Source organism: Zymoseptoria tritici, chromosome 3, assembly GCF_000219625.1.
Source record: "Zymoseptoria tritici IPO323 chromosome 3, whole genome shotgun sequence".
Classification (NCBI taxonomy): Eukaryota; Fungi; Ascomycota; class Dothideomycetes; order Mycosphaerellales; family Mycosphaerellaceae; genus Zymoseptoria; species Zymoseptoria tritici.
Genome location: NC_018216.1, coordinates 550,366 through 828,516, shown reverse-complemented (window position 1 = coordinate 828,516; position 278,151 = coordinate 550,366). Strand labels below are relative to the sequence as shown.

The 278,151-nt window shown below is 49.6% G+C and overlaps 62 protein-coding genes across 62 annotated transcripts; 40 read left to right on the top strand and 22 right to left on the bottom strand.

Annotated features, from left to right (window-relative positions):
• Positions 1-47,433: 47,433 nt before the first annotated feature.
• On the bottom strand, positions 47,434-48,119 carry MYCGRDRAFT_108482 (uncharacterized protein; the record flags this gene model as incomplete). Its single annotated transcript, XM_003853654.1, has 2 exons — positions 47,434-48,027; positions 48,087-48,119. The coding sequence occupies one exon, from the start codon at positions 47,949-47,951 to the stop codon at positions 47,625-47,627; it is 327 nt and encodes a 108-aa protein (XP_003853702.1).
• A 2,287-nt stretch (positions 48,120-50,406) lies between these two features.
• Positions 50,407-50,980, top strand: MYCGRDRAFT_91471 (uncharacterized protein; the record flags this gene model as incomplete). Its single annotated transcript, XM_003854510.1, has 3 exons — positions 50,407-50,450; positions 50,504-50,753; positions 50,810-50,980. The coding sequence occupies 3 exons, from the start codon at positions 50,407-50,409 to the stop codon at positions 50,978-50,980; spliced, it is 465 nt and encodes a 154-aa protein (XP_003854558.1).
• Positions 50,981-54,386: 3,406 nt separating this feature from the next.
• Positions 54,387-54,587, bottom strand: MYCGRDRAFT_79833 (uncharacterized protein; the record flags this gene model as incomplete). Its single annotated transcript, XM_003853653.1, has 1 exon — positions 54,387-54,587. One exon carries the CDS (start codon positions 54,579-54,581, stop codon positions 54,417-54,419), a length of 165 nt encoding a protein of 54 aa, XP_003853701.1.
• Positions 54,588-56,477: 1,890 nt separating this feature from the next.
• Positions 56,478-58,191, bottom strand: MYCGRDRAFT_69467 (uncharacterized protein; the record flags this gene model as incomplete). Its single annotated transcript, XM_003853652.1, has 2 exons — positions 56,478-57,030; positions 57,085-58,191. The coding sequence occupies 2 exons, from the start codon at positions 57,996-57,998 to the stop codon at positions 56,478-56,480; spliced, it is 1,467 nt and encodes a 488-aa protein (XP_003853700.1).
• An 8,878-nt stretch (positions 58,192-67,069) lies between these two features.
• On the top strand, positions 67,070-68,317 carry MYCGRDRAFT_39200 (uncharacterized protein; the record flags this gene model as incomplete). The annotated part of the gene is made up of 1 exon (XM_003854511.1): positions 67,070-68,317. One exon carries the CDS (start codon positions 67,070-67,072, stop codon positions 68,315-68,317), a length of 1,248 nt encoding a protein of 415 aa, XP_003854559.1.
• Positions 68,318-70,105: 1,788 nt separating this feature from the next.
• MYCGRDRAFT_103608 (uncharacterized protein) lies at positions 70,106-71,749 on the top strand (the record flags this gene model as incomplete). Its single annotated transcript, XM_003854512.1, has 2 exons — positions 70,106-71,272; positions 71,337-71,749. Coding segments are annotated over 2 exons (1,401 nt in total), but the record flags the coding sequence as incomplete, so codon positions are not given.
• Positions 71,750-72,232: 483 nt separating this feature from the next.
• MYCGRDRAFT_56362 (uncharacterized protein) lies at positions 72,233-72,882 on the top strand (the record flags this gene model as incomplete). Its single annotated transcript, XM_003854513.1, has 2 exons — positions 72,233-72,313; positions 72,368-72,882. 2 exons carry the CDS (start codon positions 72,297-72,299, stop codon positions 72,675-72,677), a joined length of 327 nt encoding a protein of 108 aa, XP_003854561.1.
• A 1,264-nt stretch (positions 72,883-74,146) lies between these two features.
• MYCGRDRAFT_22584 (uncharacterized protein) lies at positions 74,147-75,616 on the bottom strand (the record flags this gene model as incomplete). Its single annotated transcript, XM_003853651.1, has 1 exon — positions 74,147-75,616. A coding segment is annotated over one exon (1,470 nt), but the record flags the coding sequence as incomplete, so codon positions are not given.
• Positions 75,617-76,793: 1,177 nt separating this feature from the next.
• Positions 76,794-77,528, bottom strand: MYCGRDRAFT_108479 (uncharacterized protein; the record flags this gene model as incomplete). The annotated part of the gene is made up of 1 exon (XM_003853650.1): positions 76,794-77,528. The coding sequence occupies one exon, from the start codon at positions 77,526-77,528 to the stop codon at positions 76,794-76,796; it is 735 nt and encodes a 244-aa protein (XP_003853698.1).
• A 2,102-nt stretch (positions 77,529-79,630) lies between these two features.
• MYCGRDRAFT_69454 (uncharacterized protein) lies at positions 79,631-82,075 on the top strand (the record flags this gene model as incomplete). The annotated part of the gene is made up of 2 exons (XM_003854514.1): positions 79,631-81,566; positions 81,669-82,075. 2 exons carry the CDS (start codon positions 79,631-79,633, stop codon positions 82,073-82,075), a joined length of 2,343 nt encoding a protein of 780 aa, XP_003854562.1.
• Positions 82,076-83,761: 1,686 nt separating this feature from the next.
• Positions 83,762-85,771, top strand: MYCGRDRAFT_69451 (uncharacterized protein; the record flags this gene model as incomplete). Its single annotated transcript, XM_003854515.1, has 2 exons — positions 83,762-85,203; positions 85,261-85,771. One exon carries the CDS (start codon positions 83,817-83,819, stop codon positions 84,750-84,752), a length of 936 nt encoding a protein of 311 aa, XP_003854563.1.
• Positions 85,769-87,139, top strand: MYCGRDRAFT_69448 (uncharacterized protein; the record flags this gene model as incomplete). Its single annotated transcript, XM_003854516.1, has 1 exon — positions 85,769-87,139. One exon carries the CDS (start codon positions 85,769-85,771, stop codon positions 87,137-87,139), a length of 1,371 nt encoding a protein of 456 aa, XP_003854564.1.
• A 424-nt stretch (positions 87,140-87,563) lies between these two features.
• Positions 87,564-89,674, bottom strand: MgAMN4 (putative 1,2-alpha-mannosidase; the record flags this gene model as incomplete). The annotated part of the gene is made up of 3 exons (XM_003853649.1): positions 87,564-87,600; positions 87,663-87,727; positions 87,873-89,674. 3 exons carry the CDS (start codon positions 89,598-89,600, stop codon positions 87,564-87,566), a joined length of 1,830 nt encoding a protein of 609 aa, XP_003853697.1.
• Positions 89,675-90,168: 494 nt separating this feature from the next.
• MYCGRDRAFT_99433 (uncharacterized protein) lies at positions 90,169-92,136 on the top strand (the record flags this gene model as incomplete). The annotated part of the gene is made up of 7 exons (XM_003854517.1): positions 90,169-90,337; positions 90,420-90,498; positions 90,559-90,752; positions 90,805-91,295; positions 91,347-91,486; positions 91,538-91,848; positions 91,926-92,136. 7 exons carry the CDS (start codon positions 90,261-90,263, stop codon positions 92,134-92,136), a joined length of 1,503 nt encoding a protein of 500 aa, XP_003854565.1.
• A 980-nt stretch (positions 92,137-93,116) lies between these two features.
• Positions 93,117-96,364, top strand: NFE2401 (imitation switch Two complex protein; the record flags this gene model as incomplete). The annotated part of the gene is made up of 6 exons (XM_003854518.1): positions 93,117-93,119; positions 93,180-93,245; positions 93,306-93,368; positions 93,506-93,571; positions 93,643-93,745; positions 93,798-96,364. The coding sequence occupies 6 exons, from the start codon at positions 93,117-93,119 to the stop codon at positions 96,362-96,364; spliced, it is 2,868 nt and encodes a 955-aa protein (XP_003854566.1).
• A 449-nt stretch (positions 96,365-96,813) lies between these two features.
• MYCGRDRAFT_85040 (uncharacterized protein) lies at positions 96,814-99,174 on the bottom strand (the record flags this gene model as incomplete). Its single annotated transcript, XM_003853648.1, has 3 exons — positions 96,814-97,007; positions 97,068-98,798; positions 99,165-99,174. 3 exons carry the CDS (start codon positions 99,172-99,174, stop codon positions 96,814-96,816), a joined length of 1,935 nt encoding a protein of 644 aa, XP_003853696.1.
• Positions 99,175-99,763: 589 nt separating this feature from the next.
• MYCGRDRAFT_103603 (uncharacterized protein) lies at positions 99,764-100,793 on the top strand (the record flags this gene model as incomplete). The annotated part of the gene is made up of 1 exon (XM_003854519.1): positions 99,764-100,793. One exon carries the CDS (start codon positions 99,834-99,836, stop codon positions 100,725-100,727), a length of 894 nt encoding a protein of 297 aa, XP_003854567.1.
• A 344-nt stretch (positions 100,794-101,137) lies between these two features.
• Positions 101,138-104,509, bottom strand: MYCGRDRAFT_108472 (uncharacterized protein; the record flags this gene model as incomplete). Its single annotated transcript, XM_003853647.1, has 6 exons — positions 101,138-101,148; positions 101,276-101,734; positions 101,945-101,963; positions 102,142-102,268; positions 102,389-102,776; positions 103,215-104,509. The coding sequence occupies 6 exons, from the start codon at positions 104,479-104,481 to the stop codon at positions 101,138-101,140; spliced, it is 2,271 nt and encodes a 756-aa protein (XP_003853695.1).
• Positions 104,510-105,071: 562 nt separating this feature from the next.
• MYCGRDRAFT_103601 (uncharacterized protein) lies at positions 105,072-106,410 on the top strand (the record flags this gene model as incomplete). Its single annotated transcript, XM_003854520.1, has 3 exons — positions 105,072-105,171; positions 105,236-105,965; positions 106,088-106,410. 3 exons carry the CDS (start codon positions 105,114-105,116, stop codon positions 106,317-106,319), a joined length of 1,020 nt encoding a protein of 339 aa, XP_003854568.1.
• Positions 106,411-108,483: 2,073 nt separating this feature from the next.
• Positions 108,484-109,475, bottom strand: MYCGRDRAFT_69430 (mitochondrial superoxide dismutase [Mn]; the record flags this gene model as incomplete). The annotated part of the gene is made up of 3 exons (XM_003853646.1): positions 108,484-108,961; positions 109,017-109,196; positions 109,269-109,475. 3 exons carry the CDS (start codon positions 109,399-109,401, stop codon positions 108,579-108,581), a joined length of 696 nt encoding a protein of 231 aa, XP_003853694.1.
• A 496-nt stretch (positions 109,476-109,971) lies between these two features.
• Positions 109,972-110,788, bottom strand: MYCGRDRAFT_108469 (uncharacterized protein; the record flags this gene model as incomplete). Its single annotated transcript, XM_003853645.1, has 4 exons — positions 109,972-110,097; positions 110,154-110,270; positions 110,409-110,579; positions 110,687-110,788. 4 exons carry the CDS (start codon positions 110,769-110,771, stop codon positions 110,033-110,035), a joined length of 438 nt encoding a protein of 145 aa, XP_003853693.1.
• Positions 110,789-111,562: 774 nt separating this feature from the next.
• On the top strand, positions 111,563-111,967 carry MYCGRDRAFT_38090 (uncharacterized protein; the record flags this gene model as incomplete). The annotated part of the gene is made up of 1 exon (XM_003854521.1): positions 111,563-111,967. A coding segment is annotated over one exon (405 nt), but the record flags the coding sequence as incomplete, so codon positions are not given.
• A 4,901-nt stretch (positions 111,968-116,868) lies between these two features.
• On the top strand, positions 116,869-117,746 carry MYCGRDRAFT_103595 (uncharacterized protein; the record flags this gene model as incomplete). Its single annotated transcript, XM_003854522.1, has 4 exons — positions 116,869-117,062; positions 117,152-117,346; positions 117,415-117,521; positions 117,593-117,746. The coding sequence occupies 4 exons, from the start codon at positions 116,936-116,938 to the stop codon at positions 117,632-117,634; spliced, it is 471 nt and encodes a 156-aa protein (XP_003854570.1).
• A 2,256-nt stretch (positions 117,747-120,002) lies between these two features.
• MYCGRDRAFT_99427 (uncharacterized protein) lies at positions 120,003-120,954 on the top strand (the record flags this gene model as incomplete). The annotated part of the gene is made up of 1 exon (XM_003854523.1): positions 120,003-120,954. One exon carries the CDS (start codon positions 120,100-120,102, stop codon positions 120,952-120,954), a length of 855 nt encoding a protein of 284 aa, XP_003854571.1.
• Positions 120,955-122,253: 1,299 nt separating this feature from the next.
• MYCGRDRAFT_91450 (uncharacterized protein) lies at positions 122,254-127,951 on the top strand (the record flags this gene model as incomplete). The annotated part of the gene is made up of 4 exons (XM_003854524.1): positions 122,254-122,295; positions 122,362-122,896; positions 122,951-123,283; positions 127,503-127,951. The coding sequence occupies 4 exons, from the start codon at positions 122,254-122,256 to the stop codon at positions 127,949-127,951; spliced, it is 1,359 nt and encodes a 452-aa protein (XP_003854572.1).
• Positions 127,952-129,720: 1,769 nt separating this feature from the next.
• Positions 129,721-132,269, bottom strand: MYCGRDRAFT_85032 (uncharacterized protein; the record flags this gene model as incomplete). The annotated part of the gene is made up of 2 exons (XM_003853644.1): positions 129,721-132,131; positions 132,233-132,269. 2 exons carry the CDS (start codon positions 132,267-132,269, stop codon positions 129,721-129,723), a joined length of 2,448 nt encoding a protein of 815 aa, XP_003853692.1.
• A 229-nt stretch (positions 132,270-132,498) lies between these two features.
• Positions 132,499-134,711, top strand: MYCGRDRAFT_108464 (uncharacterized protein; the record flags this gene model as incomplete). Its single annotated transcript, XM_003854525.1, has 4 exons — positions 132,499-132,607; positions 132,746-133,248; positions 133,303-133,756; positions 133,813-134,711. The coding sequence occupies 4 exons, from the start codon at positions 132,499-132,501 to the stop codon at positions 134,709-134,711; spliced, it is 1,965 nt and encodes a 654-aa protein (XP_003854573.1).
• A 1,429-nt stretch (positions 134,712-136,140) lies between these two features.
• On the top strand, positions 136,141-138,473 carry MYCGRDRAFT_38337 (uncharacterized protein; the record flags this gene model as incomplete). The annotated part of the gene is made up of 4 exons (XM_003854526.1): positions 136,141-136,611; positions 136,756-137,370; positions 137,427-138,273; positions 138,355-138,473. The coding sequence occupies 4 exons, from the start codon at positions 136,141-136,143 to the stop codon at positions 138,471-138,473; spliced, it is 2,052 nt and encodes a 683-aa protein (XP_003854574.1).
• A 301-nt stretch (positions 138,474-138,774) lies between these two features.
• On the bottom strand, positions 138,775-139,929 carry MYCGRDRAFT_69411 (uncharacterized protein; the record flags this gene model as incomplete). The annotated part of the gene is made up of 3 exons (XM_003853643.1): positions 138,775-138,882; positions 138,934-139,107; positions 139,161-139,929. The coding sequence occupies 3 exons, from the start codon at positions 139,863-139,865 to the stop codon at positions 138,775-138,777; spliced, it is 987 nt and encodes a 328-aa protein (XP_003853691.1).
• Positions 139,930-141,537: 1,608 nt separating this feature from the next.
• Positions 141,538-143,910, top strand: MYCGRDRAFT_20761 (uncharacterized protein; the record flags this gene model as incomplete). The annotated part of the gene is made up of 1 exon (XM_003854527.1): positions 141,538-143,910. A coding segment is annotated over one exon (2,373 nt), but the record flags the coding sequence as incomplete, so codon positions are not given.
• A 2,201-nt stretch (positions 143,911-146,111) lies between these two features.
• MYCGRDRAFT_39210 (uncharacterized protein) lies at positions 146,112-146,381 on the bottom strand (the record flags this gene model as incomplete). The annotated part of the gene is made up of 2 exons (XM_003853642.1): positions 146,112-146,269; positions 146,318-146,381. 2 exons carry the CDS (start codon positions 146,379-146,381, stop codon positions 146,112-146,114), a joined length of 222 nt encoding a protein of 73 aa, XP_003853690.1.
• A 1,175-nt stretch (positions 146,382-147,556) lies between these two features.
• Positions 147,557-149,252, bottom strand: MYCGRDRAFT_85027 (uncharacterized protein; the record flags this gene model as incomplete). Its single annotated transcript, XM_003853641.1, has 3 exons — positions 147,557-147,590; positions 147,644-148,376; positions 148,430-149,252. 3 exons carry the CDS (start codon positions 149,250-149,252, stop codon positions 147,557-147,559), a joined length of 1,590 nt encoding a protein of 529 aa, XP_003853689.1.
• A 1,104-nt stretch (positions 149,253-150,356) lies between these two features.
• Positions 150,357-151,447, bottom strand: MYCGRDRAFT_103593 (superoxide dismutase [Cu-Zn]; the record flags this gene model as incomplete). The annotated part of the gene is made up of 3 exons (XM_003853640.1): positions 150,357-150,823; positions 150,904-151,083; positions 151,377-151,447. 3 exons carry the CDS (start codon positions 151,387-151,389, stop codon positions 150,552-150,554), a joined length of 465 nt encoding a protein of 154 aa, XP_003853688.1.
• Positions 151,448-151,653: 206 nt separating this feature from the next.
• TAL1 (uncharacterized protein) lies at positions 151,654-152,995 on the bottom strand (the record flags this gene model as incomplete). The annotated part of the gene is made up of 3 exons (XM_003853639.1): positions 151,654-152,410; positions 152,469-152,783; positions 152,873-152,995. 3 exons carry the CDS (start codon positions 152,909-152,911, stop codon positions 151,790-151,792), a joined length of 975 nt encoding a protein of 324 aa, XP_003853687.1.
• Positions 152,996-155,857: 2,862 nt separating this feature from the next.
• Positions 155,858-156,987, top strand: MYCGRDRAFT_56299 (uncharacterized protein; the record flags this gene model as incomplete). The annotated part of the gene is made up of 2 exons (XM_003854528.1): positions 155,858-156,273; positions 156,326-156,987. The coding sequence occupies 2 exons, from the start codon at positions 155,991-155,993 to the stop codon at positions 156,937-156,939; spliced, it is 897 nt and encodes a 298-aa protein (XP_003854576.1).
• A 78-nt stretch (positions 156,988-157,065) lies between these two features.
• MYCGRDRAFT_69392 (Rho type ras small GTPase-like protein) lies at positions 157,066-158,373 on the bottom strand (the record flags this gene model as incomplete). Its single annotated transcript, XM_003853638.1, has 4 exons — positions 157,066-157,592; positions 157,695-157,746; positions 157,808-157,887; positions 157,938-158,373. The coding sequence occupies 4 exons, from the start codon at positions 158,017-158,019 to the stop codon at positions 157,153-157,155; spliced, it is 654 nt and encodes a 217-aa protein (XP_003853686.1).
• Positions 158,374-159,837: 1,464 nt separating this feature from the next.
• On the top strand, positions 159,838-162,688 carry MYCGRDRAFT_99418 (uncharacterized protein; the record flags this gene model as incomplete). The annotated part of the gene is made up of 2 exons (XM_003854529.1): positions 159,838-162,598; positions 162,659-162,688. 2 exons carry the CDS (start codon positions 159,851-159,853, stop codon positions 162,686-162,688), a joined length of 2,778 nt encoding a protein of 925 aa, XP_003854577.1.
• A 398-nt stretch (positions 162,689-163,086) lies between these two features.
• MYCGRDRAFT_85021 (uncharacterized protein) lies at positions 163,087-163,925 on the top strand (the record flags this gene model as incomplete). The annotated part of the gene is made up of 2 exons (XM_003854530.1): positions 163,087-163,281; positions 163,335-163,925. 2 exons carry the CDS (start codon positions 163,087-163,089, stop codon positions 163,923-163,925), a joined length of 786 nt encoding a protein of 261 aa, XP_003854578.1.
• A 301-nt stretch (positions 163,926-164,226) lies between these two features.
• On the top strand, positions 164,227-167,275 carry MYCGRDRAFT_69388 (uncharacterized protein; the record flags this gene model as incomplete). Its single annotated transcript, XM_003854531.1, has 3 exons — positions 164,227-164,277; positions 164,412-164,566; positions 164,697-167,275. The coding sequence occupies 2 exons, from the start codon at positions 164,485-164,487 to the stop codon at positions 167,273-167,275; spliced, it is 2,661 nt and encodes an 886-aa protein (XP_003854579.1).
• Positions 167,276-167,778: 503 nt separating this feature from the next.
• MYCGRDRAFT_39804 (uncharacterized protein) lies at positions 167,779-168,147 on the bottom strand (the record flags this gene model as incomplete). The annotated part of the gene is made up of 2 exons (XM_003853637.1): positions 167,779-167,904; positions 167,962-168,147. The coding sequence occupies 2 exons, from the start codon at positions 168,145-168,147 to the stop codon at positions 167,779-167,781; spliced, it is 312 nt and encodes a 103-aa protein (XP_003853685.1).
• Positions 168,148-170,551: 2,404 nt separating this feature from the next.
• Positions 170,552-173,437, top strand: MYCGRDRAFT_91439 (uncharacterized protein; the record flags this gene model as incomplete). The annotated part of the gene is made up of 1 exon (XM_003854532.1): positions 170,552-173,437. The coding sequence occupies one exon, from the start codon at positions 170,552-170,554 to the stop codon at positions 173,435-173,437; it is 2,886 nt and encodes a 961-aa protein (XP_003854580.1).
• Positions 173,438-173,895: 458 nt separating this feature from the next.
• MYCGRDRAFT_22994 (uncharacterized protein) lies at positions 173,896-175,581 on the top strand (the record flags this gene model as incomplete). Its single annotated transcript, XM_003854533.1, has 2 exons — positions 173,896-174,433; positions 174,509-175,581. Coding segments are annotated over 2 exons (1,611 nt in total), but the record flags the coding sequence as incomplete, so codon positions are not given.
• An 872-nt stretch (positions 175,582-176,453) lies between these two features.
• On the top strand, positions 176,454-177,011 carry MYCGRDRAFT_91437 (uncharacterized protein; the record flags this gene model as incomplete). The annotated part of the gene is made up of 2 exons (XM_003854534.1): positions 176,454-176,630; positions 176,694-177,011. The coding sequence occupies 2 exons, from the start codon at positions 176,454-176,456 to the stop codon at positions 177,009-177,011; spliced, it is 495 nt and encodes a 164-aa protein (XP_003854582.1).
• An 804-nt stretch (positions 177,012-177,815) lies between these two features.
• Positions 177,816-179,051, bottom strand: MYCGRDRAFT_91436 (uncharacterized protein; the record flags this gene model as incomplete). Its single annotated transcript, XM_003853636.1, has 1 exon — positions 177,816-179,051. One exon carries the CDS (start codon positions 179,049-179,051, stop codon positions 177,816-177,818), a length of 1,236 nt encoding a protein of 411 aa, XP_003853684.1.
• A 542-nt stretch (positions 179,052-179,593) lies between these two features.
• Positions 179,594-180,385, top strand: MYCGRDRAFT_91435 (uncharacterized protein; the record flags this gene model as incomplete). The annotated part of the gene is made up of 1 exon (XM_003854535.1): positions 179,594-180,385. The coding sequence occupies one exon, from the start codon at positions 179,594-179,596 to the stop codon at positions 180,383-180,385; it is 792 nt and encodes a 263-aa protein (XP_003854583.1).
• Positions 180,386-181,916: 1,531 nt separating this feature from the next.
• Positions 181,917-183,621, top strand: MYCGRDRAFT_85019 (uncharacterized protein; the record flags this gene model as incomplete). Its single annotated transcript, XM_003854536.1, has 4 exons — positions 181,917-182,161; positions 182,211-182,479; positions 182,537-183,250; positions 183,311-183,621. The coding sequence occupies 4 exons, from the start codon at positions 181,917-181,919 to the stop codon at positions 183,619-183,621; spliced, it is 1,539 nt and encodes a 512-aa protein (XP_003854584.1).
• Positions 183,622-184,008: 387 nt separating this feature from the next.
• On the top strand, positions 184,009-184,922 carry MYCGRDRAFT_69382 (uncharacterized protein; the record flags this gene model as incomplete). The annotated part of the gene is made up of 3 exons (XM_003854537.1): positions 184,009-184,067; positions 184,115-184,415; positions 184,470-184,922. The coding sequence occupies 3 exons, from the start codon at positions 184,009-184,011 to the stop codon at positions 184,872-184,874; spliced, it is 765 nt and encodes a 254-aa protein (XP_003854585.1).
• A 265-nt stretch (positions 184,923-185,187) lies between these two features.
• Positions 185,188-189,250, top strand: MYCGRDRAFT_99415 (uncharacterized protein; the record flags this gene model as incomplete). Its single annotated transcript, XM_003854538.1, has 2 exons — positions 185,188-185,262; positions 185,326-189,250. The coding sequence occupies 2 exons, from the start codon at positions 185,188-185,190 to the stop codon at positions 189,040-189,042; spliced, it is 3,792 nt and encodes a 1,263-aa protein (XP_003854586.1).
• Positions 189,251-189,520: 270 nt separating this feature from the next.
• MYCGRDRAFT_56278 (uncharacterized protein) lies at positions 189,521-193,160 on the top strand (the record flags this gene model as incomplete). Its single annotated transcript, XM_003854539.1, has 5 exons — positions 189,521-189,610; positions 189,708-189,786; positions 189,847-192,431; positions 192,484-192,709; positions 192,764-193,160. The coding sequence occupies 5 exons, from the start codon at positions 189,521-189,523 to the stop codon at positions 192,940-192,942; spliced, it is 3,159 nt and encodes a 1,052-aa protein (XP_003854587.1).
• Positions 193,161-193,609: 449 nt separating this feature from the next.
• On the top strand, positions 193,610-194,670 carry MYCGRDRAFT_103583 (uncharacterized protein; the record flags this gene model as incomplete). The annotated part of the gene is made up of 2 exons (XM_003854540.1): positions 193,610-193,772; positions 193,827-194,670. 2 exons carry the CDS (start codon positions 193,647-193,649, stop codon positions 194,643-194,645), a joined length of 945 nt encoding a protein of 314 aa, XP_003854588.1.
• Positions 194,671-196,617: 1,947 nt separating this feature from the next.
• Positions 196,618-199,552, top strand: MYCGRDRAFT_56270 (uncharacterized protein; the record flags this gene model as incomplete). Its single annotated transcript, XM_003854541.1, has 2 exons — positions 196,618-196,984; positions 197,282-199,552. 2 exons carry the CDS (start codon positions 196,618-196,620, stop codon positions 199,267-199,269), a joined length of 2,355 nt encoding a protein of 784 aa, XP_003854589.1.
• Positions 199,553-200,166: 614 nt separating this feature from the next.
• Positions 200,167-202,359, top strand: MYCGRDRAFT_91430 (uncharacterized protein; the record flags this gene model as incomplete). Its single annotated transcript, XM_003854542.1, has 2 exons — positions 200,167-200,391; positions 200,737-202,359. 2 exons carry the CDS (start codon positions 200,167-200,169, stop codon positions 202,357-202,359), a joined length of 1,848 nt encoding a protein of 615 aa, XP_003854590.1.
• A 5,533-nt stretch (positions 202,360-207,892) lies between these two features.
• Positions 207,893-209,101, bottom strand: MYCGRDRAFT_69366 (uncharacterized protein; the record flags this gene model as incomplete). Its single annotated transcript, XM_003853635.1, has 2 exons — positions 207,893-208,411; positions 208,469-209,101. 2 exons carry the CDS (start codon positions 209,099-209,101, stop codon positions 207,893-207,895), a joined length of 1,152 nt encoding a protein of 383 aa, XP_003853683.1.
• Positions 209,102-209,566: 465 nt separating this feature from the next.
• Positions 209,567-212,079, top strand: MYCGRDRAFT_103578 (ABC transporter domain-containing protein; the record flags this gene model as incomplete). The annotated part of the gene is made up of 3 exons (XM_003854543.1): positions 209,567-209,829; positions 209,886-210,497; positions 210,549-212,079. The coding sequence occupies 3 exons, from the start codon at positions 209,716-209,718 to the stop codon at positions 212,067-212,069; spliced, it is 2,247 nt and encodes a 748-aa protein (XP_003854591.1).
• A 1,370-nt stretch (positions 212,080-213,449) lies between these two features.
• On the bottom strand, positions 213,450-214,020 carry MYCGRDRAFT_79794 (uncharacterized protein; the record flags this gene model as incomplete). Its single annotated transcript, XM_003853634.1, has 1 exon — positions 213,450-214,020. One exon carries the CDS (start codon positions 213,786-213,788, stop codon positions 213,474-213,476), a length of 315 nt encoding a protein of 104 aa, XP_003853682.1.
• A 246-nt stretch (positions 214,021-214,266) lies between these two features.
• MYCGRDRAFT_99408 (uncharacterized protein) lies at positions 214,267-216,164 on the top strand (the record flags this gene model as incomplete). The annotated part of the gene is made up of 2 exons (XM_003854544.1): positions 214,267-214,353; positions 214,415-216,164. 2 exons carry the CDS (start codon positions 214,283-214,285, stop codon positions 216,162-216,164), a joined length of 1,821 nt encoding a protein of 606 aa, XP_003854592.1.
• A 1,118-nt stretch (positions 216,165-217,282) lies between these two features.
• MYCGRDRAFT_91425 (uncharacterized protein) lies at positions 217,283-218,605 on the top strand (the record flags this gene model as incomplete). Its single annotated transcript, XM_003854545.1, has 1 exon — positions 217,283-218,605. One exon carries the CDS (start codon positions 217,283-217,285, stop codon positions 218,603-218,605), a length of 1,323 nt encoding a protein of 440 aa, XP_003854593.1.
• Positions 218,606-219,061: 456 nt separating this feature from the next.
• On the top strand, positions 219,062-220,796 carry PDB1 (pyruvate dehydrogenase E1, BETA subunit; the record flags this gene model as incomplete). Its single annotated transcript, XM_003854546.1, has 3 exons — positions 219,062-219,419; positions 219,575-220,049; positions 220,113-220,796. 3 exons carry the CDS (start codon positions 219,178-219,180, stop codon positions 220,518-220,520), a joined length of 1,125 nt encoding a protein of 374 aa, XP_003854594.1.
• A 1,846-nt stretch (positions 220,797-222,642) lies between these two features.
• MYCGRDRAFT_91423 (uncharacterized protein) lies at positions 222,643-223,152 on the top strand (the record flags this gene model as incomplete). The annotated part of the gene is made up of 1 exon (XM_003854547.1): positions 222,643-223,152. The coding sequence occupies one exon, from the start codon at positions 222,643-222,645 to the stop codon at positions 223,150-223,152; it is 510 nt and encodes a 169-aa protein (XP_003854595.1).
• A 244-nt stretch (positions 223,153-223,396) lies between these two features.
• Positions 223,397-224,140, bottom strand: MYCGRDRAFT_69353 (uncharacterized protein; the record flags this gene model as incomplete). The annotated part of the gene is made up of 2 exons (XM_003853633.1): positions 223,397-223,663; positions 223,776-224,140. The coding sequence occupies 2 exons, from the start codon at positions 224,043-224,045 to the stop codon at positions 223,397-223,399; spliced, it is 537 nt and encodes a 178-aa protein (XP_003853681.1).
• A 30,278-nt stretch (positions 224,141-254,418) lies between these two features.
• On the top strand, positions 254,419-255,810 carry MYCGRDRAFT_108448 (uncharacterized protein; the record flags this gene model as incomplete). Its single annotated transcript, XM_003854548.1, has 2 exons — positions 254,419-254,825; positions 254,880-255,810. The coding sequence occupies 2 exons, from the start codon at positions 254,419-254,421 to the stop codon at positions 255,808-255,810; spliced, it is 1,338 nt and encodes a 445-aa protein (XP_003854596.1).
• A 761-nt stretch (positions 255,811-256,571) lies between these two features.
• On the top strand, positions 256,572-257,678 carry MYCGRDRAFT_103574 (uncharacterized protein; the record flags this gene model as incomplete). Its single annotated transcript, XM_003854549.1, has 3 exons — positions 256,572-256,858; positions 256,974-257,377; positions 257,520-257,678. 3 exons carry the CDS (start codon positions 256,652-256,654, stop codon positions 257,596-257,598), a joined length of 690 nt encoding a protein of 229 aa, XP_003854597.1.
• Between the last annotated feature and the right edge of the window lie 20,473 nt (positions 257,679-278,151).

The window sequence follows — 278,151 nt, the reverse complement described above, 5'->3', positions numbered from 1 at the left end:
ATTCTATTCCTTTAAACACTTAACGATAGCTAAGAGTTCTTTGTCGTAGATGTCGTAGTTAATCTTGGCAATAGCGTATCGCTACGAGAAGAACGCTACCGGTCGCCAAGTCTGTAGTACCGTATCGAATTAATATAGTATACCGCCTGTCGCCTAGCCCGAAGAGTCGGGCTCGACTCGCGTCTTCCTGTCCGGGTCGTAGCTCGCTAGGATAGGCCCGTAGATAAAAGCATCCTTAATATCCTCGAAAGCCTTATCCTATTCGTCTCCCTAACGAAAGCCTATCGTCTTCTTCGTAAGATCGGTAAGAGGGCGAACGAGATCGCTATACTTATAGATAAACATCCTATAGTAATTAGCGAACCCGAGGAACGAGCGGACTCCGCGAACAGTTAGGGGTCTATCCTAGTCCCGGATAGCCTGTACCTTCGCGGGGTCTATTCGTACGCCGATACCTACTTCGACGATATATCCTAGGTACTTCGTAGTACAAGTCTCGAACTCGCACTTCGATATATCTAGGACAAGCTCGCTATCCTCGATGCGTTATAAAACCTTTGTTACCTTCTCCCGGTAGTCGGCAAAGGTACCGGAAGAGAAGATAAGGATGTCGTCGATATAGGCTATACAAAAGTTGTTAAGTAAGTTGCGTAGGATCTAGTTTAGATACTATTAGAAGGTAGCCGGCGCACTAGTAAGACTAAAGGGGCAAACGTTCCACTCGAACAAGCCGTAGCGGGTACGGAAAGCAGTCTTCTATTCCTCGCCTTTAGCAATACGGATCCGATAAAATGCAGTAGAGACGTCGAGCTTCGTAAGCTACTTAGCTTTACTAAGAGACGTAAGCGTCTCTCGGATAAGTAGGAGGGGAAAACGGTCCTTTAAGGTAATAGCGTTTAGTCTACGGTAGTCGATATAGAAACGAAGGCCGCCGCCGGGTTTCTTAGCGAAAAGAACCGGCGCAGCGGCAGGGGACTTACTATACCGAATATAGCCCTTCTCGAGGAGCGAGTATAGTTCCTTCCGGAGGACTAAAAGCTCGTCCCGGGTCATATTGTAGAGAGGGCCCTAGGGAGGTTCGCTAGGTTTCCCGTTGCTATTAGTAGTAAGTAGGATCTCGTAGTTAAATCCGGGTCGATACGGAGGTAGCTACTCTCCTTCCCGGATAAAGGCACGTATCCGGGGGTAGTAGTGTTCGGGAAGCTTCTTAACAATGTCCTTACGAGTAAGGGCTTTCTTCGTACGTAACGCCTTCTCGATATCTTCGAGGGAGGCGGCAAAGACAGTAATATCTCGTTTCCGAGATAACCGAGCGAGGTATCTAAAGGCAGCTCTACTAACAGCCTTAGCCTTCGTAGAACCTATTAGCCGTATCTCGTAAGGTATCGAAAAACCGTCGAGAAGGAACTCGAGACAGTTCGTCGACTCGATAACTTGTATACTCTCGTAAAAGAGATAGGGCCTTCCGAGAATAAGGTCCTCTTATAGGTCGGGTACAGCGTAAGCAAACGCTGTAGACTTGTGCCTGCTGACATTAAGAGAGAACTTAGTAACAAAAGAGATTCCCTTCTTCTGCGAGGGGGATCCTTGCGCGCTAATAACCTTTCGTCTCGGAATAGGAATCTACGGGAGCCGGAGTCTCTTAGCTAACTGTTCATTTATTAGACAATACGATTAGCTGCCGTTGTCGATAAGAGAGAATTAAAGTGCGTCGTCGTTAATAATAGCAGAAGCATAGAAAAGAGATCGTTCTATTTTTGTATCTCGAAAGATATTCTACTCTACTTCTGCTTATATCTAACTCTACCTCTACGGACGACTTATCGTAGAGGCTACTCGTTTTCCGAAACCGAGTCGTTGTCTTCTTCTAGAAAGACTTCCTATATCTCGCGCTCGGCCTTACTAACTATAGCTTATACAGCGTTCGGGTTTCGGGCGGCAAGATAGGTACAGTCGGCAATAAGGTGCCCTTTTATCCCGCAACGGAGACAAAGGCCTTGTTCCCTTCGAGCCTGTATTGTCTCTCTCGTAACCCACTTTGCTCTCTTCTTGTTGCTTAACTCGACTTAGTTAGATCGAGTCGGTTCCTAATCTATTTCATCTTTCGATTCTCGCGGCAGGGTCGCCTGTAACCCTATCGATAGTAGGGTCGCCTGTGACCCTGTCGATGGTAGGGTCGCCCGTAACCCTATCGATAGTAGGGTCGCCCGGGGAGCAGAGGGTCTAGACATGTTCGACCGAAAACGAAGGTTTGCAAGCGATCCGCCGATAGTAAGAAGGTTTCTCGTAAAGGTTAAGTACTTGTCCGGCGGGTTTAAGGCAAACGGGAGCAATGCCTTACGCATCTCTTTGTTAAGAGAGTTCTCGAGAAGGGTAATCTGAATACCTTCGAGCTTCGGGTCCGATTCCGTATCCGGCGAGAGGGTCTCGGCTATTCCCGCATTAGCGAGAACTACCTCGAATCGAGGTAGGTAGGTCGCGATAGGTTCGTTGTCGCCCTATTGTATCCTCGAGAGGGTTTGTAGCGCTCGTCGTTGCTAGTTTGTGTCGCTATAGATACTGTTTAGGTACTCGAGGAAATCGTTCGCGTTACCTTACCCAAGTCGGAGAGCGTTCTTAATAGTTGTTCTTGCTATTCTCGCCGTACTCTCTTCGAGCCTACTTATTAAGTAGAGGAATTAGTCGAAGTCCCTACCGATAGCTGCTTTATTAACAGCGAGCTTCGATAAGGCAGCGAGGTGCTAGTCTTCCTATTCTAATCTTTTGCTACTAAAGGTCCGTAGCGTCGGGAGATGCTCTTTCGGGCGTCTCGGTGCATAGTCGTCGTTCGTGTTTGTTATGTTCGTCGTGTTTATGTCCGTCGTTATTATTTTAATTGTTTCCGGGGCGAGTCTAGAGCTACTCGCTTCTAGCGTCCGTTATACCGGTCGTTTTCTAGCTCGTTTAAGACGTGTCTCGAGTTCGCGTTGTGCTGCCTCGAGTTCGTGTCGTACTATCTCGAGTTCGCGTTGTGCGAGCTCGTTAGCTCGATGTTGTTCGTTGTATATAGCTTCGGTCTCTACGATAGCGGCGCGATATTCGTTTCGAATCCGCTCTATCTCTACAGCGAGCTGCGCCTAAAGTTCAGGCGGTATTTCCGTCGAGGGATCTATTCGATAGCGAGCTTTAGAAAATGTAAGGGTCTAAACCGAAGTTGCTTACAAAGGGCCAGATCCGAATGTATGAAATTCTAAAGCTACCGAAAAGAAGATCTCTCTAGAACAACGGAACGTCAAATATAAGCTATGTGTGCGCGTAGCGTCGCTTGGCGCATACGTAGCCTTCTAGTCGGCCGAAAGGAAGCTTGTTCCCGATTCGGCCTAGTGGATTTCTGAACCGGCGTTCGTCCGTTGGGCGTTGGGCCAGGCATCGGCACAGCCGATGCAGCCTCAGGCACCAGCCTCTGACATAGTTAGGCTATAAAGAGCTAGCGTTTCTAGTCGGACTCTTTATAATTAATATAGTTCCTTAAGTAGACTTAGATATCCTAGTTAAGTCTTTCTAGGCCTCTATCGGTTTAAGGGTAGTAAGTAGAGCTTAGTTACTACTATACTCCGACTAACCGATAGAGTATTTTCTAGAATATCCTTATCTAGTTCGTTCCTCTATTACTTATAATTATACTCGGTAGCCTATAATATCGTACCTAGTAGTCTATAAATCTTTTAGTATATTCCTCTACTTTTATACTAGATATTGCCTCTAAAATAACGGACTTACCTAGGTAGTCTTTAATAACCTATAGGTAATAGTTCCTCTTAGACTTAGTAAGATTAGTTATAAAATTTATAGAGATCTTCTAGAAGAAACGATTAGGAACTAGTAAGGAGTATAGGAGTCTATATTTATACTCTTTCTATATCTTATTTCTCCTATAGTAATTATAGTTTCTTAGAAACCTTCTAATATAATATAACTATAAAGGCTAGTAGAAGTTTTTTTTTAGTATAAAGGCTATAGAGGCCTACCCGGGGTAGCTATAGACTAGAGAGCTATATATAGACTAAATAATTTTAATATAGAGTTTATTATTCTAGAGAATCTTAGTATCTACTAACTTATATTCGGCCTCTAACGTAACTACCGCTCCCGGAACCTATAATCTACTATAGTACCTTAAGCGGCCCTTCTTATTAATACTATAATCCCTAATCTAGATTTTAACTTTTAGATCTAGTAGAATAGCTCGGGATCCGTCCTTAATAGCGCGGATTATTATCTAATACTATATGTCCCTCTTTATCGTTAGACCCTATAGTTTATTAAACTTACTATCCTAAAATAGTCCTACTATATCTACGCCCTTATTATTAGAACTCGGCTTAAAGCTACTAGGTATATTAATATAGCTTATAGGGAGTAGAGTTAAATAGATATAGCTAATAGGTTATTAGCTACTATCTCCCTTTCCCCCTCGGATACCGGCTAGTCTAGGGCTAGATCCGGCTCTAGTAACCGCCGGAATTACGATATCTCTTACCCTTACCTAGTATATCCTATTCCCTATAAGAAAGTATATCTAGTATAATTACCTTAGTACCTAGGCGATATACGAGTTTAAACTAAAATAAAGTAATAGTTTTAAACTATCGAATCTACTTCTTACTTAGCTACCTCTTTATTATAAAGTACTCTAGGTTCTTATAGTCTATCTAAATAGTAAAGGTATTATATATCTTTAGCTTAGGTATCTAAAACTTTAGATAGGATACTATAGCTAATATCTCCTTATTATAGATATTATAGTTAATCTTAGCCTAGTTAAGCTTCCTTAAAAAGAAGCCTACTAGCTTTAGGATCCTACTTACTTCCTATAGGAGCGCGCTACTAATAGTAAATCTACTATAATTAGTCTTAAGAAATATAGGAAGCCCTAGGTCCTAGTATATAAGCTAGAGCCCTATAGTACTTCTTTTTTAATATCTTAAATACTCTATTCTCTAGTTCCCCCTAGAAGAATAGTATCCCCTTCCTAGTAAGTATAGTTAAAAAGGCGGTAATCTTAGAGTACTTAGGGATATTGTTTGTTTGTTTGTTTGTTCCATTTACGTCCTTTCGGAGTCCAAGACTATGTAGGACGGCTTTGCTATAAAGGCAAAGTAGTAGATCTAGTTACAATTAGATTTTTCGGTATTCTTTGACCTTAGGGGAGACCCCGTGCCTAAGGCAATGCTAAAGGACTTTAAACAAATGCGAGACAAAGGAAATTAAACGAGTGTTGCAGCCTAAGGCTGTAGAATTTTCGCGCTAAGCTTTTGCAGAATTTTTAGCGGATCCTTCCGCTTCGCACACACGCTACGAATTCGAAAGAGATGCAGCGCAAGGCGATGTAGCGCAAAGGCGCAAAAAGCAGCTGTCTAACTCGCTGCCTTCTCTTGTCCTTAATATGCCTTTGTAGAACTATATGCCGCCTTCTAGCGCATATAGCTACGTAGGTTAATCGTAGAGTTGTAGATTCTACCGAGTTCTAGCTCTTTGAAGTGCATGTATACTTCCTTCGAAGGCGACGAAGTCTCTAGAGAAGGGACATGCGATTTCGATTCGGATTTCGAGGAGGTGCGCGTATAGGGCAGAGTGGACTGCTTCTTTCTTCTTCTCGTTCGTAGCGTAGAGGGCTATTCGTTCGAATCGTGCTGTTGTTCTGTTGTAGCTCGTGTTTCGAGGCGGATTTCGAGAAGGATTTCGGGCGGATTCGAGAGGTTTTCGAGGAGGTTTCTTCCAGACTGTCTTAGTTTCCCTTCCAAGGAAGGTACTTACGACGGCCACCGCGTGAAGGTGCAGTCTGTTCGGCCGTCAGTACTTAGGGATAAATATCCTATAGTAGTTAGTAAAATTTAAGAATCTATAAACTTTCTTCTACGTCCTAGGTACCTTCTAGTCTTCTACTATTTAAATCTTCTTAGGGTCGGGTCCTATATCTTTTCTATTAGTATAAATAATAAACCTAAGGTATTTAACTACTTTCTAAGTAAAGGTATACTTCTTAGAGTCTAGATATAGGCCCTTATCCTAAAGGGCCCGGAGAACTATATAAACCTTCTAGTAGTAATCCTTAAGTATACAATTAGAGTAGATAATTACGTTATTACTATATACTAATATAAAGTTATCTAGATACTCTTATAATAAATTGTTAATAAACCGCTAGAAAGTAGCTAGTACCCCTAATAGACCGAATAGGTATACTAACTACTCGAATAGACTAAACCTAGTACGGAAGGCTATCTTATATTCTTCGCCGGCTACTATATAAATATAATAGAAGGCGGCTATAATATTAACCTTCGTAAGCTATCGTACGCCTATAAGGTTCCTTAAGGTCTCTAGTACTAATAGGAGTAGATATCTATTATACTTCGTTAGAGCGTTTAGCGCTTAATAGTTATAGTAAAAATATAGCCTCTCTCCCGGTTTCTACGTAATAAGTACTAGTACTACTACCTTTAAGGACCTTAGCTAGATATATCCCTTTTTAAGTAGAGTATTAATAACTTTTTATAGGACTAAGAGTTTGTTCTTAGATTATAAGGGGGGGACTTCTAAAGGTTCCGATCTCCTACGGATAGTAGTAGTACGGACGTATAAGGTAGTATAGGGAAGTAAAAAGGATAGTAATCTATATAATTTAGAGTAAAAGATAGGGGGTATAAACGAGGTAGTATTAAGTACTCTATACTATTATACCTTATGTCCGTATTAAAGGTCCCTCCCTAAGGTCGTAGATAGGTATCCTTCTAATCCTCCGACCTAGATATAAAGCTAAAGCTAGCTATAGACTATACGTAATAGTACGATATTCCCTACTATATTCGTCCCCTTCTAGTAGTATCTAACCTAGATACTATAAGGACTAAAATCTTTCCTATTTTATACGCTTATAGCGTAAAAACCCTCTAGATCTAGTACTAGCGTTATTCTTTTCTAACTTACTATCGACGTAGACTATCCCTATCCTCGGGTTTTATATCTACTATATATATCTATCGTATATATTTAAAGCTAAAATAAAAGAAATAATAAAAGAAAAGCCTTAAAATAAGCGCTAGTATAGAAAATAGCTACTTCTAATGTCCCTTTTTATACTAAAGGTTTCCTAGACCTAATATAGATTTTAGTCTAGTAAAGGTTCCGTACCTATCGCTAAGTACTATCCTCCTACTATATGTCGCGCCTAGCTACGCGCTTTCTATCCTTACTAAGTAGGGAGTCGGGGACTTCCTAAGGTACGGCGATATCTATATCTCCCTACCTAAGTAGCTTATACTCTCTATTATCTACATCTTTAGGCGCGATTTTAGCCGGTAAGGGTTAGTACTTCTAGAAGTTAGTAGGATCCTTATCCTTAGCGTTATAGTACGATCGGTCGCCGAATATATTCCTCTCTATCTACTTAATGTCCTTATAGTTCGCCTTAACTCGCTTTATAGTCTCGTCCTACTACTTTTAGATCTAAGCCCTAAGCTAGATTATATTAAGGCGTATAAGCTTCTCTAACTCGACGACGATACTAGGGCTCTCCTACTTCTTATAAGTAACGAGTACTATAGCGATATAGTTATTAGATATTAAAGATATAGCGGTAGGGAAGGCGTAGGGAATCTTACTATACTTATTGATAAGCCCGGAGGGTATCTTATCCGGGGTAGTTAGGTCTATATAGGCCTTACGTAGTATCTCCTAGTTACTAGCTTTAGTATATTTAAGAGAACCGTCCGTATATATAGCTATAAACTAAGGAAGAATCGTACGACGCTCGGTTTTAGCCTTAGTATCTATACTATAAGATAGGTATAGGACCGTAATACGAACATCTCTAGCTCTATAAGGAATATACTCCTACTTAAGCTTATAGCGAGCTAGGAATTTAGGCGGTAGTATAGTATTATCGATCTTCTAGACTACTCCGTCCGCGTAATTATTAGCCCTTATCTACTAGTACTACTCTAGAAAGATCTCCTTATCGTATATTTCTTTAACGAGAACCGTATAGTCCTTCGGGCCCTCGTTTGTTAAAGAGACCGTACCCTAAATCTAGTTAATACCGTAGTTCTCTTTAACTATACGGCTAACTATAAGGTTAATATATTTAAAAGTAGTATTATCGCCCTTCTTCGTACTTTTCGTATAGTAGGGGTAGGATACTAGCTAGTACTCGTAGTCGCCTCGTAGGAGGATATATATTAGCTAGTATAAGATGTCCTAGCGAATAAGTTACTAGACCTAAGAGTAGTATATCGTATAAAGCTATCTATAGTTAGGCTAGCTATTAATTTCGCGCTAGTACTGTAGATATATATCTATCTCCTTATCGATAATTTCGCGAAGCTCCTTATTATTAGGGAACGACTAGGGTATCGCTACTCCGGGCCTAAATCGGGCCTATTCTAGGCCCGATATAGATCCGATATAGACCCGAGGCTACCCTAAGCGAGGCTTAGCGTATATATTCCCTTTTGTTCCCTTTCGCCTCCCTTCGTTATACTTAATAGGTAATATAGACATTCGTATATAGACTACTTATACGTATTAGTTACTACCTAGTTATACTACCCTTATAGTATATTACCTCGAAACCTACTAAGGGATTAGCTATACTAAGCACTAGAGTAGGTACTATCGACCCCTAATTTAGCGCCGAATTAGAACTAAGAAATACCTCCTAAGATATAGCCGGACGGCCGAGGCCCGAGCGACGCCCTATCGTTATCGAGACTTAGCGACCTACCGAACGAAGAGGATAAGCGAGATAATATAGGAGGCCGATATATAGAGACACCTAATATAGATCCGGAACAGACCCTAACGGACCTAGGAACGGACCCGAATACGGACCTAGACTATCTATAGGTCCCTTAGTATATTAGAGACTATATCTAGGAACTAAGGTAGGTTTAGATCGCGCCTATAACGGCGAAGCAACGAGCGGCATATATTAAGGCTCGCGAAGATACCGCCGCTATATACGATATAGAGCTAGACTTTATTAAGAAAAGGAAGAGAGCTCCCTCTAGCCTATAATTAGTAGAGAGAGAAATTAGGTCTAAATTAGACCCGATTTAGAGCCTTCTTAAGTCTAGACTAGAATATACGCTAGAGACCTCCTCCCTAGAAGCTCTTCGTATATAGGTTAGCGACTACGAGAACCGTTTCTATTTCTATAACGTTCCCTATAATATAACCGCTAATAACCGGTCTCGCCGTACCGCCTAGGCTATCGAACGAGTTAAGCTAAAGGACCTCCGCGCTACTATCGTATAGTACTAGGTAGACTACCCCGACGACTACGCCTTAGTATTAAGGAAGCCAAGCGATGTACTTAGGATTCGGACGTAAAGTCGAGCTAAGGCTCGGCGTAGACGATAGCCGAGAGTACGTAGCCTCTTAGCTACGTACGTAACGTATACTCGTATATTAGGAGGTACGTAGGTGCCTCGCAACAACAGCAAGAATTAGTTTTATTACTAATCGGACGATTAGTTAGCGTTCTATATACTACGACATCTTTATACTTCTTATACTTAGATACTATTTTCGAATAGAGCGACCTTAAGGAGATACTCCGCGACTAGATTACCCTAAAGGCGACCTATATAGCGGAGCTAGCGACCTAATTGTTTGTTTGTTTGTTGTTTGTTTGTTCCATTTACGTCCTATAGGAGTCTATAACTATGTAGGACGGCTGTCTCGCGACAGTAGTCTATCTATGTACAATCGTTGTTCTCTCGTATCTCTTAACCTTAGGGAAAGACCCGTGCCTAGGATAGTAGTAAGCTAGTATCGAAGGACTTTAAAGAAAGACAAATAAGGAAAAGTAAAAGGAGTGTAGGCTAGACGGTCTCGTCTTCGCCTCTTGCTAGGTGCTAGGACCTAGAAGCAATCTTTATATCCGAGAGAAAAGTAGTAAGGTGTTTCCGGAGTTCCTTATCTTCTACTATTTCTAGTAGAGATTATGCTTATCGTAGCGGTAGTAGCCTAAATATATCGTAGATAAGGTAGCTATATACGAGGTGTTCTGCTATTTCTCGTCGTCCGCAAGGGCAGTCTAGCGTCGTTATATGTCTAAAGCGATAGAGATAGGACTTTAGATATCCGTGTCCTAATAGGATAGTATAGAAGGCACTAGTTAAAGCGCGTCTTCCTCCTATTCTATGTTTTCCTAGCGAGCTCTATAGAAATCGACTAAGGTAGCTATTTGTATTCCTAGGTACCTTATTAATCTCCCGTTGTCTTACTATTTCGTATCGGGTTTTCCAGACGCTAAAGAGATCGTCTTTTGCGTAGTTAGCCCTCTCGTATTCTACGAAATGCTTATATTGTTAGAGTCGATAATAGAGTAGTTATATCTGTGTTCTCTGTCGTTTTTGCGGAAGTATCTCTCTCGAGTCCTCGTATCGGACTTCTCGCGTATCCGAAGGCGCGCTTTAGATAGCGAGTCTTATAGGGTAGTTTTCGGGTAGCTTTGCTACGCGTAGAGAGTATAAAATTAACTGTCTCTCTAGGCGTAGATTCGGGGGGAAGAGATTTGACTCTACTTCGGACAGGACGTTTAGGGCGGTACGGAAAACGCCTAGGATCTTTCTACAAGCTTTACTTTATAGAGATACTAGAGGTTTTATACTCTTTTTCGACCGCTACTAAACCGGGGCCCCGTAGTCTGCTATTATAGTAACGCAGGCTAGGTAGATCTTTCTTAACGATATAGAAGATAGACTGCGTTCGGTATTTGCTAGTCTTTCTAATTAATAGAATACCGCTTATGCTTATGCTAATCTTATTGCAATATGCTCCTTAAAGGTAAGACCGGCGTCTAGCTAAATCCTAAGCTACCTTATCGCTTTCTTTGCCGGGCGAACAATATCGCCGTTTAGAAGAATTACCGGGCAATCGGACCCTTTCCCTTTCGAGAAGTATACTAGGTCTGTCTTTGCTAGGTCGAAAGTAATCGAGTTCTTCTTTCCTAGGTCTATTAGCCTTCTTGCCTTACGTTCTAGTACCTTAGAGTTCTTCTTAAGGGACGTAGACGAGGTAGATAGTCTAATGTCGTCGACGTAGGAACTAGGAGTAACTCCTTATAGCGAGAAGAATATGTCGCGCGTATAGATAAGAAAGAGGATAGGAGACATTGGGCTGCCTTGCGGAACGCCGATCTCTACGTCCTGGAATTCCTGTATCTGTCCGTCGAATGCTATTTGTAGGCGTCTATTACTTATAAACGACTAAACCTAACGTATAAGGCTGTGCGGAAGCCTTAACTAGATTATTATTCTTAACAGTCGGTTCTTTGTAACGTAGTCGTATGCTCCTTTTACGTCGAGGAAGATAACCGAAGTCTTCTTTTTCTTTCTTCGATTCTCCTCGATTTCGTTCGTTAAGAGAAGCACCGTATCGATAGCCGATTTCTTCTTTCGCCCTCCTAACTGCGAGTCGTATAGAAGGGGCTTCGTCTCTACGATAATCCCTAGGCGTTTTGCGAGTATTCTCTTGCTAATCTTACTAAGATAGTTTAGGAGAGAGATAACTTAGTAGGCTTTAGGGTTTTCCCGGCTTTGCTAGAACTGCGCCTGTCGCAACTTTCTAGTATCGGGGGTAGTGTCCTTCGTCGAGTAGCCTACTATATATACGTAGAAAGGTAATAGGAATAGCGCCGTACGCTTTACTAATAATAGCTTGCGTAATACCGTCTAGGCCCGGCGTTTTTCCTTTTACTATCTTCGTACTATAGGCGGTAGCGAGTTCCTCTTCGGTTAGCGTAGTCTAGCCCTAATCCCCAGCTGTATACGCTTCCTAACGGCTAGGTAGAGGTTCCTCGGTAGGAGGGCGCGGAAATAAGGCTTCGGAGAAGGCCTTATATTTCCCCTTAAAAGAATCTTCGTTATTTATCGTAGGTATCTGTCTTCGGCTGCTATTCCTAGTATAGGACATAGCTTTAAAGATAGATTTCGAGTCTTCTTTTTTAAGGAAAGCGTTCTAGTAGTTCTTCTTAGCTGTTTTAATAGCTTAGAAGTACTCGTTTCTTACTTTCGTATACGCCTCTTTCTCGTCTAGCGTCGGCGTACGTCCGTAGGTAAAGGTCTGTCTATATGTTCTAGACATTGTACGGCGTAGCGTACGTAGCTCTCTATTCTACTAAGGTTTTGCGCAGGCGTGTACTACTTTCTCTAGGATTGCTCCCCGCATCGATTCGGTAATATACGAGGTAAAGGAGTCTACGATGTTATCGAGGGAGTTCGTATAGTTAATAGACGTCGCCTTACTTATTAGGAGATCTATAAACAGTTCCTAATCCGCGGAAGCTATATCTAGAACTACTTTCTTCTATTAGGCTCGATCTTACGCGCTAATAAGGTCTATAGATATAGCCTTATAGTCTAAGCCTGTCGGAATCGTTCTCTAGTTAATTTCTTTCGTAGATAAGGATCCTCTTGTAAACGTAAGGTCTAGGACCGACTCTACGTCTAGGTGCGGCCTATAGAAGGTCCCGACACCTATCGTATTACGTAGAGTAAAGCCCTAGTCTTCTATCTACTCTATAAATTCGCGGGCACTAGTAGTATCCTTTCCCCTCGGATCCTAGGACGGGTGTCTAAGGTTAAAGTCTCCTACTAGTAGAGTGTTTGGAAGGAACGTGTTGCGTAGAGAGTAGAGGCTTCTCTCTATTATTTATCGGTTTTACAGGTTCTCGGTATCCTAAAGGTCCTTCTCGTTATAGAGATTAACTATCTAGATCTTGTTGCCCTTCTTATCTAAAATAACAAAGGAAAGTATGTCGCTATCGTCTAATAAAATAGGAGAGATATTAACATTAAGTCTTATACTAATATATAGCATTGTTCTTAGCCGGATCGTCGAATCCGTAGTCGTTAGGAATAGCTAGTTGTAATCCCGGTGTGCGATAGATCTTGTCTCTTTATAGCCTGTTATTAGGTCTTCTATAGTCCACAGTTCCTAGACTAGTAGAAGGTCGGCTTTCTGCTTAACCGCGACGTCTAAGGTAGACTCTATAGCCTCGATAGATTAGTTAAGATTAACGTAGAAAATCCGTAGAGAGTATTCTAATATGTAGAACGTTCTAGGGGCCTCCCTTTCTGTTATATACGATCCTTCGCCTTCTCGACTCTTAGGCTGTCCGCGCCTACGTATAGACAGTTTTAAATAGCCCTTTTTGCCTCCTCTTCGGTAGCAAAACCTACTAGAACTGTCGCCCTAGTAAGAGTCCTTCTTCTCTCTTCGTTTGTTAGCCAAATCGGGGTGCCTGCGAGTTTAAGACCTCTATTAAAGGTCTTAATTTCTCGTTAAATGTCCTATAGGCCTGTTAGCGTATTAAAGTTCGCGGTCGAGACGCCGTAGACTACAACCTTATGCTAGAGAGAGTCCTCTATTACCTGTACCTCGCCTACGATATCGGTAACCTTAGTAAGGCTATTAATCGTTTATTAGCGGGCTTTCTCTATTACAAAGTTTAGGACAATATTACCCCGAACTAATTTCTTTATCGTAAGGATAGCTAGCTCTTAGTCTTCGCCTTTAAGAGCGTCGTTAATTTTGTCTCGGGTTGCGATCTAGTCGAGTTCCTTCTCTTTATCCTTTAGTACAAGGATAAGAGGCATCGGTTCTACTTGTTCTTTCGGCTTACTAGCCCTTCGGGAGACGGTCGTCTACTATTGTTGTTATTGTTGTTGTTGTTGTTGTTATGTTGTCTTTATTGTCGAGGAGGTAGAGGTAGAGGTAGCGGATCCGCTGTCTCCCTTAATAACGTCTGCGAAAGTAGGCTTCTTCGCCTGTACTGCTAGTTTCTTTGTTGTTATTTCTAGGTTCGAGACTTACTTTACGAGGATTTGGGACGTTGTCCTAAAGTCTGTATACTCGGTAAAGTGCCGAAAGACTTCGAGAAGGTCAAGAACCTAGGTTTGTTCTCCTAGAAACCCGACTAGATCCCCCGCCGCTTCGACTAGTAGCTGTCGGGCTTGTAGGATCTTCTCGTTCGCGGGCGTGTAAGAGAGTGTTTGTTTCTTTCCGAGAGAAGGGCTGCGAGTCGGGGAGCTACTAAATTTAAAGGGGTTTTGCCTTTTCCTAGGTAGGAAAGGAATGCCGGTTCTTTTTAGTAGTTCCTTCGGCGACGGTAGGGTTTTAAGAGACTTAAACGTAACTTCCTCGTCCCCTCTAGCCGTAGCTTTTAGAGTCTAAGGGGCTGTACTTGCATCTGTTATTTCCGTCTCGGTAGACATTGTCTTGTTATTATTATTTGTTATTTAAAAAGAGGCTTAGTAGTCTTACACCGAGAGGGCTGCTTGTTCGTCTCTATTTCTAATCGCGTTCGGGTCCTAGCCTACTTACGATACTAGGGCACTCTTCTCCCTACTATACAAAGTAGGAGTATAGGAGAAGGTATACTTTAAAGAGGAGAGAAGAGATATATAAATATACCTCTACTTCTAGGAAGTACTCTAGCCTGCAGCAACGTACGTCTTTATAGTAGGCTTTAGAGGCGTTCTGCGGGTAGCCGTAGTAGGTTCGGGATAACCTTTGTCTCTAGGGAAAGGTAGGCCTATACTCTATATAAAGTATCTAGCTATACAGCTAGTACTACTACTCTAATCCCTAGAGGTGCAAATTCGTCCTTACTAAACTACACTGCTCCTTTAGCTTCCTCTCTCGGCGGCGTAGGACAACAGGTAACTCTAGTGTAAAGAGAACTAAGTATATATGTATATTTGTGTGTCCTAGGAACACTGCTCTTGTTTAGCCTTTAGCTCTTTCAAAATTCGACCAAATTAGGCGTTTAATAGCTAGAATAAAAGCTCTCGTCGAGGGCTTTTAAACAGGCTACACGGCGTCCGAATTAGCGGCGTATTAGTTGTGTTGTGGTGTGTTAAAGTGTTGTAGTATAGGTTGTGAACCTTCCTTATGCAATACCCTAAACAGGAAATATTTCGAGTATAGGGGAGGTAAGGTCGGAATAAGGTTTCGGAGGTAGGGGCCAAATCCCGGAGTTTAGGGTCCAAATTTGCACCCTAAAGGGGGCAACAAGGTAAATCTTTAAACTCTAGTAGCGGCGTAGGTTTTAAGGGCAGCGGGGTGAATGCGGGTTCGTTAGAACGGCCTTAATAAGGGCTTTCGAATAGTGCGTGTTTGGTGATGATCGGGTCAATATTGGGTGTGCAATGGAAGTGCGGATGTCGATGGAATGCGATGTATGTAGCGACCTAATATTAGTACTATAAATAGCTTAATAACTAGTCTATAGGTAACTTCTATATATATATATATAAGGGCTCGAGGCTCGTATAGACGTAGTACTAATAATAAATAAGAAAGATAGATAGAACTAGAAGAGTTTCTACTACTCTAAGCTATTAGAGGACCTTTAGAAAGAGATTAATAAGAACGAGAAGCTCGCTAGTACGTATAATATAGTAGAACTTATAGATATCGCATCGATCTATAAGAACGTCTATTTTCTAAAAGGACGCCCTAGGGCTCGCGATACTAAACTAAGGAAGGACCCGGAATAGCCTCCTTCCGGCCCTACTATAGCTACGAATCCGTCCTAGACCCCGAAGGGTCGGGGCGGAGGTCGACTAGGCTAGAGGAGTAGCCGCGGAAACTTCGCCTACTATATAAATAATATATCTACTTCCGGCGTTAATCGTATACTAGCGGGGCATATCGGGGAGGTAAAAGAGTAGCCCTAGTTAAAGTTATCGTTATATAACTTAGCTCCCTTAAGCTAGGGCTAAAAATAAAAGGGAAGGAGAGGAGACTAGCTATTAACGTCTAGATCCGCGATAGCGACGGTAGGCTCTAGACGCTAACGGCATTAGTCGACTATAGCGCTTAGATTAACCTTATCTCCTAATATAAGGTCTAATTACTTTAGCTTCCGAGTAATAGAGCCCCGGTACCGAAGGTTAAGTTCTTAAACGACTATTAGATAACGGTCTATAAGGGCTACAACCTAATAGTACTAGTAAAGGACTCGAAAGGGGCTAAAAGAGGTATAAACTAGACCTTCTAGGTAGCTACCTTTACCGGATACGATATAGTACTTAGATAGGACTAGATTCTCGTATCTAACCCTCTTATCTATTTCCGGTCGGGGAGATTTATATAGGCTATAGCCGACGACGATAGCGACGACGTAGAAGAAGAGGACGAGAGCTAGCCCTAAAGAGACTATCCTACTAGTATAGTACTATACGCTATCTTTAGTAGAGAGGCTATATTCGAATAGGAAGGATAGTTCCTAGTCGGATCGGTAGTATAGAAGGATAAGGAAGACGCCGACATTATCCCTAAAATAGTAGACATTAATACCCTAGATAGCGCTATTATAGAACCTATAGCGATTTATATCGATAGGGACCGCGACCTAACGGAAGTAGACCTAAATAAGTAATACGAATACTAGATCGTAGCGCTATCGTACTACGAACGCTACCGCGATATATATAAGGATAAACTAGAGCTAAGCGAACTACCGAAATAGGTCTATCGGACTATACTTACCGTCGCCGCGGTAGAATAAGCGGACCTTAACCGCGTCCCTCCCGAATACTACGACTACGACGTATTTAGTAAGGAGCTCGCCGGTATTATAGCCCGTAATAGCTAGTATAACTATATAATTAATATTAAGGAGGGGAAGATACCCCCCTAAATGCCGATATATAACCTCTTATAGAAGGAGCTAGTTATCCTACGCGAGTACATTAATAAGGCCTTAAAGAAGGGCTAGATTAGGCCTAGTAAGAGCCTATACGGGGCGCCTATTCTATTCGTCCCTAAAAAGGACGGTAAGATAAGGCTATATATTAACTATAGGGGATTAAACCGAGTTACTATTAAGAACCGATACCCTCTCCCCCTTATTAGCGAGATACTAGATCGCCTAAGTTAGGCCCGAATCTTCTCTAAATTAGACCTAAGGGACGCCTACTATAGGATAAGGATTAAGGAGGGAGACGAGTAGAAGATAGCGTTTAAAATAAGGTACGGCTTATTCGAGTACCTAGTTATACTATTTAGGCTAGCTAATACGCTAGCGACGTTCTAAGCGTATATTAATAAGGCCCTTATAGGGCTTATCGACACTATCTATATAGTATACCTAGATAATATACTTATCTACTCGAAGAACGAGGAGGAATACTACCGATACGTTAAATAAGTCCTTAAGCGACTAGAGGAGTAGAAGCTATATATAAAATCTATAAAGTGTAAGTTCTATACGGATCGCGTCGAGTTCTTAGGGTTTATTATTATACTAGGAGGTATAGTTATAGACTAAAAGAGGATCGAGGCTATCTATAAATAGCCTACACCGAAGTCCTATAGGGACGTATAGGTATTCTTAGGGTTCGTAAACTTCTATAGGAGGTTTATATATAGGTACTCGAAGATCGCGAGGCCCCTAAATAATATACTATCCGGTAGCTAGGTTATAGATAAGAGGAAACGAGGGAAGAAGTAGGTAGTCCGTAGACCCTTCGAGTAGAATAAGACCTCTAATAGAGCGTTTTTAGACCTAAAACAGGCCTTTATAGACGTACCTCTACTTTAGTACTTCGATCTATCCCTCCCGATTATAGTTATTATAAATATATTAGATGCCGCCTACTCCGGTATCCTCCTCTAGCTAAAAGAGAATACTAACGGTAACCGCTACTAGCACCCGGTAGCTTATTATTCTAAGAGCTAGGTAGGACTAAAGATCCGGTACTATATACTAGATAAGGAATTAATAGCGATATCGGAGTGTTTTAAGATATAGTAGTATTACTTAAAGGGCGCTACCTATCTAATATAGGTAATAACTAACTACTATAACCTACGCTACTTTATAATAACGAAGATACTTAACGGGCGTAAGGCTCGTATCGCCGAGACCCTCGCTACGTACGACTTCGTTATTAAATATAAGCTAGGGAAATTAAATCCTATAGATAGCTTATTACGCCGCTCTAACTACTTTATAGGCTTTAAGGAAGGCGTAAAGGAAGACGAGCTATAAGGGGCCCTCCCTATCCTTTAATAGTCGCTAAGAACGCTATTCCCGGACGGCTCTACTTTAGACCTATATAAGGCTAGTAATAGCCCTATAGTTATATCGGTATAGGAGCCTAGGGAAGGAATAGATAGCCCGGAGGGCTACGCGCCTAACGCGTTAGAAGAAACACGATTCTCGATACGTAAATAGAGTATATACGTAGTTTATAGTATCGAGGACGATACCTTAATTAGAAGCGCTATATATATTCTATACTACCTCGTTACTACTACGGCGGAGGGGAAGATAGTAAACTCGGCGGAGCTACCGGCCTCGTTCGTTAATCTAATTAAGGATATCTAGTAAGCGGATCCCTTTATTTAGGAACAAAGAAGTCGAATAACCGCGCAAAATTTAGGTATAGCCGCCTTAGCCCTAAAGTAGGCCCTAGGTATACCCGAATTAGACCCGGACCTAGTAGGAGAGGACGACCGGTAGGCGTTCGACTCTAGTAGAATCCTACGGTACGATAGAAAAGTCTATGTTCCTAATGCGGTATCGCTAAGAAGGGAAATCCTTAGAAGGAATTACAACGACCCTACCGTAGGCTACTATAGCCGCTAATATACGTAAGAGATTATTGCCTCTAAATACTATTAGAAGGGGCTTACAAACAATATTAATAACTACGCCGGAACCTACGATATATACTAGCGGACTAAGATAAAGTACTATAAGCTATATAAACGGCTATAACCCCTCTCCGTTCCTAATAGACCGTAGTAGTTACTATCGATAGACTTTATCGTCGGCTTACTACTATCTAAGGAATTTAACGGTAAGGTATATAACGCTATATTAGTTATCGTCGACCGGTTTACTAAGTATATCTAGTACTTCCCTATAAACGATACGATCGACGCTAACGCCCTAGGAGACCTAATCTATAATCAAATTATATATAAGATAGGCCCCCCGGACGATATCGTATCGGATCGAGGATTAATCTTTATAAGTACATACTAGAGCGCTCTACTCTACTACCTCTCTATTAAGAAACGGCTTAGTACGGCGTTCTACCTATAGACGGACGGCTAGACTAAGCGTATAAACTAGTAGCTCGAGGCTTACCTCCGTATCTACTATAACTAGGACTAAGACGACTAGGCTATCCTTCTCCCTATAGCGGCTTATACCTATAATACTAAGGTCTATTCTAGGTCTAGATTTAGCCTAATAAAGCTCGCTTATAGGTCTAATTTAGGCGCTATTAATAGCGTATTATAAAAGGACTTCCCTACGAAAGGACTAACATCTAAAGTAAGGTTGCTAGCTAACGCCGCGCGCGAATATCTCGCGAACAGAGTAATAGAGTTTACTAAAGTAAAAGAATACCTAGAGTATATAGCGACCCTTTAGAAGAAGTACTATAATAAGACAACGGTAGAGAAGTTCTATAACGTTAGTAATAGGGTACTACTATTAAGAAAGAACATTAAGATTAGGCGACCCTATTAGAAACTAGATAATAAGTTCCTTAGGCCCTTCCGTATTACGGAACGGATTAGGACGTAAGCCTACCGCCTCGACCTTCCGCTATCGATAAAGCGGTTCTACCCTATCTTCTACGTATTCCTACTAGAGCTATATCGGGCCTAAGAGGGATACTAACTACCCCCGGTATAGTCCCTCGAGCCTAACGATAATAAGGAAGACGACTAGGAGGTAGAAGGGATCCTAGCTATAAGGGGCGATATACGGGAAATAAGGGAATATCTAGTACGATAGTTAGGATACTCCCTAGAACATAATAAGTAGATATTAGCGGAAAATATAGAAGGAGTAAGTAAACTTATTAAAGAGTTTAAAATTAAGTAAGCCCGGCTATAGGCCGAAGGTAGGCCCGAAATAGGCCCGAATACTACTATAGGTAGGTATCCTACGCGACTAAAAAAGAAAAGAACTCGTAGATAAGGTCGTATACTTTTACCTTACCCTCTACGCTAAAAATTAAAAGGCTCTATAGCTAAAAATAAAGAACCGGACTAAGGAGTCTAATAAGCTAGGCCCTACTATAGTCTTTAATACTATACCGACGTTATCTATTATACCCTAATGCCCTCTAAAAGAGCCCCGCCTTATATCTATTCTATACTAATAGCCCCTTAAAAGGCCGAATAACCGTAGTATACGAGGCGGAGTATATAAGGGCTTATATCCGTAATAATAAGACGCTCGAAGGGCCCGTCCGTAACGATATTAAATAGCTACTACGACGATACCTCTATACTAGCTATAAACTACGTCTTCTTACCTATTATATTAGTACGACGAGACTAACGGTAGGCTATCTACTACTCCTCTATAGGCTTAGAAGTTAAGTCCTTATACTTGCGCGTAGGGGGGGGAGCCCTAGTAAAGAACGTAAGAATACGCGCGTAAGTAGGAGCATTTATACCGGCGATAAAGACCTCCTTAATTAGGAACGTAATCTAAGGGTATAGCTTCGCGGCGTAGTTACGAACTACGTTAGTCCGGCGTAGGAGGCGCTTCGCGGCGTCGGTCTTCTCTATAGGGTCGTTAGTAGTATCGTCGACGGTAATACTAGGGTTCTACTAAAGGTAATCCTTTATAGTATATTATAGGTAATCGAGAATGTTTATAGCGCGGAAGGCCTCCTCTAGTACGAGGTAGTAGCGATTAGTCTACTTATTAGTAATATACTACGAGCACTTACTACTTAGATTATCCCTTATATCGTAGTAGGTAGTAATAGGGAGCTATTACGGCGCGAGGTTATATTAGCTAATAGGCTAGAGGCAACGGATATAGTTAATATAGGGCAATATATAAGCCGGAGGGCGAGGCTATAGGTAAGGAGGAAGGTAAGGAACGCGAGTAAGCGGAAGGTCGCTTATAGCTATCTCCTTACGAGAATAGAGACCTATAGGAATCTTCGCCTTCGGAGGAACGGTAATAGGAGGCCCTATCTATATTAGCTTAGTTATAGGCTAGAATTAGACCGGATATATACCTAAACGCTAGGTAAGGGAGCTATTAGAATTCGACTAAGGCATAGTCCCCGGAGCCTAAGGAGATATCGGTAGACTATTACTAGCCTCCTAGCTAGTACGCCGATTATAGCTACAATTACGCTAATCGAGGTACTAGCCCTTAGGGCTATTAATAGTAGGAAAGCTACTCGGAGGACGGCTACTACTACTACTACCGCCGGGATAGTTATATACGAAACCCTACTAGCTTATAATAGTAGAAACTCGGCGAGGTATAGCGGAGTACCGGGGAAAGGGCGGTAACGGAAAGAAGCTATTACTAAATACTCTCCGTAGAAAGTCTTCTTAGATAGATACGAGGAGGAAGGCTAGAGCTAGCTTAATAATGTCGACGGTAGTATTAATAGGGAAACGAAGGAGGTTAATAAAGAAGGAAGGAAGGAATAAGTAGAACGGCGTAGTTTTATATATAAGAATATATAGACTACGCCTATAATTAAGGACTCGAATTTACTAATATATTACGAGTATAAGGAGTTACGGGAAGAATTTACGGACAATTACGAGCCTTAGGTATTAGGTAGGCAGCTACGAGACCGGATTTAGGGCTGTTTATACTATATAATAGTAGTTAAGAGGCGATACTATAGTATAGGTACCTAGGGAGGACCTAACGATTAGACTCCTCGGTCCGAGTCTTAGATATAATAGCTAGTAGGCCTAAGCTACGCCGGATATAGGCTAGGGATAGCATTTAGACTATCGAACCCCTCTTTAGTCCCCTTATAAGGACCGGAAACTATAACGACGACGAAACCGGACCTCTACCCCCCCCCCCCCCCCCCCCCTCTTTTTTTCTACCTATATATATAACTAGATTACTACTAACTCCGTTCTAATAGCCTAGTAGTCGTCGCGTCTATTTAATAGTTTCTCCTTCTATTAGCTTCCTCTTATAGTACCCTTAGTTCAAGTCCCCTAGAGAATAGTACGTCTTCGACTAACTCGTAGCGCTTCCTTTTTTTTATACCGATTTCCGTTTTAGGGAGGCGTTCGGTACTATATTTATATACTAACGCGCGGCTGCTTACTCTAACTAATTACGCGCTTCTATATATAAACTAATTTTATCGCGCCTAGTTAGCTAGAGTAGCGCTTAAATAGACTATCCTACCGGAGATTATATATAAAATACTACGGTTCGATTCCTTCCCTATTAGTCGGTTTCGAGATATTATTAAGTTTCTTTTTACTATTTTTTCTTTTGCGACCTAAGGATAGGCCGCTAGGAGAGGGGGGAATACTATTATAGAACAACTAGGGTGTCGCTACTCCGGGCCTAAATCGGGCCTATTCTAGGCCCGATATAGACCCGATATAGACCCGAGGCTACCCTAAGCGAGGCTTAGCGTATATATTCCCTTTTGTTCCCTTTCGCCTTATAAGGGGGGAACTTCTAAAGGTTCCGATCTCCCGCGGATAGTAGTAGTGCGGACGTACGGGGTAGCATAGGGGGCAAAAAGGGCGGTAAACTATATAATTAGAGTAAAAGGTAGGGGGGCAAAAGAGGTAGTATTAAGTGCTCTATACTATTAGGCCTCGTATACGTGTCGAAGGTCCTTCCGGAGGTGCTAGTCGTCGGTGTCTTCCTCCTAGGTCGGTGTCTTATTAATCCTCCGACCTATATACGAAGCTTAAGCTAGATATAGACTATACGTAATAGTGCGATATTCCCTACTACATTTGTCCCCCTCCTATAGTGTCTAACCTAGACACTATAAGAACCTAAACTATACTATTATGTACGCTCAAAGCGTAAAAACCCTCTAGATCTAGCACTAGCGTCGTCCTTTTTAACTTGTTACTAACGTAGACTATCCCTATCCTCGGGTTTTGTACCTACTACGTATGTCTATCGCATACCTTATAGCTAAAACAAAAGAAACAACAAAAAAAGAAAAAAAGAACCTTAAAACAAGCGCTAGTGCAGAAAACAGCCGCTCCTTATATCCTGTTCGTACTAAAGGTTTCCTAGACCCGATACGGATTTTGGTCTAGTAAAGGCTATAAACCTATCGCTAAGTACTATCCTCCTACTATATGTCGCGTCTAGGTACGCGCTTACTATCCTTACCGATAAGTAAGTCGGGGACTTCCTAGGGTACTACGATGTCTATATCTCCCTACCTAAGTAGCTTACGTTCCCTGTCGTCTACATCGTTAGGCGCGACTTTAGCTAGTAGAGGCTAGTACTTCTAGAAGTCGGTCGGATGCTTGTCCTTAGTATTGTAGTACGATCGGTTACCGAACGTATTCCTCTCCGCGTACTTAATGTCCTTATAGTTTGCCTTTACTCGAGCTATAGTCGCATCTCGCTACTTCTTAATCTATGCCCTTAGATCGACAACATTAAGGCGTATAAGCCTCTCTAATTCGACGACGACTCTAGGGCTCTTTTACTTCTCGTAAGTAACAAGTGTAGTAGCGATGTAGTTGTTAGGTGTTAAAGACATAGCCGTAGGGAAGGCGTAAGGAATCTTGCCGTACTTATTAATAAGCCTAGAGGGTGTCTTGTCGAGGGCGGTTAGGTCTATATAAGCTTTGCGCAGCATCTCCTAGTTACTAGCTTCGGCATATTCGAGAGAACTATCTATATATACAGCTACGAACTAGGGAAGAATCGTTCGACGTTCGGTCTCTACCTTAGTATCGATACTATATAGTAGATGCGGAACTATAATGCGAACATTAAATGCCTTATAAGGAACGTATTCCTATTCGAGCTTATAGCGATCTAGGAAGTATTATAGTAGCACCGTAGTATCGATCTTCTACACTACTCCGTCTACGTAGTTATTAGCCTTTATCTACTAGTACTATTCCTAAAAGATCTCCTTCTCGTATATCCTCTTAACGAGCACCGTACAGTCCTTCTTGCCCTCGTCTGTTAAGGAGACCGTACCTTAAATCTAGTTAATACCGCGATTCTCCTCGACTATACGGCTAACCGTAAGGTCGATGTGCTTAAAGGTAGTGTTGTCGCCCTTCTTAGTACTTTTAGCGTAGTATAGGTACGATACTAGCCGGTGCTTATAGTTACCTCGTAGAAGAATATATAGTAGCTAGTATAAAATGTCCTAGCGGATAAGCTACTAGATCTAAGAGTAGCACATCGTGCGAAGCTATCCGTAGTTAGGCTAGCTATTATTATACGTATCGTACTTAAGGGTAGTAAGTCTAAAGAGCGTGTTGTTCTTTACTATTATATTCCTAGTCTTTACCTTAATTCCGAAGTATCGAAGTAGGTCCCTCGTATAATTATAGCATAGGAACGTGCACTTATCCTTTAGCTTTGTACTATCCGGATATAGTAGCTATAGGTATCGAAATAGCTAGTTCGGGGTAGCAAGATGTTGCGAAAGCGGAAGCTTCCTTAGGCTATTAATCGTAGCGATAATTTAAGGTAAGGCGTCCTTATAATTATAGGTCGTGTTCGTAGGTTCCGTAATAGGGATGCCGAGAGCGATCTATATTTTAGTTACTGCCTAACTTACTAAGCGAGCTCTTCCCGTAGTGCGAATAATAGGAGTCGAGTAGATACTCCCTCCGAGACTAGGGCTAGAAATAGATCTGCCGGAGTATAGTATTTAGGAGCGGACAGAGCTACTCTCGGAAGGGGTACCGCGTATAGGAAGACTACCGAGATTAGCTAGCTTTTCCTTAGTTTTAGATCGCGTGCTTATAGCGGGAGGTGCTTCGATCTACTTCTAAGTGTTAGATCTAGACGTAATTTCCTTCTCCTTTCCCTTAGGCTTATAGGGCACTATCTACCTACGACTATCTATATACCGGTTATATATGTTACGTATAATGTTAATCTACTCCTATGTAGGGCAATCGATTCCTCCTACTTTAGCAACTATAGAGAAGTCCTTAGTAGTGTACTTAGTCCCTCTCGGATCTATATAACCCTATCCTACGCCCTAACTATACTAACGAATATATTCCCGTAAAATAAGCATAGCTACTATCGTACCCTTATCGGACTACGTACTATACTTCGAAGGTAGCCTTCGAATCTCTTTTGCTATGTTCTCGGATTTGTATACGTATTGCCTTAGTTCCGGGTTTGTATCTATTACCTCCTGTCCCTATTCTTTTGTAAGGGCCTTATAAATGCCCTTCTTACGGTTGCGGGTCCTCCTACTATCTGTAGCTGCCTATACTAGCCTCGGATAAGTAGCTACAATACTGTCCTATCTAGTAATCTTCCCAGTTCCTAAGGTAATAGGGACCCGGTTTATCCGCACGAAATCCTATATGCCTACTACAAACTCTACTACTTTTTCTAATCCTAATTCTAAGGTATTAACGATATTTAATACTACTCGCTCGCGGTCCGTTTCTAGTATACTCTTAAGGAGACTCTCGAGTTTTCCTAGCTCTCTAGTATTCTACGTAGTCGAGAAGGCTACACGCATTTCTTTATTATTTGTTAAGGGTACGCTCCGGAGGCGAGCTAAGATATTGTCTATGTCGGTAGTAGTATGCGTAGTTACGCTTGTTGTTAAGGTGTATTATGTACGCTCGGTGCGCTCGTATCGTTTCGAAGCTATTTTTACGCTAATGCGCTTAGTTAGTATATATATTATATACGCTCGGCGCGCTCGGTGTTATTTTGCGCTAATACGCTCGGTTAGTAAGTATATCGAGGGGGGGGGGGGGGGGTGTAAGGAGATAGGAAAGAAAGAAGATGTAGTAGATATTATAGGGAAGTCGGAGGTATAGAGAAGATTAAGGCTATTAAGTAGGGCGAGTAGGTAGAAAGCGGGTCCCTTACTTGTTCGTAAATTATATACGTACTTATACTCGTAATTATTAGAAGAGCTCGTAATTGTTAGGAAAGGCCTATAATTGTTACGTCGGTAATTGTCGTGTCGGTAAAAGAGCTCGTAATTATTAGGAAAGGCCTATAATTATTACGTCGGTAATTGTTATATTAGTAATTATTACGTCGGTAATTGTTGCGTACGTAGGTGCTCGCATTAGTAGTCTCGTAATTGTAGCAGAATATATATAATTGTCTAGAAAAAGGTAGCCTAGCCCCTAAATGTCCGAAAGGGCGACTAAGCTTTATAAATTATAACTCCCTCCCCTTTAGGGTAGAGAACGTATGTTTAGTACGCTCTAAATAATAGTAGATTAGTCGTAACTAGTAGAGACACCTAGGTAATGTTCTATCCTTCGCAAATGTTTACTAGACCCCTTTTTCTAAATAGTCTAGCAAATAACTAGGCCTATCCGGTAGTACTAGCCTTTAAAAGATATCCTATACTCTTTTAGCTAGCGGCGGCGAGGACGGAGATAAGGTCGTACCGGGGGAGTCTTGTTGTAGGCGAAAAGAGCTCCCTTTAATATAAAGAAATGTGTGTGTCTCTTTAGGTAATAATAATGTTTGCCCGAGAGAGCGAGCAGAGCCTTTACTAGACTACCGGTCTAGAAAACAACTATAGTAAGCCGAGAGCATACGTCGCTATGTTTGCTAGACTATTAGTCTAGGAAACATTTTAATACGAATTATAGCCGCACTTAGATTCTTAGGTACTATAATCGTTCTTCCGGGGACAGCGAGGATTCCCTTACCCCCTATACGATGTTTAGAGGTCCGGGAGCTAGTTCTCTATACTGTTTAGCGGTAGGGTCGTCGCCCTAAGGTAACGCCGGCTCTTTATCCTTACTCTTAACACTTATAAGCTATTTAGGGTTTAAGTCCCCGCGTGTTAGCTTTTCGAGCTTATTAATATGCTCGAGGTAGTCTATAGGGACTACCCGAAGTATGTCCCTAGACTATGTGCCTTAGAGCTCTGCCTCGTCTAGCTCTATAATCTTGTAGGTACCGGTGTCTAGGCTTATACTTATTACTCGGTAGGGCCCCTTCTATCGAAAGGATAGCTTCTTGTAGGTAGACTTTCGCTCGCCTCTTTTTAATAGTACGAGCTGCCCCTTCTTAAGCGGCTTGTTATCGACATTATAGTTTATATCCTAGTACTCCTTCTAGGCATCTCGTAGCCTACGCTATAGGGCGGTAACTTCTCTAATATCCTTCTTAGAGTAGAAGATCTACCTTACTCGAGCGGCTAGTAAATCTTCGGTCGTACGAACCGTCTTCTAGTTAATCGTTTTCTAAGTATCGTACCGTAGCTTAATAGGTAGGACGATATTAAATATATAGAAAAGACTTGCCGGCGTACATCCCGTAGACCTACGAACAGTAGTGCGGTCTGCCTATAGTGCTATGTAGAAAAAGGATCTCTAGCCCTTTAGCTTGCCCTACGTGCACTTTAAGAGGACGTCTAGGATATTAGGATGTCTACGCTCGACTAGACTGTTCGCTTTAGGGTAGTAGGCGGACATACGACTAAGGTTTATATCTATTTAAGCTAGTAGCTTAGGCATATCGCCGTAGTTCTTAGGCCCTCTATTAAAGAAGATCCGGTTATAGGCTCTAGTGCGTAAGAAGACGTCCTTAAAAAGAAACTTCGCGACCTACTTTAAGCTTATACCTTAATTCTACCCCTTATTTACGATCCTTCCTTCCGGCTATCTAGAGAGAGACTCCCTAGCTATAATAATGCTTCCGGAGCTATCGATATAAACGACGTCTATATGCTACGACTCGCTAATATAGCTATTATATCTTAGGTATAGTTCCGACATACTCGCTAGTCCGGACGATTAAAGAAGACACTCGGGGCACTTTCCGACGAAATCTCGGACCTACTTATATAGTCCCTACTAGTAATACTGACAAGCGATCTTTATATAGGTCCCTTTACGCCCTCTATAGCCGGAGGTAGGGTCCCTATAGAGGGTACGGATAATCGACTTCTACTTAGACTCCTTGTCGATAACTCTATATAGCGGCTTGTTAATTCTTTTCTAATACTATAGGCAGCGCTCCCTAACTAGGTAGCGAGATGCCTATTTCTTAAAGGTATGCTAGCTGTTCCTATTTACTCCTACCGGTCGTCGAAGGGTTAGGAAGTAGTATATTATATTGCGGTAGAAGTCCGAGAGGAAGCTGTTAATACTATTCCGAACAAGTTCCTCTTCTAGAGTAGGGGTAATCTCTTTAGCCTCGACACGATTCGCGTATACTACATATAGCGTACTATTAATTATTTCTTCGTAGTCCTACTTATACTTCTCGTCGATATTATCGGACTAAGTACGCGGTCGCCGAGACAGCGCATCTGTAGCACTATATAGTCGGCCGGGAATATACTTTATATCGAAATTAAATAGTCGTATTTATAAAAGCTACCTTATTATTACTACGTTAGGCAAGTCGGTCGGTAGTCGGTTTAACTAATAGACTAGAGTATTCGCATCTAGCTTAAGTAGGAAGTAAACACCGTAGAGATAGTGCTTTAGTTTCTTTAATACCTTTAAAACACCGAGGCACTTAAGTTTCCTAGCGTCGAACTTTCGCTTATTCGGCTTCTAAATGCCGCTTTTATACCGAGATAGGTGTCTTATCTTATAGTTGTCGACATCTCGTTGTATAAGGACTACTCCGAACCTATTCCCGGATGCATTAATAGTAAGGATAATCTGTCCTCCTAAAACGTAGTCTATAGTCTTAAGAGCCGGTGTAGTAACGAGAGCCTTCTTTAATTTCTCTATCGATGCGTTATGCTCGGCAGTCTAACACTAGCACACATTAGGCTTTAGTAGATTATATAGTAGAGCTAATACCTATACATACTTCTTAATCTAGATGCGGAAGTATACGACTACGCCTAGGAATACTCGAACCTCCTTAGGGTTGTCTAGAGTAGGCTACTCGGTAATCTTAACGACTCGTACTTTATTAGGGCGACAGCTATATACATTACAAACATACCCGACAATTAGTACCCCTATTAAGAACTATCGCGACTTAAGAGCTAATATAGTAAGTCCGGCTCTCTTAATGTCGGCAAGGACTACGTTAAGGTTCGTAACATATTTAGTAACCTAACGTCGGATACCGGGCTCGGTTTCCTCGTTATCGTACGTAGTACGTAGACCTTTAACTCTAATATCGTCTAGAAAGGGGCGAGCTCGGTAATTTATATACTCCTAAAGGATAGTAGTTATAATCCTTTAGAACTAAGCGACCGAATTCGTTCCGCCTATAGGAATCCCTATATGCCTAAACAGCCCGAGCGGTATATAGAAGGAGGTAAGGTCCCGATAGTACTCGGCTAGGGGTATTTAGTCGTATCTAGAGAAGAGGTCTATAAGCGAGGTAGTAGTGTACCCTACGAAGTCTACGGAAAAGGAGTCTGCGTCCGGTAGCATATTAGTATCCCTTAGCGTAATACGGTTTACTTCTGTAGCTAAGTTAATAAGTCGGTACTTCTTCTCCTCCTTCTTTTCCTAGATACGCTCCCCTTCCGGTATAGGGTCCTTAGCTTTTAGTAGCTTTAGGTTGTCTAGCTTCTTTTATACGATAAACTAGGGGTTCCGGTATATACTATAGGATAGCTCGATTACTCTATTACGGGCTCGCTTACTAATTATCTATATTACTACCTTCTCGAGGGCTACGGGGATAGGGAAGTTCTTATACTACTAGGCCTTGTACGGAATCGTACGGATCTCTACTAGTAGGGAAACATCCTCGTTAAGGCGACCGATATATAAGAAATCCTAAGTAAGAGACTTCTCTCGTCGGAAGAGATAGGCATAAAAAAGCTCGAGTTCTTTCGGCTTTAGTTCGATCGTAGTCTTAAAGCTGTTTATACGTTTAGGGGTAAGTCTCGAACCCTTCTCGATGTCGGAAAACTTAGGGATAAGGTACTTATTGTCCTAGGGGTGCGTGCTCGGTATAAGTTTAGCCTTATTTTTAAGACATCTCTACCGCTAGTTAAAAGTACTACTAGGGGGCTTACTACTAGTATCGTAAATACTACTATTAACGGGTCTAATATTATCCGCCTTATGTTTATATATAGTATATATATTCGGAGCGGATCCTACCTCCTATTCCGCTTTACGCTAGAGGTAATCTAACTAGAGAATATCCGCCTACTTAATAAGTAGCGACGCTACTCGAGCTTATAAGGTAGTTTCCTAGACTATATCCGAGGGATTAAGGGTATATTTCGTTAAGGTAATAGTCCGGAACTCCTCCTAAGCCCTTACTTCTTCCTAGGTGCTAATAAAATGTTTGCTAGACCTAGGGTCTAGGAAAGGTTTCGGGTCGACTTCGACTAGTAGTCTCGTTCTGGACGACTATAAGTAATCCTCCGGATAGTTAAATAATACTACCGCGTTACCGGGGTGTCGGTAGCCTACTCGTTTCCCGACTCCTCGGGCTTAGTTATATAAAATGCCTCGGTCGGACCGTACCTATCTCCGTATCCCTTAACTCTAGTAAAGGTAATTGTTGTTCTATCCGGTATCGCGATTGTGCACTTAAGGGACCCGTCGTCGTAGTTTATAGATCTAAGCCGCACCTGTCTAGTCTATAGTCGGCCGAGAAGGAAAGGTATAGTCCGTATAATAAGAAACGACGAGTAGGTAAGAACTCCTATAACCTCGATCGGTACCCGCTCTATAATACCTAGGAAATCTGTATAGCTACTAACCGTATTTATCTATATTAGCCGGTAGGTGCGTATACTAACACCCGCTCGCTTTACCGTAGACTAGCTTATAATGTTCCCTTTAGATCCCTCGTTAATTATAGCACGACGCTCCCTATGTCGTTTCGGACCGATAATATATTCTATAACGGGCAAGGGTATAATAACATAGTCTCGGTCGTTAAAGGACAACCTCGCGTCCTTAGGGTCTTCGTACAGGTCCTACATTAGTCTCGGGGGCATCGTAACATATAGCTCCTTAACTATAGGACCGAGGAAAGTAGGGTTATCGTCTTCTATCTCTTCTACGAACCTATTGCGTATATAAAATCTAGAGGGTAGGATATGCTTAGTAGTAGCACTACTAAGTTTAAACTCGACTCGTACCCCGTAAGAACGAAGCGGCTCGTCTATATCGTACTAGTATGCTATAGTAGTAGCAATGTTGTCCTCCTTAATAATAATCGATAGCCCGGCTTCCTTAGTAGCTATTACGAAGTCTTCTTAGTTCCGAGTATAGCGCTTAAGAAGTCCCCTAGCTACGGTAGGCGAGGCAGCGAGAAGCTCCCTAATAGGGATATTAGACAGCTACGCTAGTATCCTGTCGAGCAGCACTTTTTCTATATTAAGCCGCTCTCGAAGGTAAATGTCCCTTCTCTACGTACCCTTTCTAGTCGTAGTAGGCTTCTAGTTCTTCTTTTTCTTTAGTAGCGAGGGGTTAACGAAGCCCTAAGAACAAACATCGACATCCGCACTTCCATTGCACACCCAATATTGACCCGATCATCACCAAACACGCACTATTCGAAAGCCCTTATCAAGGCCGTTCCAACGAACCCGCATTTACCCCGCTGCCCTCAAAACCCACGCCGCTACTAGAGTTCAAAGATTTACCTTGTTGCCCCCTTTGGGGTGCAAATTTGAACCTAAACTCCGGGATTTAGCCCCTACCTCCGAAACCTTATTCCGACCTTACCTCCCCTACACTCGAAACATTCCCTATTTAGGGCATTGCACAAGGAAGGTTCACAACCTGTACCACAACACTTCAACACACTACAACACAACTAATACGCCGCCGATTCGGACGCCGTATAGCCCGTTTAAAAGCCCTCGACGAGAGCTTTTATTCTAGCTATCAAACGCCTAATTTAGTCGAATTTTGGAAGAGCTAAAGGCCAAACAAGAGCAGTGTTCCTAGGATACACAAACATACATATATACATACACTTAGTTCTCTCTACACTAGAGTTACCTATTATCCTACGCCGCCGAGAGAGGAAGCTAAAGGAGCAGTGTAGTTTAGTAAGGATGAATTTGCACCTCTAGGGATTAGAGTAGTAGTACTAGCTATATAGCTAGATACTCTATATAGAGTATAGGCCTACATTTCCCTAGAGATAAAGGTTGTCCCGAACCTACTACCGCTACCTGCAGAACGCCTCTAAAGCCTGCTATAAAGACGCACGTTACTGCAGGCTAGAGTACTTCCTAGAAGCAGAGGTATATTTATATATCTCTTCTCTCCTCTTTAAAGTATACCTTCTCCTATACTACTTAATAGTAGGGAGAAGAGTGCCCTAGTATCGCAAGTAGGCTAGGACCCGAACGCGATTAGAAATAGAGACGAACAAGCAGCCCTCTTAGCGTAAGACTACTAAGCCTCTTTTTAAACAACAAACAACAACAACAACAAGACAATGTCTACCGAGACGGAAATAACAGACGCAAGCTTAGCTCCTTAGACTCTAAAAGCTACGGCTAGAGGGGACGAGGAAGTTACGTTTAAGTCTCTTAAAACCCTATCGTCGCCGAAGGAACTACTAAAAAGAACCGGCATTCCTTTCCTACCTAGGAAAAGGCAAAACCCCTTTAAATTTAGTAGCTCCCCGACTTGTAGCCCTTCTCTCGGAAAGAAACAAACACTCTCTTACACGCCCGCGAACGAGAAGATCCTACAAGCCCGACAGCTACTAGTCGAAGCGGCGGGGGATCTAGTCGGGTTTCTAGGAGAACAAACCCAGGTTCTCGACCTTCTCGAAGTCTTTCGGCACTTTACCGAGTATACAGACTTTAGGATAACGTCCCAAATCCTCGCAAAGTAAGTCTCGAACCTAGAAATAACAATAAAGAAACTAGTAGTATAGGCGAAGAAGCCTACTTTCGTAGACGTTATTAAGGGAGATAGCGGATCCGCTACCTCTACCTCTACCTCCTCGACAATAAAGACAACACAATAATAATAACAACAACAACAACAACAATAGTAGACGACCGTCTCCCGAAGGGCTAGTAAGCCGAAAGAACAAGTAGAACCGATGCCTCTTATCCTTGTACTAAAGGATAAAGAGAAGGAACTCGACTAGATCGCAACCCGAGACAAAATTAACGACGCTCTTAAAGGCGAAGACCAAGAGCTAGCTGTCCTTACGATAAAGAAATCATTTTGGGGTAACATTATCCTAAACTTTGCAACAAAGAAAGCCCGCTAACGAACGATCGATAGCCTTACTAAGGTTACCGATATCGTAGGCGAGGCACGGGTAATAGAGGACTCTCTCTAGCATAAGGTCGTAGTCTACGGCGTCTCGACCGCGAACTTTAACACGCCAACGGGCCTACAGGACATTTAACGAGAAATTAAGACCTTTAATAGAGGTCTTAAACTCGCAGGCACCCCGATTTGGCTAACAAACGAAGAGAGAAGAAGGACTCTTACTAGGGCGACAGTTCTAGTAGGTTTTGCTACCGAAGAGGAGGCAAAAAGGGCTATTTAAAACTGTCTATACGTAGGCGCGGACAGCCTAAGAGTCGAGAAGGCGAAGGATCGTATATAACAGAAAGGGAGGCCCCTAGAACGTTCTACATATTAGAACACTCTCTACGGATTTTCTACGTTAATCTTAATTAATCTATCGAGGCTATAGAGTCTACCTTAGACGTCGCGGTTAAGCAGAAAGCCGACCTTCTACTAGTCTAAGAACCGTGGACTATAGAAGACCCGATAACAGGCTATAAAGAGACAAGATCTATTATATACCGGGAATACAACCAGCTATTCCTAACGACTACGGATTCGACGATCCGGCTAAGAACAATGCTATATATTAGCATAAGACTTAACGTTAATATCTCTCCTATTTTATTAGACGACAGCGACATACTTTCCTTTGTTATTTTAGACAAGAAGGGCAACAAGATCTAGATAGTTAATCTCTATAACGAGAAGGACCTTCGGGATACCGAGAACCCGCGAAACCGACGAATAATAGAGAGAATCCTCTACTCTCTACGTAACACGTTCCTTCTAAACACTCTACTAGTAGGAGACTTTAACCTTAGACACCCGTCCTAGGATCCGAGGGGAAAGGATACTACTAGCGCCTGCGAATTTATAGAGTAGATAGAAGACTAGGGCTTTACTCTATATAATACGATAGGTGTCGGGACCTTCTATAGGCCGCACCTAGACGCAGAGTCGGTCCTAGACCTTACGTTTATAAGAGGATCCTTATCTACGAAAGAAATCGACTAGAGAACGATTCCGATAGGCTTAGACTATAAGGCTATATCTATAGACCTTATTAGCGCGCAAGATCGAGCCTAATAGAAGAAAGTAGTTCTAGATATAGCTTCCGCGGATTAGGAACTGTTTACAGATCTCCTAATAAGCAAGGCGACGTCTATTAACTATACGAACTCCCTCGACGATATCGTAGACTCCTTTACCTCGTGTATTACCGAATCGATGCGGGGAGCAATCCTAGAGAAAGTAGTATACGCCTGCGCAAAACCTTGGTAGAATAGAGAGCTACGCACGCTACGCCGTACAATGTCTAGAACATATAGATAGACCTTTACCTACGGACGTACGCCGACGCTAGACGAGAAAGAGGCGTATACGAAAGCGAGAAACGAGTACTTCTAAGCTATTAAAACAGCTAAGAAGAACTACTAGAACGCTTTCCTCGAAAAAGAAGACTCGAAATCTATCTTTAAAGCTATATCCTATACTAGGAATAGCAGCCGAAGACAGATACCTATAATAAACAACGAAGATTCTTTCGAGGGGAAATGTAAGGCCTTCTCCGAAGCCTTATTTCCGCGCCCTCCTACCGAGGAACCTCTACCTAGCCGTTAGGAAGCGTATACAGCCGGGGATTAGGGCTAGACTACGCTAACCGAAGAGGAACTCGCTACCGCCTATAGTACGAAGATAGTAAAAGGAAAAACGCCGGGCCTAGACGGTATTACGCAAGCTATTATTAGTAAAGCGTACGGCGCTATTCCTATTACCTTTCTACGTATATACAGTAGGCTACTCGACGAAGGACACTACCCCCGATACTAGAAAGTTGCGACAGGCGCAGTTCTAGCAAAGCCGGGAAAACCAGACTATTCGGTCCCTAAGGCCTACCGAGTTATCTCTCTCCTAAACTACCTCGGCAAGATTAGCGAGAGAATACTCGCAAAACGCCTAGGGATTATCGTAGAGACGAAGCCCCTTCTACACGACTCGTAGTTAGGAGGGCGAAAGAAGAAATCGGCTATCGATACGGTGCTTCTCTTAACGAACGAAATCGAGGAGAATCGAAGAAAGAAAAAGAAGACTTCGGTTATCTTCCTCGACGTAAGAGGAGCATACGACTACGTTGCAAAGAACCGACTATTAAGAATAATAATCCAGTTAAGGCTTCCGCACAGCCTTATATATTAGGTTTAGTCGTTTATAAGCAATAGACGCCTACGAATAGCATTCGACGGATAGATACAGGAATTCTAGGACGTAGAGATCGGCGTTCCGCAAGGCAGCCCGATATCTCCTATCCTCTTTCTTATCTATACGCGCGACATATTCTTCTCGCTATAAGGAGTTACTCCTAGTTCCTACGTCGACGATATTAGACTATCTACCTCGTCTACGTCCCTTAAGAAGAACTCTAAGGTACTAGAACGTAAGGCAAGAAGGCTAATAGACCTAGGAAAGAAGAACTCGATTACTTTCGACCTAGCAAAGACAGACCTAGTACACTTCTCGAAAGGGAAAGGGTCCGATTGCCTAGTAATTCTTCCAAACGGCGATATTGTTCGCCCGGCAAAGAAAGCGATAAGGTAGCTTAGGATTTAGCTAGACGCCGGTCTTACCTTTAAGGAGCATATTGCAATAAGATCGGCATAAGTATAAGCAGTATTCTATCGATTAGAAAGACTAGCAAATACCGAATGCGGTCTATCTTCTATATCGTTAAGAAAGATCTACCTAGCCTGCGTTACTATAATAGCAGACTACGGGGCCCCGGTTTAGTAGCGGTCGAAAAAGAGTATAAAACCTCTAGTATCTCTATAAAGTAAAGCTTGTAGAAAGATCCTAGGCGTTTTCCGTACCGCCTTAAATGTCCCGACCGAAGTAGAGTTAAATCTCTTCCCCCCGGATCTACGCCTAGAGAGACAGTTAATTTTATACTCTCTACGCGTAGCAAAGCTACCCGAAAACTACCCTATAAGACTCGCTATCTAAAGCGCGCCTTCGAATACGCAAGAAGTCCGACACGAGGACTTAAGAGAGATACTTCCGCAAAAACGACAGAGAACACAAATATAACTACTCTGTTATCGACTCCGACAATACAAGCATTTCGTAGAACACGAGAGGGCTAACTACGCAAAAGACGATCTCTTTAGCGTCTGGAAAACCCGATACGAAATAGTAAGACAACAGGAGATTAATAAGGTACCTAGGAATACAAATAGCTACCTTAGTCGATTTCTATAGAGCTCGCTAGGAAAACATAGAATAGGAGGAAGACGCGCTTTAACTAGTGCCTTCTATACTATCCTATTAGGACACGGATACCTAAAGTCCTATCTCTATCGCTTTAGATACGTAACGACGCTAGACTACCCTTGCGGACGACGAGAAACAGCAGAACACCTCGTATGTAGCTGCCCTATTTACGATGTATTTAGGCTACTACCGCTACGACAAGCACAATCTCTACTAGAAATAGTAGAAGATAAGGAACTCCGGAAATACCTTACTACCTTTCTCTCGGATACAAAGATTGCTTCTAGGTCCTAGCACCTAGCAAGAGGCGAAGACGAGACCGTCTAGCCTACACTCCTTTTACTTTTCCTTATTTGTCTTTCTTTAAAGTCCTTCGATACTAGCTAGCTACTATCCTAGGCACGGGTCTTTCCCTAAGGTTAAGAGATACGAGAGAACAACGATTGTACATAGATAGACTGCTGTCGCGAGACAGCCGTCCTACATAGTCATAGACTCCTACAGGACGTAAATGGAACAAACAAACAAACAAAAAAAAAACAAAGAAGCCCTAAGAAGGAGGGGTAGGATCTAGATCTATACTTCTAGTAGGGTCCTAGGTCTAGCTATCGTTTGCGGACTACGGCTAGTTACCAGTATTAAATGCACTATTACTAGTAAGAGTGCCCTATGTCGACTACGAGCCTTCTTCGACTACCTTTATATACTCTTCCGTGTTAGGGATCTTACAGGCATTAATCTTAATAGACACTATCTTCTTTAGCTTTATAATACGGCTAGTATTATTACTCGGCTTAGCGGTTAGCTCCTTTCCCTTAGTCGTGCTCGTTAGCCTAGTCGCAGCGTTCGTAGACAGAGAGTTAGTACGGATCTAATTTACATAGGGGGCACGAGGGTCTCGCTTATTAATGTATACTAGATTATTAGGAACCGTACTTCTAGCGACGATATTGCACTAGTTTCTATTTATGTTCGTCGCTAGTACGGGTCCTATAGGGGGACCTAAGCCTTAGCCTAGGTAACTAGGTTAAGCTAGTAACGAGGGTGCAGATTTTAAGGTCGGTAGAACAGGGCTAGGAACAAGTGCCGGGTTAAGAGGTGTACTCGGTATACGTGTCTAAGGAGCAAAGGTAGCTGTAGGTAGTTTATAAGCTAGCTAGTACTTCTTAGCATCCTCGAGATTCGTATCGGCAGGCTAAGTAATAGCCCTTCCCTATACTTTTTTAATAGCGGGAGCTATTATCTGGAGCTTAGGCTAATCCGGCTAGTTCCTAAACTATACCTTTCGTCTGTTAATATTACCTTCTCGTCCGATATACTACTTCTTTTTACTATCGCGGTATATCTAGCCTATACTTAGGAGGTAGTTTATATACTTATATTCTTAAACACTATAACCGGGTTTAAAGTAATAAAAGTATATATACTTAGAGGCTTCCTAGTAGAAGGGGTTCGAGCTGCTAGACAACTAATAGGGTACTAGTCTAGGTCTAGCGACATTATACGAGTAGTACTCGGGAGAATTAGGGGTATTATCGGTATGTAGCGTAGCTATATAAGACTTCGGAAAGTCTCTAGGTAGATTAATAGCTATACGTATACTTCTCTTAGCTCTTGTATACTTAATCTTAGTAATAGTTATCTTAGAAAGCTTTTTAGATAGGTCCTCTATGTCCGGCAGCTTCTCTTTTAGTACGCGTAACGACTAGACTCTATTGTTCGATATATCTAGCTTCGGATACCTCTTCTTAGTCTAGTTAACAAGCTAGCTAGTAACCTAGCTCTTGCCCTTGCCGTACAACTCCTAGTAAGCTATGCGGCTTATAACGTACTTAAGTGTCGTATCGTATAATAGAGGAAGCTAAGTATAGGAGGCTAGGTTCGAGACGTCTACTTCGAGCTTGTTTATAATTTCCTGCCCTACCTCGGAAGGTAAGCCTTTAAGGAAGAGGTAGTATTAAGCGACTTCGTTACACTATTTAAGAGGGATCCTTTTCGAGACTACTTTAAATGTTATAACGTACTAACGTAGGTTATCCTTCTATCCGGAGATATCCTAGACTCTTTCCTTTACATATAGCTCTTTAAGGAAAGGGAGGCTATACTTATATACCTAGCTATTATAGTATTAATAGTAGGAAAGAGCCTCTTCCTTAAAAGCTTCGTAGTTTTCGCTATTAAAGTCTAAAAGACTCTCGAGCTAAGCTCGAACATCTAGTACCGAGTATCGAGTAGTAAGTCGGATCCTTTCCCTATTAGGAGTACGTAATCCTTTAAAGTACGAATCGAAGAAGTCGGCTATAGTCTAGAAGAAAGTTAAGGCATCCTTACTATCGAAGGATAGAGCACCGGGCTCTCTAAGGAAGGGTACGCGACTACGGTAAGTAGGGGCTCTATTATTATAAGTAGCCGCGGTAAGGGTAGTAATAAGATCTGCGATATTTATATTAGTAGGCTAGGGAGCGGGAACTATACTATAGGTCGCTATAGTAGTAATCCCTTTAGCTTAAGGGAGAGCCTTATTAGTCGACCCTTTAGTCGAATTAGTCGTAAAGCGAGCTACTAGAATCCTATTACTATCGCGGAAGGCGCGAGCATCGGAAGGTACCTAGATAGGGCTATTAGTTCCGGAAGCTTCGCCGGTGCTTAGGGTATTACGGAGAATCTCTAAGGGAGTATTAAGATAGCTATAACAGGAGGGTCCGTCCGGGCCGTTGTTAGGAGTATTATTAGAAGACATCGTAATAGCGATATATAGATTAGTATCGCAAATAGGGAAATAGGAAGTAAGGAGTATAGATACGTATTCAGAAGGCGTATAGGAAAAGGTTAGTAAGTCGTCGTCGATACCGGGGCGGCGGGAGTAGGCTATTTAAAGCTCTCGAGGGTTTACTAGACTATTAGTTTAGGAAACATTATTACTACTAGTAGTGCACTATAGCTAATTATACTGTTTATATATAGCCTAGGGCTATATTCGATAGTCTCCTTAGTACGGGTAGGGTATAATCGTACGTTCCGGGTACGTAGGACGGCTAAGTATCTAGAAACTCGAGAATAAGGCGGGATCGCTTCTCGTATAGTGTAAAAGAGTCTAGGGTAGGGAAATAAGGACTAGGGATACGTCTAGGGTCCGTAGCTCGGTATTATTTGTTTACTAGACCCTCTTCCTAATTTAGTCTAGGAAATATTATATCCTCAAAAGGTCGCACCTCTTAGACTATTCTAGCTAGCTAGAGCCGAGAACTACATATTGCATTCTCGTACTAAGAACCTAGTATCGGTAGATCTAGGCAGGGCTTATGTACTCCCTAGTTCTAGTATAGGGTTCGTAGCGATATTATCTACTATTACCTCGGAAAGTAGTACCGAGGAGCGGTTAGACGATCGGTACGATAGGGCGACGTTTCTTAGGGTATTCGCGACGCCTACGCTATAATAGCTAGTTAGTCTCGTTTCTTATAGCTATTCTATCGAGAGCACGGGACGGCTTACGTAACCGAGTATTCTCTAATGTCTAGTATGTCTATTATAGCTACTACAGTAGTCGGTAAAGTTTTCTAGGTACTAGAGGGCTCTTTTTCTACCCTGTTTCTCTTTCCTTTCTTTACGATCGCTACGTATAGGGTGCGCTGTACGCCTAGCCTACCTACCTCGGTAGGTAGTCGGGTATAGGAAAAGCTATAGCTGTACGATTTTAGCCCTAGGAGGCTTGTTTTTACCCTATTTTGCATCCGCTAGAGTCGATATTATCTCTGTAGCAGTGTCGCGTTTTAAAGGCGTGTAGCTAAGCTCGGTAGCGTAGTCGTTCGTATAGGTATAGGAGCGATAATCTCTAATATCTATTATGTCTATTATAACTCTTACCGCGACCGGTGCGATATTCTAGGTACTTAAGGGGGCATATTTACTCGCTCTTCCTTCTTTTCGGAGCATGTAGGGCACTGCGGGCCGCTAAACAAGAGATAAAATACAGTCGCTACTCGTCTCGCTTACCTTTAACCGCGGTAGTCGGGTATAGGAAAAGCTATAATAGTACGATTTTAGGCCTAGGAGGCTTCTTTTTACCCTAAATCGCGCCTATTATAGTCGATATACTCTCCGCTATAGCGTCGCGCTTTAAGGGCGTACATCCGAGTCCGGTAGCGCGGTTATATATATTAGTACGAGAGCGCTTTATACCGAGACTCTATACGATGTTAGTATCCCTTTTTTATATACTCTTTTGCTCCCTCTATTTCTTCCTTCTCCTTCTTAGGCTATATCGACGAGCTACTCGGCGTAGGGTATATAGCTCGGTAGGGCATAGGGAATATGTCTATATGTTCGTATATTTAGGGTGTATTCGGTAGTAGATCTAGTAATATATATATAGCGATTTATGCATTAAGGTACTTTATATTTTAAACTTAGACTTTAAACTTAGGTACTTAAGCCTACTACCCTAGCTAAGGGGCAGAGGTATATCGTAATCCTTTCTTCGAGGGAGGGTATTCGTCGTATACGTCGTAAGTACTCGTAAGGCGACCGGCGCTATTATCGAGGTCGTAGCCGCTCCGCACTTCTGTACTACTACCTATCCTTTGTATATCCTCCTTCTCCGCTTTCGCGAAGGAAGGAGTCTTATATCGTCTACTAAAATATAAGGGGGGAACTTCTAAAGGTTCCGATCTCCTGCGGATAGTAGTAGTACAGACGTATAGAGTAGCATAGGGGGTAAAAAGGGCGGTAAACTGTATAATTAGAGTAAAAGGTAGGGGGGCAAAAGAGGTAGTATTAAGTGCTCTATACTGTTAGGCCTCGTATGCGTATCGAAGGTCCTTCCGGAGGTGCTAGTAGTCGGTGTCCCGTTTTTCCGTAGGTCGGTGTCTCGATAATCCTTCGACCTATATACGAAGCTAAAGCTAGATATAGACTACACGTAATAGTGCGATATTCCCTACTATAGTAGTAATGTTGTCCTCCTTAACGATAATCGATAGCCCGGCTTCCTTAGTAGCTATTACGAAGTCTTCTTAGTTCCGAGCATAGCGCTTAAGAAGTCCCCTAGCTACGGTAGGCGAGGTAGCGAGAAGCTCCCTAATAGGGATATTAGACGGCTGCGCTAGTATCCTATCGAGTAGTACTTTTTCTATATTAAGCCGCTCTCGAAGGTAAATGTCCCTTCTCTACGCACCCTTTCTAGTCGTAGTAGGCTTCTAGTTCTTCTTTTTCTTTAGTAGCGGGGGGTTAACGAAGCCCTAAGAAGGAGGGGTAGGATCTAGATCTATACTTCTAGTAGGTTCCTAGGTCTAGCTATCGTTTGCGGACTACGGCTAGTTACTAGTATTAAATGTACTATTACTAGTAAGAGTGCCCTATGTCGACTACGAGCCTTCTTTAACTACCTTTATATACTCTTCTATATTAGGGATCTAGCGAACATCGATCTTAATAGACACTATTTTCTTTAGCTTTATAATACGGCTAGTATTATTGCTCGGCTTAGCAGCTAGCTCCTTTCCCTTAGTCGTGCTCGTTAGCCTAGTCGTAGCGTTCGTAGATAGAGAGTTAGTACGGATCTAATTTATATAGGGGGCACGAGGGTCTCGCTTATTAATATATACTAGATTATTAGGAACCGTACTTCTAGCGACGATGTTATACTAGTTTCTATTTATGTTCGTCGCTAGTGCGGGTCCTATAGGGGGACCTAAGCCTTAGCCTAGGTAACTAGGTTAAGCTAGTAACGAGGGTGTAGATTTTAAGGTCGGTAGAACAGGGCTAGAAATAAGTGCCGGGTTAAGAGGTATACTCGGTATACGTATCCGAGGAGCAAAGGTAGCTATAGGTAGTTTATAAGCTAGCTAGTACTTCTTAGTATCCTCGAGATTCGTATCGGTAGGCTAAGTAATAGCCCTTCCCTATACTTTCTCGATAGCGGGAGCTATTATCCGGAGCTTAGGCTAATCCGGCTAGTTCCTAAACTACACCTTTCGTCTATTAATATTACCTTCTCGTCTAACATACTACTTCTTTTTACTATCGTAGTATGTCTAGCCCGCACTTAGGAGGTAGTTTATATACTTATATTCTTAAATACTATAACCGGGTTTAAAGTAATAAAAGTATATATACTTAGAGGCTTCCTAGTAGAAGGGGTTCGAGCTGCTAGACGACTAATAGAGCACTAGTCTAGGTCTAGCGATATTATACGAGTAGTACTCGGGAGAATTAGGGGTGTTATCGGTATGTAGCGTAGCTATATAAGACTTCGGAAAGTCTCTAGGTAGATTAATAGCTATACGTGCACTTCTCTTAGCTCTTATACGCTTAATCTTAGTAATAGTTATCTTAGAAAGCTTTTTAGATAGGTCCTCTATGTCCGGCAGCTTCTCTTTTAGTACGCGTAACGACTAGACTCTATTGTTTAATGCATCTAGCTTCGAATACCTCTTCTTAGTCTAGTTAACAAGCTAGCTAGTAACCTAGCTCCTACCCTTGCCGTACAACTCCTAGTAAGCTATGCGGCTTATAACGTACTTAAGTATCGTATTGTATAATAGAGGAAGCTAAGTATAGGAGGCTAGGTTCGAGACGTCTACTTCGAGCTTGTTTATAATTTCCTGCCCTACCTCGGAGGGTAAGCCTTTAAGGAAGAGGTAGTATCGAGCGACTTTATTATACTATTTAAGAGGTATCCTTTTCGAGACTACTTTAAACGTTATAACGTACTAACGTAGGTTATCCTTCTATCCGGAGACATCCTAGACTCTTTCCTTTGCGTATAGCTCTTCGAGGAAAGGGAGGCTATACTTATATACCTAGCTATTATAGTACTAATAGTAGGAAAGAGCCTCTTCCTTAAAAGCTTCGTAGTTTTCGCTGTCGAAGCCTAAAAGACTCTCGAGCTAAGCTCGAACATCTAGCACCGAGTGTCGAGTAGTAAGTCGGATCCTTTCCCTATTAGGAGTGCGTAATCCTTTAAAGTACGAATCGAAGAAGTCGGCTATAGTTTAGAAGAAAGTCGAGGTATCCTTACTATTAAAGAATAGAGTACTAGGCTCTTTAGGGAAGGGTACGCGATTATAGTAAGTAGGGGCTCTATTATTATAAGTAGCCGCAGTAAGGGTAGTAATAAGATCTGCGATGTTTATATTAGTAGGCTAGGGAGCAGGAACTATACTATAGGTCGCTATAGTAGTAATCCCTTCGGCTTAAGGGAGAGCCTTATTAGTCGACCCTTTAGTCGAATTAGTCGCAAAGCGAGCTACTAGAATCCTATTACTATTACGGAAGGCGCGAACATCGGAAGGTACCTAGATAGGGCTATTAGTTCTAGAAGCCTCGCCGGTACTTAGGGTATTACGGAGAATCTCCGAGGGAGTATTAAGATAGCTACGACGGGAGAGTCCGTCTAGGCCGTTATTAGGAGTATTATTAGAAGACATCGTAATAGCGATATATAGCTTAGTATCGTAAATAGGGAAATAGGAAGTAAGGAGTATAGATACGTGTTCGGAAGGCGTATAGGAAAAGGTTAGTAAGTCGTCGTCGATACCGGGGCGGCGGGAGTAGGCTATTTAAAGCTCTCGAGGGTTTGCTAGACTATTAGTCTAGGAAACATTATTACTATTAGTAGTGCACTACAGCTAATTATACCGTTTATATATAGCCTAGGGCTATATTCGATAGTCTCCTTAGTGCGGGTAGGGTATAATCGTACGTTCTAGGCACGTAGGACGGCTAAGTATCTAGAAACTCGAGAATAAGGTAGGATCGCTTCTCGTACAGTGTAGAAGAGTCTAGGGTAGGGAAATAAGGACTAGGGATGCGTCTAGGGTCCGTAGCTCGGTATTATTTGTTTACTAGACCCTCTTCCTAATTTAGTCTAGGAAACATCGCATCCTCGAAAGGTCGTACCTCTTAGACTATTTTAGCTAGCTAGAGCTAAGAACTATATATCGCATTCTTGTACCGAGAACCTAGTGTCGGTAGATCTAGGCAGGGCTTATATACTTCCTAGTTCTAGTATAGGGTTCGTAGCGATATTATCTACTATTACCTCGGAAAGTAATACTAAGGAGCGGTTAGACGATCGGTACGATAGGGCGACGTTTCTTAGGGTATTTGCGACGCCTACGCTATAATAGCTAGTTAGTCTCGTTTCTTATAGCTATTCTATCGAGAGCACGGGACAGCTTACGTAACCGAGTATTCTCTAATATCTAGTATATCTATTATAGCTACTACGGCGGTCGGTAAAGTTTTCTAGGTACTAGAGGGCTCTTTTCCTACCCTATTTCTCTTTCTTTTCTTTACGAGCGCCTCGTATAGGGTTTGCTATACGCCTAGCCTACCTTTAACCGCTATAGTCGGGTATAGGAAAAGCTATAGTAGTACGATTTTAGCCCTAGGAGGCTTGTTTTTACCCTATTTTGTATCCGCTAGAGTCGATATTATCTCTATAGTAGTGTCGCGTTTTAAAGGCGTATAGCTAAGCTCGGTAGCGTAGTCGCTCGTATAGGTATAGGAGCGATAATCTCTAATGTCTATTATATCTATTATAACTTTTACCGCGACCGGTACGATATTCTAGGTACTTAAGGGGGCATATTTACTCGCTCGTTCTTCTTTCCGGAGTATATAGGGCACTACGGGCTGCTAAATAAGAGATAAAATGCGGTCGCCGTACGCCTAGCCTACCTTCCTTAGTAAGTAGTTAGGCATAGGAAAAGCTATAGTAGTACGATTTTAGGCCTAGGAGGCTTCTTTTCGCCCTAAATTGTGCCTATTATAGTCGATATGCTCTCTACTATAGCGTCGCGCTTTAAGGGCGTACATCCGAGTCCGGTAGCGCGGTTATATATATTAGTACGAGAGCGCTTTATACCGAGCCTCTATATAATGTTAGTATCCCTTTTTTATATACTCTTTTGCTTCCTCGGTTTCTTCCTTCTCCTTCTTAGGCTATATCGATAAGCTGCTCGGCGTAGGGTATATAGCTCGGTAGGGTATAGGGAATATATCTATATATTCGTATATTTAGGGTATATTCGGTAGTAGATCTAGTAATATATATATAGCGATTTGTATATTAAGGTACTTTATATTTTAAACTTAGACTTTAATCTTAGGTACTTAAGCCTACTACCCTAGCTAAGGGGCAGAGGTATATCGTAATCCTTTCTTTAAGGGAGGGTATTCGTCGTATACGTTATAAGTACTCGTAAGGCGACCGGCGCTATTGTCGAGGTTATAGCCGCTCCGTACTTCTATACTACTACCTATCCTTTATATATCCTCCTTCTCCGCTTTCGCGAAGGAAGGAGTCTTATATCGTCTACTAAAATATAAGGGGGGAACTTCTAAAGGTTCCGATCTCCCGCGGATAGTAGTAGTATAGACGTACGGGGTAGCATTAGGGGCAAAAAGGGCGGTAAACTATATAATTAGAGTAAAAGGTAGGGGGGCAAAAGAGGTAGTATTAAGTGCTCTATACTATTAGGCCTCGTATTCGTATTAAAGGTCCTTCCGGAGGTACTAGTAGTCGGTGTCTTCCTAATCCTCCGACCTATATACGAAGCTTAAGCTAGATATAGACTACACGTAACAGTGCGATATTCCCTACTATAACGTTATAAAAACCGCCTTTACTAGTAAACGTATAGTTATATACTATCTCTTATAGCTTAAGTTAGAGCGTTTCTAAGCTAGTATAAAGCAAATTAACGGATAGTATAGATAACGAGATAGTTATAAGTAGATAGCTAGTATTTAATAATAGGAAAGTACTTACTAGAGATAGTGCCGTCTAGTAAGCTACTACTCCGGTACGAGGCTATATAGTAGACGGCTTAGGGGTAAGTATATTATAATAGGAGAAGTAGGAAGATAGCTTATTACTAGGCTATAGTAAGGATATAATAGTATATAGCGAAGAGTATATTATAGTAGCTATATTAACTATATAAGAGATATAAGGGCGGTATAAGAAGCTAATAAGCTACGTAGTAGGGCAGACCGGAAAAGTAGGAAAAGGATAAAATAAGATAGTCTTTAATATAATAGGTCGACGGACCTAGGCTAATAGCTAAGTCTAGTTAATAGAAGTTGATTGCGTGTTTAATATTGTAGGCAATGCTAATGTGTTAATCCGCATAAAGCTGCATGTTACGGGAACGAGAAAAGGGCGCTAAGGAGAACCGCTCCTACCTAATACGGAATTCCACTTCACCGCCTTTCGAAAGCAGAGACTCGATCCTTTAAGATAACATGACTTAAGGATTGCGCTGCGTTGATTCTGTCGTGGACTGCGAAACGCGAAGAGCATGTCGGGATCGCAATTCGACGCGCCCGTTGAATATATAGGGTATACAGCGTTCGGCGATAGCCCTCGTTCGCAGCCGTGCTTATGGTTCTGTGGCGCTTTGCGCACTACAGTAAAACGCACCCATTTATATGTTCAGCCGCAAAGCAAGCCCACGGGGAGTCCCCCGGGGAACTAGAAGCTGAAAGCAACCTCCCACATCTTGATCAACAAAAAGGCACTCGGCCAGTTCTGGGACTCCTTCTTCCAGGCTGCTCTTAAAAAGTCGAGGCTCCAGACACAGAGCAGTCATAATTCTGAACTCGCACCAACGACTCAGCATACATCTGTGTATGGCAAATCTTCTTTGTTCGCCTTTTCCGTGCCATCAGTCCATAGGTGAGTCAATCCCCTGGCCAGATCTGCTGACGTTCACCCTTTTCAAGTGCTACCGGGGCGTGAGATAAGGCAGAGCACTCAAATTTGTAGAAGTTGGGGATCAACGACCGTCTTGTACATTGATCACAAAAGAGAGTCGTCTTTGACTCCATTGTTCATATTCATCGCTTCGAACTTGGGCGCCGGAACAGATTGTACAACGGAGTGGGGACGTATCGATGACGAGGACATCAGATGTCATGGAAACGAAAGTGAGAGGAGGATGAAGATGTGAGGGCGAAGATGGAGAGGAGACATAAATCCGTGACCCAGCGTGGACTGCTACATTTTTGTATCTTGTCGCAGAGCTGAAGCAACGTTGACTTTCCCTCAAACCCAGAAGCATGTACAAGTCAGCCCTTAACCCTGGCCCGCTGCTCAATTCGCTGGGTGGTTGACTTGGTGAATCGTTCGCGGAAAAGTTGCGAGAGCCCTGTCGCTAACAGTTGTGTCCACAATTCGTCGTTGCGCCGCCCCACTTTCCCCCACCGCCACAGGAGTGAGCATTCGCACCGTTCCAGCACAGGCAGCTGAAGCATTCGTCTACGATGCCGTAGCCGCCCTTAGCGTGGCACCAACCCTCATCGTCGGACTCGTAGTCGGAATGGTCGATGAAGTTGCACGCCTGTTGGGTGGCCGACGGCAATCCATACCATCTATTCAGTGTATCGCTCCAGAGGCAGCACCGCTCTTTGTGAAACGACGTTCTTGCGAGGACGACGGAAACCGCCCCGAACAGATGGGCTAGAACGATTTTGCTGGGCATGGTGGCTGGATTGTGCAAGTATCGGATCGTAGGCAGGACCTAGGGCGGATGGTTGTTGATGGACGAAGGCTGCGGTCTGAGATGATTGTTAGAATAGCGGAGAGTGGAAGCAAGGGGCGGCAGAACGACACCGACCCGAAGTGAGGTAAAGCAAAGGCAGTGCACACGGCGCGACTGATGGTGGTATGAACAGAACTCGAGAGGAGCTTACCAAAGGTAATTATGTTTTCCCATTGAGGCCAACAACGACGTATCTGTGCCCTATTCTTGACTATCCACTCACGGACCTGTCAGAATGCCGTCCGCTTTTGTCGTTCGTATTTGCGAGGGGCCAGAACTCTTTGGCCCCTGTTGTTCCATGTCTTGACAGAGAGGCTGACAGCTTCAGAACAAATGAGACGAGGCCCCAGGTTGTGCATGGGTGCGATTCAATGAAAGTTTCCGCTCCTCCGACTGATCGCCGTGAGATGGATTCTTCCGTATCGCTACAGTCGCGGTGCGCATACGGTTGGGACAAAGTCTGCCCTATTGCCACTTATTCACATGTGAACGTATCGGAATATCCCTCGTCGTTGCAGGGTGAGGGAGCTCTCAGGTCACGAAATCAGGTGCCAGGTTGTGCACTGATACTCTAGCAAGGGACATCCTTCTCCCGACCTCTAGCATTTGAAGTCGAAACGCACTGTAATACCTTCGGATCAATGCCGGCTCGATATCGGTGTGCACACTGCTCGAATATTACCGCAGGATATGGACTGAATATCCCTCATCGTTGCAGGGTGAGGGAGCTCTTAGGTTATGGAATCAGGTGCCAGGTTGTGCACTAATACTCTAGCAAGGGACATCCTTCTCCCGACCTCTAGCATTTGAAGTCGAAACGCACTGTAATACCTTCGGATCAATGCCGGCTTGATATCGGTGTGCACACCGCTCGAATGTTACCGCAGGATATGGACTGAATATCCCTCATCGTTGCAGGGTAAGGGAGCTCTTAGGTCATAGAATCAGGTGCCAGGTTGTGCACTCTCCCGACCTCTAGCATTTGAAGTCAAAACGCACTGTAATACCTTCGGATCAATGCCGGCTTGATATCGGCGTGCACACCGCTCGAATGTTACCGCAGGATATGGAGTGATTGCCTTTTGGAGAACCTCCAAGCATGTAAGGACAGTGCTTCCTCCGAGGAGTTTGCCTGCTGTAAATAACCTCTGCAAGGAGGGACTTCGGTCGCGTAGAAGTCGCTAGCTTCTCCTGATGAGCATGGATTACTGCCCTCGAGATCTTGCATCGAATCACGCAGGACCGTAAAGATTCCTATACAATCCACTCTGCTCCTCGCAGACATTCAACCATGTAATAACGCTTGTACTCGAGGGAACACTAACAGACATCGGGAATGTGCTCAAGGCTGCAAAGAGGGCGTTCTTCCTTCGTTTCCACCCACTGGAGTATAATCCAGTGGAGAGCTACCTCCGCAACTGCAGCGTCTGATGTTCGAACGCATCGAAGTGCCGTCCAGTTAATCCTAGTCCAACACCACGGCCCGAAGTCTCTAGCGCGAAAACGAGAAGAGTATCTAAGTTTTGAGTTCCATTTCCGACTTCCCCAAGCTAGGGCAGAAACAAGGAACCGTCGATGCCTGCCTGAAGAATGTGGCGACACTCCCTTGGAAACTTTAGCGGGGAGACATCGTTTATGTCCCGGCAGGCATCAGACCGTTGTCCAAAGGTCGCCTGGTTGTACAACACACCACATCTCAAAGCATTGGACTAGATCGGATGCAATCTAGTTTACACCAGGAATTTACGAGAGGGATACCAGCGCTAAGGTGATCAACTTTCGTAAAAGAAGGCCTAGGGGGAACAAGAATGCACACCGACCGAGACAAGGACCTCCATACCTTACATCACGGAAAGCGCTCCGACTTGGCTTCATCCTGCACGTACTATTTCCTCGACACGAGTTCAGTCGTCGTGAGGCTCAAGTTCTAGGGCACAATGTGTCTCTCAGCCGTCTATGAACCGTTAGCTTATAAGCCCCAGCAAGGCTCTCGACATTCCCCGAGTGGTTCGTATGCAACCACTAGGATTGTGCTAGGAGTATTCATTTCGCCATAAACAACCGGGTTGTACAGTATGCTAGTAAAAGGCGTGCTTAGGCCGATCCGGGGGAGGGGGGCTATTCTAGGGTAAGGCGTACGGTCGTGAGAACCTCCGGATTTTAGGCGGTGGGCGTTCTCGTCTCGATCCATTCTAACAGACTTCTACCCATGCGGCGGAATTCCGGCGACTTATTGGGGTAGTAAATGGCAATAGATACGTCTGTTCTCCTGGCCGTGGTCAGACATAAATGATTGAAGGACCGCAGCTCTTGTGGAACAATCTCAACACCCAGAAACACCATCGCTTTCATCATCTTACGAAACATCATTGCCACTGCCATCCTGCCGAACAACATGCAGTTTACTCAGATTTCCCTGGCTTCGGCTGTGTTCTTCCTGTAAGGACCCCGTCTCCTCTGTCCCACTTCCGCTGACAACCTTTGTTTCGTAGCGGTACCATGACCGTCGTCAAAGGCGTCGCGCTCGCTGTGCCCGACTCTGACCAACCGACCTCGCCTCAACCCAAACCACCTGCGGGCCCGGACCCGAACTTCGTTTGGACGCCCCCTGAGTTCCCGGAGGACAAGCCCGAGGACGGGTACTGCAAATATACGGAGTGCGACGTAAACGGCGCATACGAGACGTGGCTTACGCAGGAAGTCTGCATCAATTCCGGATTCAATTACCAGTTGGAAGGCCATGTAAGTTGAATCTGCCTCATGGGAAGGACAGCATGCAGCTATCTAACAAACTATAGTGCTGGAACAACGCCGGGAGCTACATCGACTTTGACTTGTTCACAAGGAACTGTCAAGCCTATGCAAGAATGGGTTGGACCGAACCAACGCAGCTCGGTAAATACCATAGGTGGTACGACAGAAAGCACTATGCCAGCGAAGGTGTCTCAGCATTTTGTTTTCACTACTAAATGTTGATCCATATGTCGGAGTTTGCCGGCAGCAGGGCAAGAACATGGGCTGTTCAACACACCCCTAAGAGGAGGGTTGACTCTTTGCTTCAGATAGAATGATCAACAATCAACCAGGTAGAAGGAATGGAAGAACTCTTGATCTGCGCATGACATGATCCTCTCTTCTACGGCCTTAGGCACCAACAGACATCAAATATTTCTCAACAGGCCAACATAATGTACGCTTCACTTTTCTCCATCGTGCGACACTCGTCTCCTTGCACGCCCTTCTCACTCGTGTCTGCCGGCTTGCATTGCTGTTCACCGTCAGCGAGGCAGAGACATGGTAACGACTTCTGTCCATCGCGTCGCTACATCTTTGCGAGAGCAAATAGCATCCCGCCCCAGCTCCACGAGCTTCGAGGAGAACGGTGATTGTTTGCGGCGACGGCAAACGACGGCGACTGGAAGCTGTCAAGTGCATCGACCCGGAGATCTCCCCATCGTAGATCAGTGCGACGGCGCACGGTCTTCTAACAGTGGCACAAGCCGACGCTTGTGATGGAACCGTGAATGAGAGCTGGGTGTAGATACAGACTACATGGGCCCGGCATGAGCACAGCGACTGCCTCCGCAACCCTAGGGCACATGCCTAAGCCTGCCAAGCAGGGGCCGAGACTTCAGCAGGGACGACAAACGTGTGACAAGATTCGGGACCGACATGCTGGAGGGGCGCGAGTGCACCGGTTCTCGAACGATGTAGGGTACTCACCGAGTCACCGTATTGCGGTGAACCAACCGCGACCAATACAGTGGGTGGCAATCAAGACTGATCTCCCCCCCTCGCACAATCCGAGCACTCTACATTGCTATAACACGACAACAAGAATATTCAGTCGATACAAGAGTTGTACAAATGTATTTACTATACTACAAAGGAAGAATCGCAGAACTAGTGGGCTCCTCGCCCGCGCTAAGACTTCAGCCTTGATAGCGACCTATTGTGCAAGGTTAAGGTAGGGTGCAGGAGGCAGAAACTAGTGCCCGCCGCGTGACGCTCCGTCCCTTTCCTTGTCGTTAGGTTTTCGGCGGCACTACAATGGTCCAACATCGGGAAGATGTCTCCATGTGACCATTGCAGTCACCGAGTTGGAAAGTCGCGCTCACAAGTGTCAATCGCACCACTGACAGCGTCTGTTGCACCATGCGCAGCGTACATCGCACCACGTCAATGTGCTTGGAACGGCAAAAAAGTCCACACGAGGGCTGTTGTCATGGGAGAGCGACGGAGAATCCAAGGGTGGTGCAGGTATAGCTACAATCATGCCCCGGTGGACAACGGTGTGAAGGTTTCGATAGTCTTGCCCTACATGATGAACATGAACGTGATCGAAGAGGTTGTGAGAGTTGATGTGAACGGCAAGTGATCCAGATAGAATTCTACCACCAATATGCGCACAGCGATCGTGAGACTCTTGTCAGTTTAATCCCGCGGTTGACTTGCCAAAAAGAAGGCCCAGCACCCGATGTCTGGTATCTTGCACCTTGACCGAGCACAAATACCTCCGTGCCGCCTATGTTATTTCCTTCTTTCTTCCTCATCATCCGAAGCAACTCTCACAACCAACAGCCCAATTGTCTTCCCAAGATCTCGATCGTGCGTCGCTTCCAGCTCTTGTCCTACGCTCTCTGATTCCACGCTTCAGCCGCCATCCACCGACTACCACTCCAACTCAACGGACCACCTGCTACAACGGAAGAATCATGCGTTTTCTCCACGTTTTTCTCGGTGCTCTATGCCTCTCGTCGGGCGCTTGGGGCCTAGAGAGCTGCCCTCTCAACGAAACTCCCGCCGAAATTCTGCGTTGGCCCCGGCAACAGGAACTCCGCACTCCCGCCCCTATCCTCCACCACTCCCTGCTCCCGTCGGAGGTAGTTCCGCGGCGGGAACTGGGCATTGCCCCTGGGGTCTACACCAGAATCTGGCGGGACGACTACACCGATCCGTTCATCACGAGAGTCCGAATCGAGAACAATTCCGGGCGGCCATACAACCTGCGCATCATAGCGTTCGAGGAAAATGGCGAGGTGCACTGCCGTGGAACAGCCGAATGGTCAAGGGGAACTCGAGAATGGGAGGTGGACAGCACAGGCCGTGCTAAGATCTTTATCCAGCTCCTCGCTCTTGAATGAATATTGAATGGTCAACTTGAGGAAGCAGGCAGGGTCACGAGGTCGGAGGGAGATTGGACGAGTAACTTGGGAGAGCTCGATACGGGCTAGGAGGAAGAGGGTTTGAGAGACCGAGGACGTTCTGCTGTGTGATGGACAGCTCAACCTTGTTCTTTCCAGCAGTTCGCTCGGTTGCTTTTCTTTCCTTGGTCCGCTATTAGTGTAGTCGCTCATTAGTCTATATTCATGTCTTGAATTTTGGGGTCAATTTTCTTAAATTTCAGGTCTTGCTACACACATCCTGCCTCCTTCTCAATGCGCTCCACCACTTGCTTGCGGGGATTTCTTGTCACAGTGGCGGTAGTTTTTGGACCTAGCGTCGGGTCGTGGCGCTGGCGCGAGACTTCAAAACCACACCGAGCTGTTAGCGTTCTGAACCGGAGACAGCACAGATCTACTGTTCTGAAGCTTATCGTCGCCGTCTTGATCGCCAGCAATGTAGTTGGTTGGCAGTGCGCAAGGAACTCCACAATGCAGCCAGACTCCTCGAAGTAATTCACTAGGAATTCCATCGATAGTTGGGAACAGTTGAGGGTCATTCTCCTTCGTGACACGACGCACTGAACGGGTATTGATGCTTGGTAGACTGTCATGGCTACAAGATCAAATGAGGGCTCGGTCGCATATTCTGAATAGCGGCAAGGCCTCCGACTGAGAACAACCTGCCAGATCCGATGGCAATGGCGAACATGGAAGTCGATTCAACGGCAATCTGATTCACCCAAAAGCACCGAGTCTGTGCGCTGCAGCACATGTGCGATCGATCCGCTTCGGCAGCAGCTCCTTGCCAGTGCAGTACTACAATGGGTTCCTGCAGCCGCTCGTTTCTCCACTTCCACCCTTGTTAGTGCAAGGGCCCTTGGTTATCATTCACTGACACGGGCCGCAATACGAGGCTGTACGAGATTAAGCGAGCCAATGAAAGCGTGTTATCTGACCTCATCTATGATTACAAAGCAAAATCCGGGAAAGACTGGACGGCTGAGATTTTAGCTTAACTTCGAACACTCACAACTCCACAACCACCATCACTACCATCACGAAACCGCTCCTATTCGAATCAGCGGCATCAATAGCCCGTGTGGCGACCCTCACGAGCGATCACCTTCTCGCAACGCGATCTGAACGAGCCCGTAATTCGACCAATCTCAGCCGGAGTCAGAGCATCCCACACCTCTTGAATCTGCTGTCTAAGCACCACATTCGACGACGGCAACGGATACTAATGATTGAGGCGCCATTTCATCATGGCCCATGCGTTCTCAATTGGATTGAGGTCTGGGGAGTTCGCTGGCCACACGTCAAGAGCATGAGGAACCCCGAGGATATCCAGCTGGCTACGGAAGGCAGCTGCTTTGTGAACACCTGCACCATCAAGACACAGCATTGGCAATGGTGCAGCTGGCACTTGGGCATCCTCAGCGTCGTCGTCTTGAGGTGTAGGAGTTCCAGGAGTAGTAGCACGAGCTGGTGAGTGTCCTGGCCAGCATGGGAAGGCTCCTTCATCGACGAACCAGTCGTTGTTGTCACGCATGCCAGCAGCAGATTCTTCAGCCTCTACGTCCACGATCTCACGCCAGAAACGATGAAGCTCTGGCAACACGTGCTCGGCCATGCCTGCGGCGGTGATGTTGCCCCATGCTGGCTCCCAGAAGATGATCCTTGACTTCTTGTTGCCACTAATCAATGCGAAGACGAACTGGCTCTTGATGCGGCGATATCGTGGCCCAAGGCAGTCTGGATCGAACGCCTTATTAGCACGACGATTGACGAGCACCTTGCTGCTGCCACCCTTGCCAAAGGCGGCTCTATCGCCAAACAAGAAGGTGCGGCCATTGTCGAGATGATTCAAGCACCACTAGCCAAACTGAGGCCTCAAGTCCAAGCCGTCTGCGTCAAGGAATGGTGCTCGGCGAGCTACGCGCTTCCAGTATCTACGCTTATTGAGCCGTCGTCGAATGGTGTTGACAGAGCATGCTAGCTCGAGCCTCTCTTTAATCTGTTAGTAGGTCGCTCGACGTCCTTCCACGCCGCTGGTAACATATTCGATGATCCTGTTAGCCACAGGGGTGCCAAACTAACGCAGTCCATGAAGGACGTAACGAGCACCGGCTGGTGTGGCTGCCTCGGCGGCAATGGTCTGAACGGTGCTGTATAGCTCACCAAGAGCAGCTGCATCTTGTCAGCTGTTGTATTACGCTCATACCATTCACAGGCACTCACCGGCAATGCGATGCAACGTCCAACCGGCCACTCGTTTAAGGGTCTTGATCCTCGTGCGAATGGCGTACGGAAGGAGGCCACGACCACGCGGCTGCTCGTCCACCACCTCCGGCTCGAAGAACGAACGAGGAGTTACTGGCTCCGTATCCGGAGCTGGCTATAGCAGTGTGCGACGACCGACCATGCTATTGGCAAGGACTGGACGATGGCCAACAACACGACGGTGAGGAAGGGGGTAGACGGCCGGTGCGAAGGCGTCGGAGCTGCTGGAGCTTGCGAACGAGTGGTTTGGATTGACATACGGCATGGTAACAACGAAGACAATGGAAGGGATGGATATACTGCTCTACACCAAATCTGCGCCCTATATATATGCTACCAGCCCACCACCTGTCGCCCTCAGTGCAGCAGCGCAGTGGAGCTGAATCTCCGTGATCTCCGTGGAAGCGCTGTCAAAACTGACAGCTCTACCATAACAACGACGAACTCGCCCTTTATATGACAGATCACACACGCTATTGAGCAGCAACATGAAGCTATCAAACAGCGACATGAAGCCATTGAGCTACACACCAGCTACTGCACACTAAGGTGAGGTTACTGCCATCGCTCCACGCACCGACCTTCCGATATCTAGCATGTTGGTGATCACTGCAGAAGCGAGTGTTTAAGAGCCCTGCAACCGCTTAACCGAGCCATGGCACCATGCCGGCGACGATGGCACCATGCCGGTTAATTACAACACCCTTGCGGCCCTCACAAGCGACAACATAACCACCAATCGATTCGACAACGAGCCCTTGTAACAGCCCTTGCAACAGCAGCCAAAGGAGGTTAGTAACGAGCGGCTGTGGCAATGGACTGTACCGAGATCGGATTGCATGAACACCTTCATTTACCGACCGAGGAGGAATGGATCATCCCTGCACCCACACGTGCTCATTTCGACCCCGGACATTCCTCCGAACCCATCCGACAACATCGAATATGAGCAGGGACGAGTTGCTGAGGGGAGTGTATCGGTTTGAAGACCTTCATATGCCTATGTATGTTGACCGCATCAAAATCCTCCCTTCTCGAATTGACTTCTCGTCCTCTCCACAACTTCCATCGGCAGGACAAATACCGGATGAACAGGCCGCACAGCATCAACCTCATCAAAAGCCCAAGCCTTCCTCTCTTCCGCGGTAGCCGGTTTTGCAGTCCACTGGAATGCAGACACCAACCGCCCGGTCACTTCATCCTGGGTCTCGCCCTTCACATCGTAGAAGAAGTGGTTCTGAGCAGCGCTCAATCCAGCGAGCGAGTAACAGGTATGATACGCATCCGGCCTCGTCGATGGCTTATCGCGCATGCCTCCCCTTTTACCTTCCTGCTGGCCGCAGCAGAGCAAGTATCGGATCAGCCCCTCGCGACTCCACAGATCTGTCGTTCTACCCTCGTGCTTTGGCCCGGCCAGCGCAGCTTGTATGAGCGCCCAGCATCCACCGACCCAGTGACTGTAGCACGCATCGACCAGCTTGTTCGCTCGGCCTGCGAATCCTCCTTCGGGACTGGTCTGGATGCCCGTCAACCACGAAAGCAGAGTGGTAGTATTGAGGTACTTCGGTATACTGATGTGCGGCGCATCCAGAATGCTGAGACATGCCAACGCACAGAAAGCGTACGCTCCGTGGGCTTCGTTATTCGGTGCACCCGCGATTCCACCCTCGTAAGTCTGGCATTTGCCCACCCACTCTCCCAATCTATCCGTGAAGGACGTCAGTCCAGCTTTCCGAGCCGGTGCATCTGGTGGGAGCTCAAGAGGAAGGTTAAGAAGTGTGATTGCTGTCATGGCGCAGTACGCGCCTCGAATGTCTTCCTCGGCGCCGATCGCCATGCGGAAACCACCATCGTCTTGCTTGACCGAGCCGAGAAAGTGCCACATTGCTTTACGATCGACCATTTCTAGACCGTCCACTGCAGCGAGCGCGAGGAGACAGGCGTATGTGCCCGCGCAATGGCTATACTGTCCATGCCCTCCGCCGAAACCTCCAGTCGGGTTCTGCAGTGGTCGTAGCGTTTCGATCAAGCGTTGTTTGTACTCTGTGACGTCCTCGTCGAGGAAGGTGAGGCCCGCCATGACCCAGTAGAAAAGCCATGGTCGGCTGGCGTCCATGAGGACGTAGCCAGACGGTAAAGATCCGACATTAGCTCTCAGGAAGGAAGCATGCTTCTCGCGATTGAGATGTGGAATTTTGTGGCTGTTGAGAGGTAGTTCGAGAGATTCTTCTCCCAGAAGTAACGGAAGACACTCCCTCGTTGTCTTGAGCTGTTGCTCGGTGGTCGTTGTGATCAGCTCCTCGTCGCGGAAGAGGTTGAAGATGGCCGGTTGGAGCCACAGGGGTAGTTGTGTTGGTTTTGCTTGAAGATGTTTTCCGGGAAAAGGTATGCCGGAGAAGTCGTCCTGTGCTTCGTCGCTACTCTCGTCGACGTCTTCGAAGTTCTCATCTTGGTCGTCTGAGGGAAGCTCCTCGATACGAGCGCCGTCTCTCAGGAGTTCATCGAGCGTGTCCTCTGCATCATCTCGGTATGTCGTCATGTTGATGGTCTCAACAAATGTTCTTCACTCTGACTTCGTTGTGATGAAGAAGATGCTGGAAACACGATTCTGCAGGAGATGAAATGATCAAACAAAGGCGGGCTCCATTTGGTTCCTCTCCAAGCAATTCTTAGTATTGTTGTAAAGGCATGCTGCCCCAGACAAGGATCGCCGTTCGAGGGGATAAGTGCATGCCAGCCTCACGTGCACATCCGTCAAAGATAGTGGAATTTTTGTGATACACGCTTGCCAAATGGAGAAGGATCGATGGCTACCTCCGGGGGGCCGCTCAAAGTGCGCCAGCCCTAATACGACTTTGGGATCGACGATCGGATTTTGGTGGGGTTCACTACTAAAACAACGCGTTGTTGCCCACATTAGTATCGTTAGTAGCAATGTAAATATATTAGTGAAAACTATGTTTATGGCTCGGCGCGTTTAAAGGTGTTGTTAATCGCTCTCGCTGTCGCTCTTAACGTGTAGGTAGTTATTAAACTTGTTGTTACCACTGTTCAGAGCTATGCGCTCTGCAAGGTCTATATAGTCCGCTGCCCTCGTGATTCTGCTGCAGATATAGTCTATTTTACGCCCTTACTAGACCTTCGTAACCTTGTCGTAAGTATAAGCAATAGTAGCTGCGTTGTTAGTAGTTATCGTGTATTTCTAGTCCCTAAGGAGCACCTCTTTATAGTGGTGAACGCTCTTAATTAGATGTAGGTCTAGTGAGTTTAGTAGCTACTACTTAATAAACTAGATAGCTATGTCTTTAATGTAAGGAGCTAGCAGTCGTCGTGCTTTTGCATAGCTACTAAGGTTGTCTTTAGTGATTATTACCGTCCTTCTAGGGCACTCCTTCTTTAATTAAAGGTAATAGGGAAACAATAGCTCTATATAAATGAACACCGCGTACTATGCGAAGTCTATGCTACTACGTTTGTTAGCTCTTACGAACTCGGTCGCTAAAGGCTATATTATCGTAGGTGAGATCTTAGCTCTGCGTTAACCGGTACTAGTGCCCCTTGCACCTTAAGAACGAGCAAGACGACGAGCGGCATTGTCCTCGTCTCGTTCGCGCTGTGCCTTACTTAAGCGGCGGTGTTTACGAGTGCCCTTAATAAGAGCGCGTAAACAAGAGTTCTGTGCCCTCCTGTCTAGCTACTCTACCAGCTTCTTTATCTCCTTTTTAACGTGCTCTAAGGTGTCCTGTGTCTCTAGTATCTACATCTTTATCGGTCTCTTAACAACGTTGCTAATGTGCTCGCTGGCCGCGGCCTACTGCATAAGAACGACCGCGACCTTCTCGTTGTTACCGTAGGGCTGCTCTCCTTCGAGGCATAAGATGTGCGTGTTTAGTAAGCCTCCGAGGAGCAGCTTCTTCTCGTCGACTGTAATAAAGAGCGGTAGCAGTAGCAGCTAAGCGAGCTTAGTAGTAAGGTATTCGTAGTAATCGAGGCGGTCGTCCTTGTTCGGTTGTAAGAGGTGTTGCTTGCGTAGTGAACGTCTGCGAACGATCTTCTTCTAGCGGCGGTTAATGTTACCGGCAACGTGTCGCTTGTTACGGAGGACATTAAGGACCTGTTAATTGCTTAGAAACTATATGCTATGCTAATCTACCGGTCTTGCATTGCTATCGATCTAACTAAGAGGTTGACGCTGCTTTAATAGTCGACTAAAACTATAAGGAAGCTTGTTCCTTAAGACCTCTTCCTTCGTAATCTTGCCTACGTTTATCGCATCTTAAATGCCTCTGTTAGCTGCTATAGTCTGCTTAAGACGAGGGTAGATGTCGTTAATAGCCTCTCGGACGATGCGTAAGAGTAAGGAGCCGGGCTTAACTCGCGCTAGAAGTCCTCGCTTTAGTGCTAGTATTCGTAGATCGAGTTTAGTGCATTTAAGGGTGTTGTCTGCGTTCTTCTTAGCTAGTATCTCTTGCTACGTAAGTCCTGGGCACTCTGTAAAGATAGCCTTTAAGGTGCGTGTAATAGTGTAGTAGCATTTCTTTAATCTAGTGCTAATAGTTCTGTTTAATAAGCTAGCTCCGTAGAGCGTAAGAGTAGCACCTTTCTTAGTATGTATAAGGTGCTTATAGCTAGAAACTATCATAACGCGATAGTAGGATTAAAGGAGAAGACACTAAAGACTCGTTCACAATTTAGCACGTTTAATTGCATAGTGTGGTGGTAGTGTAATTAATTATCTAAGATGTTGTTGACACGAGAGCTGGAGTAAACAAGTGACGTAGTGGCGCACTTTGAGCGGGGGAACGGAGGTACTGCAGTGAGTGAATGCTTCCTCATGCAGGTTTGTGGTACAGTGATTGCAGGCGTTGGTTGTGAGGTAAGCGAAAATTTGTCCCACGACTTCTTCATGCTGTATCTGTTGTGATTGGACTTAAGCTGAGTAGAAGAAGACCTCTAATTAGCAGGTATATATTGTTATGCAGAGAGAATCTTAAGTATAAGATTCTTACTTTAGCTATCTGTATGTAGGAATGCCTTAGTACTAGTTACGTGCACTTTACTAATAGTTAGTCTAATAATCTATAACACTCCCCTATTAGTAGCTGCATTATTACGAGCTGTCTGTTACCTAAATATAGTAGGTATTTACCTACTACGTAGCTAATACTCGGCTTTAGCTTATTAAAAAGCATCTTCTTCTAGCTTTTTTATTCCTCTACTTTATAATTTACACCTCTTATCTATTTAGCTAATTTATTAGCTAATCTATTATCTATCCCTTATAGCTATTAATAACACAATCTATATTATTAGCTATAACTTTTAGAAGAAGAGTAGCTTTCTCTGTCCCTAGGAAAACCTTCTAGTAAGTTATCGATAAAGTAAGAGCTATTAGTAGTAGAGATCTCCTATAGATCTATAAAGATAGTTCTGTAGCATATTAGACTATGCATTAATTTATTAGAGGAGAGATAAATAGACACTATAATAGAGTAAATGTTAGGGCTTAGAGTCCCTTCTCTTTTATAGCTTGCTTTAATAGGTTTATAGCTAAGCTTAATAAGGATCTCCTTACTACAGACCTTATTAATATAATAATAGAGGAGCTGTATAACCTAAGGGAGTAGGCCTTCCTAGTAGAAAACTACCCTAGTCTAACAACTCCTAATCCTTAGGGATTTGTATTATACTATAACTAAACTCCTCTTAGCTAAATGTTAAGCTCTAATAAGGTAGAGATAAAGTAGTAGTTAGTAGCATAGTATCCTATATATGTTCTCCTTAAAATCCCTTCTTCCCTAATAGAAACTAATATTCTCCTAGGCTTTAAATTAAGATTCTAGGGGAATTAGCTTAGTCTTTTAGTAGTAGTCTAGGGGGGCAGGTTGCAGGTTCTAGGATATACTCTAATACTTTTAGGTTTTTATAGAAAAGTTTTCCTTTAGCTAGGTGTTTTTCTTATAGTTTCTTAAATGCTTTTGTAGAGGTATATAGTTGCCTCTTTTCCTTTATACAGATAAGAATAAAATAAGTATTCTAAGTGTTATGCTTCTTAGTTTTGTAACAAATAAAATAGTATAATTCTAGGGAGGGAATCCTTCTTAGGTAGGAATGCAGGTATTAAGGCATAAATTTAAGAGTAATTTCCCTCTTCTTATTAAGGGCTAGTTAGTCTAGTAATATAATTTCTAACTACAAATTAGAAGGTTACAAGTTTAATTCCTGTATTAGCCTCTCTTATATGTCTATATTAGCTGCCTAATATAGACACATAAGTATCTTTTTGCTAGATTTATAGATCTATATATTAGAGGATAGTATTTAGGGATTTTAGTTTTGTTAGACAGTCTATAAGCTATATGTCTATCTTTATAAACTCTACCTTAATACTCCCCTTGTTATATTGCTCTCTATAGTAATAGTTCCTAAGAGAGACATATCTTAATCTTTTAGAGTTAGCATAGTTTTCTATAAGGCTAATAGCTAATTAATTGTCTACTTTAATAAGGATAGTAGAAATGCTTTTAGCCTAGGTAAAGGGCTAGAGCTTATTAATAAGATTCCTTACCTAATTTACTTCTCTTATTACCTTAGTAAGAGAGAGGTACTTTACCTTAGTGCTAGATAGTACTACTTCTTTCTATAGTTAAGATCTCTAGATAACTAGGCCTCCTATAATTTTAAAGAGCATTCCTAAGGTAGACCTAGATATACTAGGATTACTAACAAAGTTAGAGTCTAAGAATGCTTTAATCTAAATTTGCTCCTTAGTTTTCCTATATATAAGGCACTTATTAATTATACCTGCAACATATCTCTAGATATGTTTAGCTACCTAAATATATAAAGGTCCTAGGTTCTAAAGGAACCTTGCATAGTAGTTAATAGCAAAACTAATATCTAGTCTAGTATAGTTTAACAGATATTGCAGTTCCCTAATAATCTTATTAAAGAGATTATAGTCCTCCTTTGTTCCCTTATCCTAGAGGGGTTTAAGGAGGGTGTTAAGGGGGTACTTAATACTCTTTGCATTATTAAGACTATATCCTTAAAGTTTGTCTCTAGAATAGTGTTCCTAAGAGACAGATATAGAGCTATCTTTCCCTTCCTTTAGGTAAAGTCTAAGAAAGATATTAGTATTAACAACCTTAATTATGTACTTCTGCTCTAATCCCTTAATTAGTTTGTTAATTTTATAGTCTAACTGTCTAAAGATCTAGAAGTTATCTATATAAAGGAGAATAAGGATGCCTTTCCCTTAAAAGAGGTAAGCATTGCTAACAGTTCTTGTTAGACTAAGCTTTTAAAGAGTATCTATAGTATTATAGTACTAGAGAGCAGCTGCCTGCTTAAGCCTATATAGTCCTTTCTTAATATATATAATATACTTATAGGTATCTTTCTTAAAGAGATAAGCTCCCTCTAGTAGCTTAATAAAGATCTGCTTATCTAGGTTTAGATTTAGGAATACAGTCTTAATATTAACTTATCTCCTCTTCTAGCTAAAGTTAACTAAGAGGGATAGAAGTATTCTCCCTATTATAGCTCTTAGGGTAGGAGCAAAGGTATTAATATAGTTAAGTCCCTTCCTTTATATAAATCCCCTAGCTATCTATCTAGCCTTATACTTCTCTATAGTTCTATTTAGGAGTACCTTAATCTTAAAGACCTATTTCCCTATAAGAGGGACTCTCCCCTTAGGGAGGGTGCTAATAAGTTTCTATTTAAGGCATCCTATAGACTTAAGTAACTTAGCTTCCTTAATAATAGCTTTCTCCTATTCCTTATAGTTAGATCTAGAGAGAGCTTCCTTAACTATCTTAGGATTAGATAGATTAGGATTTGTTGCTTTAAGTCCTATCTTCTAGATCTTACTATAGTCTTTTCTTATAACTAATCTTCTACTTCTTAAGAGTCTAAATATGCCTAAGCTTTTAGGACTTGCTTTATTGCCTAATTTCTTAGGTCTCTTAGGGCTTCTCCCTACTTTCCTCTTTCCTATAATATAAATGTCTAAGAAGGGAGTTATAGTATAATCTTAAAGGTCTTCCCTTTTAGGGCAATTCTCTGCTAATACTTAATATTATAGCTATGTTAATAAGGTATTAGCTTGCTCCTAGAATCCCTTAGGACTTCCTTAGAATCCCTTAGGACTTCCTGTTTCCTTAGAAATATGCTCCCCCTAAGCTAGCTAGGAGGCTTCTTTATACTTAGTAGCCTCTAGCTAATTAGGCTTAGACTACTTATATTAGTTATCCTAGGACTATATATCCTAACCTAATATTTGCTCCCCCTAAGATGTTAAAAGGGAGGCTTAGTTTCTCTCTCTCTATATAGTATTAAATATGTTCTCTACTTCTTAAAGATAAGAAGTAGTAAGAGGTTAGGCATCTTGCCCTTAGACATCCTAGCCCTAATCTTAATCCTTAGTATAGATAGTATAGACTTCCTATTCTATAGTAATAGGTTATATTAGTTATAGGAAACTCTCCCCTTAGAAGTCTAGGGTAGTAGGTATTATGCTATATACCTTATCCTTATTATATATTATATAAGGAGAGGTTATAATCTTATACTAAAACCTAGTAAGGGTAGATAGTTTAAACTTCTAAACTATATAGTTAGTTAAAGTGTTCTCCTAGAATCCTAGATTCTAGTATTTCTCTGCTCTAAGATAGAACTTCTATAAATTAGGTCTCCTCTAATTATATAGATATGCTCTATATCTAAATCTCCTAACCTTTGTTAGATTAATATATAGAGTTCTAGTATTAAGATCTTAATTAAATTCCTAAAGAGGAATCTTATTAGTTAACAGGTATACTAGCCTGTTAGTAAGGAAGATTATATATATAACTGCAAAACTCTAGAGAGGGAGAGGTAGGCTAGAGTTAATTATTATTACTCTTGCCTTATTAAGGATAACCTTATTAGATAATTCTGCAATTCTATTCTACTTAGGAGTATAGGGAGCTAAGAAATCCTATTTTAGTCCCTTATTCTCTATAAATGTAATTAGATTATTATTATTAAACTCTCCTCCTCTATCTAAGAACTAGATCTTAACTATCTTTTTATACTAGTTAAATGTCTTAGTAGTCTATTTCTTAATAATTTGTGCAGCTTATAATTTAAGCTTACAGAAGATAGCTTATCTCCTTCTTAACTTTATATTAGTAATTATAAGGATGTACTTATATCTAAAGATATCTAATAGAAAGATTAGTCCTATAATGTTAATATAGACCTTATCTAATAAGGATTAAGGTATTAGTCTCGGAGTTCTTAATACTACTCTCTATAACCTTACAAGCTTGTATAGCTTATAGTACTTAAGTGTAGATATGTTAATTTACTTAAGTCCTTAGACTTAAGCCTTTATTGCACTAAGAATCTTATTCCCTATATAGCCTAGTCTCTAATACTATCTTGTTATATTAGCCTTAGGCATAGCAAAGGCTAGATAGGATATATTCCTATTAGTTATAGAAGCAACTTTAGTACTTCCCTTAGGGAGAGAGATAGTTGCATTCTAGAGGATTAGAACATTATAAGTAGACTAAACCTTGCCTATCTTCTTATTATTCCTTAGAATATATAAAGATAGCCTATCTAGGTAGACCTTGCACTTTAGCTAGAGAGTCTCTACTAAGATAAGGTTGTAATTAGAGTTAGGAGAGTATAATACATCTTATAAGGTAATATTTAACTTATTCCCCTTGTACTTTATTATAATTCTTACACTTCCTAAGTATATAACTATGCTTTGTCTAATAGCTTAAAAGAACCTAATTAGGGTTTCTAGGGGTTTAAGGTTTAAGAACTAGGACTTGTTATTAAAGAAGTAGTATAATATACTAGAATCCTAGATAATAGTATTACTCCTTTATATTCTAGCGGTAGCAATTGCTGCTCTTATAAATAAGCTATTTAAATTAGAGCCTAAGCCTATATTAGAAGAGGAGATAGGCTTAATTACTATAATACCCTTTCCTCCCTTCTTATTATATCTCTTACTCTTATCTTAGGACTTCTTCTTATCCTTATTAGATCCTCCTTTTCCTCTATATACCTAGGACTTTAGGGCCTTATTAGGGTACTTCTTAAAGTAATCTGCATTTATATAGATATAATAGGTATACTTAGTATACTAATTATTATCTACTATAGCACCCCTAAATCCTCCTGCTGTCCTCTATGTCTATAAAGGAGGTTCCTTAATTAATAAGGTAATTAGCTCTTTAAGAGTTATGTTCTTAATATAATAGGATTATTTCTAGCTTCTTAGGTATTCTAGATAGTAGAGGCCCTAGATAAAGAATAGCCTAATCTGCTTATTACTAAAGGTAAGCTTTAAGACTAGAATGTTCTTAGACCTAGAGTATTACTCTATTATAGAGATATACTTATAATACTACTTCTAGAAGTCCTTATAGTACTTCTAAATATTTGTTCCTTAGATCTTAATATTACTAATTCTAAGAATCCTTAGGCTGTTATAAATGTTTATAGTTATAACAGGCCTATAGGTAGCTATAATAGTATTATATAGTTCCTTAGCTATCTTCTCTATATCCCTAAAGTTAGGCCTTAGAGATTAGTTAATCCTTTTGCTAATAATCCTATATGTAATTAGGTCGTGCTTATACTAGACTTAGAGAGGAGTTAGTCTTAGTCTACTAGTTAGAATAGGTTCTGTTACTAAAGTATCCCCTCCTTCTTTTTAGGAAAGAGTTAGAGCCTAGGAGGATAAAGTAGTACTTTCCTTAGTTAGTAGAGAGGGATATCTAACTTTAATTCCTAGCTTTAGTTAGGCAGGGCACTAGGGAATGTTATAAAAGATATAGCCTAACACCTCCTTATCTATAAGGGCTACTTTAAGCATCCTTAACTAGTCTAAGAAGTTGCTTCCCTTTCTTAGGACTTTATTCTCCTTCGTAGTCTTAAACTTATTAGCCTATATTACGGCTGTTATTATAACTAGCTCTTTCTCGGCTCGCTAGTTAACTGTCTAAATAGTGTATAGTAAGGTTCTAGTAGCTACGCTTAGAACAGACAATTCTTCCTTAAGTATGTAGTAGTTACGCCGGGCTAATAACCTGTTATAATTAGACTTAAGCTAAGTAGAAGAAGACCTTTAATTAGCAGGTATATATTGTTATGCAGAGAGAATCTTAAGTATAAGATTTTTACTTTAGCTATCTATGTGTAGGAATGCCTTAGCACTAGTTACGTGCACTTCACTAATGGTCAGTCTGATAATCCACAACAGTATCTTCCAGGTTTCCTTGCTTCCATCACCATGTCGTATTGCACGACACGACCTGATCACATCTTGACTCGACTTCCCTCGCGAACCTTCTGCTTGCCTAGGAATTGAACGTTTCACGGTTCTTGAAACTTTGCTATATGAATGAGTGACCTCGCATCGTTATCAAGGCAAGAAGCGAGAGGTCGCTCCGGAGCGCTGTCTGTTCTCAGCATCTCCCCCGTGCTGCTTCCAGTGCATCATCATTGCCGGCCCAGCTTTTACTTACCCTTTTCCTGCACCTTCATCCCCTCCATCGACCTCTCATCCATCATCCCGACATCTTCTGACCGTCCTACGAGATGTCTCAAGATCAACGCCAATACGAGATCGTGGTCTTCGGAGCGACTGGATACACGGGAAAATATACCGCCGAGCACTTGACCACATATGCCCCGACAGACCTGAAATGGGCCATTGCTGGTCGGTCAGAGGCGAAACTGAAAGCCGTCGCTGACGAGATTCATTCCCTCAATCCAGACCGCCTCGCTCCAGGTATCGAGATTGCAGAACTCAACAAACAAGACCTGGTCAAGCTCGCGAAAACGACAAAGGTCCTCATATCCACTGTGGGTCCATATCACAAGTACGGAGCTTTCGCCTTCGAGGCTTGTGCCGAGAACGGAACTCACTACGTAGATTGCACGGGGGAGGTGCCTTGGGTGTACGACATGGTCGAAAAGTACGATGCTCTCGCGAAGAAGACTGGTGCCATCATGATTCCACAGAACGGCATGGAAAGTGCGCCGAGCGATATGATGTGCTGGATGCTCGTTAACCACATCCGTCAGACGTTGTCAGTTGGCACGGCTGAGATCCTGGATTCGGTTTATTCCTTGAAGGGTGCGCCGTCCGGCGGTACGCTCGATACACTCCTGACTTTATTCGACACCTACAGTCTATCTCATTTTGCGAAGAGCATGAATCCTTGGTCGCTGTCTGCCGTGGCACCACCTCAAGAGACCGCCGGCAAGCCTCTCCTCGAAAATATCACGGGTATTCGCACCGACTCAGACTTGGGCATCTTGACGGACAGTCTGCAAGGACCTAGCGACATTGTCATCGTTAATCGATCATGGAGTCTGTACGATGGAGGCAAATTCTACGGCCCAAAGTTCAAGATCAGCATCTACACCAAGGTCTCGAGCAACCTCCAGGCATTTTTGATGCATCTGGCTCTTACCCTGGGAACCGCAACCCTGCTTTTGCCTCCCGTGCGCTGGCTTCTGAAGAAATTCGTGTATCAGCCCGGACAGGGCCCCACGAAAGAGGAGACTACCAACGATCACTGCGAGTGGCGGGCAGTTGCCAACGCGGACGTGACGGATCCGAATGATCCCAAGCGTGCCTCTGGAACGATGGCTTACCACGGCTCGATGTACGCTTTGACCGCCGCCACGCTCTCAGAAGCCGCCATAACTCTCGCCCGTGACAAGACATTCGCTCATGAATTGGGTGGTGGCGTGCTGACTCCGGCGACGCTGGGTGCGCCGTACATGGAACGTCTACAAAAGGCCGGATTGAAGACTGAAGTCAAGACCATGCCCTGAGAGCGGTGTGGTGGTCTCGTGGTGGTTGACGGTGTGTCACTGACCGCCTATGCAGCCCCAAAGCATAACTAACTTGACTTATGCAGGCTATCCCGGCCCGGGGAAGAGATCAACAGCAACAATAATATTTTACCCGATCACAGCCCCTCCATAAGACAACACTTCCAGACCTTTCTTCCCGAGGAAGCGACAGATATCGAGATGTCTCTGCAAGTCTTAAATTCTCCTTTCCATGTCTTACACTCATTCCGGTTCGTTCATCAAAAGCATTTTACGTCCCAGATAAACAACATCTTTGCGTCTATGAATGCCATCACGCGACATCCATGTGCTTCGGAACATTCGTAATGTCGTACTCGTGCGGACATGTGGCAGTGACGCCGAATGTTTGCCTGCGCGACATCGATCCACATTTCCGGTGCGAACCACGCGGCTGCAAGATCACACAACCAACGAGCCGGTAGGTGGACCTTCTGACGGTGGACCATCCCACCACTCCTCGACGGCATTAACCCTCTCATGGCCCACAGATGCGTTGAATGCTTCAGTCGAGACGTGCTACCCGAGCAACACCTGACCACGACAGTGCGATTCAATCCGGCGCCGAATCAGCCGGGGGTCGGAGAAAGAAAGATTGCTGAGAATCGACTGAGTGGAGAGAGTACGAAGCAATACAATGCGATCAGACGATGGATTATGGCGATATCATCTCGGGCGTCCTTGAAAGGGCAGTCTGATCAGTCCTATCAGGAATGGGCCAGGACATATGCCGCCACGTCGCCGCCAACTCTCAAAGCCTCTCCGCATGACTCTCACCATCCCGAGCTTCAGGAATGTCACGACATACGAGCCACCGACAAGGCCAACGACTGAACTATGCAATGCCGCAGTGTTGGCATATCAGAAAGTGGAAGGCACCAGACTCCACAGCTCATCCGGTACTGTCGGCGCTGTTCGCTGCCACGAAAGCTTGCCTGGCAATATGGCGCAGCACGCAGCAGTCAAGTACTCATCCAGATCGAAGATACCATATATCGTGATGACTCAGCGATGAGGATCTCTCAGAATCTACAAACATCAACATCCCGACATCAAACGCCAGACATCAAGCATCAGGCACGATCGATTTCCTCCGATGTGCATCGCGTACTACCACGAATACATTTGCGGCCACAGCGAGCTCGACTACATGAACCAGCATTGCAGGTGCGTCTTGATCGTCGGACACTACGACTATCGAAAGCGACTGTGCACGCGGCGATGTGCTCCGGAAAATAGTTACCGAGAGGGACAGATCTCCGAGTTGGAAGGAGGGACGCTGGGTCGCCGGACGTCCGTGAGTCGGCCTTACTTCAGCGACGCGGTGGTTGGTGCGGAGGAAAATGTCGAAGACAACATATGCTCCCTATCTCCCCAGGACCGACCACGCCATCAATGCGAGCATCAAGCTCCCGGCTCTGGTAGGAGCCCGTACTGCCGATGACCTGCTGCGTCAAGCAGCACTTTGGACTCACGAATTTGGCATGTCCTTTTATCTTACCATTCAATTATTCATTTAAGCATGTCGTGCGAACTTTCTAAATATTCCGCTTACCTTTGGCACGCGAGAAACGAACGGCCTCGGTCTTTCCGATGATCGGCAAGAAATGACCCGCCTTTGCCGTTCCACAGCCCAATAGATCGACCCGGCTCTTTGACTCCACTTCCATCCTTTAAACTTTTGTGGGGTTTGGAGGAGCTCCGCCGCTATGCACATGACTAGGATGCTTCGAGTCGGTTGTCTGCGTCGATAAGTAGGAACGATGTATCCTAGACCGAGCTTCCTCATGCGCCGTCGAGCTTCGCGCGTGTACATTCTTTGACCCTGCCGCGTACTTCCTTCTTTACGCAACGAGAATATCTCGTCCAGCGTAGGAGCTTGATTCCATTTCTACCTCTACTGTCAACTCCATCTCTCCTCCAAACATGCCTTTCCTCGCAAAAGAACACTTTCCTCTGTCGAACAAGGACATCCTTTCATGGACATTCGACAATCTGAACTATGACTGGGACTCGCCCATTTACATCGATGCTCTCAATCCCAGCCGATCGATATCCGCACGCCAGGCGAGAACAATGGCTCGACAGCTAGCTGCTGGGTTGAAGAAGATCGGTCTGAAGAAGGGCGACTGTGTCTCCATCCACTCGGCGAACGACATCTACTACCCGATTTTCTTCCTCGGCGTTATCGCTGCTGGAGGCGTCTATGCCGGGACCAATCCAGGGTACACGATCCACGAGCTGGAACACACAACTCGCATAGCGAAGGTCAAGTTCATCTTCTCCCAACCAGAGCTGATGGACAACATTGTGAAGGCGGCAGACGCGAATGGCATCAAGAAAGAGAACTTGGTCGTTTTCAATCCGCATGGAGAGAAAGCACCTCCAGGCTTCCTTCAGTGGAAAGACCTTCTACAACACGGCGAGGTCGACTGGGAACGATTTGACGATTACGAAACCGCATATCAGACGGGAGCTGCCAGACTGTATTCTTCGGGCACGACCGGTCTCCCAAAAGCTGCCGAGCTCTCCCATCTCAACCTGACTGCACAGCACATGCTCGTGTACGAACACAACCCGAAGCCATACAAAGTGAGAAGGCTTTGTGCTCTGCCCATGTTCCATGCGGCCACGGCACCCAATATCTTCTGCACACCTCTCCGCAATGGCGAGCGATGTTATGTGCTCCCGAAATTCGATCTTGAGAAGTGGTTCTGGGCCCATGGGGAATACCAGATCACAGACTTTGGAGCCGTTCCCCCGATCGTGATCATGGCGATCAATAGCCCACTCAAGGATAAGTACAGCTTCAAGTCGGTCAAGGCAGGCCAGATTGGAGCTGCTCCGCTGGACAAAGGCCCTCAAGCACGGATGCAGGCACTTCTCGGAAAAGAGGCGCCGTTCACTCAAGTCTGGGTGAGTATGACCTGCTAGGCGATTCGGGACATCCTCGTGGGATATGTGCTGACGCATGAGACAGGGCATGACAGAGACGAGCTGCATCGCAACACGGCATAAGTACCCTAGCCACGACACGACCGGCAGCGTTGGTGTGCCGCTTGCAAATCTCGACCTGAAGTTGGTGGACGATGATGGCAAGGATATCTCGGATTATGGCGTTCGAGGAGAATTGTGTGTTCGGGGACCCACTGTCATCAAGGGCTACTACGACAACCCGGAAGCCAACGCAAGAGATTGGGACGAGGACAACTTCTTCCATACCGGAGACATTGGCTGGGTGGATCCAGATACCAAGCTTTACTACATCGTCGACCGGAAGAAGGAGCTCATCAAAGTCCGCGGCTTCCAGGTCGCTCCGCCAGAGCTCGAGGGAGTGCTACTGTCACATCCAGAGATTGTCGATGCAGCTGTGATTGGCGTGCCTGACCCTGTCCACGAAGGAGGGGAGCTGCCGCGTGCATACGTCGTTCGTCGGACGAAGGATGGCAAGCCGAGTAAAGAGGAGGTGGACAAGATGATTCAGGAGAAGCTCACGTCGTACAAGAAGTTGGCGGGCGGCATTGTTTTCGTGGCTACTATACCGAAGAATGCCAGTGGGAAGATCTTGAAGCGGATATTGAGAGATCAGGCGAAGGAGGAGATGGCTGGTCCAAAGTCGAAGCTGTAGATAACGAATTAAATCTCTTGACCTGTCATACATGCGTGTCTCCGTAAAAGGAAGGCACGGCACGCAACAAGTGAATAAGAATGTTCTTCAAGAACCTTGGAAGAAATCTGGAAGCTCACGCCACACCACAAATTTGTCAGCCACTAGCCTAAGGTCTAATAACTTTGACGTCTGGAGCTTGTGAAAGTCCGTTACATCTTCTACAAACGCACGATCAACCCTGGGCATCTTCTCGACACTCGACAGACAACTCGCGGCGACTTCAAAGAAATTGTTCTCTGATCCTCCCCCTCAGAGACTCATACCGCCGCCATGTCTCGCCATCATCCGTAAGTCTTCACCTTCCCGATCTCATTCACTCAGCTACTAACCCTCCGGTCCAGCGACCTCGTCATGTGCCGCAAAACCGCCGGCGTCTCCATCGGCCGCCTCTGCGACAAATGCGACGGCAAATGCCCCGTATGCGACTCCTACGTGCGCCCCACGACCCTGGTCCGGATCTGCGACGAATGCGCCTTTGGCAACTACCAGAACAAATGCGTCGTGTGCGGCGGCGAAGGAATCTCGGACGCGTTCTACTGCTTTGAGTGTACGAGACTGGAGAAGGATCGGGATGGGTGTCCGAAGATTATCAATCTGGGCAGTTCGAGGACGGATCTGTTTTATCAGAAGAAGAATTTTAGGAATCAATGAGGTGGGATGGGATTGCGAGGAATTTGGGACAATTGCAAAAGTGGACTGGTCGAGAGGTGATTTTTGATCGCTCTGAGTGTCCGTGATGGACATGGAGGACACACACGCTGGGACATGGCACGCGGAAAGTGCGTCCAGCAACGACACGGCTGGTTCAGACAAGCTCTTTGGCGCATATGAGGAGTCGCGCTGGCCAACGAGAGATCCCACGGCCAGATCCATGCCTCTACCCAGCCAAGAGACTTCTCTACCAGCTCAAAGCGGGCCCACTACATATCTGTCGAAAGCACAAAAGCCTGGCTTCCAGTGCGCACCGCAAACTTCCGGATTGGGCATGACGGTCCACGGACGAGACTCGACATCGACTGGAGAAGTACTTCAGAAATCAGGCTAGATGAGCTGCTCAACGGCCGAAGCGTGCTCGGGGACTCATGTAGTCACGAGGCCGCAGCTGCGTACCTGCTAGGCGCTCTCGCAACTCGTTGACAGCTCCGAATCTCGCTCAGACCAAACATAAGGTATGTGCATTTGTGTAGACTAGGATCATAGTTTCATGAAGCACCAGAAAAATACCACCGTCACGTTATTTCCTTCCTTGCCTTAGGCCTGATTCGCGATGGGAACATATGATTCCGCTCTCATGCCTATCAACCATAGCTGCATGCCATTCATAGCATTGGGAGGGTACACCGGGCATGCAATGGATGAGTTCCGGTTCTTCTAAATAGTGTGAACGTAATGGGTATCAAATTCTGCGCTGCGAGGCCTATGATCGTGCTGTCTACCATTTCCTTCGCAGCCTTTGAAGGTCTGCTCCTGTATCTGTTCATAGCCAGCCGACCACTCGTTCTGTAGATCCGCTGTTCCCTGTCTCCTCGTCTCAACTCCAATGTGGTGATAGATCCAAACGTCTCGATAAATCCAGACGCAGCGTCGAGATGGCGTATCTGGCCATCTCACCTCTCGACAGTGTCATATTGTGTCGCGCCGTAAGTTGTTGCACTCAAGAGGGCAAAGCTGCGCCACTTGCTCACGCTGCTGCAGTTGATATTCGTCCAAATACTCAAAGCATTGGACACCGGCTTTTGTCGGACATCATAGATAGCCGTTGCGGATGTGCTGGAGTGTCAAGTACTGGGCATCGTCCGGTGGTGGATGTGCTGGTCGTCGAGCCATCCAATGGACTCGCATCATGCGCATCGGAGGTCCGGTCTCCTCTTCGACCGTCTGTGGCGGGATCTTCTGATCCAGTCCAGCTGCAATGTGGTTCAAGGCCATTGCAATGACCACGTCCTCCATCGATAAGGTCAACAATTTCAAGCTCTCATTCTCGCGATAGAGCAAGATCGTAGTCTTGATCAGCCACCAAAGAAGAACTCTGTCAATCCTCTCTTCTTCTTCACTTGCCCATCACCTTCGGTCGCACTGACATCCGGCTCGTCGGCCTTATCGGCATCCCAAAACACACCCGGCCGGATCATCCAGCTGCCCATCCATGCCAGTCCGAATGTCGCCGCCAGACACACAAATACCGCCTGCGGGAAGCCTTTCGCAGTGGCCGAGAATATGGCATTGAACACAGCAGGCGCCACGACACGAGCAAGACAGTGCAAGAGGCTCATAGCCCCGAGCAGTTGGCCGGTACGTTCGACGGGCACGTGTTTCGTCAGAGCCGCTTGTAAAGTGGGAGATCCGATACCTCCAAACGCGGCAATCACACCGGAGAGCGTAAATGGACCACCGGTCGAGGAAAGGGAGTAGCCGATGTATCCCACCATGTCCAGGAAGATCGCAAGTCGCATGATAATGAGGTCGAAATTGTCGCAGCCAGTGTTTTTCGCCTTTTCGGCATCTTCGTGAGAGAGCGGCTTGCCACGGACCATGCGCGTGACGAGAGGGAGGATTATGAGCAGACACACCACGCGGGAGGAGTTCACAGCCGTCATGAAACGGGCCGACTCGAATGTTTCCCAGCCGAATTGCTGCTTGACGTAGATGACGATGACGGTCATGGATCCCATGGCTACGCCGAAGCAGACGGTGTCGACGGCCGCGAGGAAGAACAGGTTGCGACGGAGAGCTGGCGAGGTGCCTGGACCGGTCGGATAGAGGGTCTTCAACGGAGCGAGCACATTCAGCGAGCGGATACGGTTGATCCAGTCGCCTTGTTCGCCTTGTTGGGCAACGTGAGCAGCATGGAGCTCTCGAGCTTGTTTCTGACGTGCTTCAGACAGGGATTCCGGGATGATGAAAAGCAGAAAGAATACGAAGGCGACATGCACAGAGGTGAGCATGTAGAAGATCGAGACGATGCTGCCGGTGAGTTTGACGATGTAGCCGGCAAAGATCGGACCAATGGCGAGTGCGGTGAACAGGGCGCCGTGGAAGTAGCCGAATGCGACATTTCGAGAGGCCGGGGGTGTGCAGTCGGTGGCGTATGCGTGAGATATGGACATGGCAAGGATGAAGGATCCCGTGAGGCCATCGAGGGCGTAGGAGACGAGGATCAGTGGGATTGGGAAGGTTTCCGGGTAGATGGCAGCGAAAATGAAGATGATTTCACCGGCAATGGTGCCGCAGCTGGTGATGACCAGCACTATCCTGCGGCCGTATCGATCAGACAGGGCACCGAGCTTTGGACTTGCAATCGCAGATAAAATCCCTGAGATGACGCTGGCCCAGAGAGTGAGGATGCTCGCGCGAGAGGAAACTTCGGGTATGCGACATTGATTGTTGGTGCCACCGCGAAAGTCGACAGGAAGTAAAGCCAGGTTTGGATTGAGAGACATCTGATCGGAGATGTACTGGCGACAGACGAGGTCCATGATGAGGTTTATCTTTGGCGCGATGATTCCCCCAAAGGCAAATGCGAGGACGAAGAATGGTCCAACCATCCAGAAGAGGGAGGGTCGTTTGTACCATGGTAGTCCTGCGAATTCATCGTATGAGGTCTCACGCGTCGGTCCATTTGGTGGAGACTTGATAGCATCGTAGCTGTGCCCACGGCTGGTTGCAAGAAGTGGTGCTCTCTCGTTGGCGGATGCATCACTGATGTCGCCTGTCAAGCCTCCTTGTGTTGCGCTCGCTAGCAGTCGTTCCCCATGCTCTTGCTGCCTGGCCCTCGTCACTGCTGGTCCTCGCAGCGATTCTTCCGCAGTGAATACTGCTTCAGTGTCCATTTCGAATTGGTCAAAGTGCTCTTGATCGGATTGGTTGTATCTTTCTCTCCTCGGCCAGCGATAGATATATCGATACACTCGGGCAGATTCCTGTTCCTGAAAGATGGATCAACCCTGGCGCATTGTGTCGCAGGGATTCTGTCAGCCTTATCAGGAGGGCTATCGCGTCGGGCTGTTCGATTGATATACGTCGGTCGTAGTGGTGATTGCGATGGAGCAGGAGGAGAAGATGGAGAAGATGGAGAGGCAGGAGAATCAGGACGGCGTGGCGAGATATATATTCACATCGGCATCGAGCGGCGAGTCTGGACGGATGGAGCAAACAAGGAATGAAACGAAACACGAGGGGAACAGCACGCGATGGCGACGACGAGGCAAGGTATTTCGGACGGGGAGCCCATGGCGGAAGACTGAGTCTGAGTCGTCGATGCGATGCGATGCGATTCATAATCCGGGATCTGTTCAGCCACGCGGAGTGGCCGAACCTGCCCTGTAGCTCCAAAGTTAATGCCATCATCGATCGTGAGGTGTCGTTGCGGTCTTCGGTCCGGGCGCGATAAGCTTGTTTCCGAGAAGTCTCCCTCATTCCCAGCATCTGCCTTCTCGTCTCGTCTTTCCTCCGACCGAAAGGCTATACCATTATTATTATTATCATCCACACCTCACGTCGTATTCTCTGCACTGCCTCCGCGCATCCAGGGAGACTCGTTACTGCGCCTTGGCACAGCATCAGAACTTTGATACATTCCTGGGATCTAAGACAACGGTATGTGCCCAGCAGATCGCTTGTCGTAGACAATACGTCACGCCGATGGATAGAAGCATCATCAACTGATCCTTCAGCGATAGGCGTCGACTCAGAAGACGTGCCGAGAGTATACATTGTTACCTAAGGTACAGAAGAGACTGCGACTCACGCTATAACCCACCCACACGACTACATCTTCACTCCCCTGATCTTATCCAGCTTGCTCTTCACAGCTTCATTGAACTTTTCCTTCTCAAACACCCTGGTAGCCTTCTCATGCCCGAGGATGGCCTTGGTCCACCTACCGACATTCGGCAATTTCTCCATCTCCGTCTTCAACGCCTGCGGCACCAACTCTCCATCCTCGGCCATCGCCAGCAATCGCATCACAAACGGCGCACACATGACCTCTGCAAAGGTGAGCTCCGCACTCCCACCGAAGAAAGGCGCCGCATCGGACAGAAGAGGTTCAATCTCCTTCTTCAAGATCTGCACCGTTTCCTTCGATTTGGCATCTCTCTCCTCCTCCGTCGCGGCACGTAGAATAGCCATCTGCGCCGGCGAGACTTTGTCCGTCCATGTCTGATGGAAGAATGCGATCCGAGCGCGGGTCAGAGCGTCGGCAGGTGAGGTTGTGGCAGGCAGAAGGTGGGATGGAAATGCGTCGCAGAGGAATTCAGCGACCACGCCCGACTCGGTGATGATTTGTTCTTGATCGACCGAGCCGGGAAGGGTGAATTTCATGGCTGGCACGAGTCCGCGTGGGTTGATGTCCAGGTACCACTGCGGACGGGGAGAGTCGAGATCGATTAGGACCTCTTCGTAAGGCAAGTCTAGCTCGCGAAGAGTAATGTCTGCTCGGTGGGCATATGGGCAGCCGTGGTTGGTATAGAAGACGATCTTGGGAGCGGTTGCAGTGGCCATGATTGTTATGTGCTTGCTTGAGGATAGTTGGGCGTCGATGTGCGATTGATGAAAGGAGATGATCGTGAGGGTGGGTGGATGCAATGTTCTGGCAACGACTCTGCTTATATACCTCAAGAGGATGCTGAGCTGCTGACGAATCCGACTCCTGCTGGACTTCTTCCTTTAGGGCACAGCTTCACCTCGAGCGCATATCCATGCTCGAGAAGGATGCTGCTTAGCAATGCCAGGTTGCTCTGCATCATGTCGTATCCTCAGGAAACAGTCGCGAAAGTCGAGCATTCCAGGACTTAACGCTGATCAGACGTCCGTGGAGGTACCGCTCAAACAGCACAGCCCAAGCCAAGCCAATCGAGCGAGAGTTGCGTGCAAAGTTGGGGAGGTGGCCATAAGATCGGGTTTACAGTAGTTCACAGACGACTGTCGCCAATGTCTCCGAGCCGTTACGTGAATTGCACCGGACGAAGTGCTCCAAGGTGGCCTGGAGTGTGCTTCAAACAGGAGAAATTGGTTCGCTCGTGAACTCTACTTTCGGTCCCTCGCAATATTGAACCCCGCAACCCTTGTACCTGACATGTGCCATGTGGGACAGAGCTATTATTGAGAGCCGACAGATTGAGCTGTGCGACTTGGGATTCCATTTCCATCGCTCGCTGCTTGAGCTTCTTCATCAGAGACAAGAAGTGATGAGATGGAAAATCGGACCATCGATCGATGAATGATCGCCTGGCGCCCTAGATCTCAAAGCTTCTCACTATTGGCCGCCCTCAAGCCAATCTCAATATGTACTGTGCCGTCTGGATCTGTGCTCGATCCTCTCACCAGCGTGGAACTCTTGTCTCTGCTGGCAAATTCCTGAGGCGTCTCACGGCTGTCCGAGTGTCGACATCGAATGTCACCTTACTGTACCGTGCTATATACTCAAGACCGATGTCAATTCGATCAATCGTTCAACGGTCGGCCGGCATCCCCAAAACTCTGGTACCGCTTGATGGGGCACACTAAATGTCACCAAACTAAGACCAAAGCAGTAGAATTCTGGAAGTCTCCCCTATTTGGACACCAGTTCATCTCCTGAGCTCCCCTGTTTTGCATGCCGGACCATGTCGTGGATATTTCGCTAAACCTCCTCCTCCAGACAGACCCCAATCCTATTCCTCTCTTCCCTTGTCACCTCTCAGCACCCTTTCTTTCCTTTATCGTTGCACCTTTTACTTCTCAGTATACCCCCAGGTTTTCGTGTTCTTTTGGCCTCGCTCGTCGTGCCAGTCACTCCTTCATAATCACTCCTTGTTCTATTCTGCTATAGCTTCTACGATCCGCGAATCCGTTTTGGCCATTCTACCGACCGTGGCCGTTTTCTCAACAGCAGTACCAGCTGTCATTGCGTCTTCTTCTACTATTGTCTTATTTACCGACCCATTCTTTGTGCTCGGACTTTGGGATCTGGACTTCATACTCGACCACTTCCCGGACATTGAAAGATTTGGGATATTGTGAACACAAGAGCCGGAGGCCGAGAGAAGAGTGTATATTGTGTAAATTTGGATACCATCGCTCACGGCACCAATCTTTCGCATCGGTGCCTGTTGTGTCTTCCTGTTCCCACCTCCATACTGTGTTGGGCTTGCAAGATCACTGTCGCTCCAGACAGACGACGGGCTACCTTCGTCGATCACGGTGTCGCGGTTCTGCAACATTGGCTGAGAGCTTCCAGCCATACCGCGTTGTCCTATTGACATTGTCCACGGAAGAGCCTTCAATACCCCCGACCTGCTATACCACAGTCCGGTCCCTCGAGACTCGGACCTCAACCCATCAACACGGCCGTTCTATCAGCGAATCCGCGGGACAGTCTCGTGCTGCCACCGCATCTATTCGGAAAGCAGAACAGCAGCAGCATGTCTTCCAGTCAGAACTTCGGCCATCGCCAGACGCAATCCTTCGCTGTGAAGCCATCTACCTCTCCTGAAAATGGTTTCCCCAACGGACCTTTTGGCCACTCCTCGCAACAATCCATCAGCGGATATGGCGACCGTCACCCGCAGAGGAGTAGTCAGATTCCTAACATCAACACCAACACCAACCGCATGTCGATCTCCATGAACAATCAGCAGTCTCACTACAACGAACTTCAAACTCCTCAGACTGGATACGACATGAACTTTACTCCTCTTCTTCCCTCGCAATTGCTGATGGGAAGTCCTTTCCAACCCGGCTCGCCGTCGACTTTCCAATCGCCGCAATTTCAGAGCTTCTCCAGCTTCACTCAACAGCCGAACCACCAAAACAATCGAATGAGCGTGAGTATGAATCCGATGTATCAGCAGCAAGCCGCACCTTTCTCGCCTGGCATGCTCAGCTCGATGGGATCTCCCAACCCGATTGGGTCTCCATACTTCGGAAGCATGCAATCGCCGACCACTGGTGGATTCAACTCGATCAATGTGCAGACCATGGCACCTCAATACGGTCAGCAAATGCAAATGGGCAACTCGGCATTGATGTCTGCATCCTCCCGCACGGTGTATCTTGGCAACATTCCTCCGGAGACCACTCCGGAAGAGATCCTCAGCCATGTACGCAGCGGTCAAATTGAATCCGTGCGTCTCCTCCCGGACAAGAATTGTGCCTTCATCTCCTTCCTCGACGCCAGTTCTGCGACACACTTCCACTCGGACGCCATTTTGAAGAAACTCTCCATCCAAGGACAGGACATCAAGATCGGCTGGGGGAAGCCATCATCTGTCCCCAGCTCTGTCGCCCTCGCAGTGCAGCAATCTGGCGCCTCCCGAAACGTGTACCTGGGAAATTTGCCAGAAGAAACGACCGAGGACGAAATTCGCGAGGACCTGTCCAAATTCGGGCCCATCGATACTGTCAAGCTTGTGCGCGAGAAGTCGATTGGATTCGTGCACTTCCTGTCCATTGGCAACGCCATCAAAGCGGTCACACAGCTGCCGCAGGACCCAAAATATCAGGCTCCGAGGCGCGTGTACTATGGCAAAGACCGCTGTGCATACGTTTCCAAGACGCAGCAGCAGAACGCGGCGCAGTATCTCGGTATTGCACCTGGATATGCGCACGTCCTGAATGGTGCAGATCGTGACTTGATCACAAATGCGCTCGCTCAGCAGTCTGTAGCTGCCGCAGCTGTGGCGACCACGGCAGGAGGAGTGTCGAATTTGGGTAACCGAACGGTGTACTTGGGCAATATCCACCCGGAGACGACGATCGAGGAGATTTGCAATGTGGTCAGAGGAGGTCTGTTGCACCACATTCGATACATCCCGGACAAGCACATTTGCTTTGTGACATTCATCGATCCGACTTCTGCGGCGTCGTTCTACGCGTTGAGCAATTTGCAAGGACTGATGATACACAATCGCCGTCTGAAGATTGGCTGGGGCAAGCACTCCGGAGCGCTGCCTCCTGCAATCGCACTCGCAGTCTCAGGCGGTGCTTCGCGAAACGTCTATGTGGGCAATCTGGACGAGAGCTGGAATGAGGATCGCCTTCGCCAGGACTTTCAGGAGTACGGCGATATCGAGCTGGTCAACACCCTTCGAGAGAAGAGCTGTGCATTCGTCAACTTCACGAACATCGCGAATGCGATCAAGGCGATCGAGGCGGTGCGTGGCAAGGAAGAATACAAGCGCTTCAAAGTGAACTTCGGCAAGGACCGTTGCGGCAACCCTCCACGACAAGCCTCTCACCAGCAGCAGCAGGCGCAACAGCAGGCACAGCAGCAGTACCAACAATCCGATCCTACCAACGGACTTTCATCTCCATCGCCCGTCAACGGCCTTGCGCCCTCTTCCCGGCCTGCCAACTCCATCTCGCCCGTCTCCTCGAACCCGCCTCACCACTCCAGTTCCTCCGGCTATGACCCACGCCACGGACCCACGGCTTCCACAATCTTCAACACCGGCACCAACAACCCTCTGACGCTCTACCTCGCCGCAACACAACACGCCGCCGCGCAAGCCGCCGCTGATCAGCAACAGGCTCTGCAGAACCAACGCCACGAGCTAAGCAGTCCCGACAGCACCAGCTCCGGCTACGGACCGACCTCGACCTCGCCGTTCGGAAACGTCTCCGCCGCACAACACGCCTTCTACTCCTCTCCCAACGAGGCAGCGGGCGGACGCTCTTCCGCGCAAGGAGGAGGAAATGGCCTCGAAGTGCCCTCGGGTCAACACTTTGGTCATGCAAGTCACCACAGCATGAACGTCTCCGCCTCGAATAACAATAATGGCAATAACAGTAATGGAGGAGGTTCTGGATATGGAGCTTCGGCGAGCCATAGCTCAGCGGCGAATCAGAGCTTGAGGGGAATGCATTCGCGGACGGTCAGTTTGCCGGCCTTTTCGTTGCAGAGCCAACAGCAGATTCTGGCGCAACAACAGGCAGCGCTTCAGGCCAAGCTGCAGCAGTCGCAGCAGTCTCAGGGATACGGTGGAGGATATGCGAGTGGTAATGGAGGCTTCGGTTTGGGTGTCAGCAGTGAGGGACTGCAAGGATGGGCGGAAGAGGAGGTTGCTTGAGGGTGTGTGTGTGAGAAGAGGTGTTGGGTGTGGGAATTCGGTGTATATTGGTGGGATGAAGCATGAGGGATCGGCTGAGAAGACGCATCGTCTGAGATGGATCGTGTTGCAGGAGGAGATGCATGTGGTGGAAGAAGTAATACCCCCCCCCTTTCCTGGAGTGAGAATGTACGTATGTAAGAAATTTGGACATGGGAAGGAAAGATTATTCGATCATTCTCCCTCCTCCAGCTCCCTCCAGCTCCCTTCGATCATTCTTCCTCCTCCAGCTCCCTCCAGCTCCCTTCGATCATTCTTCCTCCTCTGGCTCGTTTCAACCGGCTTTCGCGTCGCATTCCCGGTGAACCACCTCGTCCCTTCCTGGCGTGCTTCTCAGGCGTCGGTATGACAGTGCGCATCCAGGGTACCCGCCAAGGGGGTGCAATCTTTGCCTGAATGGTTGCATTGCGAGTCCTTCGAGTGGCAGCGGTGTTAGCGAAGAGAGATCGCATCGTATCAGCAGACATGTTTGGAACCTACGGAAGTGCAGTTGTAGAGCTTCCCGGAGGCCTTGCAGACACCCCAGTCAAATCTGGTCCTCTTGTAGCATCGCTGGACACTGTCAGTACGGGATGGTAGATGCGGGTGTTTTGGATGGAGGACATGCGTTGGCAAAGGCAGCCGAAGCCATGGTGAGCACGATGACGAGCTGAGAGATCTGCATTGTCCTCGAGGTCTTGTGTTGCGACCTTGAATTTGCTGTGGAATGGTTTGGAGAGGGAGCGAGGAAGTCTTGGGTGCCGGCGATGGTCTCGTTTTCAACATTTCACTGAGTCCAGACACGAGCATTCGAATTTCGAGGACAGCGGCAATTGACGGAGCATGGGAAATTGCGCGAACAGGCGAGCATCAGGAGAGATAATTGAGTTCGCAGGAGGTATCACGCGTTGACCGACACATTCGCCTGAGACGTTGCTGTGGTGTTCCAGTTGTGCTGGCGGCAGATAGCGCCAACGAAGTCAAATGTCAGCACACCAGCATGCCAGTATGCCGGCAACTCGCGGTGAGCGAGGCATGGTGCAAAGATCAGACGATTCTCCGGAAATAGTGGTCAGCCGTCATTTGCTGCGCCCATGTTCAGACAGTCTTAGTTTCGAGTGCCAGCCAACAATACTTGCCTTGGATACGAGAATGGTGCCAGGCATGAGTATACTTTGCGCCTTTGACACATCAATATCGCAAGTCCGCTCTGGGTGTCCAGGATCGAGCTGACAGCTTTAAATTGTCCGACCCAGGACATCGAAAGGCCGGATGAGGTGATCCATGGAACTCGGAGCGCTCAGCGAGGGGCGACGAGCGGTGAAGAAAATGCTGCGACGCAGGAGATGTTGTCTCCTCGAGGACTGATCAAACTTCCGTGTCTTCGTCGTGTAGGATGTAAGCCTCCATTTTGCGCCCGGTATACGGCTAGAGGAGACATGACGACAGTTCACAACGACCTGTCATCCACCGTGGAATACACACGACGTTGGCACGTATCGTCTTCTCCGGAATGTTCGACTGTCTCGGTCATCGAAGAAGTGGAGGAAATTAGAGTGAGGTGAAGACGAGCCTCGATCACGTAAGCAGGCGTGAATCCAGCGAACAGTGGTGGAGCAATCCAGACGATGATCCCAAGAAGATCCATGTCCCAAGAAGATCCGTGACCATCGACCATCCTCCTCAACATTGATATCACGCATTGACGGCCTCGACCTCCACGATGCCGCCCATTACACTCCCTTCTCGTCTTCTCGCCCTCCCCGCAGCGCTCCGCTCCCTCGCCTTCAAATCCTCCATCCAACCGGTTCAGTCCATCTCCCGATCATACGCCACGTACAACACCAACGCATCCGGCACTCCTCAACCTCAGTCCTCCGTCAACGACACCGAAGTCACCCACTTCAATGCCCTCGCCAGCACGTGGTGGGATCCACACGGCAGCAGTCGACTTTTACATCTCATGAATCCACTGCGGCATGACTTTATAGGGAAATGTCTTGGACCAAATGCATCGATACACAAGAGCGGGAAGGGATTGAGAGTTTTGGACATTGGCTGTGGAGGTGGCATATTTGCCGAGTCCGCAGCGAGAAGACAGGATGTGGAAAGTGTAACAGCTATCGATCCGAGTCCAGAGGTGATTGCCATTGCAAAACAACACCGCAGACATGACCCTCACCTCATGCAACCTGGCAAACTGGATTATCGCAACGTCGCGATTGAAGGCCTGAAATCCTCCGATCACGAAGGTTTCGACATAATCTCCGTCTTTGAGGTGATCGAACACATCCAATCTCCCTCCGCATTTCTGGAACAGGTCCTACCTCATCTCAAACCAGGCGGATGGCTTGTAGGGTCTACAATCGCACGTACTGGAACGAGTTGGTTCACGACAAAGTTCATGGCTGAGGATGTGCTGAGGATTGTGCCGAGAGGGACGCATGAGTGGAGCCAGTATATCAACCCGGGAGAAATGAGGGAATGGGCGAGGAGTCGGAAGGAGCTGGATGTGGATGTGGGTGGTGACGGGTGGAGGCAGATGGGTGTTGTGTATGTGCCGGGCTTGGGTTGGAGGGAGGTCAATGGCAGTGAGAGTTGGGGCAACTACTTCTTTGGAGCAAGGAAGAGGATAGTCGCGGAATCGGGGAAGGAGTAGATACTGCGGGAGACACGCCTGGGCCCGACTGGACGGAGAACGTAATTTAGGCCATGTCTACAGGACTTTGCATAGACTCACCTCTTGGATGGACGCCGGAAGACAACTCCATCGAGGGTCCCGTTGGGGGATTATGAGATCTGCACGGCGCCATGGACTTTGAGCTTAGCAGACAGCACAGCCACCTCTCCGTTCATTGCTCGGACTTCGACGCAGAGGCACTAGACATATCTGAAGAGCGCAGCGGGTCCACGGGACACACAGTTGGGTTCAAACTCGAAGGGCATGTGGATCTGATCCGCTACAGACCTTGAGCTTGCCACGGCCAGACTATTGGTTTCGGATGTCAGAAACTGCAGGAGATCGAGAATTGGTCACGTGCTATACCCGCATAGCCCACCTCCGGCACCGATTTCCACTCTGAACTACGCTCGTTAGTCACGAATTCGTGGTAAGCAGCGTTCCTCTTAAAGCAGCACGGAGAAATAAGCATTGAGGCCGTCCGCAGCTCTTCCCGCTTTCGTCGCAGAAGGTACTTCGTAAGTATCACGCCAGCAGGCCACGCTTGCCCTCTATTGCCTTTTGCGAGGTCCTCGTGCAGGAGCAGTCCAGGGTCCATCAGGCCATCGAAGTCGACAATCGTTGTTAAGGGCGCCTTGTGTGCCGCACTGCCCGACTGAGCAGTACCAGGTGGCTGGCGAGTCGCAAAGAACGACGAAGCTCATATGATTCATAATCATCTTACGGTGCTGCAGCAACATGCGGCAATCGTCGCTGTAGATCACGGTCGCAGTAGCGGATACCGGCACTGCGTTGGATGATCGCTGGTAGCTCAGGTGTTTAGCCTTTGCAAGACCTCGGACCTGCGTTGTCGTTCGACTTCCGACTCCGAACAATGTGCGGGGCGGGCAACATCAAAGTAACGCATACATGCGCAGTGTTGTTGTATAAGTGTACGAAGGCAGCTGATTCCACTGATTTGCCTTCGATCCCAAGCATCCACCATATTCACAATCATGGCCACTCAAGCGTCAGGACTTCGCCGCATCCCTGGCGAAGCAGTGGACACCTCTGTGCTCGCCTCCTCCATCACCCTCCCATTTTCCAAACGCACTGCTCCGAACCGCTTCCTCAAAGCACCAATGACCGAACGACTCTGCACCTGGAACAAGCCCGATGAGCCCATCTCCCTCCGTGGCTCTCCAACACCAGAGTACCTTCGCCTCTATACCCACTGGGGCGGTGCCTCGATCGGCATCATTGTCGCCGGCAACGTGATGCTACGCCACGATATGGTCGAAGCCTACGGCAACCCCATCCTCTCCGACCCGACGGATACCGCACGGGTCGCCGCTTTCCGCGAAGTCACCACCGCGGTCAAACGTGAGGGATCCCTCTTCGTCGCCCAGCTTTCCATGCCAGGCCGTCAAGGGCCCGCGACTCTGAACCCACATCCAGTATCCGCATCAGACGTGCACCTCAAAATCGGCTGGTCAGGCAACAACTTCGCTCCGCCTCGCGCCTTGACTGTGCCAGAAATCCACGACATCGTCAAGCAATGGGGAACGTCCGCCAAGCTCTGTTACGATGCAGGCTTCGATGGCGTACAAGTCCACTGCGCGCACGGCTACCTGTTAGCACAATTCCTCTCACCGACGACCAACAAACGCACAGACCAATACGGCGGGACATTCTCCAACCGCACACGCATCATCTTTGAGATCCTGGAGGAGATCCGACGTCAGGTTCCCGATCCGGAATTCATCATCTGCGTCAAACTCAACTCGGTCGAATTCCAGCCCGAAGGCCAGACGCCCGAAGACTGTCGGAATTTATGCGTGGCGTTGGAAGAAGCCCAGGTGGACTTCATCGACATATCCGGCGGGACGTTCGAAGGTCGAGCGTTCCACCATGTCAAAGAGAGTACGCGGCAGCGAGAGTCGTACTTTATCGAGTTCGCGGATCAGATCCGGCCGTTGTTGAAGAAGACGCTGTTGTACGTGACGGGTGGGTTTCGGACGGCGGCGGGAATGGTGATGGCCATTTCTGAGAATTCTTGTGATGGGATTGGATTGGGTCGGCCGCTTGGTGCGGAGCCGTACTTTTGTCGGGATATTTTGAGTGGGAAGATTACTGGTGCGTTGGAGAGCGGTGTTCCGTTGCCCAAGAGCACGCAGAGTACGGGTACGCAGTTGCATCAGGTCGGTAGAGGAGAGGAGCTGGTTAGTGATTGGAGTTCGAAGGAGGAGGTGGAGAGGTGGGTGGAAGCGGATAAAGTCGAGGAGGAGAGGAAATTGAGGATCCTGCCTGTGGTCGATAGCTCGGGTTACGCGCCGTTGAAGCCGGTGGTAGGATTGGAGTTCGCAAAGGGAATTAAGACCGCATGAACGGTGCATGTGTTGGAGAATAGCAATTTGTTTGCCAACATCAGCTCACGTTATTCGTAAGGTAGCTGTCTGCCCACCGTGCTTGTACCTGTCCAAGCAACCACACTGTCCTGTCATCCTAGACGTACATGTAACCGTGCGGCTAGCTTACCTGGACCAGGTCGTGAAAGGCTCCTGTGCTTGTTCGGGTACGGTATCTGCGTCAGGTCGACTAAGTTGCTTGGACCTGGTCGATACTGTTACATGTCACGATACCTGTACCCATCCGACGCATTGATTCGTAGTGTCCACGTCCAGTTACTGCCAATTGCCCGGCCATGGTCTCTCGCCAGTCCTGACGGTTACATGTAGAAGCAGGAAGTGGTCCACAGCGACGGACGAAGATGTGGGCTCAACATGTTCATACTTCGAAATGTGAGTATATTCACTTCGTTCGTAACAGAGGATGAGCCTCCGTATTTCTGCAGTAGCAAGAATGGTCAGCGGAAGTCTGGTAAGCCTCCATGATGTTGAGGGCACTCACAAAACGTAGTCATCAAGCGAAATCACATGCGGCTCGCTAAATATCAGATAAAAGTACTTCAACGTCTCGGCGGTCCTGCGATTGTGTCAGCGTAGTCCAGGGGTTGCCATTGACCTCCAGAAGAAGACAAGCCTCACCAGAACGATTCCATCGACGCAATCAATTAGAGATGTCAGCACCCTGCAGTCATTTAGTCTCTGAAGAGCTTACCTTCTTTCCTCCTCCCTCTACTCTTACATCGCCGACCGCTGCATATGCAATCCTCGTGCGTGTCGACTTATTGATGCTTTCGAACATTTCCCAGGCCTTTTCCCTCAGCCCCTCGTCTCCTGTGATACGGTACAGGACGAAAACGCTTTCGATGGCTTCTGGTCGGAGGATGTAGCGACTGTCCCGGATCGACGTGAAGCCTGGTGGCAAGGCGTTTTGGGAGATGAGATGTTCAGCGCGAAGGGTGTGATTTTGCGTGACTGGAATGACAGCTGCAGTTGGAGCGGCCACGGGATTCGGATGGGCGCGGGACAGGATGCCTTCGTGCCAGGCCTCGGTCGACCAAGTGCAGTTCTGCATTGGCTTTCCATTCTTGGTGGTGGTTGGAACTTCGGAGCACGGCAGAGCGGTGAAGAGCTCCGGCATGATTCCAGTCGGCATACTATCGTACGCCCAAAGGCAGCCATCTACGAGCTCGCGGGCGAGGTCGAGATTGGAAGGAGTATGAAAGATCTGTGCGGCAAGCGCGACCATGCCACCCGCAAAGCAGGCGAGATGCTCGGCTTCTGGATGAAGGGTATTTTTGTGCGCGGAGTGACGAACGGTTCCAGGGAGGAGGATGCGTTGAGTCTCGTCCGGAGCGAGTGGACGAAAGAGAACGTGTTCACGGGCCGTCTGCAGGGCACTGGTGAACATGCGCTGGTATTGCGAGGTCTGACCTCCGAGGAGGAGATGCTGTTTCGGGAGGTATTCGTACATGGAATCCGCCATACCGCCGAGCGTGAAAGAGGTATCGCGGGTGAAGTCGCCGGTGTAGGTGTTGATCATTGTCGGCCATAGACCTGGAAGCTTCGTGTGATTTTGGGATGCCTCGAGGAGGTCGGTAACACGAGCAATGGCATCGTACCATTTGGGATTGCCCGTAAGTTGAGATAAACGAGTAAACTCGAGAGTGAGTGAGCCTACTTCGGCGAGGAGGGAGCTGGGTTTGGCCTCTTGACTGTGGCCCAGGACGGTGTTCTGCCACTTCCAACGGGTGACTGGCATGCGGTTGGGCGTGTCGAATGCAAGATAGAGCATTTCTCCAAGGTCGATGGCTTTTGTGAGGAGAATGGGATATTGATGTCCGCTAACGTCGTACGCACTGAGCAAGCCTCCCAGGTATCGAATGGTAGTCTCAAAGACATTCACTTCGGTGAGGCGGGTTCTTGTGAAGTCGATCTTCTTAAGACTCGACACGGCATTTGCGAACTCTTTCTTCTTGCCCATAATCCACAGTGTATCAAGGGAGTCCACCAGCGTTGCTCCCCATCCTCCGAAGGGATTCTTCGACTGACCAGTCAACGGGTTGACCTCATCGTGTAACCAAGCATTTTCCTTGTATCCATTCCACGAGTGCTCGAAAGCTTCCTCAATCGCTCTCAACCGACGCTCACGTTCTCTTGCACGGTTGGCACTCTCGGGAAAGAAATCATGTTGTATTCGTGGGATGGTTACGTGGTCGCCAGTGGGTAAGTTGGTGAAGGTCTCGACAGGATGAAGCTGCTGGACATTTTTCCATTTGAATCGAGGTTTGAACCAGCCGGGGTGGAGTATCTTGTCGATCGGCCGTGTGCGATGCTGCCTGCGACGCTGAGCTGGTGTGGGTTCGGTCAGGTAGAAGAAGAGCGCGAAGAAGAAGAGGAATGAGAGTGTGCTGACTATGACTCCACGTCGCAGCGGACGCATGCTGCGGCTGGCGTGGTGAAAGGCAGACGCTGGAAAGGAGTGACGGGAGCCAGTGAAGGCATTGAAGAGCAGCAGTCAGTGAAGAGGAGGAATATTGTCGAAGTGGAAGAGAAGTGAGGGAATGCCAAAGGAGAGCTCCTCAGTGAGGATTTGCTATACTTGCCGGGGTGTACGGTACGGTACTCGACTCAAGCGCTGATCGTCTGACGCTGCAGGTATTTGTTGAGGGGAGGTGCGCGGGTCGCTCTGGCCTGTTTCGGCGATCAGGAGACGAATTTCGATATTGCGAGGCATGGCCTGAGTGAAGAGAGGAGAGTTCATGTATGACCTTGCTGTTCGCGTTCGCTATGATAGCGAGGGTCATATCGCTACAGCAGCCTGAATTGACATTGGTTGTGAGTGAAGATGCTGAGTTGTATCGACGTTCGCGTGCACGAGAATAGCTCCCGCTCCGGCATCTGTCCCTTCCTTCCCACGGGCCGTTCAGCCTTACCGGATCTTAACCACTCCCGGCCAAGCTCCGTTGAATAAACGACCAAAGACACGTCCCTTGAATCAATACCGCGACTTCGATCGACCCTTCCAGATACAAACATGACACGATAACCATCCAGCTCCAAGTGTGATCCCGATCAGAGTAGCAGGACCTATTCGCGCGCAATGGCGGATTCGTACCCAACCCTGCCACAGTGTGCTGCCGTCGCGACTGCGCTTAAAGTCCTCCTGTGGCCGGCATAGTACGTCTGCCTATCGAACAAGAATCACACTTGTGGAAGAGTACCACAAGAGAGACGAGCTCACTGACACACTGCTACATAGTAAGTCGACAGACTTTGAAGTCCATCGAAATTGGCTGGCTATCACGAATTCTCTGCCTCTCAAGGAGTGGTACTTCGAGGTTCGTTGAAGCGATCAAGACTTGCAACATTCAAAGACCCAGTCTCTCACATACTCCTAGGATACATCAGAATGGACGCTCGACTATCCTCCCTTCTTCGCCTACTTCGAGTGGACCATGTCACAAGTCGCCAAGTTCGTCGACCCGCGAATGCTACATGTCCACAATCTCGGCCACGATTCCTGGCAGACCATCTACTTTCAACGAGCCACGGTCCTCGTCACAGAGCTGGTCTTGCTCTACGCTCTTCACTTGTATGTCCTCGTTGGGAAGCACTTCTTGTACAACCCATTGACAGTCACACAGATACATCAAGTCCTCCCCTGAATCCTCGAAACGCCAAGCCCACGCCGCTGCACTCTCCATCTTCCTCTCCCCAGGCCTGTTGATCATCGATCACATCCACTTCCAGTACAATGGATTCTTGTATGGCGTTCTCATCCTGTCCATGGTCCTGGCGCGTTACTCGAAAGGCGGTCTTCTGGCCAGTGGCATCCTCTTCGCCGCTCTGCTCTGTCTGAAGCACATCTACCTCTATCTGGCTCCGGCATATTTTGTCTTCTTACTGCGCCGGTACTGTCTTGGGCGCGAGTCGATCTTCCACATCCAGTTCTTCAACTGCGTCAAATTGGGTCTGGGAATTGCGATCGTCTTTGCGCTCGCCTTCTTACCCTTTCGCGATCAGTTACCACAGGTCTTCAGTCGGCTGTTCCCGTTCTCAAGAGGACTGTGCCATGCCTACTGGGCTCCGAACGTTTGGGCTATATACTCGTTTACCGATCGGGTGCTCATCTATTGTAAGCATACACATCTGATGCAGCCAGTGCAGTACTGACATGTTCACTTAGTGGCACCATACCTCAAACTCCCAGTCTCCGCGCAAGCGGTCAACAGCGTCACGCGCGGTCTTGTCGGCGACACTTCCTTCGCAGTACTTCCCAATGTACCGCCACGGATGACGTTCATTTTCACCCTGGCCACTCAGATCGTGAGTCTCCGCCAGTTCCGCTCGAGTCACAATTCTCTGACCTCTTCACAGCCCGCCCTCCTCAAACTTTTCTCCGTTCCAACGTGGACGAACTTCATCGCGACCATCACCCTTTGCGGATACTCCTCCTTCCTCTTCGGCTGGCACGTCCATGAAAAGGCCATCTTACTCGTCATCATACCCTTCAGTCTCATCGCTCTCAAGGACCGTCGATATCTGGGAGCTTTCCGACCGCTAGCAGTGGCGGGACATGTTAGTCTCTTTCCGCTACTGTTCACGGCCATGGAATTCCCAGTAAAAGTCGTGTATACGATTCTCTGGGGTGTGATATTGCTGCTGGGTTTCGATCGGTTGGCGCCAGCGTAAGTCATGCTCCATCGACCTCCCTTTCAGTGCAACGAATAAACACACGGCTAACATTGAACTTCTTCTCCTCTAGATCATCGCGACCGCGCATCTTCCTCTTTGATCGATTCTCACTACTCTACATCGTTGTCGCGATTCCGTTGATCGCATATAGCGCACTGATCCACGGACTAGTCTTTGGAAAGAAGTACGAATTTTTGCCGCTGATGTTCATCAGTTCGTACTCGGCGATTGGAGTCGTAGCGAGCTGGATCGGCTTTACCGTGGTTTTCTTCACGGAATGAATGTGCTGTATACATCCGATAGATTATTCGCTTCGAATGAAAGCCTCTTCGTCGAGGCATATGTATTAGTGTCTCCTGCCACATCCAATAGCGATATATATTGGATCACAAGCCTCTTACGAATTGGAATATGGCCTGGCGTAGCTGTCGTTGACACATTCGACGGAGGAAACTGTTACGCAAGACCTCGAAACCTAAATCGGTGCGGGTTGGATGGCTGACCAGGGACGAGAAAAGGGAGCGTTTGCGCAGAGTGCTGATATTGGGTTACTGACATTCTGACAAGTCAGTTATAATTCTATAGTGAGCGGGAAGTCAATAAGCTGATTCTACCGAATCGAACGAGTCCAAACAGTGTGTACAACATGTCGGTTGTTGACGAGCAATGCACGGCTGGAAATCGGAGAGGAGGTGGAATTTCAGTCGAGGAGATCTGTTTCTGCTGCGTTGCCGCATTCGTCCCTAGCGCGCAGCAGGGTGACCTCAGATTCGCCGGGCCTGGCGCATCTCTCGAAAGTGGCCCGCAGAAACAGCCTCCCCACACGTGCGAGGTACCCATTCTGTTTAGCAGCACTCTCCAAAGCATGGCTGATCCCGTCCTTGACACATTCTCGCTCCCTTCTCCCACTTCTCCCTCCTTCGACCTTCCTCTTCCCTTTCATCAACATCCACCTCCACCACCGACGCGATCCTCCCATCTCCATCCGCGTCCGCCTCGACCGTCGATCAACTCACGCGTTTCGACCCGATCATCCTCCTCCTCCGCGGACCTCCTACCCTGCCTTTTCACCAACACACCAAGCTCGACTTGTCGCACCCCTCTGCGCCCACCCTTCACCACAACTCCCTCCACACAACCTCGACCATCAACCCTCACTTTCCACATACACTCGAACCATCTCCGACACTCGACGATCACGAATATACATTCAAGCAGGAAGAAAGATTAAGACCCAGCCGTGCGCTGGGTCTTTGCAATCATGGTGCGCTTTCGACATCAAGACATTCGCGAGGATGAACCTGCAACCAACGATGATATACAGGTGCTCAATAAGAGGAAGCCGGTCCATCTCATACCGCAACCGACCAACTTGACGGATACCACCGAGGTGAATATGACAGCCCAATCGGTCGAGAGGAACCTCCGGCTGACACGTGAACGATTACAGGTTTTTGTCATGAAAGGCACGGGTGAAGTCTTCACGGATTATGAGAAATACATCAAGCGGTATGTTTGAGATCCATTGGACATAGAGAGATGTGGAAACAGCTGGCTAACGTTTTGGACTTTACAGCTTCGACTGGCTCAACCAAGTACGCAGCACTTCCAAACGCGCCACCAACAGCATCAAAACTGACATCCATCTAGAAAAAGTTCACCGATGCGGTTAATGGCAAGTCTGGTCTGACATATTGGGACGCGTTACAATCAGAGGTATGACATCACGCAATGATTCTCCAGTATGATGATCGAAAGTCCCGACCAACTGACGTGAACCTGTACAGACGAAAAGCTCCAAGGTCATCGAGAATGTCTTTCCGGAAGTGCTCCGCGACCCGATCCTGCGCAAAGTCCAGTTCTCGACGATCTCGAGGATGGATGAGCTCGGTAAGTCCCGCAGTCTCGGTATGGATGAATGTCTTTCTCACATCCCTTCAAGTCAACACCATCTTCGATGAGTTCAAGCATGACTTCTTTCCCGGCGAGGATGTGTCTGTGCTGTTCGATAGCGGCGAGCAGCTTCAAGGCGTCATCCGCGAGAAGGCGAAGTTCCCGATGATCCGCGCTGCAGATGGATCGATCCAGCGCGAGCCATTTTCGAGATACTTTGTGAGGATTAGCGAATCTTCCAACGACGAGGCTCTCGCGGACGACAAGCACATCCGCCGCGACCGCAAAGTCTTCACGAAGCAGAACCTCCGCTCATTCCTTAAGAACTCGTTGCAGCGCGAAGCCTGGACTGGAGCCCCATGGCTGGTCAAGGAGCACCTCGCAATTCACTATCGCCTGCCGATGGAGATTCCAGCACACCTCCTGCAAGACGCTCGATTACTGATGCACAAGCAGCAAGCGCTGGCAGTGCGGCCACCGAAGGGCAGGAAATCGAAGAACCTCACTGCGCAGGACTTCTCTCGCATGTCGTCAGATGAGGCACGCATGCACATGCACCATCAGCAACAACATCCCGGCGCTGCGCAACATCAGCACGTGCAGAACAACGCGCAAGTGCAGATTCGTCCTCCAGCGCCGCCACCCATCAAGTACCCAATCGAGGATCTCGACGTCGCGCCGAAGAGAAACGGTGTGACTCGTCCGGAGCTGAAGTTCTTCACGGAAGAGATGGACAAGTACGTTCGAGGCAACCGCAAGACGTCCTCTTTCCAAGGCATCGACATGGAGTCGCTGGGCATGCTACTCGAGGTGTGGAATACGCTCAATGTGCAGTGCGAGGTCTATGTCTTGGACAGCTTCACGTTCGACGACTTTGTGGATGCGATGAGTTATTCCAACCTCGATACGCCGTGCGAGCTTCTGGATGAGATTCACTGCGCTGTGCTGAAGCTTTTCCTGGATAAAGATGGCAACGTCACAGTCAAGGATCTGCCGAAGAAGCCGGAAGAAGGTGGGGATGAATCAGAGGTGCAAGACGAGAGCGAGGTCTCAACACCAGCCGAGGACGTTCCGGCACGGTCGACCCGCAGCAGATTGAGCATCATGGAGTCCGCTGCGGATACAGTGCAGAGCCCAGGCGAGCGAGGCAATCGAGCCGCAGGAATGTTGTCCGATCGCGACTGGAAGGAGAGGCTTTTCACGGGCGAGTTCGAAGATGGCGGCTGGCAGGTGATTTTGGTTGGAGTTCTGTACCAACTCTCGCTGAATTCGAGATTCAAGGACAGGTGCAACGAGATCCTGGCGGAATTGGCTCCGATGGAGATGGAGCCCAACCAACAGACCGCTCTCGTGCAGTACGCCGACCTGGACATCAAGCTTCGGATCTCCGCGCTGCAGATGTTGACGATCCTGACCATTCGCACGGACACAGTCAAAACTTTCCTGGAGGCTTGCATGGAGGACATGACCGATGTGAGGAAGAAGAAGATTGAACTTCAACGCGCGAAGAAGGCAGCGGCGGAAGAGTTCGCGGCAAAGGACCAGGAGAGGAAGATTCTGCTTCCAGAGCATATGCCGGAGTCGCCCAAACTTGAAGAGAGCGTCGTCAGCGTCGAACACGATATAACTGAGGACACCATCGAGCTCAACGGTGGAGGGAGCACGGATGGTGATGACGAAGCAGCCGCCAACGGCCGTTCTCTGCGCCGCGGTAACGACCGCAAGCGCAAACGCGATGAAGAAGCCGCCCGCCGCGAAAAGATCAAAGCTGAAAAGGCGGAAGCTGCAAAGAAAGAGACCAAGGCCGCAAAGGAATTCAGGAAGCTCGTCAACGAAGTCGAAGAACTGCGGAAGAAGATCATCCACCTCGAAGAACAGATCGACGAGTGCGACTCCGACCTGCGCGAGGCTAACGTCCAGCGTACCAAAGTGCTCGGCAAGGACCGCTTCTGCAATCGTTACTACTGGTTCGAGCGCAACGGCCAACCATTTGGCGGACTGCCCACCTCCTCCACTTCCTCATACGGCTATGCCAATGGCCGCATCTGGGTGCAAGGCCCAGACGACATGGAGCGTGAAGGCTTCATCGACCGCCCGAAACCCGAGCAGAACGAATACCACGCCCGCTTCCGCTGCACCGTTCCCGAACGCCGCCAACAAGAGGAAGGCGCCACGATCCTCGCCAACGCCTCCGAGTGGGGGTTCTACGACAGCCCGGACCATCTGGACGCTCTCATCGGCTGGCTGGACGAGCGTGGCGAGCGCGAGAGGGCCTTGCGCAAAGAGCTCATGGCGTGGCGGGACAAGATCGTCCAGTACATGAACGCGTACCATGACTTTGTGGCTTCGGAGGAGAAGAAGAAGGTGGAGGAAGAGGAGACGAAGGAGGTGGCCCTGGCGACGCGCATCAATACGAGGCATAAGGTCGCTGAGGAGAAGGCGGAGGATGTGGAGCGGTGTTGTCGATGGACGAATACCATGGCGCTCACTGAGCTGGAACACATTCACTCGAGGCCTGGGAAGGGCAAGGAGAAGAAGGGGAAGAAGGGTGTTGCTGTTCCTGTGAGTCGCTCGGGGAAGCCAGCGACGAGGCAGGGAGAGCGGTACAAGTTCTAAGTTGTGGGTGGCTGCATGTTATGAGGCAAGTCCGTTGTCGAAGGGCAGGCTGGTTGTGCGGAAAGGCATGGAAAAGCACTTGTTTGGCGGCATAGCGTGGGCGCTTTTCGGCGGATACCTTTCAAGCTGTTGCATTTCCAGCGAAGCGAGTTGCGGCGCCATCTGGCGACATCATGTTCCCTCTTAAGGGATCGAACTTTTACGAGATCTCAATCATGTCTCATTCCTCACTGTGCGATGATAAGTCGAGCGGGCCAGCACTGGTGATTGGGAAGAGGCAGAAACGAACAATCGGTCGAGGGGGTCATGGATTCATTGCACAGTGGCTGTGCTCTTGCCAGCTGCTCTTCTGGAAGAATCTTGCTCCCAGGCAAATATCGCTTCCCTGATAACGCCGCGCTAAGTATACTAGATGCCTTCAAACCACACAGCCGCTTGGACACGCGACCTCAATCGAGTTCCATCTTCGTCTCAAAGTATCCGATCACGGCATCCACTAGATCCGCCTTCTTCGTCTTTCCCTTGATGCCCTTCAATGCACACCAGTCCTTGAGCTCCGTAACCTTGAACTTCGTCAACTGGTCCTTCTCATACGCCTTCTTCATCATCGCGTCATCAATCCCAGGCTCATCGTCATCCTCGTCTTTGACCTTCTTGCTCGCCTTGCCCGCCGTTGATGCGGCACCAGCACCGCGCTTCGCACCGCCCGTCGCGGTAGGGTGAATGTTGGCTTTGTTCGCCGCCTCCCACTCTGCAAACGCAGCGTCGAGTTCCGCACCCCATTCCACCACGTACCCTCCCACGCGCTTGTGGATCTGCTTCCATCTCGGTAATGTCTTGTCCTCGGGCAGTTCAGGCAAGTCTTCTTCCAGGGCCAGGGCCTGAAGAATGCGGAAGAACCACTGCAGAGATGGGTTGGGGTATTTCTTTGGATCGTACACCGCGCCGGGAAGTTGGAGGTTCTGTAGCACAGTGCGCATTTTGTCGACGACGTTGTCTGGAGCGCGGACGAGACTGGTCTCAGGTGCGGAGCGGATATCATCGGCGAAGGGCAGGGGTCGCACCCAGAGCCCGGGAGGCATGTCTTGATCGCCTGAGGCGTTGCGTTCTTCGGCGCCGGGTAGGAGGCCGACGAGACGTGGTTTAGCGTTGCGGCGAGGAATGTACCATGCTAGAGCAAAGTACCGCTTGCGGAGGAGGGTTTGGTGGAGGGCGGAGAAAACGCGAGTGGAGCCGATGAAGGAGTCTTCGGACGGGTAGAGGAAGGTAGACTCTTTGATTGCGGCCCAAGCAGGCAGAAGTTCCAAGTCCTTGAATCCAATGATCCGGATGATGGGATCGCCATAATTTTGAATGGCGGCGAGCTCTTCGTCGGTGAATGAGACGGTCTCGCCGCCGAATTTGAATGCTCGTCGGATCTCGATCTTCTCGACGGTGCGGGCGGTATCTTCGGCGACGAGAGTACTGCTGCCTACGGCAAGCTGGGCTTTCTCGCTGTCGGGAGGAACGTATACATATGTGCTGCGTTTCGGGACCTGACGCTTGAGAATGAGGAATCCCTTGATACCAATGCGAAAGCCAGGGCCAATCTCGAGGGGTACCGAGCTAAACAGAGCTCGTCGAGGGGCGGACCGAGAGTTGACTGACGATATGAGTGATTGCAGGAGAGAGATACCGTCTTTTGCCGTGGAGCTGGCGGCTTTGATGTCTGCTGTGAGAGGTGCGGGTGCGTCGGGATCGGCGGGAGTAGAAGAGTAAACGATATCATTGTAGAACTTGCTGCGGTCGAATGTATAGTCACGATCTGGGTGAGATATGGGGAACAATTCGATGGTGACCCCCAAATCGTACAAATCCTTCGCACGCACGGCAGCGCTGTTCCTTGAATCTCGGCTGTTGGGATGCGGGTAGTCGTTGTCCGTGACTATGAAGAGCCGTCTCGAATTGAAGTTGGGCGCTTTTGTGGTGAAGACTTGATTTGCGCAAAACAAGACATTGGCCATGCTGACTTCTTCAGGACTCGCTTGCAAGATAGCGGCGGACTCCTCTTCGTCGTCGACCAGATCTCGCAACAGCTTCACATCGGCGGCCGCGGGCACGTCCAGATCCGTGAGCAGGTAGCAATGCGGATATTGCAAGGCTCCACTGCCAGTCTTCTCGTCGCCCTCTTGAAATTTGCTCTTCTCTGTACCGAACAGCAGGATGCCCATCATGTCACTGGGGTTGCTGATGATCCGTTGTTGCATCAACGAATATGCACATTTCAACGCGGCCACTGTTGGAGACAATCCCGTGTCTGGCTTCTTTGGGTCTGCTTCGGACGGTTTTGCGAGCATACTCTCGCTGACATCGATGGCAAAGAGAACAGCATCCTTTGTCGTCTTGTAGCCTCCTTCCTGAAGCTCTTCTTCCTCGTCGTCTTCATCCTCGGGAACTGGATTCCATCTTGAGCTTTCAGCTGGTCGATGTGCAACGTCCGTCATGGTTGCAGTCGCCGGTCTGAACCGCGACGTGGACTGTTGATGTTGTTGGTTGTAGAAGAAAGACAAGTGACAGTGTGGAATCGACTTTATGTTTCGGCGATTGCTGCCTCAGAGTCTCGCGACTGCCTAACGCGAAACCAACGCCACAGCCCGTGCTGTCAGGATGAGAGATGCTACGAGGTGCTGCGTATATTCTGGAACCTTTTGCTGCTCTCTCTCTCCCGTCTCGTGATCACTTCACGAGGACAAATATATTTCCATTCCATATTTTATTTCGCGCGATTCCCGATGTTGTTTGCATGTTCACCAAGTCTCACTCTCAATCATGGCTGAAATGGCGCCGTTGACCTCGGTGAGTGAAGCACTTCAACGACGTTCAAAGTTGCGTATACTGACTCCTGGCCAAGGCGCATACTCATGCTCGTAAAGCTGCTGAAGAGACACAGAATATCAACTGGTTGGAAGCGGCGAACGAGCATCAAGATGCCGCGATCGACTTCGCTCGCGCTTCGAAGAGCACGAACGACTCCGAGGTAGGTTCCTGATCACATTTCACGATTGTCAGTCCTGATCGAAAGTTCCAGGCTCTTCGTATTCTACGACTGCTGGAGGAGCAGCACAAAAGACTTGCACGTATAATCAAGACGCAAGAGTCCGAAGATCAAGCTCATGTTGAGGACGCTTCTGGAGAAGATTCACTCAAGAAGGACACCTCAATCTCCCGACGGGACTTTGCCGCGTCAAACAAGCCATCCACTCCCAAAGAGCAGGCTATATCATCAGCGCCCACGAAGCCTAGTCGCTCGGGAGCGCAAGCACGAGAGTCTTCTCCGTCTCTAGCCCGAGAGATCGCTTCTCGACGAGGTATACCTCAAACGGGCCGGACACCTCCATCGGCCGCTGCTCAAGCAAGAGCGCGACAGCTGTCTCCTGAATCCCATCGACGAAACCGAAACAACCAGCAGGCGAAGATCCCACCATCGATCATGGAAAGTCAGCAGCTCCAAACGGCACGCAAGGTGAAGAAAGTTGAAGACGACGATGCTTTTGCCAAGTTCTACAGCAACCTCACTACAGGCACCATGTCGAAGCTCTCCTCCGTTCTCGCTTACGCCGGTTTGCCTCTCACTGCCGAAGACGCTGTTAATGAACAGTACAAGCAGAAAGCCAAAAAGGACACCGTCAGCGCCAGCAACGAGCCGGACGTGAAGAAGATCTTCTCAAAAGCTGCACTAAGTGCAATCGAGGACGAACATCGTCAACGCGGTTCTCAAGGACGAGTCTTTGGTCCCGCGGAAAGCTTCTACGTGGTGCCGACCGGCGGAGGCACATACTCATATGCCAACATTGCGAAGCCAGTGCAACAGCACCACACCGCTATTGACGAGGACGACGAGGAGGCCTTTGTCGATGCGCGTGAAGCTCAAGCGTCCTCGCCGAAGAGCAGTCGCTTCTCATCTCGAAGTATCTCGGGTAAAGGCAAGACAGCAGAAGAAATCGAGCTTGAGAATAAGACTCTAAAAAGCACGCTCATGGAGTTGACGCAACGGCTCAGCGGCTTCGAGATGCACTCCCAAGACGCATCAATGGCAGCGTTGACGCAAAGTATGGCGAGTCTCAACAACTACGGTGGTCTGGGTACGACGGCAGGCGGCGCAAATGATGCAGGACTTTCGGAAAGAGTGCAGCATTTGGAGAGACAGTTGGAAGCGAAGACGGAAGAACAACAAAGGTTGCTGAATACGAACGCAAAGCAGGAGAAGATGCTGAAGAAGTACTCCGCAAGATGGGAAGAGATCAAGAAGAGCGCTCAGGAGAAAGAGAAAGCCAAGAGGGTGAAGATGGAGGGCGAGAAAGGCGGAAGCGGGGAGGCTGAATAACAGAGGACTTGACGATCATGATTATTTGACGACTTGATGATTACGATTACAATTACGATCATGTTCACTGTACAGGACGAGATCTTCCCTTCCGACGCTCCCACCTGAGCAGCGTCTCTTCCCAACCCGCCCATCGTGCCATGCCGCCACCCATGTCTCTTTTTGACCAACTCTGCTCCACACTGAACAGCATCCTTTTCACCTCGCGAGCGAGGATCGGCGGCAGAACCGCCCGGAGAAGCCGGTCGGAGCATTCCAGATAGTTCAGCGTGACCTCTTCCACCGTTGATCCGCCCACGCAGTAGTGCCAGGCCAATCCGTCGAGTCGTCCAGCAGCACGTACATAAGCCCACCATCTATACTCTCCTCAGTCAGTGGCGTTTACTTGGACGACAGCCAACGAATGCTCATCAAATCTGGACTGTTGGAAATCCTGCTTATGGAGGACACGTACTCTAGCCCCTCACTCCATTTCTCATTCCCCTCGGTACAGAAAAGGACAACCCTTAGATTCTCATTGTCCCTGAGCGCTTCCAACTCGCTCGGACTTGAGCTTTGGATCATGCGGCCGATGGGACGGAAGTCGAAGTCGCGGATAGGAATCGTGATTTTTGCCTGTGCTAGCATGATCAGGTGGACTTCGTTCCGACATTGTTTCGATGCTAGCAACAGGCTTGGTGGCGAAGGTGGATGGGTCTTGCGATTGGCATATTTGGAAGCCGCCAAACGCAGGACGTTGAAAATGGAACGTTTCTCCTGGGCGACAGGGCTCGGTCCTCCTGTCTTGAGCGAATCTCTAGGGGGCTGGTACGAGATGGTGAGGTCTTGAGCGGCAAGTTGGTATATCACATTCTTGACTTCGTCAGGGAGCGAGAAGAAGGTGATGCGTGGAGTTTTCTTGCGGCGGAGGAGAGGTTTGAGCATGGTGTCGTTGTTTCCTTTGTCTTCGTACGAGTGCTCCAGGCGCAAGGGCGCAGTTGAAGCAACCGCTTGGAGGAAGAGGTCGGCTGTAGAGTGAGGTGCGATACCGCGGTTGAGGGATGAAAAGTTGAGAGAAAGGACGAGAAAGGACAGGGCTAGAAAGCTACCTTATATACCCTCTCTCTTGACGAGTTGCTGGTACGCTACGACTTGGTCTCCTGCTAAGTTGCCTGCGTTATGACCGTACTCGTCAATAGAAGTGTGTTCAAGCCAAAAGTGGCTTTCCATCAACTCACAATCGCAAGCCGGACTGAACTGTTCTCATGTTTCCTGTTCAACTTCAGAGGTCTCTCCACAATCTGGCTCGATCAATAGTACCATGGTTGTATCCATCCAACCATCTCTCGTGGAGACTCTCCCCAATTGCCTGCACCTCCCAGGCGAGTCCCTCTGGCATAGCGTATCTAACCCGATCTAACGCATGCAGGCATACCGTGTAATAGTCCCGCCTGCTCGTCAAATGAGCGTTTCCACCTTGTAGTGTTGCCGTTCCGGGTGCAGCGGCGCGGTATTGCCAAGGGAGACGACTCAGGCCGGAGGAGCGGTGGGTTGCCCATCGTCTGCTCCGGGATTCTCGTTAGCTACATAAGTGGACGCAGTTGCGGTGACAGTCTGAGAGCACGCATTTGCTTGTCCGAACGAGACTGAATAGGACAGTAGAAGGGAACATGGGATCGTACCTCAGCCTCTCATCCAACCGCTTGCCATCTCTTTTCTTCACGGTCAGAGTAATCCACAAGCTCTCGCTGGTTCTGAGCGCTTTCAGCTCTGTAGCGTACAGACTGCCCTCCAGTCTAATCACGTCCTTGAAGTCGAACTCGGAGACCCTGACATCGATGCTGGCGGTCGACAGCATGATCGGCAGGACTTCGTTGCGACATTGTCTTGACACCAGCAGTAGACTTGGGACTGGACGCGCTTGAGCAGCGGATCCTGGTCTATTGGTCGAGGACTTCTTCTGGTTCTTGTCTGTGATGGTCCGTAGAGTGAGAGCTAATCCTTGGGTGGCGAGTAGATAGACCTCATTTCGGAGTTCGGCAGGGAGCGAGAAGAAGTTCGTGGATGAAGCTGCTGACGTGGCAGCAGGACATGGCCAAGAGGTGGACATTTTCCTACGAGAGAGCAGAGATATGAGGGAGTCTTTGCGATTTCCCATGCTGCTGTTGGGTAGGGTTCCGAGGTCAGAGAGAGGTGGAGCAATCGAACGCGAAGTACCACTTTGCCCGCTATTGCATCTGGGCAGCTACGCTCATGACTTTACATGACTTTACATGTTCGCTTGCTTAGGTACCTCACTCTGGGGCATTCCTGGTCCTTACGACGACCGAAATGTGAGCGTACGGCCGCAGATTCAGGTTCGTCATGTGTAATGCAGCAGAAGGGAAGAATGTTTCCCACGAATATTGTTACATAAGTGTGTAGTCTACAACACCTCGGCCACGGCACGCTCCTGCTGACAATCCGACCCCTGCGACTACAGAGTCACAGCATTATTGCCCTGCACACCGTCGCCCATGAAGAACTTCTTGCTCTCCAGACACCTCTCGCTCTTGCATCCTGGACACCTCAATCCCATCTGCCTGCTGCACACAATGCCCGATTGCAGGTGAGACTTCGCTAGGTCTGCCAGTGCATTAATGAACGTCGGGCTACCATTCAAAGACTCCGCTCTCCTGGCACGACCGTCTGCTCCCATTTCGTTTGCCTCGTGAATGACCTCCTGGTCGATCTCGAACAGAGTCTCAATGTGATCCGAAGTGAACGCAATGGGAACGAGAACGATGTCCTTTTGACCTCTCTTGATGAGAGACGGGACCGCCTCGGCGGTCTGCATTCCCAACCATGCCGACGGCCCGACCTGTGACTGCCACACCAGACGATATGGATTGCGGTGTCCCAACTCTTGTTGAACAGCAGCCACAGTGGCCGCGACCTCCGCCGGATATGGGTCGCCACGGTTGACGACACTCATGGGCAAGCTGTGCGCGCTGTAGAGGATCACCACACTGTCCCGGACTTCCTCGGGGTATGTCTCCAGGACCTTCGTGATGTTCTCGGCAAAGGATTTGACCAGGCCTGGATGCGTCGGCCATCGGTCGATGACGCTCCACTGAATAGATCCCTCCTTCGGCGCTTCAGCATTGCGTGTGGGCGACTCCAGTCTTTGCCTCCACTTCCACAGCTCGTTCAATGAACTCCCTGTTGTGCTGCAGGAGTATTGAGGGTATTGTGTAAAAGCCACGGCACGCCCTCCTTTTCCGTTGCCAAAACCATCTTCCAGTAGCTTCGCGTACATCTCTTCCGTCAAAGGATTGGCGTAGCGGAATGCCACGTACGGCTTGTGCGGTGCTGACTCCGGGTTCGTCTTGTCCAGAATCTTGCACATCTCCGCCGCCTGATACTCGCTCCACTTCCTGATCGGACTGCCACCTCCAATTCCCGCGTATTGCTTCTGAATCTTCGGGGTCCTCCTCCTGCTGATGAGAGGTCCGAGGTAGTTCTGCAGAGGGCCGAGCGGGATGAGATCGGCGTCGGCAAAGAGTCGAGACAAGAATCCGCCGACCTCATCAGTCGTCTGTGGTCCTCCCATGTTCATGAATACCATCGCCGTAGGACCCTTCTTGCTCACGGAGTTCTGAGTGACAGGGGGCACCACGGAGGCCATACCACGATCGCTCGTTTGCCATGTCCGAGGCTTGTGCTGGAGCTGTTGGCATTGTGCTGCCGTTGCTCGCCGTGTGAGCGTCTGGAGAGGTTGGCGAACATTCATCATTGCTGATGTATTGTCGATGTTGTCGTGTGGAAACAGTGAAACAATAGCGAACTCGAAAGATTTGGGAGCTTTCATGCAGGCGTAGATCTACCAGGATCTGGATCGCCGTCATCACCAAGCTACGCGATCGCATTGGCTGACCGAGGCTGGATGACGAGTGATGAGTCAGTGCAGTCCTGGTACGGGTAGCTGCCGTTCCGGATCGTTCACTCCAAGATGCCAAGCATCGTGCCTTCCTACTTTGCTTCCATCAAGGTCACGCTATTGTTCCCGGAAGATTCAGAACGCGCGAACAACCTCCTGCAAAACACCAGCGACGATGTCTACAGTCATCATGCCACAGCTATGTTGGGCGTGCGTCCTTCCGAGCAGGTCAACGGCCACGAGCCTTTCTACCGAAGAAGACTGGCCATATCCGAGTCTCCTCAACCCACCTTACCCCGCGCCCCTCTCCTTGATGATCGGCTTGATGAGGGCAGCTTCGCATGGCAATGGCAATAAGAAGCCCGTCAGTATAACGTAGGTGCGGAGACGTCCCAATTTCTTTGCTTGTTAAACCTCTTCTCCTTCCAAATCTATACAGTGGTACCAACTACCAATCGTTATTACTATATCAAGTAACGACAACCATCATGTCTTTCAAGGTTCCAGATTGGGATGACCTTCCGGACGTTGAGGGAATGCCCAAAGGTGAGCTGCTATTCGCGGGTTGAGATCTTCAAACCTCCAAAACTGGCATTCTGACAAGCTCTAGGTTGCGCATGGGGCGTATTCGACAAGGACGGCAAAAAGGATATCTATGGAACCCTCAACTTCCTCACGCCAGAGGTCATCAAGGCCGCCTACGCCGAAGCCAAAGACGGAGTCTCAGTCTCCCTCAACTGGCCCATCGGCGCCATCAAGACACCAGGATTCGGCCGCAAAGGACTCGTACACAAAGTTGTCAGCTTCGTCGGCAGTGCGCTCGATTGCCACGGCTACGATGACGAGCTCGAATTCAACACGCAGTGCAGCTCCCAATGGGACTCGCTCGTCCACTTCCACCACCAGCCCAGCCAGTCGGGCTATAATGGCACGAAGACCAGTGTCGAGGAATTGACGCAAGAGCACGGCAACGAGGACACCGAGGGAAAGCTTCCCACTCTCAATCAATGGCACAAGCGAGGAGGCATGGTCGCTCGCGGCGTCTTTATAGACTTCAAGAAATGGGCTGACGAGCAAGGCCGCTCATTCAACCCTTTCAACGACGACAAGATCACCGTCGAGGACATCGAGGCAATCGCCAAGAAGCAGGGTGTGGAGTTCAAGCAGGGCGACGTGATCATCATCCGCTCTGGCTTCACCGAAGCCCTCACTGGCATCTCCGGCGAGAAGCAAGCGGAACTGATGGGCTCTCATCGAGTCTGCGGTGTGACCGGAAACGAAGAGACGGCCAAATGGTTCTGGAACAAGCACTTCGCAGCTGTGGCGGGAGACATGATCGCGTAAGTTCTTGAAAAGTACAAGACTCGCAGCGTCAGAGACTGTCTCGGGCTATGCCGAGTCTTGGAATCGTCCAGTCATCATTGTCTAAGCATCGCTGACCGTTGTCCCAACTCGTATTTAGGTTCGAGCACATTCCACCGAACATCAACGGCAAGGAGGCTCCTGTGTCGGACTTGGTTTTGCACCAGTACTTCTTGGGCCTGTTCGGTATGAGCATTGGTGAGCTCTGGGACTTGAAGGCGTTGTCCGAGACTGCGGCCAAGTTGAACAGATATACTTTCTTGTTGACCTCGGTGCCGTTGAATGTGCCCGGCGGTGTTGGCTCTCCGCCGAATGCGCTTGCCATCTTTTAGGCATATCATCAAGGCGAGACTGCTGTACATATGGATGCATATCACCGTATGGTCACCGACGCTCCCTCAATATCAAGTTCCCTGAAATTCTCGGGTCTGTAAGAAGCACCACAGGGGTATCCATTCTTGAAGAATCCCGCACGGTGTCACGACCTCTCGACAACTTTTACCAGTTGGGTCGCCCTTGTGTTCAGATCACACCTGTTGGCAAGATTCAGTTCGAATTGAGTACCCCCACGAGCTTGTCTTCACCGACCTTTTCCGACTTGACGTGTTGTCAAACCGGGCACATTCCATATACCGGGTCGAACAAGGTTGATGCTGGATGATGGGCATCGGCTCATGGCCCATCGTCGGACTCTGTGGCTCGCTGCTGGACTAAACGTCCAGAAAGTAGCGATGGCATATTAACGGCGGCTCGGTCCTTGCCTTGCGGTGGACGGAGAGTAGTGTCCATCTCCACATGTCGATGACAGACAGAACTGAAGCCCTCAGCTCACCTTCCAGGCACTAGCCAGCCATCGGGCTGACTGAGCGCGAGGCCTGATGTGCCTGCCTCATCGTCATGCGTCTATCGGACCAGGTGTTCGGTTTCGATCTCAACAACCCTCCACGTCCGGCAACTCGCTGCACCCCACGGACTGATCTCACGCGGTGTTCAGATGTGGCCTCTTCACATTGGGCAGTTGCCACGGGATGAGATTACCGAAAGCAGCATCTCTTGCTGGGATATGCCCTACAACAAAATCAAATGACAGCTGCCAGCGAGTGATTTGTCCATGGATAATCCTTTCCTCAGGTGTTCTCCGCTGCCTGCCTCGCCATATGCGACTGCGGTATGACGAGGTGACAGAAATAACGCCATTCGATCTGTGATGGTGCTGCCGACTATAAAGTCAGCTGTGTGTCGCCACGTGTATCACCTCTACAATCATGTCTTGCTTCACGACCGGGAGCTGACACTTGCAGAGAGGCGTGAATTGTCAATCCTTTCAATCCCACACAAATCGACAAATTCACAGCCATGTCCGCCCCAAGCTCACCGCAAGGGCCGTCAAAAGAGCCCTCGAACTGGACTCCTCCTCGTCAAGGTCGTCGAAGATCTGTAGATGAGAAGCATCAGCAAAGAGACTCCCCACGCAGCAAGCCCAACACCGACCAGACCATGAGCTTCAGACCACGATCCAGAGGACGTCGTTACTCATACTCTTCGAGCTCATCCCGGTCTCCATCCCCAGTCCGTCGGGAAGAGCGTCGACGACCTCGACGATATGAATACTACTCCCGCTCTCCATCGCCTCGTCGCCGAAGAGACTCACCACCTAGTCAGGCGAGACCAAGCCCAGATAAAGAATGGTACCGGAAGAAGTCCCTCTGGGCAGCGGCTGCATCTGTAGCCACCATCTGCGCTTTATTGCCGACTGCTGCGTCCGCAAGAGCCACACAGAATTCTTGCAACGCAACGAAAAGCTCGGCAGAGGCAACGCGAACTTCTGCCAGAGCGACGCAAACTTCAGCAAAGGCCACCCAGAGCTCTGCCCATGCCACCCAGAGCGCTGCCAAAGCCACGAACAGGAGTGCCGACGCGACGATCCAGTCCGCACAGGCGACGTTGCGAGCGGCTCAGGCTGCCGAGCGGAGTGCCAGGGCGGCGGAGAGGAGCGCGACGGCGGTGTCGAACACGGCGATGGCGAACGGGCACCAGGACCACCGAGGACGATATCTTGGTGGCAACAACAACAACAACAACAACGTGCCGCAGGGAAAAGGAAGTCAGCTGAGTCGAGGGGGAAGGTCGCTCGAAGAAGGATCGAAATCTGGCGGGCAGAAGTTGCTCGAGTACGGGCCTTTGAGAGAGGCCATGATGTCGGCTGACATAGCGACTGGTGCTGTTCGAGCGTGATGAGCTTGGTCTTGGGTGTCGTTTCGTGGTCATGGCGTACTTCGTGGGGTTGGATTTGTTTTGCGTTCCAAGCGCCGATGCGGGCATCTTCGTTCTCATTGAACTCGCAAGTTTGTTCTGAAGCTCTTTAGCATTGTTCTGTGTGTTGATAGTGGTGCATTTCTCGCCGATACTAATTGCTTTGGCTGGGAGTGGGTAACACAAGATCATGGAAGACTCTCAAGTGCCAATTCAGTCAACTTTCTGCGTATGTCCACTGTTGTGCAATTGGATTCGGAACAGGTATTAACTCATCTTAGAGCCGTTCGTATTATACACAGTCTGGCGCAAGGGTCTTTCGTTCAGCCTTCCCACATCTACTGGAACCTCTTCTCTGCCGCCTTCCAGTTGATCACATCCCAGATAGCACCGAAGTACTCGGCCTTGCGGTTCTGGTACTGGAGATAGTACGCATGCTCCCACGCGTCGATCCCGAGGAGTGGACGGAACTGGCCCACAACTGGGTCCTGGTTCGCGTACGTCTTGATCTGAATGGCTCCGGTCTGAGTGTCTTGCACCAACCAGGCCCAGCCAGAGCCTTGAATGCCAGCAAGAGCAGTGTTCATCTTCTCCTTGAGCTTGTCGAGCGAGCCGAAGTGCGAGTCAATGGACTTGGAGAGAGCGCCGCTTGGTGGCTCGCCACCACCTTGAGCCTTGGGTGCGAGGTTCTCCCAGAAGAGAGTGTGGTTGGTGTGGCCGCCTGGCATTGTATCAGTCATGAAGTCCGATCGGGAGGTTCATGCATTCTCTCTCACCTCCGTGGAAATTGATCATCGGCTGAATGGCGATCTGAGCCTGAATATCACCCTTCGCTTGCGCCTCTTGCAGTTTCTCGATCTGGGTGTTGTATGAGGTCACGTAAGTGTTGTGGTGCTTGGAGTGGTGGAGCTCCATGATCTGGCCGGAAATCGCTGGCTCGAGGGCGCCATAATCGTCTGATAGCATTCATGTGTCAGTCATCAGGCAACAAGCTTCCAAAAGCATGGGAATTCTTGGAATAATCGTACAGGCGAGATCTGGGAGAGTGGCTTTGCCGCGAGTGAAGGTGGTGCTTGCGAGAGCTGCTCGCTTCGCGGTCGATGGAGCAGCGGATCGAATGGCGGTACGCAGAGCGTTTTGACGGAGTAGAGTGGCGGCCATGTTGTGTGTGAAGGTGAGAATTTGTGGTCGAATGCGGTCAAGCAGAGTGAGTTGTGAAGAGGAAGCAGTTGTTTGTTGAGTTACCTCTTCGAAGGAGCGAGGAGAGCTTTCTAGAGACTGGACCTGGAGCTTCAGCCTTTGGCCGAACAACGTCAACGTCATGGGGCATGGAATCCATTGCGGATTTCCGCCATGTCCGATCTGCCGACAGATATTCGTAGCGAACACGGAATGTGTTTGAAGTGAGCAGCTCAAGCATTGGAAACCTCTTGTTTGAACGACGTGGATTTTGGTAGCTGATACGAACCATTGCTGCGACGTGCTCACCCGTTCCATCATCGCTCTGACAGAGCCTGACGACGGTAACAGAGGAGAAACTCTGCTTTTCACATCATATTTCGTTCGCAGTAAACGGAGTGTGCCCGAGCTCATCGAGCAGCCGCGACACGTCTTCCTTGCAAATGAACGGACGACACGTAGTGTGCTGAATAGTACATGTGTATGGAGATTGCTATACAGGCGGATGCTCCTCGGGTTTCTGGCTGGCTCGCATCTTTGCGGTTTCTTTTCATTGACCAGGCGTAGGGATACTGTAGCAAGCGGGAAGCCAAACTCGGATTCCTCCCATCGTCTACCGTAGCTGCCTGAACAGCTTCGGTGCAGCACACTGACTGGCGCAGTGCATCATGTGGAAGACTACATCATGTCAGTCTAAGCGCTCGTTTCCGCAGGATCAGGTATGCTCGACTTACACTCCTCAACACAGTCCTCCTCTGCCTTTCCGTGCTGCTCGGTTTGGTGCTGCACACGCTCGGCGCACTCATCGTAATGGTGCTTCAACGGCGCACATGCGGAAGTCTTGAGGCATTCTGTTCCACGCTGCGGTCAGCATGCTATCATCGTCTCGTTTGCGAGTCCAAATGTGTGGGCGCCGGTGGGCAATGGGGTGATTCGCAGCGTGACCGCTATACGCGCAAAATGTGTGCATGATCGAGCCATGAACTTACCTTCCTCGAGCTTGGGCTTGATGTCTTCTGGCTCATCCTCCTCCTCATCCTCCTCCTCCTCTTCTTCTTCTTCTTCAGCATCGTCTCCGCCCTCCTCGGCCTCGCCACTCTCTTCACTGTCCTCGCTCTGCTCTTCCTTGTTGTCCTCGCCTTCGGAGCCCTCGTCGCCACCTGTTATCGCAATCTAGTCAGCCTTGAATTCTCAGGCGCGCACGCTCAATCCACCAGTCAGGCTCTTCCGGATTGCATATGCAGCGGCGCATTGCGAATGTCCTTACCATCATCCTTTTGCGGCTCCTCGGCCTCGGCGGTCTGGACGCTCATGGCGGCGTAAAGATCGGAGACATAATCAAAGATACCCATCTTGTCGGCTGATGGGAGCGGTCGTATCGGGCACCAATGGCTGATGTGAAGAGCGTAGGTTTCTTGAAGTCGAGCTGTAATAGCAGTGCAGGAGAGTCGATGGGAAAAATGGCGGAACGTGCCGGGCTAGTAGTCATCAACTGCACTTTGGTTGGCCGAGGACTTCCTTCTACTCACTCCAGCACTTCAGCCCGTCGACATGTTCGTTCACTTCCACCTCTGGGCGCCAACATGCTGGCACCATCGCTCGTCCTCGGCGACAGATTGTCACAGTGACTCCTTGCCAGACTCCAAGTTACTGCGGCCTCGGAAACGCGAGTTTCGCCGTCGAAATTTGCGAACATACTGCCCTGCAATGTCGCAAGCATTGCACTCACTTATCAGCAGGCGCCTGTTCACCAGCCCCCGATGCTAGGTACATTTCTATGATCAAATGCCGAGTATGGATATCCATGGCGTCGGATCCGCTTCGTGGCCTGGCATCTCCATTATTGGACCGTGAAACTGTAGCCGCCAGTCTGTTGGATGAGGAAGGCTCTCGACTTATGTCGACGCGCCGCGCCAAGCAGCCATGCAGCACGCAGCGATGGATCGGAATAGTATGTAGACCGCCTGGCTACAGATAAAGTAATTTGTTCTCTCGCATTGCTGTCCTCTACACAATTGTTTTCACATCTTTGAGCATGGGGTTTTTCAGAAAGTCGAAAAAGTCTACGGAAGCAACAAGCCCTCGGCCAGTCACCAGTCCATCGTCTCGAGAACAATGGCGCGACCAGGAGCTCAGTCGTCCGATGGATGTTTCTCGAGCCGGTCAGTGCCGGTGTCGCGACCTCGATCCGCAGAGCAAGGAGATCCGTCTCGTCAATGTTCTCGCTGGCCAGCCTTCAGATCCGATGCGCTGCTCGCTGATCTATACGCCCTTGTCACATGCAACTGTCCCGTTCGAAACTGTGTCATATTGCTGGGGAAGATCGACATTGGAGAAGACGATCGAAATTGATGAACGACCTGTTGCAGTGACAGCCAGTGCAGCTGGCGTCCTCTACCGGATGCGCCTTCCTGACATCAATAGACTTCTCTGGATCGACGCCATTTCGATCCGACAAGACTCAGACCGTGAGAAGCCTCACCAAATTAGCCTAATGGGCTCAATTTACTCCCGCGCTTGGAGAAACCTCATATGGCTCGGAGACGATCACGGAAATGCCGGCGAAGCCATCAAAGCGCTGCGGAGCGTAGTGCACGATCTTCGAAGTCATTGTCGGAACGATCGCTCGATTTGGGATTCAGTCCATTCAACCGTTCGTCAGGGCGCGGCGGAGAGCTACGTCGATACTGGCATTCACCTGACTTCTTTGGCCGCCTTCTTCGCCAGCGATTGGTTCTCACGACTTTGGGTCGCGCAGGAAGCTGCATTGGCAGCCCAAAGCCTTTGTCACTATGGGCCTTCAACCATCGATATGATTGACGTGTTACAAGCCGCCGCTTGGTTGGAGCATAGTCGCCATCTTCTCCCAACATCACTGCGCAAAGTACCGTCACTGTCAAAAGCCGCCATGCTCTGGGCACTTGTCGACCGTGCAGCTGTGCCCAGTCGTGTTCACGATGCGAATACACGCGATCTATACAGCATCTACCTGAGGACTCGAGATCTGGATGCGACCGTGCCGAGGGACAAGATCTATGCGCTTCTAGGCATGCTCCAGCAAAGTTCGGCGGAGTGTCCCCTCCTCCTGAAGCCTGTGTATGAAGGGAAGTCCGACATGGAAGTCTTCCGAGACGCGACGCGGGCAATGATCGAACAGTCTGGGCACGTCAAAGCACTTGGATTGATCCAAAGCTGCGCCAGTCAAGGTTCGCGCTGGCCGTCTTGGGTAGTTGACTTCACGCAAAGCCGTGGCATGGCCTTCGATGCCTCACTACTTGCATCGAACCACTCTCCTGACGGTGGAAGAAGCGCTCGCGTGCTACCGTTCAGCTCGAACATTGATCCAAATGTCCTCACGCTAGAAGGAATCGTGGCCGACATTGTCGCGAAACAGACCGGACCTATGGATGTTCAACGTTCCGGGCCAGAAACGTGTCCAGACAACGTTCAACGCACGCTCACGACCATCTTTAGGCTTGCTCAAACTGTCCGAGCTGCGCAGACACCAGGCATGTCCGAAGACATAGGCATGTGCCTCATTGGAGGCAGGGATTGGCGGCACTTCGAGGGTGAGCGTATCAATGCTGGCGACTTTTCTGCTTTTCTGGTCTACATTGGGAGACACTTGAAGCCCCCACCACCACCGCAGTGGCCGTCAATGACACAGTATGGAAAGGAAACAGAAATGGCGATACGGTACTTCGCCAAGTTTGAGAAAACTTCATGGTCGCGCTCGTTCTTCACTACTGAGGCCGGCCGAATTGGGCTGGGTCCGATGGGACTGCGAGAGGAGGATGTAATCGCTGTCCTGTTCGGAGGGCAGACGCCGTTCGTGCTACGACCGCTGCGCGACGGAAGGTACAAATTCATCGGCGAATGCTATGTACATGGCATTATGGACGGTCAGGCAATGCAGCAGCATCGTGCAGAGAATCGACGTGACATTGCATTCGAGATTGTGTGAGGAGAACCTGTGTGTCGTAGATAGCCGGAAGCAACGACCACTCATACCCAACCTTTCATCACACTCAAATGCTAGGTTTGTCTCGTCGCATCGAGAGAGGTCGAGGGGTCCGAAGGTCCATGAGATGTGCTTTAAGCGCCTGCGGAAAGTTTCTGCTTGGCGCGCCTCTCACATCCTGTAAGCGCCCAACTTCGCCAATCAGCTCTCGAACATGCTGTCCACCACCGCACATCATCCTCGAGAGCTGCAGCCAGCAGTCGACTGGCAAGTGAGCGTTATGTATACCTGGGCGCCCAAGTGCTTCCTCGCTCCTGGTAAAGTAAGTTGCTGGCCGACTTCCCTCCATTTCATTGTCATCTCTCGTATCTTTGCGCAACATGGGCAGAGGCAGCAGCGTTTACCTCAGCTATAGCGCTCTTGTGCTGCTATCCACGACGTCGTATGCGAGCGCGGATCTCTGGACGGTCGACATCGATCTAGGTCCTGCGCCGTCACCCGAAGACGGTCCACCGTTCTCAGCGAACGCATCGAGAGACAGGTCACTACTGCCTTATCAGGTCATCGGCGTGGTCGGAGCGTACTTTGCGACTATCCTGATAATTACCACACTGCTGCTCACAGTTGGGAGAAGCCGACGGAAGCAGGCCTTGAGCGGAGGCGTAAGGCCAATCGAATTGGTGAAACAGATGGGAAGAACATTCGACTCGCCACAGGCAACACACAGCCTGCGAGGCTGGGGAGGTGCTAGGAGGATGAAGAGCGCGACGAGCAGCATCAGAAGCGGGACAAGTAGAATGAGATCTCCAGCGACGGAGAGTGTGGCAAGTTTCGACCCGACAGTTATACGGAAAGATCGCGAACGACAAGAGGACGATTTGGCCCGATTTTATGGTCATGTGTACGAATTTGAAGAGGCGAGAACACAAGGAGTCGACGCAGTAGCGGTCAACAACGTTCCAGCGATCCGACAACCAGTTCCACCGCAACGTCGTACGAACATACCGACCCATCTTCGATTGAACTCTGCCGCGCCGCGGAGTGAGCCATATCCCGCAAGCCCACGGACACCGATATCTCCAGCTATGCGTGCGATATATCCACCTCCAAACTACCCGAACGCACCCCTATCGCCAAGTCATCAGCAGCATCAGTCTCCCGTGAGGAATCGAGATGCACGAGTTGTGTCAATCGGCAACGCCCAGATGATCAACACTGGAGTGCCCAAGCAGACGAAGAGCAAGCTGAGGAGATCACTCAAGGACCTTCAGATCAGTGGTCCGATGAAGGACGACAACAGTGACGGCGCTCGAACGCCACTATCGCCTCGCTTCTACACTGATCCTGGCGTTCCACCTGAGCCGCCGTCGGCTCATACCATTGATAGCCAGCACTATCCGATCTCGCCAGCAACGATGAGGAGCTGGCGCGAAGGCGACGAGTACGACGACTACAGTCATATGGACGCTGCAAGATCCATTCCAGAAGCAAGTCCTCAAAGGCCAGAGGTTACGCGGCTCAGCCCGCCTCCTCGCAGACCGAATGTGCCCGTTATCAACACCGACAAGGCGCTACCCTTCCGAGAGTATCAAAACCACTTCCCAACCTCACCGCGAGCTTGGAATGTCAAGACGACTGTGCTCGAGACGAAGGGACGCATGCTAGGCCCAGTGACGGGTCAGGCGACGCCGTACAGTGCTTACATGCCAGACAAGATGATCACGCCTGTCACCGCGACTTTCACGACGCGAGCGGAGCGGCTGCAGAAGCAGAAGGAGGAGAGGGCGTTGAGAGGGCCCATTGTCGAGGAGGATCGCGTCAAGGATGATCCAGAGCTTTGGAGAGACCCATACAAATGATTTCTGCAGCCTCAGCAAGGAACACAGCACCTCTGATCGATCTGCATATATGTCAAACGAATTCGAATCTCCATAATAATCTTGGACACCAATCTATTTCAAGTCCAAGACCATCCTTTGTACCCGAGTACGTACCTCAGTACCGGTACGTCCGAAATGCACCCGGTGCGGGGAAGGTACAGAGAACACCTCCGGTAATGCAAGAGGACGCTCCTCCCCTTTCAGTTCACCTTCAACCTCACCTCCTCAGTGGTGACATCTGAAGTCCTCGAAGAACACGCTCTGCACAATGCGACGATATACCGCTTCCTCCGCACGAAGACCGTCCCTCGTTCTACCCACCGACCGCCGATACCGCAATCTGGGGAGGCCGCGGTTCTGAAGAACCCCAGGCCGACTCTCCACACAGCCGAAGCATGTGACAATGGCCTGCCAGCACCCATCGGTCGCCCGCTCGCCGACGAGCTACGATTCTACGATCACGAGACGATCCATCAGCATACGCGGAGACCCGTGGATTGGCCGCACCACGACGTTGCCATCGGCGCGTCAGTAAGAGCTGTGGGTAGCTGTGAGCATTCCGGCGTATCTCGTATCATATCTCAATTTCAGCATTTCAATTGCGCAAGAGGCGGGTTCGTTTCACACATTTCTTGCGGCATTCACGGTTTCTTTTGGAAAGAGGGTGTGGTCACAGACAGGACACGAGAGCATAATAAAAAGCATCTCGGTGTTCACCGCGTCGACCGAGCTGGGTTACCTTGTTCTCGGCTCGTCGCGTCGGCGGTTTTCGCTAATTTCGACACATGAATCAGAGCTACACCAGCAAGTGCGAGACCGGACTGGAATTGCACCGCCCACAGTCCAATGACAGATTCCAGGACGCAGAACGTGGTCACGGACGAACATCGCGTGGAGTGCGGCGGGCCTGTGCCCGGAAACCTTGCATCGGCTTTTTCGCGACCCACTTGGCGCCTAGATAAAGCATTTCTTAACGTCAGTCCATTGGCAGATTCAACCAACCCGCCATCAAAGAAGAGGATCACAACCATCAATGGCCATCAAAACAATCGACCAGGATCCTTCCAGAAAGGCCCTTTCGACACATCGATTTTGTTTCAAGGCTGCGACTCAAGCGCGGCCTGAGTACGTGGATTCGGGGAGATTCGGAATGAGGCCGGCTTGACTTCGAAAATTTTCAGCTGCGCTCGGACTAAAAGTGTCAGTGGCCGAATGATAGGAGCCGCATCCGCGATTGGGCCTCATCTTCGCCAGAGTGATGCATCATCATCGACTGAGATCAGTCAGGACCCGCACAGCCAGAGATTTCATGGACGCGATAAAGATGCTTTCATGGAAAAGGGTTGGCATGTGATCGTTGGACGTCTTCGAGATGACGGACGGCGGATGCGCTTTATATGTTTCCCTCTCAAATGATAGTGGAGCAGGGAGTCTCATCGGAGCAAACACTATGCCTCTGCCGTCGGCTGTACCCAGGGATGCTTGGCCAATGATGTTTGCTTTCCTTGCGGTGGAAAATGTCCATGCGCTCCGCAACAAGTGTCCGACATTTAGCGCAGATTTCTCTCTCTCCCTCTCTCCCCAACTCCAATCTCTTCGTTCTTACCCGACACCTCGATTTCAAGCTCCATCAATCGACCTCTGATCCATCTCACCTCACATCACATTCATCAAAATGGCCTCTTCTCTCCGCATGGCTGCCCCCAAGATGGCCTCTTTGGCCGCTCAGAGCTCCGTCAAGGTCGCTCGCCCAATGATGAAGCCAGCGCAGCTCAACAAGTTCGCCCGTGCCTACTCCGGTGGTAAGACATTCATCGAAGAACAGCTCCATCCATCATCAATGGAGCGTGCGTAGCCAGGACAATCCCATTGACATGCTCTTGTGATGTAGTCGCCGCCCGCCAGACCTCTGCCTTCAACACCATGAAGCGCACCTCCACCCTCATGAACTCCGCCCGCACCCAGGTCTCCACCCAGGCCAAGCGTGCCTACTCCTCTGAGATGGCCAACGCCCTCGTCCAGGTCTCCCAGAACATCGGCATGGGTTCCGCTGCCATCGGTCTCGGTGGTGCCGGTATCGGTATCGGTAAGAAACACCCATTGGAAAAAACAAACATAATATGGAGGTTGGACAATCACTGACTTGGACGAAAGGTCTCGTCTTCGCCGCTCTCCTCCAGGCCGTTGCCCGCAACCCATCTCTCCGTGGCCAGCTCTTCTCATACGCCATTCTTGGTTTCGCTTTCGTCGAGGCTATCGGTGTAAGTTCACAGCCGAGGCTAAACAACCACCGATGCATGCCGGATCAATGGACTGACCCATCATTTCACAGCTCTTCGATCTCATGGTTGCCATGATGTGCAAGTACGTCTAAGCTTTGGAGCTTCCGATTTCTTGATGGAGCGATTGGCATTGTAACAGTATGGGGTGTCGAATTGCATACATCGATAGACTCTTTGGGGACTTTGGGTGGGGATTGGGAGGGTCTCGAATAGAAGGTCATCAGTCTGCGCGACCCGCTATTCGCGAGGTGGTCGAAGACGGTGCCGCTATGTATATGCTCGACCGGATGGAAGTCCTGCTACGAGCTTCAAATGCATTGATCAAACTCACTTCTTGTATTCTTCGTGACTGCTGCCTGCATTTCGTGCCATTTGAATATCCTGCGAGTCACAAGGACTTCATGCTCTCGTGGACAGGTCTCTACATGAATGTCAAACGAACTACTATTCGTGCTGTCACATGGTTCGACACGCAACGAGCAGCACTTGAGCATTGCATTGTGTATACTCTAAGCATACCACAGCGGCTTCGCTGAGCATCGACATATCCTCGTCAGCTAGTGGCTACCTAATTGCAAAGCACAAGATGTAGCACCAAGTTAGATTTCATCATTCGGAAACTGTGCGCAACCACAATGTCTGTAAACCATCTACCTCCGCGGGCTCGAAAGTCTGAATCCTTGGCATTCGTCTACTACTATGTTTATGGCATCGCTCGTTTAGAAGGTGTTGTTTATGCACTGTCTTGTATCTATTACTAAAGGGTAGATTCGAGTGCCTTGCACTATTATACAGGCCTTAAAAGTAGCTAATTAACGTCCTTTTAAGGACGTAGTTGTTAAAGTCCTCGTTATTATACTAAACTAATTCTATGCGTTGTTTAGCTTCCTTCTGCGTTACCTTACTCGTACTAGTAACAGATAGTCTATATAGTCGCAGTATCCGCTTCTAATCCTTATAGAGGTGTTTAATAGGGTTAAGGTTAGGTAAATTAGTTGGTATGTCGATAAATCGAATGCCTCTTGCCTTAATCTTAGGTACTAACAACCTGCGAGCCTTATAGTACAGACCGACGTTATCCTTATAGATAAAGACTTCCTTGCCCTCGTTTATTCTTACTACTTCCTCGTAGTAGGGGAAGAGCCTCTTTTAGTAGACTTTAAAGGTATACTATACGAAGTTAATACTACCCTTCTTGTTTGCCCTTATAAGGCGCTCCTTCTTAAAGAGCCGCTCTGCGGTAAATAGCTTACGAGAGCGTCGCTTCTAACTAGCTAGAAGAGTACGGTTAAAGGTAGCGACTTCCTCGTTCTTATATTAAAGAAGTACGTGCTCGATAGAGCCTTTAACGGTGCAACGTAACCGCTGCTCTTCGACCTTATTATCTAGTATCTATTATAATTCCTTTAGCTTCCGTGCTAGCTCTTAAACGTCCTCGTCGTCTTGCTCTTACTAATAAGCCTATAGCCGTCGTACGTGTATATCGTAATAGGCGCTAGCCTACTACATTCGAGGGAATCGCGGGTCGTACTTATCGACGTATAGTGTTGTTCCTTAAGGTGCGAGGATGCGTTATTTGCCGAGTAAGCCTTCGAAGGATAGAGGTGTCTCGTCTGTTATAATAAGGATCGTGCGCTCTTTATCTAGCTTCTTAATTACGTCGTAATATCGCTCTCTATCGCCGAGATTAAGCTTCTCGAGTACTAGCTTACAGATGCTAACGAGCGGCTTTACGGGCCTCGAATCGAAGGGATCTGCGTCGCAATAAGCCTTCGAACGCATAATGTTATTAACCTAATTGTTATGCAGCTTAGCTAGTAGTTTGCGCTTACTACGTATTAAAAGAGAGACATTAGACTATCGAGTTTAACGTAGCTGCGAGAGGCTAAAATTAGCTGCCTCTTACTAGTGTTGTCGGCGGTATTTCGAACACATTAACTATCGTATATACTTTCTCTCTTTTAAGCTAGGTACTATTAAAGGTAGCCGACCGGATCGAGGCAAAGAATAGAGGTATTTAACTATATCGTCGTAGTTATCGCTGCCGGCGCGAAGCCGTACTCGGCGACAGAGAGTTTAAGCTGTACGAGCGCTCCTAAGATATAGAACCGTCGCAATTCTTTTAAACGTCTACGCATAAACAAAGCGATATCGAATAATTAATATACGAGTTTCTAGAGGTAATTCTATAGTATAGTTGTTAAGATATTAATTTATAAAGTTATGGAAGTTGTGGATTAACACGTTGTAAACAATGCTAAGGATTCAGACTTTTGAGCCCGCTGAGGTATGTTCTCTTTTCGGCAGACGGACCGATCACGTGAATAGTCGAGTTGACACCTGAGGCAATAACGCCGCCCAGGAAGAACTTTGTTCGCAACATAACATCCACTACAACACTCACCATCCTGTACACGACATGCCAGACGACGACCTAGCCCGGATCCTCAAGGAGGCTCTGGAGATTCAACGTCAGGCGAATGTATCATGGGCAGCAGGAAAGAAGGAGCTCTTCGACGATGGAGGTCTTACTTTGGCAGTCCTTGGGTGTGGTAACATGGGCATTGCGATCCTAGCAGGAATCATGGATGCTTTGAACAATACCTCATCTGCTCAAGACGAAGCAACGCCTGACAAACTCCCGACGAAGTTCAATGCTTGTGTACGGTCAAGTAAGAGCGCGCACCGGGTGCAGAGAGAGCTTGAAAAGTACAACGGGAAGCTCAGGATTTTCGAGAAAGACAACCTTCGTGCTGTGCAGCAAGCAGATATTGTGGTACTTGGATGCACGCCTGACCTGTACCGCGACGTCCTTCGCGAGGAGGGACTGAAAGAGGCGCTGGCCGGTAAATTGCTCATTAGCATTATGGCTGGAGTTAAAGAGCAGCAGATACACGATGCACTTTATCCCGAGGGTTCGCAAGAGATAAACAAGTGCAGCATTGTCCTCGCCATGCCCAATCCTGCCGCTGCCATCAGAGAGTCCCTGACCGTCATCGCCATACCAGACTCTCCTCTGCCAGCTGAAACGCAGGCATTGATTGACTGGATTTTCACCAGAATTGGCAAGATCGTCTATCTTCCCGCTTCGAAAATGTCCGTAGCTACAGCATTGTGTGGCTCCGGGACTGCCTTCGCAATGACCATGGCCGAGTCCATGGCCGCAGGAGCTATCGCCATGGGCTGCCCAGTTGAGGAAGCATATACCATGGCAGCTCAGGCCATGCGTGGTGCCGCTGGCTTGCTTCTGAGAGGCGGGCATCCTGCTGTTCTCCGCGATAGTGCTACAACGCCTGGAGGCTGCACGGTCGCAGGATTGATGGTGCTGGAGGAGGGGGCATTTCGCGGGACGGTCGCAAAAGCTATTAAGGAGTCGGCCCAGGTCGCGGCCCAGCTTGGGCAGGACAAGTGAGACACTCCATTCCTGTCAGACGCAAACGCATATCTACATCCGGGCTTGCTCTCACGACCGTTGTCGATCGCTTTCGATCCAACAGGGACATCATGCACGCTCTGCCCAGATGGCACTGGCGCCGACAAGATCGATCGTATTGAAGTGGAAGATTGAATTGAGGTGAGTCAAGACTTACGCGCGCCGAAGTTCTGATGAGCATGTTGTATTGCTTCAGTTCCATGCTCACGAAGGCCCGATGACCAACGCTGCCGACCGACTCAAACTCGCGGGCTTCCGCCCTCGACAGTGTTGAACGCTCGAACCCGTCTGAATCAGTTTTGCGTGACCAGAAGCTTTGTGTCATGTCAACATTTGTACGCCTCGCTATCACTGCTCGCAATCTTGCAATGCACTTTTTGGAAGACGGTGCCAATCATCAGTCGTTCGACCAAGGAAATTCTGATGCAAGCCAAGATTCTCTTACCTGTCCGACTTGGCTTTTCTACTATTTCTACAAAGAAGTCCTTCGACTTATACCATAACACTTGGTTACACCATACGATGTGCAAGCATACACCTGAAAGTACGAGGGGATCGATTCTCTGGGGCCGTACGAGATGATCGATCACATATCTAGGTTAGTCTTCGAATCCGGACTGTCAACACTGCAGCCAAGCCCTCAATCCCGCACGCTCTCCAACGGACCCACAAGACCTATCAGGCTGGAGATTCTTATCATCCGTCCTTCTTGTCGATGGTCTATACAAAAGTCTGCCATGCCCGCGCGATGCCTATAACAATTCACATTAGTGGTTAGCGCAGCCCGGACCATGTATGCCGCGAGCAATCCCGTGAACTGGTGCCAGCTTTCCTCATGGGAATATGGCGACTTGCCAATAGACTTCATCACACATCCGTCTTATCGCAACATTGGCCGTCCACTCAACGAGACTTCTTCCCGCTCCCCCGTGGTTCACAACGGACCGACAAGTTCAAACTCCTACTCCTCCCAATTTGGCAAATCCTGGGCAAAAGCATCCTTCGGCTGCTGTTTCGTCGATGTGAGGCTCTTATCTCGCCCAGCAGCGTTATCAGCACAACTTTGGATGAGCACCGTCTTGGTAGTCTCTTGTCTGTCTGCGCGGCAGGATGGATCGCAGCGGAAGCACGGTCGAGGGTGGAGCTGCCTTGATCCAGGTCTGATATATGTAGGGGACAATGCACCTGGTATCATCGAAGCCTTGATCCGCGCGTATTCGCTTTGCTGTTCACACACTCGTCTGTGGTTGTCCCGTGACGGAAGTCCCTTCAGCAGCCATGTCGTCCCCCGCAGAGGTCTACAGCGATATGTTCCCGGTGGTAGGTGATGAACAAGCAACGCGTGGCCGATATGGACAAAGCACGTACTGACTTTGACAATCACAGCCCGAATATGATCCTTCTATGCCGCGAGGAGGCAACACTCTCGAAGTCAACGTGAACGACCAATACACCGGCCACGAGTTCCATTATGTCTACCTCACCGTTTGCGCTTTCCTCGTATGGATGATCATTCCCGGCATCGGTCTCCTCTATAGCGGGCTCGCACGTAGGAAAAGCAGTCTGGCATTGCTGTTTCAAACCTTGATGGTCATCGCCATCGTCACTTTTCAGTGGATGTTCTGGGGCTACTCGCTTGCCTACTCGCGTACTGGCAATGCATTCATCGGCAATCTCGACAATTTCGGCTTGATGGGAGTTCGTGTTGCACCGTCGCCTGGCAATGCTTTCTTGCCGGAGATCATTTTCTGCTTCTACCAACTGCTCTTCTGTGCTGTCACCGTGCAGCTTGTCATCGGAGGTGCTTTCGAGCGTGGTGGCATCCTTGCTTCCCTCCTCTTCAGCTTTATCTGGGCTACGATCGTCTACTGTCCAGTAGCGAACTGGACCTGGAATGCCAATGGCTGGCTATACAACCTCGGTATGTCATTGATATGTCTCGCTGGCAAGCCCAGCCTTTTTGACCTCTCGTCAGGTGAACTCGACTTTGCTGGTGGTGGACCTGTGCACATTGCCTCCGGCTGCGCGTCTCTGGCCTACGCCCTCATCCTCGGAAAGCGTCAAGTCAAGTCTGAGATCGGCAGAGGCCGCACAAAGCCGCACAATGCTTCTCTAGTCTGGCTCGGCACCATGCTGATTTGGTTCGGTTGGTTCGGTTTCAATGGAGGATCTGCTCTCAACGCCTCTGTCCGCTCGCTGTACGTCGTCTTCAACACCAACACCGCCGCCTCCACCGGTGTCCTGGGCTGGGTCCTCGTCGACATGGTCCGAAATAAGGGCAAGTTCAGCGTCACTGGGGCTTGTGAAGGTGCTATTGCTGGGCTCGTGGGAATCACGCCCGCGGCTGGCCAGTGCGGTGAACAATCAATCTCACCAATCCACCGGAGGTGGTGAGATTGGTGCACGCTTTCCACATGGATTGTGAGATTGATCAATCTCACTAGCCATGGTGGATTGGTGAGAATAAACCGGATTGATCAATCCTCATGGATTGGTGAGGATTGGTGGATTGGTGGATTCTGTAGTGAGAGCTTGCTGCAGGCACCGCCGGAGGCTCTAGCGCGCCGCAGGCGATTTTTTTGATGGATTGATCAATCCAAATGGCCCTTGGATTGATGGATTAGTGCACCAGAGCGGTGGATTGGCCATGTTGTCGACGTTGTTGTTGTAAAGGTGTAGGTTGGGGTTAATTCGAAGAAGTTGTAAACCTAAGCTCAAACCCTAATTGCGGAGCCTCACAAATCTATCGATTCTATTGGTCGGGGAGCAGCCGTAACGCGGGGGCCCCGCGCATATGCTAGCGCAGAGCCGCATCTTAGCTCCAATCTGACTTCACATACTTCTTGATACTGGATTTCTCTACTGAGAAACCCACACATCGCATCTGTGGTAGGCGCGTCGCAGAGATCTCGAACTTCGCTTTCCTACAAAAAAAGAATGAGTATCATAGGTTATGTGGTTGTGGAGATATCGAACCTGGAAAGTTAAGAAGGTTTGGAGATCCGGAATTAGACTTTCAGCTACACCAATCTCTCTCGATTTATTTACTTCAAAGCTGAATTCACCAAAACAACACTCAACCTCATAACATGAACACCTACTAAACGCCACATTAAACTTCGAGTCCTGCGCTTTCGAACGCGATCTTCCTCATGTGTATGCGATATCAGGAAGGTGCTGTTCTTTACGTTGCAACATGTTGACAATACTAGCGTCGGAGATGCTAAGCTGCACCGTCAAACTCTAATTTTCAGCTTCATTCCTTCGTGTTCTGCATTAACAACAACATGTCACGTCCATTAACGCCGCAGTCGTCGCAGGCTCAGTCATCGCAGGCAGAGTCAGTCGCATCATTCGACGATACCGCGAGCGCCCTATCCACCTTAGTCGCCAGCTCACAGCTCACCGTCCCCTCCGCCCTTCAACAGACCAACGACTTCGACAGCACCGCCGTGCAACCGCCTCCTACTGCGCCGATTCGCGGCTACGAGGGCCTCGACCTCACGCGCCAGAACCTCCGAGGATGCTATATCTCTCAGTCGGCATTGCAAAAGGACTCGTGGGTGTGGAAGCATGGCTGGCGCGTTAACGATGCACATGGCAAGGAATACTGGATATGCAAGCTCTGTTATGCTTCTCGCACGTCGGCACTACATCGATATGAGAGCGGCTTGCAGACGAGCAGTGCTAGCAAGCACATAGTAGCCAAGCATGCTATCAACCGCTCAGGCTCGATGGCCGAGGGCAGCACAACTGTAAAGAAGAAGCGCTCAATTGCTCAGCAACTCGGCATTAACAACGCGAGCGCTGACACCCTCAGTCGTCTGTCTGCGAATTGGAACGCGTTTACCTTTAAGAGCCTGCTATTGCAATGGATATGCTTCTGCCATATCCCCTTTAGGAAGGTCGACAACCCTCACTTTACAGCGCTGTTGCTATACCTCCAGCCTCTGTGTGAAGACTTACTGCCGGATCACACTACTGTGAGCCGCTAGATTCACAAGGCATATGATGGATTCGTGCCTGTTGTTATTGAGCTTCTGCAGACTGCACTCGGCTTGATTCACTTCTCATTCGATCTGTGGAGCTCACGCAATAGTCTATCGCTCGCAGGCATTATTGCTCATTTCATCGACAACACTGGCAAGACGTGGAACTTCCTGCTTGGAATACCTGCTTACCATAAGGCCCACAGCGGCGTGAGAATCGCGGATACAGTCTCTTCAATAATCTCCTTCTTTGGCATACCAGTCGAGAAGGTAGGCTACTTCTGCAGCGACAATGCATCTAATAACGACACGTGCATGGCCGCCCTTGCGAGCATCTACAACTTCGACCCCCTCAAGCGGCGACTGCGCTGTGTTGGCCATATTATCAACCTCGTGGCCAAGGCAATCATGGTCGGTTACGCCGACGACGAGGTGCTCGAGCAACTGCTCGCTGGTGAGTCCAAGGAAGATCGAGAGCGACTGATAGCATGGCGCAAGCGTGGACCGGTTGGCAAGCTACACAACCTCATCACTTACATCCTCCGGAGCACGCAACGTGTCGACAGACTGGCCTCATATCAAGCTGAACTGATAGCCTCCGGCATCGCCGCTGGTGAGGCTATTAGCAAGACGATCTACCGCCTCATCCGTGACAACGACACACGGTGGAACAGTCTCTTTGCCATGATCGCGCGAGCGCTGGAGATTCGTGATGCCCTTGAGCGGTTTATGCTTGAAGAGATAAACAAGTGGACGAACTATGAGGTATTCAGAGCTATACCTGAGAGCTGATATCTCACTAACCACCTTATTGCTCACAGAACACATGGAATGCCAAGCACGCACACAAGTCGAATCCACCGAAGAAGAAGGCTCGTCCATCACTCCTTGATGATGCACTAACCTACGACGACTGGCAGACTCTTGCTGAGTATTTCAAGATCCTCAAGCCGCTCGCGAGTGCCACCATTCGGCTGCAAGGGGACGTTGGCAAGCATGGCCATGTATGGGAAGTTATACCGACCATGCAATGGCTCCTTACTCACCTCGAAGAGGTAAAGCGCACATACAGTATCGACAACGCAGAGGTCGTGATTGCAGAGCATCCGGAGGCTACAGAGCTTGAGCAAGAGCCTCACTTCAAGGCCAATATTAACCTTGCATGGCAGAAGCTGGATGCCTACTACACCCTCACTAACCTTACGCCGGTATACATTGCGGCGGTGATCCTGCATCCTCGCTACAACCACAGCTGGATCAAGCGATATTGGAAGGACAAGCCTGAGTGGATCACCACCGCAGACACTACCATGGCCGCGCTCTGGAGCGAATACTCACAACTGCCGGATATCTTCTCTAAAGAAGCGCGCGCTCCACAACTATCACCACCAGCCTCACCCTCCAAGCGCGGTAGACGACACCAGCAGACTACCATGGCTATGGACGACAACGCAGGGTTTGCTGACATTGGAGGCAGCAGTGCTGAAGAAGCCGCTAAAGAGCAACGACGCGCGGTCGCAACACCTCAAGAGCAATGGCTTCTGTATCACTCACTTGCCTCCAACTACAAGGTCCGCAATCCCTTCGACTGGTGGTGGAGCAAGCGCCTCGAATGGCCTTAATTAGCACGCATGGCGTTCGACATCCTTACCACGCCGCCAATGAGTGACGCTCCAGAGCGACAGTTCAGTCAGACCGGACTTATGATTACCGACCGCCGCAACAACCTCTTAGAGCACACCGTCAACGCAGCCAGCTGCCTGCAGAGCTGGACTAAAGAGAAGGTTATTGAGTGGACGGCAGGATACGTGGAGGCAGCGACAACAACATCACGAGAGCGCTTCTTCGAGGGTGACAAGACTGACACCACAGTGAGGGTGGAGGCAACAACACACACGCCCTTCGACGTTAATGGCTCCTTTGGCATATGAACTGACCACCGCCGCGGCAACAACACCTCCGCCGCCCTCACCAAGAGCCTTACCAAGAGCCTCACCAAGAGCCTCACCAAGAGCCTCACCAACAACACCTCCGCCGCCCTCACCACTATGAACATGAACGAACGGCTGAGTCATAAAAACTGAAGGAGTTTCCAGCCTTCTCATTGGCTAACGATTTGACAGCAGATTCGTCGTTTCTGGGCTCTGTGCGAGTCGTTTGCGCGAGTAAGAGATGTGCGCAGTCGTTCTCGAATGTGCGGCCAGAGCAGCAGATATATAGCCCTCAAAACCGCTTTTCAAAACCTCCAACAACACCACCACCACCACCATATCCACCAATCCATTAAAACCTTCAATCTACACCAATCTCACCAGTGCCCTTGGATTGGTGAGATTGGTACCCCTGCTCACCATGGCCATGGCATGGTGAGATTGACCAATCCATCTTTTCTCACCAATCCATCAATCCGTGGATTGATTGTTCACCGCACTGCGGCTGGCTACGTCAACTTCTGGCTCGCGGCACTCATCGGCTTCCTCACCGGTATCGTCTGCTCCTCTCTCCACGATCTCAACGACTGGCTCAACGTCGACGAAGGTCTCGATGTCTTCAAGCTCCACGGCATCGGCGGTATGGTGGGATCGTTTCTCACTGGCATCTTCGCCGACGCACCCATCGGAGCGCTGGACTACGAGCTCGAGATTGCAGGCGCCATCAACGGCAACGGCGTGCAGATTGGATACAATTTGGCCGGCATCGTCGCTATTGCGGCTTACTCTTTCACTGTGACTTCGATCATTCTTCTTGTCTTGAAGTACATACCAGGCGTCGGATTGCGAGTCTCGGCTGAAGATGAGATGATGGGTCTAGATGCCGTTCACTTCGCTGACGAGGAGATTGGTGACTGGGAGTATATGAAGGAGGCTCGCTCGACGTTGAATGGACACGATGGTACGGAACAGAGTCGTCGTGTGAGTTCGGCTGGGTCGAAGGAGAGGGAGGTAGAGTCGACATCAGCTACTTCGCCGGGACGGGCGATGGTTTGAGGTGTCGAACTTGATGCTCTAGAATGAGTCCGCCGCTGTGACACCATCCTGAACATCAGATACTCGCGTATAGATTGATGTTTAACAGGCAGGGCATTGACCTGTCGAAATATCAATGCATTTGTTGAATAGAATACACCACACTCACCAGACACGACTTCCAAATGCTTCGTGACTTCACAGGGCGTCGCTTCTTGCAATGAACGGTTCTAACGAAGCGTAGTATGCATGTCAAGTAGGAACAATGATTGGAGGCATGTCAAGGAAGTTCAGGAGGATTTCAATGCCGTGCTCAATTGCTCCTTACCCCCTGGCAACCCCAACCCTAAGGCCCCGTGGGACTTCATTCTCACCATGGGTCACCGCCACCTATGTTTGCCACTAGAGGCTCTGACGACGATTTGCAACTTCACACAGCCCGAGACACGCATCGTATCGCTTGGAGATCGGACCCTTATCACCCAAGACCTCGTTTCTGCCCGTTGGGAAGGTCTGGCCCTAAGTTGGGTGCCTTCATTGCTTCAGCAGACGGAGGAGATGCAAAGATCGAAAGCTGTTGCTTGATTTCGTAACGACATCTGCAAGCTCAGTAGAGCGTCGCAGGAGTCCTCGTTTTCGATATGTTGTTGGCCATCCTCGCGTCCCGCATCGGAAGTGGAAGTGTGAAGGAACGGCTTTGTTTGTACTCTGCAACGGCAAGATCGAAGTCGCCCAACGATGAATGTATCGGTCTCGACAACGATGCAAGAGCTGGAGATCGCTGGAAGGTCGTAAGGCAGCAGTGGGACAGAATGATGACTTGTCAGAAAGGATTGGACGTCGAACGCATCGCCCGGATCAATTCTGAGAATTTTCAAGCTGACGGCAAAAGGAGTCACCACTTTCACAAGGCATTGCAATGCATCGTCAATAGTCGATCCAGAAAAGACTTATTGGCATCTCGTTCGAAAGAGGAGGATCAGAAGAAGTGGCCCATTAGCTTGGATTGAAGTCGAAGGGATCCAGTCGATGGCGACAAAAGACTGTAGACCACCCTGAGAGACATTGAGAAGCGTAGTCAAACCCGAAGACAAAATAGCGAATCTCACAAAAATGGAATCCGGCATCGCGTTTGCATTCTCCATTCAAACGAGGCCATAAGCAGATCCTGTGGCAGAGAAACAGCGGGAGCAACCTTCTGTCCGCTTACAATTGACCTCAACGGTTGTCTGCGTTCATGCCCGGATTCTTTCGATCATTTGGGTTGAGAATTATATTGCTATTGCTCGAGTGAGCTTCCGCCAATTGGGCTGAGCTTAAGAGTACTGATGCCCAAAATGGTACGGTCCTGTGGTCTAGCGGTATGACGCGTCCTTCACACGGACGAGGTCCCGGGTTCGAGACCCGGCGGGACCTATTGTTTTGCATCGCGTGCTTGATTTTTGGACGTCAGGCGTCCACATCGCCTTTGCAGTCGGGCTCAGGCTGTAAAGCACAGGCGAAAAGACCTACAAATCGATGCGGTCGTGCATAGGACGTTATGCGATCAAAAAATTGCATTTTCGGGTTTCACTCACCATGGCATTTCAAGCTGCATTTGCCGATGGTTGCCGACTGACCTGTGCTGAGTGTGAACGGCATTGAGAGCCTGAAGTGCAACGTGCCTATGCATGATCAATACATCATGCTGAATAGCCTACTAGGAGGGCCTGGCAAAGGTCGAGCTGGATCAGGTCAAACATGCTGGTCAACGACGACATTTTGGTACAGGTACTTGCTGTTACAGGAGCTCACGCATAGTCTCCTCGCATCTCGTTCAACACAGCCTTCTGCCGCTGTCCAGACATTCGCTCGAACTGGTCGACAACCATTGTGAACGTCCCTCGCCCACCAGTCAATGATCTGAGGTGCTTCAGATAGCCCACCATCTCTTTCAAAGGCACTCTCGCAACAATCTGGCGCATCTGGCTACCGCGACCAGACATGCCGGTATCCGTCGCAGCAATACCACCATCGAAAGGATCAGGCGGTGCGTATATCTTCCTTGTGTCAATGGTTGTCTGGTTCGAGCTGTCGTTCTCGTCTGCGCCGAGTGAGACAACACTGCCACCACGAGCCGATGAGATGTCATGGACGACAGAGCCCAAGCTGTCCTCGTCAACGCTAATTGTGACGAGCATCACCGGCTCCATCATGATCATGTCGCTGGACTGAGCACTATCCTTCAAAGCTTTCTGGACCGCAAGACGGGCGGCTGATGATAGCGCCGCCGGAGTTGTGGAGGAGAATATGTGCTGTGCTGGATCGAATGTTATGTTCAGCTTCGTTGAATGCACCGCATAGCCGTGAGTGGGCCCTCGAGCCATGGCAGCTGAGACCCCATTGTTCAGCGCTTGGAGCACGACTTGTATCGGTAGATGGTCCGGAAGGCGTGGCTGCTCGGGATGGAGGGAGCTTCCATCTGCATGCAGTGTAGGTGTATGAACAACAAGCTGATTGCTGTCATGCAACTTCATCACATGGATCTGTTCTCCACTTGCGGCCTCGTCGTCTTGTGCCGGCTCGACCGAAACCTGACAGGCGGCTTTGCTGCTTTTACCTCCCACTTCCCGGTCGAACACTTCTGTGATCTCACTGCTCCCGGTTGTCACTGCTTCTCTGTAACCAATCTCAATGCTACCGATTCTGGCCTTGGCTTTCAGATCGGAGATGAGCCGATCTCGGGCGATTTCGAGATGCAGTTCGCCCATGCCAGCTAGATGAGTCTGACCGCTTTCCTCATCCACGGAAACGTGTAGACTCGGATCCTCTCGTAGTAAGAGATCAAGTGACTCCTTGATGTGCTTCTCTTCCGATAAACTGTTGGGTTCAACGCTGACGAAGAAGACCGGCGGGGGAACATCTATCGGTTTCAGCTGCAGGCTGTTGACGGGCGGTGGCGGTCCAGTCTTCGGGTTGTAGGCACCGTACGTGATGAGGGTGTCACCTGTTCTTGCGAACTTGAGACCTGGTATCACGCCGATCTGACCCGCTGAGATAGACTCAATCTCGACAGCCTCATTGGCGTACATCTTGAGCAATCTCTGTGCTCGTTCGGCATTTTGCAGATTCGTGTTCCACAGAGCGGTACTCCGGTTGATTGTTCCAGAATATACTCGAACATAGACCAGCACGCCTCGTTTGGCATCAGCGACAACCTTGAATGCCAAAGCGCATGCTTCAAGCTTTTGCACGGCCAAGTTGGCTTTTTGCTTGCTGACTGCCTTGCCTTTATCCTTGCCATCCAACTTTGGGCCCACGGAAGACAAGTTCCCGGACAGGAACGATCCGAGCGTCCCTTTCGTGTTGGTTCCCAGACTTATCGTCGGATCAGGTCGCTCTTCAGGAGACGGCAACAGGTCCACGACCGCGTCCAACAGTGGCTGTACTCCAACGTTGCGGAAGCTGGCACCGGCGTAGACTGGCACCACTTGCTGTGGATGCTGCAGGACACAACACCTCAAAGACTCCTTTATGTCGTTTGCAGGTATCGAAAGATGATCCTCGTCAGCTTCGAGGTACTTCTCTACCATTTCATCATCGTGCTCTGACAATCTCTCCACCAGGGCAATCCGAGCTTCCCTGAGCTGCGCTGAGAGCTTTACGTCCTCGGTCTGAAGCTTTTCGAGATCGAAGACTTGGATGTCTTTGCCATCGCCGCCTTCAGCATACCTCAAACCTCGCAGTCCGACAACGTCGCCAATTCCCTGCAATCGACCGTCGGCGGTCCACCATGGGATTCCACATACTGCGGGCCACGCACCAAGCCTAGCACCGATTTCTTTCACGGTGCGACCGAAAGCGGCTCCGTCTCGATCGAGCTTGTTGACGAAGATGATTCTGGGGATAGCGTATGCCGATGCTTGAGTCCAGACCTTTTCCGTCTGCGCCTCGACTCCAGCGACACCGTCAAGAATGCAGACAGCACCATCAAGAACCCGTAAAGATCGAAGTACCTCAAAGGTGAAGTCTGCGTGTCCAGGGGTGTCGATCAGGTTGATGCTGTGCGGCAAGGATGATCTCGGCGAGCCTGGCGCGAATGGCTGTGGCTTGCTGTCACCGGACGGCGGCCATGAGAACGAGATTGCAGCAGACTGGATGGTAATCCCTCTTGCCCTCTCTGCGGGAAGAAAGTCTGTCACAGTGCTGCCTTCGTCGACGTCTGCGAAAGTTAGATGAGTTCGACCAAATACCTTTCGCATAGCCTTTGATAATTCGGTCTTGAAAAGAGTAGGGAAGAATGTAATTGAAACGTTGACATACCTCCTATTCTACGAGTGAAGCCAGAGTAGAACAGCATTCGCTCTGTCGTCGTAGTCTTGCCCTACCCTTTCGTAAGAACATTTGTCGATTCTCGTTTCCACGATGTCACCTACTGCATCAATATGTGCTATAATGCCAATATTGCGTGTCCGAGAGATAACGGAGACGGCAGCATCCTGGTCGGCGTGTGCATGGCGCCAATGTGATGCAGTCGAAAATGACCTGTTGCTGTTGATGGGTCGGATGGGCTTTCTCCAACGCACACAATGCTGTCTCCGCAGCCCGCGAAAGACCATAACCCAGCTACACGACGCCAATGGCTGCTTGCAAGAGCCGATGCGATTATGAGAAATGGGCGAGGAGAGGATGATGAAGGTGAGTGGGAAGTGTTTTCTGCCTGGTGTCCGACATGATGGTGGCTCTGCGGCTGGATCCGTCAGCGAGCTCGGAAGCTCGCGCTTCTCGTCCGCCAAGTCATGCCTGCCCATGCTGGCGGTAGCAACGACCATGCAGATATGAACGAAGCAAGTTCAAGCACTAACAGCAAGGCCAAAGTTCCTTCTCATCCCGGCAATCTTCGATTCCAGCGCCGCCAGTCGGAGCGCGCATTTTACGAGGGATCCTACCGCGAAGTAGGCAGCACTCCGACCATGGAGTATCCGACCGGATCGTCACCGTGGGCATCGTCACCGGATGCCAGCAGGAATAGCTTCGGTGGTGAAATATCGAGGGAGGAACTGCCAGCTCCGGCTGTTCAAGTTCCCAACAACGAAAGTGGTGATGAGCATGCAGGAGGGTGGTCACCAGAGAGGCAGCAGCAGCAACAGCAGGACGAGCAACAGCAGTCACAAGGGCCAGGCGAGGAGAACCGAAGACCAGCTTCAGCAGCAAGATATCACAATACGACAATGGCTCCGCAGCAAAGACAACACATGCCGCAGTACAAGCTTCAGGCTAAGCTTACAGGTCTCGAGAGGACTGGCAAGAAGGACCTCATATTGAGATTTGACGTGCACGTGCGTACAGCAAGATAGTACGAAGAAGAGACGAAGTACTGACTGAACGACCAGACCAATTTGCCCAAGTTCCGAACGACCCAATTCCGCGACATCCGCCGCACGCATGGTGAATTTCAGAAGCTGGCCGCTCATCTCCAGGCCTCGAATCCGGAAGCGCTGGTACCTGCTGTGCCACCGGCAGCAAGCAGTGCTGGCATGGGAACTGAGGAGGATGAGGTTCGGACCAAAGCAGCGATACAGAGATGGCTCAATGTTGTATGCTCCAACGACGTTCTTATGAGGGACGAAGAGATGGTGTTCTTTGTCGAAAGCGATTTTGGATACAGTCCGGTGGTAAGAAAGCGGCAACCAGCAACAGGCATGAGGAGAAAGGTGCTGAAGCAGTTCGCACCTCCGCCGGATGACACACCCGAGTTATTGGAGAGCAGACCTATTGTGAAGGCGTTTTACCTGGGATCTATGGACAGCCAGCAGAAAGTTGATAGGGTTGTGAAGTTCAGGCGAGGTGAGCGGAGAGGCTGGAGCAAGCGAACAGAACTACACGCGCTGACATCAACCTAGCACTTGGCCTCGCAGAATCAGACTTTGGCAACAGAGTTTCCACTTTGTCCACGCAAGAAATGCATCCTGGCCTTTCGAATGCCTACCGAAAGCTCGGCAAGGTCATTCAGAATACTGGTGATTTCCACTCTGCACAGGGCACGGCAGAAGCGACGACTCTTTCCGATCCATTGGCTTTCCACAGCAGCGATGCCTTCATCGTCAAGGAGACCTTGACGAATCGTCACATTCTCCTCCGGGAGCTCACGCAGGCCCAGCAAGCGACTAGAAGCAAGCTCAACGCCGCAGACCGACTCAAAGCCAGTTCCAGTGTGAAGCGTGACAAGGTCGACGAAGCCATATCCGCTCTGGACGAAGCGAAGAGCCACGAGAACTATCTCCAGCAAAAGACGCAGCGTGTCACCCAGAATCTCTTGATAGAGAAACGTAAGTGGTTCGCCCGAACGTCCGGCGACATGCGCAGCAGCATCCGCGAATATGTTATCCGTCAAATCGAGGCCGAGCGCCGGACGTTAGCAAATCTGGAACAAGTCCGCCCAGATATACGCAACGTTGATGCTTCTGGCGGACTGAGTCGTCTCGGTCGTGAGGCGCACCCTGTTGTCAAACGCTCTAGTATGGCGTCTAGTCAAGGGCCAAAGGGTGATGCATGGTCCGGTGTACCAAGGCGGCCGGATGGCCTGAACCGTAGCATCAGCGGTAGCTTTGCGGGCGGTGTACCCGGAGCCGTGCCAGAGGAAGGTGAAGCTGGACTCGGTGAGGATGGTGCTGCCGTAGCAGAAGGCAGAAAACGTGCTACGAGCGGTGCAAGCAGTTTGGGCAAGTTGGCGGAGGACGATGATGATGACAGAATTGATGCGAGGAATGCTGCTAGTCGGTTGGCGCAGACGACCTTTTAAGACACGATGGAAGAAGAGCTTTGGCATGAGCATTGCATTTAAAGAGGTTTGTTGTGGGTACGCAGGGTTACTCTGTGTACTGTCAACGAAATGAAGCACCTCATTCTGCAATCCTTCATGACATGGCATGGCTAATTATTGAAGTCTTATTAGTGTCAATGCATCCGTCGAGCATGTATCGCGCAAAGCGTCGGCAGCCTCAGCATAATGTGAGTCGCGATACAAGGTGGGTGTCGCCAGCGTTGCCCACATGGCCATCATTCGGAATCCAACCGCCGATCCGTGGACAGTAACTACACGCCACCGGGAGTGATTGCACTCAGGTTCCTCGCAACGGACTCCGAACGCATCGACATCACATCAACGATCATTGGCGCGATACGAGGTACCTGGTTCGAACTTAGGCCTTGCAATGTTCCTATGGCTGATCATCGGCGCGTGCCTGGCGCGATTGCTTGCTTGAACCCCCGGCGAAGGCAAATCCGTTCCTGAACTCAATGAGTGCATGAGCAGCCACTTCACCATCCAGAGCGTTGCTTGACTGGAACGGAACCATTCGGGGCTTGTTCTTTCCTACGACAACGTTGTCTTGGTCATGAGAGCTCGCTTGCTGACCTTCCACCCATGCCGCCTTGAACAGAGCCACCCGTCATCGGTACAGCGTCTGAAAACATGGGCGCGGCCACTCCCTGATCCTGGCTTTGAGCTCAGACCTTCTGGCCGTGACGAAGTCACGAAGTGGACCAAGAGAACGCTGGCCATGGTAAGGCGTACAAGCTCTAGCGATCACGACTTCGACATACGAGCCTTCAACGACATCAAAGCCCACACCGCTTGAAGCGATGGCGTCGAAGCCCTGCATGAAATATTCTACTTATCGTGAGAGAACAAGGCTTCTCAGCCGAACGATGAGCATTGAAAGGGCCAGAAATGGCGACTTCGACATACGAGCCGACATTACTTGAAGCGACGGCGTCGAGACCCGGCATGAAAGATACTACTTATCGTGAGAGAACAAGGCTTCCTAGCCGAACGATGAGCATTGAAAGGACCAGAGATGGCGACTTCGAAATACGAGCCTCTAACAAAGTCAAAGCCCACACCGCTTGAAGCGATGGCTTTGAAGCCCTGCATAAAAGATACTACTTATCGTGAGAGAACAAGGCTTCCTAGCCGAACGATAAGCATTAAAAGGACCAGAGATGGCGACTTCGACATACGAGCCTCTAACAAAGTCAAAGTCCACACCACTTGAAGCGATGGCGTTGAAGCCCTGCATAAAAAATTCTACTCATCGGGGGAGAACAAGGCTTCCCAGACAAACGATGCGTATTGAAAACAGATGTTTAAAGCTTGCGAATGCTGCTAATCTGGCAGTTTCAGTATTCTTCTACCAGCCTCATCACGACTCCTTCTCGACAAGCTCATTATGCACATCCGGAATATATTTGCAATATATGCCGTTACGGCTTTGAACGCTCGTTGCGATGCAGCACCAACTCGGGAGATAAATCATGTCATACACGAACGGAGAAGTACCACGTCAAGGCAGTGGCGACAAGGAAATCGTGTTGACAAAGATGCACTCCTCCCCATGCGAATCGGTCTTATGCAGTCCAACCTAGAGACCGCCGAGGGTTATTTGATGGCCGTCAGTCATCCCGGCTCGCCAAACTACGGCAACCATTGGACGGCGGACGAGGTGCACGAGATGTTCGCGCCCGAAGATCAAGCAGTTCAGGATGTCGTGGCTTGGCTCAATAACGCCGGTGTTGGCAATGTCGTGCATTCTGACAACAAGGGCTGGCTTGCTTTTGATATTCCTGCATCGCAAGCGGAAGAGCTTTTCAAGACCCACTACCATGAGCACAACCACCAAAGTGATACAAGCAGTGCAAAGGTGAATTGCAGGCATCTCCGGCATCTCTTGCGTGGCACTTGATCAGCTTTCGCTCTTTGGACCCACGATCAACCATCTTGGACTTTTGCAGACTCTGATCAGTGATCGAGCAGTGCTCAGATAAGACGCTGACAAGTGTTGTAGGTCAAAATCGGATGCGATCACTATTACGTCCCAGAACACCTTGCCCATCACATCGACTACGTTACCCCAGGAGTGGTACTTTCTCCTTCATTCACCAGGGTCAAGCAAGACGTCAAACGGACTAAGCGAACGCCGCAAGAGTCCAGTTGGCATGGTCAAGACGGTGAAGCCAACGAACCATTGCGTGCAAGACAGCCCGAGCCTGTCCCGGATCAGTGGGAGCCGCCCTATCATCCTGCATTGCCTGCGGACCTTCAAGACTGTGGACGAAACGTTACGCCTGCTTGCATAAAAGCTCTCTACGGTATTCCCGATGCTCCGATTGACGTTTCCGATATTGACAGTCTCGGCATATTCGAGGATAGTGATGCATATAACCAAGAAGACCTGGATCTCTTCTACACGCAGTGGGCCAAGCATGTCCCAAATGGTACACGTCCGGACCTCAAATCAGTTGACGGAGGTCAAGCACCGGTCCCACTGATCGATCTGGCCCACCGGTCCGAGTCAACCATCGACCTGGGTATAGCGTACGCTCTGACCTATCCGCAAAAGATCACGCTGTATCAGGTTGACGATGATGTACAAGTGTTCACAAATGGCTTCTATAATACGGTGAGAATGACAATGAAGCAGGATGGAAGTAGAGGTCCAAGCTGACACGAGACAAGTTCCTTGATGCCCTAGACGGTTCATATTGTACATACTCCGCTTACGGTGTCACCGGCAATACAGATGGCTATGATGCGATCTATCCAGATCCTGACCCAGATGGTGGATATAAAGGAAAGCTGATGTGCGGCACGTACAAGCCGACCCGAGTGATCAGTATCAGCTACGGCCCTGGCGAGTACGACTTCCCCTTGAACTACACCAAGCGTCAATGCAACGAACTGCTCAAGCTAGGCCTACAAGGCGTGACCTTCTTCTGGGCGTCGGGAGACGACGGCGTCGCGAGTTACAATGGATGTCTGGGCAAGAATCAGACCGTTTTCAGTCCCTCCTTCCCGACCTGCCCGTACGTCACCAATGTCGGCGCCACGCGCCTGTACGACGATCAGACGGTCCTGGATAAGGAGTCAGCCTTGCACATCGAGACTGGCGAGTACGGCGGCGGATACGACCCCACCTCTTCTGCGGGCGGATTCTCAAATTACTTCGCCGTACCACAATATCAACAGTCCGCGGTGGCATCTTACTTCTCCAACCACGACCCGGGCCTGCCATACTATACCGCCACCTACAACGCGACCGCTATCACGAACCTTGGAGAGCACGGCGGCCTCTATAATCGCGTCGGTCGCGGCTATCCCGATGTCTCTGCCAATGGCTGCAACTTTCTGATATCTCAAGAGCTGGAACCTACCAAGACTTACGGCGCATCCATCTCTGCGCCCATCTGGGCCAGTCTGATCACGTTGATCAACCAGGAGAGGACGAAGTGCGGCAAGGGCCCTGTGGGTTTCATCAATCCCGTGCTCTATGCGAATCCGTGGGCGATGAATGATATCGTAAATGGTAAGTGCATGATAGGCGGTCCGCTGGAGGCGAAGACATGCTCGTAGAGGTGGTCTCGCTGACTTCAAGCTCGTCTCTTAGGGTCGAATCCGGGATGTGGTTCTAGTGGGTTCCAGGCAGTACCGGGCTGGGATCCTGTGACTGGATTGGGAACACCAAACTATCCAAAGCTGTCCCAGCTGTTCAATAGTCTGCCGTGAGAGTGGTTGGCTACCTTGTGTCTTGGGGCCGTTGCAAGAGAACGGGCGACTCCAGATCAGGAGACAAGTGCGGTCCGCAGCGAGATCTCTGATTCCGGCCTTCGCGAAACCGAAATTGAGATGCTAGGATGCTAGATATCTGTTCGGAAAGATTCGCGAAATGCAATGCTTTACAACATGGATATCTGGAGATGGGTTGCAAGAGAGTAGGTCGTCATGTCATGCCATATATGTTATTCATCTGTGTTCGAGGAGTACACGCCGCAACTCCACCTGAAGCCAATCGCTCCCAGATGCCAGTCTACAACTTCGGGATGAACATGGGAGTGTTCTTCTTCCACTGCCGATAGTCCTTGCGATCGCCGTAACGCTTGTCGTACTTCGTCTCGCTCATGGGTACACCAGATACCTGGACTCAAGGTCAGTTATGACGTCTGAACACATACTTGAAAGATCATACCTTGAGAAGAAGGAATGTGACAAATGCCGGGCTGACGGCAGCCATCGCAAGTGCTCCACCTCTGGCAACAGCGCTGCCGCTGAGACCCATTCCAGTCTGGCCCACTGTGCTCAACATCACACCCGCGGCAGTAGTCGCAATTCCTGTCCACAGGGTGCTCTCGCCGAAGTAGTTCTAGAGAGTTCCTATTAGCCAGGGCTGTCATTGTGTGCCCATTGTCCACTTACAGGATGTCTGCTCTTGCTCCACAGTCCGCGCGTCAGAAAGTCCTCGCTGTGCTTCTTCTCTTTCTTCTCCTTCATCCACTGGCTCTTCTGCTTATCGGCCGTGGCCTCGAATGTAATGCCTCCCACATACAGCAACAGACCTACGATGTCGGTAATCGTGACCAATGGGAGAGCAGCAAGCGTCGCAGCAGGAATGCTGTTGATCGCGAGCACTGGCATCAAGCAGAGTGAAACCCAGGTGGCCTGCGCGAAGAAGGCGACGATGAACTTGGAGGGTGTACCACGAATGCTGTCGAACCGACTATCCTTGCCATCTTCCGCCGTGATGCGAGCGAAAAGGAAGCTTCCCAGTCGAGCAGCCCAGAATGTCACCGCCGCGCTGAGGACGACTTGTCGCCAGTTCCAGGTGTTGGCGCCGCCTTTGCTGACGAGACTTTGGAGGAGGCTAGGCCATGCTGGAGCGAGAGTGCCTGGCAGGGACGCGAAGCGGGCGCGGAGAGTCGGGAGGTAAAGGGAGAGCGCCACGCAGGAGATATACGTCAAGGAGCCAGAGAGATCGTATACGCGTTCGGTCTGGAGGGCAATGGAGGGAACGGCGAAGGCAAATTGGAGGCCGTACGCCAAACCAATGGATGGAATCAAAGTGCGGAGGAAAGGGTTGCGGAAGTTTGTTGCATGCAGGAGGCCTTTGAGGAGGGACGTCATGGTGGACTTGTGCTGGTGGTGGGAGGATCCTCGTTGTGAAAGAAAAAGACGAAGAGCCCGACAGGCCTATAAGTAGAAGTCTCCCGTTGTCGTCGAGCTCGACCATCGGAAGGACTGCAAAGGCAGGATCGTGACGACATTACGTCGGGCTCCGGAGGATCTAAATGTCCGTTTGAAGCTCCGTACGCCCCGCAAGCCCCGTACAGCTTTCGATGTTGAGTACCTTACCATGGTTAAGATTACCTTACTTTCTATACGGCAATCGTTGGTAGAGGAAAAGGCTTCACGCGCCGAACTTGTAGAGCAGAGACACTGTGTTAAAGTAAAGTCTGGGCAGCTCGATTGGGTAGTTCTTGGCGGCGAGCAAATTCATTCACCACGCACCTTCCTAAAGCGGCTTTTGGCCAACACTCAAAAATTCGCTGTTATTGCAGCTTCTCATGACCATTTTCTCAAACCGTGCACTCCGCACGATCAACTCAGAGGCCGCTTTGTCGCTCAGGTTGCATTGCAAGAAGAGGCCGTGGTCAAAAAGCACAAAAGAAAGGCACCCTGGAGGATTGAACCCAGGAAAGTCGCAACTGTCTTCGATAGAGAAGAAGAGATGCATCAGCCGTGAATCGAACACGGGGCTAGCCGACACTGAGGACGTCCTAAGACGCCTTTGGCAACGGCTAATTTTACCACTAAACCACTGAAGCCTGAAATCTTGGGTATAACCCCCTGCCAGATAGGAGTCGGAGCCAGTCGCCTCACATATATACCTTGGCTTGATTGAGGAGCAACAGTCCCCCCCTAACACGACCGCATAGCTGCCCACTGAGCGTGGGCTGCCAGGTAATTCTTCAATCTATCCGTGACCTAGGTCGAACAAAATAGTTGAGCATTAGGCTAATTCATTGGAGAAGTCTTATTCTTGAATGAGCAGTCCCAACTATGCTTCCAGGCCGCCGTTAAACTGTCTATTGTACCTTTCCTCCCTGCCCTCCACCCCAAATAATCTCATTCTGGCTAGTCTACATCTGTGGACATCGCGGACGAGGATCATCTATCAAGTCCGTGAGCTCAGTAATATGCATGAGTGGAATCGATTCACGGCTGATGCAACTCGCTCTTTCTTGAGAACAACTTGCGAATACTTGGGTTGGAGTCCCTCGTCTGCTTCGGTTTTGCCGTCCCGGGCGACGTGAAGGAGTTCGATGATGTAACAAGAGCAACAGGAAGCCTCAAGAGTGACGGCAGTCATGGCAGGCACTCGAATGCAATGCCTCGATCCGGCGGACGATGTCTTTGTCGCTTCGCCAATTCGAGACCGATCGATTCAGAATACGAGCACGTTGTCCATAGCCAACACACATCTCAGGGGCAGTTCCGAGCATTCATTTTTCACTCTCTTCACATTTCATGCCCCTCAGCCGTGAGTTGAAGCGAAACAAATGCGGACAGCGCGCATAATCTAAGGTAGCGCCCTTCCAGCGTGAGCCAATCATCGCGGGCGACAGCGCGATCACATGCAAGCTTGAACGTCTCCTGGCCTTCTACATCTCCATAATTATGAGCTTCCGGTAACTGGAGGCTCGCGAACCAATGCTCCATGTCCAGCTCTTCGTCATCACATCTAGCCGGTCCAGCTACGCCCATCGCATCCTCCAGCCGAAGTGAGCGCGGTAGCGACGACGATGACGAGCTCCTCACGTCCGAAGATCCCCTAAGCGGCGACGGTGCTCTCGACAGCATCTCCTTCAAGCGCATAGCAAAACCGCAGAAACCCTCCCTCGCCTCCCGATTTCTACCAAGTCCGTTCCGACCGCCGTCAACACCCGCCTCAGATACGAATACATCGCCTCGTCGCCGCAATCAGGCGGCCAATAATTCCTCTTACGACACCGATTATGCGCCGAAAGACCCTAGATCATTGGATTGGTATGTGGAAGGGCCGGGGAGAAGAGTAGGATACGACAACTTGACAGCTATCGACTGGATCTACGAGTACAGCAAAGAGCGGACACGACTAAGGCAGCTCCACGCCAGCTCTACCGGGATCATCGGACAATTGCGCCTGCTCATAGACGCGAGTCAAGTCTGGTGGGTATTGATCGCGACTGGTGTTGCGGTGGGAAGCATTGCGGCAGGCATTGATGTGGCTAGCGATTGGCTGGGAGATTTGAAAACCGGAGTGTGCAGAGATGTGGACGGAGAAGGTGGAGGAGGCTTCTATCTCAACAAAGTGTTCTGTTGTTGGGGTACGGAGTCTTATGCACAATGTCCTGGTTGGAATACCTGGGGTGGGCTCATGGGGATCGGCAACAAGGGCGGAGGATACATCGTGGGATACATAATATTTGTCCTATTCTCGGTGCTGTTTGCGGCGGCAGCGAGCACGCTGGTCGTGCGGTTCTCTGTATATGCGAAACAGAGCGGGATACCGGAGATCAAGACGATGCTTGGAGGTGTTGTAATCAAAAGGTTCTTGGGCGGTTGGACATTGCTGGTGAAAAGCTTGGGATTGTGTCTAGCAGTGGCTTCGGGTATGTGGTTGGGAAAGGAAGGTCCGCTGGTGCATGTGGCATGCTGTTGCGCCAATTTGTTCATGAAGTTGTTTCCTGGAATCAACGACAACGAGGCGAGGAAGCGTGAGGTTCTGTCTGCTGCAGCCGCTAGCGGAATTTCAGTTGCCTTTGGAGCCCCGATCGGAGGAGTGCTGTTCTCCTTGGAGCAGCTCAGCTATTACTTTCCGGATAAGACGATGTGGGCCTCTTTCGTCTGTGCCATGGTGGCTGCAGTCACTCTACAAGCATACGATCCCTTCAGAACCGGCCAACTGGTGCTATACCAAGTCACATATCACAGCGGCTGGCACGCGTTCGAGATCTTCCCGTTTGCAGTGCTCGGAATCATGGGCGGGCTTTATGGTGCGATGTTTATCAAATTGAACATGCGTGTGGCCAGCTGGCGGAACTCATCGAGCAACCCCTTCCGGTCAAGTCCCATCCGGGAAGTCATACTCGTGGCTCTTATCACAGCGCTCATTAGCTTTCCGATCACGTTCCTACGAGCACAGTCTAGCGAACTAGTGGAGTACCTCTTCGCTGAGTGCAGAGATATTACAGACGACTTCCTCGGACTGTGCAAGTCCGGCGTAGCAAATACTGGCGTCATCCTCGTTCTGCTGGTGTCTGCCGTGCTCGGATTCTTACTAGCGACCGTCACCTTTGGTCTTCAAATTCCAGCTGGAATATTGCTGCCATCCATGGCTGTTGGAGCACTCTATGGCCGCGTGGTGGGACTTATCGTTGAAGTGTGGCAACGTGAGCATCCAAACTTCAGTGCATTCACCAGCTGCGAGCCCGACGTACCCTGCGTCACACCTGGGACATACGCAGTGGTCGGAGCCGCATCTGCTCTCGCAGGTGCGACGCGAATGACGGTCTCGATCATCGTCATCATGTTTGAGCTCACCGGCGCCCTCACTTATGTGCTCCCCATCATGATCGCGGTCATGTTGAGCAAATGGGTCGGCGACGCCTTTGGCAAAGCAGGAATTTACGAGTCGTGGATCCACTTTCAGCAGTATCCGTTTCTGGATAACAAAGACGATTCGCCAGTGCCAGACATACCAGTCTCGGAGGTCATGACCCGCGCAGAGGATCTGGTCTGCATCACTGCCACGGACCATACCATCGATTCGCTCAGAGACCTTCTGCGTGAGCATCCCTATCGGGGATTTCCAGTCGTGACCACCGCCGAAGTCACGCTACTAGGATACATATCTCGCACCGAGCTCACCTTCGCCCTCGACTCCTCTTCTCGCTCTTTACCCGGCAGCACGCAGTGCTTCTTCCAGCATGAAGCCTTTGCCGACCCGACCACGACTCTCGATCTTCGTCCGTGGATGGACCAGACTCCGATCACCCTCAACTCGAGAAGCAGTCTCATGCTCACGAACGAAATGTTTCAGAAGCTGGGTTTGAGATTCGTTGTGTTCGCGGATCAAGGTAGATTGGCTGGCTTGGTCACCAAGAAGGATTTGTGGTCGGTACTAAACGAGTATGCGGGCAGTGGAAGAAGATTAATCAGAGATGAAATTCTGGACCCGAGCCGGGATCGAAGTCGAAGTCGTGGACTGAGTGCATACGAATGATGCACTCTGGCATCGACCTGTACAGCACAGCATTGTAACAATCGATACATTCAAGGTCGAATCCCACATACATTGAAGTGGATCGAATATCTCGAAAGCCTTGCCAACATAATTCGAGGTCGCTTGCGCACATGGCTGCATATGCGTGTGCAGCTGCAGCTGACCCAGAACAATCCAGGATCTAGCTTGCGGCCAATTGTTCGTCATCAAGGCGTGTGTCGATCCGCTCAAGTAGTTCTCTTGATACTGAGCTGCCTCAAAGAAGCTCGTTGCTCTTCTACGGCAAATTTTGCGTTTCAGCCCTCCTGCTCGGCTGAATCGATCCGCCATCCATGTGGGAAAAGCGATACTGGTTGTCCTTGTTCGGGATTCGTACATTGCATCCTTGTCTCTGCGATATGTACGGCTTCGATGCACGGTAATCGACATCGCCATTCCACATCCCACGTTCCGCAGAGTGGAGGAGGTGCCCTGCCGTCGTGGGGAGAAGAGAACGTTGTCACGTATCGCTTGGGACAGCTCGACGTTGACAAAGACTGCCGACGGGTTGAATGCAATGCAATTACATGCATGCACGTGCCCGAACCGTGGTGGCCGGTTGTAAACATTGCGTCTTGATTGCGATTCTATGGATGATGAAACGATCAGAAGACTACACTGCTTCGACAGTGGACAGATGATTTATGCGCAGACTCCCGGGTTGTGCTCCTCGGTTGATTGATATGTGCTTCGGCAAATTTGTCACACTCTTTCTCTCACTTTGAACGCATGGCCGCGACAACAGTCCCGCCGTATTGCAAGTCGTCCAGACAGCCAACGTCCAACATAGCTCGTGCAGCTATCACAAGTGACCACCTCTCTGGCACACCCGAAAGCCACCAGCTGCAGGAACCCGTTCCCGAGATGGCATCGAATCTGTCATTTCTCGGTGTCCGCGCCGAATTATTCGAAACTCGATCATCGGACTTGTGAAATCAAAGGACGCACATTGTTCGACAGGCGGTGACCGGGCATTGACAAACAAGCAAGGCCTTTGTTCGATGATCTGTTGCAGTGCGACTCCTCCGCGGCCGGTGTTCCGTGCAGTGTACCGGGTCTCGATTGCCCCGATCCATAGACGAGATTCCAGGTCCACGTTACCAAGAGTGATGATCAGAGCAGACAGCGTTTCTGAAACTCTCCCTCACTTCGTCCAGACGGAATAGGCGGAATCGACCCATTGATGATCATCTCGCTTTCCTCCAGATGCCAGATGCGGGTGTAACCTGCGACCTGAAGTTACACAACAGCGGTCTACCGGCGCAAGTTGCACACATCGAGACACACCGCGTCAAGGACCCGACGGAACGGTCGTGCGAGATGCCGCGTGTGCATGCTGCAGGCACCCGTCGGGAAATGATAAATACCGGGAACGAGGTCGCTAAATACCGGTCTCTGCCACCCTCTAAGCCGGCCCGCATGCTGTCCGCAAACTCGATTTACATACTCCCGCTTGTAACTCGATTTTCTATGCTCTTTTTTCGAACAGCGCGGCCGCATACTTGTCGGGCAAGCCCGACGCGGCCGCGAGCTTTTATATAGTTTTGCGCTGCCTTCGCAACGTATATAGCATCCACACTTTCTTAAAACGAGTTGCGAAGGCAGCGCAAAACTGTGTTAAAGCTCGCGGCGACCTAGGGAGCCTGCGACCGGCAGTCGGGCGCCGCGCCCCTCGAAAAGGTGTAAGTCTACATATGCGCTACGTTTGTAGTAAGCTGGAGACCGGTATTTAGCGACCTCGTTCCCGGTATTTATCATTTCCCGCACCCGTCAGCCATGAAAAATAATGGTTGGATCAATTGAATGGTCTGGCCGTTGACTGTTGCAAAGAACGACAATGGATGAGACAAGATGGGTGGTACCTTTATGTTTCGCTTTCGATTTTGTTTGTCCAGAGTACAATGTAAGGTAACGGCGTTGGACGAACGAAGTCAGATCCTCCTTCCCATTCGCGTGACCTGCGCTCGGCTCGCCCTGGCTTCACTTCCTCGACTTTGTGGTGCTGGACGTGGATCTCTTGTTGGTCTGGACGGCGACTGTGGAGGATTTTCGTTTCAAGGACCACTTCATTGACGAAGTGTCTCTGCAGTCACCTGATGATTGTTCAGTACAAAGTGGATCGATTCAAGGCCGAGAGCTGCTTTACCGCATCGTTCGTCTAGTCGGTATTCGACGGCGACGACATTTGCTGGACAACGCTTGTGGGACTCCTGGTATTTGATGCCTGAGATCGGTCAGTATCAAGACCTTCCTGCTAATCGAATGGACGTACACCATGCTCGGACAGTGAATCTGAGATGTCCACACGCATATTCGACTTTGGTGTATTCGCACATCTTGCACGGAGTCGACGGTAGATCGTAGTCTTTTCGGTATCTTGTTTCGAGTGAATGATGGACAATCGATCTCCTGAAGGGAGTCCAAGCCCTATAAGAACAACGGTCCAGCAAACTCGACAAAACCCGGCAACTCTGGTGCAAGGCCGCTGCCATCCCAGGCGGCACTTCAGAGGCGGCAAACAGCAGAATGGTGGAACGGGTCGCCTGTCGCCGGCTTCCAAAGAGATCTACCAGTGGAGAACAGCGCTGTCGTGTAACAGAGACGATTCCACACAAACATCACCCGCCAGGTGAATCACCAAAGGGTCTGCACACTTTTGACGGCGGTACTACTCGGCTCTCTACAGGCGGGTGGGGTAATTCGAGAAGAAGGATTCGAGATGTGGATGTAGATGTGGTTGGGTTGGGGTGCAGTCTGCTGCCTCTGCGAATGAGGTACCAGAAGGATGTTTCGAGCTTGTCATTCGTCGGCTGTGGTCTCGGCCTGCTTGGATGCATGCGAACCCCCATTGTCCGAGTACATGTCAAATCGTCCCTCCCACGCTTTGACGAGATGAAGAAGTCAAGCACATCACCCCACGTACGGGTAGCTACTGGATGTGGCATTCGTCCACAATTTCTTTGCTTCGTCAAAGGAATGATGAGTGAAATATGTGACAATGCGCTCCAAGTCCGAAGAGGTTACCGTTCAATCCGGAGATCCGGTCGTTTCTCCAGGCCGGGATAGGCCTGTTCGAAACAAACCGACTCCACGTTTGGCATTCGGAGAAGAGACCGCACGCCTTCTGAGTGGCCAGATATGAGGGTCTAGCGGCGAGCGTAATTCAGATTGACTTTACAAGGGCGGCTGGAGGTCGATCATACAGGATCTGTACATCGTGCTGTGTACGCGGATCCGAAAGCGCCAGGAGTCGCAAGTGCTTTGGGACGCAATAACGAGGCGGGTCTCTGCTTCGATGTTTCGGTGTAATCGGCCTATCGAAGGCAAGCGGTGAAGGTTTCGGCCTTTGCGTTGCGATTCCTGCTTCTTCCTCGCGTTCATCTTCTTGCCTGAGCAAAGCTGAGGCAACACATCGAATGCCTCTGCGGACGCATCAGAAACACAATAGATTGTCATCGGATATGCAAAGTCGTAACAACGTATGAACTGATCAATCGTAAGCCGAGTTCATCTAGAAATCCTCACTTCCTTCGCCCGGATCAAGCCTACACGACAAGTCAGCATCATCAGCAGGCATACATGATCAAGCGACACTCACCATCCCTTCGACATCGACACAGCCCTCTTCCACTTCGTGAACATCTTCTCCGACTGTTCCCGATCCACGTCCGGATGAAACTGCATCCGATCCTTCTGATTGATCGCCTTCAACTCCCCAAACTCTTTCCAAATTCCTACCGCGAACCCCGCCGCAATCGCCGCGCCCAACGCCGTCGTCTCCCTCATCGCCGGTCGATCTACTGGAATCCCAATAATATTCGCCTGCGTCTGCATACACAAATTCGAACTCGACATGCCTCCATCGACCGCGAGGTCGGAGAGTTTATGCCCGCTGTCGAGCTCCATGGCATCGAGGATCGCTTTGGTCTGGAAGCAGGTCGCTTCGAGGGTGGCGCGCGCGATGTGTCCGCGTTGCGTGTGTTGGGTGATGCCGAAGATTGTGCCCTTGGCGTCGTCGATCCAGTAGGGCGCAAAGAGGCCGGAGAAGGCGGTGACAAAGACGCAGCCGCCGTTGTCTTCGACTGTGGCGGCGAGGTCGGAGATTTTCTCCGCGTGGGTGATGAAGCCCATGTTGTCCATGAGGAATTTGACGCCGGAGCCGGCAACGGCAATGGAACCTTCGAGTGCGTATACGGGTTTTCGACGGCCACCGAAGTCGTAGGCTATGGTAGCGAGTAAGCCATGGGTCGATATGACGGGCTTTTCTCCAACGTTGTAAAGGAGAAAGCAGCCTGTGCCGTAGGTGTTCTTTGCACATCCCGGATTAAAGCCTGTTCAATTGTTAGAAAGCTTTCGTGCGCGAATGCCACCCCAGTGAACACACCTTGCTGCCCGACAAGGGCCGCCGATTGATCCCCTAGACATCCGGCTATTCGTTTGCCGGCCAACGCTCCCGATGCCATAGCTCCATATGCCTCAGCGTCGGACGAAGGCACGATCCGAGGAAGATGCAGCTTCCCGATATCCAGATCGAAGAACTCCAGAAGCTCCTTGTCGTACTTGACAGTGTGCAGATTCATGAACATGGTTCTCGAGGCATTGGTACTGTCCGTGACAAAGTACTTGGGATCCTTGCCGTTCAGGTTGTACAACAGCCATGTGTCCACTGTGCCGAATGCCAGTCTGCCCTCATCATATGCTTGCTTCACCTCTGGTACGTTGCTAAGCAGCCACATCAACTTCACCGCCGAAGGATATGTGGACAGCGGCATTCCAGTCTTCGCTGACAAGTTGAGTCCAAGCTCTTTCTCCTTCGCCTTCAGATCGCGAACAAGACCTTTCGTGCGAGTGTCCGGCCAAGCAATAGCATTGTGAAGAGGCTCTCCGGTCTCGTAGTCCCAGACAAGGGCAGTCTCTCGCTGGTTCGTGATTCCAATAACGCGCAGATCGTCCAAATCGTGCCCAAGCTCGGTGAAAGCATGTGTGGCTTTCTTCACGCACACTTCCACGCTCGCGACCAGTTCCTTGGGATCATGTTCGTGCCAGCCAGACTCTGGATAGTGTTGGTGGAACTCGTGTTGGTGGCTGGCGACTGGCTCACCGGTTCCGTCGAATATGATGAAGCGCGAGCTAGTGGTGCCCTGGTCGATGCTTCCGATGAAGAATTGTGCCAAAACGTTCTCTTTGCTGGTTGTGAATCGCGGCATGCCTGGCCTTTCTAACTTTACACCAGGAGCTTGTTCTGGGTTGTGTTCCGCCTCAAGACTTCCCGCGCCAGCGTCCTTCATGTCGCTAGTGGTCTCCGGCTGGCCATTGACCGGGAGCTCTGCCACTTGTTGAGCAGAAAGTGAAGCAGGCATCGTGCTTAGTCGTAGTAGGTTCCGGAGGGAGCGATGTATATAGTACCGCGTGATCGAAGGTTTTAGAAATCCAGCGTATGTGATCGCAAATGAGCCGGAGCTAGAACAGTACACGGCGCAATGCGAGTCCAGAAAATTGTGATTGAATAGAGAGAACGTGAAAGAGAAAGTAGAGGCGGACAACTTACCAACAGACTCACATCGCGTGCGAACACGACCCTTTTCACATAAATCGTCTCTGCCAACACGCGCGCGACACGGCACAAGGCAGGGTGGAGAAAGAAGATTCCTCGGAAGAGCAGTGATGGTCAACTGATGTAAGTCAATTCCTTGGGGTCTCCACGGGCCCACTCCCTCCACCTACGTCCGGTGCAGAACAGTGTGGGAACCGGGTGTGGCCAGCCCAGGTTACGGCGACTATATAGACTCCGTTGGAAGTCTAGCTGCGACCGCATAATTTCTTCTGTATTGTGTGCACCTCGGATGTGGCTGCTCGACACACAAGCATCAATGCCCCGAATGGAGTACGCCTGGATGAAAACACAGAAACGGCAAGACCACGATCGATGGGCAAAACAGTCGCCCACAACCCGACGAAACCCTCACATCGTGATCAGGCAATTTTCCAGCTTGATCCAGTCCCTCATTGCGCGTCGTTGGTAGTCCGTAGAAGGGCCGTCCGGCAGAGATATGGGGTATCGGACCGGGAATCGATCTCGGCGTGCGTTTGGCTTCGCCACATCCCGTCTTTCGATGAGCCACAGCGCTCCACTGCGTGATCGACTCGGGCGGGAAGAGGATGGCATACCTTGATCGGGGTTGTTGATGGAAGAAGAGGAGGTGAGGTGGAGTGCGAAGGAAGGACGACTTGTGCTTGAGCACGGGCCAGGTGAGCCGAGCTTTCAAGAGTGTTCACTGTCGAAAGCACATGATATGGTGGAACATAAGCTTGAAAAGTAGTCGCATGCCTACGATTTATGATAGGACTCAGTGAGGTATGCAGCAGAGATACTCGAGCAAGCACACGAGCAGACGTGATGTACAAATGAGCGTTATTCATTGACGACGCTAAGTATGCTCCATGCTCAGCATATACACATCTCGCAGCGCATCTTCATCCCATCGTACTTCCTATGGTATCCCAATTTAAGCAGCGATGCCAATGACACCGCAAGCCGGCCTTGGTCCAGCGTTACCCGTCTTCTTACTCTCCTCGTGACCTCCCTTGCCGAGATCATCGGTGCCGCCGTGGACGACGACAGTGCGACCGAGCACGCTCTCGGGTCCGATCAGCTTGATGAGCTTGTCCGTGACGCTGCCCTTGCCGTTGCCCTGGCCGTCGGTCTTAAAGTTGCCCAAGTCGCCGACGTGGCGCTCGGAGTCCTCGGGGGCACCGTGGGTCTTGGAGTGAGGGTTGACTGTGTGGAGAGATTGAAGGTCAGATTTGTGCTCTCTTTGCTGCTCCGATTGTGTATGGCGATGAACGGATGTCACTTACAGTGAGGACCAGCGCTGGTGCAGCCGTTCGTGTTGTCACCAAAGGCGTGAACGTGCATGCCGCGCTCGGCGTTGGGGTCGTTGCCGGTGATGTCCCATGTGATGGTGGTCTCGGCGCCCTCGGAGGTCTGCTCGAAGGTCACGGTGCCCTTGACATTGGAGTCTCCACGGAGAACAGCGACTGGAGGGAAGACATGTCAGCTTCGCGTGTACAGCATTGATGATGACAGCTCGAGTCCCAAGAGTATCAATTCCGCCATCAAGGTGCATGTCCCATGTGAGGTGCCGCCGGAATGCCTGCTGGTCTCGCACAGCCGCACACAAACGGCAGAACTCCGATCGCACGACCTTGATGGAGGTAATGCCACCGCCCGGTTGGGTGAGATGGTCATAAACATGCTCATTCTTGCTTGTGCCAAGCTCCACCTTGTCGAGATGAGCCCAATGGGAGGATTCGACGCCACTTTCACGTACCTGCTTTGACCATTGTGGCGGTGTTTGGTATATGTAGTTTTTGGAAGTGTTGTTGTGTATTCTGATGACTTGACCGGTATCGTCGAGATGATTGTCGTGGCAGAAACAGGTGGAAGTGGGAGATGTGAGCATTGCTTGCCCCGCCGAACTTGCCCCACCTCTGACGTGGACCTGAGAAGAATTCGCCATTATTGCTCCTTCTCCGAAACAGGAGCTCGAGGAACTTCCATGTAAGCGCCTCAGGTGTACGACTAATGTACGCTGAACGCAAAGACTTGAGTCATCATCATGTCGACCATGTCGACAAAGTCACATTGCTAATTGAAGCTATCTGTCCAGCCATAGGATCACTCTAGCCCCTTTTCCAAGCCGACAGTCTGCCCGAAATATCACACGCTTAAACAAAACCCAATCTAGGCCTCAATCTTTTGCCTGAGGATGTCCTTGAGAGTGACAGCGTCCGCGGCGAACTTGCTGATACCCTCAGAGAGCTTGTGCACGGCCATGGGCTCCTCGTTGAATTGGAAGCGGAACTCGGCCTCGTCGTCAATGTAGCTCTTCTTCTCAATGTCGAGCGAGCCAGCGTCCTCGGACTTGAGCTTCTGTGGCACGGCGTCCTGGCTGTTGTAGAGCTGCTCGAGAAGGTTTGGTGCAATCGTGAGGTAGTCGCAGCCAGCAAGCTCGGTGATCTCGCCGATGTTGCGGAAGGAGGCACCCATGACGATGGTCTTGTAGCCGAACTTCTTGTAGTAGTTGAAGATTTGCTGGACGGACTTGACGCCGGGGTCGTTCTGGGCGGTGTACTCGGTCTTGGTGTTGGCCTTGTACCAGTCGAGGATGCGGCCGACGAACGGAGAGATGAGGAAGGCACCGGCCTCAGCAGCGGCGATGGCTTGGGGGAGAGAGAACATGAGGGTCAAGTTGCAGTTGATGCCGTGCTTGCTCTGGAGCTCGCGGGCGGCCTGGATGCCCTCCCAGGTGGAAGCGAGCTTGATGAGAACGCGGGACTTGTCGATGCCAATCTCCTTGTAGAGCTGTTTTGCGAGTGTCAGCTGCCAGATCATATCACAACGTCTGACTTATGGTTCCTACCTCAATAATGTGGAGAGCCTTGTCGATGGACGCCTTCTTGTCGAAGGAGAATCTCGCGTCAACCTCAGTCGAAACCTTGCCAGGGACGATGTTAAGGATCTCCTTTCCGAATTGGACGAGGAGGTTGTCGAGTGTCGCGTCCACCTGCTCAGCCGTGCTCTTGCCATGCTTCTTTCCGTACTGGACCGCCTCGTCGATGAGCTTGGCGTATTCGGGCTTCTTGGATGCGGCGAGGATCAAAGATGGGTTGGTGGTGGCATCTTGCGGCTTGTACTTGCCAATGGTGGCGAAGTCACCAGAGTCGCACACGACGGTCTGAAGAGGTTCAGTCAGCTGTGTTCGAGGTTCATCGGCCGGCGAGACTTGTGAGGTCCGCGTCGGAAGGTTGGAAAGGCGCTACTTACGGTGCCGGTGGCCTTGAGCTGTTCGAGAGAGGAAGACATGATTGAGGTGTTTGTGTGGTGAGTTTGTGTTCGTTGGAGTGTTGGTGGTTGTTTGATCGGTCTTTGGTGAGTGTGGTTGACAAGAGTCAAACAAAACTTTTGGGATTCAGCAATCGAGATACCCCTCCACGCAAACAAGACCCTTGCCAATGACGAAGGTTTTGGATTGTCACTCCAGCGGTTCGCCGCACGCTGTCATCCGACGGCGATTAGCCTGTGCTCCGACACTCTGCCGGCGGTGAATGAAAACTCCGGCACATTCGCCGAAAACTGCTGCCAGAGCCTACAAATGCCTGATCGGATGCCGTGGTGTTGATTAACCGACATTCATATCGGCGACCGCCACTATTGACTCTGCATGAGCATAACAGATGGGTTAGTCCTCAAAAACACTGCTTCCGTTGTTGCCATGGCTCGCTCCCTGTTTCGATCGATCATGGAAGAAGCAAAGGGAGCGCTGTTTCCAAGTGCCATTTGACCTCTCCGCCGTTGAAATCAGCCTAAAGGAGGTCGCCATCAAAATTCGATTGAGCTCCCAATCAAATTGCCAAAATTGGGGGCTGGAGTTGCCTCAGGCCTTCACTCTCTCTGGCACAGTTTCCACGACCTCCTTCCTGGTAAATCTTCGCTGCCGCTGGTCATCTCAGATCAGCGACCAGGATGAGCAAGCAGTGCCCGGAGAGCCACGGAATCGTGACAATGGAGGTTCAAGCAGAAATCTGCTTGGCTATCGACATGCAGTACAACCCAGTGACCTCGTGGCACAATCGGTAAGACTGAATGATGGCGATGTCTCGCCCCGAAGCTCCTTTCCTCTCGCACATGGCTACACCTTGCTCTTCTTCGTGGTCTACGGCTTCTGCATCCGACGGTCGGCATCGTCCGTCCCATAAGATCGCGTCTGCCGATTCATATCGCATTATCAGCCTCTTGCCGGGAGAGTACGAAGACTCAATCATTGAATGTCGACTGGAGGAAGTGTCTCTCAAGGATGCCGCTGTCGAATTTGTCGCGTTGTCGTTCTGTTCTGGTAATCCTAACGCCGATGTAAGAATCTGGTGCGATGGCAGGCCTCTTAGCATCACGGCCGACTTGTTCGCTGTGCTTCGCAACGCGAGAGCGCGGCAATCGACGGTGAGCTTGTGGGTTGGTGAGTGCGGTTCATCAAGTGTCGTCGAGCAGCAGGCTAACTCAGACAAGATCAATTATGTATAGACCAGACCGATATACTCGACCGCAATGAGCAGAGCAGTAAAATGGGCCAAATCTACCGCGCTGCGAGTGGCGTGGTAGTCTGGCTCGGCGAAGAAAGCGATGGATCTTCGGCCGCCATGCAGTTGCCCAGAAGGATCAGAAAATACTGGCCAAGTCTCTACGATAATCCCCGCGAGCTATTGCAGTCGAACAAGACTCCTGACAATATTGATCGTTGGCAAACCGGTGTCTGGACCGCCTTCATGTCGCTTTTGGAACGGCCTTGGTGGCGGCGTATCTGGGCGATACAAGAGGTCGTCTGTGCTCGGGAGATCATTCTCACTTGTGGAACTGCAACGGCAGTATGGGATGACTTCGTCAAGTTGGTTCAAGTCATCGACGCAATACGACACCCGGTCAACACGCCATCACCAGGTACGAGGACCACGGCCCAACGTGTTGCCTTCATGCAGGAGTTGCGATCAATCACAGAGCAGGGCACGACGCAGGCCATGACGGACTACGCCGATAAAGACTCCTTGGCCTTGAACATTCTCAGCATGGCGAAAGACTGCGAAGCAACTGATCATCGCGACAAGCTATTTGCCTGTCATCATCTGGTCCGACTCTGGGACCGACCGGACTATGGCATGCCGATCGAGATGCTTTATAAGCGCTTCGCCTTGAAGTATCTATCGAGGCTCGCAGAGGCCATTACTGAACCCAGCTGTGATGAGAAGACCTTGTTCCGAAGACAAGTGGAGTTGGTCTACACCGCGGGAACGTGCAACCAAAATCTTGACCTGCCGTCCTGGGTACCCGACTGGAGCGTTCCATGGCGCACCCGACCATTGTGGTATGAGAACGAATGCTATAGTGCTGGAGGACACGAGATCAAGGAGATAATAGCCACTGTTGTGGAACGCAGACCTCACGAGTTCAACTTCCGCCTCCCTGTCACCACCAAGGTCTTCGATCGAGTCCTCGCCGCAGGTACCGATGCCATACAAGTGACGAGCAGCGACCCTTCAGACCTTTTCGTCGACCTACGAGCATGGCTCTTCCAATCCATGTCCTTACTGCACATGCATCGCAATCGCAGTAGCCCCTACACCGACCTCACGACCGCAATCGCACGCACTATCACCGTCGACCAGGACGACGGTCATCGTCTGTCGCCTGAAGAAGCCGTCTCAAGATATGAAGCACTGCTAGAGATGCTCCGTCTATCCAAGGCCGAACCCTCTTCACCCATCGACAACGAATCGCAAAGTACCTACCACTCCGTCGCGGCATTTCTTCGCGGCAGGGTGGTCTTCGTGACGGAGCGAGGCTACATCGGTCTGGCACAAGTCGGAGTCGCATGGGGAGACACTATTGCCGTTATGCAAGGTGCTCCGGTGCCGATTGTGCTGCGGCCGACGTTGGAGACAGGTCCGAAGGTCAGGGAGTATCGAATGTTATGTGAGGCTTTCGTTGCTAATGATGAGGTGATGTATGGAGGGTTTTGGGAGGGTGATGTTCCGGGAGAGGATATTGCATTGGTATGAGAGACTGAATTCAGGATAATGCCGTTGAAGAGTGATTTGTATGCTCGACAAACACACGGTCGACGGGCGCTGGAGGCAGGAGCAATCGGGCCTGAGGCATCACCGACCCCACGTCGACCCCACGCCCTTTGGCATTGGAGGTCTGACAGCGATTTGAACTCTACAACAACACGATAAACAATCTTACCACTTTTCGGTTCTCTGAATCATTGCCTGAACGTGTGCAAAACTTCCGCATCTGCTTGCCTCATCTCGTTCGCAGCGGAACAACTCCGAGAAGACGGCCGAGTACCATTCTCCAACGCATCCGCAAACCATCAGTCGAAGCCAGAAAAATGTCGATTCAACAGGTCACTCTACTCGGAGCAGACGGCAAATTAGGACCTTCGATCTACGAAGCCTTGGTGTCAGCCGGCTTCACAGTCACAGTCCTGAAGCGGGATTCCTCCAAATCGAAAACTTCGTACCCATCTCAAGTCTCAATCCCGGACGCTTTCAACGTGGAAGATCTAGTCGAAGTCCTACGCGGGCAGGATGCTATAGTTGTCACGATCAAGGGCAGCGAAACAGAATTGCAAAAGAGAATTGCGGACGCTTGTGTCAAAGCTGGCGTGAAGCGTAGGTCTTGCTATGTTTCCTCCTCAATGGCCCAAACTGACTATCCTCTCAGGGTTTATACCCGCCGACTTCGGCTCCGTCGACTCCTCCAGCGCCTTGACCCAAGAACTGGTACCCTTGTACAAGCACAAAACCGCTCTGCGGGAATATCTCATCGAACTGGCCCAGAAACACTCATCCTTCACCTGGACCTCTCTCGTATGTGGACACTTTTTCGACCAGTCTCTCGAGTTCCTTCACATCTACCTCCCCCAACGCCGCATCGAAATCATCAACGACGGCTCCCAAAAATGGTCCGCCAGTTCCCTTGCCCAAATCGCCCTCGCTACCGTCCGCATCCTGCAACGTCCGGATGTCACGGCCAACCGCATGATCTACATCCAATCATTCCTGGTATCGCAGAATGAAGTCACGGCCGCGTTCGAGCGGGCGACGGGTGGAGCGAAGTGGGAAGTTGTGAGCAAGGATTCGGAGAAGTATCGAGAAGAGGAGAAGAAGAAGGCGGACGCGGGGGATAAGGAGGCGGTGGAGAATTTGGTGTGGTTGTTGGGTGCGATTGATGCGGATTGGACGGGGAAGAAGGATTTTGCGATGGAGGAGTTGGGGTTGGAGGAGGAGGATTTGGATGAGGTTGTGCGGGCGACTGTGAAGAGGTTGGAAGGCTAGTGGAGACCGCAGCTGGCTTTTAGTGGATCGATCTGGATCTGGGCCTGGAAATGTGATGCTGGAGGACATGCGCAGTCTCTATGTCGTTTCCCTGCTGCGCAGCCTCCGCGATTGTTCGAAGGTATCCGACGGCTCACTGGCTGGATATTCGTCAGCCTAATTGTGAGGCTGAACTGGCATATACACTGCTCTTTCCAAAGCTATCCATTCTGATCATAAAATCATGCACCGACTACTCCTCTCTTCCCTCCCACCTCCTTCTCCTCTCCGTTTCCTCCTCCTTCCGTCCCTCTGGTCATCCCGCTCCCTGTTCTTCGCCAGATCTCTTCTTATAATCTGCCGACAAACATCCATAAAAACCTCATGAATATTCGTTGCTTGTCTTGCACTCGTCTCATAGTACGGAATATTCCCCCAGCTCTGCGAGAGCTGAAATGCCTTCGCTCGTGACACAGCGCGGTCTTCTTCGAGATCGGACTTGTTTCCCACGAGTACCATGGGGAAGTTCTTGTCGCCTTTTGTGCGGACGATTTGGTCGTGAAGGTCGATGAGTTCGCGGAGGGAGGAGGCGGAGGTTATGCTGAAGACGAGGAGGAAGCCTTGGCCGAGGCGCATGTACATATCTCTGGTGGAGGAGAGGTTAGAGGGTGGATCTGACGGGTGGTGCAGGGGGGAGGGTATGGAGGTACCTCATTGCCGCTGGGATGAATGTTAGCTTCCGTCACGCGCAGCTAACTATGATCAGGTGATCTTACTGAACTGCTCTGTCCCTGCTGTATCCATGATCTCCAGAATTACTTGTCTTCCCTAAACTCGGAGTGTAAGCAGCTTACTTGCCATATCTCCCGAAAGTGCCGAACTTTCGTACATCAACGTCGACATCTTTTCGATACGAATCTTCGATTGTAGGATCGTAGCGCTCCACAAATATTCCTTGGACAAATTGCACTACGACTTGTGAGCGTTGCTCTTCAAGATGGCGCGGTGGGTTTGCGTACTCGTAAGACAACTTTTCCCTACTCCGCCAGAGCCCAGGACAGCTATGTGGTACTCCCGCTGATGTGCCGTATGTCGAGGCATATTGTGCGAGCACTTCTATCTTGCGGCGCGGCTTCCATGCGGCGTTGACAGTATGCGCGGTGCTCGCTACTCGTGCGCAGACTCAAGCGAACAATCGTATCGTTCGCCCTGCTATTGTCCCAGATTTTGGAGACTTGTATGGAGATTTGCTGAGTCGAGTCGTGCTGAAGACGTCTCAAAGATATGTAGCCGGATTGCGCCGGATCGTCAGGCTATGGGCAAGCTCCAGCGTCGGCAATATAGAGGCAACGGGTCGTCCAAGTACCAGCGGCAAATTGAACGCAGCGTATGAGAGGAGAGGTGAGTTGCGCGCAGGAGGGCGAGGAGAAGGTTTGGCAGTCAATGTCAGAAATGTTTGCTGAGGATGTGGTAATCAAGAAGATGTACTAATAACAAGAGAAGAAGCAAAGGATGGCTTGTGAAAGTGACCACGGTCCTCCCATGCAAGTACCCAGATAGCGCGGCAGCTGGGGTGTCGCAGGGGCTTATAATCGCGTGGCCGTACGGATGCCGCAGATCTGGTGGGCAGAACTAGTTTAGAGTATGTCGATGGAGGCGTCCGCTACGCGACAAATGCGAAGGACGGCGTATGCTGCCATGAACATGCTCTGCGTGGTGCAAAAGACTGAGGGAGAAAAGTTGCCAGCATGCAAGCCTGTGACGGGATGGAGCTCCAGGGTCATGACTGCATCGGGCCTGGAGTCCGACACGCGACTCGCGTAGCTTGCCGAGTGGACGAGGATCGTTTGCATCACTCCTGCAGCACTGGTCGAACTTCTCTCTTGCAAGTTGTGCCGTGGAGCAAATCAAAGGCCGTTTTCATGCTAAATGGACGGGAAATTCGCATTCCTGTGCCGCCATTTGTCGAGCTGTCGTCCATTTAGAAAGTCGATCAAAGATGTGGTTGAGTTCGGCCCCTCCTCCTAGCTTCGATGAGCGACGCTACGGAGGCGGGGTCCTTGTCCCACGCGTGAGCAGGGCCAGGAACTGTAAGGGATTGCAGCAGCCTCTTGTTCCGCGAGACATTTTCCACAGCTCCGGAGTCGTGGGCCCCGGTCCCGCTTCGCCATTGATATAGATGTCCTCCCGCCAATAAAAGGCGGATGCAGACTCGCCGTCAGTTCTGAGTCGGTCGCTCTGATCCCGGCGGTATGCTAGCCGGCATGCGACATGTGTACAACAGTACAAGTCTACAGTCTTGCTCCGACGTGCAGCTCACTGTCAGTCGCATGAAAGATTCGAGTGCATGCTCCCGGCGAACACGAATGGCTTCTGCAGTCAGGTCCGTACCGCAAGCATAAGGTATCTCCGTATCGCAAAGCTTCCGACGTCAGAGGCGGGCAGTTCCTTTTACCTTCCATGAAGAGATCATGACGATGTCAGTGTTGGAACGAGACGAAGTGAGGCCTGCTGTGTATCCTCAAGAGTATGTGTTTGAGCACGAGACATGCGTCTGAGCACGAGACAAGTGTGGGCTTGCTATACTGCCGGCAATGCCATTGCCAAAGCCCCTGCTGGCGGAAGGGTCAAGACGGATCTTGCGTTGGACGTAGACCGAGATTGCAACCGCTGTGCTGACACGTCGGAAGGTCAACCATGGGTCTTGGTACAGAGGTGGCGTCTTTGAGCCTGCACTTGGAGGTGATGTCGTTGTTGTGGTATCGAGAGCGAGGGATGCTTCGTTGCTGCCCTTCAGGTGAATCCGCCCCAAGGACGGGACCTATCCAGATGACTAAGGCAGGAGCGGGACGGGAGCATCCGCTACCTACATACCCAGTCGTCTCTCTCAAAGCCATGGTAGGTTGACCTTCCATCAAAGGCATTATCGACCATGCGTTTCCCGCTCATAGCAGCGGTCGCTGTCACAATAGGACCTGCGCTCGCGGTGTTTCAAGACGAAGCCTGGAATACCGACTATCAATTCGCGCTCCTGGGACTCCCGAAAGAGGACACGACTTTTTTCCATCAGCCGGATCCGAGCTCCAGGGCGTCTCTGGTTTACACATTATCGGACGAGGGTGTCATCGGAGCGGTGAATCCCAGAGATGGCTCGTTAGTCTGGCGTCAAAGACTGCCGTCCAACAGCACAGTCGCCGAGACTGGCTTCTTACGAGCTGGGGAGGGCCAGGACGTTGTTGTTGGTGGCATCGGAGGACAGGTTAGCGCCTGGAGCGCTGCAGATGGTCGATTAGCTTGGTCGATCACCCTGCCTGGACGCCTTGAGGATCTGGAGATCCTTGAACTGACTGATGGCACTACCACCGCTGGAGTGAAGGATGCAATCGTGCTAACAAGCGGTGCTCATCCCGCCATTCAACGCCTGGATGGAGCGACTGGATCTGTCAGATGGTCACATAACCTCGACAGCGGAGATGCTCCCTACCAGGTATTGGCATCGTCCACAGAGGTCTTCGCGATCTTGCTTCACAAGACCATGCTTGGCTACATCAAGATCAAAGTCATTTCTCTGGACCCTGTGACCGGACGCAAGAACGATGAGCACTCTCTGAGCTCTGATAATGAGCTTGCATCGGCCGACACGATTGTGGCAGTCGGTGCCAATTCCGCATCTCCGATCATCGCCTGGACAGACGCAGCGCATACTGTTCTGAAGGTCAACATTGTTGGTTCAAAGGCAGTAACGTCGTTCGACATTGAAAAGCGAAGCGGCGACCTCGTACAAAAAGTACGACTTCACGCGCCTTTTCACACAAACTCAATTGCACACTTTCTTGTCCACTACGAGACAGGGACTGGCCACTGGGCCGAGGTGTTTCACATCGATCTGGAGAAGAACAAGGTTGAAAAGGCCTACTCACTACCAAAGCTTGGAGGTGCAGGCGCGTTCTCCACAAGCACCGCCAATGCGAATGTCTTCTTCACACGCATCACGCGAGACGAAGTTATGACGGTATCTTCCGTCTCTCACGGAATCCTGGGCAAGTGGCCAGTTAGCGACTTCGGGGTCGTTGCTGGCCGTGACGAGGTGGTCGAGCCCATACACGCCGTTTCGGAAGTCTCTCCCAAGGGCAGCGGTATGCCGGCCCTTCGATCTGCTATCCTGCTTTCTACTGGAGACTGGGTACTATTGAAGAACGGCGGTCCTGTCTGGCTCAGACCCGAAGCACTTGCGGGTACCCTGGCTGCCACTTTCTCAAACTCAGCGGCCGTCGAAGACTTCGCAGAGCAGCTCGAAATTGAGGCTCACAGCAACTTTGTGTCTGCATACTTCCACCGTGTTGCAAGACACCTGTCGGACTTGCAAAAATTGCCTGAGGTTTTGACTGCACTCCCCCAGCGCATCCAGGCCGGACTCTTTGGAACCACTGCGGACAGCGGTTTGAAGAAGGATGTCTTTGGGTTTCACCAAGTTGTTGCTATGGCATCAAAGAATGGAAGAGTTGTGGCTTTGGACGCTGGGAATCCTAAGAACGTGCTCTGGAGTAGGAAAGTGGTCAGCATCACACCTGGACAATCTTGGACGCCCTCATTCACATCGGCGGAAGACGGTGTCTTGACCTTGACCCACGGCGAAAATGCCGAGAAGATCCAGCTGAACGCTACGACAGGCGAGGCTGTGACTCGCGTTCGGATTTCCAACGCCGACCTTCAGCACCCTGGTGCAGTGTTGTTCACCATGCGCAATGGCGAGCTCGAAGCAACGAAACCAGACATTTCCGGCGCTCTGTGGCATTTCGTTCCGCCAAAAGAGGAGCGAGTCATCAGCCTGGTCCCGCGACCTGTCAACGACCCAGTAGCCTCGATTGGCAAAGTCCTCGGTGATCGAAGAGTGCTGTACAAATATCTCAGCCCGAATCTGGCGCTTCTCGTCACTGCCAACGACGTGGCCAAATCTGCTTCATTCTACGTTCTGGACACAATCTCGGGCGCCACCTTGTACTCGAACATTCACACCGACGTGGACCTCAGCGCTCCCATCCCATCGATCATGTCGGAGAACTGGTTTGCATACTCCTACACCGCGGAGATCTCCGAAGATACACCCAAAGGTCATCATCTCGTTGTCGGCGAGATGTTTGAATCGCTGATCCCGAATGATCGCGGTCCCCTCAGCGCAAAGACCAACATCTCAAGCTTGCAAGCAGCAGCAGAGCCCTTCGTGCTGCTCAGATCCTACCAAATCCCAGAAGCCATTGCGAAGCTCTCCGTCACCCGGACTCGGCAAGGCATCACTTCCCGCCAGCTTCTCGCTGTGATGGAGGACTCAAACTCGATTGTTGGTATTCCCTATAGTGTCCTGGACCCGCGTCGGCCTATCGGCAGAGACCCCACAAAAGACGAGCAGATGGAGGGCCTCATGCGCTACTCGCCAACGCTGGAGTTTGACCCGAAGTGGTACCTGAACCACCAACGTGAGCTTCTGGGCATCTCGAATGTCATCACATCGCCAGCTCTGATCGAGAGCACGAGCTTGGTCTTCGCGTACGGACTGGACATTTTCGGAACGAGGTTGACGCCTAGTTTCAGCTTCGACATCTTGGGCAAGGACTTCAACAAGTTTCAGATGTTGGCTACTGTGGCCGCGCTGGGAGTCGGGACTGTTCTGGTGGCGCCATTGGTGAGTGGTATGATCGATTCATACTGACATCTTGCTAACACTTTTCAGGTCGCGAGAAAGCAGATTAATGCCAGATGGCAGTTTGCTTAGATGTACAAGTATTTCATACATCTGTAGAACTACAACACAAGGGATATAGAAGGCCGCATGGCGTACATGCACATGTACGATTTGACGCAATTTCTTCCTCACGGCGGCACTCTACGCAACCCTCGCCATTATCGATCGACAGCCGTTTTGCCCGGCCACTCCCTTCGTCGTGATGTCACACTTGCTAGCTCCGACTAACTCCACGTCACACAACGTTGCGAGGTAAGCAAGTCCTACCATATCTCAGGAACGGACTCGAGAATAGGAAAAGATCTTTGCAATTGCCTTCCTGCTATACAACAAGCGCCATCAGATCGCACCCCGAAGCTGAATCCTGGCCTCCGAAATACAGAATTTCGAAGCTTGATCCGTTGAAAAGAGAGATCAAACACCTCACAATGTCTGACCAAGTCAAATACACGCAAAAGCTCAAGGGTGACAAAGTCCTCATCATCGGCGGCTCTTCAGGCATCGGCTTCTCAGCCGCAGAAGCCTGCGTCGAAAATGGCTGTACCGTCATCATCTCATCGTCGAACCCCGATCGAGTCTCGCAGACCGTCGAGAAGCTGAAGAAGTCTTATCCTTCCGCGAAGGTATTGAGTCCAGGATATCTACAATCAGAAACGCCATACTAACCTCTCACCAGGATCGCATTTCCGGCCACGCCTGCAACCTCGGCGACGAGACCAACCTCGAGTCCAACGTCGCCTCCCTCTTCGAGAAAGCTGGCCAGCTCGACCATGTAATTCACACCGCTGGCGACTCCCTTGCCATCAAACCCATCTCAGAAATCACCATGGACAGTGCCAAGCAAGCCGGCATGGTTCGCTTCTACGCGCCTCTCTTCGTCGGCAAGTACGCTCCGAAGTACCTTTCTCCTGGCCCCAAGTCTTCCATCACTATCACCACCGGCGCGGTCTCCGAACGTCCTATCCCCAATTGGACAGTCGTCAACTCATACGCTACAGGCCTGCAGGGTATGGTCAGAGGACTGGCATTGGATCTGGCGCCGATTCGGGTGAATCTGGTGAGTCCGGGAGCGGTGGATACGGAGCTTTGGAAGGATATGGGAGCGGAGCAGAAGAAGAAGATGTTTGAGGAGATGGAGAAGAAGATCCCCGTCGGAAGTGTTGCGAAGCCGGAGGATGTGGCGGAGAGTTATCTGTATTGTATGAAAGACCGGAATATTTCTGGGTCGATGATTAGTACCAGTGGTGGGCATTTGTTGGTGGGTTGATGGGTTAGCCATTGCTTTTAAACGCTGTATACCGACCGGTTCATGGTTCAGAGCACTCGTTCCCGTGGAGATACACCTAGGCACTCTTGCAAAGCGCATCGTCCAACGCAATGAGGTGCAAGTGGCGCGGTGTAGTTCGAGCGGGACCGCGGAGGTAGGTCTTGATCCTGTCCTGTTCACAATTCTTGAAGCCCAGTGATCTGCGGAGACCCTGCCTGGCAACCAACCCTCGAAACCCCACTTGGTAAAATCGAAGCTCTCCATGTGTTCATTCAATAGAGGTCACGAGACAACAACTGGCATTACCTCATTCACCTTCACTATCACACAGAATTCTCTTTTGGACGCATTGGTGAGAGCATGTGAGTATCAGCTGTTAGAAGCATGCGATCAATGCTTCGGTGCTAACTTCTGTAACGATCAGTCCTTCGACTTTCCTCATCACTTCGAGAGACATCCTTCGACTGAACACCATCCCTCGGACAGTACGCACTATTGACGATTCGATTATTGGAAGTTGAGAACCTGACGAAAGCAAAGACATCACTAAACCGCTATCATGTCGGCACAACAGGAGGGCAAAGTGAAGAGCGTGCTTTCGGGCGATACTTTAGTTCTCACGAACAAGGCGAAGCAAGAACGTAAGTCAACAGTGGAAGAGACGGACATGAAGGACGGGAGTTCTCCAACAGGAACGCTCGCTTCCAAGCCCAAAATGCGGTGAATACAGCTCTCATGTTGGACAACATGCTGACTATTGGATATGCATAGGCACCATTAGCTTGGCCTTCATCAACGCACCGCGCCTCCAATCCGATGAACCTGGCTCATTCGAATCCCGCGACTTCCTCCGAAAGCTCTGCGTGGGTAAAGTGATCCGCTTCACCATCATCTACTCGATCCCGCAAAAGACCGGCGGTGCGTCACGCGACTATGGCGTTGTGCAGCTCCCCGACGGCAAGTCGCTCCCCGACTTGGTTGTTCAGGAAGGCCATGCCCGACTACGAGACGACGCCGACCGCAAAGCTGAAGCACCGCCCGCCGCCGAGCTACTCGAACGACTCCAAGCCCTCGAGGCACATGCAAAAGCAGATGAGAAGGGAGTGTGGGCAGCCAAGCAGACAATCGTGCAGAACATTCGCGAGCTCTCCGACCCAAAGGCTTTCGTGGAGGAGAACAAGGACAAGTCAATTGACTCGGTTGTGGAGCGTGTGCTCAGCGGAGACCGCTTGATTATTCGCCTCATGGTCTCGCCTACGAAGCACGTTCAAACGACTGTTCTTGTTGCTGGCCTACGCGCACCGACAACGGCACGCACAAACCCTTCGGATGGCACTACTCAAGCTGCTGAACCGTGGGGCAACGAGTCGCAAGCTTTCGTCGAGGAGCGACTCTTGCAGCGAGGAGTGCAGGTACGATTGCTCGGAGTGTCGCCCAACAACATTCTGGTCGGCGAGGTACGGCATCCAGTCGGCAACATTGGCGAGTTCCTGCTCAAAGAAGGTCTCGCACGATGCGTGGACCACCACTCGACATGGCTCGGCGCGGAAATGGGCAAGCTTCGACAAGCAGAGCGTCATGCGAAGGAGAACAAGCTTGGCCTATACAGAGGACATGTTGCTCAACGTGCTGGAGGTAGCGAACTTGAGGCAACTGTGAGCAGAGTATTTTCTGCCGACACGCTCTTCATTCGCAACAAAGCAGGAGCCGAGAAGCGCATCAACTTGAGCAGCGTCCGTCAACCCAAGCCAACCGATCCGAAACAATCACCTTTTGGTGCAGCAGCGAAGGAGTTCCTTCGTAAGCGACTCATCGGAAAGCACGTCAAGGTCACTACCGATGGCAAGCGTCCAGCGACGGAAGGCTACGATGAGCGAGAAATGGCTACTGTTACGCAGAACGGTAAGAACGTTGCGCTCATGCTTGTGGAGGATGGTTACGCATCTGTGATTCGCCATCGGATGGACGACACCGACCGCAGTCCTATCTACGACGAGCTTTTAGCAGCCGAGGAGGCAGCACAGAAGGATGGCAAGGGCATGTGGAGTCCTAAGCCACCCAAGCAGCAATCCTATGTTGATTACAGCGAGAGTCTCGAGAAGGCGAAGCGCCAGCTCACATTACTCTCTCGATCGAAGAAGGTCCCTGCTGTTGTCGACTTCTGCAAGTCGGGCAGCCGGTTCACTGTACTCATTCCTCGCGACGGCGCAAAGCTCACTTTCGTTCTCGGTGGCATCCGCGCTCCGCGAAGTGCTCGCGGACCTCAGGACACTGGCGAGCCGTTCGGACAGGAAGCACATGACTTCGCAGTCAAGCGCTGCATGCAGCGGGATGTCGAGATCGATGTTGACGATACTGATAAGCAGGGTGGTTTCATCGGCACCCTGTTCGTCAACCGCGAGAACTTTGCGAAAGCGCTTGTCGAAGAAGGATTTGCATCCGTTCACGCCTACAGTGCTGAGAAGTCTGGAAATGGCGCAGAACTCTTCGCTGCTGAGCAAAAAGCAAAAGAGGCGAGACGTGGCATGTGGCACGACTGGGATCCTTCCCAGGAGGCCACGGAGGCAGCCGACGATTTCGACCACGCCAGCGGCGCAAATGGAACCAACGGCGATGGACCTCTCCCACCACGCGAGCGGAACTACAAGGATGTCACTGTCACTTATGTCGATCCAACGAACGCCCGTCTGAAGCTACAAATGCTCGGATCCGGCCAGTCGAATCTCCAATCGTTGATGAAGGAGCTCGCGTCCTTCCACATCTCCCCTGGCAATGGACAGAAACTCCCACAGCCACCCAAAGCCGGCGATATCGTCTCCGCTAAATTCTCCGCCGATGGCGTATGGTACCGTGCTCGCGTCCGTCGCAACGATCGTGAGAACAAGACTTCTGAAGTCGTCTACATCGACTACGGAAATGCAGAGACTCAAAAGTGGGATGATCTCCGCCCTCTCGATCAAGCCAAATTCGGCCAGCAGCGCTTGAAGCCACAAGCCGTCGATGCCGCCCTCTCTTTCCTTCAGTTTCCCACCGCGGCCGACTACCTCTCCGACTCCGTCGGCGCGCTTTACGAGATGACCGAGGGCCGCGAGCTGGTCGCCAACATCGACTACACGGACTCGAGGGATAACAACTTGCTCTGGGTGACGCTCATGGACCCTAAAGCTGCGAGCGTCAATCAGAGCGTGAACGCAGATATTGCGAGCGAGGGCCTGGCGATGGTGGCGAGAAAGCTGAGACCTTTCGAGCGTGCGGCGCCGGAGATTCTGCAGGATCTGAAGAAGCGGGAGGCGGATGCCAAGGCGCAGAGGTTGGGTATGTGGGAGTACGGTGATCTCACTGAGGACTAAAGCATGACACCATTTGGCCGATGCCTGAGCGATTGGCGTCTTGGTCAATCGGAAATAGCGGCTCGCAGCAGATGCACAAAAGTATTGAAGCAGATTTAACTGCCAATATTGATTCTGTACTTGGTTTACAATAGTGCTCGATTCCTTGCTTGAGCCCCAAAATTCGCAAACGTGGTGTCTCACGTGCTATACGACATGGACACGGTTGTCCTGCTCCGTACAGGTCCTCATTTTCCTGCACTGGCTGTTGCGCCCTTTCCGTTTGGCAGCTCGGAGCCGTTCCCAGCTCTCTAATGTACACCAAGTCTGCGGCCACCTCCCGCGATGCCGCTCAAAGTCTACACAATCACATCTTGAGCCATGCAGTGCTCACCATTTCCATGATCCGCTCCATCCTGGACCGCTCTGGAGTTCCGCGGCATGCCTCTGCTGTTGTCTTTCACCACCCGACCGTTGAACTCGTGACTTCTCACTACAATCATCGTATATTGATCTCCTCTTCATCACAGATTCCCACCCATATGCTTCCACTTCTTCAAATACTCCTGTCCATCCAGCGGACTCTTCGTCTTCGTATGCAGGAAGGAGTCCCGTTTCTTTTCGATAATTTTCGCGACAAATGGTGTCAACTGTCATCTCGCGTTAGTGCACCTTCACATCCACGTCCCATGTGTTCAAGCACATACGTTGAAGTCCGACAAGTCCGGCACCACGTATGTCCTCACTTTTGACCAGTCGATCTTGTAGCCTCCCCATTTCGTGTGTGTTCCCATTGCGCCGGTTCGGTTTCCTTTGTAGTAGTTGTGCGGGCCTTGTTTGGTGGTCAGGGCGAGCCGCCTGATGGCTCTTTGGAGGGGTTGTGTTGGCTGCATTGTGATATGGTCTGTCGTGGTTCGTGCAGCTGGATGTTGAGAAGGTCGTGTAAGATGTAGAAGTCACTTGCAAGGTATGCACGGTGCACGCTGTGCACGGTCGCACCGGAGAATCCTTCTACAACTACTACCACTTCTATAGCTGATATTGTTACAACTAGTAGTCACAACGAGGTGTTTGATAGCTTAAATTCATCGCATTAATTATATCTATCAGCCCTGAGCAGCTTAAAGTCGTTGCCTTAATGTTATGCGTGTTAGTAGCTAAGAGGATTTAGCTACTTGTGCACCGGCCCTCTTACCCCCCCTTAACACAAAGGGCAGTTTTAACACTACTACTAGCTCCTTCTTCTTTATACGACGTTTAGCTAGCTGTGCCTTGCGTATAGAGGCTTAAAGGTCTGTTTTCAGCTGTAAATTAACCTCCTTACTCTCCTTCTTAGCAGCCTTCTAAGCCCTCTTTTATGCTGCTTTAACCTGTCTATCTATAGCGGCTTAAGAGCGTTGTTTAGCCCTTAATTGCATAGCTACCTTCTTATTTATTGCTTGCTCTTACTTCTACTTCTTCTTAACAACCTTTAGCTGCTCCTTCTCGGCAAGAGCAGCAATACTAGCCTTTAGTTTGGCCGGTAAATAGAAGACAGCAGCTGTATTAGAGGGGATCGCGAACACTAGCTTGCTACGGCTTCGTTTCTTCTTCTCGTTCTTAAGGGATTTACGCATGCTATTAAGCTAGCTCTGCAGAAGAGCGTTCTGAGTTTGTAGATAAAGGACGGTGTTGCTTATCTTCTAAACGTTATGACGGTTAGTCTCGTTAATAGCGTCTATTATGCAGTCCTTTATAAGCGTGCGAATCTTCCGCTAGTTATAGCCAGACAACATAGAGGTCGCAGTGTTTAGCCGACTGTTCTGTGCGCTAGTTACAGTGCTTGTGCTCGTGCTAGTGTTGTTGCCCTTGCCCTTCTTCTTCTGCTGCTTCTTCTCTTCCTTCTCTTTAAGTGCTATAAGCACGGCTAATGCATCCAGTAGATACAAGCTAGTCTTAGCAAACGCCTTAAATATGTTAGAAGGCTTAAACGCCTTCTAATAAGCTAGCTAAAACAGCCTCCAGAAGTTACGTTTGCTTAAGGTAGACCGTCCTTCTAAATAGAAGATCTCTCGTAAGAGGTTAGCACTGTAGTATTAAGCTAACGGACTAAAGAGGCTAATATTAAGAGGCTGGAGCCGGTGTGTCGAATAAGGTAGATAGACAGCTACGAGGATGCGGTATTGCACGCAGAACTCTAAGAACGCTATGTTTACGTAAGAGCTATAGCTATCGATAACAAGGAGCCGGTATCCCCTTCTACACTTCTTACGCGTAAAGGGCTCGAATACCTTCTTTATCTAGTGTAATCCGAGGTTGTTGTTAGTCTAGCCGTTCGGTAAGGACGCGAAGAACGCTTCGTAAATGTCCTTAAAATCCTACAGCTATAAGGACTAAATGTTTCCTGTCTTAGCCTTGTAAATAAGGCACGGTAGTAGTAAGGTACTATTAGCACAGATACAAGCTAACAACGTAAGCTATTTACGGTTGCTATCTTGTATAAAGCCCTTTAACCGACCGCTAGTGTAGTAAGCCTTTATAAAGATTCTCCGGCTCTTTTAAAGTATGCTAACTATAAAGCCCTTCTCGTCTATGTTGTACGTGTTCTACGGCTTAATGTTGTACTTCGTTCCCTTCTCTTTTAGCAGGTTGTAGTAGGCCTTATATTAATGTATCGAGTCGGCCTGCTTGCGGTTCTTATCTAGTAGATTAAGGTATCGAGAATCGATGTCTGTGTGCCTACGTACGAACCGTAAGACCTATAAAGGGTATAGTAGATAGCCTGCAATGTCCTTAGCAAAGGTAAGAACTATTGCCGGTGTTAGTAGAATGCCTCTGCGTATAAGGGTGTCGATATATGCGACGAGAGTTCGCTCTTGTTAATGTGACAATATTAAGGCATTTTCATTATGTTTAGCTCGAGAATTAGTCACTCCACGCCATCGCTTTAATAAAGTCGTACAGTTAACGCTATGCTTCGTCGCAATTTTCTAAATACAGGTCTCCTTTCCTTCTTTTAGCTTAGCAAGCGCTTTATTAATCGGAGCTATAGTTGTAGTGCATTAATTCGTCGAAGTTTGGTAGTATTCGTAGTGTAAAGCCAAGCCGGAATTGCGACCGTGCATACCGTGCACCGTGCATACCTTGCAAGTAACTTCTAAAGTATGGACGAGGTGGTGTCGTTGCGGCGAGGCTCGGGGATGCGCTCGGATAAAAGTTGAAGATCGCCGGCCAAGATTTCACTTTCGAAGCTGGGGCATCTCTAAATTTTTGGAGCGGCGAACTTGCTTCGTTGCTCTAGACATCACTTTTTGGAAAATGCCTCCTCGAATCGCTCGCTCCGCGGTCGCTTCGGCGACAGCGTCGAGCTCGAAGAAGTCGAAGAACAAGAACAAGAAGCGTTCGCTCAACGCTTACGCTTCGGCCGCGAGACAGATCCCGGAAAGTCGAATTCCACGCCACCGATTGGGCGAGGACCTTGACGATGGTCCGAAGAAGAAGAGAAGTCGTGAAGAAGACGAGGAGGAAGAGGATGACGAGGAGGAGCCACAGCGGAAGAAGCCTGCAAAGAGAGGTATAGCCAATACACACGACGAGATGGAGCATGGAAGTGATAGCTCCGGGAACGAGTGGACCATGGGTGGCATGGCCGAGGATGACGACGACAGCGATTTGGACTCGGACGAGGCTTTTGGCGCTTCCGATGAAGAGCGTTTTGGGAGCTTCACATTCCGGGGCTCCTCGAAAAGCAAGGGCAAGGGAAAGAAGAAGGCCGCGTCGACCAGGAATATGGATCTCAACGAGTGCGATGGAAGCGAGATCGACGATGGCGACAGCGAGGATGATGTCGGGGAAGGCTTTGGAGACGATGGAGTGGACTTGGCGACGATGCTGGACGATGACGATGAAGAGGTCCTTGGAGGCAAGGATACCACGAAGCAAGATATGGGCGAGGATAGCGGCAGTGAAGAGGACGATGAAGCTGAGGAGAGTTCGGAGTCAGAGTCCGAGGATGACGATAGCGAAGCTGGAGACGAGGAGCGAGCAGCTCGCATGAGAGACCGACTCGAAGCCATGGACAAATCTTCTAGAAGCGCAAACCCTTCCACAGCCGAAGCCTTTAGCATGCCCGGATTCGACGACTTCGACGCGGACACTGCTCAAGCTCAAGAGGCGATCACATCAAAGTCCAAGAAGAAGGCGGCCAAGGTTGGGCCCATTGCTGCTCCCCTACCGAAACGCCAGCAGGATCGCATCGATCGTGAGGTCGCCACGCAGAAGGCGAAAGAGCAGCTTGACAGATGGAAGGACACCGTCACACGCAATCGTCGAGCTGAGTTCCTTTCGTTCCCTTTGCAAGATCCCAAGGACCAATCTGGAACTGTCGGCAAAGAGAAGTTCATGCCGGCCAGCCAGCAAGTGCCACATTCGGAGCTAGAGGAGAGCATTCAGCGAATCATGGAAGAGTCAGGCTTGGCTGCTAGACATGGGCAAGCCGAAGCTGGCGACGTCGGCGACGAAGAGCAAGCTTTGCTGAAGAGCGAGGAGCTGGCGACCAACAAGCTGCCGATAGAGGAAGTCATGCGCCGGCGAGCAGAGCTTCGCAAAGCTCGAGAGCTTCTATTCCGAGAGGAGATCAAGGCGAAGCGTATCTCCAAGATCAAAAGCAAGAGCTACCGAAGAGTACACAGGAAGGAGCGCGAAAGGATGGCTGAACAGGAACGTCTGACTTTGGAAGGCATGGGTGTCGATCCGATGGACGAAGACGAGAAGGAGAGACAGGATCGTAAGAGGGCTGAGGCGCGGATGGGCACAAAGCATAAGGACTCAAAGTGGGCCAAGTCCCTCAAAGCTACTGGCAAGGCTGTCTGGGATGAGGATGCTAGAGATGGCGTGATGGAACAAGCGCGCAGGAATGAGGAGCTCATGAAGCGGATGGCCGGCCGCGATGTTTCTGACGACGAGGGCAGCGACTTCCACACGGGTGACGAGGACAACGATGATGGCGAGGACGACACTGCCACTCTCAAGAAGCTCGATGGACTGAAGAGTGACAGCGGACCGACCAAAGGGCTCGCGGGCATGAAGTTCATGCGAGCTGCTGATGAGCGAAGGCAGAAGGCCAACGATGAGGACGTGGAGCGATTGAGGAAAGAGCTCGCAGGTCGGGACGGGGAAGATGCCGACAGCGAGGAAGAGGAACAGAGTCTCGGACGTGCTATCTTTGGGCCTGCAAAGCAGGCTGCAAAAGCCCCGCCAAAGGAAGAGAGACTGGAGTTTGAGGCGCCTGAAGGTTCTGATAATGATGACGACGCGCCTGGCGACGACCAAGAAGTCAACATCGTCACCGAAAAGCCATCTGGCAAAGAAAAGGCAGGTCTCAAGTCTCAGCCAAAGAAGATGACCGCGAGCGGACCTCTTGCATCAAGTTGGCTGAAAGACATTGACGAGGATTCAAAGCAGTCCAAGAATGACTGGTTGCAGGCCCCAAAGGGCAAGTCAAAGAAGGCCAGGGGTGACGTCGAAGTGGAGATGGACTTAAATATCGCTGCATCTACAAGACCATCGAAAGATGCTTCTTCAGTCAGTGAGAAGCCAGCTGCCAGTCAAGCTGCGACTGCTGACACTTCCGGCTGGACGACGGTGACCTACAAAGGCGATGCGAACGATGGCGACTCTTCGGCAGACGATGACCCTTCCAACCCCATCCTGACGCCCGCGCAACAGAAGCAATCTCTTCAGCAGCGCGCATTCGCAGGTGACGACGTGCAAGCCGCATTCGACGCCGAGAAAGAAGCTCTGATCGCTTCCGAGGACGAGAAGGAGGTCTCCACTCACCTCCCAGGCTGGGGCAACTGGGCTGGCACTGGCCTCTCAAAGTCCGTCCGCAAAGCCAACGCTCGTGCGAAACACAACCCTCTGTTTAAAACGAAGGTTCCTGGTGGCGGCGTTAAAGCCGAGAACCGCAAGGATCGCAACATGGACAAGGTCATCGTCAGTGAGAAGCACGAGAGGAAGGGCAAGAAGTACTTGGCTCCTGTCTTACCGCATGTGTTTGAGACGAAGGAGCAGTATGAGAGAGCGAATCGTGTGCCTATTGGTCCGGAATGGACGACTAAGGAGACGCATCAGAGAATGACTAGGCCGAGGGTCGTGGTCAGGAAGGGTGTCAATGTGCAAGCTCTGGAAAGGCCGGTTGCATGAGTTCAAATTGTATGAAACGAATATGCAAGACATTCTGCTACTGCTCCATTGCGCATTGAATCAGTGGAGATGAGTACCACCACGAATCTCTCCCAGCCAATATACATCGCTACCATGTCTCATGCGCAGTTCATCTATCGGAAAATACGTGGCTCGAGTGGTCGATCGAATCTGCTGGTCCGACCTCGGAAGTGAATACCATACTTTGAGCGCCTATGGATTGTCACATGCTAGCACGGTCTCATAGCTTCCAGATTGAGACACCGGCTGGCGTTTGTTCGCAAACACGCCATATGCAGCATTCCGCAGCAAGCGATGACTGTTCCTCTCTCCGAGTTACATCGACCTTGCTCTTTTAAGAGCGGCCGCCTTCCTCTTTACACGAACCTCCCAAGTCCCACAAAGTGCTCATCGTCAGATTTGCAGCGCGTTCGACCATCATGACGAATCGAGCCACCACCGCCGGCACTGCTGCCCTTCTTCACCAACGTCTTCGCCAGGACATCAAGGAGATCGTTTCCAAGCCATACCCTGGCATCGATCTGCGCATTCAAGACTCCAGCGCTCTCACCACCGCGTGTTTGATCTTGACGCCAGAGGGCGAGGATGCACTCCATCTGACCATCGAGTTCGGTTCTGACTATCCACTGAAGCCGCCGAATGTCACAATCCAGAGCCGGACGCTTCATCCAAATGTCTTCCAAGACTACATCTGCATCAACATTCTCAAGACTGACGTCGACGGCTTGTACACACCGGCGTACACGCTCAAGGGCATCTGCATTCAGCTGCTATCTTTCTTCGCCAGCGATACGATCGAGCAGATAGACTACGGTGGTCCCCAAGATCTTGTTGTCGATCGGAGACAATGGCAGGATGAGGAGGCGAAATACCGCTCACCGAAATCATGCGACTATCACTGCATGGAGTGCGGATTCGGCACCGAGCGCGCTTTGCAGACGGGCAAGATCGACGCGACCGACGATGCTCCTGCTCGTTGGCGCGAGGGACTGCGCGCTCATGCGGAACAAATTGCACACCACAGCGCCACTTCCTCGGGAGAGCTTCTAGTCCAGTCGTCGAACAACCAAACTCAATGGAGAAAGCTGAAAGATCTGCCAAACGACCTGCTTCTCGACATCTGCGACTTTCTCGATGAAGAGGATCTGTTCATCGCCGCTCGGGCTTGGAATGGATTCAGCAATCTCATCCGCGACTATGACATTATCCGGAATCGCGAGCTTCACTGCTTCACCTTGAGGGGCGGGCTTCATCACCTCGACCTCGGCGTGGGAGTTCACGTCAAGTACAAGGCAATCCAGTCGGAATTTGATTTGCTCTCTCGTCAGGCCTTCGATGAGTGCCGTGTACGCACGTCGGTACAAGGGCTTCCCTTCGAACACTGGCTGCCTCTTCCGCTCTCGGCGAAGCACTGGCACAAGGTCAAAGGTCAAGTGACGAAGTCATTGACAGACATCTCACGCCAATCAGGAGGCCAGATCAATCCCGACAATGTCCTCTACTCCTTTATGAATGAAGTGGTCGTCCGACTATCAGGCGAAGCTCAGAAGTATGACGGAGAAGAGGAGAGGGATCGGATGAACGGCATCGTCAGACCAAAGAGCAGCCTCAAGCACGCCTCGGAAAAGGCGATGGAGAGCTACTTCCATCTCTTCCACCTGCTTCTCTGCGTCTCGATCGAACGTCCAAATGTTGCCAGGGACGCCCAGTCCATGGTCGAAAATTTCATCGCCTACCGCAGAACCAAAGCCGACTGTCCCAACCTCGGCTACCTCCTTATTGCAATTCTCATCAGCGACATCGAGGTCACCGAGGACTTCTCCAAAGCCATCATCCGCGAGGCCGTCACCCGCAACGTTGTGTGGATGCTCGATGGCAGAGGAAGCAACCTTCCCGACTTGAGCTTCATGGAGACTTCGGACATCAGCGAGTACCGCCTCCAGAAGACGTTCGAAGCGGGACTCACCAGCTACCGTCTCCTCATGTTCTTAAACCTCATGCGCAAAGTGGTGCGCAGCGTGAGAACGACAAAAGATCCCAACACAGGCGGATCGAAAACAATGTCGTTGATCGAGCTCCGCGATCATCTTTTCGCTTCTCGCGGTGCGCCTCCGTACGGTACCGCTACCAAGCTCGCCGCAGAGGTTCGCAAGATTCAACAAGTGAGCTCATTCCCGCAGTTCCTTGCCAACATGGGTCTGGCATCACCTCCTGCTTCGGTCTTCACACAGTTCCTACGCGATACCGTGCACGATTCGATGAAGCATGGTTACAGCCGTTGGGGAATCTCTCAGGAAGTCGCGTTGTGGGCGAGACTCCAGAATGATCCTAATGTGGAGCGACCTGAAGGATTGGCGCCGCAGTTCATGGGAGGTCGGCTGCCCACCTTCTTTCCGAACCAGCCAGGCGGTCGTCGTGGAAGAGGTCGCTGAGTAGGGCGTTGATAGGCTTGCATCTTGTAAGATGGCTTGGGCATTGAAAACGGGTTGGATGGGCATCTGGTCTCAGAGCGAAAAGAACGGGTGGCGCTACTACTACGGATGAGAACACTGTGGATTAAAAATTACATAACTACAATACAGTACAAGATTGAGATTTCAATCGGTCTCCAACATGAGTCTGCCAAGTCGACGTACCGTATGCTGTCCATCGGGTTTTGCGCTGACGAGATTGGGTCTGCCAAGGCTGTCACATGAAAGGCATTTCGCTTGCGGAACTGCTTGAATTGGAAGGAGCCACTTCCGCTAGCGGTGAAGATGCGCTTGTCGTCCCAGAGTTCTCACCGCTGGGCGATCCAACTCCTGGTTTGTCCACTTGATCACTCTCTTCAGGTCGTCTCTGGTTACCGTAGGAACCATGTCCTGATGCAGCAAACGAAACCTGAGGCCGGCCAATTCACTTGCAGCGCAAAAGCTGCAAACCAACTTCATCAGCTTTATTGTCCTTCCATCTTCGGAACCACGCGCGGTAGACGCATTGCAAAATCAGACGGACAATGCCGGAAGCGCAATGTCAGACGACAGGTGCAGTGATCTCTGTGTCTGATACGAGAGTCTTTGCAAGGATCGCGAACATCACCACATCCCGCACGGATGTCGAAGAGCGCGACTACGAGAAGGAGATGAAGCGGCGATGGACGGACATCCACACTGCTCATATGCGCTTACTGAAGGTATGAGAGTGCCGACTTTTCCTTGAACCGTCTCGCAAGCTAATCACTGCTAATGTGCTCCAGGTTGGCCATAGAATCGAGGAGCGCTACGACGGTGATATGACGAGTCTTGAGTACTACGGCCGCCTGGACGCTACCGGACGAGTTCGACTCTTTTCGAAGGTGGAGGGTGAGTCCTACAGAGCGTTGAAAAACTGCCACTTCCCTGATGCGGTGTTCGACGAACCCACCACCGAGGACTATGAGGTACTCCGACCGAAGCTGTTATACCTGCGCATACAGATCGCCAATCTTGAGACCACGGAGAGAGCCGGTGTCATCTCTCGGATGGAGGCCGACATCGTAAGTATGCTGAACGTCCTTGTCAAATACTCTTATTGACTGCAGCACAGATCTCTCGTTCCTCGAAATGCCGCCGTGTGGCCATCACCATCGCCGACGCTTTCCGGTACGTCCTTGAAAAGCAGATTGAACCATGGCCCGGATGGAACTTCACCATGCACAACGTGTCCAGCGCCCTCGATCTGGTCGAACGACTGCAAGTCAAGTTCCAGCTCCCCTCCATTTACTACTTCCGAGTCACCGCAGCGCTCGCAGCCCGCCAACTTCTCCTTACTTGGCACAGTCTTCCATTCTGGTTCACGCTCAACCCTTGCCACATCGACACATACATCAACATGTACGACGAGTTTGCGATGATCGGGAATACCACTGTTCGGCGTCGCAATACGCTCAATTATGCGGCTGTGATGAGCGGACATCCGAAGAACTTTCAGGAAGTTGTCTTTCAGGAGAGGTTTGATTTGACGCAGGGACCCGTGGTGAAGTCGGTGCAGGACTTGCAAGTCTTGACTGCGGCTAGCATTATTGCGGGTCCACTATTTGAGGAGACGTTGCACTCGTTGCTCACGGAGGCCTAGGAGATGTGTGGGCGATGGGGCCCTTGTAAGATTGGCATAGCAGCACAAAGAAGCGGTCGCTGGGGTAAAGACAAAGAGAAGAGTCTGAGTACTGTTACTCCAAGAGCACTGTGTAGCTCGGAACGACGTTGCATGAACGCACATGCTGGCGCATGATCAGCTTGGCTCACAGGAGCATATGACCGTACGAGCAGCATGGCATACCAGAATCCATCACCCGATTACAATTTTCTCAGCATGACAATATGCTCTCCAGTCTCTGAGTCTAGCCCAACTTCAAAGCCGTTGCCGCAACCTCTCTCATGACATTCTCATCTCTCGGCAGATAAATCCTCGCAACCTTCAGCAGCCTCCTGGCCTCGCTCACGTCGCCCAACTCTTTCCAAGCCAGCGCAACGCGGTAGTAAATCTTGCCCATCTGGTCGGCAGCCGGGAAGCCTCTCACCGCCTCCTCTTCCGGCGAGATCATCGTTCGCTCATCAATCCCCACTGCTTCCCGAACCACGTTGATGGTCCGCATGCCCCAGAAAACACAATTCTCGTACTCTTTCAGCTTGAGGTAGACCAAGCAAGTATTTGCAACCAGCTGTACGCGAAGGATCAATCTCTGCTGCTGTCCATGCTTTTGTACAAACGGCTCTTCGGTGAGGATCTTCCCAAAGTAGGCGTCTGCGTGGATATGGCGCTGTCGACCTTTGATCACAATATGCATCGCCAACCAGGACTCGTTGTAGAGTTTCAGTGCGGCCTGATAATTCTCAGCTCTGAGCGCTTCATTGCCAGCGAGCTTCAGACGGGTCGACTCGCGGAGACAGGATTCGGGCGATACATGGGGTTCGGCTTGATGATCTCGAAGTTCTTGCACGATGGCGCGGTAGGGTTTGAGCTCGCCGCAGATGACAGTATCCTTCAGATTCCTGACTTCACCGAAAGGTAGCAGTAAGCGCCGTTGGAGAGACTTAGGAATGCGGCCCTCCTCCCAATCTGGAGTGTATGGATCTCGGAGCGTGAGGTTGAGGCGAAGGTAATTGTTCATGCCAGGATGAGATAGGTCGGCGTAGAACCACGTACGAGTGAATTTGTGGAGATCTTCGAGCAGTAGGACGAAGCACTGCGTCTCGATGTCCGGGTTGGTGTGGTCTGGAGCATCGATGCCGACTTCCAGGCTGTGATCTTGAAATTTGCGGGCTTTGTCCTTGGAGATCAGGATGGGCACATGGCCTTTCAGAGCTACATGGTCTTGTGCCTCTGGCCAAGGGGTCTCGACACGAACGAAGACGTTCAAGTCGCGGAAGATCTTGCGGGATTCGTGCCAAATTTGACGGTTCAACTTGAATAGTACAAGAGCTGGCGCATAGTTGTAGTGGGTGTATTCGTCCTCGTAGTAGACTCGATTGGCATCCGGGTGGAGGATTTCTCTGTAGATGAGCTCCCTAATCTCCGCGGGTACGGTCAGGAATTTCGACGGCTCGGGTTGCGCAGCGGCCAGAGTGCTCGACATGGTATCAGCAGCAGATCGGAGATCTTCGATGGGCCGACATCAGAAAGTCTTAAGATAGAAGTGGCGGGAAAGTGGGAAAAGCAAGCTCCTATAGTCCCGGTGCGGAGGCCGAGGTTCCAGAGGCTTGCACAACTTTGTGAATGAGCATAAAGGCTTGGCGACATCGAGATTCACTTCTGCCGGCCGCCAAGAGCGTCACATGCTGTGCATCGAACTCATTCGACCCAGCTTCTGTGAATGAGTCGGCGGAGAAGAGCATGTCGAGGCGGAGAAGCATTCACGATGGCGAGCGTTCTCCGCCAATTATTCCTCAAGAGAGTGAATGAGCCGCTGGTTGCGAGAAGGTCTCAGAAAAATGGCAATGGGAATTATCACATGCAGGCTCACGCACCTTGATTCACTCTTCAAACAATGTCACTTTCATGATGACAAAATTCCGCCCTCTTGCTCATCAGATGACTTCTCATCAGCTCTCAGCTCTATCCGACAACATCAATTCCTCCACGAAATTGAAAATTACCCAAGCTGTGAGCTGCACCAACATGTCGCTCCATGCACCGCCAAAGAAATCAACCCACACCAACCGCCTCTCAAATGCTCTCCTCACGGCTCGCTCCAGCTTTTCCGCGGACACGACCTCGCCTATCCGCCTCTCCTCGCGGGTCCTCACTTCCCTCCACACAACTAGCGCTTCACTCCTCAAGCAACTCCTGCGTCTGTCCAAACGCCCCGGCTCCGAAGACTACGACATGATCCACATCCGCACATCTCCCAAGACTACCCTCACAGACGACTACAAGCTCTCCGCCACCTACGACACCGTCCTCCCGCGGCAGCACTTCCACTTCGACATATACCGCTCCCTTCAGAAGCTCAACGCCGCGGAGGACGTCATTCAAACAACTGGCTTCACCGTGAGTAGCTCCCTGCAGGAGATCAATCTCATATTCCTCCTCCTCCATCTCCGCGGAGCAGCAGACAGCTATGAGATAAAGGACGAAGCTTCACACGAGCCGACGATTGTCCGCACGATGAATGAAGATCACATCATCCAAGCCTTCAAGATGCTGACCTCGAACTTTACCATGTTTCTCGTCCATCGGCCGGAGGACGGGGGAAGGCAGAGACTTGCGCTCGTCAGATTCGAGGATAGGGTGGTTGGGAACAGGGAGCTGGAGGTTGCGACACAGGTGTGGTATCATCCGGAACTCGCCGAGGGACCGCTGTTTCCAGGAGAGCTCGAGATGAAGAAGGTACCCAATCGAAAGATCAAGAGGACGGCACCGCGAAGCGGAGACGAGGGCCGTAAGAGGAAGCGGCAGAAGCAGGAGTAGAAGAGGATCAAGATGGGGTCTTTGATTCGGAGGGAGCAGGGCGTTGGAAATCGACAGGAGCATCAGCACGAATCGGTGCCACATTGGGGGACAAAGCGTCTTTGCTCCTTGGCATTCCAGGATGTGATAAAGAAGGTCAATATATCACCACATATCGTCGCCAGCTCGGTGACCATTCCATCTCGAAATAAGCACAATGTCTCCTGTCGGCTGGTCAGCACAGGCTGAGTTCGTGGTAAAGCTGTCCAAATACGTGCGATAGCATCATCTGCTTTTTCCACAAGTCCGATTAACAATGTCAAGAACCACTGGGTCCTTCCTAGTCGATTCCGCCCGTATACGGGAATTCTCTTTGCACCTCTGCTTTAGTGGACCAGCTGTCCGAACATCTCGACTGACGACACGAATCACTTATGAGAGCGACATGATGGTCGCCAAGAATGACAGCCGGTCGACCAGGTTGGCGTTCTTGAGCACTGGATATTTCCGTACCCCAGCTCAGACTGCACATTCCAAGCCAAGCGAGCGGGAGTCGTGCGGCGAATGTTGCATGGAGGATTGAGAAGTTCTACCATCGCAAATCCGTACTGCGACAGCAAAGAGGCCGTATCGATGATACATCTTCGACTCGTCATCGCTTGAAGTTCACCGGAGCAATCACACATGAATGGCTTGGTGCGTGCGACTTGAGCGGAAGAAAAGAGGTACGAAGAAGTCTCCCAGGTCCAAGAGCAGGCCGACAACTGGTCTTGCTGATATTGTCAGCTCGTCCCATCTTGGTACAAGCACAAGTCCAGGCCTGTGCATCGAAATTTCTCGGATTCGAGATATTCGACCTAGAGAGATGATGCATGTTGTTGTGTGTAGTTATCTCAAGTAAGAACGGTCGGTGATGGAGGAGGTATGCAAAGTTCGCCTAGTCGGATTGTTGCGGCCTTAGGCTTTAGAACTAAATGACGAAGATCTCTATTTACGACTTGACGGATGCTTCCTCCATCAGCTTACCACCCCTTCATCAAACTGCTCGCTGCGCCTTCGATATGGCAACATACCTTACCTGGCTTTCCGCGAGAAGCCGTCGCCATAATCTTTCGGTCATACTATATTTGCCGACATCGAGCCGAGACTAGGATGCTGGATGAAGCTCTTGTAGAACTAACCTAGTCGTCCAAGACGCGACAATGTTGGAGTTGTTCCGTGCTGCGTCTTGGAAGGTTGGGAGCGCCGCAGCATGCAGCAAAGACCCTACGCGGCAGTTCATTCGGTCGCTGTCCTGTCCACATGAGCGAACTCGAGCCGCCTGCGACTATGCAGACTGATGGAGGAACACCTGGCTCGTGAGCAATAGCCGGGAGACTTTGCCCTATGGGGCTGAGTTTCGCTATCATGCTGGTCACACCCAGGCATCTCGACCTGGCGGTTGCCCCATGGATATGAGAACATGTGGTAAGACTGTATATCTCTCATCCTCTCATCACGCGATTCTCATTGCGTCCTCTCATTGTCCATTTCATCGACAAGAGATCTCGTCATGGGTGCTCATACCGCTCACATCGTTGTCGAGTCCAGCTCAGGAAATGTTACTCCTACTCGAGAGAAGGCTGGCATCTACCAGACAGAGGAGCAGAAAACCCCCGACAACACCCTCGTCGAGAGAGGTATCGACAGACTCCAAGCCGCCATCGATCCAGTCGCGGAGAAGGCTCTTGTTTGGAAGATTGACAAGCATGTCATCCCTATGGTGATGGGCCTCTACTTGATGAGCTTCATCGATCGGTACATCAATTCTTGTTCAAATTATGCGAGAACGCTGACATTGAGCCAGAGTCAATATTGGGAACGCTCGCTTGTATGGCCTGGAAAAGGAGCTCGGCATGGAGGGCAGCATGTTCCAAATTGCTGTTTCCATCCTGTTCGTCACATATGTCTTGGGCGAGCTTCCAAGTAACTGGATCATGAAGCACTACGTTCGTCCATCTCGCTGGATACCAAGCATCACGATTGCATGGGGATTTGTCGCCACCTTCAGCGGACTCGTCCACTCGTACGCGGGCTTGATCGTCTGTCGACTGCTTCTTGGTATCACCGAGGCGGGTATGTGCTTTCGCCCATTATCACAACGAGATCAGCACTGACGGCATCTGGACATAGGTCTCTTCCCAGGAATGGTCGTCTACTTGACTTTCTTCTACACCAAACAGGAGCTCGCTCTCCGCACTGCATTTCTCTTCGTCTCTGCTGCTATTGCCGGATCCGTTGGAGGTCTCCTAGCGTACGGTATCGGCCACATGGATGGAGTGGGTGGTTACAGCGGCTGGCGCTGGATATACATCCTCGAAGGCATCCCGACTATTGCCGTCGGCGTCACCGCTTGGTTCGTCCTCGCGGACGAGCCCGATACTGCCTACTATCTCAACGAAGATGAGCGCAACCTCGTCCGCGCTCGCCGTGCAGCCCAAATGGGAGTGATGGAGACCTTCCAGTGGGAGGATGCTCGGAAAGCTCTGAAGGACTGGAAGACATACGCCTTCGCCGTGGCTCAGTTCTGCAACGCTTGCATGCTTTACACCTACTCGACCTTCTTGCCCACCATTATCCAACAGATCATGCCAGAAGCCGGTCGCGCCACTACCCAACTGTTGACAATGCCCTGCTATGCTACCGGCGCCATCGTCTACATCTGTCTCGCTTGGGTTAGCGACTGGAAGCAGATGCGTGGTCCCATCGCCGCGGTAATGGGCTGTGTTAGTGCTGCAGGTTATGCTACCCTGCTTTCTCGAGGGCCACCCGGTGTGCTATATTTCGGCTGCTTTCTCGTTGCCGCGGGCATCTACATCACTCTCGGACTGAACATTGCGTGGTTGAGTAAGTGCGTTGAAAATCGTCGATCCATGTTGACAGTGTGCTGACTTTCATCTCTCACAGACACCAACAATCCTCGCTATGGAAAACGGACCACAGCCTCCGCCACGCAAATCATGCTGGGCAACATTGCCGGTGTGGTCGCTCCCTTCCTCTACCCGACTAATGATAAGCCATACTTCACTCAAGGCCATGCCGTCAATCTCTCGTTGGTGGGGCTCGGTGCCATAACGTTCGCTTCGCTGTCTCTGTATCTCAATTGGGAGAATAAACAGCGCGCTCTTGGGAAGCGCGATCACTTGATGGAAGGCAAGACGGAGGAGGAAATTTTGGCCATGGGCGATGAGAATCCGCGGTACATGTTCACCACCTAGGTTTTGTCTGGAGCGGCTGCGCTATTGAAAGCTCGCTGGTTGCGTTGAGATATGCGTTTTTGCGTCGACTTCGCCACCCATCTCATTCGCTGTGAATTGTCATGATTCCATCCCTCCGTATGAGTGCCATTGCAATCGAAGCATTAAGTCTGGGATGTCTTCAAAGTCTGCTCTGTTCTGGACTCCTTCACCAGCTCGACAAACTCGGCCCAAATCGTGCCGAAGCCCGAGCTCCAACCTCTTAGGGTTACTGAAGTACATTCCCTTCGTGCCTTCCTCTTCCACAACATCTTCGCTTGCCGAGAAATACCAATCGGACCCAATCTGATAACACTGTGTTGCGTTTGGCAAAGCATCCAAAGTGGAACCATATACTCAAAACCAATCATGCCATTAGACAACGAGATCTCGGGCCGGCTGGCTCTCGTAACAGGTGCATCAGGAGGGTAAGGCGACTCATCTGCTTTACGATCAATGCTCACTTCCTTGACAGTATTGGAGCTGCATGTGCTCGCGATCTGTTCGTACACGGTGCTTCTCTCGCGTTGACGTACTCCTCGAACAAAGCCTCGGTAGATCAGCTCATCGATGAGCTGAAAGCTAGCGACAATGGAAGGAAACTCACCGCACATAAGGCCGACATGGCGTCCGATGGCGATCTGAACAGACTCTTTGACGAGATCAGAACCGAGCATGGTCACGGTCCGGATATCTTGATCGCGAATGCCGGCTACGGAAAACGCACGTCGAATATTCTCGAGATTGACATAGGGGAATGGGACTACACCATCAACGTTGGTCTCCGTATTTCCATCTGCTAAATATGAGTGTACTGAGCATTTTCACAGGTCAACCTCCGAGCAAGTTTTATCCTCACCAAGCTCGCCGTCTCCCACATGATCGAGAAGAAATGGGGCCGCATCGTATACATCAGTAGCATCGCCGCAGGAGGCACCTCGATCAATGGCTGCCACTATTCCGCGTCCAAGGCGGGCGTGCAAGGTTTGTCGAAGAACCTGGCGATCAAGCTAGCCAAGGATGGCATTACCTGCAATGATGTTGCGCCGGCAATGATCACCGGTACGGGTATGATTCCTGATGAGGCGTTCTTGAAGGGTACGCCAGGCGATGTGAGCAACATTCCGGTGGGCAGGTCGGGTTCTACGCAGGAGTGTGCGAATGTGGTAACTATGTTGTGTAAGACTGGATATATGACTGGGCAGAGCATTTTGCTCTCTGGAGGGCTGAAGTAGCTCCCGTAGCTGTCCATCATCGGGCGTAATCAGTGACCTTTGAGCCCTGTTGTCGCATGTCTCGTCACTGTTGGTTCGCGACTCATGTCGGAGCTGAATCCAGAGTCGAGGCTCGGGTAAGGTTGTCAAGAGTGTGTAGAAAGGGAAGAGTGTCGAGAAGATCTGTCTCCTTCCTCAGCTCTCGCTTTTTGTGATGCCTTGATGCCTGATTCTCAAGCCCACCCGCGAAGCTTGAACTCCACCCTCTTTACGAAGGCACAAACAGAACGTCACCGTTCGGCGTCGACACAGAACACGCCTCAGACTGTCAATGATGGCGGACACTTTGCCATCAGCGCTTGAGAAGCTTGATCTGTACACCGACCAGTTTGATGGGGAGCTCGATGACGTTTTGGATCAGACGAGGCCTCGCAAGCGCATCCGGAAATCATTAGAAGAAGTCAAAAGCGAGCTGGAAAAGACATTTCTGACACCTTCAACGTCATTCAGTCCAGAATGGCTAGACAGGCTGCAGCAGAGATGGGAAGCGCCAACAAACTACAATGAGCTCTTTGCGATCGGACCAACCCAGACTCGAACCATCATCCGATTTACGCGAGAGGGTCTGGAAGGACGAGTGACGGGCTACAAAGAAGTGACTGTACCAGCAAACAGTGCTACCGCGAAGAATTCGACCTCACTTCTCAGAAAGCCTGCGAACAGAGCCGATTTCGTTCGTGGAGCCGCGGGTTTCTATCCTTTTGCGCCTGGCGGCCTTGACGCGGTTGAGGCGACAGCAGCATACGAGGATGAGCTTCTCCAGCAGAACCAGCTTGATGGCTCGACCAAGACCGACAAGCTCAACCGGATCATCAATTTCACTTCAGAAGGCGGGCTGCTGACGGTTCCGCCCGGATTCCGCCGTGGACTTCGTGCCAGTGAAAAGCCGAAGCAAGAGGACACGGCCAAGGAGGTTGAGAAAATCCTGGAAGAAGAATCAGACTTGCCTGAAAATGCCACGGAAGGCGTGCCTTTGCCCAAGGACGAGGACGATGAGGACGAGGACACCGGCGAAGATGGCGACGAGGAACTCGATGCTCTCTTGCCTGTAGAGTATCCAGCACTGGCCCCGCATGGAACTCTTGCCGCAGGACGTAACAAGTTCGGCGGTCGAGAACGAGCTCACATGGTGGATGTCAATCGCGATATCACCAATTTTCGAGAACTTGTGCCTGAGATGGCTAGAGACTGGCCGTTCGAGTTGGATACTTTTCAAAAAGAGGCTGTCTATCATCTCGAGAATGGCGATTCAGTCTTTGTTGCAGCTCACACCTCTGCCGGCAAGACCGTTGTTGCTGAGTACGCCATCGCATTGGCTGCAAAGCACATGACGAAAGCCATCTACACATCTCCGATCAAGGCACTGAGTAATCAGAAGTTCCGCGATTTCAGGACCGAGTTTGATGATGTTGGTATCTTGACAGGAGATGTCCAGATCCGTCCGGAGGCCAGCTGTCTCATCATGACCACCGAGATTCTGCGCAGCATGCTGTACCGTGGAGCCGATCTCATTCGCGATGTCGAGTTCGTCATATTTGACGAGGTGCACTATGTCAATGATTCTGAACGCGGTGTGGTCTGGGAGGAAGTCATAATTATGCTGCCGGAGCACGTGACGTTGATCATGCTGTCTGCTACTGTACCGAATACGTACGAGTTCGCCTCATGGGTAGGCCGAACGAAGCAGAAAGATATCTACGTCATCTCAACGCCGAAGCGTCCTGTACCACTCGAGCATTATCTGTGGGCCGACAAGAAGATGTTTAAGATTGTGGACTCGACCAAGCACTTTATCGAGAAAGGCTGGAAGGACGCCAACGATGCCATGAGCGGAAAGGACAAGATCCTTGCGGCGGAACAAAAGGCCAAAGAGAAAGAAGATACGGCAGCAGCAGTAGGTCGTGGAGGTAGAGGTGGCCGTGGTCAAGCCCCTCGTGGTGGTCAGCAACGTGGCGGTGGCAACCAACGAGGCGGGCCTCAGCAGCGAGGACGTGGTCAGCCAGCAACCCGCGGTCAGGGGAACATTGCACGCACTGGTCGCGGAGGTGGCCGGACTACTGCTGCGCAAGACCGCAACATCTGGGTCCACCTCGTGCAGCATTTACGGAAAGAAGAGCTTCTGCCGTGCTGCATATTCGTCTTCTCGAAGAAGAGGTGCGAGGAAAATGCCGATGCCCTGTCGAATTTGGACTTCTGCACTGCCACGGAGAAGAGCGCTATTCATATGATTCTGGAGAAGTCATTGGCTCGACTCAAACCCGACGACCGACAATTGCCGCAAATTCGACGTCTTCGAGAATTGCTCAGCAGAGGTATTGCAGTGCACCATGGAGGTCTGCTCCCGATCGTCAAGGAGTGCGTGGAGATCCTCTTCGCCAAGACACTGGTCAAGGTCTTGTTCGCCACGGAGACATTTGCCATGGGTCTCAACTTGCCGACAAGGACAGTCGTATTCTCTGGCTTCCGCAAGTACGACAACAAGTCTTTCCGAGACCTTCTTCCAGGCGAGTACACTCAGATGGCTGGTCGAGCTGGTCGAAGAGGTCTGGACACTGTTGGTTCCGTCATCATCGTGACGCCTGGCGGCGATGAGGCGCCGCCGGCAGGCCGTCTGCGGCAGATGATGCTCGGCGACCCCACCAAGCTCCGCTCACAATTCAGACTCACGTATAACATGATACTAAATCTGTTGCGAGTGGAAGCTCTCAAGATAGAAGAGATGATCAAGCGATCTTTCTCTGAGAACGCCACCCAAGCATTGCTACCCGAGCACGAGAAGCAGATCAAGCTTTCTGAGGCAGATCTAGCAAAGGTCACGCGTGAGTCTTGCAATACGTGCGACAAGGACATCGATGCGTGTCAGGAAGCCAGTGTCAATTATCAACGACTGACGGCTGACCTTCATCTCGCGATGCTCTCTACTCCGGTGGGACGAAGGATGTTTCAGCCCAAGCGGATCATCGTTTTCAGAGGGAAGAACAATGCACGAACAGCAGGTGTACTTCTCCGAGAGGGCGCCAGCAAAGCCTCGCCGCCGACCGTTCAGATCTTAGAAATTCTCTACCGGAACCAGAGGAAGCGACAGGATCCTGACTTCCTTCCCTACTTGCCTCGATTCCGCAGGCGCTTTGTGCCATTGCCTCAGAACGACAAGGAGATGCAGTTGAGGAACACTACGATCCCTCTAGACAGTATTGAGGCTCTGACCGGCACACACGTATCGATGGATCTCAATGCTGTGCTTCAGAGAGATCCAGAGGCGTTGACCCATGTCAAGTCCGAGCTGCTCGCAACATGTCAGTCATGGACATCATCTTCGTGGACAGAGCTCGATTACTACAAGTACCTGAAGGACATGAACATTCGTGGTCTGATGGATGAGCGGAGAAAGCTTGCCACAACGGCGCAAGAAAAGGAATGCATCCATTGTCCCGAGTTTCCGAAGCATTTTGCCATGGCGCACGATCAGTGGGTTATTCGCGACAAGATCGATTCTATCCGACAACTCATGTCAGACCAGAATCTGCAGCTTCTACCCGATTACGAGCAGCGAATCTGTGTGTTGAAGGATCTCGGATTCATCGACGACCAAACACGAGTTGAGCTCAAAGGCAAAGTGGCCTGCGAGATTCACTCCGCGGACGAACTTGTACTGACTGAACTGGTCTTGGAGAACGTCCTCGCCGATTATGAGCCTGAGGAGATCGTCGCCCTCCTGTCATCCTTTGTCTTTCAGGAGAAGACCGACATCACGCCCAACATCACCCCTGCGCTTGAAAAGGGCATGGAGACAATCGTCAAGATCTCAGAGAAAGTGAATCATTACCAGACACTACACCAAGTCATCCTCTCAGCAGACGACTCGAACGATTTCGTCAGTCGCCCCCGTTTCGGCCTGGTGGAAGTGGTGTACGAGTGGGCGCGCGGGATGCCTTTCAGCAAGATCACAGACTTGACAGATGTGTTGGAGGGCACGATCGTCAGGGTCATCACGAGATTGGATGAGACCTGCAGAGAGGTGAAGAATGCGGCGCGGATCATTGGTGATCCTACGCTATTCACCAAGATGCAGACTTGCCAGGAGCTAATCAAGAGAGACATCTGTGCTACTGCGTCTCTATACATGTAGTAGGGTTTGCTTGGTAGAGGCAAGGGACGAGCCAGGAACACGTAGCCCCCTGCAAATGATGCCGTTCCTGACGTAGATTTACCTTTTTGTGATATCTGTGATTGTCAGCAGTATTGAAGTGAGACACGTGGAACCTGCGCCGCTCTCCACTGCCATGAATTTCGTACCTAGCAGCAGATCGATCTCGTCTCTATCCTTTCATCGGATGCCTTGCCAACGGTTTCATCGTGTGATGTAACTTGTTCGTTGTCTTTCACAAGGAACAAGGTTTTAGAGGACCGCGCTGCCAAGCCGACAACACGTTCATCCTTCCAGCTTTCAAGGGTCGCTTTTCTTGAGCTTTTATTTATTCCCCCGCGATACACCACCGTCAAGCACCACTTTCGTATTTCTCTGGCCTCCACGACGAATCTCCCAGCTGGCCGCGGTGATACTTCTGAAAAGAGCTCTGGATTCTGGCTGTAAATTTGTACACAACATGGACGCTGCCGGTCTGAGGAGCCGCATTCAGGCCACGCTTGATGCAAATGCGGACGTTCGCCGGCAGGCAGAGCAGGAGCTGAAGGCGGTACGTGAGGAAGCATCGTGATTTTGGGAATACCATATGCTGTGGCTCGGAGGATCGGAGAAAGGACGAATTCGTGCAGAGACTGACCCGATCGCAGGCAGAGGAGACTACTGGATTCTTGGACGCACTTCTGAATATCCTGGAGGGGGAGCAGGACAACGGCATTCGCTTGTCAAGTGCGTGCAAGAACCCCGCCATCTCCTGATCAATGAAATGCTGACCTGACCTACCAACAGCTGCCGTCTACTTCAAGAACCGCGTCAACAAAGGTTGGGCCAAGCTCGATGATGGCCCACCTCCGACCTCCACCGCAATCGCCGATAACGAGAAGGCTGCCGTCCGCTCGCGTCTCGTCCCCGTGATCGCATCCGCCCAACCCAACATCCGCCCACAGTTGATCGTTGCTCTGCAAAAGATTCTGCATTGCGACTTTCCCAAGCAGTGGCCCGACTTCGTGGATATCACGATCAAACTGCTCAGCGCGCAAGATGTGCCGTCTGTGTTTGCAGGGCTTCAGTGTCTACTCGCAATATGTCGGACATACCGCTTCAAATTGGGAGACAGTCGGCAGGACTTTGACAAGATTGTGGAGGCCACTTTCCCGCAGCTCTTGAGCATTGGAAACAGCTTGGTGAACGAGGATAGCTTGGAGGCGGGTGAGATGCTACGACATGTGCTGAAGGCGTACAAGCATGCGATTTACCTGGAGCTGCCGATGCAGTTGCGATCACATCAATCGATGGTGGACTGGTGCACGCTATTCTTACGGGTTGTATCCAAGGATCCGCCGCAGAATTCGATGCTGGAAGATTTGGACGAGCGGGAGCTGAATCACTGGTGGAAGTGCAAGAAGTGGGCATACGTCAATCTGAACAGACTGTTCGTGCGGTATGGCAACCCGGCGAGCTTGCAGAAGGGCAACGGCGAGGACTACACGGTGGTTGCCAACAGCTTCATCAAGACTTTCGCGCCGGAGATTCTGAAGGGCTACCTTGCTCAAGTCGAGAAGTGGGTGCAAAAGCAGTCGTGGCTGAGCAAGCCCTGTCTGTCGTATACGCTGGGCTTCTTGGATGAGTGTGTCAAGCCAAAGGCAATGTGGGATCATCTCAAGCCTCACATGCCAGTTCTCATTGAGCATCTGTTGTTCCCAGTACTCTGCCAAAGCGACGAGGATCTGGAGCAATTTGAGGACGAGCCAGCAGAGTACCTTCACCGCAAGCTCAACTTTTACGAGGAGGTTTCAGCGCCTGACGTTGCAGCGACAAACTTCCTGGTAACTCTCACCAAGGCACGGAGGAAGCAGACATTCGAAGTGCTCAACTTCATCAACAACATCGTCAACAAGTACGAGGCGGCTCCTGAAGACCAGAAGAACCCACGTGAGAAGGAGGGAGCTCTACGGATGATTGGTACTCTCGCGAATGTCATTCTCGGGAAGAAGAGTCCGATCGCCGACCAGGTCGAGTATTTCTTTGTACGACATGTCTTTCCCGAATTCCGGAGTCCGCATGGCTTCCTTCGTGCACGAGCTTGCGACACCCTGGAGAAGTTCGAGTCGCTGGACTTCAAGGACCCGAATAACCTCAGCATCATCTACCGCAACATCCTGGAGTCCATGGCCGATCCTGCATTACCAGTGCGCGTAGAGGCTGCACTTGCTCTCCAACCTCTCATCCGCCATGACCCAATTCGAGTCATGATGCAGCAGAACATACCTCAGATCATGCAACAGCTCCTCAAGCTGGCAAATGAGGTCGACGTCGATGCTCTGGCCAACGTGATGGAGGACTTCGTTGAGGTCTTCGCTGCCGAACTTACACCGTTCGCCGTGGCCCTTAGCGAGCAGCTGCGCGATACGTATGTGAGGATTGTGCGCGAACTCATCGAGCGGAACAGCTCAAAGGAGGGTGAAGACGGCTACGGCGACTTCTTGGACGACAAGAGCATCACCGCGCTGGGTGTTCTACAAACCATCGGCACTTTGATCCTTACCTTGGAGAGCACACCGGACGTCCTCGCACACCTGGAAACCATTCTCATGCCCGTCATCACCATCACCCTCGAACACAAACTCTACGATCTTTACAACGAGGTCTTTGAGATCATCGACTCTTGCACATTTGCCGCAAAGGTTATCTCACCTACCATGTGGCAGGCTTTCGAGCTCATCCACCGGACGTTCAAGTCTGGCGCCGAGCTTTATCTCGAAGACATGCTCCCTGCTCTGGAGAACTTTGTCAACTACGGCTGGCAGGCGCTTCTGCAAAACCCTGCATATCTCGATGCAATTGTCGACATGGTCCGAACCATCTTCAAGGATGACAAAGTTGGTGGGGTGGACAGAATTTGTGGTTGCAAATTGGCAGAGATCCTGATGCTTAACTTGAAGAACGGCATCGATCACTACATCCCCGAATTCATTCAGCTCGCCATGACTGTCCTCACCAGCGAGGAGCTCAAGGTCAAGTCGTATAAGACACACTTGATGGAGATGGTCATCAACGCCATCTACTACAACCCACGCCTGGCCCTGAATGTGCTTGAAGCTAACAACTGGACGAACGTTTTCTTCAGCAAGTGGTTTGGCAGCATCGATAGCTTCACCAGGGTTCACGACAAGAAGCTGTCCATCGGCGCGATTACAGCGTTGCTCACATTGCGGGGCGATGAGGTTCCACAGAGCGTGCAACAAGGGTGGCCTAGACTGCTACAGGGTATTGTGCGTCTGTTCCAGACTCTTCCCGCCGCTCTGAAGAACAGAGAAGAGGCGCAGCAGGAGGACGACTTCGGTCTCAGTGGCGACTACGACGACGAAGAAGAGGTATGTTGTCCTGACTCAAATAGTGAGTGATGGTATACTGACAATCTGGTAGGAAGAAGAGTGGGAAGGCGAAGATTGGGAGGCCGAAGAGACCGAAGAGACCACCGATGTCAAAGACGAAAGCACGGCTTACCTCGATTTCCTCAGCCAGCAGGCTAGCAAATTCAACACTGTGCTGGGTGACGACGACGGAGACGACGAGCTCGAGGAAGAGAGCCTGCTCGAGACACCGCTGGACAACATGGAGCCGTATGGTCTATTCAAGGCCACTCTTGAGAGTAAGTCCCAACTTCCCACGATGGAATGGACTCACTGCTAACGTCGTTCACCAGCCATGTCCCAACAGCAACCACAGTTCTACAATCAGCTCACCGCCATGCTCGGTCCGGAAGAGCAGCAAGTCATCAAGGCTGCCCTTGAACAGGCGGACAAGATCGCCCAGCAACAACAGCAGCAGCACGCAGCAGCTGAAGGTGCTGCTGCACCGCAGCCTGCCAACGGCACGAGCTGAAAGGCTGAAGTGAGTCAACTGATGTTCTCCCGAAAATCTAGCGACCGCATGGCAGGGTGGCTGGCTCGAGCATGTAGGAGGTCGTGATCACGAAGGCTCAGCCGGCACAGCTGCACCGATTTGAGCGATGAGTGACGTTGCGAACTTCGCTATTCTGTAGATTTCTCCGTTCCACGAGCGCAGCGCTTTTCGGCCTTTCGCTTTACTCTGTCCTTGCTTGCTACATCACTGGCTTGCATTGGACGATTTAGATACCCCTTATCGACACCTCTTCCTGTAATTTCTTTGTCTATCAGCGCTGTCCGGCTGGATGACGACAATCATGTCTCGAACACATGCACTGGTTGCTGCGGTCAAGTCTGCACACCGCGATGCAGAGATGCATAAGGCTCTGCCTACTGGCAGTTGGGGACTCGGAGTGATCACTCATACGAGTCGGATAGGGAATGTCAGTCTTGTATTGTGACGTCGTCAATGGCAAGTATGCCACGGCGAGGATATCATCCCGATGAATTGCACTGCAACGTGTCGTGTTTCGTCTTGAAGGATGAAGTCCGGCATGTTGCAACCGAGGTTGAGGTGGAGTTGATATATTGCCGCCCCGCTGCCGAAGCTATAGAACTATGCTATCGTCCTGCGTGTACAGCTCTTGTCCCTGTAACCTACCCTCACTACTCACCAGAACTACATCCAGACCTCACAAAATGGGCGAAAAGAATCCCGGAGCCGGCCACAAGAGCCCACCCGTCGAGGTATCATGGCTGAAGCGCGACGTCCTCCTCTTCGCCAACAGCATCGGAGCCACAGCTGATGAGCTACACTACCTCTACGTGAGATTGCTTCCCATCATCCACTTCCACGACCTCATCTAACAACAATGCCAGGAACTCCACCCCAACTTCGCCGCCTTCCCGACCTACCCCATCATCCTCCCGTTCAAAAACAACACCCAAGAAGTCATCGACTTCTACGCCGCACAAGCCTCCTCCCGCCCCGACATCCCGGGCGTCCCCAAACTCGACTCCCGCCGCGTACTCGATGGCGAGCGCAAAATGATCTTTTACAAACCCATCCCGACCACCTCCGCGGGCTCGAAATTCGAGTCCCGGCATAAAGTCCTCGGTGTCTACGACAAAGGCAAGCCCGGGACGGTGATGGAGACGCAGACGGATATCGTGGACGCCAAGTCCGGGGAGGTATATTGCAGTATGATCGGCTCGGCGTTCTTTGTTGGGCAAGGAAACTGGGGTGGACCAAAGGGTCCCAAGGGAGAGAACTTCCCGCCGCCAGAGGGCAAGAAGCCGGATGCGGTGCATGAGAATGTCACGACGGAGGAGACGGCCGCACTGTACCGGTTGAATGGAGACTATAACCCGCTGCACATTGACCCGGAGCCGGGCAAGAAGATGGGATTCGGAGGGGTGATTATTCACGGACTGTACTCGTGGAATGTCACGGCGCATGCGTTGGTCAAGTTGATCGGTGGAGGGGATCCCGCGAGTATACGGGAGTATGCGGCGAGGTTTGCATCTCCCGTGAAGCCAGGGGACACTGTTGTGACTGAAATTTGGAAGACGGGGAAGGTGGATGGGGAGGGGTGGGAGGAGGTGAGGTTTCATGCTAAGGTTAAGGGCGGGAAGGTTTGTTTGAGTAATGGACGGGCAAAGATGAGGGTTGCGAAGCAGGGTGGGAGTAAGTTGTAAATGTTGACAATGTAGCTATGATCAGATGAATTAAAGGATGATTGTCACTTGGTACGTCGTAATTGTTATGATCGTCGACGGAACTTGACTTGCAATTTCCATGTCAGGCAGCGCGATGCACGCAGGCTCCGACAGGTGGGAGGGATATGCCATGTCGGTCGATGGACGCAAACAAGTTCGAAGATCGAGGTTAGGGGTGCTGCGTGTCAGCTACGGGCATGTGTTTGATTGAAACCGGCTCTAGAAGCTGGGATGCCTGACCGAACAGGTTTGTAAGGTATATACGTATCGTGGCTGGGCGGTCCGCCCGACATGTCTGCACCGCGGACCGGACTCGACATGTTGTACAGGGAGACGCAGTCAGGAGCTCCGGCGGCGCGCATTGTTGTTCTCGCCGGTCGATGTTGGACAGCAGCTCAGTCGCACGACGTCCTTGTCGGGATCTGCAGTACCTGGGTACATATATGTATAGATCTGACCGGACCTGCGCGCCCTGGTGATTGCGTTCCTCTTCCACGTGGGTGTTACCTCTCGATCCTAGGTACACGCACAATGCTATGCCTGCGACGTGGGCAGCAAACCCAGGCGCAGACGTACCGCGAGACGTTTATGGCTTGCCACCGCCACTGTCAGGTCCTTGGGTCATCTCGGCGGTGCCTTGCTTCGATCTCCTTTGCAGTGCCAGAGTCCAGACCCGGGACAGACGAGCGCCTCAACTCTCCGTCACTGTTGATTTGTTGTCGTCTTCGTCGGTGATGTTGTATGTCAAGACAGGAACACTCTACCCTATCGAAGTCTGACGATATAGCCTTACCCATTGATTACCCGCATCTCGCCGAACCGGAACTGAGAATTTTAGGTTTTACCACGACGATCTCGTCTCGACCAGAGGAGGGCAGCCCGAAACCCAAGTGACGAACATTTCACTTCCACTCCACTCTTCGTCCAGAACATCACCGCAACGAACGTCCTTGTCGCGTGTATCACCCTTGCTAATTTCCTCCAAACCACGTGCATCCGCATCTCCTACATTCACCTACTCGCCGCCGTCGCTCCGCCGCGCTCCAACCATCCCCTCCACTCCCACGCTTGACCGAACAAGACCCGCGTGGGCCTGCAGCGAACGTGGACAAGGTACGACCTCCGCGAGCGATTCGCTCGTTGTCATCGGAGACGTCGTCTAAGCCGAGCGCGAAGCCCAAGCGACCAGGCCATATCTCCAACAAATCCTCCTCCGCTGTGCCGACCTTGTCGACCACGACCGAACCTCCGAGCGGCCGAGCACAGGCACCGCCGCCGTGCACCGCGTCCGCTTCCTCGACCACCTCGACCCTCCGTCCACCTACCGCCACCACCGCCAACATGACCTCGTCGTTTGGTCAGCACACGGCGGCTGATCTGCTGCGGCAGTCGCTCATGCATGGGTATGTCTGATGATGTTTTCTCATTTCTGGCCCTGTCACCACCTCCGTCATGTGGATCTGTCGTCATTGCTCTACTTCGCGTCCGAAGATTGGGAGTCGATCTGCCAATCTCTTTCCTTTCACGGCCCTTCTGGAACGCCGAATCAGTCACGCTCAATGCCTTGCGAATTCATCACTCGACGATACATTCGAAGCATTTTGTGCCCTTGAATCCCCGAAAAAGGATCGAACCTCGAAAGTTGCAAAATACGCCATCTGCCACAAAGGCGGGGCATTGCTGGCGGCGCAGTGACCAACGCCTGTCGAAGCACCTTCAGACCGCCGGCTTCGGTCCGGCATATGAAGAGGAGATTCTCCGCTCAATCTCAGAATTGGTCTGGTCTGGTTCCATCCACCAGTCAATGACCAACGCACCTGCTCTGCTCCACTGCTCCGAACCCTGAGTATTTTCGACTCGACCAGGGCTTCTGTCTCCTTCCTCCCATCCACCCCACCTTTCTCCTCTACCACATCACAACACATAAAACTTCAATACGAATGTAACCAATATGGCGAGTGCTGACCTCCTCCGCCGCTCAAGCAGCAAGCCGCACGACGAAGACCACGATCACATCGGTTCGGGCGCATCAACACCACCGAACGGCGGCACCGCAACCCCACGACCTGACCTCCACGACAAACGTCTTCCTGGGCTTTCGAATTACTTTGCACAGGTACACGCGCTCCTTCCTTTCACCAACAAATCTGCAGGTTCCGACTCTCTTGCACCTCCACAGCAAGAACATCCCGTTGGAGAGGATGAAGCCGCAGCAACGGCGAGCGCGCTGGCACGACAGCTAGAGACTACTCAGCTGCTCACTGCGCCCAGCTCGCCGCGAAGCGAACAAAAAGATCCAGTCTCCACGTCGCAAGAGAGTGCATATCCAAGAAATCACACTCAAAACACATACCCCACACCCCCATTGTCGAATTCGTCTTCATTCGCGGCAATGAACGATGTCGAGACGAGCTTGGTCGGCATGGCTCCAGCGGCGCCTCTCTCTCGCAAGCGTTCATGGACGCAGCGAAGGAAGAGCCAATCCAGCCTGCCTTCACAGCTTCGCCGCAACACGTCCAACGCTTTGTCCAACATCCTCGCAATGCCCACAATCTCTGCTGCACACATCTCTCAACCTTCTGTCGAGCCTTCGCAAGCATCATCCGTTAGTGCAGACGCAACGCATCCTTCGTCTACTTCTCATTCGCAGCATCAAGAGATCAAGGCGCTGACAAAAGGCGACGTTCAGAATACTCCGCCGCACACCCCACGCACCGGCTCGTATGCCGGCAGGTCGAGGAACGATGACGACGTCGCAAATGTCCCGCACGCGAACAACAAAACGAGTCATTCCGAGTCCGGAGGCTCGCGAGCGCATTCGCCGACGATGAATCAAGCGAGAGGGCAACTGGAGGTCAGTATAGAAGAGGCGCGCGGCATTCGACCTTCTGTGGATCCCTATGTGGTTTGCATCTTCCAGTTGAACGAGGACATCTCCGGTGGCCCGAAAGAGGACGAGATGGATTGTGCAGTGGAGAACGGGCCGGCGGACGATAATTTGGCAAGAGGTGTGGCGATGAAGAGGATAGGCAGCGGGTCCGGTACACCAATGGCGATTCCAGTGAACATGAGCCGACAAACGAGCTCTTCGAATATTGCGGAAATGCGACGTGGATCACACAATAGGGCAGCACATCAAGAGACGACCGATCCGATTTGGCGTCACAAGACGACTTTCGATGTCGTGGGTGACAACAACGAGATTGACATTTCTGTGTACGACCGAGCAAACAACGAGTCCTTTATTGGCCACGTCCGGCTACCATTGAACCTCGACGATTACGAGCATCAACACGAGGATTGGTACAAATTACAAGCGCGGGAGGGTCGCAAGGAGACGGTGACGGGCGAGATCCACCTGAGCATCGCATTCCATGTCAAGGGAAAGAAGACGTTCGGACCGGATGATTTCGAGATTTTGAAGCTCATCGGCAAGGGCACGTTCGGCCAGGTGTTCCAGGTGCGGAAGAAGGACACCAAGCGCATCTACGCGATGAAGGTCTTGTCGAAGAAGGTCATCGTGCAGAAGAAGGAAATCCAACACACAATTGGCGAGAGGAATATTCTCGTGCGGACAGCAACGACGGACTCGCCGTTCATTGTGGGTCTGAAGTTCTCTTTCCAGACAGCGGCCGATCTTTATTTGGTGACCGACTATATGTCTGGTGGAGAGCTGTTTTGGCATCTTCAGAAGGAGGGACGCTTTGTCGAGGAGCGTGCGAAGTTCTATATCGCTGAGCTCATCCTTGCTCTACGACATTTGCATCAACACGACATTGTGTACCGAGATCTGAAGCCGGAAAACATTCTACTCGACGCGAACGGCCACATCGCGCTCTGCGACTTTGGTCTCTCGAAAGCGAATTTGGCGAAGAACGACACTACCAACACATTCTGCGGCACGACCGAGTACCTTGCGCCTGAGGTCCTCCTGGATGAGCAAGGCTACACCAAAATGGTCGATTTCTGGTCGCTCGGAGTGTTGGTGTTTGAGATGTGTTGTGGTTGGTCGCCATTCTACGCCGAGGACACTCAACAGATGTACAAGAACATTGCATTCGGCAAAGTGCGCTTCCCACGAGACGCCCTCTCAGCCGACGGTCGAAGCTTCGTCAAGGGCCTGCTGAACCGCAACCCATCGCATCGTCTTGGCGCTAAGGGCGACGCAGAAGAGCTGATGGCGCAACCTTTCTTCAACGACATCGACTGGGACGCTCTCAGCAAGAAGCTTTGCTCGCCTCCATTCAAGCCGAAATTGAAGGGCGAGCTCGACACTTCCAACTTCGATCCCGAATTCACCAACGCACTCAACGCTGGCGGCGAGTCGAACTCGCTCAATGCTCGCGCTGCAGCACTCGCCAGTGGCATCAACACGGATAGTACGCCGCTCAGCCCGACGATGCAGAACCAGTTCAAGGGATTTACTTTCGTGGACGAGAGCACATTGGAACAGCAGTTCGGTGGCCGAGGCGACGACATGGATTACACGACGGACAATAACCGGCTGTCTCGGACTTTCAGCAACAAGGCTGGCGATAGGATGTCTGGTCTTGAGCCGACGAGCGCTGATGGCGAGTTCAGCCATGGGATGGATGACCTTTGAGTGAGCAGACGCTTTTGATGCGACCAACCAATGCATGCTGCGCCGGCGGCTCTCACGCCGCCTCAAAGATCACTATGAGAGGTCCGCTGCGGCACAATCGGGACTGGAACTGCGGACATGTACAGAATGTCCCTCGCGCCTTTCTACCGACACCTTCGGGCGTCCTCCACCGCACCCATCGCATTTGAGCGCGTCCGACCCCAGATATCATAAGCGCTTCCAGGCGCTCCAGCATCACCTTTGCGGACTGTTGCCGAACAAATGCGGACCGAATTATGCATTCAATACGCAGATAATGCGCCCGATCAGAGAGGGCGGAGTGAAGAGTAGGGTGGGATGGAGAGCACAGAACGGCGATAATTCCCAAGATATCTTGCTACGCGGTGTTCCTGGGAGACTACCTTGCCTTATCCCACGGCGCAAGCTGTACTAATGCGCGAGTGTGGGATTTTTCGAAAGACTTGGATCGATCGCAAAGCAACAAACAGCGAACTGCATGGCGTTCTTGCACTGTTTTTCCTCCGGCGATGTCTATAGTTTGCTTTCGGGATATGCTCTGGTGTTCGCTGCGTTTTGAGCGTGCATGCGATTGAGGCTTTATATGAATTTTGAGGAATTCAAGATTCATTGTTCATGCTTTCTTTGACGTGTCGCCTTTTCCGCCGTTGGTATCCGTGTCCTGCTCAGGATGCTCCAATGTTGGAGGCTAAGGCTTGCACACAGTCTTGGAGCTTGAGAGCACCAGACCTTGCTCCACTACGTCGATCATCTCATTGAGTATGGTTCATGCTTTCTCTGATGCGCCGTCTTCGCCACCGCTGGAGTCTTTGTCTTGCTCGCGCTTCTCCTGATGTTTGGAAGTTGTAGGCTGGCGTATGTCAGTGGTGCGTCCAAGGCATGCAGGTGTGCATGAGACTGTGTACACACAGTCTTGGGGCTTGGGAGGCCCAATGCTTGCTCAGCGATATCGAGCATCTCGTCGAGGAGATGGTCGAAGAGCTCTTGACGCCAGGATTCTGGAAGTCCGCGCGCGATGGCTTCTTCGGTGGAGCGGACTGCTTGCGCGTGGGCGTGGGACAAGAGTCGAAGGACAACGCTTGGTGGGACTGGGCCTGGTGGTCGGTCTGAGAGTTTTGGTGGCGACATCGTTGGTGGTGAGACGAGATATGGAGTGTTGTTTGGGTGAAGTGGTGGGGTGTGTTCTTTTGGTCGTTGTTGGTTTTGGCTCCCATCAAGCATGGTAATTTTGCATGTGATTGCCAAGACCGCGCTCCCGGTAAGCTGGAATAAGTACAGCGGTGAACTTTATGCATAAGTGAATGCACTTGTGGTCTGTGAATTGTTTGTCAAACGCAGCAGGGTGACCTGCAATCTTTCTTAGACTTGTTCCTTCTGTTTTGCCATTTCGCGCTTTGAGCAACTTCTACAACTCCATCTCGGATACACCATCTAGACTGCGCTTCACAGCCCGAACTAGATTTCGAAACGCTGAGCATTGGAGTCCTCCAAGCGTATCCCGAGATCTCGCAGCTTTGCAGCATTCTCAGCGGACTTCCGATGGACCTGAACATGGAAGGCGCAACACACCTCGAGAGCGCACAAATGACAATGGCGCCTGAACATCAAGAAGACAGCAGTAGGGATCGAAGCACAGACACATCGAGACCTGAAGATGAGGGCGCAGCTGAGACCAAGGATGTACCGGATGCAGAAGTACGAGAAGACGCCGCGACAGCGACCAGCGGAGACACCTGGAAAGGCGAGCAGCCACCACTCCACCTCAACCACGATGCGCTGAAACACATCGCCACCTACTTCATCCCCGGTACCCGCGGAAAATGCATCGACATCATCACGCTTCAGCGCGGCGCATTTCATGAAATTCGCGAATTACATTTCTCCGACGGCTCAACCTGCATCGGACGCTTCACACGAGACAAGAAGGAACATGTTTCTGTCCTCGAGAGCGAGACTGCCACTGTCGACTACGTGCGTAAGCATACTTCCATTCGAGTGCCGGAGATTTACTTCATCAACTGCAATCCGCAGCACGTGGTCGGCGCAGCATTTGTGCTCATGGAGAAGCTGCCTGGTAGACATTTGTATTGCTTCTGGGAGAAGTTGGGGTTGAAGCACAAACTGGCGGTGGTGGAGGCGATTGCGGGCGTGCTGGCGCAGCTTATGAAGCTCGAGTTTGATTCAATTGGGTCCATGACTGCGGGTGGAGAGATCGGTCCGCTGTGCGATATGGCGTATCCCGAGTCTGAATGGGATCGCGGGCCTTTCAGTACTACGCTCGACTACCTCTTGAGCTTCGTCAAGTCAGGCATGCCAATTGAGCTTTCTACCGCCAAGCTATACTCTGAGGTTGGAGACACTGTTCGGTGGTTTTGCCGAAGACAAAAAGATAATCCGATCTATGGCGCCCCCTTCCGCATGATTCACGGGGACTTTGATGCTCAAAATATGCTTTTCGAGTGGGACGGCGGAGAAGATCTTCCTCGAATGACGGGAATCATCGACTGGGATTACAGTCAATCTGGACCTCTTTACTACCTGTGTGAATACCCAATCTTCATCCAAGACGTCGACTTCCAAAAAGAAATCAAATTTTGGCCGCAGAACAAGATCCTGCGAAAATACTTCGTCCAGAAGCTTGCCGCACACTTTACTCGAGGATCGTCTGCAAGACGGGATGTACAGGAATGCTTTCGGCAGAAGAATCTGACGCTCAATGCTTTCAATGCCATGTTCATCGGCCGGCATTGGCCGAGCGAGGAAGAAGAGGCTCTTGCTTTGGCGTGCTATCTGAAAATCCACGACCCCGAAACGTCAGATCACGAATACGCTGGCAGGGCTTATCGCGGTAAGATCTTTTGGGAGGAGGACTCGGAGATGGGAAGTGATGATGAAGTGGGCGAGTTTGAGAACGAAGGTGTCGGCGAGGAGTATCAGGAGCCACTTCGTGAATACAACACTGAGAGCGAAGATGGGAGCGAGGGTGGAAGCGAGGCTGAGAGCGAAGATGGCACCAACAACAGGCCTGCAAGCGAGGAAGACGACCGCGACGTTACAGAAAGGTTCCAGTGACGTTGAGCCGATGTTCAGAAGGCAGTGTATCAGGATGCCTTAGATTTGGACCGAAGGCAGCACCATGTTCACCAACCCACCAAGCAAAGGCCAGCTCATCCGCTTTCTACAAATAGAATGTTGCATTGATATTATGAGGATTAAACCTAGCTCCTGCCCATGTTCTCCTTCTGATAATAGTACCGAAGCCGAGTGAATGCTACGGTCGGGCCAAGGGCGCCGCATCCCTGTAATGAACGTCCTTGTATTGAATGTGCTGCCTGAGTAGTCAGCTGCGTAAATCTATTTCGCAACATAGGTGAATATCTACATAGAGATCAGCTGCGCATTCGGATTGATGGAAAGTTCTTATTCACCAATGCCAGCGCAAGGATTCAAGGCATACTTGAGCTTCAGCCCCTAGTTCTTCTGACATTTCCAACGTACAACACCTACAGTCCTACACTACAACCGACCTCAGTCTCATCACCCCTAGACTCCATACAAGCTTTGATAGACCGACAAATCATACAACGACATCTGTGAGTCGCACCCAGCATGAAACACGAGGAGCGCATGCAACGACCTCCTTCCTAATTAGGCAGTCACTGACGAAGCCGCTAGCCCGAGCATCATGCCTCCAATCAGAGACAAATCGCACCACTGCGGAGGCTGCCAGCGACTGTCGAAGAAGAAGACGACCATGGGTTTCTGCATCTTGCATTCGCGCCAGTGCAACCTCCACCCGATGTGGTACATGAGTGAGGGGGAGAGATGCGTTATGTGTATCGCCGACGAGCAACGCGAGGCCACGAGACGTCGGGCGGCCAAAGAAGCCGCCGCTAAGAAGAAGGCGTGTGCCAAGGTCTCCGACTGGTATCGTGGCAACAATGGCAAGTAATCGACGTAAGGTCGTTCAAGACAGGTATGTGTCAGAGAGTCGATTTTGTGCCCAGGGTGGTGAACAATCAATCGGCCGATTGACCAATCTATCGAATTGGTTAATCTATTAATCAATCCTCGCTGTCGCTCTGCATTGCAGGGGTTACAATTAATTAATCTTGGCTATAGTAATAGATTAAGGGGATTGATAGATTAATAATGTTAGTGGATAGATTAGTAGATTAGTAGTGGATTGATAGATTAAAGGATATAGCTAAATTAAAGGATATAGCTGTATACAACATAGATTCGAGACCTCCGTTACCACCGCTCGGCGGTAGATTCGAGCACGCCGCCGCACATCTCTTACTCGCGCAAACGACTCGCATAGGAGCTAGAAACGACGAATCTGCTGTTAAACGGTCGGCTAATGAGAAGGCTGGAAACTCCTTTAGTTTTTATAACTCAGCCGGTAATGTTTATAGTAGTAAGGGCAGTGGAGGTGTTGTTAGTGCGGCTCTTAGTAAGGCTCACAGTAAGGCTCTTAGTAAGGGTGTTAGTAAGGGTGTTGTGAGGCTCTTGGTGAGGGTGTTGTTAGTGCGGCTCTTAGTAAGGGTGTTGTGAGCGTTCATTCGGCCATGTCGCCGTCGCCGTCGCCGTCGCTGTCGTCGTCCAGCAGTATTACCTCCGGCTTGAAGTCTTGCTATAATATCACGCCCTTACGAGTCTAGCTGTATAGTAAAGCGGTTGTCGATATAGTGTCTTCTTTAAGGCGGTTGCGGTAGCTTGTAACTATAAGGCTAGTCTTGCTAAACAGCCGCTCTGGCTCATTACTTATAGGCGGCGTAGTAAGTACGTCTAGCGCTATAGCTATTAATTAAGGCTATTTAAAGCGCTTCTTCTACTACTACGCATATACGTCGCCGACATAGTAGTTACACTCTATAGCGGTGTAAAGCGACTATTGCTTATCTACTGTTGCCGCTAGTCGTTTCTCCTTTGTACGTGCCTCGTTACTGCTGTTGCCTATGTCGAAGTCGTCCGGCTCGTCTTTATCGAGCACTTAGTAATAGCGTGGACCGCGTGTGCGTTGTAGTTGCGAGGCTGATTAAGAGGGTGTAATGTCGCTACTGTCGTCTGCGTTGTTGCTAAACTTGCTTAGCTGCTGCGAGTAGTAAGTCTACAACGCCTTTAATTCCACCTTCGCGTTAACGATCTAGTCCTTCTTCGCACTCTACTTCTTTACAAGCTAGCCTATGTTATAGCGTAGATAAAGCACTACTACCGCGACGTAGATAGGTGTTATGTCTGTAAGGGTATAGTAAGCATCTAGCTTCTTCTACGCGAGATTAACGTTCTGGCGGAAGTGGAACTCTTAGTTTAGCTTAGGTGCATAAGGATACTGCTCTATTACCGCCTTAGCGTTGTCGACGCTATATAGCCGCTTTATGTCCTCGAAGTAACTAAGTAGCTTCTTAAGCGTTAGCAATACTAGCTAGATCTAACTATGTCGACCGACCTGTCCTTAAAGGCGTAGTGTAGCCTAAGCGAGAGGCTTTAAGATCTTTATGTATTGTACTAACACCTGCTAATCCTCGTGCGTAAGGCGGTTATTAAGGATCGTTAGTCGCTAGCGCTTCGGAGGGCGTTTATTAACTAGCTTGTAGCTATGCTTGTAGTTGTAGGATGTCTGCGAGAAGGAGTTAGTAGAAGTGTCGATATTTAGTGTGCGTTTACTAACCTCGTACGAGTGCTACTCGTTTACAATCTGTAGTACGAATGTATTAAGGGGATTACATAGCTTAATTATACGCTCGATTATAGTATATAAGCTGTTCTAGCGTGTGTCGTTGTCGCGAATAAGCTTGTATATCGTCTTTATAACGGTGTAGTTATCTGCGTCGGAGGGTAGCTGCAAATAAGCGAGGATCTCCTTACGCTACGGCGAGATAAGGACGTATATAATAATATTGTAGAGCTTGCTAACAGAGCCCTTCTTGCGCTATGTTAGTAACATCTCGAATGCCTTCTTGCCGTCCTAATTAAGCTCTACTTCTATAGCGTCGTCGTCCTTATAACCGACTATATAAGCCTTCGTAACAAGGTTAAAGATGTAACTAACGTAGCGCAGTCTCCTTTTAATAGGGTCGAAGCTATAGCCAAACTCCGCTATAAGAGCAGCTATGCATATGTCGTTATTACTTGCATTGTTACTGTAGAAGTAGCCGATCCGGTAGTAAGGAATAGAGAATTAGCATATAATTGCAATAGTAGTTTTAGCGATGTTAATACCGCTATAAGAGCTATAGTGTGTAGGTAGGCTAAGGACGAAGTTCTAGAGCTTGCTAGTGTTATCGATAAAGTGCGCTATAAGGCTATTAAGAGCAATGCTATTTGAGGACGTCTACATGTCTATTAAGAAGTAAATAAGGCCGAGCGCTGTTGTAAGCAGCTTAGTTATAACACCGAGGAAACTGCTATATGCCTTGTGCAGCTACCGGCTTATAGTTGTGTAATCTAGCAGCGTTCCTTTAACTATTAGATTAAGGTAGATAAGCATGTCTCTAAACTTAAGGTTATTAACCTTGCGGAAGGGGATCGAGCAGAAGATAATCTATTAAAGAAGTATAGCCTTAAAGTAACTAGCATTAAACGTAGCTGCAATACGACTAATAGTAATATAGTTAGTCTCGAGAGGTAGTCTAAACATGTCTGTTACCTTGCGCTTCCTTAGGGATTATAGTGCTTCTGCTGTTATTACTCCGTGTTTATTAAGCTAGTGCACTGCCTTTAGATAATTACTAGTACTGCTCGTCTAAGAGCTCGTCTAATACTTGTGTAGTATGCTAGATCTCTTCTAATAGTAAGTCCTATAGAGCTACTACTCTACCGTCTTGCCCTTATTGTCTGTCTTGTTAAGCCGATAGCTATACTACTATACCTAGGAGTCCTTGTTAAGGGAAGACACGGCGATAGTAAAGCTATAAAGCGACGGCCGCGTAAGATCGAGGCCCTCGTAGCTATAGATCGGTATAGCAGCTAGTGCTTAAGCTGCGTAACTAAGGTAGTTGTTCGTGCGTTAAAACTCGGTAGGGATCGGTAGTTCTAAGGGAGCGATAGACGCGGTAAGGGCGCTCTCGGTGTCGGCCGCTTCGGAGTCGAGGATGTGCTGTAGGAACGGCGATACGTTTGGTAATAGCGCGTGAGATAAAGGAGGGCGTGACATAGTAGTAGTATTGTTAATAGTAAAGTGTAAGAATTAGAGTTTAACGGTGCGGCTTGGCATCTCCGACGCTAGCATCGTTAACATATTGCGGTAACTATTTAAATGTAATCCTAATGTGCTAACATAACGAGGAGTAGTTTATTAGAAAGCGCGAGATCTGCGCTTAAATGCAAATTAAAAATCATGTCGATGTAGTAAGTTTTAAGAATGATGTTAGTATTACAGCTGTTTAGTTATTAAATGTCGAGAGATTGCTGTAGCTAAAAGTCTAATTCTTGATCTTAAAACCTTGCGATATTTCTAGCTTCGATAACTCTACAACTATATACCTAATAATACTTATTCTTTTTTTATAGGAAAGCGCTATTCGAGATCTTAGTAAAGCGCCCTTGCAAATTACAGTGTGTAGATTTCTTAGTAGAGAAATCCAGTATTAAGAAGTATGTAATGTTAGAGCGGACTAGTTTGGAGCTAATATGCGGCTCTGCGCTAGCATATGCGCGGAGTCCCCGCGTTTCGGCTGCTCCCCGACTAATAGAAATAGTAGGATTCGTAAGGCTCCGCAATTAGGGTTTGCGCTTAGGTTTACAACTCCTTCGAATTCCTCGAATTAACCCTAACCTATACCTTTACAACAATACTACCCTTACTAACGCTAACAACACCTTTAAACTACTCGGATTAACTAATCCTTGGCTATATCGATTGACTAATCCTTTAAAATTGCTCCGCCTACGGCGCGCTGGCCTCCGGCGGTGCCTGCAGTAGGCTGGCCCTTACACCGGCTAATCTATCCTTAATCTACCGGATTAATTACCAATCTACTAATCGATTACTAATCTATTAATCCACCGGATTAATTAATACGATAGCATTAATCAATCCTTACCATAGTAATTAAATTAGTCCATTAATCAATCCTAGCCATGGCGTCAATCCATCAATCCAACCCCTTCGGGGATAGGTCGATTGATTGTTCACCACCCTGTTTGTGCCCCTTGGAGAGCTTACGCTAACAAATCCTACTTGGCGATAAGACTTCGACGAACTCATACATCGCGACAAAAGTGCAACAAGATCACTTCCATCCATCTCAACATCCTCATGCAGCGTGGCATCGGCGTACTGCGGAAAAAGGCGTTTGGTGCAAACTACACCCGGGGTCTGGTTCTCGGCATTGGTACAAGAGTCGCCTCGTGAGCACTCATGCCGCACGATAGCTTCTTTGCCTTGGGCATTGATTATTACACAGCAGCAATTCAGATAGATTCGACGAACATCGACCTCTCTTGATGCTGATATGACTTCGGCTTCGTGAGGTTGGATGGGCATCTCGTTGTACGCCAAGCGACCCGCCGTGCTCTCTGATAGACGTTGAGACTCACTAGAATCCCAGCCGACATGTCGTCTTCAGCGCTCCACTTCTCGTTCCATAATTGTCTCTTCTCACCTGATCGTCTTTCTCCACTCGCGCATTTCCCCGACAAAGAGCTCCGGCTGCTCCCACGCAGAGAAATGGCCGCCTTTGTCCGTCTCATTCCAGTACACAATATTCTTGTAATATCTCTCGCACCACTCCCTTGGAGTATAGCAATTATCGCCACCGAACCAACTTACGCCAACCGGAACATCGACCCTCCAAGCAGTCGCATCGACTTCGCACTCCCAATAGAACCGCGCGGAGGACGTTCCGGAGTTGGACAGCCAGTACAGCATGATCGTGTCGAGCATCTCGTCTTTGCTGAATACTTTCTCGACGTCGCCGTCGTGATGGGACCAGTCTTTGAGCTTCTCGTAGATCCAGGCAGCTTGGCCGACTGGGGAGTCGGCAAGTCCGTAGCCGAGAGTCTGTGGCCTGGTTTCTTGCTGATGCTTGTAGCCTCCATGGCCTTTGTCCCGAATGCGATCGTAGTACGAGGCTCGTTCTACGCCCTTCCCATCATGGCATGGGAGTTGTGCTTCTTTCTGCAAGTGGATCAGTCAGCACACGCTTGCGGGTGTACTTCGATAGTAGTGCTCTACCTTCGGCTCGAAGTAGACGGAGTTCATATGTACTCCCTTCAGACCTTTGGCCGCTTGGTGGCCTAGCAATGTGGTAACATGGGCACCCCAATCGCCACCCTGGGCGACCCATCCACTCTCCACGTATCCCAACCTTTGCATCAATACTGCCCATGCACGTGCGGTGCGCTGATAGTCCCATCCTGTCTCTGCTGGCTTGCCGGAAAATGCATAGCCAGGCAGTGCTGGGATTACGAGATGGAAGGCATTCTCAGAGGAGCCGCCGTGGGACTCCGGGTCTACAAGCTTGTCAATGACATGTCTGAATTCTAGAACCGAGCCAGGCCAGCCGTGGGTCAAGAGCATGGGAAGAGCATTTTCGTGCTTTGACCGGATGTGCAAGAAATAGATCTCCACCTCGTCAATGATTGTAGTGAACTGGGGATATGAGTTGAGCAGCGCTTCGCAGCGCCGCCAATCGTATTGTGTTCGCCAGTACTCGCACAGTTCTTGGATCGAGGCGAGGGGAACGCCCTGGGACCAATCGGTGACTATCTCCTTGTCCGGCCAGCGGGCCAGACGGAGCCGCAATTGTAGGTCATCAAGATCGGAGTGTGGGATCGAGAGCTTGTAAGGCTGGATACACTCGGACATGACTTGGGTATGTGATGGAAGAGACGACGCAACGACGATGGAGACGACGTGTAGGTACCAGCCGGTGGCAGGGGTCCCGGTCCGGCAATGCTGACTAAGGCAAGAACGACGTGCCGTCTCCATTACAGTCAGAGGTTGTCGGCCAGATACTTCCGTAAGGTATATCACCAATACGATCCATCGACGGTAGACACTGCGACCTGGACTCCATTCGAGTACCAGGTCTATCCCACTTCTAATTCCAGATCTCGTATACATTCGTACACCGGACCAGAGACTTCGGTACAGGGCGTCGATCTTGCTGGGCATCTTGTGTCAATCCGGACACCGCACTTGTGTGACTAACACATGGCAAAACCCGCAGCTGCTGGGCTCGGCTGCGGATGCCCATGGACTCCACTTCGCTCTCTCAGGGCCGTCCAGTCATGCTATTGTCATGCTATCGACAGCTTTTACGACTGCCGTAAAGCACCGTGAGAGTACAAAGTGAGGCCGCGCCCCGCAGCTGACTTTGGTGACCAACATCTTATTGCATTTCTTCTCCATCCTTACTTCACTCCCAGAACGAGATTGAACTAGTCTTTCACCAAGCAACGAGGAAGATCCGTACAACGATGCCAGTCAAAAAAGCGAAAGATGCTGCGAAAGCAAGTTCGGGCGCCCTCACCATCACGGCCCAGCAAAGCCGCTTCCACACGGAGATGGATGAAGACAACAATCTCAAAGAAGCAAGACTCCCCGTAGCAAGATCGACGAGACCGAGACTAATGCCTTTCTTGTCCAGATCGTAGTAAAAGACCTGAACATGTCCATTGGCAACCGAGAATTGCTCGCACACGCTTCATTCAGTCTACAACGAGGTCGACACTACGTTCTCCACGGCAAGAATGGCATCGGCAAGTCGAAACTTCTACGAGCTATTGCAACGGATCAGATACCAAGCATACCGCGAGGCGTCAAAGTCCTGCTGCTAGGCCAGACGGAGTCGAATTTCGAAGACGAGGTCGCAAAGCTGGATGTCTCTACCGAGTCGGCCGGGCCGACGGTCTTGGAGTATGTATTGCGGAGCGACAAGGATCGAGAGAGGTTGATGGAGGAATCGGAGACGCTGTCGACGGCGATTGAGGCTGCTACTACTAATCCAATGGCGGGCGTGAGGGCTTATCGGAAAGTTTCGCTAGGCAGATTGCAGAGGGAGACGGATCAGGCGAGGCAGATTGCGTTGTTGAGGAGTGGAGGGCGAGGTGCTCAGTGGAGAAAAGTGCTGCTCAAGCTCGAAGAGGATCTCAGCATAGCTGAAGAGAATCTTGAGGCAGAAGTAGGTCCTGCAGAGATGGCTGATGAAAGTCAGAAAGCCGCCGAGATGCTGGGCCACGTGCAGACGTCGTTGGAGTTGGTGAGTGTTCTGGTCGGTGCGATGACGAAGCTTTGCTAATGATACCACCAGATGGACGCTGCAGCATCAGAAGCAAAAGCTCGCGCAGTCCTGCTTGGCCTGGGATTCTCCCAAGAAAGCCTCGATCAACCACGCTCACAACTTTCCGGCGGCTGGCGTACAAGATGCAGTCTTGCCTGCGCTCTATGCCAGTCCGCCGACCTCCTACTCCTCGACGAGCCCACCAACTTCCTCGACCTACCCTCCATCATCTGGCTCGAAAGCTACATTCAAGAACTCACACCAACCACGACCGTCCTAGTCGTTACCCATGACCGAGCGTTCGGCGACTCCATAGCAGAGGAGCTCCTCGTGCTCCGCAACCAAACCCTCGAACGCTTCCGAGGCAATCTTTCCTCCTACGAGACTGAACGTCTAAAGTCGTATCTATACTTCTCCCGCATGCAGAGTGCACTAGACAAGCAGAAGAAGCACCAGCAGTCCGCCATCGATAACAACATCCAAGCGGCCAAAAAGTCCGGCGACGATAAGAAGCTCAAACAAGCCGCTTCTCGAAAGAAGAAACTCGATGACAAGATGGGTCTGCAAGTCTCTGCCAAAGGCACCCGCTTCAAGCTCAATCGAGATCTTGCAGGTTATCACCTCACCTCGCGAGACGAGATTCCTGTCCCGGAATTTGATCCGCCCGCAACGATGGTCATCGCCAAGGAGCCTGTTGATCTGCGATTTCCGGGTAGTCTGGTGAGCTTCGAGAAGGTCTGCTTTTCATATCCGGCGGCTCCGAAGCGGAAGGCGACCCAGATCTTGACGGATATCGACTTGACGATTCAGATGGGCGACCGCATTGGGATCGCGGGTCTCAATGGATCGGGAAAGTCGACACTCGTAAGTCTTGCCATGGGTGTCGAGTCGGGTACGGGAAAGGTCGTTCTGCCCACATCAGGCACTGTCGCTCGCCATACCCGAGCGAAGATCGGACTATATTCGCAGCAATCTGCGGAAGAGATGGAGAAGATCGCAGCGGCAGATCCGACGGCTACTGCTCTTTCGCACATCGCCGCATTTCTCGGGCCTGAGACAGTCGAGAAGGATGCCCGTGCTCTTCTCTCCGGTGTTGGATTGGCAGGCAAGATTGCATCGGACGTTCCGATTGCGCTTCTCTCAGGTGGTCAGCGAGTACGCCTGGCATTGGCGAAAGTCCTGGCCAATCCGCCACATGTCCTCATCCTCGATGAGGTGACAACGCATCTGGACACAGACACGATTCAAGCTTTGATCATAGCGCTGAAGACGTACGAAGGTGCGCTGCTTGTGGTGACGCACGACCGGTTCTTCATGAGATGTGTTGTGGAAGGCGAGTCGATGAAGAAGTTTGCGGCGGTTTCGAGGCCGGAGGATTTGGAGGATGATGGTGCGTCCACGGAGGATAGTGAGAGTGAGGATGGGGATTTTGGAAAGAGGACGAGGGTGGTGTTTCGGCTGACGAAGGGCAAGCTGAGGAAGTTGGAGAGAGGGATGGAGCAGTATGAGGAGATTGCCGCGAGGTCGGCGACGAAGTTGGGGAAGGTCTGATTAGTTGATCTAAGAAAACAGTCGCCTATTCCCAATCATGCAGCCGTACAGGGTCTGATTGTGTAACAGCCCACGTCGAGGGTGTATGGGGTATGATCGTATTTGTCCACGCCGCCAAATCGTGCCCGACGAGACCAGCAGGACCACGCACAATCTGAAAGATGAGCATTCCCGGTGGCAGCCGGTCAAGTTCTGGAAGGCTTTTCGCATCCGCCCTTGACCAGACTCTATAGAAAATGTTGCTGTCGAGTGCCACCGCCTGCCAGACTGCCACCGGCGTCGGCTCATTGGCATTGACTGCGCCTTCAGCACAAAGTTTCACCAGGAAAGGCAGGCCATTGGCGGTTGCTTGCTGACGGTCGCGCACGAACACACAGAAGCGAAGGACCGCGGTGGAGGTTCTGGAGCCGAATCGTTCTGGCCGGAGTGTAATGGTCGAGGTAGTATGAGAAATCGCGAGTGGCTGCCCGAGACGAGAGGTGCGCTCCAACTGCAGATTGGGATCGATGTCGAGGCAGACAGTTATGAGCTCGCCGTCTCGGACGATTACGACGTCTTTTCTCTCTCGCTTGTACGCCTCGAGACTCAATGCTCGATGGTGGCTTTTGTCCAACCGCGACCATGGATTTCGTGCGACCTCATACACGCTGGACGATGTAGCGCTTTGTGAGTATCGAGGAGGAATTCTTCGCAGTTTTAGATATATGCATCGCGTGGCGGCTTCTTCCGCAAAGCATTCAAGAGCAGCATGAACAAGTTCGTCGTCGGGAGACTCCAAGGTCTCCAGTCTGATGCGCAAGCCGACATTCGCCAGCTCAAATCCTTCGCCAATGCCTGCATATCGCGCGGAGATTTTGACATCTCGCGAATGTCTGAAGCTGCGACAATTGGGCGCCAGTAGCATGCGACTATCCTCGGGCAGCTCGGGAGCCCACGCAAAGATGGACTGGTCTGTTGAGACCTTGATGACCTCTTCTTGAAGCCTTTTGAAAGCTCGAGAGCCCTCGCCATATAGAAGTGGCATATTGATGTCGAGGATTCCAAGTAGAGAGTATGCCTCGTCCTCTTGTCGAGTGGTCATCCTTGACGCAGCCCACGAAAGTCTCGTTGCGATTGAGTAGTTACCAAGTCGATCCCGGTCTGTGAGTAGACATTCATCAATCTTGGTGACGGTCGCGAGACGCTGTCGCAGACTCTGCCTCGTGCCACATTTGCGCCAGTTGCGGTCGAAGAAGCACACATCCAGCGGCGCGATGAGCTCTTGCAGGGTCCAGCCTCTAGTCAGCCATCGAGACGTAGCTCCATCTCGTGAGAATAACGCACTGTCGGGTTCGAAACTGTTGGAACTCATAATGTACGCGTCGCCATCGTCCTCAAACAGCATCAGGGACTCGGACTCGAAATCTATGCATAGCAGATCTTTGCATTGTAGTACCACCGGTACATGGAATTGATGCTCTCCGAGAGCTCCGCCGAGCTGTCTTTGTTGATACAGCAAGTATCGACCCAAACGTATTCGAGATCATCAGCTTCTGCTTGGCGACAGGTGTAGTCGATCTTGCGGTATCCCATCATATCATGGGCCTCGGAAGTCTTAATATTCGTGAAGGAGACTTCCTCATCTTCCCAGGTGTGTGACAAAATTGCATACTTGCCAATCACGCTCCGGTCATCCATGAAGTGGACTAGCTCGCGGGTACGAACGTGGAGAAGCCACATTTTGATCTTCGTCGGGCTCGAGGAGACGAGAGGACACTTACCCATGGGGCTGCAGCATAATATCACAGTGCCACGCGCGAGGCCGAGCCGCATGCATGATCCTCCTTGCCAGCTCGTAGGCCAGTCAAGCTTCGCATAAGATGTTCTGCGAGCATGCTGACGGCGGATGGCGAATAATTCGCATCCATACCTGATTTGAATCTGCCGTAGTCGTGAATGCACGTTGAGGGTGGTATCTGGACATCAAGGAGACGAAAGAGTCAATGAAAGGGGACAAGGGAAGTGGAGGAGGAGCTCTTCGTGACTCCAACCGTGACTCAAAATACGACCGGAGACCCGACATCGGTCCCTGAATGAAGTGACTCGGTCGAATTAAATGCGGTTCAAGCTTGCTGACCACGGAATTTATTCCAAACATTCGTTTCCTCCATTGCTCACTCTGCAACACCTCTTCTCATCCCGTCGGAAGCTTTGAGATACCCATCAAAGCGACCATGTTCGCTCTTCGCTCCGGTGCAAGCGCTACGCGACCAGCGTGGTGCTCGCGATCACAATGGCATTCGATGTTTGCCTCCCATGTCTACACGAACAGCTTCTCGAAAACTTGACTGACCACGAACTACCAGACGATCCCTCTCGCATACCGCCCGCCGACCGCAAGCCTCTCCCGTTGACGATGGCGAAGGCCTTAATGCCGTCTCCAAAGCCATCACGCAACCAAAATCCCAAGGCGCCTCGCAGGCCATGCTCTACGCTACCGGACTGAAAGAGCAGGACATGAGCAAGGCCCAAATCGGAATCTCGTCTGTTTGGTACAGCGGAAATCCCTGCAATATGCACCTGATGGATTTGAACAACCGTGTGAAGGAGGGTGTGCAAAAGGCCGGACTTATCGGCATGCAGTTCAACACCATTGGTGTGAGTGACGGGATCAGCATGGGCACAAAAGGAATGCGATATTCATTGCAAAGTCGAGATTTGATTGCAGACTCAATCGAGACCGTCATGGGAGGGCAGTGGTATGATGGCAACATCAGCATTCCCGGTTGCGACAAGAACATGCCGGGTGTGATCATGGCGATGGGAAGGGTGAACCGACCGAGTTTGATGGTGTACGGAGGCACGATCGCAGCGGGATGTGGAAAGAAGCCGAAGAATGAGAAGCTGGACATCATTTCGGCTTTCCAGGCATACGGACAGTTCATCACAGGAGAGATCAGCGAGGAGGAGCGATTTGATACCATCCGACACGCATGTCCTGGCGCTGGTGCATGCGGTGGCATGTACACTGCCAACACCCTGGCGTCGGTGATTGAGGTTATGGGAATGTCTCTACCTGGCTCTTCGACGAACCCAGCAGAGAGCAAGGCGAAACACTTGGAGTGTCTTGCAGCAGGCCCAGCGATGCGAAATCTGTTGAAGGAAGACATCAGACCATCTGATATCCTGACCCGAAAGGCTTTCGAGAACGCAATGGTTCTGCTTAACATCACGGGAGGATCAACGAATGCCGTGTTGCATTTGATCGCCATCGCTCACAGCGTTGGCATCGACCTCACCATCGACGATTTCCAGGCCGTCACCGACCGAACACCATTCCTTGCAGACCTCAAACCATCCGGCAAATACGTCATGGAGGACCTCTACGGGATCGGCGGAACTCCATCTCTGATCAAGTTCCTGTTGAAAGAGGGCGTCCTCGACGGCAGCGGTATGACCGTCACTGGTCGCACACTCAAGCAAAATGTCGAGAATGTGCCCGACTTCCCCGCTGACCAAGACATTATCCGTCCCATGTCCAATCCTATCAAGGAGACCGGCCACATCTGCATTCTCCGCGGATCGCTCGCACCCGGGGGCAGTGTTGGCAAGATCACCGGGAAGGAAGGCACCGTCTTCACCGGCAAAGCCCGTGTTTTCGACGAGGAGGACAACTTTATCGCTGCGCTTGAGCGCGGCGAGATCAAGAAGGGCGAGAAGACCGTTTGTGTTATCCGTTACGAAGGACCCAAGGGCGGCCCTGGAATGCCCGAGATGTTGAAGCCTTCTTCTGCCATCATGGGCGCCGGACTCGGCAACGATGTTGCGCTTCTCACGGATGGACGATTCTCTGGCGGCAGCCACGGATTCTTGATCGGCCACATCACCCCGGAAGCACAAGACGGCGGACCCATTGGACTGGTACGAGACGGCGACACCATCACCATCGATGCGGATAAGCGTGTGATCGATATTGTAGACCAGTCGGACGAGGAGCTGCAAAGACGGAAGTTGGAGTTCAAGGCACCGCCGTTGAAGTACCAGAAGGGAACGCTATTCAAGTATGCGAGGGTGGTCAAGGATGCTAGTCATGGGTGTATCACGGATGCGGTCTAGATGCGGGTTGGGGAATGGGAACTGGAAAACATGGTGGCTGGCAGGCCGGTTTGTATGGTAATCTGGCGCTTGGGAAGAAGAAAACCTTTGGGTTGTACAGGTCGATTGAGAAGTGCTTAGAGGTCACTGGCGTTGGCTAATTGAGGAGTAGACTTTGACGCAGCTTATCAGGTCTCAGCGAGTGTTGATATCTTGCAGAATCGAGCACTCAGATTGCACAGTGCCTGCTTTGCCTCCCTCGTGCCTTGTTTAGTGCTGCTGGAATACGATCGACTATCAAGCAAGAGGAAAGAGTTACGCCAAGGCCAACTCAACCTTGACATGATGCAACTGCCAGACACAGGCTTCACCTATATGCCTCAGCCTATCCCGATGAATCTGAGCCGCTGTCCTTTGCCACTCCGTCTGCGGTGAGTACTCCCGAGATACAAGGTCGAGCTCGCACGACATTGCTAGGGTCGAAAAGGCCTCGCATCGAAGCTCATGGCAGCCAGGCCCTCAGGAGGTGTGGAATGTAGAAATTCGAAAAGTGCTGGGAACGGAGGTGCTTTGCATTCCACCACTGCGAGTTATCTCGGTTGTCGGAGAAAAATTAAAGGTTCCCGAAATCGATCAGACTGGTCTGTCTACGATGTTCCCATTGTCATCCCGACGCAGCAGCAGGGCCACCTTTTGTAAGCACGGATTTGGTTTCAAGGAACCGAGGAGAATCTATGTGCTCTCTAGAACAACTTCCCTGTTACCGTTGGTTCATTTGCACGCAATGGAGGTCACAGCAGCACAGCACGCCCAGTATCTGAGCACCCCATTCACAGGAAAGCATCCTGCGAGGTCAGGTAGGAAACCTCATTCAATCTCACCTGCTCATCTCCTCCAATTCAAGTCCTTTGTCGTCCCACACTGTTCGTCCTTTGAACCCGTCCGAAAACGTCAATCGCCCTCTTTGAACGCATCTCATCTTCTTTGTCTTCCCTCCCAATCCCATCTCCACACATCTCTCCCCTCCGACCCAAAAGCCCTCCTCTTCTCCTGTCCAATCCCCCACCAAACCCACGACGAGAGTCACAAGAAAAAGACCCACAAGAACCTTGTCCAACAAGACAGGACAAAGACGAAACATGAAACTCTCTCTCCTAACCATAACCGCCCTCTCGGCCGCCACCGCCGCCGCCGGCGTCGCAACCGCCAAGACTGGTCCCAATGTACCCGCTGCCCGTTCCGGTCTGTTGGGCGGTAATCTCGGTGCGAAATGGAGAATCGCGACGAAGAACCTCGGACTGAAAGGCGGACCCAGAGGACCGTTGAGGGAGAGAGATGTTGATGACGAGGGTGCGGAAATCGATGCCGGTGATGATGCGTCGCTCGTTGCGGAGGATGGCGATGAGGCGAGTTTGACTTTTGAAGAAGAGGATATGGAGGATACTACCGGAACGAGTGCCGAAGTGGAGAAGAGAGATGTTGATGATGAGGGTGGGGAGATTGATGCTGGAGACGATGCGCCGCTTGTGGCGGAAGATGGCGACGCGGCGAGCTTGACTTTTGAAGAAGAGGATATGGAGGATACTACCGGGACGAATGCGGAAGTCGAGAAGCGCGATCTCGACGCTAGTAAGGAGGTTCCACCTCATCGCGAGCAGGGTGTGTACTATGAGCTGAAAGACACCGGTGCCGCGGTCCTCGACGGGGTCAAAGCTGCAGTGAAGAATGTGACTGAGACCGCTGAGACTCCCAAGGCCGAGCCTCCGACGACCGAGACTCCTCAGGCTGAGACTCCACAGGCTGAGACTGCCGAGGACGACACACCTGAAGACGCCGGTCCTGAGGCTGACGCCTCTGAGGACGATGAAGGTGGATTGGAGGCCCGCGATGTCGAAGAGGAAGAGGACGATGCCGATTTCTGGACTCCTGAGGAGGATGAGGGCGAATTGACGGCTCGAGACGTTGGAGAAGACGATGCTGATGCCGACTTTGATGACTACGAAGACGACTTCGAGTCTGAGGAAGATTCTTCAAAGCTCGCAGCCCGTGATCTTGACGATGACGAAGAAGACGACGACGCCGAAATTGATAACCTCGAAGGCTACGACCATGAACTTGTCGCTCGAAACGCCGTCGCGGAAGATGGTGAAGAGGTCGGATCCGATGACGGCGTCGATTACAGTCTCACAGGCTATGATCACGCATTAGTCGCTCGCGAACTCGCCCTTGAGGACGAGCACAACTCGCTCCTCGCGCGTGATGTCGAGGAGGATGACAATGAAGAAGACGATGAGGAAGTCGAGGATGAGGAGACTGGCGAGCCGTCTGTCGCTGCTCGTTCGGTTGACGGATTCCCTCCTGCGCCGACACCGGGTCCCTTTGTTCACAATCGCCATGGACATGGACTGCACCATGGGATTCATCGGAAGTTGTTCGGAGCGAGGAAGACGAGAGGTGCTTAGTATTGCTTTTTGATTTTGGTTTCGCCTGCAGTTCGCAATGGAGTCTCATTGACACTGCTTCAGTTCTACATTGTTGTTCTTGTAGTATGACTTTCTGGGAAGCAATGTCGGATTGGAACGGCGGAATACGGTATCCCGGGCGGCATTGCTCGGCGCTTTTTATGTTCGTGGTATGCTGCCTTTGGTATTCAAACGGGGTGCGGTTTAAAAGTCAACATATGACTCTGCTGTTGTAGGGGTACCCGGTGGCTGAAAGTCATATCGGAAATCGATGGATATGTAGATGAAGTAGAAGGGAAGAAAGATCGATCACTGTGGATGGTCATATCTTTCCTCCGATGTTTACAAAGTTTGACGCTTGGTGTTTCTCAGCCCTGCAGAAACCGGGCCGACATCAAAAGAAGATCCTCTCAACGGAGCTTTGGTCTCAGCTTCGGCCAGACGAATTCCACCGTCGGACCTCCTCCTCCTTAGCAGTACACTCCACCCTCTCGAGTCGACACAGCCCTGTCTGCCACAGCTTCATCTTGCGATCCCCATCACCGCAACCACCTCTCCCTCGCACACACACAATGGTCGCCGCCCGCTTCGTGCGCCCCGCGGCGCAGCTCCTCCGCACCCAACCCTCCGCAGCTCTCTCCCGATCCACCTTTCAAAAATTGTCAGTGCCGGCCGTGTCACGATGGAGGAACTATGCGACGGGTCAGAAGGAGATGACGGTCCGTGAGGCGCTCAATGAGGCCATGGTCGAGGAGATGGAGAAGAACCCAAAAGTTTTCGTCCTTGGTGAGGAGGTTGCACAGTACAACGGCGCGTGAGTCTTCCAATTGGCATTTGCAGGAGAGGATATGCTGTGTAGCATGTGCGAGGAAGAGCGATTTCTGAAACTCCAACCGGTCTCATTGCACAAGTCGGGAGGAATGGGGTGCTACAAAAAGTCAAGAGAGGAAGCTGACAACACTCCCACAGATACAAGGTCACCAAAGGCCTACTAGATCGCTTCGGCGACAAGCGAGTCATCGACAGTCCCATCACCGAGTCTGGATTCTGCGGTCTCACTGTCGGCGCCGCATTGGCGGGTCTGCACCCCGTCTGCGAGTTCATGACCTTCAACTTCGCTATGCAAGCCATTGATCAAATCATCAACTCCGCCGCAAAGACACATTACATGTCTGGAGGCATCCAACCCTGCAACATCACCTTCCGTGGGCCCAACGGTTTCGCCGCCGGTGTGGCTGCTCAGCACTCCCAGGACTACTCGGCGTGGTACGGCTCTATCCCAGGTCTCAAGGTCGTCGCGCCATACTCCGCAGAGGACGCCAAGGGTCTGCTCAAAGCTGCCATTCGCGATCCTAACCCGGTGTGTGTGCTCGAGAACGAGCTCCTTTACGGTCTCTCCTTCCCCATGAGCGAAGAGGCGCAAAGCGACGACTTTGTCATTCCGGTAGGGCAAACCCACATCCTGAGCCAGATCGGGCAGCAGCAAAGCTAACAAAAACCACAACAGTTCGGCAAAGCCAAAATCGAGCGCCCCGGAAAGGATCTCACCATCGTCACCCTCTCCCGCTGCGTCGGACAATCCCTCCAAGCCGCCGAGATCCTCAAGAGCAAGTACGGAGTCGAAGCAGAAGTCATCAACCTCCGCAGCATCAAGCCTCTCGACGTCGAAGCGATTGTCAAATCCGTCAAGAAGACCGGCCACATGATGGCGGTGGAGTCGGGCTTCCCCAGCTTCGGCGTGGGTGCCGAGATCATCGCCCTCACGGCCGAGTACGCTTTCGATTACCTGGAGGCACCTCCTGTTCGCGTCACGGGCGCGGAGGTCCCGACTCCGTATGCGCAGAAGTTAGAGGAGATGGCCTTCCCGACGGAGCAGCTGATTGCGGATTATGCGGCCAAGTTGCTTCGCGTATAGAGCAGGTCGTCTAGTGGATATGGCGTTCTGACCATGTGGTGTGTCTGTTGCACTGCAGCACGCTGTCTGGTGTGACCTGCCACGTGGTGGCTTGAGAATGGTCTGGTCTGGCCAGTCGATAGACACTCTCTCGTGGCCGCCGCGGCGCGATGGGAATTTGGGTTCTTACTTCTGTAATTCTACGTTACACGGCGTGATTGCGTATGTGTACCTGCGAGCGTCTGAGCATAGCATGGGGAGGAACGGAAATGCAATTGGGAAGCGGTGTTGATCGATCCTACCGTACTTCGCGAGTCAAGTCTCTGTTTCTTGGGCGGCTGGCTCTGGATGGCTGCCTTGCAGCTCGTTCGTCCGTCTGAAGTGCACCGCCATGATCAGTCCGCCTCGTGGCTGGCTATTGTCACACAGTCGGAATGTTCTCCATTGTTCTGCACGGCATCATTGACAGACTTCGCTTATGCTCCCCAGCTGTCATTCCCACGTGAGAGAAGCTTCGAAGAGGTGACACCGGCGTTAGCGGGCGTATTGGAACATGCATACTCGGGAATGACTATCGACATGTCGTCGGTACGAGCTGCTCATATCAACATCAAATGTGCGAAGATGTTGGAGTGGCTGACGAAGGTCTCAATTTGTGGCTGCCACGCGAGCAACCAGGGTCCCTTCCACTGCCCCTTCGACCTTCACAATCCATCTCTTTCTCTCTCGAACATCACCCAAAAGAGCCTCTTTGCTTACGCCACATCGCTTCGCTGAATGCAACCCTTTTCGAACATACCGTCAATGATGCAATGCCTCCAAACGACGATGGCCGCAGCCTTGCGTCCAGACCCCGGCTTTATCAAAGTGCCATGATAGAGCCTGCCCGCTCCAGACGGACATGCTCGGATTCCCTGCCTCGCCTCGGCAGACCCCAGAGTCGACCTCGAAAACATTAATGCTCTGACCAATGAAGAGACGACCTCATGTATGATTGTCTCGTCAAGGCGGAGCCTCTTACCGCGATGTCCGGGCTCTAGGGATGGCTGCAGCGATCGACCGTCACGCTGGGGCGTCGTGCTGTTCACACAATCAGGCTTGAACCTCGTCTCAGATCCGTGTCGACTCTGTGACTGCCGCCCTGTGGAACGATCAAGGTCCGATAGTCGCCTTATCAGCCATTCCCTCTGCGTGGACTGCACGTCATGCGATTATTCTCTATCGCTGGCGGTGCCGAGGAGAGCTGGTCTTTGATCCAGGTAATGGGGAATATTTGCTCATTCAGCCTCTGTCGGACGAGCTCGGTGTTGATGTCAAAGCTTTGCTGGGCCGCTGATGGGAATGGCCAGCCACTCTTACTTTCTCTCCGCCTTCGACCTATACCGCCCTCGTTTCGCGTGAGCCACTGTGCTCGGCCCTTAGAAAGTGGTTCTTCCAAGACACAGACCCGATACAGACGAGCTGCCGAATGCGGACAACAGTCCATTGTCCGAGACGCCTACAGCTCATCTACGTCTGCGTCTACCGTCGACACTTCGATCCTTGTCTCCACGTGGGTCGCTAAGCCTTGCTCCGAGGTCGAGGGACCCCCTACAACGAGTCTAACCCCAATACTGAATGTGCACTCCACGCAGACTCATACCGTCCGTGCGTCGCATACGGACAGACGTCACAGGTCGGTGGTGCAGAAATCAGTATATGTATCGAGCTCTCATCCGCTGTTTCGATGTAAAGTACCCAATTCAGTTGAGTTCAATTGACGTGATCAATAGCAGACTTTCGGACTTCCACGGTTGTCATGAGACGTCCGTCTCGAAACACGGATTGCCTGACTCTGACACGCCTTGTCTTAGGACGACTCCAGAGGACCCCAGCCGTATCTCGGAGCTGGAGGGAGTTCATCACTGCCACTCGGAAGCTACCATGATCGTTGGAGGACTTTTGAACACTACAAGAGCCACCGCGGAGTCTGCCGCGGATACCGGGCATAGCCATCCTTTGGAAATCAACCTCACAGGCGTGCAGTCTGCCTTCTCCTTACTCTGCCACCTCAGCTTAGGGACCACATCTACTCCACAATCCTGACCAGCGAGATCGACATCCTCCCTCTCCTCCCAACCTGCCATCAGGTCCAGAAGAAATCATGCCAACCACGGAAAAGCTCCCAAAGTCCTTCTCCTCCCAAGCGAAACTCTACACCTGGCTCCTCCGCGCCTCCGACTCCGAGATCAAGCGCTTGAAAGTCCTTACCCTCCGTTTGACAGACGTAGACCTCACTGCTCTCTTCGAAGAACCCAGTTCCCGCCCCTCCGCCGGAGAACCTCGCCGCAATGCGTGGAGCCTTTACCAACAAGACCTGGCCAAGCTCGATCGCGCCATGCAAGCGTTGACAGGTCTGACGGACTTGACCATTATGCCGCCGGAGCAAAGGACTGCGTTGGTGAGAGGGATGTACTTGACTGCATTGGGGATCGTGGCGGGGAGGTGTAAGGGTTTGAGGTGTTTGACTGTGAGGGACGAGGAGGGCGTGAGGGAGCACGTTCCCGGGTTGAAAGGGTTGGCGAAGGTGGTGCTTGAGGGAAAGGAGGTGGTGGTGAAGAAGGAGGTGAAGAGTGTGGTTGTTAAGGTGGAGGTGGATGAGGATGAGTGTTGAGAGAGGTGGTTGGCGGGGTGTGGCTGTTTCGAATATGTTCTTTTTCTTTGTAAGTTGGATCGTGGTGGCTGTTTGGAAGATATTCTTTCGTGGTGATTGGGGCTGTTTCGAGTGGGTTGATGTGTTAGCGATACAACTCACATTCATACATACAGCCTTCAAGGAGTTGAAGACAATAACCCCGCCACGCACAATCTCCTCCACTTCCAACCCAACAGCACCAAAATTCCTATTCTTCCAGTCCTCATCGCCCCTCCACCTTCTTCCCACAACAATCCCCCGCCTCAACCCTCACCTCCCCACCACTCCCTTCCCCAGTCTCACTTTCCACCTCCACCTCCCCACACTCCCTCGCTACCCCATCACAAAACTCGGCCATATACGTATCCTTCCCCGACAACCCCTCGGGACTATGCGTCGTCCAGCGAATGTGCGTCTTGTTGTACACGTTGCTCCACTCCGGATGGTGGCGAGTCTTTTTGCATTCGGCTGCTATTTGATTCATGAATTCCTGTGGTGTATCTCGTGGTAAGTATGGCATGTGGTGTGACATGTCTGATGCTGAAAACTGGTGTTGCAAGCAATATCCACGGCGACCAGGTATATTGATGGCGAAGACATACCCAAGTTTTATTGAAAGTTTTGAATTTAAAGGTTCGTTCGAGACCTTTTCCCGAATTGCACAATTTCCATTTTCCGGACTCGATGAGGGTGGAGGTGTCGCGGAGGACGGTTTCTGAGTCGGAGCCGGGGGAGATGGAGAGGGTGGAGGGGTGGAGCATTGTGCGGGATGTTGCGGCGAAGGTCCGTGTGGTGGTGGGTTGGAGATGGTGAGGACCTCTGGAGAGTGCGTGTAGGTTTGTTTGGCGTCGTAGGGGCGCCAAGATGGACATGTCGTGGCGAGCGGAGATGGAGGAGGTGAGGTGAGTGAGCGAGCTACCCTTGATGGAGGGTGATGAGTTTAGGGTTTTGGGTGAAGCTTTTTGGAGTCAGTCGTGCTGGGAGGAGGCACGCGGACTGAGGCGAGAAGTGTTCGATTTTGATTTTGAAGGATTCAGTCGTCGACGCTCGGGATTGGAATTGATGTTTTCTCGCCCGGAGGGTTCATTGCAGCTATTCCTTTCCTATTGTAGCTGTTCGCTGCGCAGATGTCATCACGGCCTGCGTACAGACGAAGCGAGCCGAAGAAGCGACACAGCGAGGCGATGATGAGCAATAGAGGCGAGGCAAGGCAAGTGAGTATTGAGGAGCCCGGGACATACGCTCGTTTGAAAGGCTGGTATTATTATTTTCAACAAGGCTTCAGAGAAGGTGGGAAGAAAATAGCTGCAACTAAATACATCGCTGCAAATTCACACCTGGGACTTCATGTAAAGGGAAATCGGTGTTGGAGGAGCGTTGTGGTCTTGAGAAGGAACCATCATAGATCCGGCACTTTTCCACGATACCACAGTTGTGGTTTGGTTCCTGTGGCATGGGGCATGCCAGGGTCAAGGAGTTATGTTGAATATTGAACACGTGTTCAGGTCCGACATCGGTACCATATCTGTATTTAGTTAAGACTATGGCCCACCATGTAGATCAACAATCTATGGCTTATGACTTTTAATAGGTTATAAGCCCGGGTAAGCGTTTATACGTAATATAACATTACTGTTCCTCTCCTACCGCATTAGTCGCAATGCTTAGCTAAACGAAGTTATAGGAAACGAAGTAACGACTTTATACACACAACAGTTAAAGGACTTAATAGCACTGCTATATACGTTAAAGGATTAATTTATCCTTATAATTTAAATTACTACGCCTATAAGTAGCTAGAATATACTCGCCTAAAGGGCTAGACTAATAAGTCTTTAAATTAAAACATAGTTTATTAATTAATAATTATAACGATCTAAACCCTAAGCGGTAAAGAAATCCCTTAGGGGTTAGCACAGCTGTTTAATTTAATTTAGAAGTATAACGCTACTCTCTTATATACTATTACAAAACGCACGTATACCTACGTCCTTACTCTCTCTTTTAAAAGGCACAACGCTGTTATTTTTATTACTATTACTACTACATACGAAGGCACTACGCTGCTAAATCCTTAAACGTTACTTCTATACCGGCTACAAAAGGTCTAAAACCTAGTTAAACGTAAGAAGAATACGAAGCGTAGAAACGTAAGAACGCCGAACGAGTAGCACTCTACTATTACAACAAACAAATCGAAGGCAACCTATAGACGATTAAGTCTATAATAGTTAAGAAATCGAAGAACGAACTAGTCGTTTATAGCTTAAATCTAGTATTAATGCTAAACGAGCAACTAACCGCTACTACGAGCGAAGGGGTATAAGGCAATAAGAATTCTATATACCTACTAAAAAATCTAAAATCTAAGCGCCGTACCGAGGCTACATCTACTTTAACTACCGATATATCTACGACTACCGTAAGTAACACCGCTACCTCCGAAGACACCGAATAAACTAAACAAACCGACCCTAACGTATAAAGCGAAGAATCGTCTTCCGAAGATAAGAACGAATAAGAAGAGACGAGCAGTACAATTGTGCTATAACTAGATGCTAAACCTAGCGACTCTAATAATAGCTCGGACATACCGAGTATTCGATCTAAGCGATCTTTACCTATTAGTATAAAGAGAGCTCTAACAACTTTTAGCGACATTATACTACGTACTAGACGTACCCGAACGATAGCACCCGTACGAGCAATAGCGAAACGAATAACTCGTTACTCTACTAAGTAGCGGAAAGTACAAAAGGATATCTACGGCGATAGGAAAGTGTTTAACTCTATACTACTTCTCTAAGGTGTCGAGAACTAGCTTATATTTTACGACGACTACCGTAATGCAGCGAAACAAATAGGGACCGTTAAATTCTTCGACGCTACGAAGGCTACCGGGCCTTATATTAAAGGGATGCTTCTAGCTATTCCCGAAGATATAGACGATATTAATTTATATAATAAATATATAGTCGTACTCGTAGAGTTTAAGAAGGTTAACGAAGTGCTCTACGGCTATATCGTCTCGCGATGCTTAAAGCACTACGCCGACAGAGTTAAAGAATTTACGACAATTAAAGAGGTTATTTAGACCCTCGAACAGATATATACGCCTAACGGCGCTGCTACTATTAACGCAAAACTTAAAGAGTAGGAGTCTTGCTATCTTAAGGCATACCCCGACTACAACACTTTTATATTAGAGTACAATAGAATCTTTAATAAGTAGAACCGACTACCGACCGGATATCTAATAAATTAGAATTAGAAGGTCCTTGTTTTTATAAACCGCCTCGGTTTAGGATTTACGGACTAGATCGATATAATCTCTTAGAATTAGAACATCGGCGGTAGTAGCACGGGGGATACCCTATTATTTAATTTAATTAAGAACAAGGCTCGCAACAGGTACATCTTAATAAAAGGTAAAGAAACCGCTACGAGTGCTTATACTACGCGACCGAACTTTAACTTAAAGAAACAGAAGCGCGAGACTGGTAGGCTAAACCCTACCGCATATATTACACCGGAGCATAATGCTTCGAAACTACACTCTAGAGGCTAATTAAAGGGACTATTTAATAGTCCTTATGTAATACACAATTAATATAGTCCTCCCTCTTACATAAACGGGGCCTATATAATATAGTTCCCGTACCTCCGAAAGGACGACAACCGTCCTTAAAAGAAGCCGCGCTTTAAGCGCGAGAAGTCGGGTAGTAGACAAACAACGTAAGGCGCCTACGCGATGCGAAGGTCTAATAGAACCTACCTATTAGGCCTTGCCGGAGAGATATTAGACGACGAAGAAGACACTATTCGCCGTAAGAAGCTAAAGGCACAGATGTCGTCCGGACTAATAAAAGCTAGCGTATATAGTTTCTTCTTAAAGAATAAAGAACCCTCGCTAGTACTATCGGACTAACTAGCCGGACGACGGCGTAGTTAGAGGCGATTCCGGATACTAGCCTTCGCTACTATTAAACTAGACCTAACTAAAGACGAGATCGAAGACGCTAAACTCGGTATAAGGACACCCTTACGATAACGCCTCCTACCTGCCCTAACCTAGACTATCCTAGCACTATAGATTACCGGTGCTATCTTATCTAGCCTAGACTAGGACATCCTATAGAAGGACGAACCTTACAGGCGTACGACGGCCCCCGAGCGGACGTTAGACTATGACCGGTGCCTAGTCTAGGCGGAGGGACGTATTTAGTAATACGAAGGGCGGGTATATAGCCTCGGGGAACGCTCTCGTCTATTCCCTTCCTTATCGAATCGACTTGTTATATTCTATAACTATTTGTTTTCGGTGTAAGCCTATATTCCTTCTTAAGGTGCTTCTAACATTCGATTCGATTAAAAATAACCGTACAACTATACCGAAAACTACTAACATAGCTCTAAAGGTTACCCGTCGTTAGGACGATTCCCTTCCTAACACCTCCGCCCGATAGTAGGCGAGCGCTTCCTCTACGGAGTTATCGGCTACGCCTACTAGCTAGCTATAGGACGTTAACCTTCTTAACTAGCCTAGCTCGGGAGAGACCGCAGAAGAAAGGGCTACCCGGGAGTACGATAACGAAGTCGCCCGCGCTACCTTCGAGTTCTTAACCCTTTAGTAGAAGATTAAGGAACTCCGTACTAAACTAGACTATCCTACGCTAGAAGGGAACCTAAGGACGGCTACCCTACGCTATCTTTTCTCTAAACCTAACTAGCATACTAAGACGAGGGATAACCTCCCTAAGTTAAAGGAGCTACTAGTCTTCGAGGGCAAGTCGCGTACGAGCTACGACGACTAGGTCCGAGCCCTCGAAAGAGCCTTTAGATAATACGAAGGATTCGCCGAACGCGAAGACCGCAAGGTCGACTTTGCTACCGACTATATAGGAAAGCTCTAGTAAGACTACTAGGAACGCTACGTCGACGGCCTTAACGACTATTCTAAGCTAACCTAGTCTATAATAAAGGAGGTTATACTTAACTTAATAGGTATAGAGACCGAACAGCGCGAGAAGGCCTACGAGAAGCTAAAAAAGATTACCCTAGGTAACCGTACGCCGGAAGAACTCCTCGAGGAGCTAAAGACACTCTAAAAGGAGCTCGATAAAAGGGACGATAGTAAGAAGATCCTTAGGTTCTATAGCGCCCTTCTATAGACCCTTCGTAACCGCCTCTCGAACTACCCTACTACCCTACTAAACCTAGTAGACGCTAAGGAGAGGGCTAAAAAGGCCTACCGCGCTAACGAGGGCTCTAAATAAAAGGCTCGTAAGAGGCAGGCTACTAAAAGGGCTGCTAAGTAGGCGAAGAAGCGCCCTAGCGACAGCTCTGCTACTCTAGATAGTAAGAAGGTAAGGACTAGTAATAGCGAATAGGACCCGAAGGCCCCCTCTAAGGCTACGTACTACGGATACTAATAGGTCGGACATATCCGCTGCAACTGTACTAACTAGCACCTATAGAAGGATTCGGGGAAAGAGACGCCCCCTAAGTAGACGCTATTACTTAGGTAGGCTAAGTCCTCTATAATAAGGATTAGCGGCGCTCGGCTAAGCTAGGAAAGCGCCGCGCCTAGTAAGGGCGCCTAATTAGCGTCGAGTTAACGCTAAACGGCCTAGGGGAGTCTAGAAAGGTCCGGGGCCTAATTAATAGCGGCGCCTAGGACAACTTCTACGATTCTATACTAGCAAAGGAAATAGGGTAGATAGTGTAAGGGTCTGAACCGAAGTTGCGCACAAAGGTCCAGATCCGAATGTATGAAATTCTAAAGCTACCGAAAAGAAGATCTATCTAGAACAACGGAACGTCGAGTATAAGCTGTGTGTGCGCGTAGCGTCGCTTGGCGCATACGTGGCCTTCTAGTCGGCCGAAAGGAAGCTTGTTCCCAATTCGGCCTAGTAGATTTCTGAACCGGCGTTCGTCCGTTGGGCGTTAGCCTAGGCATCGGCACAGCCGATGCAGCCTTAGGCACCAGCCTCTGACAATACCCCCCCCCCCCCCCCCCCATCCCTACCCCTAATCGCAAAACCGGTGTGATTATTAAATTCGCCTCAAAATTCCACCCTATCCTGGAAATCTAGCTCCGTTACCTCCCAACCTGCTAATCTTATGCTCTGCAGCTTATAAAAAGCCGGAGGTAAAGGGTCTATTCTACTTAGCTATTTGACCTCTAGGAAAATGTTAGGTATATATTTTTTAGGAATCTATATGTGCTTAGATTTACACGTTCTTAAGACGCCTTATGCAACCTACTAGTCGATAACGTCTAGGCCGATAATGAAGCGGCTAATAGACATAGTAGCCTAACGGCTGGCTATTTAGGGTGCGCACAGAAGCAGTTCGGCTAACCCTATGTCGCAAGCAGGGTTGTGCTCTATATATTACTATATACGCTATTGCGTTATGTAGGTCCTCTATTCTGTAATGCTCCTCTTAAACTTGCGGGTTTTACCCGGTCGGGAAGTCGCAGACTTCTAAGTACTTCGTTGCACAGTCGATATAGTTTACTACAAGTTTAAGAGGGGGAAGACTTAAATCTTTTGCGAGATTCTTATCTTTTGTTAAAGGAAGAGGGTCGAGTCTAGTACACCGAGCGCGGTGTCGTAGTTTTATATCGTACGATAGATAAACAGGTATCTAGTAGTCGTATCTAGTATCTAGTAGTTGTATCTAGTATCCGGTAAAGGTAAGGGCCCGTAACAAAGAACCGGACTAAGGAGTCTAACGCCGCGCAGTTTAAGGTTATTAAGGACCGTCTGCCGTATTCGCGTCGCTATAGAGTGTCTTAAAACGCTCGAGGGCTACTATATCCTTAAACTCGCACAAAGGCTCCTAAGTAGGTCGGTCGGAACCTACCTACTTAACAAGAGCCTCTCGGCGATAGCCGCGGCCGACGCGCCTCGTACGATAGCGAAGAAGCGCCTCTATACCGTATTCTTCGTCTCCTACATCGTTAAGAATCGCGGCGGGCTACGAATCCGTAACGATCTAGGACGGAAGCGCATCGTTATATACTAAGCGTAAGAGCGATGTATAAAACCTTAGATAAATACCGCGAGGAACATCGAGCTCGACGAAGTAGGGCATACTCTCGAAAGTACGAACAACTATATACTTCGCGTAAATCTAGTCGAGCTTCTTCGTAGGCCGGTCTATCTTAATATTCCGAAGTAAGAGCCAGACCTTGTTCCTAACCTTGTACTTAGTAGCGACGTTCCGGGACCGGTTCGTATAGTACTCCTACTGCTACTAGGCTACGGCTATCGCTAAGGCGGCGAACTCGTAAGCCTGTTATAGCTTAGTAACGATATACGTACCTTCTTCGCGAGGGTTCCGAGGCGACTCGATAGTGTTAGAAATAGTTTCGATCGTACGCAGGTAGTACCTATATATAAGGAAGAAGGGAGAGACCTACGTTGTAGAGGGTACGCGCGAATCTAAGGCGATCTATACGAGCGAAAGCTACTTGCCCCAATCGCCCTAATTATAGCTAACGAATGCCCGCAAGTAGGTCTCGACTTCCTAGTTCCGTCGTTTGGTAGAACCGTCGGTCTCTAGGTAGTACGTAGTAGATAGTCGCCGAACGACACCTAACCGCTCGCATACTTCTTTCTAGAGGGCGTTAACGAATTAAACACCTCGATCCGACGTAATACTAGTAGGTAGCTAGTATATACCGACGTAGCGTTCGATAAGGAGCTCTATAACGCCCTTAGCGTCGAATTGGCCGGAAGGGACTCGTAAGAGCATAGTGCCTTTCCCGAGGCGATCCGTAATAATAAGGAGGGTAATAGCGCCGTCCTCCTCGTTAGGCGCTAGGTCTGTAACAAAGTCTATCGATATCTCTATCTAAATGCGCTCCGGGATTGGCAAAGGACGTAATAGCCCGCGTCGCTTCTCTCTCTAGATAGTAGTCTGTCCGTACGTAGCATAGTTTTGTACGAACTTACGTACTTCGGCGTTTATTCCCGGCTAGAAGAACTATCGAGATAGAAAGTCGATAGTAGCATCGCGTCCGGCATATCTACCGAGGACCGAGTTGTGCGTCGTTTGGATAACCCTTGTCGTTAGCAGTTCGAAGAGAGGTAGCTAGATCTGTTCTCGAAAGCGAAGTAGGCCGTCCTATATATCGCATTCCCCGATAGAGAGCTTAAGGTTAAGATCTATAGGGAACGCCCGTTAACCTTATTCGACGGCCTTAAGTACACGTAAGTAACTATTTCCGCATAGTAGCGAAAAAGCGTCTGTCTAAAGCTACGATAACTCGGTATCGTCCGGGAAGGGAGAAGTAGGCGTAGATAGCTCGGCAGGGAAGGTCTTTAGGCTAGAGTCGAGTAAGATTCCCTCTCGACTACGTAGCCTATCGTCGGATTCGTCTCGCGGCATGTCCTGCTCCTATCGAGATAACGTATCCGGGACAGTAGCTTATTTTCTAGGGCGATAAACTAATAATATATAGAAGGGCGCGAGGAACTCGCTCTATCGGATTTAGCGTTCGTTAAGAGACTTCTTAATAAAGAAAGGCTCGAGGTTCTTATAATCCGTAAGGACCTCGAATTCGTACTTTAGTCTACGTAGTTCCGAATTCTATTCCTTTAAACACTTAACGATAGCTAAGAGTTCTTTGTTATAGATATCGTAGTTAATCTCGGCAATAGCGTATCGCTACGAGAAGAACGCTACTAGTCGCCAAGTCTGTAGTGCTATATCGAATTAATATAGTATACTACCTATCGCCTAGCCCGAAGAGTCGGGCTCGACTCGCGTCTTCTTGTCCGGGTCGTAGCTCGCTAGGACAGGTCTGTAGATAAAAGCGTCCTTAATATCCTCGAAGGCCTTGTCCTATTCGTCTCCCTAACGAAAGCCTATTATCTTCTTTGTAAGATCGGTAAGAGGGCGAACAAGATCGCTATACTTACGGATAAACATCCTATAGTAATTAGCGAACCTAAGGAACGAGCAGACTCCGCGAACAGTTAGGGGTCTATCCTAGTCCCGGATAGCCTATACCTTCGCGGGGTCTATTTATACGCCGATACCTACTTCGACGATATATCCTAGGTACTTCGTAGTACGAGTCTCGAACTCGTACTTCGATATATCTAGGACAAGTTCGCTATCCTCGATATATTATAAAACCTACGTTACCTTCTCCCGGTAGTCGGTAAGGGTACTAGAAGAGAAGATAAGGATGTCGTCGATATAAGCTATACAAAAGTTGTCGAGTAAGTCGCGTAGGATCTAGTTTAGATACCGTTAGAAGGTAGCCGGCGCGCTAGTAAGACTAAAGGGGCAAACGTTCTACTCGAACAAGCCGTAGCGGGTACGGAAAGTAGTCTTCTATTCCTCGCCTTTAGCAATACGGATCCGATAAAATGCGGTAGAAACGTCGAGCTTCGTAAGCTACTTAGCTTTACTAAGAGACGTAAGCGTCTCTTAGATAAGCGGGAGGGGAAAACGGTCCTTTAGAGTAATAGCGTTTAGGCTATAGTAGTTAATATAGAAACGAAGGCCGCCGCCGGGTTTCTTAGCGAAAAGAACTAGCGTAGCGGTAGGGGACTTGCTATACCGAATATAGCCCTTCTCGAGGAGCGAGTATAGTTCCTTCTAGAGGACTAAGAGCTCGTCCCGGGTTATATTGTAGAGAGGGCCTTAGGGAGGTTCGCTAGGTTTCCCGTTGCTATTAGTAGTAAGTAGGATCTTGTAGTTAAATCTAGGTCGATACGGCGGTAACTACTCTCCTTCCCGGATAAAGGCACGTATCCGGGGGCGGTAGTGTTCGGGAAGCTTCTCGACAATATCCTTACGAGTAAGGGCTTTCTTCGTACGTAACGCCTTCTTAATGTCTTCGAGAGAGGCGGTAAAGATAGTAATATCTCGTTTCCGAGATAACCGAGCGAGGTATCTAAAGGCAGCTCTACTAACGGCCTTAGCCTTCGTAGAACCTATTAGCTATATCTCGCAAGATATTAAAAAACTGTCGAGAAGGAACTCGAGACGGTTCGTCGACTCGATAACTTATATACTCTTATAAAAGAGATAGGGCCTTCCGAGAATAAGATCCTCTTATAAGTCGGGTATAGCGTAAGCAAACGCTGTAGACTTGTGCCTACCGACATTAAGAGAGAACTTAGTAACAAAAGAGATTCCCTTCTTCTGCGAGGGGGATCCTTGCGCGCCGATAACCTTTCGTCTCGGAATAGGAATCTACAGGAGCCGGAGTCTCTTAGCTAACTGTTCGTTTATTAGACAATACGATTAGCTGCTGTTGTCGATAAGAGAGAATCGAAGTGCGTCGTCGTTAATAATAGCGGAAGCATAGAAAAGAGATCGTTCCATTTTTGTATCTCGAAAGATATTCTACTCTACTTCTACTTATATCTAACTCTGCCTCTGTAGACGACTTATTGTAGAGGCTACTCGTTTTCCGATACCGAGTCGTTGTCTTCTTCTAGAAAGACTTCCTATATCTCGCGCTCGGCCTTACTAACTATAGCTTATATAGCGTTCGGGTTTCGGGCGGTAAGATAGGTATAGTCGGCGATAAGGTGCCCTTTTATCCTGCAACGGAGATAAAGGCCTTATTCCCTTCGAGCCTGTATTGTTTCTCTCGTAACCTACTTTGCTCTCTTCTTATTACTTAACTCGACTCGGTTAGATCGAGTCGGTTCCTAATCTATTTCGTCTTTCGATTCTCGCGGCAGGGTCGCCTATAACCCTGTCGATAGCAGGGTCGCCTATAACCCTGTCGATAGTAGGGTCGCCCGGGGAGCGGAGGGTCTAGACATGTTCGACCGAAAACGAAGGTTTGTAAGCGATCCGCCGATAGTTAGAAGGTTTCTCGTAAAGGTTAAGTACTTATCCGGCGGGTTTAAGGCAAACGGGAGCAATGCCTTATGCATCTCTTTATTAAGAGAGTTCTCGAGAAGGGTAATCCAAATACCTTCGAGCTTCGGGTCCGATTCCGTACCTAGCGAGAGGGTCTCGGCTATTCCTATATTAGCAAGAACTACCTCGAATCGAGGTAGGTAGGTCGCGATAGGTTCGTTATCGCGCTATTATATCCTCGAGAGGGTTTGTAGCGCTCGTTATTACTAGTTTATATCGCTGTAGATACTGTTTAGGTACTTAAGGAAATCGTTCGCGTTACCTTACCCGAGTCGGAGAGCGTTCTCGATAGTTGTTCTTGCTATTCTCGCTACACTCTCTTCGAGCCTACTTATTAAGTAGAGGAATTAGTCGAAGTCCCTACTAATAGCTACTTTGTCGATAGCGAGCTTCGATAGGGTAGCGAGGTGCTAGTCTTCCTATTCTAATCTTTTGCTACTAAAGGTCCGTAGCGTCGGGAGACGCTTTTTTAGGCGTCTCGGTATATAGTCGTTGTTCGTGTTTATGTCCGTCGTTGTTGTTTCGATTGTTTCCGGGGCGAGTATAGAGCTACTCGCTTCCGGCGTCCGTTATACTAGTCGTTTTCCGGCTTGTTCGAGACGTGTCTCGAGTTTACGTCGTGCTGCCTTAAGTTCGCGCCGTGCTGTCTCGAGTTCGCGTTATACGAGCTCGTTAGCTCGATGTCGTTCGTTATGTATAGCTTCGGTCTCTACGATAGCGGCGCAATATTCGTTTCAAATCTACTCTATCTCTATAGCGAGCTGCGCCTAAAGTTTAGGCGGTATTTCTGTCGAGGAATCCATTCGATAACGAGCTTTAGAAAATATAAGGGTCTAAACCGAAGTTGCGCACAAAGGTCCAGATCCGAATATATGAAATTCTAAAGCTACCGAAAAGAAGATCTATCTAGAACAACGGAACGTCGAGTATAAGCTATATATGCGCGTAGCGTCGCTTAGCGCATACGTGGCCTTCTAGTCGGCTGAAAGGAAGCTTGTTCCCAATTCGGCCTAGTAGATTTCTGAACCGGCGTTCGTCCGTTGGGCGTTAGCCTAGGCATCGGCACAGCCGATGCAGCCTTAGGCACCAGCCTCTGACAGATAGTTTCCGAGCTATCTACCTAGACAAAGTACCTAACTCTAAATAGCTAGAGCCTATAGGTCTTTAAAGAAACGAGAAACTCCTATAAGGCTATAGACACCTCTAGTAAGGCGTAGGGGTACGTAGATACGTTTAAGGTAGGACGTATCTACAGTTTCGAAGTCGTACTCGGTATGCCCTAGCTCGAGAAGTATAACCCGGGTATTAACTTTGCTCTAAAGAGGGTCTTCTAGAGGTAGAAACCTCGAAAGCGGCAAGCGATAGCGGTAGTATCCCTAGATAGGTTCTACCGAGAGTATCTCGGTAAAGTCGAGGCAGCTCTTTACGTTATATCGATCTAAGAGGTCGAGGATAGACTCGAACTAGACTAGAATAGCGTCCTAGCGGCGTACTCTAACTTCTCCGACGTCTTTTCGGAGGAGTTAGCTAGCGAGTTAGCACCGCATAGACTATACGATCTTAGGATCGACCTAGTTAAGGGAGCAAAGATCCTATTTAGCCCTATGTACGCTCTATCGGAGGTAGAGATAGATGCGATGCGTAAGTAGCTCCCTAAACATCTAAAGAGTAGCTTTATTCGCTGCTCGACATCCTCGGCGGGCGCGCTAATCCTCTTCGCGAGGAAAAAGGACAATATACTCCGCCTCTATATCGACTACCGCGGCCTAAATACAGTTACGGTAAAGAATAGGGGGGGTCTTCCCCTAATTTCCGAGTTAATAGACTAGCTAGCTAGCGCTAGGTACTTTACGAAGATAGACCTCTACTACGCGTACTACCGTATCCGTATCCGGGAAGGCGACGAGTAGAAGACAGCCTTCCGGACTAGATACGGCTATTTCGAATACACCGTAATGCCCTTCGGGCTCTATAATACCCCCGCGGTGTTCTAAAACTTTATTAATAGTGTATTAGTAGGGCTAATCGACGTGTTCTACGTCGTTTACCTCGACGACATCCTTATATACTCTAAAACGGTAGAGGAGTACGAGGGCTACGTCCGGGAGGTACTAGAGCGCCTCCGGAAACATAAGTTGTACGCTAACCTATCTAAGTGCGATTTCTATAAGGACCGCGTCGACTACCTCGGGTACGTTATTATACGTAATAGGCTAGAGATCGACCTAGAACGGGCTAGATTAGTCTAGGAGTAGCTACTTCCCTAGTTGTTTGTTTGTTTGTTTGTTTGTTTGTTCCATTTACGTCCTTTTGGAGTCTATGACTATGTAGGACGGCCTTGCAAGCAAGGCAGTAGATCTATTTACAATCAAATTCTTTCAGTATTCTTTGACCTTAGGGGAAACCCCGTGCCTAAGGCAATGCTAAAGGACTTTAAACAAATGCAAGACAAAGGAAATCGAACGAGTGTCGTTGTCTGTTATCTGCAGCTAGGGCTGCAGAATTTTCGTGCTAAGTCAAACGAGTGTTGCAGCCTAGGGCTGCAGAATTTTCGCGCTAAGCTTTTTGCAGAATTTTCAGCGGATCCTTCCGCTTCGCACACACGCTGCGAATTCGAAAGAGAGAGGAAATGCATTGCATTGCAAAAGCAGTGCAGGAGCGACGCGGATGCGCAAGCAGCTATCTAACTCGCTGTCTTCTCTTGTCCTTAATATGCCTTTGTAGAACTATATGCCGCTTCCAAACGCATATAGCTACGTAGGTTGATCGCAGAGTTGTGGATTCCACCGAGTTCTAGCTCTTTGAAGTGCATGTATGCTTCCTTTCGAGGGCAACGACGTCTCTACTAGAGAAGGGACATGCGATTTCGATTCGGATTTCGAGGAGGTGCGCGTATAGGACAGAGTGGACTGCCTCTTCTTCTTCTTCTTCTTCTTGTTCGTAGCGTAGAGAGCTATTCGTTCGAATCGTGCCGTTGTTCTGTTATAGCTTGTATTTCGAGGCGGATTTCGAGAAGGATGGATTTCGGGCGGATTTCGAGAGGTTTTCGAGGAGGTTTCTTCCAGACTGTCTTAGTTTCCCTTCCGAGGAAGGTACTTACGACGGCCACCGCGTGAAGGTGCAGTCTGTTCGGCCGTCTACTTCCCTAGTTAATACATAACATTAGGGTCTTTATCGGCTTCGCGAACTACTATAGGCGCTTTATTAAGGGTTTCTTACGCCTCGCTACGGTACTTAACCGCTATACGGAGGGGAAAAAGGTAGTAAACTAACGTAAGAAGGAACGAGCATACTTAGAGCTCGACGAGCAAGCTATACTTTCCTTTAACGAATTGCGGAAAAGGTTCTCGGAAGCTCCTATCCTACGCTATTTTAACCTAGAACTGCCCTATAGAGTAGAAACCGACGCCTTAGGAGAGGCAATCTCGGGCATCCTAAGCTAACTATACGAAGACTACGGCAAAACATAGTAGTTCCCTATATTATACTTCTTACGAAACGTTCTCATCGACATCCGCACTTCCATTGCACACCCAATATTGACCCGATTATTACCAAACACGCACTATTCGAAAGCCCTTATCAAGGCCGTTCTAACGAACCCGCATTTACCCCGCTGCCCTTAAAACCTACGCCGCTACTAGAGTTTAAAGATTTACCTTGTTGCCCCCTTTAGGGTGCAAATTTGGACCCTAAACTCCGGGATTTGGCCCCTACCTCCGAAACTTTATTCCGACCTTACCTCCCCTACACTCGAAATATTCCCTGTTTAGGGCATTATATAAGGAAGGTTTACAACCTATACTATAATACTTTAACATACTATAATACAACTAATACGCTGCCGATTCGGACGCTGTGTAGCCCGTTTAAAAGCCCTCGACGAGAGCTTTTATTCTAGCTATTAAACGCCTGATTTAGTCGAATTTTAAAAGAGCTAAAGGCTAAACAAGAGCAGTGTTCCTAGGATACACAAACATATATATATACTTAGTTCTCTCTACACTAGAGTTACCTGTTGTCCTACGCCGCCGAGAGAAGAAGCTAAAGGAGCAGTGTAGTTTAGTAAGGACGAATTTGCACCTCTAGGAATTAGAGTAGTAGTACTAGCTATATAGCTAGATACTCTATATAGAGTATAGGCCTACCTTTCCTTAGAGACAAAGGTTATCCCGAACCTGCTACGGCTACCCGCAGAACGCCTTTAAAGCCTACTATAAAGACGCACGTTACTATAGGCTAGAGTTTGTTTGTTTGTTTGTTTGTTTGTTTGTTCCATTTACGTCCTTTCGGAGTCCAAGACTATGTAGGACGGCTTTGCCATAAAGGCAAAGCAGTAGATCTAGTTACAATCAGATTTTTCGGTATTCTTTGACCTTAGGGGAGACCCCGTGCCTAAGGCAATGCCAAAGGACTTTAAACAAATGACAAAGGAAATCAAACGAGTGTTGCAGCCCAAGGCTGCAGAATTTTCGCGCCAAGCTTTTGCAGAATTTTCAGCGGATCCTTCCGCTTCGCACATATACACGCTGCGAATTCGAAAGAGATGCAGCGCAAAGGCGCAAAAAGCAGCTGTCCAACTCGCTGCCTTCTCTTGTCCTTAATATGCCTTTGTGGAACTATATGCCGCCTTCTAGCGCATATAGCTACGCAGGTTAATCGCAGAGTTGTAGATTCCACCGAGTTCTAGCTCTTTAAAGTGCACTTTTCCATAGAGGCGACGAATCTCTAGAGGGAAAGAGGTGCGATTTCGGTTCGGATTTCGAGGAGGTGCGCGTATAGGGCAGAGTGGACTGCTTCTTTCTTCTTCTCGTTCGTAGCGTAGAGGGCTATTCGTTCGAATCGTGCCGTTGTTCTGTAGCTTGTATTTCGAGGCGGATTTCGAGAAGGATTTCGGGCGGATTTCGAGAGGTTTTCGAGGAGGTTTCTTCGAGGAGGTTTCTTCCAGACTGTCTTGGTTTCCCTTCCGAGGAAGGTACTTACGACGGCCACCGCGTGAAGGTGCAGTCTGTTCGGCCGTCTATAGGCTAGAGTACTTCCTAGAAGTAGAGGTATATTTATATATCTCTTCTCTCCTCTTTAAAGTATACCTTCTCCTATACTCCTACTTTGTATAGTAGGGAGAAGAGTGCCCTAGTATCGTAAGTAGGCTAGGACCCGAACGCGATTAGAAATAGAGACGAATAAGCAGCCCTCTCGGCGTAAGACTGCTAAGCCTCTTTTTAAATAACAAACAACAATAAAAAGACAATATCTACCGAGACGGAAATAACAGATGTAAGCTTAGCCCCTTAGACTCTAAAAGCTATAGCTAGAGGGGACGAGGAAGTTACGTTTAAGTCTCTTAAAACCCTGCCGTTGCCGAAGGAACTACTAAAAAGAACCGGCATTCCTTTCCTACCTAGGAAAAGGCAAAACCCCTTCGAATTTAGTAGCTCCCCGACTCGTAGCCCTTCTCTCGGAAAGAAATAAACACTCTTTCGTACGCCCGCGAACGAGAAGATCCTACAAGCCCGACAGCTACTAGTCGAAGTAGCGGGGGATCTAGGTAGGATTCTAGAAGAACAAACCCGGGTTCTCGACCTTCTCGAAGTCTTTCGGCACTTTACCGAGTATACAGACTTTAGGATAATATCCTAAATCCTCGCAAAGTAAGTCTCGAACCTAGAAACGATAATAAAGAAACTAGTAGCATAGGCGAAGAAGCCTACTTTCGTAGACGTTGTTAAGGGAGATAGCGGATCCGCTACCTCTACCTCTACCTCCTCGATAATAAAGACAATATAATAACAATAACAATAACAACAATAGTAGACGACCGTCTCCCGGAGGGCTAGTAAGCCGAAAGAACAAGCAGAACCGATGCCTCTTATCCTTGTACTAAAGGATAAAGAGAAGGAACTCGACTAGATCGCAACCCGAGACAAAATTAACAACGCTCTTAAAGGCGAAGACTAAGAGCTAGCTATCCTTGCGATAAAGAAATTAGTTCGGGGTAATATTGTCCTAAACTTTGTAATAGAGAAAGCCCGCTAACGAACGATCGATAGCCTTACTAAGGTTACCGATATCGTAGGTAAGGCACAGGTAATAGAGGACTCTCTCTAGCATAAGGTTATAGTCTACGGCGTCTCGACCGCGAACTTTAATACGCTAACGGGCCTATAGGATATTTAACAAGAAATTAAGACCTTTAATAGAGGTCTTAAACTCGTAGGCACCCCGATTTAGCTAACAAACGAAGAGAGAAGAAGGACTCTTACTAGGGCGACAGTTCTAGTAGGTTTTGCTACTAAGGAGGAGGCAAAAAGGGCTATTTAAAACCGTCTATACGTAGGCGCGGACAGCCTAAGAGTCGAGAAGGCGAAGGATCGTATATAATAGAAAGGGAGGCCCCTAGAACGTTCTACATATTAGAACACTCTCTACAGATTTTCTACGTTAATCTTAACTAATCTATCGAGGCTATAGAGTCTACCTTAGACGTCGCGGTTAAGTAGAAAGCCGACCTTCTACTAGTCTAGGAACCGTAGACTATAGAAGACCCGATAATAGGCTATAAAGAGACAAGATCTATCGCACACCGGGATTACAACTAGCTATTCCTAACGACTACGGATTCGACGATCCAGCTAAGAACAATGCTATATATTAGTATAAGACTTAACGTTAATATCTCTCCTATTTTATTAGACGATAGCAACATACTTTCCTTTGTTATTTCAGACAAGAAGGGCAACAAGATCTAGATAGTTAATCTCTATAACGAGAAGGACCTTCGGGATACCGAGAACCTGCAAAACCGACGAATAATAGAGAGAAGCCTCTACTCTCTACGTAATACGTTCCTTCCAAACACTCTATTAGTAGGAGACTTTAACCTTAGACACCCGTCCTAGGATCCGAGGGGAAAGGATACTACTAGTGCCCGCGAATTTATAGAGTGGATAGAAGACTAGGGCTTTACTCTACGTAATACGATAGGTGTCGGGACCTTCTATAGGCCGCACCTAGACGCAGAGTCGGTCCTAGACCTTACGTTTATTGTTTTGTTTGTTTGTTTATTCCATTTACGTCCTTTTAGAGTCTATGACTATGTAGGACGGCCTTGCCCTAAAGGCAAGGCAGTAGATCTATTTACAATTAAAATCTTCTATATTCTTTAACCTTAGGGGAAAACCCCGTGCCTAAGGTAGTGCTAAAGGACTTTAAACAAATGTAGAACAAAGGAAATTAAACGAGTGTTGCAGCCTAGGGCTGCAGAATTTTCGCGCTAAGCTTTTTGCAGAATTTTCAGCGGATCCTTCCGCTTCGCACGCACGCACGCTGCAAATTCGAAATGCAGTGCAAAAGTAGTACAAAATGCTGTACAAAAGCAGTGCAAGAGTAGTGCAGAATGCCGTGCAAAATGCCGTACAAAAGCAGTGCAAAAGCAGTGTAAAAGCAGCTGTCTAACTCGCTGCCTTCTCTTATCCTTAATATGCCTTTATAGAACTATATGCCGCTTCCAAACGCATACAGCTACGCAGGTTAATCGCAGAGTTGTAGATTCTACTAACTGTTCTAGCTCTTTAAAGTGCTTCGGTTCGGATTTCGAGGAGGTGCGCGTATAGGGCAGAGTAGACTGCTTCTTCTTCTTCTTCTCCTTCTCGTTTGCAGCGTAGAGGGCTGTTCGTTCGAATCGTACTGTTGTTCTGTTATAGCTTGTATTTCGAGGCGGATTTCGAGAAGGATTTTAGGCGGATTTCGAGAGGTTTTCGAGGAGGTTTCTTCTAGACTGTCTTAGTTTCCCTTCCGAGGAAGGTACTTACAACGGCCACCGCGTGAAGGTGCAGTCTGTTCGGCCGTCTAGACCTTACGTTTACAAGAGGATCCTTATCTACGAAAGAAATCGACTAGAGAACGATTCCGACAGGCTTAGACCATAAGGCTATATCTATAGACCTTATTAGCGCGCAAGATCGAGCCTAACAGAAGAAAGTAGTTCTAGATATAGCTTCCGCAGATTAGGAACTGTTTACAGATCTCCTAATAAGCAAGGCGACGTCTATTAACTATACGAACTCCCTCGACGACATCGCAGACTCCTTTACCTCGTATATTACCAAATCGATGCGGGGAGCAATCCTAGAGAAAGTAGTACACGCCTACGCAAAACCTTAGTAGAATAGAGAGCTACGCACGCTACGCCGTATAATGTCTAGAACATATAGACAGACCTTTACCTACGGACGTACGCCGACGCTAGACGAGAAAGAGGCGTATACGAAAGCGAGAAACGAGTACTTCTAAGCTATTAAAACAGCTAAGAAGAACTACTAGAACGCTTTCCTTAAAAAAGAAGACTCGAAATCTATCTTTAAAGCTATGTCCTATACTAGGAATAGCAGCCGAAGACAGATACCTACGATAAACAATAAAGATTCTTTTAAGGGGAAATGTAAGGCCTTCTCCGAAGCCTTATTTCCGCGCCCTCCTACCGAGGAACCTCTACCTAGCCGTTAGGAAGTATATACAGCCGGGGATTAGGGCTAGACTACGCTAACCGAAGAGGAACTCGCTGCCGCCTATAGTACGAAGATAGTAAAAGGAAAAACGCCGGGCCTAGACGGTATTACGCAAGCTATTATTAGTAAAGCGTACGGCGCTATTCCTATTACCTTTCTACGTATATATAGTAGGCTACTCGACGAAGGATACTACCCCTAATGCTGGAAAGTTGCGACAGGCGTAGTTCTAGCAAAGCCGGGAAAACTAGACTATTTGGTCCCTAAGGCCTACTAAGTTATCTCTCTCCTAAACTGTCTCGGTAAGATTAGCGAGAGAATACTCGCAAAACGCCTAGGGATTATCGCAGAGACGAAGCCCCTTCTACACGACTCGTAGTTAGGAGGGCGAAAGAAGAAATCGGCTATCGATACGGTGCTTCTCTTAACAAACGAAATCGAGGAGAATCGAAGAAAGAAAAAGAAGACTTTAGTTATCTTCCTCGACGTAAGAGGAGCATACGACTACGTTGCAAAGAACCGACTGTTAAGAATAATAATCTAGTTAAGGCTTCCGTATAGCCTTATACGTTAGGTTTAGTCGTTTATAAGTAATAGACGCCTACGAATAGTATTCGACGGATAGATATAGGAATTCTAGGACGTAGAGATCGGCGTTCCGCAAGGCAGCCCGATATCTCCTATCCTCTTTCTTATCTATACGCGCGACATATTCTTCTCGCTATAAGGAGTTACTCCTAGTTCCTACGTCGACGATATTAGACTATCTACCTCGTCTACGTCCCTTAAGAAGAACTCTAAGGTACTAAAACGTAAGGCAAGAAGGCTAATAGACCTAGGAAAGAAGAACTCGATTACTTTTAACCTAGCAAAGACAGACTAAGTACACTTCTCGAAAGGGAAAGGGTCCGATTACCCGGTAATTCTTCTAAATAGTAATATTGTTCGCCCGGCAAAGAAAGCGATAAGGTAGCTTAGGATTTAGCTAGACGCCGGTCTTACCTTTAAGGAGCATATTATAATAAGATTAGTATAAGCATAAGCGGCATTCTATCGATTAGAAAGACTAGCAAATACCGAACGCGGTCTATCTTCTATATCGTTAAAAAAGATCTACCTAGCTTACATTACTATAATAGCAAACTACGGGGCCCTAATTTGGTAGCGGTCGAAAAAGAGTATAAAACCTCTAGTATCTTTATAAAGTAAAGCTTATAGAAAGATCCTAGGCGTTTTCCGTACCGCCCTAAACGTCCTGTCCGAAGTAGAGTTAAATCTCTTCCTCCCGGATCTACGCCTAGAGAGACAGTTAATTTTATACTCTCTACGCGTAGTAAAGCTACCCGAAAACTACCCTATAAGACTCGCTATCTAAAGCGCGCCTTCGGATACGCGAGAAGTCCGATACGAGGACTCGAGAGAGATACTTCTATAAAAACGACAGAGAACACAGATACAACTACTCTATTATCGACTCTAATAATACAAGTATTTCGTAGAATACGAGAGGGCTAACTACGCAAAAGACGATCTCTTTAGCGTCTGGAAAACCCGATACGAAATAGCAAGATAACGGGAGATTAATAAGGTACCTAGGAATATAAATAGCTACCTTAGTCGATTTCTATAGAGCTCGCTAGGAAAACATAGAATAGGAGGAAGACGCGCTTTAACTAGTGCCTTCTATACTATCCTATTAGGACACGGATACCTAAAGTCCTATCTCTATCGCTTTAGACACGTAACGACGCTAGACTGCCCTTGCGGACGACGAGAAACAGTAGAACACCTCGTATGTAGCTGCCCTATCTACAATGTATTTAGGCTACTACCGCTACGACAAGCACAATCTCTACTAGAAATAATAGAAGATAAGGAACTCCGGAAACACCTTACTACCTTTCTCTCGGATACAAAGATTGCTTCTAGGTCCTAGCACCTAGCAAGAGGCGAAGACGAGACCGTCTAGCCTATACTCCTTTTACTTTTCCTTATTTGTCTTTCTTTAAAGTCCTTCGATACTAGCTTGCTACTATCCTAGGCACGGGTCTTTCCCTAAGGTTAAGAGATACGAGAGAACAACGATTGTACATAGATAGACTGCTGTCGCGAGACAGCCGTCCTACATAGTTATAGACTCCTATAGGACGTAAATGGAACAAACAAACAAACAAACAAACAAACTTCTTACGAAAGATAATCGCGGTAGAACGGAACTACGTTACGGAAGACGCTAAGCTATTAGTAGTCGTAGACTCCTTTAAGCACTTTAGACAATACCTAGAGGGGGCTCGATACTAGGTCGAACTACTAACGGATTATACAAACCTACAAACGCTTATAACGACTAAGACCTTATCTAGGCGGTAGGTTAGATAGGCCGAGTAGTTGTCGCAGATCGACTTTAGGACTATTTATAGACCCGGTAAGGCTAATAGGGCGGCGGATGCACTAAGTAGAAGGCCCGACCTAACGGATAAGGACTACTCTAGACGGTAGGCTATAGACGAAGAGTCGTCTATAAGCTTACGGCTCTTCTAGACGGCATTCTAACTGTATCTAGACTATAATAGACTAGTAAGGCACGTAGGGGTAGTAAAAGACGCCCTAGACCTAAAAACGCGCCTAAAACGCGCCCTCTTAAAAGATCCGACCTTTAATAGGATTAACAAGGAGAAGGACTAAGCGGAACCTACTTTCTAGGTAGATCGATAGACTAACGAGGATAGAGTCGCATATATAAACGGCAAGGCCTACGTACCTAAAGGAAGCATAAGACTCTAACTGCTTTAGGAATGCTACGACGACCCTATAGTAGGGCACTTCGGCTTCTCTCGAACGCTCGAACTTCTATAAAGGAGTTTCTACTAGCCTAAAATAAGGAAATACGTTAAGGACTATATACGAACGTGCTAAGCGTGTAGTAGGTTAAAGCTACAGCGGCACAAACCTTACGGATTGCTGTACGTAGAGCTACTATTACTTATACTATAGGAGGATGTAACGCTAGACTTTATAACGGACCTACTACCTAGCATGCTTCTAGGCTAGGCTTACGACTTAATCCTAGTAATCGTAGATAGATGCACTAAAATAGTCTATTATGCACTATATAAGAAGACGATTACCGTAGTAGAGCTCGTAGAGGTGTTTATAAGGGAAGTCGTACAACTCTATAGCGTACTAGCTACGATTATGTCGGATCGAGGGCCTATCCTAACCTTAAAATTCTAGAGCACGTTCTGTTTCTGCCTTAGCATACGCCGAAAACTAAGTATAGCGTTCTACCCTTAAATAGACAGGCAAATAGAGCGCCAAAACTAGACGCTAAAGTAGTATCTTCGTACATACTATAACTATAAATAGGACAACTAGGCCTCCCTACTTTCTACTACGGAATTCTCGTACAATAATAGCGTATACTCCGCAATAGGGGTTACGCTATTCTAGGCATATACGATACGGGACCCTCGGCGGTGCTACTAGCCTAGACTACGCTAGGATAGACGAGAAGCGCTGTTCGCCGCACAACTTACGGACCGCGTTATCTCTAACTAGAAGAAACTACGGGTTAGACTAGCTAAAACAAAGAAGCAAATAGCTAAGTAGGCGAACGAGTATAGGAAGGACATCTCCTTTAACGTCGGAGACGAAGTCTACCTTAATATACGCAATATTAGGTTATTAAGACCTTCGGCAAAGCTCGATTATAAATATATTAGACCTTATAAGGTAAAAGCGGTTATTAACCGCGTCGCATATACGCTCGATCTACCAGACTTACTAAAGATCTACCTAACCTTCTATGTTTCTCTACTAGAACTATCTATCCCGGACTAGTTTAGTCGCAAATAGGACAGGATAATGCGATACGACGTAGGAGAGGACAATAAATACGAAGTCGAGGCTATTCTGGCCGAACGTGTAGACGAACTAAACAATCGGGAGTACCTTATTAAGTAGAAAGACTACGACTAGTCCGAGAACTCCTAGGAAGCAGTAGTTAACATTAGCCCGGCAGTAATGCGGGCCTACCGGCGCAGAATAGGCTAGAAAGGACCGACTGCGCGCGGTAAATTCTAGAAAAAACGCTAACCCCCTTAGTTAATTTTTCAATCCTTTTTTGCTTTATAATATTAGACTTTAACATTTTTAATAATTCTAGGGATTTTATTTAGGCGTTAAGGTTTTCTATTCTAGACTATTCTAGCCTACGTCGAGCTATTCTGCGCTATTATAACTTAAAAGGGCCCTATTACTCTACGTAATAGTATTATCTGTTATACCCTATATACTGCTAGAGCTAACTAGACTAAACCGGCTTAATTATCGCTATCCTCGTCCGAAGCGTCCTCTTTACGCTCCTAAGCGGCCGTAGTGCGCACTAAAGCCTTTAACGCCTCCCTATTAGTCTTTCCCGTACCCCTAGCGTATATATTAAACCTCTCTAGGGCCTTACTATTGCGATGTAAGGCAGTCTTGTACTTATTAAGCTTTTCTGTTAACGACTAGACCGTAATAGCGCCCTTTAGATTAATTAGGCGGCTTCTCTTAGACCTCGGGGTCCCGGTAGCAGCCTGCTCCTACACCCTAGCGTTAGTATAGTCTAAAATGCGCTAGAACGGTATACTTACGGCCTTCTCTATAAAAGTAGCGGCCGACCTGTCCCGCTTCTTAACCTTTTAACCCGTCGTGTCCTACTCGCGGGTACCCTAGTATAAAGTAAGACCCTCCGGGCCGCGTACGCTGTTTCTAAGCTCCCTAAGGCGCTAACTATTAGCATACTAGTCTAAAATAAGCTAGAACGGCATATACAACTTAATCGAACTAGCAAATAGGAGCACCTTGCTCCTTAACTTCTTCCTATTATCCGCGTTCGCTACCGGATTAGCGTACTCTACTTAAATCTAGGCATTAATAGTGTCCTACTCGTCCTTACGGGCCGGCGGGAGCTATCTAGGGTTAGCCTAGATCTAAAAGACTCTAGAATAGTCTAGAAATATCCTACCTAGAAGTAATCGGCGTTTCTGTCGTCTAGACAGCCGGCGCATTTAGCAGTAATACCCTTAATAGGCTTCTCTAACGCTAACTAGCATAGTTTAGTTAAGTCTTTGTTCTGCTTAATATCTTTAATACAATTAAAGTACGGATTATAGTTAAAAGTCCTGTTGCGGACCTTTCTAGCGTAATCGTTACGTACGAGGGCCGCGGCGGCGGAAGATATAGTATGTCTACGCTAATATTAGCCTTACTAGATTAAACTAGACTATACTAGCACTACCCTAGATTACTTACTTTTAGTAGTTAGTAAAGAAAAGAGAAAGTTTAGAAGAAGAATTAAATTAATATAGCGACGCTATAGACCCGCAAATCCTTCTAGATTAGGACATCTAGCAGCTAATAGCTTATGAATTTTCTACCGCAACTAAGGTTAGTTATAGAGAGGGGAGGGGGGCAATGTAAGGACACCCTTACGATAACGCCTCCTACCTGCCCTAACCTAGACTATCCTAGTACTATAGATTACCGGTGCTATCTTATCTAGCCTAGACTAGGACATCCTATAGAAGGACGAACCTTACAGGCGTACGACGGCCCCCGAGCGGACGTTAGACTACGACCGGTGCCTAGTCTAGGCGGAGGGACGCATTTAGTAATACGAAGGGCGGGTACATAGCCTCGGGGAACGCTCTCGTCTATTCCCTTCCTTATCGAATCGACTCGTTACATTCTACAACTATTCGTTTTCGGTGTAAGCCTACATTCCCTCTTAAGGTGCTTCTAACACTCGGTCTATTAGACTAGGTAGTAGACTCTAGCTGCTCTCGCTATGTCTGCTACTAACGTAAAATGTTTAAGACGTACAAACCGTTTAAACGTAAGATTAAAATAGAAGGCTGCGGTACCGGTTTTTATACTATCGGTATAGGCGTTATCGAGCTTACTATTAAACAAGACGACGGGACTTAGATAATCGCACTATACGGTGTGCTATACGTCCCTTAAATAACGGTTAATTTACTATTAGTCGTAATAATCTAATAGGGCGGCGCCGATTACTTTTTAACGATCGGCTCCTATCGCTTTTAAGACCGCATTACCGGAAGAACAATCGTAACTAGTACTTAACTCGGTAACCTCTAGAAACTCGACGTCTCGAACAAGTCGCTATTCTATAACTAGTAGAATCTCTACTCGTAACAATTACCGAATGCGCGCGTACTACTTAGATAGTCGTACTTTACGAGTCGCTCTACGAAGAAGCTACCTCTACGCGTCTAGTACTAACGCTTCGGCTACCTAAATCTTCCCTCTCTACGTAAGCTTCTCTCGAAAATAAATATCGCGTACTACGACGAGGACTTTAACTACTCTACCTATATTCGAGGGAAAGGTGTTCGAACGTTTATTAAGTCTAACCTACTACGATAAGAAGAGAAACTAGGACTTATCTATATAGATCTCTACGGTCCTATAAGAAGTTCGAAATCTACCGGCTATAAATCCTTTTTAAAATCCGGCGAATTATACTACCTCGTACTCGTCGACGACTTAACGCGCTATACTTAGATCTATACCTACAAATTAAAAGACGGCCCTAAAATCGGCAACTACATTAAAGACTTTATTAAGAAGGCCGAACTAAAGACCGGCGGTCGAGTAAAGGCCTTCCGAAGCGATATAGGTCCTAAATTTACGCCTGTATTAAAGAGCCTCGAGCGATCGTACGGCATTATCTTTAAAGGGACCGCTCCCTACTAGGCAGATTAAAACGGTATAGCTAAGCGACGACACCGTCAAATTTAGGATATCGTATACTACGCGAAAATCGACGTAGACGTTTAAATAGCGCTATAGCTAGAACTCGTCCGCGTAGCGGTATTCCTTATTAATAGGCGACCGTCTATCGCGCTCGCTAACGGGAAAACTCCCCTCGAGGTATTTACCGGACGACAATATAACCTCTTGTAGCTACGCCGACTTAGCTACTACGTATACAAACTCGTACCGAAGCGAAAATTCCCGAAGAAATAGGAAGACCGCGCGCAAGTTCGCGTCCTCGTCGGTTACGAGGGCACTAACCTCTACCGACTATAGAACCCTTATACTAGGGCAATTAAACGAGCAAAGGAGGTAATATTTAATAAAGATACTACTATCGACTACAAAACTATTAAAGTTATCTACCTAACGACAAGCGTAAACTAGGTCGCCGTAATAACTACCGATAAAATAATACTAACGTACTTCGAGACCGGCGATAAGTACGGCAACGTTCTAAGCTTTAACGAACTTACTCGTTACCTACCTAAGTAGGAGAATTAGTAAGTCTAGCTAGGTAACATAATCCCCGAGATTCGTTAAAGAGATAGTAACAAGCTAGGATTATAGGGTCCTAGGTTTACTCGCTAAAAGCCTAGCTTTAGAGGCTACTTCGCATCCGACATTAGTAATAATAGTCTACGCTCGCTACTATTAAGAGCGGCTACCGAAGAAGCGGGTTCTAATATCTCTATTAATACCGAGGATACATTCGAGATCGAACTCGATCTTACCGGTTAAAAATAGATAAAGTCTAAACTAAAAGACGAAGAAAAACTATAGCTATAACCCGCACTAGCTACCGACTCGGTAAAGATCTAACTTACCGCCGAAGATCCTATCGAACCGAAATCCTATAAGGAAGTCGCACGTAATAAATATAAGTACAAATAGGTTAAAGTAATAAAGGACGAGTACGACTCTCTTATTAAAAATAACACCTAGACACTCGTCGACGAGTTCTTACTACCTAGCGGCAAACACGCCCTCTCCGGAAAGTAGGTGTTTAAAGTTAAACGAGACGACAAAGGAAATGTATATCGATTTAAGGCACGATAGGTAGTTCGCGGCTTCGAACAAGAAGAAGGAATCGACTTTAACGAGACCTTCGCCTCCGTCGTTAAACTAATAAGCTATAAGATGCTCTTCGCACTTGCCTTAATCTACGGCTAGAAGGTCTATTAAATAGACGTTAAAACTACGTTCCTTTACGGCGATATCGACGAAGAAGTCTACGTACGACTACTACTAGGACACGAGTAGGAGGGAAAAGTCTATAAGCTTAACAAAGCGCTATACGGCCTAAAATAAGCACCGCGAATCTAGTATCTTACACTAAAGACAGCACTAAAAGACATAGGATTTACTCCCTACTAATATAATAACGTAGTCTTCTCGGATAGAACGACCTACCTCCTCGCCTACGTAGACGATCTACTTATCGTAGGACCGGATATTAACCGCATTAATACATTAAAGGAAAGTCTATTAAAGCGCTTTAAAATAACTAACATAAACGAGTGTAAACACTTCCTCGGCATCGTAGTTAGTCGAAACGGCAATAGGATACGCCTTAGCTAGGAGACCTACTTTAAGTAAGTCCTCGAGAAGTTTAAGATAACATCGGCTAACGCCTAAGCAACGCTAATTCGTACCGACATTAAATACGAGCCGCTACTAACTAACTACGTCTATAGCAACGAGGAGCGAAAATAGTATTAGTCCGTAGTCGGCTTACTAATGTACAGTATGCTCGGAATACGCCCCGACCTCGTATACGCCGTATCTGTCGCGAGTCGATTCTGTTATAATCCTACGAAGTAATACGCCGAACTAGTATAACGAATCTTCCGCTATATTAAAGGCACTATTAACCGCGCACTAGAATTTAATAGTACCGATAAATTTAGAGGATTTACCGACGTAGAATTTGCTAGGGATCTATTTATAAGCAAGTCCGTCGGCGGCTATATCTTTATACTAGGAGGATTCGCGATTAGCTAGTTATTAAAGAAGTAGACAACCGTCGCGCTATCTATAGCTAAGGCTGAATATACCGCTCTTTACTACGCTAGTAAAGAAGCGGCGTAGCTAAAGGACATACTTACCTACTTCGGGTTAAACTATAGAGATCGAGCTGTCTTAATTAATGTCGACAATTAGAGTACTATCGCTATCGTAAAGAACCCGGAGCACTATAACCGTACAAAGCACATTCGCGTATAGTACTACTTTATTCGACAGCTTATCGAAGAACAGCGCGTTAAGGTATAGTACATCCCCGGGATTTATTAAGTCGCCGACATTCTTACGAAGGCTCTCGTACTAGGCGAATTTAACCGACAATTATCCGTACTCGGCATAATAACGATAGAGATTAATTAAGGTAACAATCCTTGTACGACACGTTAGAACTAATAGAACAGTAGGTCTATTAAGCGAGAACGACCTTAAAAGCACCGCTACATAATAGACTCCTTAGTCCGGTTTATTAAATACGGGCCGTCTACTTTTATAACCTTATAATTATCTTAAAAAGCACAAATACCGTATAACCTAGTAACCGTCTTAAAAGCACCTATATATACATATATATATATACATTAAATTACACATTAAACCTTATATTAAACTACGCGCTAGTAATAGCAACCTAACTAATAGGTCTCGCGAGAGCGCGAGAAGAAGCACGAAGATACGGAGCGAGTATATACTAATACTAGGCATAGTTTTACGAATAGTAACTAAATTCGAACTCTAACGCCGGACTCTAGATTAACGAAGAGGACATAGACGATAACATTTACGACGCGAGCTACCTACAACGTATAGTAGAACTTTACGTTAGTAATGTCCGCTTCTTACGACCCGGACTTCTCGTAGAGAAAGTCCCTATCCTTAGTCTACTAGATCCTTAATTAAAAGTTAACTAGACAACCCGAATACTTTATTTTATTTATTCCGTTAGACCGTCCTTTAAAGAAGTGTTTACCTATCCCGAGCGGTATCCTCTTAAAATTGTTTAAGCCTAACAATTTAACGAGGGCTTTAATGTAAATCGACTACGCTAGAGATAGGCTTGCTAGGGTTAGATAAACTTGTTTATCGTTAATATTATTAAGGACAGAATTCCGGACTACCTATATTAATACATCGCTTAACATCTACTAGCTAAAGATCTCTTTACTAGAATCGACCGGATATAATACGACAACGAAGCCTAGATTAATAGGAAGAAGTTAGCTATCGCTAGCGTAATAATAACTAGACGAATTTAGGAATTAAGAAGAGATAGAAATGAAGCGGCGTTCGCAGTCGGTAGTGGAAACGGTAACCTTAGTAAACAGTTAGCTACACTCTTTTTCCCTTAATAAGGTTTTTTTAACGAGGCAGCGGGAAATAGCGTTTTAGTAGGAGTTATCGGTTAATTACATAGTTAATTACATAGGATTTAGCACGCTCGTCGAGTGGGAGTGTTGAATATTAAACACGTGTTCAGGTCCGACATCGGTACCATATCTGTATTTAGTTAAGACCATGGCCCACCATGTAGATCAACAATCTATGGCTCATGACTTTTAACAAGTTACGGCCGAACAAACGCACTGACACTACGTTGTGGACGGTCACGTTCATATCTTCGTGTACGGTTGCCGACGTGGTCGCGGAGTTGAGCCTGGACTGTGCCTTGACGGTATTCAAGTCGCACGTCGAGTCCAGACTCGATGGGGAAGAGGGAAGAGGAGGTGGGAGGAATAGATCGACCAACGCTGTCCAGTCGCGTGCTGCGTGATGAGGATTATCACGGCGCGGTGTAGTTCATATCCTGTGGCACGGCCGACGAGCAAGTGCAAACGGACCAAGCAGAGCTCATGTGGTTGTTCGCCAGGGCTGGTATGAGACTCGCATCTTGCGCAAGCGAAAGTGAAAGTGACGTCCCTGCAAGTACCCAAGTAGCCCGCCGACAGATTTGGTATAGAGCCGGCACAGTCGATTGATCCGATTTGTTCATTGACTCCGTGGCGTTTGCAAACGTGCATCTGAAGCCGTAGCGAGCAAACTTACCACCAATTCTGCTAGACGAAGGAAGTCGAGATCACGATTTGATGATGATGCTCTCGCTCTCCTCCAGACAGAACGACATGATGAGAGAAATACGAGCAGTTGAGCGGCGAGTATAGGGATGACGGTCAATAATAGGAGAATTGAGACTTGACGTATGATGGGCATGATCCCGAACTATTGCCAGGATCACCGATTGAAATAAGAGGGAAATCCTTGCGGTCGACCAATCCGCGGCACGGTCGAAAGGTGAGACAACCTTAAGGTAGACAGACTTGTTATCGTTCATCATTCCCTTCTTTTCCTTTAGAACGCAAAGAGGGGAAATACAAAACACGGAGACTCGACTCGACTCGACAACAACATCTCGGCGACGTGCATCAAAGTGTTGTCCATCAATGCGACCGCCCGTCTTGTGCAATTCATTCATCAGTTCCTTCTCATCGAAAATCCATCCCGTCGTTGCTACGTAACCGGCCACGCTAGGGCCACACTTCCCCTCTGGTCGGGCAGCTTCCAAGACGGGCATCTTCGGAATTCCCTCATCGTCAATCAGGAGATACGATACGATATCGTCCTCAACATCAAAACAGCGACACAACAATCCAGATACATCCCGTCAACATCGTTCACAGCGACGACGGCCGGATTTCTGACCGCTGAATCTTGTCACGGTTTGAGCTTCCTCCCGGTCCCCCGTCCTTACTTCGACGCCGGCATATGCATGCGCATGCAAGGTCGTCGAACCCAAAGCCAATCGCCGCCCGAACAGCTCCAAGCAGCTCTCTGCCTGACCGGGAACATTCTTGTCCAACCACAACACGTCCGACCTCGACATTCATTCCGCGACGACACAACTCATCCTCCAATCTTCTCGCCTCACCGTCCTCGAGCACCCATCTCAACAGAATCCACCCTGCTTGCGACGAACCTCCCTCGACCGACCGCCGCAATGCAAACCCGCCGCAAAAGCCTCAACCTAGGCGACATGGGTGTCATCGCTCCGAAACGCCATCTCGTTTCGACAACACGCTCCGTCGCCGAGGACGACGAACACCGCCCCGCGAAGAAGACGAAGTGGTCGCATCTGGCCCTTTCACCAGCCTCAGGACTTATGAGCCCGCCCCGCACCACGACCGTCATTCGCATCAAGGAAGAGAAGGAGAAGCCCAAAATGTTGTCCGAGTTGTCGCCGCCACCTAGTCCGGTGCTCGAGAATGGACACAAGGTCGACACAGAAGGAATACATGATGATATCGTCGTTGGAGCGATTCAACAACTGGAGAAGACGGGCAATCGACCGCATTTGGTCAAGGAGCTGGCTGCTGTGCTTGCAACCAAGCTACATTCCGTGGAGAAGTGCGACGACCCCAGTGTGACATGCTTGAGGGACACGGCTAACATATTGCGTAGATCCGCCAACCCGACCGCACTGATCTCCTCCCGTCTGACCGCCTACCTCCACCGCTCTTGGCCCGCCATATCCCCTTGCCCTCTTGCAAAGGACCTCTCACCAATCCACCCGCGACGTCTCTACTTCTACTTAACCACAACACCTCACCAGCCCATCCCCGAAGTTGTCGCCTCCGAACCACCCAAGCCAGCGCGCATCATCTCGCCCTCTCTCTCCTCCGCTTCCGCCGCCGACGAAGAAGATGGACCCGACCAACGAAACTTCATTCGCGACCGCCACGCCCTCTCCCCTTCTCCTGAAGTCGACCTCTCCTCCCACGACCTCGATTCCACCGACGCCGACGACGGCCACTTCTCTCCTCCCGCACCCGTAGGCTCCTACCCCTCCCGCGACTCCATCTCACGCGAACAAAGCGACTACTCCCACTCCCGCCGCGCCGCTTCACCACCCCTCGAAAATGAAGAACGCGACTTCAAACAAACCGCATCGGCATTATACGAACAAGCTCTCGCGAGAAGAAGTAGTCAGGAATCCGCGAGGGATGTCAGTATGGATGGAGGACAAACGGACACAGGCGCGGAGCAAGATGCGGACAGTATCAGCATGTCAATTGAAGGGCTGGAGGATGAGGCGGAAGAAACAGAGGAGAGCGCGGCGCTGAAGAATAGCGAGTGTGCGGCTGCTTTGTTTAGTAGCGAGGCCGGATTTCTCAATGTGAAGACGACGACGGGGATGGATTTCAGCAGTCCGGTGCTGAGGCCGAGGAGTGAGGAGGGGAGTCAAAGAGATGGGAAGATGGAGGTCGAGGTGGGTGAGAGGGAGGTCGAGGGCATGTTGATGTTGCCGGATGCGGCGATGGGAGGGTGGGATTTGGGGAGGCCGGAGGAGGTCGAGTTGGAGGAGTTGGAGGATATGTTTGATGCTTATTGAACCATTGAATGAGAACCGAGCGTGGGTTGGAGCATCCTCACTCAATATTTGCGGTCGCGCGGGTAGGACGTTTTTGACGGCATGAACCACAAGCTTGCGCTGCTAGACTTGTTTTCATTAGAGCTTGAAAAAGCGAAAGGGATGAAGAAAGAAATCAGGACCAGCAACGAGGCGGCGCACGCTTGAAGAAAGGCTGGCGGAGGTTGGCAGAGGATTCGCGGGACGAGGACTCGAGGAGAATACGCCATCCAGGTTGAAAGTCATTCAGGTTGGAGGAGAGGAGACCTTTGAGGATGAGGCACGGCGGAACTGTAACATTATCATCACCTGCTCTGTTGCTTAAGGACATGATTGCGATGAATATGAAAGAAGAGATGAAACAGAACATTGAATTCAAGTTTGGTTCGGTTCTCGATTCGATGGATTCCATTGTTAACTTGACGCGGGCACTGACCCTTTGGTGAGTTTGTAGCCCAGGTAGCTGGAGAGGACTCCGGTATAGCAATGCACCTGCGCCTCAACCCGAGTCCTTTCGTCCTCTGTGCCATCAAGCGATACCTCACAACTCACTTCGACTCTCATTACTGAATTCCGCGAGGTTCACCCGCTTTTAGCCGTGATTGGCTTGTCCCCTCTCCCAGCCACGTTCAGCGGCCGATCGACAAAGATGTCGTCAATCGTCAATTATCCCGCAGACTGCCTTATCGAGCAACTCGACCTTTGAAAACATCAACAACTCACCTTGGATCTTGGCCCCAGACGATCTCCGTCGAACTCATCCAACTTTCCAAACAAGACCAACGCCAGTATCGAGACCATAAGAAGCGTTTCTTAACTCAACATGACCTCCGAGCAGCAACCGAAATGGCAAGCCCTCCACGGCGCTTCTGTCCCGAAGAATATCGGGAAGGACTCGTTTACGATCACGGCACCTCCACACACGGATATCTGGCGCCGCGGCGACGACGACGATGTTTTTAATGCGCCCCTGGTGTTTCAGAGTATGCGGGCGAGTGAGTTTAAGAAGGTGGAGGTTACTGTTTTCGCTGTATGTTGAATCTCTTCCCGCCGTATGAGAAAGATGGAGAGTGGAGGATTGAGTGGACGGTGAGGATGGTAGTGAGGGCAGGATCATTTGTGCTAACATTACGGTGTTGTCGTAGCCGTGGAAAACACAATACGATCAAGGTGGGATCTTCATCGCCTTTCCGAATCCTCCTGCAGATGGAAGTGGTGAAGGTGGTACGAAGAAGCTGCCGAGTGCGAGGGTAAAGGGCATCAAACATATTAAGGCTGGCATCGAATTCTTCGAAACCTCCTCCGTTCTCGGCATCGTCGGCACGGATCGGTATTCTGACTGGTCGCTCTCCCCGATGTCGAATGAGTACCATCAAAAAGCCACGTTCCGGGCGGTGCGAGATGGGACCACGTTGTGGATCTATGCCGCGCAAAAGGGCTCGTCGGAGGAAGCGGGTGGAGAGGGTCTGAAGCCGATGAGGGAGGTCAAGTGGGCGTTTATGGAGGGGAGAGAGGACGCTGAGGTTTGGGTGGGGGTTTATGCGGCGAAGTAAGTACTTTCGAAGTGTGTGTGACTTGCAAGCATGCGTGAGATCAGGGTCGACGCTTTGGCGGCTTGCGCCGCTTGCACCAGGCCTTGAGCCGGCGGTGATTTAGTTTTGGCTGAGTATGGCTGACGATCTGAAAAATAGGCCGACGGCTGAGGCGGGAGAGGATGAGGAGAAGGGGATTGAGGTCACATTTGAGGATCTGGTTGTTGAGAGGGAGTGAGCTGCTTGTCAAGGCGAAGGTGTCGGATGGTCAGAGGACTGAGACATAGCAGGTAGCAGCTACGGATGTGGGTCAAACTCGATTGATGTGCTCTCTCCTACCTCGCGCGGGTGTCGTCCACACTCATTGGATGTGGTGCGGTGAGGAAAATCCCACGACCTCGATTTGGATTCCGATGCTGGCTATCTACAAGGACAGCTCGCAAACTACCTACAACCCTACTTGTGCATTTCGCAAATGATCAGCACTGGCTCCCGAGCACCATGTCGCCGCCTTCTTCGGGCAGGTCTCGACATCTTACTCCAGTCGAATTGGTTCGAGAGTGTCGCAGAGAGTGTGAAATGCTTCATACTTTGGCGACACCCTCTGTACACGAAGCACAACGCCAATCTCCGCGAGGCCAGTTGTGCTGACATCATTCGCAGTCTAGGGCCAAAGATACAGCACACATGAGGACAGACCTGTGAGCTCAAGCCGATCAGATCACCCCTCCAAGTTACCAGGTTCGCGGCCTTCGATGTGTCCGTTCGGATCGCCAAGCACGTCGCGCGAGTGACGTTGAACAGGACATGGTATCTGCTCACCAGACAAGGTACAGCTTTACATCGTGGGAGAGTCGGTGTCCGCTGCTGGGAAACGGGACTGATACTTTTTAGTGCTCCGACTATTGGAAGAGACGCTCGATGTTTGCCTTGAAAGAGACTACGCGCAGCTATGGCGATGTGAGTATCGAACGGCGAATACCACAGTACGATTGACCGAAACAGAGATGACGAGAAACGGTCGGTCAACTTTGGTGTCAGCAACCTCGCTTTGCTAGTTCTACCAGGATACCACGAGGACGATCGACGTTCTCCGCACAGAGACCTCGATCGACGAGGTACATTCATGCTTGGAATATGGTTTGGTGTCCTTGTCATCGTAAGCAGGAGCTAGGTTGAATCTGTGAATCCCTGAGCGGACGCCTGGCATTCCGAGCCAATGCATGTGCTGGAAAGGTCCATCAAGTTCTCAAGGTAAGAGCTACCCTTGCGCGAGAGGGGAAGAGCGGTCTCCGACTCCGACTCGATCTGTGTTTCCGCGGCTATATAGATAGCGCTGTTTGTCGCTCTCACCTTGTTGTTTTTCAGATTCAAGCCCTCGGCCTGCGATCAAGGAACAAATCCTCAAAAGACATTGTGCCTCCTGCACGACCAGAGATCGCAGACCAGCGAACACAACCAATCACCACTACAAGCCGTCTCTCGACACATCATCTACCACGACGAACCTCACCATGAAGCAATTCTCCCTCGTCGTCGCTTCTGCGCTGCTTTTCGGACGGACTTCGGGCTTCTGCCGCTGTGATACCACCAGTGAATGATCCAAGCGACCATTTCGCTGCACGAGATGCATCCGCAATACCGTACATCCGCCACCGCCCGCCGCCGCCGCCGTGTGACCTGGATATATGTGATGGAGTTGTAGCTGCGCGGAACCCAGAGCCAGAGCCAGTGAACGATTCCAGCGACCGCCTTGCCGAACGGAGTGCATTCGCAACGCCGGAGGGACCACCGAACTCGGCGCCAATCTGTGGGCCTGATGACCCGAAAGAATGTGCCGGCGTTGTCGCTGCGCGCAGCCCACAGACGGGTCCAGACACTGAGCCGAAAGCTCCTCCGTCACGTCGCGGTGGAGGCGACGTTGCTGCACGGAACCCAGAGCCGGAGCCAAAGCACTATCATTGGTGCCTCGATCCCGACAAATGTCCTCCTGGTGGTGGTGGAGGTGTTGCTGCGCGGAGCCCAGAGCCGGAGCCAAAGCACTATCATTGGTGCCTCGATCCCGACGATTGTCCTCCTGATGGTGGTGGAAGTGTTGCTACGCGGGACCCAGAGCCGAAGCCAAAGGTTCACCGTTGGTGCCTCGATCCCGACAATTGTGGACCTCCTGGTGGTCATGGAGGTGTTGCTGCGCGGAGCCCACAGCCAGCAAGAAAAGTCGACCCCGTTGTCCCTCACTGCAGTCCGGAAACACCCGGGGGTTGTTGAATCTCTGATGGACTGTCCTGGAGGGAGGGGAGAGAGGGAATTAGGGGAGGGAGTGAAGAGAGCTGGACGAGTGGAAGGAGAACTTGTGGAGAAGAAAACGGGGGCGGGCGGTATCGAGGATCTTGGCGTGTCTGGCGAGGAGTCTGCGTTATGGATGAGTTACGGGTGGAGGATGGAAGAAGTTGCGTTTTGGGCGATGAAGGATCAGATAGTCGAGCACGGTATGCAATTTTGACGGCTGCACACAATTCTCACACGCATGATGCGAACGAGTTCCTCAATTTTGCCCGCTATGTCCTCTCCCAGGAGCAAGAATCGGTGTTCGTCTATTGAACGGCAGTATTGATGCTACTGAACCAGTACAGCTCGGAGACAACCGATCGAACTGCCGTCTGTAGACGACAATTCCGTGATGTCGCCCAACACATGCTCTACTCAGATCAAGAATCGGGGTCCGGATTCGGAAGGAAGTATGGATGCTTCTCAGCCAGTGCCGCTCAGACACAATCGATCGAACCGCCGTCTGTGAGCGCCAGTCGAGTGTTCCGTGTTCTGAGTTCGGGCTGTGAACATCATCCCCTGAACAGCAAACCAACGGTTCCAGAAACCCTGGGAGCTCGGCATCTCGGTGTGATGGCCACCCGAAGATGGTGTCGATTGAGTTGTCCGTCGGTCAGCATGCCGTAGATGCTTGACATCACCCAGTCGACCAGAGTCGTATACCAAAGAACGGTTCGACGACTCGATCTCTCGCCGAAAAAGTGAAGATCCGGCACTTTCCAGCGGTCTGCTGGAACTGAGACTTCTCTCCTGGACTGTCTCGATCGATCCGAGGACTCGTCGGTGAAGAGAATATCGATTGAGTTGACCTGTGTAAGCGTTATCCCTGTCTGTTCATATCGGCATGAAAATGTCGGTATCGCCCCGCAGAACCAGGCACCGGGTTCTGGCAATCACACACAGCTCAGTCCGGAAAGTATGGGTTCGTGGGAAAGTTTCTCACCATTCCTTCTGCGGTGAGAATTTCCCTTCTTTCATGATGAGTGAGACGGAGCTGCTCTTGCGATATTACCGGGGAGCTCTCACGACATTGCTAGGATATGAAGACCCTGTATTGGATGCACGCTCTCCGAGGAGTTGTTCACGCATGCACGAGAAACTTCGAGCAGAGGGCGTGAAGATCGAGCTGTGTCCCTGGAGTAGCAGCTCCGCCTTTGTCCGCGGCGAAGTCTTGCGAGTGGAAGGATCGGTCTTGTCTACAAATCAAGGTTCGCTCCGCGACTCCTTATCCTTCCCAGACATCCGTCAACGATCACATCAAGCTCATCGGTCATCGAGGGATTACGATCCTGTTGCCACTTTCGATTCTCCGGATTGCACAATCCATCATCGAAGAACACTTCCGACAGACACAACCCATCACCCACGACAGAGCTTCAACAATAAACATGAAGTCTTTCCTCCTCTTTGCTTCCGCGCTCCTTTTGGCGCTCCAAGCTTCCGCGGCGCCGTTGCCAAACAAACACCCGAGACCAGTTCAATGTCATCCCGGGAGTCCAGTGTGCAAAGGAGACCCACCACAACAAGAGCGGAGTCTGGCGCCGCTGCTGCCACGGTGGACTAAACATCTGCCAGACCAACAGTGTCCTCCTCACGACCCGGGCTGCACAAAGGTCGACCCACCGGTGAACACTGTGCCTCAACAAAAGCGGAACCCGGAATATTGTCCGTACAGCAAGTGCGATCCGCCGACCGCTGATGAGAGTACCTGAAGTGTGACGTGATGGGGAGGATATTGGAAAAGGGCGACGGACGGATGGATGGGAGTACGAGAAGGAGCGTAGGACTTGGAGGGAGAACTGGGATTGTGATGGCTGGATGATTTGGCGGCATTGCGGGAGAGTTGCGAAACGGAAAGGTAGCAGTATGGCGGCGAACGAGGAGAGAGCGAATTGGGCAAGAGCAACTGGACTCCTTCGAACCAGCTTTCGTTCACTCGGCAGGCGAATCAGACCTTCGTTGACAGATTTTGCTTTGTATGGTGCCGGAGAGCTACTACAGCCTTGTCGGTCTGGAGACGACGACATTATGTATCGCGGCCTGCTGTACCAGATCTAATACTCTTTCTTGGGTGGACCGCCTTCTTGACCGGGTTTGCCTCCTGCCTCAGCTTTGATTCCGCTTGAGCTATTTCCAAGATGGTATCTCCCGTGCTCGCGTTCGGGATCCGAAGGAAAGGGCGCTCGATCGCCCATACTTGCATGAGCATGGACAACTATTTCGCATCGTCAAAATGCCCGTCGCCCTGGAGAGTTCCGCGCTCCCATTCCCCGATGGCCGGTTGCAAGGTCAGAACAAGCCCATGGCAGCCCGATCTCGACAGAATGTGATGCTCGCATTCGCTGGACGTTTCCGGCGCTATTCTTGTATGCACTGCACCACCACGTCCCACGTGAGACCGTGAGACGGGTCCGTGAGCACGAGCTCATCACCTGCTCACGGTACCATCTGCCCCGTGCACAACTTATATGAACATCAATGGCGCTGGAACCTCCCCAACGATGGCTGCGACATGATCGCATCAAAGTTGTGCTCCGATTTGATGATGGTGGATATCGTGATATTGCAGTGGAAGAAATTCCTTCTTGCTTCATTGACATGCTCTGTTGCATGACTCTCGCCCGATGCCTCCGGGTCAGACGAACGCCCGGGATGACTGGATGGTAAATTTGGGTCTGTTCGTTGAGGTCCGGACCTTCCTTGACCAAATGGTGTTCCCGGCAAAGCACGAATTTTGATCCAGACTGAAGCTCCGGCGTTCGTCCCTGGAGAACGATACTTGTGACATTCAGGCCTTGTTTGCTATAGCCGCCGAGCCGATCGTAATGACGATCATCGATGCTCGCAGCTTGCGAGAGGCTTCCATAGAGGCGCTCCGTACCGGGCTACGGGTTTTGAAATGGTCCGATCACCTCTTTCGCAGGGACAACGTAGCCTTCAGGGGCGGTTTGGCCCATTCCCGGGTAGTCACGCTGTCATTCCGGACTGGTCTGCACGGTGACCACCACGATGCGTTGACACGCTGTAATGTCAAGCAGCCGGGGTTACAGCTACTCCACGGCAGCAGTGGCTTTGTCGGGCACTTAGCAGACCAGAGTCGGGAGATCGACGAGCATTTTGGCGCAGGGAACAGGTCGCGATGCTGGACCGGAGTCGGAAGATGGGTCTGATCCGCGAAGACGTCTTTGCTTACACCCAGCTATCACAACCTGTATCCTGCATACAGGAATAGCGCGGACAGTCGACAAAGTATCTACCCTGCTTGAGCACATCCCGCCAGTTGATCGAGAGCTCCCATTGGCACGGAAAGGCCGGTGACATGCCCAAGGGGCCATGCACTACTTCTTGCGTTTGGTCCAGGTGTTTTCCGACCACGAGGTAACGATCGTTGGTGATTCCAAAAGTTTCCCGAAATAGTTCTGCCGTCGATAAAGTTGTCCACACCAAGCATCCTCCTTGTTTGTCGACGAGTACGATGACGAAGCTACATCCTGGAAGAACAGCCTTTCCGTGCACTTCCGCTGGAATCTTCGCGATCGGCACACGTTGCATTCGTGCATAAATAGGGCGCCGTGTCGCTGCTCAAGGCATATCCAGTCGAACACTCGAGTCAGCCAAACAGCCCACCTCAGCCGATCAGCGAACCATTCGAGCTCGCATCGCAACTCGCCGATACCCAAGAAGTCATCGCAAGCCGGCCAACAATCGCACTCGACGCCCAGCAAGCGATTCGAACGACAACATCAAAATGAACTTCTTCGTTCTCGCCTCCTCGCTACTCCTTGCGCTCCGCACTTCTGCAGCGCCAATACCCGACGACAAAAGACCCGTCACCACTATTACAACCGACCCGGAATGCGATCTGGCCGCACCCAACTGTGGTGATTGATGGTCGTGCTTGATATGTTGGAGGTGGACGGCGGCAGGATTACGGAGGTACACAATTGGGGCACCGAAGTCGATATGATGAGAGGGAGAGAAGGAAATGGCAACGAATTGGAGAAGAAGAGGAGACGGGTGGATCGGAGGGGGGAGGCATATGGCATGAATTTTTGTCTTCAAGCAGGTCATGGTATAATGAGGAGTGCTTCACGAAAGTAATGGCAGAGGTTGCTTCTTCGGACAATTTCATTTTTTCGAGAGTCTCAATGCAGCGATGAAATTCAACGGGAACTCTTCCCTCCTGAACACACTTGGCGTTGTGTCTGATTTTCGCTCGGGCTTTCCCACCTCTGAGTCGGCTTACTGAATACTGTAGATCCAAGTATACTCAATTGATGCATACCTTAAGGGAGTTTTGTTGTAGTCCCTTCTCCCAGCAAAGCCTGCTGCAAGATCAAGAACTCGTGTCCGCTCCTTGCAGGACTTGCGAGCCCATCTCACAAATCGTCGGCCATATGAAGGTTTCCGCTGCCGACCGCACTCAACTGTCAGCGCGTGGAGTAGACCTAACGACGAAGTACTCCCTGCTTGACCAAAAGCTAATTGCAAAGTCTCTCTGCCACGTAGTCCGGAGGTCATCGCCATCTCTTTCCCGGGCCGCACTCCTTTACAGGTCAGATGTATTTTCTTTTCGAGGAGCACGGTCGATCGCCACTCAGAGAAATCGACGAGGCTCTGACAGTGAGCACGAACCCTATATTGCACGAGACAAAAAAGCACAACGAATCGGAACTTCCGAGATTACATTGTCAGACCAGAAATGCAAGACGACGACAAACTGGTGGTGGAAATGACACGAGAGCCAAATGCTGGCCAGACCAAGAAGAGAGAAGTCAAGCACGCCATGCAGCAAACTCGGTATTTCGAATCACTGCAGGAGTGCTGTCCGCACTTGCAAGGTAGGCACAGCTGCAGGCCTCGATTGGTCTACTACTTTATTACCAGCAGGACACCAATGATCACCCGACCAGGTTCGCGCCGACGGCACTTGATGCGGCACTACGTGAACAGCACGTGGTTGCATGAAAATAGATGACCTCTGCAGGCCTAGGGGTGATGTTCAGGGCCGGATTGGCCTACTCCCTCGTACTCATACCATTGAATCAGGCCACCAGTGAAGGTAAAGTTTCAATGCTGTCTATTCCGATGCTTGCAGGTGCAGGTTCTGGACCAAAAACAAGAAGCAGAAAGCCCATCCCCTGAGAAGAATACCACCAGCTTCCGACTGTGGACTAATATAGACTCGACCCATCGTCGATGCTTACCCGAAGCAGGCGTCGAATGCTGGTATCGGCCAAGTGGTATGCAGCCCACGGGTGTTATAAGAAGCATCGCATTGCCTGCCCAAGGTACTCTCACGAATCAGCCAACGCCCACCACCACAAAGTACCATGCAAATCACCATGAACTTCTTCATCCTCACATCCATGCTCTTCCTGGCGCTCCGCACAATCGCAGCACCTGTTCCATTGCCAATGGCGCCCGAACCTCCCGCTTTGCTCGTCCGCAGCGCTACTCCCGACGACCCGGGTACCATCGGAAACAACGATCCTTGCGATCTTATCCGGAACCCAAGCTGCCCTAAACACAAGTCCGGTGGATCTAGTCCTCCTGCTTTGCTCGTCCGCAGCGCTACTAGAGCTTTTTTACAGGGCCTTGCTGTATACACTGCCAGGCCACGCAACTACCGGATTCGGAAGGTTACGTGTATGTTGTAAGTAAATCAATCCGGTAAAGCGTAAAAACGCGTATAGTCTGTGCAATATCTCTTGGCCGTGTCGCTCTAGTGTTTACGCTCTTACTTACCTTGTTTGTTTGTTTGTTTTGTTTGTTTGTTTGTTTGTTCCATTTACGTCCTTTTGGAGTCTAAGACTATGTAGGACGGCCTTGCGAACAAGGCAGTAGATCTATTTACAATTAAATTCTTTCGGTATTCTTTAACCTTAAGGGAAACCCCGTGCCTAAGGTAGGACCTATAAGCAGAATCTGCCGAAGGACTTTAAAACAGCGCAAGACAAAGGAAATCAAACAAGTGTCGTTGTCTGCAGCCGGGGCTACAGAATTTTCGCGCTAAGCTTTTTGCAGAATTTTTAGCGGATCCTTCCGCTTCGCACGCACGCTACAAATTCGAAAAAAAGGAGCGTAGAATGCAGTGCAAAAGCAGTGCAGAATGCAGTGCAAAAGCAGTGTAGAATGCAGTGCACAAGCAGTACAAAAGCAGCTATCTAACTCGCTGCCCCCTCTTATCCTTAATATGCCTTTATAGAACTGTATACCGCTTCCAAACGCATACAGCTACGCAGGTTGATCGCAGAGTTGTAGATTCTACCGAGTTCCAGCTCTTTAAAGTGCATGTATGCTTCCTTTCGAGGGCGACAACGTCTCTAGGGACATGCGATTTCGATTCGGATTTCGAGGAGGTGCGCGTATAGGGCAGAGTGGACTGCTTCTCCTTCTTCTTCTTCTTCTCGTTTGTAGCGTAGAGGGCTGTTCGTTCGAATCGTGCCGTTGTTCTGTTGTAGCTTGTATTTCGATAGGAGGCGTACCTCCAGGTCGTGTTGTTGTTGTAAGGGAAGAGGGATCGACGGCCTCTCCAATCCTTCGGAGGAAACTTAGCTCTGCAACGACGGTATCGTCGCAGGTTCGTAGCCGGCACCACGTACAGGTGTTCCTCGTCGCCGACCTTACTTACCTTGTTGTATGCCCTTAGACCGCTTCCTATGCTCTTATAATAGATAATTCGATTAAGCTCGAGCTCGCGGTGTTAGTAATCGTATTAGTAGCCTAGTACGGGCTATATAAGCCGCCGAAGTAGAAGAAGGAAGATTCGTATTACGAGTTTATCGACTAGTCGCTCTATAGAAGGCCGGATAGCTAGTATCGGAAGCATACGCGGTAAGTAGTAGTAGTAGTAGTAGTAGAAGAAGGAAGAAGGAAGCTAAGCGTTAGAAGTTAAAGGTTACCGTTACCGCCGCTAACTAACAATTAATACCTTAGGTTTTTAAAGGATAAAATCGAAGAACTCGCTATTACCTTCGACATTAATATAATAACCTTCTATTATCGTTACTAAGCACTACCTAAGATAGCTCTTACTCTCGTCCTTTAGCGCCTATTATATCTATGCCGGTAGGAGGATACTACGGAGAAGTTTAGCCGTAGTAAATTATAGTGCTCTATTGTTTTTATAGATACTATTAACTACCTCGTAAAGCGGTATAGCACTATTGTCGAATAGCATCTACGCCTCCGTAGCTACCGGAGGCTCTATTACTTCGCGACTATAATTAGAGACGCTAGCGCCGAGGGCATAATATAGGGGTTCGTAGATAGTTACTTTTAAGGCTTCGTAAGGCCCGGCAGAAACTAAAGGAAGTAGTATTTAGGCTATAAGAAGGCATACGGCTATAAATACTAGGCTATTATTACACCGGATAGTCTCGTATCTAGCCTTATTAGCCCCTTTAACGGTAGTAAGAACGACTAGTTTATATATCGACACTCCGGCGTTAACCGACGACTTCGAAGACTCTTCTATAACCGTATACCGCTCTATCTATACGGAGATCCTATATACTTTAGTAGCTTTAGAGTTATAGCGCTATACGCTTATTTACTTAGTCGCTACTACCTTACGCTAGAGTAGAAGCGCTTTAATAAGAATCTCTCTAGTCTACGGATTAGCGTCGAATACGCCTTTAGTAATACTACTCGTAAGTAGGCCTATAACACGTTCTATAAGTAGCTTATACTTAGTAAGTAAGCCGTTAGTTAGTTCTTTATAGTAGCCGTGTTGCTTACTAACTACTATACGTACATAAAGGGGCACAATTAAACGAGTAAGAAATATATTGTGAGGACACCCTTACGATGACGCCCCCCACCTGTCCTAACCTGGACCATCCTGGCACTACAGATTACCGGTGCTATCTTATCTGGCCCAGACTAGGACATCCTGTAGAGGGACGAACCTTACGGGCGCACGATAGCCCCCGAGCGGACGTTAGACTGCGACCGGTGCCTAGTCTAGGCGGAGGGACGCATTTAGCAATACGAAGGGCGGGTATATAGCCTTGGGGGACGCTCTTATCTATCCCCTTCCTTATCGAATCGACTTGTTACATTCTACAACTATTTGTTTTCGGTACAAGCCTACATTCCCTCTCGAGGTGCTTCTAACATTCGATTCGATTAAAAACAACCGTACAACTATACCGAAAACTACTAACATAGCTCTAAAGGTTACCCGTCGTTAGGACGATTCCCTTCCTAACACCTCCGCCCGACAGTAGGCAAGCGCTTCCTCTACGGAGCTATTAGCTACGCCTGCTAGTTAGCTATAGGACGTTAACCTTCTTAACTAGCCTAGCTCGGGAGAGACTGCAGAAGAAAGGGCTACCTAGGAGCACGACAACGAAGTCGCCCGCGCTACCTTCGAGTTCTTAACCCTTTAGTAGAAGATTAAGGAACTCTATGCCGAACTAGACTATCCTACGCTAGAAGGGAACCTAAGGACGGCTACCCTCCGCTACCTCTTCTCCGAACCTAACTAGCACACTAAAACGAGGGATAACCTCCCTAAGTTAAAGGAGCTACTAGTCTTCGAGGGCAAGTCGCGTGCGAGCTACGACAACTAGGTCCGAGCCCTTAAAAGAGCCTTTAGACGACACGAAGGATTCGCCGAACGCGAAGACCGCAAGGTCGACTTTGCTGCCGACTATATAGGAAAGCTCTAGTAAGACTACTAGGAACGCTACGTCGACGGCCTTAACGACTAGTCTAAGCTAACCTAGTCTATAATAAAGGAGGTTATACTTAACTTAATAGGTATAGAGACCGAACGGCGCGAGAAGGCCTACGAGAAGCTAAAAAAGGTTATCCTAGGTAACCGTACGCCGGAAGAACTCCTCGAGGAGCTAAAGACACTCTAAAAGGAGCTCGATAAAAGGGACGATAGCAAGAAGATCCTTAGGTTCTATAGCGCCCTTCTATAGACCCTTCGTAACCGCCTCTCGAACTACCCTACCGCCCTACTAAACCTAGTAGACGCCGAGGAAAGGGCTAAAAAGGCCTACCGTACTAACGAGGGCTCTAAATAGGAGGCTCGTAAGAGGCAGGCTGCTAAAAGGTCCGCTAAGTAGGCGAAGAAGCGCCCTAGCGACGGCTCTGCTACTCCGGACGGCAAGAAGGCAAGGACTAGCGATAGCGAACAGAACCCGAAGGCCCCCTCTAAGGCTACGTGCTACGGATGCTAACAGGTTAGGCATATCCGCCGCGACTGTACTAACTAGCACCTATAGAAGGATTCGGGGAAAGAGACGCCCCCTAAGTAGACGCTGTTACTTAGGTAGGCCAAGTCCTCTACAATAAGGATTAGCGGCGCTCGGCTAAGCTAGGAAAGCGCCGCGCCTAGCAAGGGCGCCTAATTAGCGTTAAGTTGACGCTAAACGGCCTAGGGGAGTCTAGAAAGGTCCGGGGCCTAATTAATAGCGGCGCCTAGGACAACTTCTACGATTCTATACTAGCAAAGGAAATAGGGTAGACGGTTTCCGAGCTATCTACCTAGACAAAGTACCTAACTCTAAATAGCTAGAGCTTGTAGGTCTTTAGAGAAACGAGAAACTCCTACAAGGCTATAGACACCTCTAGCAAGGCGTAGGGGTGCGTAGACATGTTTAAGGTAGGACGTATCTACAGTTTCGAAGTCGTGCTCGGCATGCCCTAGCTCGAGAAGTACAACCCGGGTATTAACTTCGCTCTAAAGAAGGTCTTCTAGAGGTAGAAACCTTAAAAGCGTTAAGCGATAGCGGTAGTGTCCCCGGACAGGTTCTACTAGGAGTGTCTTAGTAAAGTCGAGGTAGCTCTTTACGTTATGTCGATCTAAGAGGTCGAGGATAGACTCGAACTAGACTAGAATAGCGTCCTAATAGCGTACTCTAACTTCTCCGACGTCTTTTCGGAGGAGTTAGCTAGCAAGTTAGCACCGCATAGACCGTACGATCTTAGGATCGACCTAGTTAAGGGAGCAAGGGTCCTATTTAGCCCTATGTACGCTCTGTCGGAGGTAGAGATAGATACAATGCGCAAGTAGCTCCCTAAACATCTAAAGAGTAGCTTTATTCGCCGCTCGACATCCTCGGCGGGCGCGCTAATCCTCTTCGCGAGGAAAAAGGACAACACACTCCGCCTCTATGTCGACTACCGCGGCCTAAATGCGGTCACGGTAAAGAACAGGGGGGGTCTTCCCTTAATTTCCGAGTTAATAGACTAGCTAGCTAGCGCCAAGTACTTTACGAAGATAGACCTCCGCTATACGTACTACCGTGTCCGTATCCGGGAAGGCGACGAGTAGAAGACAGCCTTCCGGACTAGATACGGCCATTTCGAATACACCGTAATGCCCTTTGGGCTCTACAATGCCCCCGCGGTGTTCCAAAACTTCATTAACAGCGTATTAGTAGGGCTAATCGACGTGTTCTGCGTTGTTTACCTCGACGACATCCTTATATACTCTAAAACGGTAAAGGAGCACGAGGGCCACGTCCGGGAGGTGCTGGAGCGCCTCCGGAAACACAAGTTGTACGCTAACCTGTCTAAGTACGATTTCTATAAGGACCGCGTCGACTACCTTAGGTACGTTATTATACGTAATAGGCTAGAGATCGACCTAGAACGGGTTAGATCGGTCCAGGAGTAGCTACTTCCCCGGTTAATATATAACATTAGGGTCTTTATCGGCTTCGCGAACTACTATAGGCGCTTTATTAAGGGTTTCTTACGCCTCGCTGCGGCACTTAACTACTATACGGAGGGGAAAAAGGCAGTAAACTAACGTAAGAAGGAACAAGCATACTTAGAGCTCGACGAGCAAGCTGTGCTTTCCTTTAACGAATTGCGGAAAAGGTTCTCGGAAGCTCCTATCCTGCGCTATTTTAACCTAGAACTGCCCTATAGGGTAGAAACCGACGCCTTAGGCGAGGCAATCTCGGGCATCCTAAGCTAACTATACGAAGACTACGGCAAGACGTAGTAGTTCCCTATATTATACTTCTTACGAAAGATAATCGCGGCAGAACGGAACTACGTTACGGAAGACGCTAAGCTGTTAGCAGTCGTAGACTCCTTTAAGTACTTTAGATAATACCTAGAGGGGGCTCGACACCAGGTCGAACTACTAACGGATTATGCAAACCTACAAACTCTTATAACGACTAAGACCTTGTCTAGGCGGCAGGTTAGATAGGCCGAGTAGTTGTCGCAGATCGACTTTAGGACTATTTACAGACCTAGTAAGGCTAATAGGGCGGCGGATGTACTAAGCAGAAGGCCCGACCTTACAGACAAGGACTACTCTAGACGGTAGGCTATAGACGAAGAGTCGTCTGCAAGCTTGCGGCTCCTCTAGACGGCATTCTAACCGCATTTAGACTATAATAGACTAGTAAGGCACGTAGGGGCAGTAAAGGACGCCCTAAACCTAAAAACGCGCCTAAAACGCGCCCTTTTAAAAGATCCGACCTTTAACAGGATTAACGAGGAGAAGGACCAAGCGGAACCTACTTTCTAGGCAGATCGATAGACTAACGAGGATAGAGTCGCGTATATAGACGGCAAGGCCTACGTACCTAAAGGAAGCATAAGACTCTAACTACTTTAGGAATGCTACAACGACCCTATAGTAGGGCACTTCGGTTTCTCTCGAACGCTCGAACTTCTACAAAGGAGTTTCTACTAGCCCAAAATAAGGAAATACGTTAAGGACTATATACGAACATATTAAGCGTACAGCAGGGCAAAGCTACGGCGGCACAAACCTTACGGATTGCTACACGTAGAGCTACTATCGCTCACACTATAGGAGGATGTAACGCTAGACTTTATAACGGACCTACTACCTAGCATGCTCCTAGGCTAGGCTTACGACTTAATCCTAGTAATCGTAGACAGATGCACCAAAATAGTCTATTATGCGCTATACAAGAAGACGATTACCGCAGCAGAGCTCGCAGAGGTGTTTATAAGGGAAGTCGTACGACTCTATAGCGCACTAGCTACGATTACGTCGGATCGAGGGCCTATCCTAACCTTAAAGTTCTAAAGCACGTTCTGTTTCTGCCTTAGTATACGCTAAAAACTAAGCACAGCGTTCTACCCTTAAACAGACGGGCAAACAGAGCGCTAAAACCAGACGCTAGAGCAGTATCTTCGCACATACTGCAACTATAAACAGGACAACTAGGCCTCCCTACTCTCTACTGCGGAATTCTCGTATAATAATAGCGTACACTCCGCAACAGGGGTTACGCTATTCTAGGCGTACACGACACAGGACCCTCGGCAGTACTACTAGCCTAGACTACGCTAGAATGGACGAGAAGCCCTGTTCGCCGTACAACTTGTAGACCGCGTTATCTCTAACTAGAAGAAACTGCGGGTCAGACTGGCCAAAACAAAGAAGCAAATAGCTAAGTAGGCGAACAAGCATAGGAAGGACATCTCCTTTAACGTCGGAGACGAAGTCTACCTTAACATACGTAATATTAGGTTACTAAGACCTTTAGCGAAGCTCGATTACAAATATATTAGACCTTATAAGGTAAAAGCGGTTATTAACCGCGTCGCATATACGCTCGATCTACCAGACTTACTAAAGATCTACCTAACCTTCTATGTTTCTCTACTAGAACTATCTATCCCGGACTAGTTTAGTCGCAAATAGGACAGGATAATGCGATACGACGTAGGAGAGGACAATAAATACGAAGTCGAGGCTATTCTGGCCGAACGTGTAGACGAACTAAACAATCGGGAGTACCTTATTAAGTAGAAAGACTACGACTAGTCCGAGAACTCCTAGGAAGCAGTAGTTAACATTAGCCCGGCAGTAATGCGGGCCTACCGGCGCAGAATAGGCTAGAAAGGACCGACTGCGCGCGGTAAATTCTAGAAAAAACGCTAACCCCCTTAGTTAATTTTTCAATCCTTTTTTGCTTTATAATATTAGACTTTAACATTTTTAATAATTCTAGGGATTTCATTTGGGCGTTAAGGCTTTCTATTTTAGACCATTCTGGTCTACGTTAAGCTATTCTGCGCTATTATAACTTAAAAGGGCCCTATCACTCTGCGTAATGGCGTTATCTGTTATACCCTACACACTGCTAGAGCTAACTAGACCAAACCGGCTTAATTATTGCTATCCTCGTCCGAAGCGTCCTCTCTACGCTCCTAAGCGGCCGTGGTGCTTACTAAAGCCTTTAACGCCTCCCTGTTAGTCTTTCCCGTACCCCTAGCGTACGAATTAAACCTCTCTAGGGCCTTGCTATTGCGATGCAAGGTAGTCTTGTACTTGTTAAGCTTGTCTGTTAACGACTGGACCGTAATAGCGCCCTTTGGATTAATTAGGCGGCTTCTCTTAGCCCTCGGGGTCCCGGCAGCAGCCTGCTCCTACATCCTAGCGTTAGCATAGCCTAAAATGCGCCAGAACGGTACACTTACGGCCTTCTCTATATAAGCAGCGGCCGACCTGTCCCGCTTCTTAACCTTTTGACCCGTCGTGTCCTACTCGCGGGTACCCTAGTGCAAAGTAAGACCCTCCGGGCCGCGAACGCTGTTTCTAAGCTCCCTAAGGCGCTAACTGTTAGCATACTAGTCCAAAATAAGCTAGAACGGCACATATAACTTAATCGAACTAGCAAACAGGAGCACCTTGCTCCTTAACTTCTTCCTGTTGTCCGCGTTTACTACCGGATTAGCGTACTCTGCTTAAATCTGGGCATTAATAGTGTCCTACTCGTCCTTACGGGCCGGAGGGAGCTATTTAGGGTTAGCCTAGATCTAGAAGACTCTAGAACAGTCTAGAAATATCCTACCTAAAAGCAATCGGCATTTCTGTCGTCCAGATAGCCGGCGCATTTAGCAGTGATGCCCTTAATAGGCTTCTCTAACGCTAACTAGCACAGTTTAGTTAAGTCTTTGTTTAGCTTAACGTCTTTAATGCAATTAAAGCACGGATTGTAGTTAAAAGCCCCGTTGCGGACCTTTTTAGCGTAATCGTTGCGTACGAGGGCCGCGGCGGCAGAAGACATAGTGTGTCTGCGCTAATGTTAGCCTTGCTAGACCTAAACTAGACTATACTAGCACTACCCTAGATTACTTACTTTTTAGTAGTTAGTAAAGAAGAGAGAAAGTTTGGAAGAAGAATTAAATTAATATAGCGACGCTACGGACCCGCAAATCCTTCTAGATTAGGACATCTGGCAGCTAACAGCTTGTGAATTTTCTACCGCAACTAAGGTTAGTTGCAGAGAGGGGAGGGGGGCAATGTAAGGACACCCTTACGATAACGCCCCCTACCTGTCCTAACCTGGACTATCCTAGTACTACAGATTACCGGTGCTATCTTATCTAGCCCAGACTAGGACATCCTGTAGAGGGACGAACCTTACGGGCGCACGATAGCCCCCGAGCGGACGTTAGACTACGACCGGTGCCTAGTCTAGGCGGAGGGACGCATTTGGTAACATAAAGGGCGGGTACATAGCCTCGGGGGACGCTCTTGTCCATCCCCTTCCTTATCGAATCGACTTGTTACATTCTACAACTATTTGTTTTCGGTGCAAGCCTACATTCCCTCTCGAGGTGCTTCTAACATATATAATTCGGCTACCGAATCTTTACAAGTACCTCTATTAGCTATACCCTAACGACGACGTAACGAGCGATAACTCCGAATAAGCGTTTTAGTAGTAATCCTTACTAAATCCGAGCACTAGCTACATCTTCTACGACGTCCAGTAGACGGCCGAACAGACTGCACCTTTACGCGGTGGCCGTCGTAAGTACCTTCCTTAGAAGGGAAACTAAGACAGTCTGGAAGAAACCTCCTCGAAAACCTCTCGAATCCGCCCGAAATCCTTCTCGAAATCCGCCTCGAAACACGAGCTACAGCAGAACAACAGCACGATTCGAACGAATAGCCCTTTACGCTACAAACAAGAAGAAGAAGAAGAAGAAAAAGCAGTCTACTCTGCCCTATACGCGCACCTCCTCGAAATCCGAACCGAAATCGTATATCCCTTCTCTAGAGACTTCGTCGCCCTCGAAGGAAGCATACATACACTTTAAAGAGCTAGAACAGTCGGTGGAATCCACAACTCTGCGATTAACCTGCGTTGTCGTAGATAGAACTGCTACTACGATACCACAAAGGCATATTAAGGACAAGAGAAGACAGCGAGTTGGACAGCTGCTTTACATTCGAATTTTGCATTCGAATTTGCAGCGTATGTGCGAAGCGGAAGGATCCGCTGAAAATTCTACAAAAGCTTAGCACGAAAATTCTATAGCCCCGGCTGTAGACAACGACACTCGTTTGATTTCCTTTGTCTTGTGCTGTTTTGAAGTCCTTCGGCAGATTCTGCTTGCAGGTCCTGCCTTAGGCACGGGGTTTCCCTTAAGGTTAAAGAATACCGAAAGAATTTGATTGTAAATAGATCTACTGCCTTGCTTGCAAGGCCGTCCTACATAGTCTTAGACTCCGAAAGGACGTAAATGGAACAAACAAACAAACAAACAAAATACGACGTCCAGTAATAGTACGAGAAGACTAAACGCCTCGAAGACTTCGAAGTTAGTATTCTTAGTAAGCGCGGCTATACCCGAAATTCCTTAAATTTTACCGCTATCTATTACTACGCATTAACAATACTATATATTTACTACATTTCTACTTCCTTTATAATTTTTAGAGCCGTCGGTAATTAGTAAAAAAAAAACGAGGTAAATCGGTATAGAGACCGTCGCGTTGTTAATTATCTAGATGTCGAAGCTTAACTCGACGCTAGACCCTCGAATTCGTCCGACTCCCCTTACTTTAAAAATTAACTAACTACTACTACGACTAATAACCCTACGAACATATACCGCGACGTATATCTAAGGTAAGGAGGTTCGAGCGTAATGCTTAGAGTATAATATATCGTAAGATTAGCTAAATCGGCCGACAACTCGCCGAACGGTAGCTATAGAGGATATATAACATTTTTAGCCGAGAAACTAGCCTAGATCGAAGTTATCTAATAGATCGTATCTAGCTTACGGCCGTATTACCGAGTCGCGTACTACGCTAACTAGTTTAGTAAGCTTCTTATTTGTCTCTTTAGACGACTCTTATAGTTATACGATACCCTTAGCTAACATCTCGAACGCTAAGGAGCTAGCGGCGTTAATGGCGCGGTTATCGTTTATAGACCTTATAAACGACGTTATCTCGCCTTAAAACGTCGTCTCGTCCCCCGACTCGTAGCCCTTCTCTCGGAAAGAAACAAACACTCTCTCGCACGCCCGTGAACGAGAAGATCCTACAAGCCCGACAGCTACTAGTCGAAGCGGCGGGGGATCTAGGCGGGTTTCCAGAAGAACAAACCCGGGTTCTCGACCTTCTCGAAGTCTTTCGGCACTTTACCGAGCGTACAGACTTTAGGACAACGTCCTAAATCCTCGCAAAGCAAGTCTCGAACCTAGAAACGACAACAAAGAAACTAGCAGCACAGGCGAAGAAGCCTACTTTCGCAGACGTTGTTAAGGGAGATAGCGGATCCGATACCTCTACCGCTACCTCCTCGACAACAAAGACAACACAACAACAACAACAACAACGTTAGACGACCGTCTCCCGGAGGGCTAGCAAGCCGAAAGAACAAGCAGAACCGATGCCTCTTATCCTTGTACCAAAGGATAAAGAGAAGGAACTCGACTAGATCGCAACCCGAGACAAAATTAACGACGCTCTTAAAGGCGAAGACTAAGAGCTAGCTATCCTCGCGATAAAGAAATCGTTTCGGGGCAACATTGTCCTAAACTTTGCAACAGAGAAAGCCCGCTAACGAACGATCGATAGCCTTACTAAGGTTACCGATATCGTAGGCGAGGCACAGGTAATAGAGGACTCTCTCTGGTACAAGGTCGTAGTCTACGGCGTCTCGACCGCGAACTTTAACACGCTAACGGGCCTACAGGACATTCAACGAGAAATTAAGACCTTTAATAGAAGTCTTAAACTCGCAGGCACCCCGATTTGGCTAACAAACGAAGAGAGAAGAAGGACTCTTACTAGGGCGACAGTTCTAGTAGGTTTTACTACCGAGGAGGAGGCAAAAAGGGCTATTTAAAACCGTCTATACGTAGGCGCGGACAGCCTAAGAGTCGAGAAGGCGAAGGATCGTATATAACAGAAAGGGAGGCCCCTAGAACGTTCTATATGTTAGAACACTCTCTACGGATTTTCTACGTTAATCTTAACCGATCTATCGAGGCTATAGAGTCTACCTTAGACGTCGCGGTTAAGCAGAAAGCCGACCTTCTACTAGTCTAGGAACCGTAGACTATAGAAGACCCGATAACAGGCTACAAAGAGACAAGATCTATCGCATACTAGGAGTATAACTAGCTATTCCCAACGACTACGGATTCGACGATCCGGCTAAGGACAATGCTATATATTAGCACAAGACTTAACGTTAATATCTCTCCTATTTTATTAGACGACAGTAACATACTTTCCTTTGTTATTTTAGACAAGAGGGGCAACAAGATCTAGATAGTTAATCTCTACAACGAGAAAGACCTTCGAGATACCGAGAACCCGCAAAACCGACGAACAACAGAGAGAAGCCTCTACTCTCTACGCAACACGTTCCTTCCAAACACTCTACTAGTAGGAGACTTTAACCTTAGACACCCGTCCTAGGATCCGAGGGGAAAGGATACTACTAGTGCCCGCGAATTTATAGAGTGGATAGAAGACTAGGGCTTTACTCTACGTAATACGATAGGTATCGGGACCTTCTATAGGCCGCACCTAGACGCAGAGTCGGTCCTAGACCTTACGTTTACAAGAGGATCCTTATCTACGAAAGAAATCGACTAGAGAACGATTCCGACAGGCTTAGACTATAAGGCTATATCTATAGACCTTATTAGCGCGCAAGATCGAGCCTAACAGAAGAAAGTAGTTCTAGATATAGCTTCCGCGGATTAGGAACTGTTTACAGATCTCCTAATAAGCAAGGCGACGTCTATTAACTATACGAACTCCCTCGACGACATCGTAGACTCCTTTACCTCGTGTATTACCGAATCGATGCGGGGAGCAATCCTAGAGAAAGTAGTACATGCCTGCGCAAAACCTTAGTAGAATAGAGAGCTACGCACGCTACGCCGCACAATGTCTAGAACATATAGACAGACCTTTACCTGCGGACGTACGCCGACGCTAGACGAGAAAGAGGCGTATACGAAAGCGAGAAACGAGTACTTCCAAGCTATTAAAACAGCTAAGAAGAACTACTAGAACGCTTTCCTCGAAAAAGAAGACTCGAAATCTATCTTTAAAGCTATATCCTATACTAGGAATAGCAGCCGAAGACAAATACCTACGATAAACAACGAGGATTCTTTCGAGGGGAAATGTAAGGCCTTCTCCGAAGCCTTATTTCCGCGCCCTCCTGCCGAGGAACCT